The sequence below is a fragment of the Ambystoma mexicanum genome, chromosome 13 (genome assembly GCF_040938575.1).
Source record: "Ambystoma mexicanum isolate Mex_15411 chromosome 13, UKY_AmexF1_1, whole genome shotgun sequence".
Classification (NCBI taxonomy): Eukaryota; Metazoa; Chordata; class Amphibia; order Caudata; family Ambystomatidae; genus Ambystoma; species Ambystoma mexicanum.
Window position 1 is genome coordinate 602124600 of NC_090938.1, and position 288358 is coordinate 602412957.

Below are 288358 nucleotides of genomic sequence, written 5' to 3' on the forward strand. Positions count from 1 at the left end.
AGTGAAAAAACGAAAGCCGATGAACAAAAAAATCACGATATGCCAGGTGAGGACCATTCTAAGAAAGACGATAGCATCCCTGGAGAGCTGCTAAACGTTTCGACTTATGAGGATTACGAAGAAGATCAAAGCGAAACGATACCGGCCACAGCCACTGACACACATGCAGCTTCTCAACCGCCCTTGGCAAATATAAATATAGATCTACGTTCACCTACAAACGGCAACAGGGAGTTGGCTGAGTCGCCACACAAGTATCCAGCAATAAAATTAACTGCCCTGGAAACAAGGGCACTCACATCTAACAACCAAAGGACGGTAACTGTCCATGTAAAAGAGCAGGAATAAATCATCTCAAAACCTTTAACCATTAGCTGTGAGAAATTCCTCACCTTAGAAGCTAAAAGAATTCGAACCACTAATGATAAAAGATCTATGACCAATGAACTGGACGGAGTATCACCCAATTACGATGCAAAGAACGATAAACAAGAATTCCATACACTAGAGTCAAAAAGAACTCTGATTCATGCAGTGAAATTTCAAGAAAGCCCAAACGCACGAGCAATAAAGCATAACAGCGAATCACCTAAGCAGGAGACAAACACAAGAAGGACAGGCAAATGTCACTCCACAACAAGAAAGATAAAATTTGATTGCTATAAACGAGGGGCAGAGTCATCAGATGTACCAGCCAACAAACAAACGAATCGTCGGCCCAAAATAGATAATGATCGAAAGAAATTGGGGAAATACCTTATACGGCTTGAACAAATTGAAAAAGAAAAAGATGCTCTGATACTGAATCGGAAAAATGTGATGCTGCTACTTCACCAAATACCGCAATTGAGGATGGTGGCCTCTGAGGACATTCAAATTGTGGAATTTGAAGACGAAAGTGAGCATGATCGTGTTATTTTACACATAGCATCAAAAGTTATCTGTGACTCACTATTAAACAGTAGCATCACTTTGAACTCCCTGGGGTTTGATATCACCGAAATTAATAAGAGCAATGGGCCGGAGGAGCCCAAGAAATGTATATGTCCCTCAGATGGCCACCTATTTGCAATCAAAAGCCCCCTCAAGTTAGGGGGAGTATGTAAGGCCACGTGCAAGATAAATGAGTCGCTCCATCGAGTGAGTGAGGACAAGCAGATCTTTGAAGATGAGCAGATCAAAATAACGATCAATAAGATCGACAAAGTCGTTCAGCTAAGCTGTCCCAAACCCAGAGAGGAACAAGACTGGACCTGGGTTGCCCAAACCATCAACTGTTGTAACAAGAGCTAATGCCAGAGACCATGTCAACAGGAGGAGATCTGTATTGCCTCGTGGAACACTAGAGGCCACAGACATTTGTTCGGTGAAATTCCAATGAACTTAGAAGACGTGGATATTCTGTGCCTACAGGAGGCCTGGCTTTTGCATCTGCCTGTAGCTGACGGCTTCGAGATTGCTTTTAATACTGCAATCAAAGGAGCCAAAGGACGTCCAATGTCGGGGCTGCTCACACTTGTTAAACTTGGAAGCGGCATACGTATTTTATCTGCAAAAAATGCATCAGCATATATACAAGTAGTTGAGATTAAATTGCCGACACAGCAACCTAAATATACAGACCAATTAGCACTGATAAATGTCTATTGGCAACACACTGCTATGCAGACAGAAACATTCATGGACCTAGTCACGGAAACAATCTCGAATATCAAAGACAATGGGACAGAATCCAAGATTTTGATCTGTGGCGACCTTAACATAAACTGCTTAAAAGATTACACTAAAAGTGACCGTGCAAATGGGAAAGAGTTTAGTGATCCAACTGTCTCCGCATGGTTACAAGAAATGAAAGCATGGAATCTGAAGATTCTTAATGATGAAACGCCAGGTGATATTCCGGCACATTTTACATGGAAAAGGGACCAACAACAGTATACCATCGATTACATGTTTGTGTCAGAGAGAATGAAAAAGGATGTTGCTCGCTTGGACATTATTGAAATGGAGGCGAGCGATCACTGTATGCTAAAAACAACTCTGAAGATTCACTGTGTAAAAGGGAAAATCTCCTATCAATGTACAAACCTGACTGTGGCGCCAGGGCGCAATCGATTAAAGCTTACCCAAAATAAGTTAGAAAAGCTGAAAAAATCACTGGAGAATAGGTCTGCCACAGGGAAAATTGAATATGCCTCTCTATTGGAAACATATCGAGAGAAGCAAACTGTGAAGCCACGACCTGACTTTATAAAATTACATACTTGGGATCGTGAGATTGTCATCAAAAAGAAAGAGCTGAGCAAAGCACTGAGAAAGCTGAAAAGAACCAATACTCGTGCTATCTGCGAAAGAAAGATGAAACAAATGAGACAAACCTACAAGAATTGGTTGATTAGTCATAAACATGTTATGCTACAAAGAGATGCAGAAGTAATGATGGAAACAATAACCAAAAGGAACACCAGTGCATTTTGGACCTATTTGAACAACATAGCGACACCACAAGAAGCTATAATAAAAAACATGGTGTCGGAGAAAGATTGGGTCAAACACTACTCTGATACATTTTGCAACAATAACATAACATGCAGCAAACCATCCAATCTGAGCAATGACTGGTCCATCAAAATGGACAAAGATCCTATTAAAGAGCTACACACCCACACGGAAATTAAAATCAGATTAGATTCTGGGGGGACGCTCAGCGAATCCATAAAAACAAACCAAGGAGTAAAACAGGGTTGCCCGTTGGCAGCGACTCTATTTGGCTTCTACCTGTCCGACATCGGAGAATCCATCGAAGCAGTAAACTCCAATCCACCGAGAATTAATGGAACGAGCGTAAACTGGTTGCTATATGCAGATGATATCGTACTGCTCGATTTAACACCTATTGGACTGGCAAGAAAACTAAAGAGTCTGGAAGAATATGTGGAGAAAAATAAATTGAAAATCAATCCTGCAAAATCGGAAGTCATAATTCTACAAGATCTCACACGAAATAACAAGCAAGTCAAAAGAAATAATTTGACCTGGAAACTGAACAACGAAAAATTGAATTGCGTCAAAAAGGTAAAATACCTGGGAATGTGGATTAACAGCAACATAAATGATGCTCCGTGGGCTGAAAACGCAAAGCAAAAATGCAAACAACTAGCATGTCAAGGACTGATAATAAACAAAAGATATGGGAAGTTTTCCTTGCTACCTGTTTTAGCCCACTACAACCAAAAAGCAGTCCCAACATTGATTTATGGAGCAGAATGCGCTCTAGGAGCTGCCTCGAATCTATGGGGACAACTAGAAAATCAATACTGGAGGCGTGCCCTTCAACTACAAAAAGGCATTCCAAGCGCATGTCTACGGTATGAACTAAATCTAATATTCATAAATGCGCGAGTCTTGTGGAACATGCTGTCGACCTACAGGAAAATAATTATTGACGAATGTACACCACAATTTGTAATATTACGAGACGCAATGGAAGGAAAACAGGAATCTGTACTGAAAAAATGGATTGATGCATGCCAAAGCCATCTTGCTGAAATAGGCACTAACTCGGAAATGCTGAAAACTAACCCAAACTATGTGAAAAAAAAGCTATGGGTACGAGATTGGTGTGCAACAGTGGACGATAGAAATCGCCATACACTGATGAAAGATGCGGCTACTGAAGCAAAGGACCAAAAAAACAACTGCAATACGTGGTAAAAACAGCTAATGCCAGACACAGAAGGATGCTCCTAAAATTCAGGTTACATCTGTTTGACACAAGATCAAGTTTAGCCCTGAGATATCGGAAGCCTGATGTGATAGAGAGTTGTCGATTCTGTAATGACCACTCTGAGACATTAAAACATCTCACGTTATATTGCTCTGGTCTAACAGATTTGAGAACTGTGCATCTGAGCAAGGTAATTAACCAATATGCAACCCTATCAGGAGAGGAGCTTTGGTTGAAATTTGCAAATCCACTACAGAAAGACGTTTTTGGCCTGACAAATTTCCTACAAAAATTGGAAATCTTATTATCAACGGAAAATTAAGAGATATTATCTCAAGAATCGGAAACTACAAAAAGGCAGAGATGCCGAAACAGCAACCGGAGAGACTAACTGAAACAACATCCACTGTTGAGCGTATAGTAGCTGTGATCAACGTGGATTGAACTTTACTCCATCTTGAATAGCGATATGTGATGAATGGAACAAACTGTGCTAACTTGGGCCAATAAGGCTGCTTGCGAAATCTCTGCCTTTTGTGAATGTGTAAAGAAGGGAAAATATTTCAAAAAGTTTGTATAAACTAAATTAAATAATAATTAAAAATAAAAGATGGCAGGCTTGCTGGGAATGTCATAGTACCAGCCTTTTTTATTTTTATTGTGCGTTAGTATTTATTAAAGACATGGGGTAAGCGTTTTTTCTAATTTAAGGACAAATTCATGGGGCGAAATATGTCCCATTAGCACTATTTCCGTAGGGAGCACTACAATAGTGGTCTTTGTCAGTGGCAAGATGCCCCAGGCCCAGCAAGTGGTGCACTTTGCATGCACCAAATAAATAAAGACATCAATAAAGAAACATCAAGCATGTTAAATGTCTCTGGCAAGTTTCTGTGGCCTTAAGGGTACATTGGACACACCTCTGTCACTTAGGATTTAGTCCATTCATGGATTCTAACACCTGAACTTCCATGACACAGGATTCAGCCCACTCATGGATTCCAAATCCACTCTAGCCGACATCAGAGAGGAAAACCTGACCTTCCATGACACAGGATTCAGCCCACTCATGGATTCCAAATACACGTTAGCCGTCATCAGACCTTCCATGACACAGGATTCAGCCCACTCCTGGATTCCAAATCCACTTTAGCCGACATCAGAGTGGAACACCTGACCTTCCATGACACAGGATTCAGCCCACTCCTGGATTCCAAATCCACTTTAGCAGACATCAGAGTGGAACACCTGACCTTCCATGACACAGGATTCAGCCCACTCATGGATTCCAAATACACTTTAGCCATCATCAGACCTTCCATGACACAGGATTCAGCCCACTCATGGATTCCAAATCCACTTTAGCCGACATCAGAGAGGGACACCTGACCTTCCAGGACACCTGACTCTCCATGACACATGATTCAGCCCACCCAAGGATTCCAAATCCACTTTAGCCGACATCAGAGAGAAACACCTGACCTTCCATGACACAGGATTCAGCCCTCTCATGGATTCCAAATCCACTTTAGCCGACATCAGAGAGGAACAGCTGACCTTCCATGACACAGGATTCAGCCCACTCATGGATTCCAATTCCATTATAGCTGACATCAGAAGGGGAACGCCTGCCCTTCCATGACACAGGATTCAACCCACTCATGGAATCCAAATCCACTTTAGCCGACATCAGAGAGGAACAGCTGACCTTCCATGGCACAGGATTCAGCCCACTCATGGATTCCAAAACCACTTTAGCCGACATCAGAAGGGGAACGCCTGACCTTCCATGACACAGGATTCAGCCCACTCATGGATTCCAAATCCACTTTAGCTGACATCAGAGAGGAACAGCTGACCTTCCAAGACACAGGATTCAGTTAGCTCATGGATTCCAAATCCACTGTAGCCGACATCAGACCTTCCATGACACAGGATTCAGCCCACACCAGGATTCCAAATCCACTTTAGCTGACAGAGAGAAACACCTGACCTTCCATGACACAGGATTCAGCCCACTCCTGGATTCCAAATCCACTTTAGCCGACATCAGAAGGGGAACGCCTGACCTTCCATGACACAGGATTCAGCCCTCTCATGGATTCCAAATCCACTTTAGCTGACCTCAGAGAGGAACACCTGATCGTCCATGACACAGAACACCCCAAAGTTTGAATGCAACTTTCTGTATTGGCGGTGCCTGCCATGGCAGACAATGTGATACTTCTAGAACAGTCCGAACAATGGGATAGAGTTTCATGATCAGCCTTCCAATGGACCAACCGGAGACAACAGGTTAGCATCGACATCGTGTTCTCAAACGGCAATTAATCTTGCAGTTCTCCAAATTCTCGTCGCACCGATTATTCAACATTCGTATGATGCCCTTATTTCAAGGTATCACGCAACATTCCCTGCAAGTCCGAAAGTGCTCGATATGCACGCAGGTGCAGCGCCGGCTGCAGAATTACTTGGGACCCCTTGAGAAGATGTTAGGCTACAGTGAACCTCTTGAGCCCAGATGGCACAAGAAAGCAATGTGGTGATACGTAATCCAAACGAGAACATGCCACATTGCTATGGCCTTGCGAGCTAAGGGCCCCAACATCTCCTATGCAAAAAGTCTGTGGGCTCAACCAAGATGTCTTCTTCTCTCTCCAGGTGGGAGCCGCCATGAAGAGCAGCAACTTTCAATGGATGATTCCTTTCACTCTTGTCTCAAATGTAACTTTCTCCCTCTTGTCTTTAAATCTCTCTATGGCCTTGTGCCCTCTTATCTTGCCTCTGATCTCTTTTTATTCTCCTGCACGTGTTCTTAATGCGCAGCCTCAATTTCAGCTATCGGTTCCCCCCTGTGCCCAATCACGATTTTGTTCTTTTACTTTGCTAGCTCCATTTCATTGGAATGTTCTTCCTCTATCGCTTCGTTATATTACCTCTTACTCTCCATTTCGTACTACTCTTAAGACATATCTTCTTCCCTTAGAATGACAACCATGAATACTTTTTTGTCGTTTTTAACCCTGCATTTTATTGTACTCTTAAGTGTGTTCTATGTTTAACGATTTGGCGAAATGCGCTATATAAGTCACAAATAAATACAAAATGTATATTTATTTATATTTATAAATGTATAGGGCACCGCAGCCCGCAGGCATCAGGGCGCCAACATAAAGACAAGGAAAACAAAAATTCAAAGGGACACACGTGAAGGAGAGTGTGAAAACGAGGCAGTAACAAATGCCAACCTAAACAGGGTGGTCTTCAATGCTCGACAGAACTTTAAGTTGTTTCTTTCCAGTCTTAAAGCAATCAGGAGAGTGTTCCAGATCTTAGCGGCTCTAGTGGGGAAGGATCTGCCCAATCCATTGGTCTATTTGTAGTTGATCTGACCCTGATTTCCTGAATGCAGGGACCTACTGGGTACGTATGGATGAACCGGTGACTTCTGATCAAGCGGAGCAGCTCCAAAAAGACATCGATTTATTAGTATGCCGGCTTCAAAAGCAATCCCTTCTTTCACCGCCAGCCAATGTAGATCTCTTCTCTCAGCCCAAATGTGCTCACCTCTTGGTACATTTTTAATAATGGGCACAGAGTTGTTATGAATTGTTTGACATTTTGTCAGGCACGTGATATTAGCCCCTATCAGAAGCGCATTGCCATAGTGCAGCCTCGAGAGTATGGTAGTTCGGGCAATGGTAGTGCAGTTCTTTTCATTTACCAGCGGCCTGATGTGTCTAAGCAGGCATAGATGGTACCAGCAATTCTTGCTAATCTGGTTTACATAGGATTCTGCGCTCAGCAAGGATTCCAGAGTAATGCTCAGAATGGTCCCCTTGCGTAGAAGTGGAATTGTGCTGCTCTTGATTTTAAAGCCTGTGAAAATCGCACTAAGCTTGGCGCGAGCTTGCCATGAACCGAAAACGAGAAAATCGGTTTTACTGCCGTTTAGGCACATCCAGGTCATAGTCATCCATGCCTTAATGGTATTGTAGACGCCCAAGATATAGAAAGAATCCTTAGTGTAGTTACCACTCAGCTGTAGGACCAGCTCAGTGTCATCAGCGTAATTGGAAAAAGAATACGCCTGTGTCTTCTAACAGGGAGCATAGAGGTCAAACGTACAGGTTAAAGAGCACAGGTGACAGACTGGCACCCTGCAGAACTCCACAGTGGATAGGGGCCAGTGGTGAAAAAGCTTCACCCCAATGAATTTTGGACAGGCGATTTGAGAGCAGGGACTGGATCCAATCAACGCCCCGAACCTTTACCTGCCTGTTCTAGAGATCGCAGTAACTTGTTATGGTCTAGTAAATCGACCTCTCCCAATAGGCCAAGCAACACCAGCACACCAACTTTACCATCATCCACTGTCTTCGGCATATGGGTCTGTAGATCAATGAGTGCTGTCTCTGTGCTCTCTGCTTTCCTAACACCTGATTGTTGTTTATGTAGGATATTCCTGTAATTGTAATTGGTTATTTATAACGCACTTAATACCCATAGGGTATTATAATGAATCCACCTTTAGAATCTTTACCTTATCCTCAACGAAGTGTTGGAGTTGCGCAGTTGCGCATTTATCAAGGATTTTCAACAGGAAATGGCTGTTAGTGATCGGTCTAAGGTTACTCCAGTGTTTGGGGTCTAAGCCAGATTTTTTGAGCAATGGGATGACCGTTACAACTTTAATAGCTTCAGGGATGTGGTTGTCTCTGAAATAGGCATTTACCATACGAGTGAAGAACAGGATGGACCGCTCTTGATGTTCCAGTATAATCCTAGAAGGGAGAATATTTTCGGCACAAATACAAAAACAAATGATGCTCAGAGGAGTCCTCTCACTCCAGCCAATGGGCAATCGGTCGCAGTTGCCACAGCACTGACTATCTCACCAGGGCTGTTAGAAAGACTATGCTGGAGCTAGGAAGAAAGATAGCCTAAAACGCGAGAGGATTCAGAACGGAGAGGCTAGATAGACTCTATCTGAACCCAAGGCCTTCATACCACAACTCACTGCTTTGAAAGAACTCAATTGGCTGCAGTGCTTTAAGTGAGATCAGAAATCACGGAGGCACAACACTAAACCCCAAAACTATATTTGGGGTGAGCCCTAAAACGTGTATGGCAAGGCCTACACATCCCAAGTGGAGCAGGAACTTTTAAAAGACGTGCGGCCGCTTTACTACAGCCGTGTTAACCCATGAAAGGGAGCAAAATCTATTTTTAAAGGTGGGTTAGTTATAAAATGTCATAGAAAGATTACGCCTCAACCGAGGTGCATGATTTTGGTCGAACATAGAATGACATGGAAGAAATATATTTTTACACAATTGAAGGAAGACTTGTTTCTCATTAAGGAGAGAGATGTTACAGCGTCCGAGACTGGTAACTCACATCTCTTACTTAGGTTGACTTGCAGGCATGTAGCTACTAAAGTTCAAGGACATGCGCCTGGGTTGAGGTGTAATATTTCTTTCAGATTTTTGACTATAGGTGTTGGGGAAGCCTATAAACACCTGCCCCGGCTGCAGTACGCAGACAAACCTTTTTCCTAAACGCAGCCATACTTATTAAATGTTTCAAGCTGTTATGATTCTGAGAAAGATGTGATGGTGGCATTACTTGGCAAGAGCACTATTGTCACTCTGCATTTTTTCTTTGAGGGTTAGCATGCATCTCAATTGGAAAACAGGTCGGGGTAATCAGGCTGGGGAGCCCCGGTCAGGACCACAACTTCATAGGACTTTTTGCGCCCTTCTGGAGCTGAGTCTGAGAGAGCCGTGGCCCACCTAAAGCTCTGAATTACTCCTACTGTGACAGCGAATGAAATTCAAAAAGCTGTGCGCAGCTTGGTCGATATACCCCAAAATACCTGCAGAAGCTGATCCTCAGTTATTGAGTCCCAACACAAACCTTCCGTTCAGGCCATGACAATCCGCCGTTCCATCCCAGATCCAATTCTCAGTAACCCATGACCATGAGAACTAAAAACATGGCCACCGGGCTTTCTGCGCGCGGAGTATCATCATAGAATACGGGCCTTTGTCCTGGGACATAAAGCGGAAGCCCATGCTTTCTGCTCCAGTTGCTCCGAACTGAACCTCTCCGGGGGGCTTTCATTATGCGTCCACCGAGGGATTGCTTTGGACATTTCCAAGCACAATGCTCCGCCCGTCCATTTTAGGCAAGTCAGATCTTTTTGCAAACGCTTAATGACAGGCCTTTGCCAACAATGTTGGAGCCCCTCAATTGAGAACAAACAGGACCAAATGAGTTGTTGTAGCTCCTGCGGGACTACATACATGGTTTTCCGCTCACTGCGCCGTATCTGCTTGCATATCAGTCTCTTCCTGCCCAAAAAACAGGGTTGGACTGGGAACCAAAAGAGGCCCTGGAAATAATGTGCAAAGGGGCCCCATATGAGACACAAGCCCAACCCATTTCCCATGATAACATTTGGGAAAAAATGGGTTACCACACAAAAGAGGCCCAGGGTGCAGAGGCCTCCTGGGACATTTCCCTATAGGCCAGTCCGCCCCTGCCCAAAAAGATAGTGCAGCACTGCCCATAACAGGCAATTCACCTACGAGCAATCTGTAATGGAAACTAGGGGTCGTTATGGTAGATAGTGCGCTAGTTGCCGCCAAAGGTTCGAACCAATACAAATAATATGTTATGGGAGGGCTAGGCTGCGACAAAACAATTCCACTTGTGCCCCCTAGTAGGTACCAGGACACAATGACTGAAAAGAGAATTGGAGGTAAGTTCGATGCGCGAATCCCACGTGTTGAAATCAATATGGAATCGAAAGGTTCTTGAAAGAAGTAAGTTCTTTCAAATTGGATCTTGTACTGTGATAAGTAAAGCCTTTATATTCATTTTGATTTTTGATAATACAACAGCTGACACGTGTTTCGACCCCCGGGTCGTTATCAAGGCTGCACACGTATAAGTAATTAAATAAACAGAAGACATAGTGTACGAAAAATGATTCTGGCCAAATGAGATGTTCCCATAATGCTGATACAAATTCACAAAAATCTCTGATATTGATAATGGCTGCAGCAATGTTACAAATAATCAATTTAGAAAAAAATGTAAATATACATGTATAGAGACAGGAGGGAGAGGCTGTCATAAGTATGAATTAGCTAGGTTTATTGCAATAATCTAGAGCAATATTAAGAGAATACCAAAGAGGGAACTGACAGTACAAATATCAAGAAATATATACGGGTTAACTGGACTTGTGATTGGAGGTCTAATACAAAATTAATTATAAAAATACATGCATTTCATGGACTGTATTACGACCTATGTCAGTACAGCGAAAGTAGCAAATGAGATTCGATTCCAATTGTCTGAGTTTGAGGCAAGTATTGCCACCACGTTTTCCACATTTTGCTCTGATCAAACCTATAAAGCGAATGCCTGCTTTGTTATCTATTTGATGTTGGGTTTGCCAGTGCATCGCCAGGGGCAAGTTGGTGTCCATTTTATTGAGACTGGAGAGATGTTCTCTGATGCGAACTCTCAATTGTCTTATAGTACTACCTATATATAGTTTGTGACAAACACATAAAATGACATATACAGCTCATTTGGATTTGCAATTGATGAAGCCTTTGATTTGAATTAGTGTCCCATTAGTGTCAGAAAATTCTTGGCAGCTGTGATGTGCATACTGGCATTGATTGCAGTTACCACATTTAAAGAAACCAACAGGTAGTTTCAACCATGTGGAGGAAATTCTGGTGTCAACTTGAGTCAAAAAAGGAGGGGATGAGTTTGTTCCGAAGAATATTGGCTTTGGTAAAAGTGAACTTGGGCTTTTCCGTGCTATAGTGAGCAAGATCTTTATCTAAATATAGTAAATTCCAATGTCTGGATGCAAGTTTGTATAAAGTAGACGAGTCTCTTGAAAACTGTGTAATGATTGAGATTGGTCTCCTTTGATTGGATGCTGAAATTGTTCTTAGCCGTATCCACTGCCATTACCAATGTCCTAATTGTGTCTTTACATTTTTCCTACATACTTTATGCATGGTCCCTTCCTTACTTTTTTTCCACGCACCTACTCCATAAATTGCAGTGACATTATTTACTGGTGACCTTACTTTCATTATTTTTCTGGCTCACAGGCTCTTTCAGGTGCTTGATAGACTTCCCACGCACATACCCTATACCCATGAGATGTTCCCATATGCATGCTACTTAGAATGCTCTGTAACCAGCCATCAATTGTTCAACGTACTCATTTTTACTTTGTATCTTTCATTCTATTTAATGTTTGATATCATCCATCGCCCAACTGAACCATGGTATGGTTTGCAATTTAATTTTATGATACTTTTGTCTTTTCAATGCCTAACAATTTCTTATCAATGGCATGATGAATTTATTTCATAATTTACTTGTTTAATTTTTCATGATGTGATGATCTTATTTCACAATATTCGGCAACCCTATGATGTGTTTAATTCACTTTACCATGCTTTACTTTTTCAATACTCTAATGTTTTTGTTTTTGTACACTATGTCTTCTGTTTATTTAATTACTTATACATGTGCAGCCTTGATAACGAATGGTGTATTATCAAAAATCAAAATAAATATAAAGACTTTACTTGTAACAGTACAAGATCCAATTTGAACGAACTTACTTCTTTCAAGAACCTTTTGAATCCATATTGATTTCACCTACGAGCAAGACTGTCGGCAACAAGCCCGGGCATGTGTTTATCTAGGCCGGGGGGATAGCACAGGGGTAACGCGTTTGTCTTGGAAGCAAGACAACGAATCCCGGTGCCACGGTTGGAGACTGGTCTCCGGCAATACACGATTTATGAATGAATTGCCATGCTAAGCGTCATCACTGCGGTGCAAAGTCTTTAGGTCCCTCTGCTGCGGATGAACATGGCCAAGTAACCTGTTCTTATGGATGACATCCACTCAGCCACTAAGAGCTATCAGCTAATATTATTCCCACCAATAATATGGTCGTCAGGAACTGCCATAGGCGACATACTAGTGAGGATAATTTTGGGGGTAAATGGGAGCAGAGGTTGCGGGGTGTCCCCTGCCCCCTTTAAAATAATATGGAGGTTGCTGGGAGTGTCCACGCAGGTTTAATGGGTTAATATTGCCGGAAAACTATTCTTGTATGGCGTTATTTTTGCGGCGATAGTAACACATGGAACACACTCAGGAGGATGTACAAGAACATGTTAACTCCCTGCGCCACACAGCGGTCAGCAGAGGGCCTCTCACACTTAACCTAGATGTGGATCCCTTGCTCTCTGGGCCTCAACAGGTGCAGCACCTCGGCCTGCCGGATACCCCTGTGTGTGGTTACTGTTGGTGGTCTTTTTCAGAGGAGAATTGCCTAGCATTTCAAACCTGGAAGGCCCTGGGGGATTAGGGAAGGGGGTGACGGGGGTGCAGATTGATTTGAACCTAGATAAATCTTCTCTGCTATGGCCTTGGGAGCTAAAACACGATTGCACACCTCTGAGAGGCCATCATCCCGTATAATCGTGCATTTGGCCTCTTTTGTTGTCAGCAGAGGGGCTCTCACACTTTTGGAAGGCCTTCACGGCAAACACGACTGCCTCTTCCTCAGTCCAACTGGCCTTTCAGGTGCACTGACTTGTGGCTGAGTCTTCCCCAGACCTCCCAGGCCCACCAGCTATTGGAAGTCGCTCATGACCCTCAACCTTCCCCTCTTGGCATTTAGTTTATGTTTAGGATTATATGAAATTGACGGTCAAGGGACACTAAGGGCCTGATTCATGGATTTTTTTTTGCACTGTGCAAAGTGTCTTTTCACTGGTGCAAATTGACTTTGCACTGCCAACCAACGCAGTGATTCATGGAACCGTGCAAAGTGTATTTTTGCAGTGCAAAGTGACTTTGCTTGGCAAAAAGACACTTTGCACGGTTCCATGAATCAAGGTGTTTGCTGACAGTGCAAAGTCAATTTGCACTATTGAAAAGTCACTTTGCCCCTTGCAAAAAATTCCATGAACCAGGCCCTTAGTTACGGCATGCATTCAAAACAGTGATGCGACTTTGCGAACATATCATGGGCAACGAGCATTCATTTTTATTTGGCGCAAGCGTTGCAAGGTTATAGCTGAATAATTGTTATGCATTACTGAAAACATTAGAATACATGTAGGTTAAATGTTGCTCTTATTAAGCGCTTCATGCCAGATTCCTCCCGCCTCTGAGCGCTGTATAATACCATGCGATGCTAGTGCCCAATGTAATGGTACCCCATTTCTCGCCCTTGCCAGGGTGAGCGCTTAACTCGCAGAGCTATCCACTGAGACATGTTTGAAGACTGGACGCTGACATGCGGATCTGCTGACACCTTGGATAGAGGCAGCCTCTCTTGAGTGCAGAGCCTGCCTTCGCCACAGCATGCACCTAGTGTACAGTGTAAGTGCATTCCTCCCAGGCAAAGAATGTGCCCCGGTGACCTTTCTCAAACACTGCACCTCCTGACATTCTTACGGGGGAATGTTGGCAGCGTGGACTTTACACATGCCAGAGGGGTCGCCTCGCGGACATGAGAGCAAAAATCGAATGTTGCCCTTAAATTGCAAGCCTGCCTCCACCTCTGCGGAAGCGGACAGGCTGATGCCATTGAAAGGCTGGCAAGGCTGGGGCAGGGCAGTCGCATCACAGGGCACAGCCAGCTGAGTCAGCCGCATCAGGCTGGAGACCGTAATGCAGTGTATATGAGAAAGCCACGTGCCCTGAATTTCAGTGGCGATGGCCTGCTCGGCGATTGGTCAGTCCGGACACCTGGTTGGTTTGTACTATTCACGGTGTGCACGAGATCCCCCTTATCGCCCCCACCCCCATCCCCCGTGCCTGTAGGAAAAACGAATCATTTATCGTTAGCTAAGTAGGCCTCTGTTTCTCGGCACGCCTGGGCAGTGAGGCGTGCATGCCAGGTCAGCCGAAAGACCAGTAGGGCTGGGGCAAAGTCAGTCCCCGTCCCTAAGCATGGTCCAGAAGCAACGGCCGCTCTCAAATGCCCCACGTTCTCTATAGCTCTATAGGTCGGATATTCTTGTATTCCTTATTGTGCTGACATTGGTGTTAACCCCTCTTATGATTGGGGGGGGGGGGGTACTAATAAGGAGTCTCTGGAGCCATTGAGTCTGGTGGACTCCTGCTGGAGGTTGCAGCTTGTGCCTCTTGCCTGCTAGAGGTTGAAGCTTGTGCCCCTTGCCTGCTAGAGGTTGAGGTTTGTGCCTCTTGCCTGCTAGAGGTTGCAGCTTGTGCCTCTTGGGTGCTGGAGGTTGCAGCGTGTGCCTCTTGAGTGCTGGAGGTTGCAGCTTGTGTCTCTTGCCTGCTAGAGGTCGCAGCTTGTGCCTCTTGCCTGCTGGAGGTTGCAGCGTGTGCCTCTTGCCTGCTAGAGGTTGCAGCTTGTGCCTCTTGCCTGCTAGAGGTTGCAGCTTGTGCCTCTTGCCTGCTGGAGGTTGCAGCTTGTGCATCTTGCCTGCTAGAGGTTGAAGCTTGTGCCTCTTGCCTGCTAGAGGTTGCAGCTTGTGCCTCTTGATTGCTGGGGTTGCAGTGTGTGCCTCTTGAGTGCTGGAGGTTGCAGCTTGTGTCTCTTGCCTGCTGGAGGTTGCAGCTTGTGCCTCTTGCCTGCCGGAGGTTGCAGCGTGTGCCTCTTGGCTGCTGGAGGTTGCAGTGTGTACCTCTTGCCTGCTAGGGGTTTCAGCTTTTGCCTCTTGCCTGCTAGAGGTTGCAGCGTGTGCCTCTTACCTGCTGGAGATTGCAGCTTGTGGCTCTTGAGTGCTGGAGATTGCAGCGTGTGCCTCTTGAGTGCTGGAGGTTGCAGCGTGTGCCGCTTGAGTGCTGGAGGTTGCAGCGTGTGCCTCTTGAGTGCTAGAGGTTGAAGCGTGTGCCTCTTTCCTGCTAGAGGTTGCAGCGTGTGCTTCTTGAGTGCTGGAGATTGCAGGGTGTGCCTCTTGAGTGCTGGAGGTTGCACTGTGTGCCTCTTGAGTGCTAGAGGTTGAATCTTGTGCCTCTTGCCTGCTAGAGGTTGCAGCTTGTGCCACTTGAGTGCTGGAGGTTGCAGCGTGTGCCTCTTGATTGCTGGAGGTTGCAGCTTGTGCCTCTTGCCTGCTGGAGGTTGCAGCTTGTGCATCTTGCCTGCTAGAGGTTGAAGCTTGTGCCTCTTGCCTGCTAGAGGTTGCAGCTTGTGCCTCTTGATTGCTGGGGTTGCAGCGTGTGCCTCTTGAGCGCTGGAGGTTGCAGCTTGTGCCTCTTGCCTGCTGGAGGTTGCAGCTTGTGCCTCTTGCCTGCTGGAGGTTGCAGCGTGTACCTCTTGCCTGCTAGAGGTTGCAGCTTGTGCCTCTTGCCTGCTAGAGGTTGCAGCGTGTGCCTCTTACCTGCTGGAGATTGCAGCGTGTGCCTCTTGAGTGCTGGAGGTGGCAGCGTGTGCCTCTTGAGTGCTAGAGGTTGAAGCTTGTGCTTCTTGCCTGCTAGAGGTTGCAGCTTGTGACACACGAGTGCTGGAGGTTGCAGCGTGTGCCTCTTGAGTGCTGGAGGTTGCAGCGTGTGCCTCTTGCCTGCTGGAGGTTGCAGCTTGTGCCTCTTGCCTGCTAGAGGTTGAAGCTTGTGCTTCTTGCCTGCTAGAGGTTGCAGCTTGTGCCACCTGAGCGCTGGAGGTTGCAGCGTGTGCCACTTGAGTGCTGGAGGTTGCAGCTTGTGCCACTTGCTTGCTGGGGGTTGCAGCATGCATCTTACCTGCAAGAGGCTGAAGCTTGTGCCTCTTGCCTGCTGGGGGTTGCAGCATGCATCTTGCCTGCTAGAGGCTGAAGCTTGTGCCTCTTGCCTGCTAGACGTTGCAGCTTGTGCCTCTTGAGTGCTGCAGGTTGCAGCGTGTGCCTGAGTGCTGGAGGTTGCAGCTTGTGTCTCTTGCCTGCTGGAGGTTGCATCTTGTGCCTCTTGCCTGCTAGAGGTTGCAGCGTGTGCCTCTTACCTGCTGGAGATTGCAGATTGTGCCTCTTGAGTGTTGGAGGTTGCAGCGTGTGCCTCTTGAGTGCTGGAGGTTGCAGCTTGTGTCTCTTGCCTGCTAGAGGTTGCAGCTTGTGCCTCTTGCCTGCTGGAGGTTGCAGCGTGTACCTCTTGCCTGCTGGAGGTTGCAGCTTGTGCCTCTTGCCTGCTAGAAGTTGCAGCTTGTGCCTCTTGCCTGCTGGAGGTTGCAGCTTGTGCCTCTTGTCTGCCGATGTCGGCAGTGGTTGTCCTCTATGTGGACAGTACTTGGGAGAACACAAAAGAAGCAGGGGTCTGCAATCTTTGGTTCGCTTGACGTTTTGGACTACAACTCCCATCAACCCTAGCCAGCGTAGTCAATGGTGTGGGCTCATGGGAGTATTAGTGCAACACATTTGGAGAGAAGCAAGTGGCAGACCATCAGGGGTCTGAAACCTTTGGCTATCAGTGTCTTTTGGACAACACCTGCCATCAACCCTGGACAACATGGCTAATAATGAGGATCATGGGAGTCTAGTTCAAAACAGTTGGAGGACAGATATTGGTGAATCAGATAACGAACGATCTGTGTATTTTGGATTCAGCAAGGTAGGAACTTGGAGTTACCCCACCAGACACAGGGGCCTGGGACTAGCCCTGGGCACCAAAAAGTTTAGCGGCCTACATTTGTATATCAAAAAGCTGTTTGGGTAGTAGCATACTCGTACCTGCTGTCGAGTTGTTCAGTGGGTTTTTGGAAAATGGTGCATTCTCAAGCACTTTTCACCAGAACCGTTGGTCAAAACTACCAGTTCCACAGTGCACGGTTTTCAAGCTGGCTCACATTGACGCAGCACAAGTTAGGCCCATGCCATGCGTGCGCGCATCCTGGAAAGCAAATCAACGAGCTGCGGCAAGTGTTCCCTCAATGCAACAGCAATTGCTGGACACTCCGGCTGAAAAGTAAAGAATGTACCGAATGCTGAATTCCTAATACTGCAAAAGGAAATAAGAATCGGAAATTCATGTTGTCAGCTGTGTGCATTCCTTTTTATATGAAATGGTGAACTTTGCAACAAGGTGAAGTAACTGACAGTGCAGGGCAGGCCCTTAGAGTTTTTTAGCAAATTGTTTTGACTTTAAGATATCAGGAAGGGATTTGGTGGGATCGGTCAGTGCGTCCTGCTTGACACAATTGTTGAGAAATATGTTAAGGCGAGGGGCGGGCACGTGTTTGTCGCAGTCTTGGATCTTGCCAAAGCACTTTGATTCACTCGATCCGGCGTATGGTATACATTGGACAGGTTTGGGCTCCCTGAAGGATTATTGCAGTGAACTGTGACTCAGGGGACTACTGCATCCACTACAGGGGCCTGTGTTTGACCTCATGGTCACAGGTTCGAATCCCGGCAGGTCCACTCAGCCGTTCATCCTTCTGAGATTGGCACAATAAGTACCGTTAAATTGGGTAACAATAAACATACGTTATCTGTCAATAGCGCCGAAATGCCCCTCTGGGAGTGAATATGTGCTCTACAAATACACCTGTTATGTATGCTGAACATTCAGTGATGGTCCTGTGCCAATGGTTACACTTTAGATTTCACAAGCAAGGGAGTTAGACAGGGTTGCCCTCTCTCTCCACTGTTATTCATTCTTAATCTCGTAGGGTTCAACCCGCGTAACTCCTCAGCGAGAACTAACCCACAAGCTTTAAAAGGACGCAGATATGGTGCACTGTTGTATGCCGATGATACGGCACTGATCGGCCTCACTCTGAGCGGTTTCCAGCAACGCGCGCTGTATGCGGACAGATTTCTCACAGAGCATGACCTGGTATGGAATCCATCAAAGGGTAACATTTTGGTCTTTGGAAAGGATAAACCGAATTATGTTTGGTCGGTCAATAATGTTAACATTGATATAATTATCTAGGCCTATTGTTCTCCAAGAACGCCAGTTGGTCTCCCCATATCAGGACGGTGACGAGGGGGGCTCGGGCAAGTTTCAGGGGGTTGTTAAGATTTTATTACAGGTGTGGCGGTAAAAGATTGGGTAAATGCCTAAAGGTGTTGGAGGCTAAAGGGCATGACTCTGTACTATATGGCAGGGGAATGAAAGTCTTCTCTGGCTGTTTCCGTTTTTTAAAGATGGTGTCCGGCCTTTCTCCTAGGACCCCGTGCAATGCCTTGAGGCTAGAATATGTGGTGCAAGGCATCGCCGTTCTAGCCGAGCATACGTTTTTAGAGTTCTTTATAAGCGCACAGATAGATAACATTAAGAACACTAAGATGATACCAGCAGTCGCTGAAATAGTTTCCTCGCCTATGCAGGACACATTTTCTTGGTTTAAAAATGGGGCGGCAAAGAAATGGGGTGTGGATTCAGGTCAGACTTTTAATACTTTATCAGATCAGTGTGCTCTCAAATTGAGCACAGCTCGGTTAGAAGATGGCGCCGCTTTGAAGGGGGTCTGCTGACTACCCTAAATGACTTTTTTTGTAGCATCGGGGCAGAGTTGATCTGACAAAAGCCTTCTAGGAGCTCTTAGATCCCCTTGAATGAGATATGTTTCTTGTCCCGAATGGACTTAGCTGGGGGGCAATAAAGAGTGCACATGTGGATCTGGTTTCGATGAACACTTACTACATTTTCTACGGATTTCCCCAGTATTACCCAAAAAGACAAAATATAATTAACCAAATGGGAGATTTTCGTACTTTCGAACGGCTGAAAATTTCGACCAAATGCCCCATTCGTTGACATTATAGTGAACAAGGGGAGCCGGGACTCTGAGGGCGTGTCCCCTGCACCTTTGTTCACTAGAATGTCAGCTGGGGTTGCAGGGGTCCCCGCACCCGTTTGCATAAAGTTAAAACAAAAAAAAGGAAAAGACACTGTGGCACCGGTTCTCGATCACAGAAGTGAATGGGAACAGGCATCGCAGGGACACCACGGGAAACGGTGGCACACAGCGGATTGTCCCGCCGACGGGTAAGTAAGGGGGTGGGTGGGATCGGGTTATCCGAAATGGCTCCAGGAAGAAAAAACGAAAAAATAACATTTGGTTCTTTCTTCCTCTGTCATTTCAGATAGGAACAAATAACAATAGTCTGAATTTCCCCTCATCTTTTTTTTTTTTTATCTCAAAAGGAAATGGCTTAAGAGGCATTTCATTAAAAATTAGGTTAGGGCCACTATCGATGTCATTGGCCTATTTATTAATTTTAACAAGATTAACGTTATAGCCGAAGTATGCGAACATGTAAAAGCTATTTTTAAAAAGATACAGAAAACCTTTTTAGAATTGTATTCAGCTGATTTAAATTGGGTTTATTTCTAAAATCAGAATTGGTTAGTAGCTGTCTGAAGACGCGGGTAGCTTTGGGCTAGTGGTTGTATTGGAATGTGCTGGTTCATAAATGTGTTGATATCTGCGGCTGAATGAAAGGATCTAGTCTGAATCTTAGAATATTCTTAGCTTGGGTATGTGAAAAGGATCCCTGGAGAGAGTTTCTAGAGGGTGTAAGGGAAGGCAACAGTAGGACCACCTCCTGTGTTTGGAATGTCGATGTGTGTGCTTGTGTTTGTGTGTTTAATTTCATTAAGATTGTAACTTTTCCTTTTTTGTACTATTTATAATGTAATATGTATTTTAGATGTGTTTACGCATGATTGTTGCTGTTGTGCATAATTAATTTGAGCTTTCGAAAAATAGTTTTTGCATTCTTGCCTTTCGAATGCAAGCCATCAGAGTGAATTAAACTGACAGCAGATAGAGATGGGATGCAAGGGCAAACAGGAAGTGACCTTGGCGGTGCAGGATATGGGTACGTGATGTGGGGAGGGGAGGGGATATCCCTTCACATCTGATGGGGAGCATCCTTTCAGGAATCTTAAGTACATTTTGACAATAGTAAGAGCTGATGGTAGTGGCCTTCAACTGGTGGCTCCCCAGATGTTTTGTACTATGATTCCCATGATCCCTCACCATTGGCCATGTTGGCTAGGTCTGATGGAATCGGTAGTGCACATCTGGTGAGCCAATGGTATCAGACCCCTGTTTTAAGGCAAGTGCAACTGCCAGGACAAAGGCCTGCTGCCTGCTGGGTGCAATGGTTTAAGGGTGTAGGGAAAGCTGGGTGGGGTGGGGGGGGGTGGATGAGTTGTAATAGCAGGTCGAATTGAGAAGTAAGCTGGACCATTCAGAATAAGTGACCAAAGAAATCCGGGTGTGAGTCAGCTTTAATGAATCTACGCAGGGGTCTCCAACCTATGAGTTCCGTGATCCCTCACCATTGACTATGCTGCCTAGGGCTGATGGGAGTTGTAGTCTACAGAAACTCCTGTACGTCCTTTCATTTCTCAGGATAGGGCTGAGTTTGCAACCTTGTTCTGCAAAGGTTGTGCCACCCTGATGCATGGGAATATTGAGAATACTTAAGGGCCCCCTTATGATATAATGTCCCCTCTGAACATGTGTCAACTACGTGGCACTGATGAGCTCAGCTATGCACCCCCTTGGACAGTGGTTTTAGAGCAAACAAAGTCACGTGGATAGGGACACCCCCAGCGGAGGGCGCTTCATTACGATGCCCGCACCACCACATCTTGCGCCTGTGTCTTCGCATGCATGCCCATTTCCACGTGAGAGATGCTGGTACACCCCCGTTTATTTACTGGGCATTCTTGGACGTGGAATGATAATAAGCAAATCCAAAACTCCAAGTCCCAGAATGCAAAGTAAAAAGCAGGACTGGACTAACATCTCCCACATGGAAGGGAGCGTGTTGATGTGTGCCGAAAGCGCTCAGGTAGCGGGGTACTCACTGCCTGTTACTGTGCAGCGTATAATTTCTATTTAAAGTGGAGTGGAGGGGGCAATTGCTTCATTTTAAAAGTACCCTTTAGCGTGTGAAGTCGGGAAGGATAGCTCAGGGGCAAAGTGCTCGCCATGGAAGCAAGACGACACGGAACACCACAGGTTCGATCCCCGGATCCGCGCTTACAAACCTCTGGGTATTAAGCGCGTTATATAAATAACCTTTCATATCATAACACGGATCTGTTTAAGTCACATTGATCATATTCACTGGGGTCCAGACTCCTAAGAGAAGCCGCAGTGATGGAAACCCAGGGAGCCCCAAGGCGTGTATTTGTTTTTCCACCCGCACCCGGGTGCGCAGACAACGCTCTGTGAGTCCCCCCCCCCCCCCTGCCACCCCCTGCCACCCCCTGCACATTCCAGGCCCGGCCGTGCCTGCACGGACTCGCATGCCCGATCCCTTCTCCGCCTGCCTCCCAACTATTTTAATCATCCCGGAGAGAGGGTGGGCCCCGGGGAGAGGCATTTGGCAGGCGCGCATTAATAGAGCCGAGGTGGAGTCAGCCAATGGCCGCAGAGTTTGGAAAGTTTTTGCGGAGGGCTGTCCCACAGCCCAGATCTGCAGAGCCGTGCCATTTCCATCGCAGGCGCACACGGACACACACACACACACGGACACACACGCGCGCCGAGCTCTCCGCTTCTGGCTCCGGGCCCAGGCAACGACCAGGGGAAGCGGCCTTGCCTTGGCTCTGCAGTCGGGTGTCGCCTCGTCATCTAGTCCCTGGTCTCTTCTACTCGCGGGTCTTGCCCTGACACCATGGCGGACATCGACTTGCACATCGTGGAGCAGCCTGCGCCGTCCGAGACCTCGGAGGAGCAGGTGGCGGCCGATGTCCACGAGGGCAACGAGCCCGAGCTCATCAAGCCGGACCAGATCAACGGCGTGATGGTACTGACCCTACTGGACAAGATCATTGGCGCCGTGGACCAGATCCAGCTCACTCAGGGCCAGCTGGAGGAGCGGCAGCAGGAGATGGAGAGCGCCGTGACCAGCATCCAGGGCGAGCTGACCAAGCTGGCCAAGGCCCACACCACCACCAGCAACACGGTCAACAAGATGCTGGAGAAGGTGCGCAAGGTGAGCGTCAACGTCAAGACGGTGCGGCAGAACCTGGAGAAGCAGGCCGGCCAGATCAAGAAGCTGGAGCTCAACGAGTCAGAGCTGCTCAAGAGGAGGAACTTCAAAGTCATGATCTACCAGGTACTTGCCTTCCTTAACCCCCATCCTGTACAGATCTCAAGCCGTCCTGTGGTAGGCTTGGGCGTGGGCGCAACCCGGGCAAGGGTTCATGCCGCTTCAGGCACTAGGCCATATTGGCGCACCCTCCACCACAGTGAGGCCAGATGTGATATGTGTAGGGCCAAGAAGATTTCACTATGGCACCTCCAACTGGGGGGCTCCAAGCAGCTGCCCAGCATTACCCCTCTGTTCAATTGCTCCTGAGTAGGGTGGCCCGATGGCTTCTTCCACCTTGGGCTCTCCTTCTACATATCATTGGTATCAGGTGCTTAAATCCAATTTGTTACATTCAAGTTAAGGGGCGACTACTCCCAGAATGCATTATTTATAAATAATTAAAGCATTAGACTGGAATGATGATGATCGACTCCAATGGAAGCATCTCGCCGTCCTAGCTCAGAGTAGCTCCACGTACAGGTGTGTTGTCAGAGTTCTGGCCCTTTCTGGACCTGCCCTTATAGCAGGAGAATTCCATAGTGCAAGTACCAGGACACGGCGTGCGACTCAGGCAACACTGGGGCACCCAGAGAGCTCTGCATAGAAGGGCGTGGCAGGCAAGGGCCAGCTGCCTGTCCATTAACCCTGCACATTCCCGGTGTAGGCTCTTGCTCCTTGCTTGGACCCCACATAGTCTCCAGCTTTAACCTTGATTGAGGTGCCATTCGCTGCTTTTTACAACTCCGTTATTTTCTTTCCAATGCAAATGTTCGTATTTTGAATGGAGCACTTAATATTGGGGTTCAGCGCAAGTGTGTCGGATATTTGGGGGTGCCGGGGGGAGGGGGTAAAGGGGTCTTCCCAGGATGATAAAATGTGGTCAAGTTGCAAAGCGTGGAGTTGCACGCAGGGATCTTGGTTCCACAGTTGACAGCGTAACGAGCAGGTCACACCTCCCTGCTCCCCCAGCCCCCCTCCTCCCCCAGCCCCCCTCCTCCTCTGGGGATGGGGAGGGTGCTGCTCATAAGGGATGGGGAGATTTGCTGCAGGAGATTTAATCGAGGTAGAAATCAGCGATTTTTTTGCAACGGATATTGCCGCAAATATATGGGAGGGTGGATTTAGGTGAATTATTAATGTAGGGGTTAAGGGGGGGGGGCTGTGTGGGGAATCCCCCCGCATATATATGTACTCAAAATCTTCCAGTAAAAAAAAAAAGATGATTACTACTTCGATGAAAATAATTCGAAGACATCACTGTACCGCTGATAGCGGACGGGGAAGCGGGCAGCGTTGGCAAAACGCACTCGTGGAACTCCCCAAGCATGTCGGAGATACACTCCTTCTCTTGCGTCCCTGGCAAGCGCTTGCGCGCCACTCCTGGTCCCCCTGCTCCGGTTATGGACCTCGTGTGTTCGTTTGTGAAGGAGGATTGTACTTGCGAACAGAAACACATCTGTCCCACTTCTGGGCGCTTTACAATACTGGGCCAGTGAGTCATGAGATGATACATGAGCCCAGTGTAGCGGGGTGGGGGCGTGTGGTGTGGCGGGCGGGGGCGGGGGGGGCACAGTTACACTCGTGCCTCTACCTTGCAGTCCGTTCCACCTACCCCAGTATGACTTTATAGCCTGCACTGTGTCTGCTTAAAACATGCACCAATAAAAACAGCCCACCCCAGAAACTGAATTCCCTCCTGAGGTTTAAGTAATGGGGCCGGAGGGTGGCGAAGCATTTTCTCGAATTCGGAGGGATGAAAGGCGGAGCCCTGGCCCTTTAATGGGAATCGGCTATATGTGCTGTTCATGTCAGTTTTCTTTTTTTTCTTTTTATTTATTTTGCCTTTTTTTAAGTGAGGGGTTTCACACCGCACCCATCTCTGACCTCTTCAGCCCCCCCCCCCCCGCCCTTTTTACACCACTGCCCCCCTTGTTTGCTCTTTGAACGCCCTCCCGCTCGCGCACACAGCGCCTTTGCCAGCATTCTTTTGCTTGGCGCTGGGCTCGGAGTGGTGGCATTCCCAGGGGAACTTATGAACTGGTGACTGGACCTGGAGTTCAGCCAGTAGCCTCCTGAACCCCCGGATTGTTGTCGTCCTTTTGGATACTGGGGAGTCCCGCACACCTCGCCACTCGCATGCTTTTTGTCAGGTGTCACCAATTCTGGCGCCTGTTCACACATGCGGTAAGCTCAATACCCGTCCATAGACTTGAACGGGCTCACACCCACCAAAAACCAAACTCATCTGCTTTCACCCACCCTGGTGGCTCGAAACGTTGGGAGCTGTGCCTTAGGGCAGAGTTCTTGCTGCCAACCTTGCCTTGGCACGACTCCCATAAACGGGCCTCCACGCCCAGGTTTATTCAAAAATCTCTGGTGTGAAATCCCCCCCTTCTCGCCCCAGCAATGAACTGCCATGGTTTCTGCCAACTCCCCCAAGGTACATTCAGGTAGTCAGCCAATGGAAACACACCGACATTTGGGACGTGCCCAGTTAACATGAATGAAAAACATTTACATATAATTGACATTTTTTTTAAATGAACATTTTCTCACACCTCCGACTTTGGTCCTCCAAGGGCGTTCACCTACAGCACTTTGAGGCCATACCAATGGCACTAGGCGCTATACAAATGACATATTACATGACATCAGCTACAAAACTCCAACTAATAAATCAAAAAGGGTCATGTGCACATTGTAAGGTCATTCTGAGACGTGGCCTGGATTTCAGCATTGGGTGGGTGGAGTGGCCCCGCCCTACCGCTGAGAGCCAGAAATGCCCGTGTTCCTGCCCCTTGCTGCCCGCCTGCGTGGCAGGCCCTTGATGGGGTAACGGTTTTATGACGCACATATGCATCCCAGATCTCACGTGTAAGAGCGGAACATGGCTTCGCTCAGCCCTAATTTGGAACACTTGGACTTTGGCAAAGACTCACGTTGGATTAACGCCCAAAATGTATTCCTCCCAGAATGCCTTTCTCCTTCTTCATGCCTGCACGCATGCCCAGTGTGAGTTCGAAGATGCACATTCTGTACCGTCTTGTTTTTCCTTTGCATTCGGGGACTTGTTTTGTTTTTCCAAATTTTAAGAAGGTTCGAGCTCTTGTTGTCCAGGAGCTTTTTGGTCCAGTGCAATTGTGATGAGGGCGATAGGGTGGTTTTGGACCCCATCGAGGGGGTCGTGGGTTGAAAGTAAGAACATGGGAGAATGTTACTTCAGCAGGGAGACTCCCTTGTGTTCAGGAAGACTGGAGTATGTCTCAATCTTTGCAAGACGTGTACATGCACCCCTCTATTGCCAGGTCCCTAAGACTGACCTGCACATGAATCTTCTTCAGATTTCGGGGGATGTCGGTGCCTGGAGGGGTGGGGGGGGGCGGATTAATCTTCGGCTACTCTCCACATTCCTGTTCACTGTTCTTCCTGACATTCTACAGTACACATCGACTGACCCCCCCCCCACCCCACCCACCTCCACACAGACAGTGCAGCAGAATGCCAGCTAACATCCACCTGGCACCTGCATCATCCACACTCTACCCTTCCCCCACCAGCCTTCCCCATACAGACGGCCAGCACCCTCGGTACCAATCCTCGTTCTCAGGGCAGCAGGCTGGCACTGCCCTATGAGGCACACAGTGCAGCAGAATGCCAGCTAACATCCACCTGGCACCTGCATCATCCACACTCTACCCTTCCCCCACCAGCCTTCCCCATACAGGCGGCCAGCACCCTCGGTACCCATCCTCGTTCTCAGGGCAGCAGGCTGGCACTGCCCTATGAGGCAAACAGTGCAGCGGAATGCCAGCTAACATCCACCTGGCACCTGCATCATCCACACTCTACCCTTCCCCCACCAGCCTTCCCCATACAGGCGGCCAGCACCCTCGGTACCCATCCTCGTTCTCAGGGCAGCAGGCTGGCACTGGCCTATGATGCCCGAAGTGCCGGGCCATGATTCTAGGATGAACTGTTTTGTTGTTGCTCAGGGTGGACCACTTTTTTTGGCCAGAGCGGGAAAGTGTGAAACACATTTAGCAAATAACACTCACAGTCTGTTCTGGATAGCAACGAATGTGTGATTGTGAGCCACTTTTTCATTGGTCTCCTGGGGGCAACCAGACGTGGTCTCCCTCTCACTGTGCTTAGAGAGGTATCAGCTTCACCTCACTGATGATCCCCAACAAGGGTGAAACACGTGTATGGGGTTGCTGGTGGTACTCTCGTTCAGGTTGGAATTGCCATTGCATTTCGGTGCTGGACTGCCCCTGGGCAGGACAAAGACTGATATGCAAATGGATATTTCCCATCTGTGAAAGGCACAGTGAGTAAAAGCAGTGGCTGCGAACTCTCAAGTGGTTAATAACCACTGAACAGGTTATCAGGCCTTGTTCTGTCGAGAGAGGGGCGCCTGCTACCTTTTCAAACACTTTTTCATTGGTGCCTGGACAGATTGTATGCCCCAGGCCGACCCTGCAGGGCTGTATTAGTAGCGCACAGAGACAGGTCCCTACAGCTGGGGCTCCCTTTTGGATGCACCTACTTCTCCTCTCGACCTCAGTAGGCCCCTGGGCGGGTGTCAGTGAAAACAGACTATTTCATTTTAGGGCGTGGGGAGGGAGAGCCCATAGAAGTGGATGGTGGTGTAGGGAGCTTGGCGGGTGAGAGAACTGCTTCCGTGGCGGTTGGCGCCTGCCAAACGCATGTGAGGTCACAGGCATGGATACAGCACAGCGCGCCAGATAAGATTTTGAAGTGAGAGTATTTTACTCCCTTTTTAAAAGTTGGGAGTCAAATGATTTTTTCGGGAGTACAAATCTAAGCCCAATTACCAATGGGAGTATTTTTATAAGCGAGTACAAATATGTTTTCACTGTAACATAGGAATCTTTTTGTAATAATGATTCCTTTGCACCTAGTTATTCATACACATTAAAAGATACAGGTTCACTTCTACCGATCAGGGGGTAATAATAGTAACCGATCAGGGGGTAATAATAGTAACCGATCAGGGGGTAATAATAGTAACCGATCAGGGGGTAATAATGGTAACCGATCAGGGGGTAATAATAGTAACCGATCAGGGGGTAATAATGGTAACCGATCAGGGGGTAATAATAGTAACCGATCAGGGGGTAATAATAGTAACCGATCAGGGGGTAATAATGGTAACCGATCAGGGGGTAATAATAGTAACCAATCAGGGGGTAATAATAGTAACCGATCAGTCAGTAATAATCATTACTGATCAGTCAGTAATAATGGTCTCTTCCTGTGGCACCACGTGCACTACTAGTGCAAACATATCCATGGCGCTGTGTGGGTGAAAAAGGGGCACACGGTCCTATGTGTTTGTTTCCTATCTTGTCTTGGGACTATTTTTACTCCCTTTTGTATTTGCCTATTTTCAGGGAGTAAACGTGGGTGATACACCCCTTATCTGTAGGGCTGGTTACAGATACCCCATCCCACACAACTCCCCCAGGAATATTCCAAGCAAAGAAAAGGGGTTCTCTCGATCTGCACGCAGGAACACTTCAGGTTTTGCATCTTGCATCTCCCTCTCTTCCCACCAACGTCCCCGAACAGGACCTCGCACCAAGGCGTTGCCAACATGGAGGCAGCTGAGCTATGCAAGGCCACATTCCATATGAAGCACTGCGTCACGTGACCTAGGCATACCCAACCCCACTAGGCTTTCAGATAGACCGGCACATCGCCTCCCAGAGCAGCATAGCGCCAGGAAGTGGCTTGAACCACAGAGAGCACTATACGCACATCCGGGCACTAGGTGAAGTGCGGAGCCCAGGGCGCGCTCGTTGTTCGGGAAGGTTCTGCTCGGCCCGGGCAGACTCTCGCCCGAGTGTCTGGTAAGCAGCGGCGGTTATCGCCCACGGGTCTCATTCCTGGGCAGGCTTTCAAGGCCCCGTGTTTGGCGCCAGTTTATCTAAAGCAGAGTTAGCACTGGGAAGGCACAGTGGCCTCCATGTGAGGGGGCTGCGCCCTGCTATGAAGCCCGGGCACGGATAGGGGGCGGGGGGCAGATGCATTTTTCTTCACAGAGGCGGGAGATGCCCTCATAAGCAGAGCTGGGAACTCACAGTGTGGGCTCTGAGCCTGAGGGAATTTGCAGCAAACATTTGAATTGTGTGCAATTTACCCAGGGCCATCTGCGTTCCTTCACGACATATATGCTTCCTGCAAAACGGTTCACAAATCATGCAGGCAGCCTTTTCATTTTATAATAACTGTCTATGAACCCAAAGGGCCATCGCTGTTGCTGTAACTGTAAAACACACATACACACACATACACCTTCATCGATTTTACATAAGCACCTGTTGCGTGGGGTAAAGTCATACAATCTACAAACAGAAGATGTGAGTAAAGTGCCTCTACTGATTAGGGACCAGAAAGAGTAGGCAAGCTTGCACCTTACTTTCATAGATTTATAAGAATGCACATATTATTATTCAAAAAACACAATCATGAAAGGATCACATCACATAAAACATCATACCAGTAAATCAACGTACATGAGTCTTGTTAGTACAGCACAACATATCCTCCGTGGGACACTTCACACTGGGGCCCTTGTGCTTTGCCTCTCATCCTTTATGAGTAACAGTTTTGCTTTTGCTTAGTCGCGCTGGCCCGGCACCCATCAAGTGCTCAGGTTATGGCTGCTCTGATCAGACATTTTGTCTCCAGGGCCATACGCTTCAGACCATGTTTTCAGCAATTTTTTTTGTTATTGAATTTTGCCCCAAATATATTTGGGGGGGGGATCTATTTAGCATAATAACTAATGCGTGAGGAGTTATATGGGGATGGGGAGGTTGCGGGGGTCTCCCCTGCATATATTTGCTGCAAAATCTGCCAAAAGAAAAAAAAATTGGATGAAAACGGATTCGATGGATTGTTTTCGAGCACATCACATGGAACCCTGGAAAGAACTGTGTGGGGTTGCAGGACCCGTGAGAGGGTGGAGCGGTGCTTAGGGAGCCTGTAGCAACACAGACGCTTCACATACCTGCATACAGAATTCCAAAAAGCTCATTGCCTCTGGGTTCCCATTCCATTCATCGCCATTGCCTCTCTTCGCACCCTGCGGCCAGTCCCACACCCAGCACTAGCCGCAGACTCTGCGGGCGTTCATAGACTTCTCTTTAACCCCTTAAATGCTGAGCCCTGTGGAAGTCCATGCAAATACGACGAGCATACTCGTCCTTAGCACTTAAGAAAGGCTGCACTTTGTTCGTGCAGTTTTGGTCGTCATGAATGCAACTCTTTTTTTTAAAGTGCGGGTCCCACATGCCCACGGCTGGAAACCTAGAACTTTGCAGCGCCACACACCTGAGTCACCCTACAGTGCTACAGCCCATACCTCTCTCAGATGAGAGCATGGCTCATGTTATGTTATGTTTATATGCTTCCATACTGCGCCATATGGCCACCATAGAAGGCATAGCAAAAACAAAGAGGTGATGGCTGGAAGGTTTAGAATGAATCTTAACCACTGGCAATGCTCTGGGCAACCCTCCAAACCACCGTTCTTCGCCTGCCAAGCCATTACAGTAGAGGAAAGACCATATGCAAATCAGGCTTAGCCCCACCCCAAAAACGGGCAGTACAGCCCGAACTGCTAGGCCACATCCCTTCTGCACGAGACCACAAGCATCCCCAAACATGTTTCGCCCTTGTTGGGGCTCATCAGTGAGGAGTAGCTTGGGTCTCTAGGCCCAGCAGGCACGGGACCCACGTCTGGGCATACCCGTCCCACTCGGGGTGACAAAGCAAAAACAAAGAGGTGATGGCTGGAAGGTTTAGAATGAATCTTAACCACTGGCAATGCTCTGGGCAACCCTCCAAACCACCGTTCACCATAGAAGGCATGCCTCTGTCAGATGAGAGCTTGGCTCATGTTATGTTAATATGCTTCCATACTGCGCCATAGGACCACCATAGTAGGTGTGCCTCTGTCAGATGAGAGCTTTCCTCATGTTATGTTAATATGCTTCCATACTGCGCCATAGGACCACCATAGAAGGCATGCCTCTGTCAGATGAGAGCTTGGCTCATGTTATGCTAATATGCTTCTATACAGCGCCATAGGACCTCCATAGTAGGTGTGCCTCTGTCAGATGAGAGCTTGGCTCATGTTATGTTATGTTAATATGCTTTTATACTGTGCCATATGACCACCGTAGTACAATCAGAGTGCCTAGACTTAATGTCATTTAACAGTAATTACAGTGACCTGTTTGGTCTCAGCAATTTGATCACCATAACACAATCGGTAGCTATATATAGATGGGGGGATGGGGATGCAGATGGAAAACAATGGGGGGTGAGGAGGGGGGTACACCCCATTAAAACAAAAAAGAACAAAACATTTATTTGGTAAAGGGGAAATTGCCACAACCAAAAAGTTATAGTAATAGTGACTCTGAAATAACATAGAAGCACATAGCCTAACCTAACATGAACGTGCCTCGTTATATTACACAGGGCTCGGCTTCAGGGGTAACCCAAAGGGTTAAGGGCCTGGTTCACAGGATCAAGGATATTATCGGAGATAAGGAACTCGTGTTTACGCTGCAGGCCCTGCTTAGTCTTAGTTTCTGTCTTTATCTCTTGTTGCTATTCCCGCTTGGATCGGTTTAGTTTGACCCTTTCTCTCCTGTTGGAGTCAGTTCCAGCCAGTGAGTGCTGCTTCTGTATGACAAGCTCCTTGCCTGAGCCTCATCTCCTTTCTTGCATTCCTTGTTCCATCTTTGCTGAAATAAGGTCCCATCCCAACTGCCGTTTCTAAATACAGCTTCCATAGCAGCTTTCATTGGCTTAAGCTCCTCTGAGAAACCCCAAGGCAACTTGCCCTGGACTCTGGTGTGCCTTTTTCAGTGTCGCCTTGCGTCTGTTCCAAGATGGCTACTGCATGTTTTTCAACTTTGTGTGCCTGCCTAAGTGCGCATCCATTGGCTACCAAACTACTGATATCATCCTATCGGGGACCAGCAGGCTTTAGCCGGCCCCCTCATCCAAAGGCTCACTTCCTAAGGCCCTGTCTGCTCCCTGTCCGCTGCCAGGACACTCTCAGGTTAAACCCTGTGCCCTGCTGCCCCACGTTGTATGCATGTGCCTGTGTGCCTGAAGCCCGTACCTTGCTGTCCCCCCGTTGTATGCATATGTCTGTGTGCCTGAACCTGCTACCCAGCTGCCTCCTTGTGCTCACTCGTCCCTACTGCATCTTTTTGTTGCAGCTGCCCTGCAACATGGGGTAGGCTTCTAAATGTGCCCATCTGATGGACTTTACTGCATCTCTGTGTCGCAGCCTTCCTGCAACTTGGGGTTAGGCTCCAGTAATGTGCCCACCTGAACTCTTCTGGACTTTTGCCTGTAATGTAATTACCTTCTGTACTGCTCTTTATGGTGTGATTACTTCCATGTGCATTCTGTTCTGTAACCATAAGCACTGTAACCAATTTCTTAAGCATAAGCGCCTAGATACCTCCGTGTTTGGTGCGCAATATAAATAAATAAATGAATAGCTCCACTCTGCATACAAATTATTTCAGACTAGGCATTTGCACGGCCATTGCATTTCTTGCCATAAGATTACTGGTTCAGACGTTCCACCATCTTAGTAGTTCTCCTCTGGAACCTCTTTAGTCGGTTTCCACCTATGCTACACAGCAGGGGCCAAACTATCAACACTTTGACCATGGCAATGTGCAAGAATAAAAATAATTTGTTTATTACATAGCACTTTAATCTAAAGCGCTTTCCATAGGACACATTTACATACATTGCTATGATTATCCAATCGAAACTGGTACTCATTTAGCTAAAGGCTGAGTAGGTTCTGCCAGGAATTGAACCGGCAACCTGCAGATCAAACACAAATCACAGCAACAAGGGTTTAACCCGCTGAGCCATCTTACCAGCTGAAAACAAATGGAGCAAATTAATTTAGCACCAATTCCTTACGATACAAGCATCACTTTTGCTGCTTGTATTATAGGAAAAGGAGCAAACATGTTTTGCCCCATTCGAATTATCTAAATATGCCTTCACTAGGACAAAATACAACTCCTTTTTTTACTATGATTGCTGTATAGGGTAAAAAGAAATGTAGCAAACTCTTTGTGTTGTGCAACACACATGGGGCAAATGTTTGATAGTCTGGTCTCCGATTCCTAAAAAGGCAATGGCCAGTTCTGTTAGCGGCCGTGTCCCTCATCTCTAAGAGAACATTCTTCAGAAGAAATCCCACCGTTGATTGCCAGTTCATTTAATGTTCCTCGAGGGCGGCTCAACCCCAGAGATTGTGGGAACAACTTGGGCCAGTTCTACTTTGCAGTGATTATCGGTCTCCATCCAAGACACCGTAAGGGAGACGAAACCTCTCAGCAATTTCAGAAGTTCATTGATAGACATAAGCTCCTGGGGGAATGACCACAGTTTTAGGTCATCGTTGAGATGAAAAAAATATCTCCAGCACAAATCTCGACATGGTTCTAGGTCATCAATGCAATGACAATACCTCCAGCACAAATCTCGAAACGAGAATGTCAACCTAGTTATTGGTAGCATGTACTTAATTTTCACGGTTTGGAAATCCCTGTATAAAGCCCCCCCCCCCTTCTAGCCCCATATTTGGGGAGGGAAGGACAAGTGTTTGATAGTGGGATTGGCCAGTTCTGTTCATGACGATATTATGGAATGGGTCCTTCGGTGCATGCCGAGTTTATTGCTTGAGTTATTTATGAGGTTGAGTTTTGAGTTGGGTATATTTTAGGACATGATTATGACTTGATTCTCAAGAGCACATCTCTCCTTCCAAGGAGGACTTCCTTTGGCTGTCCGTGAAGGCAAAGATCTACTGTACACTGGCACACAAGGCAGTTTGCAGCAATTATCGCCCCACCTCAAAACTGGTCTGCAACCAAACACAAGCACTTAGGGCCAGTAGAAAAGATATACTCATAGTACCCAGGTACCAAATGACCCGGGCTGGAGCAAAGTCTTGCAAAATCTATGAAACGTTGCAGAATGTCCGAAACATAGACCATCCGCGGACTTTTCGGGAAAACATTCTTAAACCTTGTTGTTCTCAACCTCGCCGGCTCCAGTTCACAACAAACGCACTTGAAGTCCCATGTTCTGCTCTAGCACCACGCAGTGACGTTAATAATGATATGCTCTGAGCTCGTCCACCAATACATAATAACAATAATATCTGGCTTCTGTGTATAGCGCTTTATCCTAGATTCCTCTTGCTTCTAAGCACTATTATAATAGTAAAAGCACTCCATTTATTTACCACAGAGAAATGAATGGCAAAGACGGCCCTGACGAGATGCAAACCTGTGACTGCAGATTACTCGCAGATCTTGCAGGTTACCAAATAATAAATCACAGTTCGGGGTTTTAGAACTGGCGAGTACAAGCTGGGCGTGATGGCGCCGGTGCCCAGTCAATTTAGCAAAAATAATTCAGAATGGTACATTGCACCAAAGACCATAATACTGAAAAACACCGAAAATATTAAATAAATACATAAAGGGTAGTGAGGTAAGGGGTTAAAATGATTCGGGATGGGGTTGAGGTTGCGTTATAAGGGCAGAAAATCGGCGGGATTGGGGGGTCACGATGAAATGTACCACTCTGAATTTTCCGTCAGTAAAATCACATATAACCGATAGCGCCCGCTGCATGGGACGTTGGAGATCATACTATGCTGTGAGGATGGGATTGTGCTGCCATGTATAATGGTATCTGTGCCAGCTTTTGGTTGGGTTGTATTTGTATTGTATTTTTATTTTGGAAAACAATAAAAATAATGTTAAAAAAAAAGAAGACTAGCCAAATATATGCAAATAGTCACCATTGAAATGTATTAGATGTGAATTTTTCTCATACATATATTTCTTGGGACTATCCTAAAAACCTGACTGGATTTTATTGCTTGGCGGGTCCACCGGTCCAACACAAGTGGCTAGCGCGGCCTTCAAGAGGTCTCACTGATTAACTGTGCACTTGCACCCAAACCTTAATTTGCTTCTGTTGTCCAGTCGCCCCCGACATAACCCCTGCCTTTCCACACTGCTTGCCGCCCGAGACCATGGGATGAGATGCTTGCCCTCCCGTGTGCGCCCCCAATCTGCTGCCCTTCCTAGACCCTAAAAGCTAGGGTCCATTTTGTGAAATCCCCAAGTGCCCACTCATTCTGGAGCTTTGGGGTTTACAGGGGGTGCCTTGACTTCCATCCTCTCGGTAATGGCGCTGATGTAAGGGATGGACACATTGTCCCCCTGGGCGCCCAGCCGGGGCCGCTTGTCTAATGTCACTTAGCCACCTCCGAACCCTTGCACTCCTGTGGAACTCACATTGCAGCGGCTCAACGTGCCCATCGGTCCTCCGAGTGGGGCCATGCCCAGGACTTTCCTGAAACCGGACCTGTGTGATCACTGACACCTTTAAAGGCCGAGTCCGAAAATGTGGACTTGTTTTCCATTTCATCCGATTATATGTGGGGGGAGACCCCCCCCCATACTCCTCCTACATTATATATCACCCTAACACACATTTATTTGTAGCAAAATCTGCAAAGAATCTCTGACATTTTCAGATTCAGCTTTTTCAGAGTCACAGTGCTTGTATGATCCCCTAAAATTCAAGTAGACCACATCAATTATCCCCTCTTCAAGTTCCAAGATACAATACAATTAAAAAAAAAGAAAAAAAATCTCTGGCGTGACTTTCCTACGTTTGATTGTATTGTATTGTACGTTTACTTAATAAAGCGCCGGCAAAGACCGGTAAAGGCATCAAGGAGCTACTTGATAGAATACACAAGCCCCGGTGTTAAACTGTGTTAAATTTCCAGATATGGCAAGGCAGATACCAAGATTTGAGGATCTCGTCCCCCATGTTGGGGGCCAGTTTGCATTCTGAGCAGCAGGGTGGCTCTGTGTCCTTTGGGAATAACTTCAAATACTTCCAACAGTGAAAGTGTCTCTAAGCCAGGAGGCGTCGAATCACAAGCACAAATGTTGGGGCCTCAATTTCAAAATTCTGAATTTTTGTGATTTTCATTTTAAATCCCATGTGTATGTATGTGGAATTGTAATCCATGAAGTAGGGCTCATACATATTGAATTTTTGCTTGCACCCGGGTGCCGTCCGCTTAAACGGATTTCGCTTATAAAGGGGAATGTTGACTTTAAACATGCAAATTTGATGGTATTTTATGTTAATCTGCTTTTAATAAATTATTTATTTTTCCAATTTATATAGCGCACCCAACCCAGAGGCATCTGGGAGATTTATACTGGACCAAATCACAACTCTGGCAATATCAGAGTGCCTAGGCTTGTTCATGGAGGGGCGTAGTGGGCCACTGCCACGGGTATCCAGAACCTGGTCTCCTAGAAGAAAGGAAATGAGCCAGGGGAAGAGAAGAGGATGGGGAAGTGGGAAATAGATGCTGCAGAGCAAGGGAGGAGGGTGGATGCAGCGGGTGGAAGAATGCATTGCGACAGCGTGGCTGTGTGCCCGTCCTGCTAGCTGGACCAGAGTTCTGCAACATATGTCCTAAAGTGTTGTGGTAACCGAGTTGTGTTTCCAAGGCAGATTCTGAGACTTTTATTTGAGTACACAATGTAATGGTGGGTGCTTATGGGGCTCGGGGGTGCGCTTGAGTGTTCCTAGAAGTCTGTGATCTTATTTGCCCGCAGAGGCGTCACTAGTGAGGGGGGGCGCTGAGGGGTCCAAAGCCCCGGGTCTGATGGTTCGAGCCCAGGATAAAAGGTCAGGGGCTACAACCAAAAGGCGAGCTATCCCAGAGTCCCGATCGTCCCGACATAAGCGTAGCCCCAGATCTTTTCCAGACCTAGCAACACCCCTGTTTGCCTGAGCATCTATACTTTGCACGCCAGGTCAAGCTCCAGAATTGTCATTCCGCGACGCAAGCCTGAGCCAAACGTGGTGTAGTCAGGAATAGACTGAGTGTAAAGGTGAATGTCCTGGGAGTATAGCTCAGCGGCAACGTGCTCGCCTTGGAAGCAAGACGACAGAGGTTCAATCCCCAGGTCCACGCTTAGAAACCTCTGGGTATTAAGCGCGTTATAAATAACCCATCATATCATATAATGCTGTTGGTAACAGAAGGTCGCTGGATGGCGTGGTCAGACTTGTACGGAAGAACTGATTAGAACACGTGTTCATGCGCTTGGAAGCTGACCTTTTCCTGCACTACCCTTGGACACTGGCATGCATAGAATAAAGGCGCTCTTGCAGGCCCTCTGCATTAGATTTTGCAGATAGTGCCTCAAAACGGATGTTTTCGTTCGCGACGCATCACCAGTGCCGTGCACATGTGAATACACATGCGCCATGTTCATTCTGCATTTTTCGTCCACTACCCATATATAAGGACGTGTGCAGACCAGAATGGAAAGTTTTTGTTGCATGTCTGTTGACACACACACACCCATCCAGCATAGTCCATGGTGAGGGATCACGGGAGTCATGCTCTAAGATATCAGGAGAGTCTCAGTTTGGAATCCTGACCTAGAACATCGGGCACACCACTTCGAGGCTCTTACTCCCGACTGACCCAAGAGGCCGCACCTCACCACCTTTCTAGGTTCTACTCCATCACACATTCTTTTTTTCATCGCCCATCAATGCTTGCGCGGTGTAGGCCCAAAGTTCCTATAGAACAAACTGATCCGATAGCTGCCCAAGTGCATCCTCCAGTCTGTACCAGTGCTCTGCATTCTGCATGTTTGCACCCTGATTCATGAGAGGGTGCATGGCTGAAAACCACTACTCTGTGTAGTCCACAAAGTCTGGGAAACAAATCCCTAAAAAAATTTGAAACATCGCGGGTGGGGGGTATGTCGGCAGCAACTCCCTGGGTGAATTGGCGCCTCCCCTCCCCACGTGCCCCTGGTCAACAGGGGGGGTGGGGAGGGTGGGCAGGATAAGCCACTTTTTAATTTTTACCTCCTCGCTCCGGCGCCTCGCCGGGAGCTAATAACTGGAATAGGGCCCTCATGCTGCTAATCCATGAGCGCCCTATTCCAATGCAAACCGCCTCGCTCCCGCGTCGGAGCCAGGAGGTAATCATGTGAATAGGGTGCTAGCATCAGCACCTTATAGTTATTAAATGCGCCCCGCCGCCGTAGGTACATTTAATAACAAAAGGGCGTCTGCCGCGCCTTCTCCCACTACGCCAGCTCGGGGGAGCCCTTGAAAGACTCCCCTGAGCTGGCATGGTGGGGGGCTAATGGCGCCCTGGAGGGACATGGCGCCCCGGGCGGACGCCCGGCCGACCCTGCCCTAATGCTGGCCCTGGGGGTATGCGTCCCCTTCCTCCCGTCTTAGAGTAATTATTAATCATAGCTAGCAGGTTTGTTAGCAGCCCCCCTCCCCAGACAGAAATTAGGATTATAGATTAGCTCAGATTCCTCCAAATTTAAAATGTGCTCCTAGCTCCAGAGTCAAGGATGGCACCAGTCGAACAGATAAATCATGCCAGATTGGCATACCCAACACGTCTCTTCCTGTATGTGGGAACCCCGTCACTGGGACCAACATTCCCACCCCCTTAACATGCAGCTTGTTTCCTGCTGTGCACTCTGTCTCTGGAACAAGTTACCAAAGCAGATGAGACTGTCCCCTTCCATCCTAGCCTTCAGGAAGGACCAGAAGACCCTGCTATTCAAAGAACATGTCACCAATCTCTCCACTCAAGCCTACTCTTCTCCTTCTCCAAAGTTCCACGACTCGCCTGCACCCCTACCTATCCACACAACCTCTCCCCCCCTTGCTTTCTACCTCTAAATCGCTGTAGTGCGTCCCTTATGCACTACGTGCCATTTCTTGCCAGCTAAGTTTGCTCTTTATAAATTGCATACATGCATAAATCGCAGTGCATACAATAAGTAGCAACACATTCTTAGGCACAGCACCGTGTTACCTTCCCTTGCAGGACAAATTCCCCTTACAACCACGCACTTCACCCCTTAAGTGCCAAGGATGAGTATGCTCGTCCTTTTTGCATAGACTTGCATAATAGCCTGGCACTTACCGTCTACCCGAGTCCTGGATTGTGCACTACCAGAACAAGGGCATGTGCTAGCAAACAAAACATAAAGCAAAGGGAAACTGTTGTACAGTTGCAATTCCAGTTCCTGTGCTTCCCATTATGCAAGGAATAGCTGTAGTTTCCAGTGCACACTGATCATGGGCACGACTAGAGCTCACATTTCATGCATAGTAACCCTTGCATAAGAATATTACCAGCAGTTATGGTTTTCACATGTACCCAAGTGCATAGCTCATGAGTTAAGGACATGGGGCCACTCAACCCTTCATCCTTCCAAGGTCAATACAATGAGCACCATCAAATAGGGTAATAATGACATGATTATAATGTCTTGAAATTCTGACACTACTTTGATAATGTCACCAGTATGATCAGAAATATCAATAACATTTCAATAGTGAGAGGGCACTAAAATACGACCAGCCGCAAAAAATATATAGTGATCTCAAAGTAAGTGAAATTCTGATGCTGAAGTGCCGTGGTAGCCTCGACTCCAAAACGGCGAATGCCCATTGACTATAGGTCATGTGGTGTAGGGATGGGAAAGCTGAGGGAAAATAGGCCATAAATAAAATATTTTGAAACAAGAAACTAGAATACATTAAAAAAGAATACGAAGAAAAGCAAAATAGGAAATATTTTTTACAAAAAGGGAAGGATGTTGCCATCAAAGGTATAATTTATCACCACTATCCGAAGCAATACTTACACATTAAAACTAAAATTAACGATATACCATTGAGATATCAGCTGTGACGAAGTGGTCCCAGGTCAGCTGGGCGGAGCTCTACCAGTCCTCTCTTTATTTCTAGTGTTGCTTTTCCTACTATATAAATTACAGCAGCCAGGATCACGGTGAAGACCCTGTAAAATCAGCCTCAATATGACAAGTCCACACAGACCATGAAGAAATCCAACCCACGGCTGCACATTCAACCTGAGAAGATGGAGTAACGAGGCTCAAGCCACGGTATCCAAAAATCACCGCCGATGGATAAAAGCTATCAGTAAGAAGAAGAAAGAAGAGCTCGGGACAGCAGCCAGTGAGCCAGGCAAAGAAGCACACGCAACAATTGGGTTCCAGAGTGCTCTATAAGTGCACTTACAATCACTAGAATGTGCCACTGTACATCGGCATCACCTGCTCTCCCTGTCCCTTTGATCCCCAACCCATTGTTAATTGGTGCACCTGTACATTGAATGTATGCCTTCTTTTTCCAGCCATGCTGTCCCCTTTTGATGCCCCTCCTATTGACCACAGGTCCACAGCAGGGAGGAATTGGGCCCAAACAAAACTGTGCTCCGCCGGCGCACGTTTTCACAGACTGCATCTGAAAGGCATAATTTGCTCAACAGCCCAAACTTAAATAATAAAACTGTCCTGCTGTCTTTCTTCTTCTTGCTGATAGATTGTATCTATCAGCTGCGATTACTGCATCTTCTCTGGTTGAGTGTTTAGTCAGTCGTGGGTTAGGATTCTTCTTGGTCTGTGTGTACTGCAGACTATGGGCCTCATTACACGGATGGCGGTAAGGATTTACCGGTACCGGTATTTTACCGGTACCGGTAAATCCTTACCGCCTTACTACGAGGTCCCTTTGCGGGTTGGGGAATTTAACACCTGCTTTTTGCAGGCGTTAAAAACCAACCCGCAAAGGGACCCAGGGAGCTAATTACGGTACTGCAATTTGCGGTACCGTAATTAGCGCCTTCCCCATTCCCATTATGCCCTATGGGGCAAAAATGGGAACGGGGAAGGGCAAATTACCGCCCTGCCAACCTTGGAATGAGACAGTAATTCCCCTTTCCGCCATGGTTCGCATGGCCTTGATCTGAAGACTCTTCTGGGTGTTGCTCATGGCAGGTCATCCATACTGTGGAGACAATTAAATGAAAGAAAATGCCCAAAGCTGTATATATGTCTTATGCTTTGCACACATTTCACTGTCAGGGTGACTATTCTGACAGAGTAAATTAGCATCATACCAATTGTGCCTTGTGTGCTCAGAAGGAATTAACGTATGAATTACTAGCACAGGCATGTTTGATAAATTGGTTGTCATTCTTATGTTCCCAAAATGCACTTTGTTTTTATGCAAAACAGCCACCATCCTATACTCAGGGCACACACATCATCCAACACTTAGCTCTGCCCCTGTGCTGCCCACACCACTGACAAGCTGGCCCCAGTCCTGCCCACGCACACCCCGCATACGAAGGAGGGGTGCAGGGTAAGTTCAGTACATTTTGTCAATTTTCAGCACTGTCGTTAAATGCACAAATAAGCATAGAACAATGGTAAAGCTCTGCCCATCATATGACCTTCGGTTTGAAGCACTACGCTCCTTTGCAGATCAATGCAAATAGTAGAAAAATGCAAGGGAAAGACCTAGACAGAAGGAGCTACATTGATCCGACATAGTGGGCGGGGTCTAACTTCACACGTGCTATATCCAGCGCTCCAAAGCCCCCCTCCCATGCGAGAGAAGCCATCCAGTCCTTCTTGTATTTTATTTTTTTATTGTGTTATGCTTTAATATGAAACCTTACACTACAAACGTCTTACAAAAATTCCAGAAAAATACAATTGGAGACGCCTCAATAATAACGTAATTTGTCACAATGTGTCCATATTACACTGTCTTCAAGATATAATCGTGCTACTTCCAATTCATTCCTCGTTCAATTTCTTAAAAATAGTTACTTACCAAAATGAGTGAATTTGCTGAATCTGCGAGCCACGTCCCTCATGGTCCAGGGAGCAGCAACCCTTATAGTCCCGGCTGCCACACCCCTCATGCTTCAGGCTGTCACACCCATCATGGTCCAAGTTGCCGCACCCCTTATTGTCCTGGGTGCCACACCCATTATGTTCCAGGGTGCCACACCCCTCATGGTCCAGGTTGCCACACCCCTCATGGTCCAAGTTGCCACATCCCTCATGTTCCAGGCTGACACACCCCTCATGATCCAGGCAGCCACACCCCTCATGATCCAGGCTGCCACACCCCTCATGATCCAGGGTGCCACAACCCTCATGGTCCAGGGTGCCACACCCCTCCTGGTCCAAGTTGCCACACCCCTCCTGGTCCAAGTTGCCACACCCCTTATTGTCCTGGGTGCCAAACCCTTCATGATCCAGGGTGCCACACCCCTTATGTTCCAGGCCGCCACACCCCTTATGTTCCATACCGCCACACCTCTTATGTTCCAGGCCGCCACACCCCTCATGATCCAGGCTGCCACACCCCTCATGATCCAGGGTGCCACACTCCTCATGGTTCAGGGTGCCACACCCCTCATGGTCCAAGATACCACACCCCTTATTGTCCTGGGTGCCACATCCCTTATTGTCCTGGGTGCCATACCCCTCATGTTCCAGTCGGCCACACCCCTCATGTACCAGGCCACCACATCCCTTATGTTCCAGGCCACCACACCCCTCATGCTCCTGGGTGCCACATAGTTTATGTTCCAGGCCTCCACACCCCTCATTTTCCTGGATGCCACACCCCTCATGGTCCCGGATGCCACACCCCTCATGTTCCAGGCCGCCACACCCCTCATGGTCCCGGGTGCCGCACCTCTCATGTTCCTGTGTGCCACACCCCTCATGGTCCCAGGTGCCACAACCCTCATGGTCCTGGGTGCCGGCACCACACCACTTATGTTCCAGGCCGCCACACCCCTCATGTTCCAGGAGGCACACCCCTCATATTCCAGGCTGCCACACTCCTCATAGTCCCGGGTGCCAGACCCCTCGTGTTCCAGGCCACCACACCCCTCTTGGTCCCGGGTGCCGCACCTCTCATGTTCCTGTGTGCCACGCCCCTCATGGTCCTGGGTGCCACACCCCTCATGGTCCTGGGTGCCGCACCCCTCATGGTCCCGGGTGCCACACCCCTCATGTACCAGGCCACCATACTCCTTATGTTCCAGGCCGCCACACCCCTCATGTTCCAGGCTGCCACACCCTTCATGGTCCCGGGTGCCACACCCCTCATGGTCCCGGGTGCCACACCCCTCATGTTCCTGTGTGCCACACCCCTCATGGTCCCAGGTGCCACAACCCTCATGGTCCTGGGTGCCGGCACCACACCACTTATGTTCCAGGCCGCCACACCCCTCATGTTCCAGGAGGCACACCCCTCATATTCCAGGCTGCCACACTCCTCATAGTCCCGGGTGCCAGACCCCTCGTGTTCCAGGCCACCACACCCCTCTTGGTCCCGGGTGCCGCACCTCTCATGTTCCTGTGTGCCACGCCCCTCATGGTCCTGGGTGCCACACCCCTCATGGTCCTGGGTGCCGCACCCCTCATGGTCCCGGGTGCCACACCCCTCATGTACCAGGCCACCATACTCCTTATGTTCCAGGCCGCCACACCCCTCATGTTCCAGGCTGCCACACCCTTCATGGTCCCGGGTGCCACACCCCTCATGGTCCCGGGTGCCACACCCCTCATGTACCAGGCCACCATACTCTTTATGTTCCAGGCCGCCACACCCTCATGTTCCAGGCCGCCACACCCCTCATGGTCCTGGGTGTCACACTCCTCATGTTCCAGGCCGCCACACCCCTCATGTTCCAGGCTGCCACACCCTTCATGGTCCCGGGTGCCACACCCCTCATGGTCCCGGGTGCCACACCCCTCATGTACCAGGCCACCATACTCTTTATGTTCCAGGCCGCCACACCCTCATGTTCCAGGCCGCCACACCCCTCATGGTCCTGGGTGTCACACTCCTCATGTTCCAGGCCGCCACACCCCTCATGTTCCAGGCCACCATACTCTTTATGTTCCAGGCCGCCACACCCTCATGTTCCAGGCCGCCACACCCCTCATGGTCCTGGGTGTCACACTCCTCATGTTCCAGGCCGCCACACCCCTCATGTTCCAGGCCGCCACACCCCTCATGTTCCAGGCTGCCACACCCCTCATGTTCCAGGCCACCTCACCCCTCATGTTCCAGGCCGCCACACCCCTCATGTTCCAGGCAGCCACACCCCTCATGGTCCTGGGTGTCACACTCCTCATGTTCCAGGCCGCCACACCCCTCATGTTCCAGGCCGCCACACCCCTCATGTTCCAGGCCGCCACACCCCTCATGGTCCTGGGTGTCACACTCCTTATGTTCCAGGCCACCTCACCCCTCATGTTCCAGGCCGCCACACCCCTCATGTTCCAGGCTGCCACGCAACCTCATGGTCCCGGGTGACACACCCCTCATGTCCTCGGGTGCCCTCGCCCCTTCTTCTGATGTGCTAAGCCTTCGTGGGTCTGCTCAGAGGCCTGCTTGGCTGCACTCGACACACTTGCCGTCTGGGTGTGCCATTGTATATGCAACAGAGGAGGAAGAGGCCGGCTCAGAGCATCCAGTCCTTTTTAGGCCTTGTTCTGAGCCCAGCCGCACACTGCAAAAAAACACGAGGCATGTGCCTTCCTTTGCCAGAATCCTACGCAGCTATTTCATCTCCTATGAACTGTTGAGATCAGAAGGGTGCGGCTGAGCGATTACGACTAGTGTGGCCCGATGGATCCATGGCACCAGGGCACCACGCTTCCAGTCCCAGGCTTTCATTTAACAAATGGTGGTAATTGGAGTGAACCAAAACCACAGGTCCCAGAAGGCCCTAGTTTCTTCTGATGGAGCCCAGGACTGGAATGGCACCCTTTTGAAAGCATTTTCCCAGGATTATGCACCTATTCACCACTGTGTGGTGGAATACTGCAAATAAAAAACAAGCACTGGCAATGCCAACAGTGTTGGCTTTTGTGTAGGCATGGGATAGGCATGTGCCAGGCACTGCCATAATGTTACTGTCTGTCCGTTCCTAGAAGCTGCAAAAAGGTACCAGTGCCTACACATATGATAGCAGTTCTTCGTCAATGCAACGCCTATACCCAAGCCCAAACTCTTCCCTTTGCCAATGCTCGTTTTTCAACAGGACTTCAGGGAAGGACACGCATACGGCTTATAAATCAAGTGGCTGAAGGCACACTTGGTTAATACATTTTTATCACACTTTTATAACACCCGTAGTGCATTTGCAGCTCCAGTTAAGCCAACAACTCACAGAAGACTGCTTTAAAATAACACTACCAAGCACTTGCAAAGTTTGATGTTGCTGCTTGATAAAGCTAGCTCAAAGAGATCCACTTGGGGCCTGGGGGGGCAGGAGGTGTAGAAAGTGGTGGGGGGTGGCCATCTGGTTATGCATGGCTACGGATACTCAATGGGTGTGTAAATATCCAACAACCCACGTGATGTGTGTCTTTGCTTGTGTGACATCTCCCTCCTAGCCGTGCTTCAATGCAATCGTTTTGGTTTACAGGTAGCGCTACAGTACCACCTAATAGCTACAACTAAAAACATAGTTGGACAGAGGTGAGACAGGAGTGGCGCAGTGTCACGTGTGACACCCATAACCCCACCTACTCTTCCAGGGAACCTCCGTTTCCCTTCGACTTTTGGTTTACTTTTTTCCTATTGAAAACAGGACCCATGAGTCTCTGCATGCAAACAGAACTGGCTGGAGGTGTCACAAAAGCCCTAGAGCAACTTGGCATCTACGGGGTGGCAAAGGTACCTGCCCACGGGGAAACCAGCTGACTTTCCAACAAGAGAAGTGCTTTTGACAGGCAGGAAGCATTGCCAGTGAAACGTATGATGTTATTTGGTATTGGGTGTGAGAAGTTCTCCTTTGCACTGTGGGGCCATTATAACGAGAACATGCAAACTACAAGTACCAGAATGCATATTCAAAAGCAGGTCCGCATAGGCTACGTGCACATGACATGGGGCAGGCTAAGGTCTCTGTGCCGGAGTCCGCAGCTGTAGACGGTTGCATAGGCACCCGCCTGTCAGGAAACCTAAGCCACGCCCCTCGTCCACACGCAAGGCCTTCATTCACCGTGGACTGGAAGCGGATCACACAGGGGAGGCTTGGGAATGACACGAGAGAGCCACCGAGCACGGAAATAGGCCGCTGATTCATGGGAGAGGAATGCGTCACCACGCCAGGCCTCCAGGGCTGGAGCAGCGTCGTACACGCCGCCACCGGTGGCCGCTCGAAAAGTGCACCTGGGCTCCGCCTCCCACGCGTGGGACCGCTGCACAGTGACCAATGGGAACATGTACTGACCCGGTTGGGGACCCAGCGTTTTAATATAGCGTCAGGCATGCATAGCTGCGTGCTGGCTCCATTCCATCGGAGCCATTCCTGGATTTTTCAGCCAAGAGCACTTTGCATTCTGGGAACTGTTCTTTTCCCAATTCAAAAGCACGCTCAAATGGCTACAAGCTAACATGTCTAGCATTACAGAACACTTCAAAAAAATATAAATTGCGTTCACTCCTCTGGGGCTAATATCTGATTTTGGGAAGAGAGGAAAAATGGCCCACCGTGTTGGGCAGACTTCCCCACCCATAGAAACGTCCTAGAACCAAAGGCTGTAGTCTAGTCGTGTGTATGTTGTGCATGTTACAGTTTGGTTGAAAGGTAGGGCCTCAGTAAGGGCAGTGGGGGTATCCCCCTATTGATACTGGGGAAATAAGTCAAACGGGGGGAAAGGAGGGGCCCAAAGTGCACGAGCATCACCCGATAGAACCGTGTATTTGACCCTGGGCGCTCTCAGTTGAGGGGTTCCCGTATTTTTGCAAAGCATTACATGTTTGTCATAAATGGAAAATCTTTTAAAATGTGTCCAAAGGATGACCAACATTTACCGTGAAAAAACCCCAGTATCAAATATGCTCAGGCGGCTTGATTGTCCTAACGAAACCTCAGAACAAAATGTGCTCATTTAGTCAGCTGTAGCCGATCAATTAATTAGGTTGATGGCCATTGCATCGAATTCCTTGCATCTAATTGCATTTGCATCACATTTTTTCCGTCTAAAAAATTAGCATCAAATGCATTTTTTTACCCTTTAGAATCCTCCTGAACAAAAATGAACCCTTTACCCCCAAAAAACATGCCTTCGATGTTCATTTGTTAGATGGAAAAAATGTGATGCAAATTCATTAGATGGAATGGCATTAGATCCAATAACCAGATACCATTAATTACTGTGCACTAAAACATATGGCTACTTGGGGGTCGATTCATGAAAAAATTAAGTGAAATGTCGACGCACTACTTTTTACATGGCGTAAGTTGGGAGTAAGTCAGGGTGCCTCACAGTCGCCAGGAGTAAGGCAGTAGCTTTGGGTAACATGGTTGTGAGTCAGCACGTTGCTGTCTCCGCCCCTCCCCCCCGTGTCCCCCACTCTGCTTAGTCTGCGTTGCTGAGCCTCCTCTACTTTTAGAAACTTTGCTGTGTTTCTCCCTCCGAAGAGGTCTCTCGTGGCCACATGTGAAGTGGGAGTTCTCCAAACAGGCCTGATTTATCATATTATGTTGCAGCCTGGGGCAGCTGTGGGGTGTATAGATTATAATGGAGAGATAAAGGAATGGAGGGAGGGGGTGAGTAGTTGGAGACTCTCATGGCACAGGTTCACTGGTCGCTGAGCAGAACAAGTGGGAAGAGAAACATTAAATGTCCACTGAAAAGCTATGAAGTTGTTCTTTCAGCCAGGTGCTAACGTGGTGGAAACCGGAGTAAAAAGGAAATGAGGTGATAAGAACGGCCCAGGGAGGTGATGGCCATAGGGTGCCAGCAAAGACAGCCTGTAACGTGTGCCGCAAAGCGCACATTTAATATTCTTAATTCAAGAAGTATTTTGCTTTGTGATAAGTGAATTGTGAAGATCAGCATCGCGTCATATATAGACAGAACTGTAATGCTAGCCTGCGTCTTACGCAGACAGAATTGTGAAGATTAGCCTCTGTCACACTAGAGAGAATTGTAATACTAGCTCGCATCACATGTATACAGAATTGTGAAGGTTAGCATTGCATCACATCTAGATAGAACTGTAAATATTAGCACGCGTCACATCCAGACAGAATTGTGAAGATTAGCCTCTGTCACATCGAGAGAGAATTGTAATAGTAGCTTGCGTCACATCTCGACAGAATTGTGAAGGTTAGCTCACATCACATCTAGACAGAATTGTGAAGGTTAGCATTGCGTCACATCTAGATAGAACTGTAAAGATTAGCACGCGTCACATCCAGACATAATTTTGAAGATTAGCCTCTGTCACATCTAGAGAGAATTGAAATACAAACTCGTGTCACATCTAAACAGAATTGTGAATACCAGCATCATGTCGCACCTAGACAGAATTGTGAAGATTAGCACTGCATCACATCTAACAGAATTGTGAAGATTAGCACTGCATCACATTTAGACTTAACTGCGAAGAATATCATTGGGTCAAATCCAGACAGAATTGCAAAGATTAGCTTGCGTCACATCTAGACAGAATTGTGAAGATTATCATTGTGTCACATCTAGACAGAATTGTAATACTAGCTTGCGTCACATCTAGATAGAACTGTAAAAATTAGCACGTGTCACATTTAGACAGAATTGTGAAGGTTAGCCTCTGTCGCATCGAGAGAGAATTGTAATACTAGCTTGCGTCACATCTAGACAGAATTGTGAAGGTTAGCTCATGTCACATCTAGACAGAATTGTGAAGGTTAGCATTGCGTCACATCTAGATATAACTGTAAAGATTAGCATGCGTCACATCCAGACAGAATTGTGAAGATTAGCATCTGTCACATCTAGAGAGAATTGAAACTAACTCACCTCACATCTAAACAGAATTGTGAAGACTAGCATTATGTCACACCTAGACAGAATTGAGAAAATTAGTACTGCATCACATCTAACAGAATTGTGAAGATTAGCACTGCATCACATTTAGACCTAACTGCGAAAAATATCATTGGGTCAAGTCCAGACAGAATTGCAAAGATTAGCTTGCATCACATCTAGACAGAATTGTGAAGATTATCATTGTGTCACATCTAGACAGAATTGTAATACTAGCTTGCATCACATCTAGATAGAACTGAAAAGATTAGCACGTGTCACATCTAGACAGAATTGCGAAGATTAGCATTGCGTCACATCTAGACAGAATTGTAAAACTAGTTTGCGTCACATCCAGATACAACGGTAAAGATTAGCTCACATCAGATTGAGACATAATTGTGAATATCAACTTGCATCACATCTAGATAGAATTGTAAAGATTAGCATGCGTATTCTCTAAATAGTGATGCCATTAACCAACCACACTAAACAATCTCACCCCTCTGCATACACCTATCACAACCATACCTCCTAAGCACTACAAACCATATGCACTTCACTACATCGCAAAAAAATAAAACATACCACACATAGCCTCACACAACAACACATGACGGCTACCACCCGAAAAGCACAGTTCAGCGAACGGTGTTAACTGAACTGAGGCTGCCAACAGCACATCACAGCTCTCTTGCCCGTTTCCCGCTCAACCTTACTAACTCATCCCACCCTCTTTCCTTTTCAAACCCGCCAGAGCGCCAGGGGACCGCTACAGTGGTGATAGTGTGTGGTATAAATATCCTTTAGCATAACGTAACATAAGAATAGAAACATAGGGTCCGTGGTAGTTTGGGGGATAATCGAGGCTCGGTGATCATTTCAACTGAAAAGTTTGAAAGGCCATGGCACCGTTTCCGTCCCTGGGCACAACTACAAGTTCCCGATTGCTAGGAAAAAATAGGACTGGATCTGCTGCTCGGGCCTGGCATGGAACATCCTAAACTGCGTCACTGTGTCTACCATTTGTGAGGGGCTCTGACCTAGACATACCATCCTTTCTAGAATTCTCAGAGGTGTCGCTAGGGGGATTTGGGGGTGCTATAACCCCGGGTCTTTAGGTTGTAGCCCCGGATAGAAGCTCAGGGTCAACAACCAAAAGGCTAGCTAGCCCCGAGTCCCCATACCAGCGTAGCCCCGGATCTTTTCCAGACCTAGCAACACCCCTGCCAATAGGCTAGTCCACTTTAGTCACAGCTGACACTAGTCTACCCTTATTGTAGAAGTCTTGCCATGACCAGGAAATGGGTGCGGAACGTGAAGCTCCAAGCGCCAATGAGAAGTGATCCTTTAGGGCGGGGCGGACTGGGCAGTGGCATACTCTGCCACCCGTACGAGGGGAAGCGGGCACTGTCTATGCCCACGCAGTACACCCCCTGGAACATGGAGTGCTTCCGGCACACAAGTAGTATGCTGACAAACATCACAAGATAAACTCAATCAGAGTTGTTTATCCGAAGGCCACGCCCGTTCACGCAAAGTAGAGCGGTGGCACGCCAACCGGAAGTGGCGCTTCAATCTGCAGCCCGGCGGTACGGAATTCCTGTGGACTTCCCCGCCCAATCCTCTGAGCCCCGGAGGCTCCTGATGACTCATTCCAGGGGTTCCTGCCTCTCATTGTGTTCGGTCTGCATTAAGCATTTCCTGATGTATGGAAGCAAACCCCGGGAAGGGCGACAAGAGGCGCTTAGAAGATACTGAGACATGTTCCCTTCAGGGTGTGTGGATATGGGGGCGAAGAAAAGCAGGAGCCAGCTGGAAAACACTGCTGCTAAAGTTGAACCCTTAGCAGAAGTCTTCTCTGATCAGGGCGGGGGTGGGGGAGGGGGCAGCGTAGGTTGATTGATTCAGAGCCCAACAATAAGGAGTTCTGAAAACTGTTGATCCAGAAACAACCCACCAAATTCAGCAAACAGCATTTCAAAACACCCGCTTGCCTCCTGGTTGCAGAGAATGGCTCTTCCCTGGTTGCCTGCTGGTTTTGCTGCTCTTTGGGATCTGCTGGGGGGCAGTCCCTAGGGGAAGAGCGACCAAGCTAGACACGTTATTTGTTTGGATGCCATTACGGCCACATTTTATTAACCAGGAAAAACGTACTCAAACACCAAAATGTGACAATCTTCCAAAAATACTCGCTAATAACGGCAAATGCAATAGAACGTCTTTTTACTGACAAGGGGTCCAGGCGGACCATGGCTCTCGCCCCCCCCACCCCTGGGACGATGCATGGGGGTTAGGCCCTGTCCCCTCCCCACCATACCCTCGGTGAGGCTATAGCAGGAGGCAGCCCCCTCGTTACCAGCTCAAGCTGCCCCTGATCCCTCCCCTCCCCCTCGCCTGGACCCTCCGATGTCTGAACACCCCTTAAGATGGGGCGGGGGCACCCTCTGCCCTCCCCTCAGTGCTATTCCAGCTACGGAGTCCCCGGGAAGGGTATCTCAGTGTCCCCATGGACCTCCCCCACATATAACGACCCACTCAAACGTCTAAATACAGGGTGGGTGGGATGGGAAAACAAAGCGAAAACAGCGACCACGGCTCAGGTCAGGTGGCAGGAGCACAGCGGCGACAATCCCCCTGGAAGAACGAGCTAGAGAAACGTGCCCTTCCCATCCCCAAGTCCCTCTCATGGGGAAATATTGGTGCTACCCCCCAAACCCCGGGACGGGCCCGCAAAGCCACCCAGCCCCCCATTGGGGGAACCAGTTAAAACTGGCATCCACCAATCACCCCCGCCCCCTCCTCAGGCCCCCAACCGCACACCCAACTCTGCCTCCCTGCAATGGCTGGTCCTTTGCCTTCGACCACCTTGATGCCCTCGGGCCTTTGTTTCCCCTTTACAAGTACCTCATACCTTTATAATATAGGCACAGAGTCAGACAGAGGGAAAGCAAAGGCCCTGGCACCAACCAAAAGAATGAGGTTGCCCACATTTTCGAATCGCAGTTCCGGACTTTTCATCCGAACTTGTTTGAGTTGTACCTATGCATGTATTTTTTGAAAAAATTGTGAAGAGATGTTCATTGAAAGCACATTGGCCCATGAGACTAGAAGTTGCTCAGCGCTCTTGCTCAAAATGGCCGACGTTTATCCACATGAGCAGAGCACACTGACCTGTTGAGCCGGCCCTTCATGCATGACCTTAGAGGCGGGGCCCAGCCTGCGAATGTACCATTGCAGCTGTAATGGGGGTCATTGGCTGGGAATTGCGGATACCGCCCAGCAATGTGAGCTTTCCTGATGCCCAATTCACTGTGATTATGAAAGGCAAGCTGGACGTCCAGTGCTTGTGGAAAGTGCTGGCTCCAGTTTAGCGACCATCAGTGAATAAGCCCTGCCAGCTACAGCGGCATTGCTCTAGCGAGCTTGTTCAAGGAGGCCTGATAAGCTTGCCCAGAGCACTGGAGCCCGACACCCTTGAAAGAAAATGGCGGCTGGGACAAGTTCTTGGTAAATTTGTTGGAAGTGGCCCAGACAAAGGCGAGTGTACCTCGAAGTGGGAGCGTGTATCGCAGAAAGGGGATCTTGACGGCGCAGACCCATGAAGCCAACGCCCTCCATCGACATTGAGGCATAGTTTGAAGATGGAGGAGGTCTATTTGAGGGGGAAGAATTAATCCAATGATCTTGCCGGGGACAGTGTAAGGATTTATGCCACTGCAGGTGAGGCGCAATGGTCGCGACTCCCCCCGTCCCATTACACGAAGGTCTGAGTTGATGTTTTTAGGGCCAACCTACTGCTGCCCAGTGCCACGCTTGTGGTGGCACCTTTGAGCAGCCACCAAGAATTGCCTCAGTGTAGGTCCTGGTTTATTTATTTATTTATTATTTAACTTGGAATAATTATTTCTTATTTATTTATTTATTTTATTATTTAAATTAATTTCTATCTATAAAGAGTATACGTCTAAGTGTTGCACATACGTCACAAATACAGGCCAACAATAAATTAAACTGACGGAATGCAATCAGCATGAAGTCCCACTTTTATACATTTGAGGAAGAGAGAAGATGGGTTTTAAAAGAAGGATGGAACGAGGGCAGAGCCGTGGCAGAGCAGAAAGAGAGAAGGGAAGAGTGTTCCAGAGTTTAGGAGCAAGAAGAGTAAAAGAACCGAAACGAGACTGGGCGCAAGGAACAGCGAAGAGAAAGAGCAGGAAAAAGAACGCAGAGAACAAGCAGACAATTACACAGAAAAAAGGGCAGAAAGATACGGGGAAGCCAAGCCATGAATACCTTTAAAAATCAAACAGAGAAAATTAAACTGAAGGAGGACCAATTAAGAGTGGCTGGAGAGGAAGAGATAGACGAGAGCAGTGGAAACGGGAAGAGAAGACAGATAGCAGAATTCATAATCAAGTTCAGGGGGAGAGAATGTACGCCAAGAGAGCAAGGAGACCAGACGAGCGATAATCCAACCATGATTAGAGTAGGAATACGAATCGGTGTAGCTGTGAAGATGCGAAAAGGGGATATCTTGCAGATGTTGTAACGTTTATAACCGTAGCAACGAGCAACAGAAGAAATAGGTAGTACTGAGTAGAATTGAAACTAACACCTACATTACGAGTAGAGATGAGAAGAAAGGAGAATCGGGGGAAAGTGAATAGATGGAGGAGCAGCGAAATCATAAGGCGTAGCAGCGGGAAAGAAAAGAAGCTCAGGCTACTTTGACTTCTGGTGGAAAGCATGAGTATGCATCCAGGGCTTAATAGCAGGATAGGAGCCGGAAAGAGACGAGTGAAATTGATCAGAAAGGGACAAAAAGATCAGCACAGGACAAACTTCAGACCAAAGGCGTGATTAATAGATGAAAGATGGGTGGTATAGAGACTAACTAGGAGAGACCCAAGGTCGGAGCCTTGGTTCTCGCTCCGGAGGCAGCAAGAGCCCACGCAAGACAATCTGTGAATCCTACCTAACTCTCCGGGAAGTCCATGCAGCTAGCCCAGCCTTAACATACATTCTCTCAGCGCGCGTGTGAGAGGCCGGATACGTGTGTGGGCACAGTTCAAGGATATCACATTGCATTGTGTTGATAGGCGCATTAACCATCAAGCGAGTAAAGCTCAGGATCGTTTTTTCTGTGTGCGTTTGATAGGTCTGGGCCAGGTAAACTGGTAACCTGGCCCAGACCCATCAAACACACACAGGGAATAAGCCATTGGCATGTTTAGGCGAGCGGCCTGCAGAACATGGTTGCCCACCTGCTGATGATCCAAGTTTTTTGTTGACCAGTGCCAGGAGCCCGGGCATTCTCCCTGGGTGCTACCCCGTCTCCAGATCCCATTCCTGCTATGAGATCTGCACTAAAATCATATCCTGTGAACATCCAGATGCCAACATCCATTATTCATGTTTTTAAATAATGTTACAATTGTTTTGGAATTTCTCATGACAAAACATTGTATAACGGTATTCCTCTTTCCAGGTGTGATTGTTCACTGTGGTGTGAAGTCAAGTTCTGGTGGAATGGCAGAGTGATGTACGTGTGTTATTATTATAAATCCTGCCCTTGGAACCCAGGCGCGCGTGCAGTGAACAGGCTAATGTTATGTGGCGGATAATCGCAGACTTTTCTGATGACTGTGAACTCAAATGTATTTTGTGTGGATAATCTGAAAACACGGAGTGGATTTGGCTCCTGAGGACACAGGCGCAATCTTTTTCAATGTACCTCTGTGTGCCCTATTTTTACACACCCTGAAAAACCACGCAGTCCTATATCTTGCTCTATTTTCGACTCACTATTTTGCAAGTGGCAAAATTAGCATAAAGGGCTCACGGAATCGGACAAATCTCTTTTTGCTGAGAGGTAGTGTTGCGGGCGGTTCCATATGAACCAGAAATGGGGTGCGCGCTATGAGTGAGGGGAACCGCCAGACCATAGTTAGTCAATACCTTGTTAAACATGAAGACCTCGGCAGCCTCAACCTGGCAGCTTGTTCAGAGTGTGGAACCGCTACCATGCCCATTCTGTGCCCTACCCGGTGTTTTGCTCCTTCAAGCACGTAAGGACACTTCAGCGTAGTTCAACAGCCCCCACTAAACTGGACCGAAAAACTGTTTCATACGTAGGGCCGTGTGTGCCCCCCAAAGGTTGTAATCAAGTGTATTGTTCCTCCATGTTCTCCCCTCCACACTCTATTCTTCAATATTTAAATCAAGCAACTATTGGATGTTTTTATAAGTTTGAAGTGGCGTTTCATTGCTGTGCCCGTTACGCTGTCCCGACAGAGGGTCCTAAACAGGATTTGCCTCACTTATGTAGTTGTCAATCCGAGGTGGAAGTTTGAATGCTGAAAAATGGCCTCCAGCAGAACCCTACTAGAACCACTTGCTGTACAAGCACCTAACAAGCAAATAAATAAATAAATACACAGAGGTTATTCCTTTAAGTCCCAAACACAAACTAGCGTCAGCGATATACCACTGCACTCTCTGCCCCACCACACCTGTTTGAAACTCCATCCTGTTTAGGTGCCTATAATATTAGGAATTTACAAGCTTCCATTGGCAAGCGGATCTTGACTTCAACCCTCAGATTAACAAAACTGTCAAAAGCATTTAAAAAAAAAGAATTAATCTGCTGAGGAGAATACGCTCATATATTGGCAAGAATGTTAACTTAATGCAAGAAGGAGCATTTATTCATTTAAAAATGGATGATGGGAACCCCCGCAACCTTGGTATTCATGAACTGCAAATATCACGTCTCCCAAAAGTTCAAAACTCGGCTATTCCCCTTACTGTAATTTCAGAAACATCCAATCACGTTACTCCTCTTGCATTGGCTGTTTAATTGTTGTAAAAGTTTTGTGTTTGCTTTTGATAAGTCCCTATGAGCTGCCCTGCCCCATCTTGGCCAGAAGATACATTGGTATCAACCTTTGCTAGCATCATGCTCGGCTGATTAGATGTTGCTGTAGTCGGCCTGATTCCAAACCGAACTCGTATGGAGTTATAATATAATTATTTATTTATAAGGCACTTATCATTTCTAAGGCCGCAACCGGGGATCAAACCTGTGCTGTTTTGCCTCGAAGGAGAGCGGGTTCTCAGTAGCAGGTCCTTCGTTATGGAATGCACTCCTTCTGCACAAAATGAATGGTTATTCCAGCTTCTGGAAATCACCGTTTCTCGTCTGTTGATTTCATCCACCCCTTCCTTCACTTGTGCATGGGTTTGGCACGTCACAAAACCCATTACATTGAAACTGAAACATTACAAACATCAGAGGCAGAACTGAATGGCCACGTCTGTGTTACATTTTCATTCAGTCCTTGGTCCTTATAGGAGTCTTTTTTTTTTGCCAGGGAAGTGAACCGAACTATAGAGAGATACAGGAAGTTACAGAGGATCACACAATGTGGGTGACATGCGGGAGCTAGAATACCAACCCAGATGTTCTGGCACCAAATATGGTATACCGAATCCCCTTCCTCAACAGTTTGACTCAAATAATAGTTTGCCAGGATGCAGCAGAATCAATACCCGCCCTTCCAGCCAAAAAGATTTGTGGTTGCTGGGATTTACACTGCCCAATGCTGCTATGTGCATGGTCTTCACCTGCTGTGGCAGATCTGAAAGGATGGGGGGTGGGGGGCGTACAGGATAGCTTTGCTGTTGTGTGCTTCGAGGAAGCCCCCTGGTTCTGGGTCAAGGACACAGAGGCGCTTGTATCCATGCAGTTGCTTTGTGTGCAGGGGGGACAGGTTGGGTTATGATATTATAGGTTATTTATATCACACTTAATACCCAGTGGTTTCTAAGCACGGATCCGGGGATCAAACCTGCACTGCTCCGTGGCGTCTTGCTTCCAAAGCGAGCACGTTGCCCCTGAGCTATCCTCCCAAGACAGTTTTGTTTTATGTAAGTTGGTTGTAGAGCTGTAAAGTCCTGTTGATTGATGTGTTTGGAAGGAGGAATTGCTCTGTGTGCGGGTGGCATATCTGCTCTGTGTATAGTGTGTCTTGGCGCGACACAGAGACTTGGTCAAACAATTCACCCCATGGGCAAATATGCATACATAAGCCTAGATTGCGCCTGACATGAAAATACTTGGCATTACTGTCATTGTGTAACCTGAGGACAAGATGCAATATATCACAGCTATTCTCGTTTGGCTTTGGTTGCATTCATCCTCTAGAGTCTAGACAATGAAAGCACAGGTGTGGCCCAAAAAAAGCAGGAATATCCGAAACATGCAGCACGAATGCCACCAGCCCACAGGAAGTGAGTGCAAGATGAGCGGCGCGCTCAGGTGTGTGTAAGCGGTAAACCAATACTAATGTTTAATGGGTGATGAGAAGGTTGGTGCACTTCCAATAGACACACAGGCCATTCTGCACACAGTGTTGTCTTGACTCTCCCGCCTAGCCTGATTATCAATACCGATCAGTCTAACAGGGGTACAGCGGGCAGGCCTGACTCTATTAAAGGGGCAGAAGCAAGCACTGACACAGCAGCAAGATAAGTGTATATTGTCCCCAGTGCCCACCGTCTCGGTGTTGCATATGGATGCCCTGCATGGCCCGGCCATGGCCCATTAAGACAATGTGACCACGTCTAGAGCAGGGGCCACTGGGGAGTTGGTAAAGGGAAGGGGCGAAAATGTTTTCCCAGAACTAAACCAGTAAGGCTGTGGGCAGTGGCGTAACACAAAACGTGGGGGGGGAGGGGCTACAAAACCTGCTCCCCCTCCAACTCAACTGCCCCCCCCCCCCTTGCTGGGCATGGGGATTTGCAGGGGTCCCGTTAAGCCAGTGGCTTTGGGTGGTTCTTCCCCTTAAAAAAAAATAATTAAAATAACGTGCTAAAAATATGCAAGTTGCAGGACATATTTCAGAAAAATGGGGTAACAATCCATAGAACGCACACTGTGTTCTGCAAGGCAACACATGAAACACTCCAACAGATGCCAGGTCACCAACATTACACAGGCGCATTGTGCAACTTGTGTGGATGCTGGCTGCCCCCATCTCAGCAATGTGAACCGGTACTCTTCTGCTTTCAAGCAGATTCTAACCAAACAATACACTGAGGTCTGGCCCGCTTTCATGCTAGTTGTGTTCAAAGAAAGTAATGAAGGCAGTCAGAACAATACATGCCAGCATTGCCACTGTAAAACACATTTGTGCTCCTAGTGCCGAAACAATACATGAGACCTGTCTCCGCAAGATATGCTTGTGCTGCTCCTCTCCTGTGCTGCTGGTGCCAACATGCAGTCTGCCTCAACATATGTCTGTGCTGCCCTCTTCTGCATCATATCGCTCTCAGGGCCCACAAACTGTGCCTGTGTGCCCCAACACAAACACATGCATATATGTGCAACCATGATTCCAAACATTTTCTTAAACCATACTTATTTGTCTTTTTCATGAGCCACTTGACTTTGGAAAACCTGTGATCTCATTAAACTGTCCTCTATATCTTTTAAAGCTTAACATTTAGACAATCCCCCCACCCCCCAGAAGAGCCTTTGTGATAAACCCTCCTGCTTGCAGTCATTCTTTAACAAAAGTGTGCATCTTCTTGTTTTGCATAATGTACCCAACATTTGCACATCAAAACAGCAGACACAACACTTCACAGAAGCTGACACGTTTGAGCAGAAAGGACCACCCCTTAATTGTTTGCCATGCCTGCTGCCGCCATTACATAAACTGATGTCCATTAGCGGTGCCTTGCTGGAAACAAAGACACATTTGAAAAAATCGTTGGCAAAGCCAAGAGTTTGGGCTTTTGTGTAGGCATGGGATAGCCAGTTGTCAGGCAATGCCATATTGGTACAACATGGCCACGCCATTAACTAGAAAATGGTGTGGGTACATGGGCATATGATACAAGTGTTTGGGAAATGTCCAATACCAATGCACAAGCCAAAATTGTTGGCTTTGCCAGTGTTTGTTTTGAACATATATTCAATACACGGGCACACATACAGCTTATAAAACAAGTGGCTGATGGCACATATGATTAAGGCATTCCATTTATGCCAGTAGCACACTTACAGCTGAAACCGACCCATTCATTCTAAGAAGAATTCTATGAAATAACACCACCAGGCCCTATACAGCACACCATTTGATGGTACGTCTTGATATTGCAAGCTCAAAGAGAACCCAGGAGGATGTCTTTTGCGTGGGGAGGGACACTTGGTGGGTGATACTGGCCATACATATTACGATGCCCGGGGGTGGTCAATGAGTGGGTAAATATCCAAGCAACATCCACGAGCTGCGTGAGCATTTCCACATCCCATCTCCCTCTTAATTTCACTCTATTGCAATCGTTTTGGCTTATAGTTGCTCCTTAAGCACCACCTAATAGCCAAACTTAAAAAGCACTTTCTGCCCAGGAACGGATAGGGGAGTAGACAGGCACTTTCTACCACCCTCATGGCCCTCCTGGCAACTCTTACAAGGGCAGCAGATGAGGGAGTGGGGAGGGGGGCGAGGCAGAGTCCCGGACGGGCTCTGAAATGTCCTGACACTCTCCACTGTGCAGCCTGTGTGCCCTGGACCCTAGGTTGGCATTATCTGAGCACAGACACGGCCCGTGCACTCCTACAAGGCCTTAAAGCACCCCTTGCTTCGCATGCTCCTACGAGCTACTCCCGCCGCACACTACATCCATGCCCCTGGGTGCATCCCCGAAACCCGTCGCTTCCCAGCTGGATTCACGCTTTATAAATCCCAGACACATGTTCTCGCTATTGAACATCTGGGGGGTGTAAGAACGCAAGCTGAGGAGGACAGATGTTTCCCAGAAACCTGGGCATATTTCAGTAGAGAGGCTCCCACAGAGGCACGTGAAGTGGTCACAGGCCTCCAGCGGCAGAACGGCCACAAAGGGGGCTTTTCTGCTGCGACGCCCACCGTGGAACATCTGTCACGTCATGCCAGAGTGTGTCGAATGGGCAAAGGGGGAGGGGACCCGAGCATGAGTCATGGAAAGAATGTCAAGAGGCTGTGGACCCGCCACAGAAATCCAGAAACTTCGCCGTGTGGGAGGATCCCGCCAGATTTGCCCGGCCAGAATTTACAGGGCCGCGTCTGTCTTGGCACAGCATAGCAGGGCAGCTCCTAGGGCGGGGTCCGGGGGAGGGGCGAAGCACGAGGCTCTTTACATGCACATTTATATAGTTATAGGGCGGCTGAAGGGTCGGGGCGAAGGCTGCACTAGAAACAGTGCCATTGTCCTTTTGTTGGCAACCTCATTGGTCAGTACAGATGTAGAGGGCGGGACACCTATTCTCATGGGGAACAGGCATTCCTTAATGTTGTTTAACAATCACAGACATGCTTTCTTCCTAATTGAGGCTGGCAAGAAGTAAAATGCAGAACTTTGCCAGTGCAGGGTGCCAAAGGACGGCCCTACCAAAAGCAAAGTTGGCCCTATCAGCATGTCAAGGCGGGCACAAAGTCACTTTCTATAAGGTGGCAAACATCCCAGCCACAGTGTCGTCTGCAAGTGTTGCTACCTGGCTGCGATTTATAATTAAGCAATAGAACCTGAGGAGGGGGGTATTACAAGTAGGGTAATGCCCCCGGGCCGAAGCGAGGGCTTTAACATAGCCCCGGGGCATTAGCCCTTCGAGGGCTCTATTGCTATTAGTAACCCGGCATATCATGCCTTGCGTAATAATAGCAATTTTTCTCGAGTTGGGAAATGGTGCTGCGACCGTTTCTGAACTCGAGGACAAAAGAGCAAAAAAAATGTCCGCTAGGGATCAGGAAGAAGGGACTATGTGTAGTCCCTTCTCCCTTTCCATGGCGGCCTGATGGGAGAAAGAAAAGGAACTGCGAGGGTCAAGGCATGTGTCCCTCATCAGGTACGTTTTTCCTGGCTGAGTAACGACCCAGCGTGGGCCAATCAGATTGATTGTTACAATCTGATACAATCTGATTGACCCTCGCCGGGTACTAATATAGCATTAGTAACCCATTCCCCGGGCTATACATGTGGTGTCCCCCAGGGCACTATCCTGTCACCCTGGCTCTTCAATGTCTATCTGGCCACCTTGGCCTTCCTGATCTCCACACCTCTAACTTTCAGTGTCATGTGGATGACACACGGCTCTCCTTCAGGCTACTCTTGGCCTCCTCCCCTTACTTGCTCATTCCTGACTGTCTATTGTCAGGTATGGTGCGCCTCCAACGATCTCTGCCGTAATGTCAGTAAGGCAGAGATTCTTCACATTGGGACCCCTGCTCCCGCTTTCCCTCTCTTACTGAGACCCCCTCCTTGTGCATCCTCCCTCACCCTCCGGTGAGACAAAAAACCTTGGTGTCATCTTTGACTCCACTCTCTCCTTCTCGCCTCACATCATGGACCTTGCCAAGAAGGCCCATTTCCAGCTGCGCCTCCTCAGAGATATTCTCTCTTTTCTCACCTCACCCCAGAAGCTCACTGTCTCCAGAGCCCTGGTTCTCTCTAGGCTGGACTACTGCAACAGCCTTTTTCTCAATCTTCCTAACTCTACTCTTTGCCCCTACAACTAATCCAGAATAGGACCGCAAGACTTATCCTTCAAGACCCTCTGCGTCGTCCACAAGGCTTTCTGGGGTCGTGGCCCTCACTGTATTCAAATTTCTCTTCCTAAATACCTACCCTATAGAGCTCTACGCTCATCTACTTCTAACTCCCTGTGGGTCAGATGCTTCTCCTAGCAGAGAGTGAGGGGTAGATCTATTTCCTCTGCAGGGGCCTCCCTCTGGAATGGCCTCCCCGCCGCTCTCAGACTTGAGCTGGATCTCCTTGAGTTCCAGAAGCTTCTCAAGAGCTTCCTCTTCTCCTATGATTTCTCTCTTACCAATCTACCCTCCTGCTTACTCTGCCTGACTGGCTGCTTGGTGCCCCCTGAGTCTTACAGGGCACCTGGCCTCCCCCTGGCCAGCCCCCTGCATTGCTGCCTGGCCTACCTTGCACTTTCAGACTGGGACTGCACCCTGGAGTCACTGCCTTCCTCCCACTTAACTCAGAGCCTTGCTCCCCTGGTTGCCCCCGCACCCTTTCCCCTGCACTTCTCATTGCACACTTGCAAGATCCGAATGTCTCAAGGCCTAGTAGGATTTGATTTCCACCACTGTCTTCAAGTCGCCCCTCCTGCTGGAAGCCTGCTGTAATTCATCCATCCAATATATGACTGGTCTTTGAATAAGATCCCTTGCAGCATGGCAGTATGTGGCCTAAGCACACTGAGATAAAGTGCTGCAATAGAGGAGAAAGGAAAGCTGATGCACTTTAGTAATCCGGGTTCACCAGCAGAACCTGATCCCATTGTGTGAAACCAGATGCATTAGAAACAAGCATTGACAATGCCAACAGTTTAGGTTTTTGTTTAGGCATGGGAAACACACTTGCCAGGCACAGCTGTAGTGATATTAACTGGACATTGACTGTAGCGTGTGCAAAATAGCGCGAGTACATGGGCATCCAATAGCAGTGCCTGGCAAATGCCTAATACTAAGACAACATCGAAAACTCTTGGCTTTGCCAGTGCTTGTTTTAACATGACCTAAGTGAAGGACATGCGCAGTGCTTATAAATCGAGTGACTTTAGGCAGACCTGGCTTAGACATTTTTTTTACACCAGTGGCATGGTGACAGCTTCAATTAAGTGACTCTCAAGCGACTGCTTTGAACAAATACTGGCAGTCACTTCCAGTGCAACTTCTGATGGTAAGGCTTAATTAAAGCGAGCTGAAAGAGTTCCCACAAGGAGGAGTTTTGGGCAGGGAGGGGCAGGAAGTGGTTGGGAATGGCCATAGGGATTAACATGACCATGGGCTGTGAATGGGTGGGCAAATAACCAAACAACACCTTCTAGCTTTGTGTCCCTCCTGAGATGCCATTTGTCTGTTTCTGTACTCTAGCGCCACCTGGCAGCCAGAAGAAGTAGACGCTGGGCTTTTGTTTCAGCTGGGTTGGCATTAGAGGAACATTTCCGAATAGCCCCTGACTGTGCGCGTCTACCAGGCTTTCTAGCGAAGAGTCCCGCTTTGACTCTCTAAAAACTGAGATACAACTTCAATTAAATTACCCAAATAATGATGAAAAGGGACACATTTATCTTTCCCGAAGAGTAGAAATAATAAAAGGAAGATGGAGGCAGCCGTGCAAAGTATTATATGGGCTGAAGTTTCCAAGGTCGATCTTCTAATGTGAGGGGCTGCAAACTCTGGCTCTCCGGATGTTTTCGACTACGAGTACCATGATCCCTCACCATTGAGTATGTTGGCTGGGGCAGATGGGAGTTGTAGTCCAAAACATCTGGAGTGCCAAAGACTGCAGATTCCTGTGCTAAGGGAACGATCTGCTGGTGGCTGTATTGCTTGTATCCAGTCTTGACTCTTTAGCGAGCAAGACTTTGCTCTCTGCGACTCCATGTTGGGAGCAATATATAATTGAAGGAACACTATTGCAAGTTAAAGTACATACAAAAAGTTCTGTTGCCCCCACAACGCCAGTAGTAGATTAAGTTGTCTCTCATGACCAGGGGCCAGTTGCCAAATATGGAAACCAAGCCAGAATGTGATTAAAATACTTAAAAGGCCCAATACCAAGCCCATTCACATAGGCCTTGCCTAACCATATCTCTCGAGTTGCCTGTACAGTGTGCGCAGTTTAATAAGCAATGTTTAGTCCTGCATTGATAATGGCCGTAGCAAAACTTCAAGTCCCAGAATGCAAAGAAGAAACAGAGCTGCATGAGCTTGTGATGCCCGGCATGGCAGCACTTTTGCTATCTGTTGTTTTTGGGGCCAATTGCATCATCAGATCTGAATCAGGCCTGGCACCGAGCGGGCAAAGAGTTGCTAAAGCGCTGCCAAGATCTTCAATGAAGCCGTCACTGGTGGTTGACAGTCTGCCCACCACCTCTACCCCATGGCCAAAATAAACTGCTATGCCCATGCCATTCTCAGAGGCCAGGGCGTGAGCGAGTGCACAGCGTGCTGTGCAGGCGGTGAGATCTTCTGACGTCTGTGTCTGGCGCGTTGGGTGCATGGTAGCACCGCTAGCCCTGCCCCACTTAAAGCCCTGACAGTAGTGGAAAAGTGGAGTCCCAGTGAAGTAATCGAACTGACCGTAAATTTGATCAATTGCAATTGATTGATCGATGGCAATCTGTAGGCAAACAAATAGGGAGGCCATGGATTAATGCAACTCGTAAAAAATCTCCAACAAGCTAAAGGAAGAGCAGAATGTCATTGGTTGAAAATTAAACACCTGATAATAAACTGGTTTACATTTAATCTCTAATACTCTAAAAAATGAAAAAAGCCATCTTGGAATCGAAAACATACTGCGGCTAACAAAAAGTGAAACACCTTTTGCTGTGGTTAATAACTTTGCCAACCTTAAAGAAGGCTTCCGACCACCTTTTTAAATGGAAAAAATAAAACAGACTAAACTCAGTCTACCCGTGAGAGATTCTAATTATTTATTTATAACTCGCTTAATACCCAGAGATTTCTAAGTACGGACCCGGGGATTGAACCTGTGTTGCTTCACATCGTCTTGCTGCCAAGGCAGCACCTTGCCCCTGAGCTATCCTCCCAAGATAAGCGACTAGACTGTGTTTCTGGCTCTCAGGTTTTATCTTCTGTCTTTCTCTACTGCAGGTAGGGTCACTCTGTCCACACTTACTCCCTCCGCCATTGGGGGTCTCCTGTACCAGTACAAAAAGGCCAGACAAAGAAAGAATAATAGAAACCATGTTGCTATGTCAGGCCCAGGAACCTCCGCAGACCTCCTTGTACAGACCACCCTTGTTTTTGCCTGCGCAGGATGACTCTCTCAAACAACATCTTCATAGGCCCTCAAAGAAATCCCGCCTTCAAGCCTGCGATGCACAGAGCTTCACACAAAGTGATTCCAGCATGCACTGATGTGATAGCATGCCTGCCACATAGGATTTTCGTATGCTCTGCTCAAGTTTCACCAATGACCAAATATGCAATTTTCCACCATTGTCACGCTTGATATTTCCTTTGTTCATTGTGGATATCCTGACAACCTGACCGGATTTCACGTTTCTGTAAGCCGACTAGCCCGCCTAGCCCGCCCCTATCCAAGATGGAGAGCTTAGACATATTTAAGATGGATTTATACCCAACATCTGCAGCTTGGGTTTATATAAGTTTCAAAGCGTTCCGGCTCTGAGCGCAGGGTCCGCACTGTGTCATTTTGCAAAGGCCCCAGGTCTGGACCGGAGGCAGGCAGGGTGTTTAGTCTGCGCCGTGAGCCGCAGGGATTAACAGTGCATTGCAGCCCTTCCAGCGCCGGGTAGCTGCAGAATGCGGCCTTGATCACTGAGATGGGATCACGGTACAGATCCCCCCCGCCAGATCGAGCTGCAGTGTTTCAACACGACGCCACCACCAGGAGCGGGAGGGACCAAGACCCGGCCTGTGTCGGGTGCGCAGCGCACACAGACTGCGTCTGCTGCACACTGAGGGCCCGATTCATGGAATTCTTTGCACAGTTCAAACTGACTTGGCACTGCTGAAAAGGGACTTTGCACTGCAGAAAAGGGACTTTGCACTGCAGATACAAACCCTGATTCATGGACCTGTGAAAAGTGTATTTTTGCAGTGCAAAGTCAGTACAAAGTCATTTTTGCAGTACAAAATGACATCCTGGCTCTTGATGTATACAATAAAATGATGAGAAGGCCAGAACGCCTGCTTGTCACCCTTCCCCTAGCTACGTACTGTGCAATTAGGTGGAAATACCAGAACGACTCTGCCGGTGGTGCACCGATGCGTGGGCTTCCCATGGCGCGCGCTGCATCTCCTGTGTCCAGGCATCTGGGCTATCCCCACCAGTGGTCGAAGTGTACGAAAAGAAGTTTTGGAACTATGTTTCCAGCTGACCTGCCCCCGCTCGCCACAAACCCCATCACCACGCCCCCTTTCAAACACAATGCAAACCCCCAAACACACCTGTTGTTTAAGGGAACGTTCAGTGTGGTGCACTGAAGTGCAAGTTTCCGTTTCTTCCTACACTTATTTCAAACTAAACAATTCCGGAAAGGTTTCTTTTTAAAATAAAAGTATAGGAACAGTAAAAAAAGGAGAGGAGCACCACTCCCGCCCACTTGGACCACTGATCCCCAAAGGTATTACCTTCAGTTTTACTCGGAGTCTACATAATGTAATCATGCACGGGCAATGAGGTCAACTGTAAATTGTCAAAATGTACATCTATCTAAGGAACTTCAGTGGGGATACTGGCATATATGATGAACTTACTGAAAACGCGACTGGGGTTCACTTCTGATCCCAGCCCTACCTGAGCTCCGCGAGAGGGGGGCTGCTACCGGAACTTAGACAGACATCAAGGTCTTTATACAGCCCTGGACTGGTCCTCCCCTTAACTGTCTCTTGAAGATTCAGTGCTGGGCACCTCTTAAAATCTCTTTTGGGGACGTTTTTAGAAAATAGTGAGGACGGTTGAAGGAAGGCCATTTGACCCAAAGTATTCGGAACATAGGAATTTCGTATTTGCGCTCAAGCTTCCCTTAATATGTCGTAGGCCTCAACGTTTTGTGCAGTGCATTTGGCCAGTAGAAATATACATTGTACAACATTTTCCCCAATGGAGTAGCTTTATCCTACCCCCCTCCACCCATGCCGAGTGCAGCAGACTCAAAGCCTCTTCCAGTAATTGGGGATTTCGGTTAGTGGCGGGAGCTCTGACAACCATCACACGTGTTGATCCCCATTTCCGCAATCAGCGTTCAGGAAGGCCTCAATTTCAAATGTTTCCAAATGGCGTTTCCTGCTGGCCCGAACCTGGTCATTCTTCCCACAGAGAGACCCTCGGGGTTCCCAGTCACACTCAGTGCTCAAGGCTTCAGGAATCCAGCGCTAGGTGGGAGACAATGAACAGGAAAGTGGTCTCCCTTCAGTCCAAGCCCCATTTTTGGCCCAGAAAGAGCTATTCTTTCAGTCGCATGCTTGAGGCAGCGTGACTCAGAGACGAGGCCAGTGTGCAGCAGGGCTCTACTCCAAAACCAACATTTACCCAGAATTCCCTTGCTCTGATGACTCACGAGAGTGTCTGCCTTGCGCGGGAATGTCTAGCACTCCGCATGACCCAGTGCTTGCTGAAGGGAAAAGGCTCTGCGCCGCGGCAGCATCCAAGCCGCCCACAGCGTCTTGTATTGTTGTTCTGGTTTCACTATAAAAGGCAAGGGTCGATCACACAAGGGCATGCACAAGTACTTTCAGGCCAAGATGCCTAATGGCCTATAGTGATATCAAGAGCTTGGTCAGCATGCTGAAGCTGCACAAAGATAAGATGGAGAAGAGGGCAACATCTGTTGGATACCAAGATGCTGATGAGCGTAGGATTCAAGGAGGATGCTGTCGGCAAGTACTTTCAGGCCAAGATGCCTAATGGCCTATAGTGATATCAAGAGCTTGGCCAGCATGCTGAAGCCACACAAAGATAAGATGGAGAAGAGGGCAACATCTGTTGGATACCAAGATGCTGATGAGCGTAGGATTCACGGAGGATGCTGTCGGCAAGTACTTTCAGGCCAAGATGCCTAATGGCCTTTAGTGATATCAAGAGCTTGGTCAGCATGCTGAAGCTGCACAAAGATAAGATGGAGAAGAGGGCAACATCTGTTGGATACCAAGATGCTGATGAGCGTAGGATTCACGGAGGATGCTGTTAACAAGTACTTTCAGGCCAAGATGCATAATGCCTATAGTGATATCAAGAACATCTAAACAGAAGAATGTACCCTTGCTAGTAATTATTTTCATATTATTTCTTTTTTTTCCTACTTGTTTCAAATAATAAATTAATATCTTTGAGAGGTTTCCGAATTATAGAAATCCTAAAGTGGGATCTGCCGCTGTTCTTATATAACCACCCAAATAATAAAGTAGCTATGTGTTTCAAAGGACAAACATTACGGTGATACTTCCAGTGTTTGAAAAATAAAATAAGAGGTGACTAATATAATTAAGGAAGAGTACAGGACAGTCACTTTCTACTTCCGAAGGTATCAAAAACATACATTTAAAGAAAACCTGAACACATAATCGGAAGTCAACAAAAATATAATCTCAGCCTAAAATAGAACAAAATACGAATACATCCACATGATACATTTAGGAGGCAACGTTTTTTGTAGAAAGAGATTACAATGTGCATAAGTGTTTTAACACAATTATATACAAAAACCAAAAAAAACTTTAGAACATTGGATTTATATTCATTTCTTTACATTATAATGACTAAATCATAAAGAAGAGTGCAAGTAGGACATATATGTGATACTGGTTCAGTAGATAAACAAGTATCATAGCCCAATTTCTTGGTATTGTTCAGTAATAGTCCCTTTTTGCAGTTGTTAGTTTCAAGCAATTAATGCTGCAGGGTCTTTGGTACAAGATATCTTTTTTATCCTTGCCTAATGGCCTATAGTGATATCAAGAACTTGGCCAGCATGCTAAACTCGCACAAAGATAAGATGGAGAAGAGGGCAACATCTGTTGGGTACCAAGATGCTGATAAGCGTAGGATTCACGGAGGATGCTGTTAGCAAGTACTTTCAGGCCAAGATGCCTAATGGCCTATAGTGATATCAAGAGCTTGGCCGGCATGCTAAACTCGCACAAAGATAAGATGGAGAAGAGGGCAACATCTGTTGGGTACCAAGATGCTGATAAGCGTAGGATTCACGGAGGATGCTGTTAGCAAGTACTTTCAGGCCAAGATGCATAATGCCTATAGTGATATCAAGAGCTTGGCCGGCATGCTAAATTCGCACAAAGATCAGATGGAGAAGAGGGCAACATCTGTTGGGTACCAAGATGCCGATGAGCGTAGTATCCACAGAGGACGCTGTCGGCGGAGTAACCAAGACTGAGCCTGTAGGATTAGTTACAAAAATGTGCAAAATGTATTACCTGCAATTAGTAACCCAATGTCCAAAACTCTGTTAAAAGATATTTTTAGATTAAACACATTTATTAATTTCAGCAGTCTGAAGATATGACACATATATAGTAAAATCTATATCAGCTCAGTCATTTCTGTTCAGTTTCTCTGCAACTGCTCCCACTTTGCCCTCCTCCTTCTCCCTTCTCCCATCTTCCTCAGACTGTGGCCTGGATAACCCAGGCTGGGACACAATTCTCCAAGTCCATCGTCTCGGGAGGATAGCTCAGGGGCAACGCACTACGACCCGGAGCAAGACCGGCTCGATCCCCGGGTTCGTGCTTAGAAACCGCTGGGTATTTAGTGTGTTATAAGTAACCACTTATAATTATAACATGGGGGCAAGTCCCCGCTCTGGGAGGCCCCCTAAGGTGGTCACGAGCACAGTATTTCTCCTTCTACTTCCATGCTGATGTCACAGTTCTTTACCTTCATGCACGCCTCAGTTCTACCCACTCAGAGCCATGTTTAAACAATTGATGGTTTCATGATACTGATAAGATAGCTTTCCGGTAATGACCGCAATTTAATTTTACAATCTTTCATCCACACTTTGCAGAAACCTGGGCAGAGGCCCGACCCCTAGAGAAAAGAAACAAAGTTGCAGTAATTCCAACAATGTACTCCATGTCAACAGGACACTGTGCAGCCCCGGGCTTCACTGTAACAGACACATTGGGCCTCATTCCGACCCTGCCGTTAACCAAGGCACTATTAGCACCTTGTTTGACGCCGTTATGGTTCCGACTCCGCCATGGTGAATGGCGGAATTACCGCCACATTCCAAGGTTGGCGGGGGCGGTAATTCCCCATTCACCATGGGCCCTTCCCCATTCCCATTTTTGGCCCATAGGGCTCAATGGGAATGGGGAAGGCGCTAATTACGGCACCGTAAACTACGGTGCCGTAATTAGCTCCTAGGTCCCTTTGCGGGTTGGTTTTTTAACGCCTGCAAAAAGCAGGCGTTAAGTACCAACCCGCAAAGGGAACTCGGAATAGGGCGGTAAGGGTTTAACGGCACCGGTCTCGTTACCGGTAACCGTTGACCCCCATTCATTTGGAAAGATAGGGTCGCTCCTAACTTGAGGAACCCCCACAACTCGATATTGATAGCCCAGTGACCCGGAGTCATCTGATCCGTGTAGCTGAGAGGCACCGGCCTCTTGTACACATTCCATGATGCCTAGTAAGTCAGCCGCCTCCCCGGATATTACCCTCTTTAGGAACATGGTGGCCTTTTTTCCACAGAGATGTTTTAAATGTCTTTTTAAACAATGTGTTTTTGGCTGGCGTTCCCCCAGTGGAGCACGAGTCTTGGGAGGAAGTGGAGTGGAAGGACACAGAGGTGGGCAGCAGTGTGCTAGGGTGGGATTTAGGGAGTGCCAAGATGCTAAACTAGTGGAGCACTCATATTTTAATTCAATAGCTCTCATTAATTGGTCATCTCCATATTGGATTCCTGCTCATTTGCCCTCCACAAAAGAAGCAAATAATGAAAACATGGTTTGAAATTGCAGGGGCCTGTTTAGATGGTTATAGCCCAGGGCAGCATGGCTGGCTTAACAACATCAGCTACCAGGAGCTTCTCCACAGGCCACCTGGTGCCATAGATATGTACCGTCTGACTTAGGAATGCACATAAGTGAACATTAGGACACATACGGAAAACATGTCAAGCATACTGAGTCGTATATAAGTGACGAAACGTTATAGTTTGCATCTCAGATGGCAGTGAAATGTGTGGCACGCCATCTAATGGCTCCTGGTTCGCAGAGATGGCCCTGCTTACTGGGTGATGCCGGATACCAAGGAGCTGCTTTTAGATCCTGCTAATCAAATCCTTATTTCGATCTCTGGAAAATGAAATGACGAAATACATTTCTACCTCCAAATAAATAGTCTTTCTCCCACAAAATGGAATCTCAGTGTCACTTAAGGGAAAAGGGGGGAGCCACTGTTCCTTCTAGTCCATCCGTCCATTGGTGCATAGAGGTCTTCAGTGCTCCATTGACACCTCGGGCTAGTCCTGGAAACATCTACTAGCCCAAGCGGAAAATGGGCTTGAGAAAGCACTTGTTGACTGCATCCCTTTAACGTCAAAGGAATGGACTGGTCTTGTTTCCACAGTCTGGTTGAAAGCATGACCACGCTAGAAAGGAATGCGGGCCAGTTTGCAGGTATAGGCTCACAACCTTAATCTTTTACAACACGCTTAATACGGAGGCCAGTCTCTAATCACGGGAGCAGGATTTAAACCTGTGTTACTCTGCCTTGTCTTGCTCCCAGGACAAACGTGTTGCCCCCGAGCTATCCTCCCTCCCAAAGACTTGAAAATCAATGCCTCGCTGTGGTCTGAGGTGGGCTAGCCAAGAGGGGAATTTTGAGAATCCTCTGAACAGGAACAGCCTCTGCAGCGCTGTCCAGAGGCGTAGTCAGGGTAGGGCTTAAACGGGCAGGGCCCACCCAGAATCTTTAGATGCCCACTCAGCAGCGCTGTGTGGGCATTTACAGATGTTAATGTCACTGAGGTGGGCCCAACTACATTAGCTTCAGGCCCCACTTGTAAGATAATCCTGGCTACGCCTCTGGTGCTGTGGCAGATTTTGATGGATGCAATTTCGAAAGGGAATATAGAATTGCCTGGTGCATCCATTGCCATGCTAATCAGAGCTCCGTGGTATTTTGAGGGGCTTTAAATAGACCCTATACACCTCATTAAGAAGAAGTAAGAGTGTTTTTTCCAACACTTACTGTTTTCTTGATAATGCAGAGATTCTTCCTTAGTCGCAGATTATGGGCCCCTGAGGGGCCAGGCTATAAATATTGTACAAGTACATTTTTCACCAACCTTAAGTGTGTCTGTTTGCTCCTGCACCTCACAACTGCCTATGGAAGACATCTTTGTGTTGCCTCGAGGCTCAGGAATTGAAATGCAACTGGGACATCTCTCTTGTTAAGACAACATTTAATATCTTAATATTAATATAATATATTAATATATAAATATATATTTGTATATATAGTATACACATATATCAATATTAATATCTTAATAACTTAATATTTTTAATACTTTATTTTCTGTTATATTCCTGTATTTTGTGATGTATTTTATTCACTTCTGATTTCATTCATGTATATTTTGTGTTTTTCTTCTTTTTGTATTTTTTATATACTCATTTATATGGTTGTATGCACTTTTAAGGCTCGTGCCGAATAAATTCTACAAACGGATGCCAATGGTAGTGGCTCAGAGACACATTTTCACCCAGAAGTAACGCTCAGTAAGAATCTGGTGCTTGAAAAAACCTGAAAATACCGGTTGGTGGTGTTAGGTGGGTGTTCTTACACTGACTGCACAAGAGGTTCTGTTTTATGCTATGTTGTTTTCAGGGATCAAGTCCTAAAACAAGAAGTGGGGGGCTCATTAAAATACCCAATGGGATGTGACATTACCAGAAATTAGCATATTAAGATGAAATATGCACATTTCAATTGTCTTTGCAGGACCATACAAATTGCACAGGACGAATGGCATTTGCCTTTCATAAAATCAACCCAACAAACATCCAAGGGAGGAGCTTTTCTTCTAATAGTGTTTGGAAAACATTAAAAAGTGTGCATGTTTTAAACTCCAAGAAACAATGCCAATGTTTTCCGTGCAACTTGCAGTCCCGAAATGTGACATTTCACCATTAGTTGTGTGTTATTTTTCATTAGGTTATATGGTGCAGTGGTGAAGTGCCCCTAGGTCGGTGTATATTCATGAATTGAAAAAATACAGTAAATGTTTCTCGTTTTACACACGGCTCTAATGTATAGTGGGGGGTGTCCACTCTCTGAAAAAAGTGTGTGGAAGCTGTCCACCCACGTGTACCCTCATCTTGAGACCTGGCGGGTTTCTACTTCAAGGATGAAGCAACTGTGTCCCTCAGTGCTGAATTTTTGGGCACCAGACTTGTGCAGAAACCTTTCCTTTCATCATTCTGGAAAAGGATGGCAATGCCATTTTCCACCAAGTATTGCAGCAATCTCTTCTGTTACACCAATAAGCGGTTCTGTGAAGTACCTATAAGGGAACCCCACTCTCGCCTTGTATGCACGCTCGATGATTGAAATGGAAAAGGTTCACTCTGGGAATTACCCTCCAGTGTGGGAGTGGGCAAGGGGAGTGCCTTGAAAAGTGCAAAAATCAAACATAATCAATAAGTCATTATAGTAAGAAGTTGGCCAAAAAGAGTGTCATTGTAGCTTTATTTTCACCATCCTGAATAGAAGCCTACAGTTACCAGGATGCAAAGTTATGTGAGCCTATTCACCTCCGGATTTCATGACTCTGTCAGCAAGACTGGAAAAAGTATAGTGAAAGAAAATGCATGATACAGTCAACTGCGTGTAGCCATTGTCTCATACGGCAAGCAGCTGTATGGACCTCTGCCATTTCTAATCATCTAACATTGGCAGCTCTTAAGGAACATGCCACAGACTGTAGCCATGCCCGATTACCCTCTCGCTACTCTGGCTGCAGTCCTGTGTGTGGCATTAATCACACTTTGATGTGTTCCAATGCAAGCCAAATAGTACAAAAGAGATAGCAAAGTAGAGCTATTCCATGTTCAGAGGTTTGTTTCAGCACGCTGGCATTCCAAACAGCAGGTCACTGTGGGGGCAGGCAAGGGCCTTTGGCTTCCCCGCGTCCGTCCGCGATGCAGCGTGAAACACTTTGCCTGATACTGGGAAATCCATCCCAGTTCCTGCACTGCGCACAATTAAGACACACATGGGGCCTGATTTTCACACATGCTTTAACATGGGAAAGTGCCATTGAAAACATTTTTATAAAACAGGCCCATGGTGTTCCGTATTTTATGCCCACTCCATTACCAAAAAGAAATGCACGTGCGTACTCTTGCAACTTGGATTTTACAGAAGCACCCAAAATAAGGGAACAAGCAAAGTCAGAAAGGGTTTTGTGTTTTACCATCTTCCACGATACGAAAAAGGGAGATGTGTGTGCATGTTATGTATGCAATGTTAATAGGCGTTTGCACTGTGCCATGTCAAAAATGTGGACTCCGGAACCATTTATGCATCAAATGCGGAAATATGGCAGCTCAGTGGTTGTGAGGTATAGCAATAATTTGCATTTATCTAGCGCTAAGAACCCTCAGGCATCTGAGCGCTGCTTATTATTTCCCACGGTGTGTGTGGTGCTCATTCATCGACCTCAGAAGGATGAAAGGCGGAGTTTTGCCCTGCCAGGATTTGAGCCTGCAACAGCAGGCTGCACACAGATGTCAAAGCGAGCGCTCCACTCGCTGTGCTATCTGACCAGCTATTCGGGAGTAACAGACAGGTGGTAATTCCCTACAAACTATGCCTATGCCCACCATGGCACCGAGCGCGTAAATGACGCCATTGAAACGTATGACGCTTGCGAATGCCATTTGTACGCTAATGCACTGGGACGCATCTTATTCAGTGCCACATGAAAGGGTTCTAGGTGATTTTACTGAAAACCTTTTACTGAAACAAATTAACTGAAAAAATACAGAATTTTTGTTTTATTTGGGGGGCTCACACCCCCAAAAGCCGGTTTACTCATGTTTTTAACCCCCAACCCACCTGTTTTAACCCCTTAACACCCCCCATACATATATTTAAAAAGAAATTCGGTATTTTTTCTGTAAATTTGTTTTGGTAAAAAATGCTTTGAACAAAAGTTTTCAGTAAAATCCCTCGATACCCCTGAAAGTCACGTGAACAGTCACCCAACACAGGCTTTATTGTGAGGAGGGTGGTTGCATTACAGAAAACAGCCATGCCTGTCTCCATTCCAAAATGCAAAACTGGGAGATCTGCGTCACCGCAAGGCCCTGCCCACACTTTCACAAGGGGGTAGTGATCCGGAAGTTTCTGTCGCAGCACAAGGCGCTAAAGTATAAATGAGAGGGCCCATAATACATTCTGCGCTCCCATCACAAATAAGAGTGCACAATTAAACGAGGCTGGGATAACGCTGTATGATCTTCCCTTCCCATGGAACATTCTGATTTATGGGGGTTTCACCCCCGGCTGCTTCTTGCATTTGCCTAGGAATGAAACACAGATCAAGTTCTCCAAACAGCCCCCCCCCTTGCCCCCCACAGGATCAAGAGAACTTCCTGCTCTCGGAACGGTCTCACCGTTATGAGCCGTGTTGTGCACGGGCAGCGGAGCGACGGGGGAAAGGAGGAACGATGGTGCGAGGAGAGAGGAGGAGCGATGGTGCGAGGAGAGAGGAGGAGCGATGGTGCGAGGAGACATGAGGGGACACCGGAAAACCCAGAGACTCCACGCTCTTCCCCCGAGACTCGAAGAAGAGCGTAAAAACCCAGAGTCACCGGGATAAACCCGGAAGTTAGGCAAGTATGAAAAGAGCCCACACGCCCAGATGTCCACACTCTTCCCTGCGCGTATGCAGGCATTTCTGGGTAGCCTACGCCGTGCTCATGCTCAAGGAGGAGTTGATTGATCGATTGATTGATATTTGTAACACACAAATCACAGAGAGCCAATCAGAATAGACTTTATTGGCGCACAGAGTCCTGCAGTGGAGGCCGACATTGCCAAAATGGCTCCTCTGGTTGCCCCACTGATTTTTACATGCATTGCCCCGGATTCTTGCTCGCTCAGGAAAACCAGTGGCAATCGCGTTCTAAAACTGGTACAGAGCTCCTTCACCACTGTCGGAACCCCAATGCTGCCCGGTATCAAAACGGTAGATGCACGAGGAGGCTTTTCCCATATTTTTAGTTTGGGCTATTAGCCGAACCTATTGCATTAGGGTACAGATAGGCAGGAATGGCATATGAGGAGGGACACACAGCTTGTAGGTGTTCTTTGGTTATATACCCACCCTTTGACTACCCATCGCTCTCTTACTCCCTATGGCCATTCCTACCCAGTTCCAGCCTTTCCAGCCCAAAACACATCCTCAAAGGAACCCTTTCAGCACGCTTTAATCAAGATTTACCATCAAACTTTGCACTCAAGCGCCTCCCAGTGTTCTTCAAAGCAGTCTCTCTGAGAGTTAATGTCTTAACCAGGTCTGCCTTCAGCCACTCGATTTCTAGGCGCTGTGTATCCTGTTAAAAACAAGCATTGGCAAAGCCGACAATCTTGAATTGTGTAAGTATTAGGCATTTGCCAGGCATTGCTATTAGATGCCCAGGTACCCGCGCCATTTTTCACCTGCTACCATCCATAGCCCGTTAATCCCAATAGACAGTACCTAGCAAATGCCTTTCCCGTGCCTACACAAAAGCCCAACTATTGGCCTTGCCATTGCTTGTTTTCTGTGCACCCACCATGATTGGAACGAGTCTGTACAGCAGCGGCACAGTCTGATGTCTGACACGACACGTCACTGGTCCTATCCCAGCCCTGCTGGCCTTTCTGTACTGACCTGAGCAGCTCATCCTGTCGGTAATGACTTCTGCCTGTCAAGTTCCCCTTTTCCTTTCATCCACGAGGACCCTACGAGATCCTAAGAGGGCCAATTGTGTGAGCTGCCCAGGAAGCGGCCTCCGCCTCAGTTGGGCCCCAGCTGTTTATATTGGGAAGGCAGTGTTTGGGTCGTGTTGTAGCAACGGAGCTGCGCTCTCTGGAACAAACATGGCAGCCGGTCAGTGACTCATTGAGGGTCTACTCTGAATTGAAAGTTTCAATTACTGGGTAAAAAGGGGATGCCTTTGAAAGGCAGGCCACCACATACAATTCTGGTCTTTCATCCGCCAGCTTTGAACAAAGCGATCACACAAGCTGGCACCACTTTCTCCCTGTCTCATATGAACGAACCCCGGCTCCGAAGAGCCTTTTACATTTCCGAACTTCTTGCTAGGCGTTCCACCCGAAAAAAGCGCATTGAGGCCACACAAGTGGGGAAAGAGCGATATATAAGTAACCAAATACAAATACTCATGTACATAGGCACTCCCAACTTTACCAGAAAGGCAAACTAAGGTAGAGGGAAATAAAGTGATGTTCCTCCAACACAAGTTAATTTGTGGTCAATTGCATCAGATCAGTTACAAAAGTTTTCTACTGGATCCAGTTGCAGAATATACAATCGGGACATTTGATTATGTGTGTCCTGCACAGACCCCTGTGTGTACAGATGCACCTTTTGCTCTTTAGCAACTGGAGCAGGGTCCTCTGTTTGCCCCGTCTACACTTTTTGGTTTCTGTGTGTCACGCATGAGGCTTTCTTTTTTTTCTTCCACAAAATGGATGACACTCTTCTGCTCGAGCTGAATGACACAAGACCTAGTAAGATCGTTTGTTTGTCCTCCCTATGTCTCCATATCTTGTCTTGTCGTGCATAGTAACACCTGTGTACAAGCGCGTTACAAGTGACTCATCATATTCCATCTGCTCGCCCCATGCAACTGTTTGACCGCTGTTATTTCCTATGAGCAGTTTCGTATAGAAGGACCCCGGGTGGTCGACATATACAACTCCTAAACTAATCCCTCCACCTCCCCTTATCCCCTTTTACCTCACCCCAAATACTCTCCCTGTTCTCTTCTATTAAGGGGGGTCTGCCCTTTATCCCCCTTCCCCCTTCCCTGACCCCTATTGCTCCACCTGGACTCTTCCACCCACTACCCCTGCGTCTCTTCACCCCCTCTCTTATATCGTAATAGATAGAAAAGTCAAAACCTCAAATAAAAAAAGTGAATCTCAAATGATAGCATCACTTTTTAATCCCAACAAAAGTACAAAGAAATGAAAAATTTAAATCAACTGATCAAAAGAACCTAAAATAAACTATAAAGTAATTTGAAAATAATGTTATACACATGTGGGTTCGCCTGGCCCCTTTGCTGCCAACCGCTTCTCATTCCAAACTAGACCATCCAGCGCTCCACAACTGTATCCTCCCCTCTCCACCAGCGCGTCATCCAACACTACTGTACCTGGCTGCCGCATCACTCTCCCCCTTCCCCTCTGTCTCTTTATTTGCAGGCCATCAACAGGACTTTAGAAAAATGTGTCATCGCTCTGAAGGGAGCAATTAAAGGCAATGGAAACAGTCCTGCCCCTTAATTCTCCTCCCTCACCCACCTACACATAATTGTATATAATTGTGTATCCATCACTGTGAAGCTGGTCTCTGCTGTCCTCAGTCCATGTTCCCGCCTTCCACTATAGCATGCCTTATTACCAATGTTTAAAGGGTGGTATTCTGAATTATTTCATGCGACACATTGACGTAATCATGGGTGGCACCTCGAAGAATAGCATTAGACCACATGTAACTATGAAAGTTGGTGCCCAAAATGAACCTCAAATGTCCTGCTTTGTGGAGCCATTTGAGATTATTTTGTTCACCTCTGCAAGAACTGTTACAAAGTAGCAAAAATAGACTGATAACTGGAAGTCTGACATTGTTCAGCTGAGCCTACCTCCTGTGTGAAAGGTATGCAAGGCCACAGATAGAAATGTCTGCATCAGTTATATTGTGTATCTTCTACGGCACTGATATAGTGTGGCCCTCTATTTACCTTCAGACAGGAAGTAGCCTCAGCTGAACAATGGTAGGCTTCCATCATTAATCTAATGCTTGTGCCTTTGTAAACCTTGCTGCAGGGTGGCAAAGATTGCTTCTGAAATGATCCCACAGTGGGAGTAAATGTGGGGTTCATTTTGGGAGCTAATTGATATATTTACATGTGGTTGAATGCTATTCTTCAAGGTGCCACTCATGATTATTTCAATGTTTTAAATAAAACTAGCTGTTGGTGCGTAACGTATGCCATTGTAGCATATCTTAAAGGTCAATATCGGTCGGTAATTCATAGGGTCACTTCTGTCCCCCTTCTTAAATATAGGAATTATCACTGATCGCTTCCAGGAAGGAGGCGTATGTCCCAGTGACTTATTAACAGTCATTGAAAAGGCTAAACGTATAGGAAACTGTTTTATTTTGAATTTGAAAGGCATATTTGTATCAGATGGAATGAGAGGAAAGCGCGGTATGAGAACAGTATGTATGTTTAATCCATTGTTTACACAGGCCTCTATGATGTGTCTTTGTAGATGCTTAATTGCCAACCTTGGTCCATTGCAAAGTCCCTGTGATGGCATAAAATTGCGTAGTAGCATAATGACAGCACCTACTTTCAGTTTCAGCTCATGAGGATGCATTCATCCTACAGCGTTTTCCTCTTTAGAGACTGAAACGTTGAGCCGGTAATTAACTGCTCATTGACACCGGCACCGCCGTGCCCTGTGTGAAGAGAAGTGGGGGTGGCAATAAGTAACTTGAAACTATTCTGAATGTTTGTGATAGTGAAAGGTGAAGGTGACCACTTAGGACCGTGCTTATTCTGTTTGTTAAAATGATAGCTATTGTTGAAGTGGAAGGGCACATAGAGGTGCACTTTGCTCTTTGGACAGCAGGGGGCAACCTAACACTGATAAATTGCATCAGCTGAGTATCAAAACATTCCTAAGCATTTTGTATATATAGATATGATGCGTGATATCACTCCTTTGCGCATCCAGTGATGGGAATGCTCTGGTTCCTGCTGCTGAACGAATGTATTCATTTCTGATAGACTCCTTCCGGTTTCTAAATACAAATGAAAACATAAACATTGTGATAACTATCTTTTTAATTCTATATTTATGGCAGATAGATTTTTGAAATTTTGTAAACATATTTCAATAATTGTTTTATTTTGTGTTTTAGTTCCCAGAACATTTACACCTCTTTAAATACATATTATGAATACATCAATTCATTACAATAAATCCAAGTTCATTTTGTTTCCATAAAACCATGCCTGTTGTAAAATTGAAATATTTCTATAATCTCATATGAACACTTCATTACCATTTCGCATATTCTCTTTCCTAATTCCCCTAAATTGTATTTGCATCGTCTTATGAAGCATATGCGGCTATGCAGATCTTGTTCACTTCCAACCCATTGCCTTTTGCTATTATGCATTTCATTATTGCTTAATCTTTGGTTACAAAGAGCACTTTGTTGCGTGATTGAAAGTAAACAATTCTCCCTAGCAATATTTACTTTTATCTGTTTTTACAATCAGTCCAATTAAAATATATATTACTGAAATAAATTCAAACTGCGGTCCATATCACTTCCTCATGAACATCCAAAATAATGAAATCTGGTGACAGAGGACTTATGTTACCCCCAGATTACTTGAAAACATATGAACAGAATAGAGTACCCCAACTGCAGTTTACCACAATATGAGCCGCCATTGAGGGCACCCGTGCCTCATGAAGCAGAAAGTCATACATTGGTTGCTTTATGAAGGCACGGAACTCCACAGTGACTTATAAAATCCTTAAAGTGTTCTTGTTGGGGGTGCATTATTATGTGTAATACCAGAATGGTAATGGATATTCTCTCTTTGAAGATGTTTCTAAGTACCTTGAAGTTAGGAAATTGTTGCAGTCTTTACAATGACTGTCTTTTCTTTTTGGATATATAGATAGTACACCTGCAAGCTCAGAGTGGGCAATGGGCCTCTAAGGGCTGCAGTCATCTGTCGTAGGCACTGATTCGTGCAAACAAGTCTTCACTGACAGCCCAACTAGAAGGCTGAAAATATTAACAGCCAGTTCTAGATTCTAATGGATTCAGCCAGTTGAGATGTCAATAATAGCGGATTACATAAAGGAATCAGCACCCTTATATGATATGTTATAAGGATATTGCAAGTCCTCTCAGAGGTCTGCCATTGTATAATGGAATGAGACCTCTGTTAATTTCTTCATAAGGTTATGGAAATGGGCATATGGGTATCCCTCACAATACGTGATCTCTTGCATGCGCTGATTAGAGATATTCCAGTTGCACTTAAAGCCAGATTTGTGGTTTAGAAAAGTGCTAAAATGCACACTGATCATCACTCCCTTGAACTGAACCGCACAGGTGTTTTAGCAGCAGGTGGAATTTTGCAAAGGGAACCGCCTTTCACACACTTTGCTGGTTCTGATAACAGGCATTGGTACTATTTGTGTTGGTATCACATGCATCTGAACAGTAATGAGATCCAGTGCAGCACTCAGTGCATCTACTGGAGTAGAATGACTCAAGGCTTGGTACTGCTTCCAGCATTACAAAATGTAATTATTGAATCTGTGCACTGTAGGTGACTAATCATAAGATCTTTGCTTTGAGCAAAGGAAATACTGATTCACCCCTTATAATCCGTACTAAAGTCTGTGCATAGTTGAAGAAACATTCTTGCAGACCACCTTCTTATGTGCGTTCATGTTAACTTTCAATAGTAAATCACCCCTGAATCGGCGTATTCCCTAACCTCTTTCATGTGGCTCCCAGGCATTATCTAACTCAGTTTACTATTGGATTTGACAAATTTAAGAATCTTCATCTTAGAGTAATGAATTGCTCAATAGTCTTAGGATATGTGTAAAAAATAACTCAGTGGTACTTGCTGAAGTCCAGTGGGCGTGTGGTGTAGCCGAGCCCAATTGCCCTCATACGACAATGTTGGTAGATGGAATTTCTAAAAAATGTGGGCAAGAAATTCTGAAGGAAGATAGTGCTAGTGGCATGTCGGCAGTAGATATGAGTTAAAATGAGGGCTGCCAGTATGTACCGTGTGAGACGCCACATAACCATAGGGAGACGTTTATGTCGTAACAGGTTACACGCCCCTACTTAGCATCACAAATCTGATCCGGTGCATGGTGGCGACAGGAAGAGGGAGCATCCACCATACTCGGAGGGGATGGACTAGATCAGGTACGTCCACAGGAGGACCAAGCGGCGGGCCGAAGTGTCTGATAGCAGAGCCTATCGGACACCAGAAATTGAGAAAGATAAACATGAAGAAGGAAGAACACAGCTTTCAGGGTTCTTCTTCATTCTCTCCAAAGCAGGGAACTGAAGAGCAGAAACTGGTAAATTACACCTGGGTGTGCGCAGCACAAACAAGACAAAGAACTCGAAGGAAGAGACACCTGCAGCGATACCATCCATAGCAGAAGAAGCTTTTCAGGGATCAACATATTTTTGAGAAATCGCTCAGATGGTTCAATAAATACATCCAATTCAGCAGCATATCGCTGTGCCGCCCCATCTGTTTAACAAAACTCACTTTTGTATAAGCACCGCCTCAACACATTCTGACTGCGTCTAAATATTCGAACAAAAAAGTTGCATCAAAGTTAATGTTGATTCCCTATTGTGTTGGCTGGAATCTAAAAGTTATTCTACCCACTGAGTCATGACCATCTTGAAATCTACAAAAGCAAAATGGGGAGGCCCTCAACTCAGGTAGCGGTTTCTGAAACCTAAGTCAGAGGAACTGAGTAAATTGACCATGGCTGAATTACCATCTCTAGAGATCAGTTTGGGAAATAAGGAAAATACCTCTGCATCAACCAACATCATTCCCGCAGATGTCATTAAAGCCTTTAAATTGTGATTTTTACTGTGGTGGTTCTATTTCATTTTGTCGACAATAATTACTTCAAAATAATTTACTCCAAAGTAATTAACTCGAAAAATCACTTTTATTTTTTATTTAGGGGTTTCTTTAGGCCCCCCCCCGACCCCAGGTCTCCCTTCCCCTACACCAGCGCCCCTTCCCATTCCTTTTAACCCCTTAACCCATAACCCCTTATATAAATCAAAGTGTTTTCGAAAGTAATTACTTCAAAGTAATTACAGTTGGAAAAACCACGGGATACCCATGGAGCCCAACAAGGCTGTCCGTCTGAAACTTTTTACATCCGTTTTACAGTTTTAGTTCTACGAATCACTTAAAGGATACTATGTTGTCTTGATTGAGGTGGTCTGTTTACTTTAGCACCAAATTGCTTTAAATATTTAGGGAACACTATCTCAGTTCACCGACCGCAGTTGTTCTTAGGAAAACATCAGAAAGCACTTTGGCTTGGGGCTCTGCATGGTTTTTCTCTTGAAAATCAATTCATCTAATGACATTTGAACCATACACACATTCCTTCTCTCTTGCCTCCATTGAGTGAGTAAATGTGTGAGGGCGGCCTACGCCAGTAATACATTCTCCTCCTAAGCAGCTTCAGTATGAGGTCATTCTAAATGAATGGGTATCAATATGTATCAAAGACCAGAATGATTTGGAGCCCTCGATATACTGTGAAAATCCTCATTTTCCAAATTCAATGCAGAAATATTTGTTTATGTATATTTTTGGGTTCTTTTGTATGTTCCACTTCAAAATGTGTTCAAATTTGTCTTTAGAATTCGTTAATATTTGTAAAAGTCAAACACTTATTAAAGGTGAACTCTGTGCAGCTCAGATGCCCTCATAGCTCTCCTCAGATTACCATGATATGATCAAATCCGAAATGACCGAGGGAGAAATAACCGAAAGTTATTTTATCGAAAATAACTCTCGTTTTTTCCTCCTGCGGTCATTTCAGAAAACCAGCTCCCCCACCGCACCTCCTTACTTACCTTCTGGTGGCACACAGCGAAGTGTGCCACTGCCTCGCCATGCCTCTGCGACGCTGGTTCCCTTCACGCACATGGAATGGAACAGGCACTGCAGGGTCCTTTTTTTTCTCACTTTGCTTGTCCCACACTTTCCTTTTTATGGAAGCGGAGGACACCCCGGCAACTACCAAATTCCCAGAATTTCGATCAAGGGGAGCAGGGGATACCCCCAAATCCCCCATTCCCCTTGATCGACATTTTCTGGATTCAGGTTTTGTTTCTGTGCCGTATTCGACCTTTTCTTCCTTTTGTTTTTTTTCCCCGTCATTTTATACGGATACCGTTCTCCTCAGATAGGTGCGTGGCATAGCGTTAAAAAAGCCTTAAAAAGCTCTGCTACCTCCAGACAACCTTTTAATCTCCCAAAAAAGCCAAAACAACTCTCGCATCAGAGCCTTTTTTGGGGGAAATCAAAGATGTGTAATGTATTTTCTGCAAATGTTCATGTCTCAGCTACTTCTGCCTTTTCACCCTTAATCTATCATGAAAAAAGCAAGAAGCAGTTGCCAGCGTGAAGAAAGCTTCCATTATATATTTAATGAGTGTTGACTGGGCAAGATCAGGCATTTGAACAAATTGCCAAGCCCTTCATAACCGCCCTACTAATACCACTTCATACAACCCCCCTCCAGCCATGCATTCAAGCAGCACATATCCTTTTAGCTGGTCAAATAGCGCAGTGAGTAGAGCACTCGCTTTGACATCGAGGACGCAGGTTCGCGCAAACTCAGCCTTTCATCCTTCTGAGGTCGATAAATGAGAACCACACAAACCGTGGGTATTAATAAGCAGCGCTCAGATGCCTGAGAGTTCGTAGCGCTATATAAATGCAAAATTATTATTATTATTATCCTGGTATACTCAGTGTTGCTTTAATGCTCACCAAGCAATGGAGGGCAATGTCTCCAAGAAGGCATTTGAGGATTAAGTGCCAGCATGCTGCACTGCTGTTCATCACTTTACAGCAAGCATTTGAGGATACGTGCCAGCATGCTGCACTTCTGTCCATCACTTGCAAGACGTGCCAGCATGCTGCACTGCTGTCCGTCACTTGCAAGACATATCTTTACAGCAAGCATTTGAGGATAAGTGCCAGCATGCTGCACTGCTGTCCGTCACTTGCAAGACGGATCTTTACAGCAAGCATTTGAGGATAAGTGCCAGCATGCTGCACTGCTGTCCGTCACTTGCAAGACGGATCTTTACAGCAAGCATTTGAGGATAAGTGCCAGCATGCTGCACTGCTGTCCGTCACTTGCAAGACGGATCTTTACAGCAAGCATTTGAGGATAAGTGCCAGCATGCTGCACTGCTGTCCATCACTTGCAAGACAGATCTTTACAGCAAGCATTTGAGGATAAGTGCCAGCATGCTGCACTGCTGTCCATCACTTGCAAGACGTATCTTTACAGCAAGCATTTGAAGATAAGTGCCAGCATGCTGCACTGCTGTCCATCACTTGCAAGACGGATCTTTACAGCAAGCATTTGAGGATAAGTACCAGCATGCTGCACTGCTGACCATCACTTGCAAAACGGATCTTTACAGCAAGCATTTGAGGATAAGTGCCAGCATGCTGCACTGCTGTTCATCACTTGCAAGACGTATCTTTACAGCAAGCATTTGAGGATAAGTGCCAGCATGCTGCACTGCTGTTCATCACTTTACAGCAAGCATTTGAGGATACGTGCCAGCATGCTGCACTGCTGTCCATCACTTGCAAGACGGATCTTTACAGCAAGCATTTGAGGATAAGTGCCAGCATGCTGCACTGCTGTCCATCACTTGCAAGACGGATTTTTACAGGATAAGTGCCAGCATGCTGCACTGCTGTCCATCACTTGCAAGATGGATCTTTACAGCAAGCATTTGAGGATAAGTGCCAGCATGCTGCACTGCTGTCCATCACTTGCAAGACGGATCTTTACAGCAAGCATTTGAGGATAAGTGCCAGAATGCTGCACTGCTGTCCCTCACTTGCAAGACGTATCTTTACAGCAAGCATTTGAGGATAAGTGCCAGCATGCTGCACTGCTGTCCATCACTTGCAAGACGGATTTTTACAGGATAAGTGCCAGCATGCTGCACTGCTGTCCGTCACTAGCAAGACAGATCTTTACAGCAAGCATTTGAGGATAAGTGTCAGCAAGCTGCACTGCTGTCCATCGCTTGCAAGACGTATCTTCACAGCAAGCATTTGAGGATAAGTGCCAGCATGCTGCACGGCTGTCCATCGCTTGCAAGACGCATCTTCACAGCAAGCATTAGAGGATAAGTGCCATCATGCTGCACGGCTGTCCATCGCTTGCAAGACGGATCTTCACAGCAAGCATTTGAGGATAAGTGCCAGCATGCTGCACTGCTGTCCATCACTTGCAAGACGGATCTTCACAGCAAGCATTTGAGGATAAGTGCCAGCATGCTGCACTGCTGTCCATCACTTGCAAGACGGATCTTCACAGCAAGCATTTGAGGATAAGTGCCAGCATGCTGCACTGCTGTTCATCACTTGCAAGACGGATCTTCACAGCAAGCATTTGAGGATAAGTGCCAGCATGCTGCACTGCTGTACATCACTTGCAAGACGGATCTTCACAGCAAGCATTTGAGGATAAGTGCCAGCATGCTGCACGGCTGTCCATCACTTGCAAGACGGATCTTCACAGCAAGCATTTGAGGATAAGTGCCATCATGCTGCACGGCTGTCCATCACTTGCAAGACGGATCTTCACAGCAAGGATTTGAGGATAAGTGCCAGCATGCTGCACTGCTGTCCATCACTTGCAAGACGTATCTTCACAGCAAGCATTTGAGGATAAGTGCCAGCATGCTGCACTGCTGTCCATCACTTGCAAGACGTATCTTCACAGCAAGCATTTGAGGATAAGTGCCAGCATGCTGCACTGCTGTCCATCACTTGCAAGACGTATCTTCACAGCAAGCATTTGAGGATAAGTGCCAGCATGCTGCACTGCTGTTGATCACTTGCAAGACGTATCTTCACAGCAAGCATTTGAGGATAAGTGCCAGCATGCTGCACGGCTGTCCATCACTTGCAAGACGTATCTTCACAGCAAGCATTTGAGGATAAGTGCCAGCATGCTGCACGGCTGTCCATCACTTGCAAGACGTATCTTCACAGCAAGCATTAGAGGATAAGTGCCATCATGCTGCACGGCTGTCCATCACTTGCAAGACGGATCTTCACAGCAAGCATTTGAGGATAAGTGCCAGCATGCTGCACGGCTGTCCATCACTTGCAAGACGTATCTTCACAGCAAGCATTTGAGGATAAGTGCCAGCATGCTGCACTGCTGTTCATCACTTGCAAGACAGATCTTCACAGCAAGCATTTGAGGATAAGTGTCAGCATGCTGCACTGCTGTCCATCACTTGCAAGACGTATCTTCACAGCAAGCATTTGAGGATAAGTGCCAGCATGCTGCACTGCTGTTCATCACTTGCAACACGGATCTTTACAGCAAGCATTTGAGGATAAGTGCCAGCATGCTGCACTGCTGTTCATCACTTGCAAGAGGTATCTTTACAGCGCCCTAAGGATTTCTACAACATTATCAGGCGTCTATCTTTCTGTATTAGAAAACCGGACCATAGAATGGGGCCCGCGTTACAGCTAATATTACTTCTCTGTATGGTGGAGAGGAGGCGTGGCTTGTAAGTTACAATCCTGCCTTGCCCTTCCTCTCCGTCATGCAAATACTCCTGCATTTCCGCCAGCATGTACGGTCATGCTGGCTCCAATGCTGTTGATTCCTATGGAATACGCCTGCATTTTACACCAGCAGAAAGCAGGCCCATTGCATAGGAATGGCGCAAAAGCAAGTACACCACCTTTTTAGATTCCACTTTTGTACCCCGCCATTCGAACGTTGAAAATTACACAGAGGGTATATGCAAAAATGCAAGCTTAACAGATCCCCTCTGTGTAGTTCGCACGAGACTAAAATGAGCTCCGCTGTGCGCCTTCAAGTGCAAAAATATCACACATATTTCCGCATTATAGCAAATTATAGAATTGTCTCTTGCAACTTTTAATCAGAGTTGTCACCACTGAATAAGCCAATCCCTCTTTACTCACTTAAAAGTTGAAGGGATGAGTCAGCCAGGCGTGGATATGCCCCACTGGCATTGAGCTCACATACAACTGTCTACAGCAGGCACTCCAACCACTGAGCTATCTCATTGGGAGTGCAACCCTGTGATTTGAAAGATGTCAGGAACGGATACGCTATAGCGGCCCCACCTGTGAGAAGATGTCATGGCAGACCCTAAGCTGGTGGATGTGTGTCTCCCATCTCCCTCTCAACATTGTCAGCCTTGACCATACCTAGATTTGCTAGAAAGAGAGCCGGGGGCTCCTGCTTCACCACCATCGCTCCCACCCTGTGGAATGCCCTCCCTCAACAGATCCAAGATGAACCTGCCTATGCTCTCTTCCGCAAGAAAGTAAAAACATCATTGTTCAACAAATATCTCTAATATTCTGACCAGACCTGCCTACTCTGAACCCAACTCACTATCTTGATGTAATGCAACCACCCTATTCTGTATGACTCACGCTCTTGTTTTAATGTAACCTTACTGTTCCCAGCGGATCCTAATTATGTACCTTTAGCGCCGTGATACGTCCTGGTTTGGGTGCTACCAACAAATACAATAAATAAATGCAATTTAAGTCATCCTTCTGAATTCCACACTATGGAACAGCAGACCTTCAAGTGGCTGCCTGCTTTGTGGCTGAAGGCCCTACAAAGGGGCAGGTGGCTGCGATATGAAACAGAGCTCTCTGCCAGCACAGGCCGGATGCCAGCCTCAGACAAAGGCTTTCTTCAGAGCCGCGCCAGAGAATCTCCTGGTGTTGACAGATGAGCGAGCATGCTGGAAATGGAGCCCCTGCCGCCATGTTTCACCAGGCTCCTGCGATAGTAACCTACTGGTCCGCCGAGGCTGCACACTCCCCGGCTTGCTGCTTGCTCCCAGACGGCCCAAGGTCTCCAGCTTTACCCTTTCCTTTTCTGTAGTAGCCAAAGCCGCGGGCCTTTCTGAGATAGTCTGCCAGTTATCCTGGGCTGGACCAAGTTACACCATTCTCTGGATTCTAGACCTTTTGACCCATGGGGTTCTGGGGAAGGGAGTTAAACTACTAGTAACAGAATGCCAAGTGATGAGAAAAAAACAGGGACTAGCAGACTGTGTCACTGCTGGAACTACGCACGTGTAGCACTTTGTATTTACTGATCCAGGTCAAAATATCTCTTACGCAAATATAGAAAATCAAAATATTAACATAAAAATAAGGGTCTGAACAGCTACTTCCTTTATTACACATTCTTTAAAAATGTCAAATGTTCAACTATTATTATTATTTCACCCTACTTTTTTGGGTTAAATAAAAAAGGCAAACCTAACCCATATTAGTATTTTAGAAGAATACAAGGTGTTTTGAGTAAAAAATAAGATTTTCAGGCATAAAATTGAGTTAATAACCAAACACCAAACTGTCCGTAAAAAAATAGAGAAAGTTGAGTTTTAGGGGTGGTGAAGTGGGGGACGTTACCGCCCCTTCTACCCTGCGGCATCCCTCACTCTCCCCTTCTCCCTCGCACAACCAACCTCTATCAATCTGTTGTGGACACTATTTAATACTCTTTATTTGGACGTTCTTTATTAACAATTTGGGGCTTTTGAGTGGACACGGATTACATACTTAGTGGCACCCCAGGAATCTTATCTAGGGGTTACAGAGGCAAAAGTAAGGGGGCACCTATACTGTGTTAGGTAAAAATCTTACATCATATTTACACACACAACTCTCTGCATAGGCTACACCCATTACTTCTTTGCACTATCTACTCATCATTCCTTCTATGTTTGGGCCGACAAGGCACCTTCCCACTGCACCCCCTTCCACTGCTCACTGTTCAACCCTTTTCTACCCACAGCCTAAGGTCACGCTCCCCATTTTATCCATGTGGCCTAGCATTTTCTCTTTCCCTTTCTCCATCCTGTGGCCCTGGCTGCACCATTTTCAGAAAGCGTCCTTCTCTATTCTGCTCTTTCTCTCCCACCATGTTTTGGGATGACTGAATTCCTGAGCTCCTCCAGTGCCTCCACCAGCAACAGGAGACAGGGGGCTCTGCACACATCTGGTATCCACCCACTCATGGCAGGGGACATCTGTACCATTCCCCGTGCAGTGTAGATGTTGCTCTCTCATTGCACTGCGGCCTCACCCAGAGGTAAGACATTTTCTGCACACTGCGCCCACATAAACTCTCTGTTTCTTCTTAGTTGGTGTATGTCAGTGGTCGAAGTGTACAAAAAGAAGCAGTGGAACTATGTTCCCTGCTGGCCCGCCCCTGCTCCCCACAACCCCATCGCCACGCACCGTCCCACGCGCAATACAAACCCCATACCTGGGTCCTGCCTTTCCACCATTCTACTCCCACCACTGTGTAAAGGCTGAAAGAAACACAGTGAAACAAAATGCTAAATGCATTTTATACGACCCCCATTACCTTCATTTCTTGCCCCCCACCGCATGCAGCTTTACTCACCCTGCCCTTTCTAAGTTCCCGCCATTCACACCTCTTAAGGGGCATGCTAAATATAAAAGCTGCCCCTCCCTCCTACCCATTGACCCACTTACAGTTGTGCCTGCAGTATTTTCATGTTCACTTGCTTAAATGCAAAAGAAAAGTCTGATTGCTGCGGGAGCAGGGCTATGATGAGGCTTGGGAAGGGGCTTTGTCCCATGCAGGCCACTGAAGAAATAACAGCAATCCAACAGTTCTATGATAGCTCACCCTGATGTGAGGTTGGAGCTGATCCAGCAGTTCCCAGGTTCGAATCCTCAGTAGGGTGAGAACAAAAAACAAATGCGCCCGCTGTTTAACGTCATACCTCTGGCAGTGTGACCACGAGTGCAAGTTACAACTTCATCCTACGCTTTTATTTTAAAGTGAATCCATTCAGGAGCGGTTTCTTTTTAAGATAAAAGTATAGGAACGGTGAAACTTAATTTAAAAAAGTGGAGGGGCACCGTTCCTGCCCACTTCAACCACTGGTGTTTGTAGTGCGTGAACATATGCGAGTGGCTAGATGGTAGAACTGTGGCAGATCTAACTTCATCCAGATAAAGCAGCAGCTCTGCCCTAGATATTTGTATGTATATTTAGAGATTGGTAATATGCTAATTTGTGCTCCCAAAAAGCTGTGTGAAAGCACGATCATTGCACTAAACGTCAATGAATACGTCTGAGAGTCATACATATCACATGAATGCAAAGAACGGCTTGGAATATGATGTTTAGAAGGACATGTCTGACGGTGAGTAGGAATAGCAGCAGTCACACTCGAAGGAATGCCCATTTGAGACTTTATTTATTTATTTATTTATTTAACATTTGTAAAGTGCACATGCAGCCCGGGCGGCATCGAGGCGCTGTTACAGACAGCCGCGACTTAGTTGCATGACTCTCACAGAGCGCGATTGTATATTGAGACAGCGCAGAGTTCATGGGTCGTGTGACATTCGTGTGAGCCTTTGCTTTGGAATGGTTGATGATCAATTGAATGTAGGCCTTTTTCCTTTAAACTGCTCATGCTTTGGTAATGACTTGATTCTCCAACTTAGATTTCCTATAAGTATAACTATTTTAACCCTTAAAATGCTTGTGCGGTCCTAACATTGGACAATATGACGATTATAGAAACCCAAGCTACCTGAGGGTTTGGTGCGCATTACCAAATAAACAAACAAATAAACAAACAAATAAAACATAGAGCTGTTACAGCGCACAGAGTCATTTAGCCAACACACAACTTTCCAAGCTAACTGCCGGGGATGCAGCGCTCATCTGCAGCCACTTCCCTGTGAGCGACCATGCGGCAGGATCTTCTATTCACAGTCCTGTGCATTCTCATGTTCATTGTAATGCCAAAAGGAGGGTTATAATAGCTTTTTAGACCGTATCTCATGCCATACTGGACTCTACGGGCCCATAAACTTAAATATCCTTGCTCCACTCAGGCCTTTAGCTCAGTATTCAGGGCCCAAAATGCCAGGTACAGCCAACGTTCTTGTTCTATAAAGCTTCATTATTACAGTGTTTAGAAGCAGGAGAATTAGACCATGGAATGTCTCTTATATTGCTACAATATTAATATTGTGATATTTTGTATTGAAAGTAGCTGGAGGAGATGAGAGAGGGTAGAGGGTAGACCTTATCAGAAATCTCTATTTTTAACTGCACAGCTGATCAGACATGTGGGATTCTGAGCAGATAGCTCAGCGAGTTGAAAGCTGAATTCTGACATGTGCTATCCCTAACTATGCAAGTTCAAATCCAGGCAAGGCGGATTCAGCCCTTTATCGGGTTCATAAATGAAGCAGCATTATATTTGATCAAATAACATCTGTGGTCACAGTCCTTAGAAGCAGGAGGAATCCGGCATGAAGCGCCACTCTAGCTGCAAGCAGGGAAAGCTAGACCACAGTGACCTCAAACTGTGTAATATTTTGGCATGCACCAAGGCTGCAGAAACCTAAAACAGTCGCTGAAATGTAGATAAGAGCTGTCAGGACTGACACATCCATATTTGCCTGTTCGATGTGTACAAACACTACACTCTAGCTTCACCCGTGTAAATATAGCACCTAAGCCACTGCAAGAAAGCCAGAACCCACATAAAATGCGGATGACCTATGACAGGACGAATTGTGATACAAATGCATGTGGTGGACCACTTTAAGTGCCATGCACACACGCTTTCAGCTTCCTAGAGTGTACAACAAAGGCACTCATCACAATGCTGTGCTTCTCACAGTTTCGTGCCCGAAGTCTGCTGCTGCTCAGGAAGGAGGCAATTTCAGGGATGGCAGACAGTATGAAAGGGTGGCGGGGACAGTTGCCCCCAGTCACCCCCTAGAAATTCCACTGATACGGTTTCGGACGCCACCACTTCTGCTGAAACACTATTCCATGCAATTACTTTTCTGTAAAAGAATGCATTTAAATGTTAATCCAGATCTCCCCGGCACCAGCCCTCTTCTACTACATCATGTCCTCTCTACACATGGGCACTGTTCAGCTGAAAATGCCGCCCTCATACCACGTTTATTTTATTTATGAATCTGACGTTTACCCACTAAGAATTGAGCTGTGACTTCATCTGAATTTGTACCAGAGAGATTGAACAGTTGTGCAGATTATGTTTCACTAGCAAAAAGTAACCATGCTCTGCACGGGTTCTGCAGACAGACATGATAACACTCTCATCAATTGTTGAAAATCAATAAATCTGTAGGTCGCTGTTCTGAGTCGCTTATCGCATGATGTGCTTTGCACTCTGTGAAAACTGCTCTGAGAATGGGCGCTTGTGGCTGACTCACATACCCCAGAGCAGATGTCGACGGGAGACGAGAGTTGGCGGGCAGCAGCCTACTGGGACCTTCTGCGCACTCTCCCCTGTCGCGTCACCCTGGCGCGTTGCAATGCATTGCGGTGTAAATATCTCATAAACGGTATGGCCTAGGGCCTTGAGACGTTATCGAGATCCCTTTAAGTTTTGTTCCTCGTGTCCAGATACTTAAAATTAGCTTTGGCCGGTCCTTCTCTGACCACATTGATGTTTCACCATTTTCAGGCAACGTCTCATATGTGAAGGAGCTGATATCCGGGGAAAAGGGTGGGGTGTCCAAATGTCATGTAGCCATTATGGTCTGGTGGGTCCTAACAGGTAACTATGCAAAATGTGGTGCAGATTGGTGGAACGGTGTGAAATTGTATAAGGGACAAACTAACAGATGTTCTGCTTTATATATATATAGAGAGAGAGCGATCAAGATGGTTTAATAAGCATTTATAACCCACATGTCCCATAGGAACCTGACAGGACAACCTGTATCTGGGCTCAGGTGTATTTCACTAGGGATTCCAAGTAAGCAAGGAGAACGGGCGACGTTCAGCAGAGCAGGGGAATTTTATGTTTTTTTCCGAAATGTCTCTAGGGAGGCTCCCATGCGTCTCTTGGTGGAAAGGTCATTCCACAGTCTATGTCCAATTACTGAGAAGTGCCTGCTGTCTCTGGAATGGCAGCATGAGAGAAGAATGACCAGTAAATTGGCGTGCGCCGATCTGAGTCTGCTGGATGGTTGAAGCCATTTCAGTAGAGGGGCTAAGTATGGAGGTGCTGGGCTGTGCTTACATTAAAAACAACCCAGGACAGAAGTTTGAAATTAATCCTTTGATGGACCTGCAGCCAATGCAGTCTTCATCGATACACAGGGATGTCTGGGATTTATGGAGCTGAAAGATGAGGAGCATAGCAGTTTTGGATCATTTGAAGCGTGTGCATCTGGTAACTTGGTAAGCCAACATACAAGGCATTACCATAACCAACGTCAGAATGTATGCGGGTACCGGCTACATAAGGCGGGTCATCATTGGGGATGAAAGGAAGAACTACTTTCAATAGTCAAGGTTAAGATGGCTGCTCTAGAAACTTTAATTGTCTGAGATGACAGTGGGAGATCCCACATAATCCACAGGTTTCTAAACCTGGAAGCATTTGAAGTGGTGCTATACAAGGGAAACTCATGATAATCCCAAATATACAGGCACCAGTGTTTGGAGAAAATATTTTAGCCAGTAGGTACACATGTTTCGTCTCCAGCTTTACCCCCATGCTTTCACAAAATGAAACATTGGGTGAACACCTGAAACGGGTGGATAGCAGAGTTGCTGAATTGTCCAATGGAGGGTTCATCATTCGTGACCTGTTTTCGTCTTTATGTTCTGGCACTTGGCCTGAAAATCCAATAGAAAAACGAAACTACAGAGTCCAGAATCCAAATAAAAAACGACTGTATCAGCGACTCACAGGAATAAATAACACACTTGAGTTCTTTCTTTAAATGGGGACGGGTCAGTGGGCAAAGGCTATTCCCCTGTTGCCCCCCTGGTGCCTGCCTCTGCAGTAACCATGTCAGGCTGCTTTCCACTTCCAGTGCTGCCTGTTGATGGAAAGGCGCAGCCTCGCCGCCTCTGGATGTTTCCTGGCTGTTTCAGCGCCCATTGTCTTCTGCCAGCGGGCGTGTTTTTGTTTTCGAGTGAGTTAATTGTAAAAGCAGACCTCTAACAATCAACGGGAATACTAGGCCCGCTTTTAACAGTAGCCATGCTCAGTGAACCAGGAAAGACCTAACTGGGCAGAGGAACCACCGAGATTTCAAAACGGGCCGCTGCCTCGGAAAGACCTGCAATGGAGCAGAGCGCCACCTGCCGGACAGCGCCTGTGCAAAGGGCGACGTAGCCAGGGCGAAGTGCCTTGGAGAGATGACCACTCTCCGTCTCCTCTTAGACCTATGCAGCGCCTCTAACAGGATGATACTATTGGCACAGCAACAGCACCCTTCACAGATAAGCCTGGTGCTTCTGACAGGCTGATGGGGCTGGGACAGAGTCAATAGCATGGCAGGCTAGTCCGTATTATACCGACCCCTTTCTCTCCAGGAACATAAACAGCTAAAAGGGGATTATTAAAACAACAACCATTTTTACCAAAATACATCTGCCTTTATAAGTACATTTACTCAAGAAATGACCGTCACTTAATTAAAATGTATCGTAAAATGCACATCGTATAATGACACACATTTTAATCAATGTATGGTAATCGGCAAGGGTGGACTGGCCTATAGGGAACTGTGGAGATTTCCTGGTAGGCCTCTGCACCCTGGGCAAGGGTGGACTGGCCTATAGGGAACTCTGGAGATTTCCCGGTAGGCCTCTGCACCCTGGGCAGGGGTGGACTGGCCTATAGGGAACTCTGGAGATTTCCTGCTAGGCCTCTGCCCCCAGGGCCTGTTTTGTGTGATGTTTCCAAATGTTACCATAGGAAAATGATTCGACTTAGTGAAAATGTATAATTTGGGGCCACTTTGAAAATTACTTCCAGGGCCTCTTTTGGTTCCCAGTCCACCCCTGGTAATCAGGCCTGTAATCGGGCCTGTGACATCCACTATTTTGACCAAATACACACAATTATGAAGTTGGTTCTGTAAATTCATACATAAACACAATGATGCTGCAGGCAAGGAAAACTCTACCTGCAGTAATGCAGGAGGATGACATTAACCATCATGACGTCTAAAGGACAGGAGCTAGTTGGGAGACTCCCATCTGCTGATAATGCGCCTGAGCTGGCACTAACTACCAGAGGTACCATACAATCAGTGGAGCAGCATTCCCAGCCCTCCAAGCAGATGCAGGCATCTAGTGTCTGCGTCAAGATGCAGTCGCGCAGGGGTTCTGCAGCTAACGCAGGACCAGCTCAGCAGAGCAATGCTCCCACATTGCAAGAACTTGGGGTCCTGGTCATAAGCCTTTTCTCTAAAATAGTGAGTACCCAATCAGTAACTGTCTCTGGTAATGGCACGTGAAGGGAGCACGGTCCAGTATTCCGCCCATGAGTCCAACGCTTCCACTATCCACAAATGCACAAATCCAATGGGGACTCTTGTGTAAGGCAACGTCTCCCTACATCGCTGCACATGGCGCCGCTGTTATCCCTCAAACTTCCAGTTCTGCCTGTGCATGAATGCGTGTGGCGATTCTGCTGTGCACAGCCATGCGCTGCACGCCTGCCAATGCTGCACAGTGCCACTCTGATTGTTTAGCAATAGGCATGGCACACACCGCCACAACACTCGTGCCATAAACAGAAAGCTGTAAATGTACAAATGGCCTTTACAGGCCGCCATCTTACTGTGGCTCATTTAGTTACAGACAGTGGCTGTTTCATACACTTGCTCCTTTCTACTGACCTCTCTAATGCTCATCATATTACAGGTCCATCATTTACCAACAAGTCGCCATCATATCTGAATGGTTTTGTACATTTTTACTGACTATAAAGGTGTGCATGGGCAAAAAGTCAGAAAAATGCTACCACCAAAGGTTCGAACACCAAATGTTCGCACCTTTGGTGGTAGCATTTTTTGCCTGTGCGAACCTTTATGGTAAATAACATTTTTTAAAAATGCGGAGGCTGCAGGGGTGTCCCCCGCAACACCCCGTTCACTATACCTTACAGTATAGTGAGCGGGGGAAACCCCTGCAGGCCCCCGTATAAAAAAAAAAAGAAAAGGACCCTGCGGCGCTGGTTCCCGATCACAGAAGTGAAAGGGAACTGGCGCCGCAGGGAACCAGCGTGAAGACAAGGTAAGTGGGGTTTGTTTATGTTGGGGTGTGAGTGGGGGTGTGTTGAGGGTGTGGGTGTGGGGGTGTGTAATGGGTGTGTTGTGGGTATAGGTGGGGGTGTGGGTATGTACGTGTTTTTCGCATTAGAAAGATGCAAACTTTTGGTAGTTCTCACCTTTCTCATGCAAATTTTCTGGCCGCTGCAAATTCAGCCGCGGTCAAATCACGTGGATTCATCTGAATTATATGTCTGCAACCTGTATCCAAAACATCTATATTTAAAGTCAAAATGTCTATAATTTGAACCGTCAAATGAGATCAAATTTGTTTAATTAATTTGCAGGTTACTGTGGCTCAGAGTTAGTCTTCTCGTTATCAGTGTCCAGGTAATCCACTGATGACAAATACGAAGACAGCACCATTCTTCACAAACTAGCAGCCAGAACGCCAGGCCGTCCCCTTGAATAAACCCCTCCAGTCAGCCGGAGCCATGGTTCAGCCTGGAATGCTCCCGGGCTCGGGAGATCCAGAAATAACCTTTGGCATCGCACTGGACATTGGATCCAGCCGAAGCACAGCATGTTGGAGGCACGCACTGTGTTTGTTTCCTTTTTCTGATGGACCCATTCACACTGTGATAGCTGGATCTTATCCACCATTAGGAAACACGTTCTAGTGCAAACATAGCTGGGAAGCAACAGAGCACTGCATATAGGGGGACATGCCCAGGGGATACCGGTACACTTACTTCAGTTGATTGTTTCTCCTTATCTGTTATTAGGGTGGTCAGTGCTATCTGTATTCAACCATATCCTCTTGCTGCATGGTCAGTGCTATCTGTATTCAACCATATCCTCTACCCGCTTGGCCATTGCCATCTGTATTGGTCCATATCCTCTAGCTGGGTGGCCAGTGCCATCTGTATTGATCATATCTTCTAGCCGGGTGGCCAGTGCTATCTATATTGATCCATATCTTCTAGCCGGGTGGCCAGTGCTATCTGTATTGATCCATATCTTCTAGCCGGGTGGCCAGTGCTATCTGTATTGACCATATCCTCTAGCCGGGTGGTCAGTGCTATCTGTAATCAACCATATTTTCTTGCCGGGTGGTCAGTGCGATTCGTGTTAATCCATTTCTCCATATCCTTTAGTAGGGTGGTCACTATTATTTATGCAGGTCCATATATCCATATCCTCTAGTGGGGTGGCCAGTGCCATCTGTATTGATCATATCTTCTAGCCGCGTGGCCAGTGCTATCTATATTGATCCATATCTTCTAGCCGGGTGGCCAGTGCTATCTGTATTGATCCATATCTTCCAGCCGGGTGGCCAGTGCTATCTGTATTGATCCATATCTTCTAGCCTGGTGGCCAGTGCTGTCTATATTGATCCATATCTTCTAGCCGGGTGGCCAGTGCTATCTGTATTGATCCATATCTTCTAGCCGGGTGGCCAGTGCTATCTGTATTGATCCATATCCTCTAGCCAGGTGGCCAGCGCTATCTGTATTGATCATATCCTCTAGCCGGGTGGTCAGTGCTATCTGTAATCAACCATATCTTCTTGCCGGGTGGTCAGTGCTATTCGTGTTGATCCATTTCTCCATATCCTTTAGTAGGGTGGTCACTATTATTTATGCAGGTCCATATATCCATATCCTCTAGTGGGGTGGTCAGTGTTACTTGAGTTTATCGCTTCTCCATCTCTGTTGGTATTGTGGTCAGTGCTATCTGTGTAGATCCATTGCTGCATATCTTCTTGCCGGGTGGTCAGCCCTATCTGTATTGATCATATCCTCTAGCCGGGTGGTCAGTGCTATCTGTAATCAACCATATCTTCTTGCCGGATGGTCAGTGCTATTCGTGTTGATCCATTTCTCCATATCCTTTAGTAGGGTGGTCACTATTATTTATGCAGGTCCATATATCCATATCCTCTTCTAGCCGGGTGGCCAGTGCTATCTGTATTGATCCATATCTTCTAGCCGGATGGCCAGTGCTATCTGTATTGATCCATATCCTCTAGCTGGGTGGCCAGCGCTATCTGTATTGATAATATCCTCTAGCCGGGTGGTCAGTGCTATCTGTAATCAACCATATCTTCTTGCCGGGTGGTCAGTGCTATTCGTGTTGATCCATTTCTCCATATCCTGTAGTAGGGTGGTCACTATTATTTATGCAGGTCCATATATCCATATCCTCTAGTGGGGTGGTCAGTGTTACCTGAGTTCATCGGTTCTCCATCTCTGTTGGTATTGTGGTCAGTGCTATCTGTGTAGATCCATTCCTGCATATCTTCTTGCCGGGTGGTCAGCCCTATTTGTGCTGTTCCATTTCTCCATATCCTTTAGTAGGGTGGTCAGAACGATTTATGCAAATCCTTTTATCCATATCTTTCAGTGGGGTGGCCGGCCCGTGTGACCTGAGTTGATCGTTTCTTCAGACCTATTAACATATAAACATTGTTATTTACCTCCTCTCAACCAATCAAAATGTTTAGAGTGCAATCAATAACTAGTGGTATTTGTCTGCATTCTGAACATTCGGTCTTCAAAAGAAGACAGGGTTATTACCAATTTCCATGTGCCAATTCTCTATATTGGTTTGAAGGGTGGCATTTTCTATTGGCGTTCATCAATTTCTTCATAGCTGTTTGTAAAGGGTGGGGGCTATTTTCATTCTTGCATTTTTTCTATTTCTGTTAATAGTTTGGTCAATGTTGTCTTTCATTGATCCCTTTCGCTAGCAAGGTAAGCTTGCCGGTGCTATTTACGCTCATGCAGTGGTGTAGCCAGAAAGTCTCTTCAGGGTGGGACTGCACTGTATTCACATTGGCCTACACCAGGGGTCCACATATCTAAGAGAGCAATGTTCTTTTAACTTGAATGTTTTCTTTCGTGTGCTCACCTGAACTGGTCAGAGGTTGTGCTTTTATTGGATGTCTCCATTGCATTGTAAACAACAAATGTTACAGCAAAGGACCTGGCTAGAATTCAAACACATGCATGCAGGTTCCACGAAGACATCTGGAGATCTACATACATATGAAGCCTCTTAATGTGCCTCCCCTCCCTGACTCTCTCGGCCCTTCTCTGTAGGTTCACCCCTTTTTGTGAAGAACGCTCAGTTGCTTGCTAGCTAGGTTTTCACTAAATAAACCCCTTGCATACATACTTCCGTACATACTTGGGTAAATGTTTTCTCTACTCGCATTAGTAAAGTGCCTGCAAAATCGCTGCCAAGTGTGAACATTCTACAGCTAGTAATGCAGACAAACCACTGCCCTCTTTCCTCACCCAACTACGTCATTCACATTCTTGTTTCATTAAACAAAGATGCTGAAACAGAGCTATCAAATGTGCTAAGTCCTGGCTTTGTTAGCTCGTTTATTTTGCATTTGTGTACTATTTATAAATGCAGGACAAGAAGTATCAGAATTCACTATGATGGTAGCCTAAATGCCAACACCGGAGGATTATTTCAGTCCTGGCATCGGCCAGCCCCTTACTCTGCCTAACGAGTTGTACTACTTTTTATGCTTAGACATGGGCGAAAAGAGCATGCGTGATAAAGGCACATGCTTGTAGCTAATTTTTAAAGCTTGCATGCAGCTTGTTGTCAGTCTATACTTATATAGCTTTTGCAGTTACACAAAAAGTTACTTTTTTGCGTCAAACCAAAAAATAGGCACCCTCATCAGCTGTCAGGAACAGTTCTGTACAGAGCTGAGCTGCGGCCAGAAAGACTGGTCGGGCATAGGGGCCATGAGAGTGGGCGTTGTCCCTTCTACCACACCCTGTCAATGCCACTGCATTAATGTATTTCTCTATATATGTTAGGGTGGTCACTAATATTTGTATTAATGTACTCCTCTACAGCGTTTTGTAGGGGGGTCAGTGCTCAATCATCCATTGGCCGGCTTTTGTCCAGACGCTCAGAGATCTTTTGGTTGTAGCCCCGGATAGAAGCTCAGGGGCTACAACCAAAAGACTAGCTAGCCCCAAACCCTGACAGTACCGACATTAGCATAGCTCTGGCTCTTTTCCAGACCTAGCAACACCCCTGCAGACGCTTGTGCTTCCGAGTCATGAACAGCCTTTAAGGTAGCATGCTACAGCTCTATTCCAGGGACTGGGTACCACGTCTGGAAAAGGTAGAGAGGGTATCATAGTTATCTTGGCTCTCATTTGGTAGCAGTGGCCGAGCATTCAAGCTATCATCTATGTATAAGGGGGGGGGGTGTGGATGCACCAGATATTGTACAACACAATGCTACAAGGTCAATAAAGAGGAATAGCCATTCAAACTTAATTTTAGAAAAGTAATAACTCTTTAGTCTTTACCTAAATATTGGAAAATATAAACAGTAAAATAACTATCCTAGAAGCTGCTCATCATAACATAAGAAGACAAAAACACGGCGGGGCTACCGTGTACAGGCTCGGACTGCCCTATCCGGCCATAGGCCCATGGCCGAACCAAAACACAAAATGCTGGTGTGGGCCAGTATTTTTGATCAAAGTGGGCCACTTTTTTGGCCAATGTGGGCAGTTTGATGAGTTACTTCACTATGCGGCTAGTCGTTTTGATCAGTCTTGCTGAATAAATATTCTTTAAAATGCACAATTTGCATTAGATTTTATCAAGAAAACTCCCCGTTGGGTACTATTCAAACAGTTTCCCAAAAGGAATGAATAGCCATTTGCAACTGCGGGCCACTTTCCCATTGGTGCCCCAGACAAATTTATGGCCCAGTCCGACCCTGACGCGTCCTTAGAAAAGAATATGGTTAATGTTGTTTAATGCTGTAAGGCTTTCACCTGACAGGTAGGGAACTTTTGTTCACCCACAGTCTGGTTTTCGCAAACGTCTGTATCTTTTGGAAGACCAGACCTCTGTTTTCCTTAGTCTCTCCATCTGATATCAGAGCCAGAAACCTGGTAATTGTTGGAAAGTGTATGGCCCAACCACGGAAATGGTGCAACCCTGGTTATGTTCCTAGACTTTGCAGTCAAAGATATGGTTCTTGGAGGACCAGGGGTTTCGTGGTTGCAGTGGTCTTGCGTTGTGCATCAGTTACTTGAGGTTTGCGCATTGCTGTTTCCCCATCCTTCGTCTGTGTGGTGTGGTAGTGGCCATTGAGATTGGCTGGCAAAATAATTACGAAACCACCGGCTGGTGGAAGACTTCTTCTTCTATATTGGTAGGTCTCATGTTCAATGACGCACTGTCCGATTCTGGGGCGAGGGCACCTGGACGGCTTCCATGGAGATGAGTAGGTGTGACAGCAATCATTTGAATTTGGATTTACTCATGAGTTTGGTTTGTAAGTGCAGAACCTCTGTTTTCTCTGCGTGATCTTGCTTCCAAGACAAGCATGTTGCCCCTCTGCTATCCTCCTGAACTAACAATCACTCCATTGGTGTGGTCAAACATCAGTGCCTTACAGTGCAACCAAATCCAAATTCAAATGATTGCTGTCATATAACACGCGGTATTAAAAAAGCAATAAAATAAATAAAAATCAGAAGGAGGTGAGCGCACATATGGGTTTGCTGCCACTTGATGGCCATTTGGCTAATACTTGGTGCTGTGGGCCTATGGATTGGTGGTGTCCAGAACTGGTGCAAACTGCTTTGCAACTCATCTTTGGGTTACAAGCATGGTTTTCTCACCAGGTAGAGTAACCATCCTGGGTTTGGTTGCACTTGCTTGTGACCTTGTGCTTTGCATGAGTAGGTGGCTCCACCAGGCTTAAGTTTATGCAACCATCATCAATGGCTTTGGGGCTGTCACTGCTGAACTAATGATACCGCTCCCTGACATGGATCTGCTTGGTTCTTTCTCTTGTGTGTCCAGCCCCCTTGAGCAGGTCAGGTGACCCAGCTGGTGCACCACCCCCATGCCAGAAGCAGGCTACCAGATAAGAAGTGGCCACTTTGACCAAGCTCTACTGTGCATGGTCTCTTTTTGGAGGTCCTCCAGAATCTCCATTAGTACCCAGTGAGGGGGGGTGTGGTGGCCTCCCAGCCAACAAGGATGCTTCGAACGGGGTCCTTACCACACAGGGAAAGACCACGCTCCAAGCCTCCTAGGAGCGGAAGGCTGCCATCTTCCCTCGCCGGGACAAAAGGTAAGTGTGCGTCCCGCTTCCCCTGCAACTTCCTCCCTCTCCCACCCACCTTATCCAAATTTCTGGACCTCTCCCTACCCAATCCCCACTTACCTGTGCTCTTCTTTCCCTCACTGGCACCGGGAACAGGACTGTTCTGGCAAATCCCTGTTGCACATTTAACCACCATGGAAAGGGAGACAGGACTACATGTAGTCCCTTCTCCCCTTTCCATGACGGCCATTTTGTTTGTTTATTTTTTTCCCATTCATTTTAATGGCTGCCAAGGAAAGGTAGAAGGAACTATGTGAAGTGGCCATCCCTTTTTTGTTCTCGAGTTGTTAAACGGTTTCAGCGCCGTTTCTTAGCTCGAGAAAAAAATGCTATTCGTACCCTGGTACGACATGCCGGGGTGCTAATAGCAATAGAACCCTCGGAAGGGGGCATTAGCGGTCTGGCAATGCTTAACAGTCTGGGGCATTACCAAACCAGTAATGCCCCCTCCTCTGGTTCTATTGCTTCAGTAAGTTCAATGTACTGCTGCAGAACTTAAAGTAATAATGGGGAGATTTGGGTCAGGTATTTGGTCGCTGCCACAATCGTGTGAGTTAATTCATGTGAATTTGAAGGTAATGGTAATGCATACCATCCAACGGTTGTAAATATAAACATAGGCAGGGGGCGCGAGCTGCGGAAACCGTCCCTGTTATAACTATCATTTAACATAACACAACACAGCAGCTTCCTACATTGAATTGATATGTGCATTGGTCTGGGAAGCCAGGCAAAGCAAATCACCTCCTTATATGGTCATGACTCACTTCCTGGAGGGAGACGGCCATTTTAGCATCTTCTCAGGCAGCCTGGTTATGGCAGATAAAATGAACCTTTAGAGGCCTGAATAACTGGTGTGGGGAATCCTTATGTTGCCACTGGGAAAAAACATAATTATTAACTTTGCAAAATTGTAGAGGTATGATTTTATTTTTATTTACACGTATGGAAAAATTGCTGGAAAAATACGGGACAAAACGAACCTTCTGGCTGTTTATAAGTAAAATAAGTGGAAACTACAGTAAAATGTTCCCACTTAGTTTGCTGAAAATAAATTAATCATAAAGTAATTTGCATTTTTATCCACGACAAATGACGAAAACGCAGTTGCAGGGTTGTCAGTTTACTAAAAAGAAATATAGGAAAAAAAGATTTACTTTTGTTTTCCACTCTGCTGGAAAAAAAAACTGTGGTTGAACTGTTGTTACAGATTTAGCAAACGAACTGAAAACTTTTCACCTAATTTGTTGAGAAAATCTCAAGTATCCGTCCTTTTTTTTGCATGATTTAAAAACCACAAAACACATTTATGTGTAATGTGTTAATCGCAAACGCACGTACGAATTTTCCTAGTCCGGTTGCAAAAAATTCAATTTCATGAAATGGGTTCAAGTGAAATGTTTAAATTTTTATTTTTTACCCTTAACAGTTCCGCAACTTTTTTCGCACTTCTCGACTTGAACACGCGATAGCAGTTACAGCTAAAATTAGATCTGCTTCAACTCAATTGGCTGTCAACCAGCATGGCTCCAAACCATGAAAAATAGGTTGCACGTTGCTCCCTTCCTGCCTGCTCTGTCCCCTGCCAGGGTCAAAGCTCCACTACTTTTTTTGGTACAATTCTACCATTGCTTGTAAGAATTAAATCTGGGGTGCACCGCGTAAGTGAAAGCGAATGAGACCGACATACATCGGCCATTGACAGGTTGTTACATTGAATCCATCAACTGGGACCCTGCCTAACGTCATTCCGCGCCTCCGTCAGTGGTGCGAGAGGGATACACTGGATGAGTTTTTGAGTTCTTGCATTTGGGTGCAACTGCAGCCAGCCTACATCTAAAAAAACCTAGAAAATACCACCAACCAGGTAGTCCTCGCAGAGCGAGTCAGGCAGGGGAAAGGGGATCCAGCTCATTCATTTTCCTGGTGGTGCTTTCTGTTACGCTGCACGCCCTAGATTTAATGGTTTGGGTCTATTTGACCTAGAGCATTTGACCTAATCACATTTGATCAAATTTATTTTACTTTTTTTTCAGTCTAAAATGCAGGGGGGTTCCCCCAGCAACCCCCCAGCCCACTTCCCCTCAACCTAATATATACCCTTACCCACCCCCATATATATATTTAATTACATTTGGCAAAAAAAAGGTCACAAAAATTCCATCAAATGTTTTAGGTCAACTGTTTTTAGGTCAATTATGCTAATTCCGATTTAATTAACTCTTACAAGATTTGAAGGCAGTGGCATTAAAAGGGTATTAGCATTGTTAGAGATTGTTAGAGATTGGTATTCCTGGGGAGTGCCTGGGCACTGGAGCCCCCCAAGCACCAGGTATCCCTGGGCGGGGGTACTTGACTATATATGAACAGGGTTGCTAACGGTATCCCCCGTCCCTTGGCTACCTAGGTGCAGCTCAGAATTCCTACTCTCACAGTAAGGTTCCTCCATCTCACAGTTTGCTGGTGAGTCAGATGACTGTCCTTCTCGTGGTGATGCAGTAGTCGTCCTTCTCACAGAAAGTTGAACCTCATAGAGAAATGGTCTGTCCCGGGAGGTAGCCACTATGCCCGTCTGAGTTGAGAGTGGGTGCGAGTGGAACCCCTCCCAGACACAGCCAATACAGGGGGAAAAGCCTGCTGCGGTGTATACAAAACCTGAGCCCAGACTGTGGATGATTAGCGGGTAATTCTTCGGGAGGATGTTATACTGGACCAAGAGAACGGCATAGGATCGAGAGTTCACTCAGACCTTGGAAATGGAACTGACGAATGAAGAGAAGCAAACACAAGTGAGAGAGGCAGCAGTGGGAGCACTTTGGCATGCGAGCCGAACAAGTAGAGAACAGAGAGAGAGCTGGGTAGGCATGCGAGAGAAAGAACAAAGAACAGGGAAATTACACAACGTCTTACCTTGGGAGCCAGCGGAAGGGTCGGTTTGAAGATATGAAAACAGTAAGGCGCCATGTTAGGAACAACTAGACCGTAACCTGACGTTGATGACAAACGTGGAAGGAAACTCAATGGCGGAGTCTCCAAGTATGCCATAGCTTCCAGGACGGGCGAGTCCTGACAGTTACCCTGTCAGGTCTCTGACGAGCAGAGGCTACATGGTAGGGGTGGAAACCTGGCAAGTCAGGAGAGATACATAACACCAGGAATGTTAGACAGATGTTGTGGGACCTTTGGTCCCACATCCATTTCCCTACAACTGTTGTTCATTGTCAGTTATATCTGCTTTCATGGCTTTATCTAGTGTTGTCAGTACTGCTTTCATTCATGCTTTTCCCTACGTCTGTTAGTATGTGGTCAGTGTTTCTTGTGCGCATCCATTACTACATATCTGCTAGAAAGCTGAGCCATGCTCTCTGTGTTCACCCAAATCCTCTATGTATCTGTTTGTAGGGTTGGAAATACTATTCATGTTTTTCATCCTTTTCAGAATATCTGTTAGATGTGTGTGCTGTGTTGTGTGTGCATTCCCCATCTCTGTTATTGTGGCGGTCAGCTCACTTTGCATTCATGTGCTATTCTTTATCAGTCAGCGCGGTGGCAGTGCACTTTGCATTCATCTAATATCCTGTATCTCACAGTAGGGTTGTCTGTGCTTTTTTGCATTCATCTGTTATCCTGTATCTGCCAGTAGACTTGTCAGTGCATTTTGTTTTCATCTCTTAACCTGTATCTGTCAGTAGGTTTGACAGTGCTTTGGCATTAATCCCTTATCCTGTATCTCTCAGTAGGGTGTTCTGTGCTTTTTGCATTAATCTCTTATCCTGCATCTGTCAGTAGGGTTGTCTGTGCTATTTTCATTCATCTCTTATCCAGTATGAGAATGCGTGTCTTTGTTTTTCCCATTCACCTACTATCCTGTACCGATCATTAGGGTTGTCTGGGCTTTTTGCATTAATCTCTTATCCTGCATCTGTCAGGGCGGTCTGTGCTTTTTGCATTAATCTCTTATCCTGCATCTGTCAGGGCGGTCTGTGCTTTTTCCATTAATCTCTTATCCTGCATCTGTCAGGGCGGTCTGTGCTTTTTCCATTAATCTCTTATCCTGCATCTGTCAGGGCGGTCTGTGCTTTTTGCATTAATCTCTTATCCTGCATCTGTCAGGGCGGTCTGTGCTTTTTCCATTAATCTCTTATCCTGCATCTGTCAGGGCGGTCTGTGCTTTTTCCATTAATCTCTTATCCTGCATCTGTCAGGGCGGTCTGTGCTTTTTGCATTAATCTCTTATCCTGCATCTGTCAGGGCGGTCTGTGCTTTTTCCATTAATCTTTTATCCTGCATCTGTCAGTAGGGATGTCTGTGCTTTTGCATTCATCTGTTAACCTGTCTCTGTCAGTAGGTGTGTCTGTGCTTTTGCATTCATCTAGTATTCTGCATCTATCAGTAGGGTTGTGCTTTTGCATTCATCTAGTATTCTGTATCTCTCAGTAGAGTTGTCTGTACTTTTACATTCATCTAGTATTCTGTATCTCTCAGTAGGGTTGTCTATGCTTTTGCATTCATCTAGTATTCTGCATCTATCAGTAGGGTTGTCTGTACTTTTACATTCATCTGGTATTCTGTATCTCTCAGTAGGGTTATCTATGCCTTTGCATTCATCTAGTATTCTGCATCTATCAGTGGGGTTGTCTGTACTTTTGCATTTATCTAGTATTCAGTATCTCTCAGTAGGGTTATCTATGTTTTTGCATTAATCTAGTATTCTGCATCTATCAGTGGGGTTGTCTGTACTTTTGCATTTATCTAGTATTCTGTATCTCTCAGTAGGGTTGTCTGTGCTTTTGCATTCATCTAGTATTCTGCATCTATCAGTAGGGTTGTCAGTGCTTTTGCATTCATCTAGTATTCTGCATCTATCAGTAGGGATGTCTGTGCTTTTGCATTCATCTCTTATTCTGTATCTCTCAGTAGGGTTGTCTGTGCCTTTGCATTCATCTGTTATCCTCTATCTGTCAGTAGGGTTGTCTGTGCTTTTGCATTCCTCTTTTTTTCTGTATCTGTTAATAAGGTGATTGGTGCTCTTGGCTCTCATTCATTTTTCTAAATCTCTGTTTGGAGGGTGGTAGGTACTGTCTACATTCATCCATTCCACCGCATCTGTGGTCAGAGGCTAGTGTTGCTTGGGTTTATCCACGTGGTCTTACTGTTCACGCTCATTATTTCTCTATGCCTGATCAGTGTTTTTGATTTTTTGCTAGAAGGGTCGTAAGTACGGCCTTCCCTCAACCCTTTCTATGTATCGGTCATTATTTTTTTCCTTATGGTCACCTGCAAAGGGCATGAGCAATTTGAACCCTAAAGGTATCATATTTGTAAGTATCACTAACAAGGCATTAATGACTGCAAAAATAATAAGCAACTGAGATGCAGAAACCGCTTACTTATGAATAAGTAATTAGACAAAGGTGTAAGAACACTTCAGTAATTCAAAACTAACGACTAACTATTGTGTAACACAGAAAAGACAACCCTTGGATAATTTTATGTGGAATGAGTGATTCGCTAGTGTTCAAGACGGAATCCTGCTTAGTTGTGTCAACTGCAAACTGTTGAGACCCCCAAGGATCCCCATTCACTGTCTGTTAAATCTTGTATTTTTCCGTAACTGTGGAACACGCCAGTGACACCAGTTGGGCGCTAGGACCATACACATTTTAAATGTGTTTTGATTGCTTATAGCGCAAACCTAGCTCAAGAGCAGCAGGACTGTGCCCAAATGTGGCTTGCCATGTTATACAGTAACGCAGTACTGTTGGTGGAGGGAGAGAGGAATTTATATTCTTCCAGTAGGTATTGTTGAAAGAGCCACGTTTCAGTCATTTGCAGAACTGGAGGATGGTAAGGGCATTTGGAGCCTCTTCCGGGATTGAGTTTGAGATGGCCGGCATTTTGCAGGAGAAGGACTTCTTCGCGGGCGAGCTTTGCCTCCAACATTTTCATAGTTTTACTACGTGAGGTGCGAGAGCCTCCAGAGGTGTGGAATTTGATCGGCAAGTATGTTGGTGTTCCATTTCAGACTGCTTCTTAGGTGATATATGTAGGTTTTAATATGATCCTGGCGTGGGGCGGAGAAAGGGAAGTATGTGCAGTGTTGGAGAGAGAGGGTCATACTTGTGGGCACATGTAATGAGGCGAGCTGCAGCGTGGTGTGCTGCTTTTAGGGGGTGCAGGTGTGCGGCTGGAAGCCCAGTAAGGAGGGCATTTCCCCCATCGGTTTTGTGAGATACCGAGGGCTTGGACCACCATATGGAATTTGTTTGGGGGAAGGGAGGGTTTGATATTGTAGAGTGTGTGGATCTGTAGACATGCAGTTTGTGACTTTGGCTGTTTGCTTTTGGAAGGAAAGGCTACTGTCAACAATGAAGCCCAGGGATTTGGCTGAGTTTGGCAGCTGAGGGGAGAATCCCTCCAGGCACATATCATCCAGCCATTGTTGCATGAATAGTTTGGTGGGGGGACCGTTGAGGACAAATTCAGTCTTGGTCGGGTTCAGTTTAAGGTAAGCTTTTGACATCCATGTTTGGATAGTAGCCAGGCATTTGTGGAGGTCAGCAATGTCCTGGGGCCAACTGAAGGTACAGCTGAGTGTACTATTGAAAGACAAACAATGACCACCCCTCTAATTGATACAGAGACAGGATGGCTATGTTGGAGTCATTTAGGAGCGTTCCCAAGGATTCCATGTATAAATAGGGAAGGGTATCATACAGGATCCCAGCAATTGGGCCCCGATACCCCTATGTGGGTTGGCCTCTTTAACAGTGATGACCAGCTCATTCTGTACACAGATACCACAATGCCAGAAGTTGGTTCTATGTATTATGATCACATGTTTAAGGCAACTCGGAAAAAAGAAGGTTTTATTTTTTCAGGCCACACCAGTGGGGCCTCAAACAAGCACCAAAGATGCCTTTTTTTGCTTTTTGTTCGGGGGTGACAAAAATCAGGGGTTTCCCCTCCCTAACTGCCCAATGTCCCCCGCACTCCTGCACCAATGCGACGAGGCATTCTTGCACCCTCCCCATGACCATCTTTCCATTCATGCTCCATGTCCCCAGTCCTGCCCACCCCCTTCTGCCTGCCAAGACGGCCTTAATGGCTTTCTGGCACCCCACCAAAATGTGCCCCACCCTGTACAACACACCAGGCACCACTCACCTACCTGTTTGCACCTACAATGCCACGGCCGTCCTCTTCCTTCTTTCGGGCCTGCGCATTGGCGGGATTCTTTGAGTGGCGCTTCCCGGGCGGCCTCTTTTGGGGTCAGTCTAGGAAACACAGTCCATACACCCACTTCCGAGAAGTTGTGTCCACAGTACACAATAATTATTAATTACTTACTCATTACTAAATGGTTGTTACACTTTTTGTGCATGTCAATTATACTTTCCAAAATGCATTGTTAGTGCACCTTGTTAAAAGTGAAGGTTGATATGCAGTAAGTTGATGTGCAGTGAGTTTGGCATTCAGTGAAGTTGAGCTTCAATAACATGTAAACGCACTGACGTTAACATGCAGCAACAATGGAATGCAGTGTGGTTTATCTGAGGCAAGGTTGGCATGCAGTGAGATGATTTGCAGTGAGGTCGATATCTAGTGATGTTTATAGCAGGAAGAATCACATGCAGTGACAAACGCTGAGGTTGGTACATCTAGGCCGGTCCCATGGTTAAGGTGCAGTGATCTTGGTGTAAAGTGAATTTGATGTGCAGCGGTGTGTATTTGTCTCAGCAGGATAGCTCAGGGGCAACGTGCTCGCCTTGGAAGCAAGACGACACGGAGCAACACAGGTTCGATTCCCGGGTCCGCGCTTAGACACCTCTGCATATGCAGTGAGGTTGGTGTGCAATGAGGTTTACTTGAGACAATGTGATGTGCGCCAATGTTGATTGGCACCGAGGCTCAGGTCGCCATGCAGAGTGACTGATATGCAGTGAGGTTGGCATGCGGCGAGTATGCAGGATGGTAGATTTACACTGTTAACATGCAATGAAGATGATATGTGCTGAAGATGCTAAAAAGTGAGGTTGATATGCAACTCCCAAGGTTGATGCGCAGTGATTTTAATGCACATTGAATGTGATATGCACTGAGGTTGGGCATGCAGTGAGGGGGTGGCATGCAATGGGGTTTACTTGAAATGAGGTTGACTTGCAATGAGGCTAATTAGCAGGAGGGTTGATATGCAGCGAGACTGAATCATGGGAAGATATGCATTGAGTTGTTTGAATTTACTGCAAGTATTCTGGTGAGCAGGGTGGTTGATTGGTGCTGGTGTGACATGCCCTCATGTACATCACAACGGGCTTTATCTTACCGGGACAGATGGTTTGGTGTCTTTCTCCATCCAATATGGCCCCTCGCCAGCCCGGGCTGAGGACGCAGCCTTTGTTTGTATTGATTGTCTTGGCCCTGAGGAAGGAAGGAGCTCATTTCCCTCATTCCCTTTGTACCTTCAGCTTTGGGATCTGAAGTGCTCTAGCAGCTGCAGACCTTGAATGCTCTCATGTGGGTTCTCGTGAGGAAAACAACATTTTGCTTGGGGAGGGGTCAGCGGCGTAGTCAGGCTTGGCTAACAAGTGGGGCCTGAAGCTAAAGTAGTTGGCCACACCGCAGTGACATTAACATCTGTAAATGCCCACACGGCAGTACATGTGTAACAAATCAGGGCACCAGTGGTCCAGGGATGAATATCGGTTTCTAAACCATCAATCAGCCTCACACCTCTAGTACACCAGAAGGGATCCGAACCAATTGGAAACACAAGCATTATAAAACTCCTTGTCCAATTTTGGTAACGTGGACGGACCGGCAGGCTCATCACTGCAAGGTCGTGGATCCTTGGTTAGTTGCAACACAGGGAAAATACAATTATTATCCAATGATAAAAGGCACTGTCCAGTTAAGGTTGTATATCTACTTTATTATTGTTCAACAGACAGTTCTTGCACACTACAAAATCCAACCCACTCTGTAAAGGAATGCAGAGGACAGACAGTTTCAAGAAGGAAAAGCAATTCACTCTGGATACTGACAGGAACGTAGTTGGTAAAGTAATCAATGAAAATAGTTTAAGGATACTTGGTTAAAGCAAGGGAGCAATGGGTGGTAAAATGTCAGTAGGGGCCTTCGGAGAACGACCAGGGGGACAGAAACACAATATACCTTGTGCTTGTAGAAGTTCAAGGCACTTTGCAGCTCCTGCAAGTTCAAGATGGAAGACAGCTGCGGGTATCAGGCAGCACGCAGTTCGGCAAGCGAGGCTGGATGGATGGCTGCAGGCTGGCCTACATGGTGACTCGGGGTCAGGAATCATTGTCTCAGTGGTGTTCGGCGGGTCTGAAGCACAGATCGAGGCATCTCAGATGGCGTTAGCGACTTCAGTTTAACAAAAGTTGCAGTACAGTCAGTTGCAGCTCAAAGCGCTCAACTGGCCCGAAAATGTCCTTTAAGGCGGACACTGGTTGATGCTTTTCGATGCACTCCTCCCAGCTTCTTCACTGGGCTTGTGTTTGCCTTTAAGGCAGACAGCACAAAGCTGAGGAGAGTGTTGCAGGCAACAGCCTTGTCCTTAATTTGGTTCAGAGACTCTCTGGCACTTCCCACCTAGGAAGCTTGCTTGCAGAGCTTAGCGGATAGGCTGTGTGCTGGCTGGGTACCAGTTCTGGAGCTGCTGGAGGGTCCTCTGGATTCAGTATCTTCCTCTGTACCCTGGGAGATGGAGATGTTTAGGTGAGGGAACTTGCTTCCCTCTTTGAAAATCTTGGCCTTCCTTCACTGGCGGAAGCCTTCCTTCACTGGTGGAAGACTGTACCTTCAGCCAGGGTCCAAATGAGTTCTTCTTGTTACTCCTTGCAAAGTCATCAGATGATCTGCTTAAAAGAAAAGCTCAGCCCTGTTTTAAAGCCAAATTGACCCCAATGATTGATGCAGGTTAAACCTACCTTAATGAACCAATCCTGGGTCCCCAACAACAATCTCCTGTATGCGTGAGGTCATAACCATAGTGCTTTGCAACAAAAAAGGTAAAGGGGTGAAAACATGTAATAGTAAGTCCCACTCATTTTTCTTTCTGTTGTGGATCAAAGGGTCTCTCTGGTTAATTGAGCTCTCTGTGGTTTGTGATTAAAGCATCAGGTCTCCCTTGAAGCTGTGGCGAGATCAGGCTTTCGGTCTCCGCCAAACTACACACTCGTACCTACTGAATGGGGTCCCCCCCGTGGTTATGACTACTGTAAATACATATTCCCAGACATGACAAGTCACTGCCCTTGATACTGAGAGGCAAAAGCTGGCTTCAGGTTGACAAAGTGCATATCAAAGGTTGTTGGGGTTTTCTTGTCTTTTGTTAGTTCCGCAGCCATGCCTGCCGTGGGCCTGCTTGAATTAACTCTAATTAGTATGCAAAGCTGCCACCAGCAGCTAACAAAGGACAGGGCAGATCCATGGAGCCTTTGTTAGTTAATTAGGCTGGCCATGGCAGGAGGAATGTTTTGCCTTCCCCCTTCTGAGATGCCTTGATGTACTCTTGGCTTTCATATTCCAACTAAATATGACATAGGTAAATGTGTGTGGATTAGCACCACACATTTTCCGGAGGTTGTTCTACCAGCATTCAATTTCCAAAAAGCCCAGGTGAGAGCACACCCACCGTGCGGATGGTCGAATTCCTTCACAACATGCCCCATCACTAGCATGTTTCTTGAGTTCAGCTCACACTGGTGGTCCAACACCTTAACACTGAATACCCAAAAATGCTGCAGTCACATTAAATCACCACGTCACTTGAGAATGATCTCCCTATTGCAGTGGCTTCTCTGTCTGCAACATGCATCAGCCCCTCACACCATCCAGGACAACCATCTTCATGCCACCTGAAAGGATGAAAACCCCAACAGGCAAGCACTCCTATTGTAAGAGTGTTGATGATAGTAATACATTCAATTGCCTCAACTGAATAAATCAATGAAAAAAAGAAACCATTTCAGTTGAATTCACAAAAGATTCTTTACAGTATCTACAAGCAAAGTCTGGTACAAAATAGCATTAAGAATATTAGTGCTTGTGTTAGTAGGGTGACATCCTTAGGTTACAAGTAGAAACTAACAAAATAAAAAATGCTTGCACATGTAGTACGCTACCAAAAATGTGCCAACAAATCAAAACTAACAAAATAATGTGTGCTTGCACATGTAGTGCGCTAACAGAAATGTTGCCAATTAAAACTAACAAAATAATGTGTGCTTGCACATGTAGTGTGCTAACAGAAATGTTGCCAATGGAAACAAACTAAATAATGTGTGCTTGCGCATGTAGTGTGCTAACAGAAATGTTGCCAATAAAAACTAACAAAATAATGTGTGCTTGCGCATGTAGTGTGCTAACAGAAATGTTGCCAATAAAAACTAACAAAATAATGTGTGCTTGCGCATGTAGTGTGCTAACAGAAATGTTGCCAATAGAAACTAACTAAATAATGTGTGCTTGCGCATGTAGTGCGCTAACAGAAAAGTTGCCAATAAAAACTAACAAAATAATGTGTGCTTGCGCATGTAGTGCGCTAACAGAAATGTTGCCAATAGAAACTAACAAAATAATGTGCGCTAACAGAAATGTTGCCAATGGAAACAAACTAAATAATGTGTGCTTGCGCATGTAGTGCGCTAACAGAAATGTTGCCAATGGAAACAAACTAAATAATGTGTGCTTGCGCATGTAGTGCGCTAACAGAAATGTTGCCAATAGAAACTAACTAAATAATGTGTGCTTGCGCATGTAGTGCGCTAACAGAAATGTTGCCAATAAAAACTAACAAAATAATGTGTGCTTGCGCATGTAGTGCACTAACAGAAATGTTGCCAATAAAAACTAACAAAATAATGTGTGCTTGCGCATGTAGTGCGCTAACAGAAATGTTGCCAATAAAAACAAACAAAATAATGTGTGCTTGCGCATGTAGTGCGCTAACAGAAATGTTGCCAATAAAAACTAACAAAATAATGTGTGCTTGCGCATGTAGTGCGCTAACAGAAATCTTGCCAATAGAAACTAACTAAATAATGTGTGCTTGCGCATGTAGTGCGCTAACAGAAATCTTGCCAATAGAAACTAACTAAATAATGTGTGCTTGCGCATGTAGTGCGCTAACAGAAATCTTACCAATAGAAACTAACAAAAAAATGTGTGCGCTAACAGAATTATTGCCAACTGCAAGGCCATTGGTTTCACCCCTCTAGGGGCTTTACCAAGGCAAATTGCCCCAATCTTTGAGCTTCCTAGGCTCCCTTGCCACAACCTCGAAAAAAATATGCACCAACAAGCCAAAAATCGATTCTCCTGTGTCAAATCACGGCCGCTTTAATGTTGATTGCATATCTCGCATATGTTGTCATCCCATAAATTGGTAAAGTGTGTGGATGTGCCTCACACACACAGAAAACCATGCATTGCTGAATGATAATCTCCTCACTTTTATGCCATCCTTTCTAACCGTGTCATTTTGGAGTCCCGATATCCTTATAATCGGGCCCTATTCGGTCCAAACTGGCACAGCCTGTTGCCCTCTGTCGATGCGGTGCCCTAGACAGCAGCCCAGAATTGCCAACTCTGCCCAGGGCCTTGCTAGTTTAATGATCTTGAGTAAATGCCGGGTCCATCAAGAGGCGAGCCAGGAAGGACGTGGGCTTCAGAGTTGTCTACTTGCCCCAGGTCTACAGAAGCCCCTTTATCCAGTGCTGGCTTTTTAGCCAACATCTCTCTGCATGCAGGAGGCCCTGTTGGCAAGTCCTGAACAGGGGGACCACTACAGCATTCTCCTAAAATTGGGATATGGCTTTAGGTTTCCTTACGTTGCCGCGCAGTGGCATCTTTTGTTGGAGACAACAAATGATCCTGTAGACACAATGGATGGGAACTAACTCATTGGAAACAACATAGAGATGCACAAGGACTGTGTTGGTTTCAGGCACCTTACGGTTGTTTATTAAATCAGTAAATCATTTTAGGTCATGAAAACACCATGATGATTTCACCTCCAACATTATGGTGATTCCACTTTACAACATCTCCAACTGTCTTTGAATCTTTTTGTTGATTGTTTGAGCACCAATTTTGGTTTTGTACAGGATTTATATGAATAGGTGAAAGCAGGATATGATGATATGATAGGTTATTTATAACACGCTTAATACCCTGAGGTTTCTAAGCGCGGACCCGGGGATCGAACCTGTGTTACTCCGTGTCGTCTTGCTTTCAAGGTGAGCCCGTTGTCGCTGAGCTATCCTCCCGTCTTTACAACGAAAATCTTATGTATACATGCAAGTATAACGAAACTTTTATAACGAAAATGCATGTGGGGTGGGGTAAAGGGTTAAATCTAGTGGGGAAACGGTTCGGTGGGTTTTTAGGGGTGGGAAACAGTGGTTTGGGGGGACCTCCCAAAAAGAAACATTTGTTATGTTTTTCGTTATACATGTTTCGATATATGTGCATTCTACATAAAATGTGTCGTTATAAAGACATGTAATCGGTAAAAGCGTATATATCGAATACAAATCGATGATGATGAATAGTAAATTGATGATGAATTGATAACTTTTGGTAATGAGCACATGATTCTCATGTATTTTTTTAAAAAAATTAAAATTCTTTTTCAATAAAATTGTTGTATGTTCTCTTCTTTTTCAGTTCATTGTCTACATGATTGCAGATTGAATCCAAATTTGACTCGATCCTATCATACCTTTTGTTGACCTATCCCATGAGGAGAATTTGTGTAGATAACTTTTAGTTTTCCTTGAGGCACTGCCTCGGCTAGTGACATGGCTTGCTGCTTTGACACACTCTATTTACGTGAGAGGGGCCTTAGCCCACATCTCATATGGTAACATTGCTTGACCCTTTCCCGCTGACACTGGGAGCAGCCCGCGTTTGAAAATGTTCTGTCAAACTGGGTGAACCGACTAAAGACTGCACGTGCACATACCCCGAAGCCTTAAAGCGGAAGGTGCCCCGGGGTAATGTTCACCATACAGTAAAGTGATTCCTGGGGAAACATAACAAAATGGGCACCGGTGCCCAAAAGCAGCAATTGTCATTGATTCTGGAAAAGGACACCAGATCAGTCTACTTCAAATGGGGCGTGTACCCCCTTTTTCTGGTAACTGGCTAGCTCTATGTATAATGTGGTGTTTGTTTGGTATCCAGTGATTTTAACAAATAGAAAACAGAGAATGAATTTAATAACAAAACTTAATGAAAAATAGTGATTTATTTATTTTAATATATATATGGGGGTGGGGTAAGGAGTTACAACGGCTGCGGAGGGTCTTGTGTGTGTTTAAAAGCATAGGGAAACAGACCCCCCCAGATAAAAATAAAAAACTAATTCGATATTTTTTTATGGTAAAAGTTTAGTTGTTAATTCATTCTGTTGTTTAATTTGGTATAATCACATAGAACCGTGTTTGTTTTGTCATCGCTTTCATGTCTACGGTCCGTTTCCAGCGCTTTATAAGTTAACAGACAAAAGTAAAGCAGTGGGTGATGAAGTAGCAGGATGTTTAATTTTCTGCAGGTGCATTAATCCGTAACCATGGGTACATGGTATTTCAAAGGAAAACAGGAAGTGACACCTCTGGTATTAGGATCTACGAAGGATGGGCATCAGAAGCTTGGTCGATAATAAAGGCAAGATTTAAAGCACTTATTTTCAACAGTTTATAGAATACCTCTACGTGCTTGATTAGTTTGATTTATAAGCTCCTCCGGAACCTCCGGTCTTGGACATCGCGTACAAAAGCCAACGTACAGGATCCATTATGACAAAGAGGAAACTAGTGAGGCTTTCAACATGGTTCATGGGTTTGCACGCTAAGTCTATTTGATTCCAAAGCATCAGCCAGTATCTATGTATGTCTGTGTTTGTAAATATGTATGGAATTTACAAAACACAAACCTAGCTGGGAAGCCAGGGGGCGCTGTGCATATGGGACGTACCGAGGGGGTTGGGGGGGTCACAGGTAGTGTGTGGGGGTAGCAGAGGAGCTGTAATGAGTGGAGGGAGGGTTAGAGAGGGTGAGAGCTCCAACGGTAGCGTAGGGCTGAGTGGAGTGATATGCGAATGGCAAGTACTGCTGCCGCCTGGACACCCGGTGCTCGCGACGGCTGCTCCCATGAAACCTGCTTGTCCTTCTAGTGATCAATTTCCTGCAAATGATCTCCAAAACTCCCATCCTGCTTTTACTTCTTTATCCGATTCTTCGCAGGTGCTCTTCTTTATCTCTGGGTATTTTTCGTAAGTCTTTGGAAATTGCCCTGGCAACTCCGCACCGATTATACAATTTTCCTTGGATCGCAAGAGATTGTCCAACTTGCAAATACCCCCCACCCTACGCAAGCTACCCACCCTACGCAAGCTTCCCTTTAACTGCCCACAATCCTGTAATGTTTCCGATCATTTTCTATTCACTTGCAGACCAAGGTTTGTATACTGCAGGCGGGAGCCCAATCACAATACACCGCTCTCTGGACTTGCCTCGGCTCTTTTAGACCACTAGGCTGGTAACTGGCATGGAATAAATGGTTGTATACGAATTGTTCATTTTACAACTGTCCGAATTACAATTGACCTTTTCACAATTGACCGAATTGTGAAGGTCAATTGTAACATATATGCGGGGGGAAACCCCCCGCAACCACCCACCCAATGCAAAACCCCCCAAAACCCCTTATTGTATATATATATATTGCCAAACCGAGATATATATATATATATATATCCCTTTAAAATCGGTCAATTGTTCATTCGAACAATTGTAAACGAACAATTTGGGTAATACCAAATAAATAACTATTAATATAAACTCATATTGTATATATAATCATCTATGTTTTGTCTCTAAGGCATGTTCCATTGTGGTCCTTTTCACAACCCGTTCTACCGCCACCAACGCACTACTAGGATGCAATGCACCCATTTACATTGCTCAGAACTCTGTGATGACACTGGCGTAAGTTGTTTCTAATCAAAGCAGCACACCTGTTATCAAATAACTATAAATAAAAGAACTTCCATTGTAATAGATGTCTCCTCTTGGAGAAGAAAAGATGGCGTGTAGTGTGTTGTGATTCATCTTTACATCAACAGTTCCCAAGATAATTCAAAGGGGACCTAGCAGAGGGGTTCTCTGGTAGGAGGCTCTTACGAAAGTGTTCGCCCTTTAAGTGCTTGATGATCAAAAGTTCCAATTGGCTGGGGTGACCCTTATGTTGTGGTCTTCTTTTATCCTGGAGATGCATGCTTTTCTAAATTGCGGGTATGGGTTACTTCTTTCTTTCCAATCGATGGCGGGGAGAGCATGTTGGTGATTCTGGTCCGCCACCAGCCTCTTGCATAAGTTGCTCCCCACAGATCCGTAATTATGTCTTTCCTTTTGTAGCACTTCAGGCTGGATTGTTCCCACTTGTAAATGCTGTAATATCAGGTGTTATTACCCAATGTAATGATACTCAATGTATTGATCTCAGAAGGATGAAGGAGGTGGGGTTGGTGAAATGGAGGCTCTCAAATCAAAAAGGTGCAGGATTTGCATTGGATTCTGCTTCTGCCTGTTCCATGAAATCAGCATCACGGTTTCACCGCTAGTGAAATTTCATCAGTTTTTTTGCAGTTTTGCGCGGCCCGTGGTGTTTTGTTTCCATGTTGCTTTCGTATAGCGAGATGAGAACCTTTGTGCAGGTATTTCCAAACCGTGCTAGTTTCGTGCAGTGACGCAAGAAACTTTGTGTGGGTCTTTTGCGACCCATTCTAGTTTTACGCAGCGAGACGATAAACTTATTGTGGTTCTTTTTTGACCCATGCAAGTTTTGTGCAGCGACAAGAGAAGCTTTGTGCAGCTTTCCCCGATCCATGCAAGTTTTGCACAGTGACACGAGAAACTTCACACAGGCCTTTTTATTGGTCTGCACAAGGTTCGCACAGCAGCACGAGAAACTTTGTGCTGCCCCTTTCGATTCATGTTAGGTTCGCACAGCGGCATTAGAAACTTCATTGCGCTCTTTTCAATTTCTACTAGGTTTCGTGCAGCCACACGTGAATTTTCGCACAGCTCTTTTCAGTTTGTGCAGCAGCACGAGAAACTGTGCTGCTCTTTCGATACGTGGGTGTGGTGGAACGGCAGATTGGGGCTGAAGCGGAACAAAATCAGACACATTTCTTTTCCGCGGCTGGTAAAATGGAATTTAACAATTTCACCCAGCCCTAGAGCTGAGCCAACCCTACGGCAGGATTCAAACTTACGTAGTGCAAGCTGGCTGGTGTCAAAGACCGGCACCTACATTCTGAGCTACCCACCTGTACAGAGAGTTATAGACGATTGGAGGGTACGCGTGGCCTGGTGAAATTTCAAGTCCTAAATCGTTTCCACTGTCCTGTTAAACATGTTTTATTTTTACATACCTCCAGAAGATGGAAGTGACATTTTGCTGGTTAAACAACAAACAAACATGCACCATTAGTCAGTAGGAACACACTACAAGCAACTAGAATTAATAGGATTTATTTTCTGTAGCCGTTCATTAGATTAGCAAAAAATCATAGGCAGCAACTGGGCCCAGTAGGCACAGCTTCTAAATGTCTGTGGAATTTCCAGCAGGGTGGGTGATTAATTACTTCAGGGCACCTGCAACTCGCTAGAATTCTTGGACTGCGACTCCCATGATCACTGGCCATTGATTATACTGGCTAAGGCTGATGAGAGTTGTAGTCTGAAACTGTCTGGGGAGGTGTTATGATCTCCCAGGGTGCGTGGCGCGTGGCGCAGTAAAAGAAAGGCGGACACAGAGCTGTGAACTGCTTGCTTCTTTATTCAACGTACAACTGCAAACCTTAACCCCCGCCCTCCCGCCTCACTTCCCTTTCTTCCCCGCTCCCTCTTCCCTCCTGCCCCTGTTGTCATGGGGACGTCAATATGACATCTCCCCCCTTTTTAAACAGTCACAGACTCTTCGCAACAGGCGGCGGTCTGGTGAGGCCCTAGTCCATTTCCTCAATCCATCGACGAGGTCTGTTCCGGGCTCGTTGCGGCCGTGCTGGGGTTGACCTTGGCGCCACCCCGCTATCAGCGTGTCCTGGTCCTTCGTCCGGTTCCAGCTCATCCCAGTCCCACTGATCCCCTAGGTAGGGGTCATCCGATTCATAGTCAAGGTGGGCCTGGACTCTCCCACTCAGCCGTCTAGTTCCTGGTTGTGGGAGTTCCTTGAAATGGGACGAGTTTCTCGTTACCGATCCTCCTGATCCTTGAGCGGTGACCATCGACCCTTTCCTTTGGGTGACAAGAAGAGGCTCTTCTCGAAAGGCATCAGTGTGCTTGTGGGTTGATGGTTGACGTACTGCCACTACGTCTCCAACCTCAATTAAGGATGCTTGCGCCCGCCTGCGGGAGTCGGCGTATTCTTTCATTCGGGCTTTGGCTGCTCCATCACTCTCTCTTCCATGTCCAGAGCGGGACGTGGGCTGCCTGCTTCAGCTTGAGGAATGTGTGTTTTCGTGTTTCGCCCGAACATTAACTCGGCAGGGGTCTTCCCCGTCGTGCTGTGAGGTGTTCCTCGGTAGTCCTTCAGGAGCTGGTTTAACACCTGTTCGTATGGCTGTCCCGTCAGACGTGCGACTTGCAGGGCTCACTTGAGATTAGCCGTGAATTGCTCGATCATTCCTTTGGGTTGGGGCCACAAAGGGGTGATCTTTCTGTGATGGAAGCTGAGGTAGTCTGCAAATTAGGTGAATTGATGCCCGCAGAATGGGGCTCCGTTATCGGTCTTGAGCACTCTTGGTACTCCATAGGCTGAGAACATGTGGTCGAGAGCCGGGATGATGTGATGTGCTGCCGTAGATGATATCAGTCGCACGTCCGGATATCCTGAGTACTCATCCATCACAGCCAGAACGTACTTTCCTCCATCAATGGGTCCAAAGAAGTCAGCTGCGACAGCCTCCCATATGTTCTGTGGAAGCTCTGACATGAGTAGGGGTTCTGGGTGCCCATTTGGAGTGATGAGGCAGCATGTGGGGCACGCTTTCAGTGCGGCCTCTACTACGGCGTCCATGTCAGGAAACCATACCTTTTGGTGGAGCATGCGCTTGGTGGAGACCATGCCCCTGTGGGTCTCGTGGGCTAGATTGATGACTTTCGCCCTCATGGCTTCAGGGATCACTACTTTGCAGTCTTTGAGTAGTAGATGGTCTTCCGATAACACCAGCTCTTCTTTCACTAGTATGAGCCGTTCCACATCCTCTTTTACTTGACCTCCTGCGGCCGTCCCCTTTTCTTTGGCTCTTTGCCACTGTCCGGACTCTAGTCCTTCGCAGATGATGTGACATGCTGGGTCATTCTCCGTCTCTCTGACAAGTTTTTCCATGTTGACATCCTCCGGTGTGGTCTGATGGTCGAGATATCTTAGGTATCTGTCTGCCACCGATGGTTCGGTGTACTCTCCCCCCATGGTCTTCTTGACAGGAAGTCGGCGGGGTTCTCGCCTTTCCCTGGCCTGTGGTTGATCTAGAAATCATAGTCCTGCAGTCTGAGCCCCCACCTGGTGATTCGCTGAGGCATTTTGGCCTGTGCATTTCCGTATAGAAATAGCAGAGCTTGATGATCCATGACGACTTGAAATGGTTTCCCGTACAGGAACAAATGGAAGTGCTTGCACGCCCATACGATGGCTGGTCCTTCCTTCTCTGCTTGAGAGTACGCTAGTTCAGTGGTGGTCAGGCTGCGGCTGGCGTATGCCACTATGTGCCTTTGTGAGGAGTCTTGCGGATCGAGTTGCACTAGGATGGCTCCCAAGCCCACCGGGCTTGCGTCGACCGTCAGCTCCGTCTTCCTGTTGGGGTCGTAGTAAGACATGTTCTCCGCTTTCGCAACCCTTTCCCTAATTGTCTCGAAGGCTTTTTGGCATTCGCTGGTCCACTCAAATTTGACATCCTGATATGTCAACCTCCTTAATGGCTCGCTGACCGATGCAAAGTCCCGAATATATCGGTTGCAGTAACTCGCTAGGCCCAGAAAAGATCGGAGTTCTGACACATTAGTTGTGGCAGAAGTGTCATTCAGGGCCGACACCTTGTCCGGGTCTGGGGTCATACCTGATTCCGAAAAGATGTGGCCAAAGAATTTTAGGGTGTTCTTCCGGAACTCACATTTGTCCCTGTTGAGTGTGAGATTGGTGTCAGGTAGAGCCTTGCAGACTTTCATGAGAGTCTCATCATGTTTGTTCACGTCGAATAATAGAATGTCATCCGAATAGTTGAGACAGTTCGGGAGGTGCTTTATGATGTTGTGGACCTCTGCCTGGAATGTTTCTGCCGCCGAGGACACCCCGAAGCTCAGTCTTTTGTACCTGAAGAGGCCGACGTGGGTGACAAAAGTTGTTATGTTGCGGCTCTCGGGGTGCAGCACCAGCTGGTGGTACCCTTTCTGGAGGTCCAGTTTGGAGAAGACTTTCGCCCCATTCAATAAGTGAATCATATCAGTGATCCGGGGTGCAGGATACCTCTCCCTTCTGATGGCTTGATTCGGACTTCGCATGTCCACACATAGTCTAATGGCCTCGGATCCTTTCTTGGGGACTGGGACGATTGGAGACACCCACGTGGTGGGCCCAGTTGCTTTCTCAATGATGTCTTGTTCCAGTAGTTTCTGGAGCTCGTCTTCAACTTTCTTTTGAATGTTAACTGGGATTCCGCAGTATGGTTGAGCTACCGGTCGGATGGAGCTGTCTACGTGGAGTTTAATTTTCCTGTTCCTGAGTTTATCATCTCTACTGGGTCTATGTACTTGTGGACCATTATGTTGTATAGTATGTGTATTAGGCCCATGTCGGCGGCCGCCTTGAAACTCAGAACGCATCCGCTATCTGTCTCTGTGGCCAGAACATGCATTGGGACTCTCATTTCTTGCCCTTTGTAGCGGGAAAACCCACTGAATTGTCCTAGGCATTTTAAGGATGTCTTGGCTCCTTACGCGTAGATATCCACAGTGGCTGGATGGAGCTTGGGTTTTTGTGTGCATTCGGAGTAGATTTTCTCCCTTACCACATTGACAGTGGCTCCAGTGTCAATGAGGAACTCAGTTGGTCTTTCTTGTAGTTTAATGATGAGCGTTGGGCTGTGGGCATTCACCGTGGGGTTACCCAAAGCATAGACGTATGCTTTCTTCTTCTGGTCGCTCCCCGATGAACTGGGGTCAGACTCGGTGGGGGATTGTTACACCAAGTATCGCACGTGCCTCCTTGATCTGCGTTCGGGTCGTGCGCGCATTACGATCTCCTTCGTTCCCTCCTTTTCTGTCGATCTTCCCCTGAGTCCCTGTCTCGCTGGTCGCCCGGAGGTTGGCTCTGAGTGTTGGAGGTGCTTGGGGCTGGATTGGTGTTAGATGACCCCCGTATCGACTCCTTGTGCAGGACGTATTGTCCTTGGGTCAGTCCCTTCCTCGATCTCGAAATAGTCTACATACAGCTTTGAAATTACCTTCCTCGCCACAGGAGGTGCAGCGTTGCCCGATGGCGGGACAAGTACCTTCATGCGGATATTCAAACCCGCACTTGTAGCAGAAAAGTTCCTCCGACTTCCTTTCTTGCTGCAATCGGTTTATGTTTTCTCCGTCATTAGTGTTCCCGAAGCTTTCTACTTGAGAGTCGATGGCTCTTTCAACCCTTGCAAGTGCGAGGATTTCTTCAAGTGTGCGAGATTTCTGGAGTAGTTTTCTGCGGAAGGCTTGTGATTCACACCCAGATATGATTTGTGACCTCAGGGCCGCCATATTCAAATAATTTGCAAAGTCGCAGTGTTTTAGCTTGGTGCGCAACCTCATCACGTATGCGTCCATGGTCTCTCCTTTGGCCTGTTTGGTGCTGTGAAATAAGTGTCTTTCATAGTCAACATTGGTGTGCAGTGCAAAATAGGCTGCCAGTGCATCTTTGAGGTCCTGGATTGAGTCAATGGAATCTTGGGGCATTTCGTTGATGATGTCGCGCGCAGCAGAGCCTACAGCTAGCTTGAGGAGACACACTTGCCTTGCGTCCACTACAGGTCCTGTGGCTCCCATGTAGAGATCGAAGTCCCTGATCCACTTGGTCCATCTGGGACCCATGTTGCTGGTATCCGTCACGTCAAACACTCCTGGCATCTGGGCCACCAGTGTGTCTGGTAGCTGGTATGGCACGTGATCTGGTGCTACCGCCGCTGGCGCTGGGGGCCCATTTCCTTGAGCTTGCGCTCCCCGTCCATCGTCTTGATCAGACATTTTGGTTGGACACTGTTCACCTGTTGGAACTTGGTTGTCAGTGGTTCCCTCTTGTCGATGGCCGCCAATGAGGCACGAGCACCATCTATCCGGGCTGTGGGCCTGGGTGAGGTGTCCTGCTCAGGACGTGTTTCCACCTCTCACCGTTGCTGGATGGCTACCTCTTGAGGCACGAGCACCACCAGATTGTTCTCCCCCCTTGGTGTCACGGCAGCACCACGTGCTGTGGTGCTTGGTCTTGGGGCACCTGGGTGTGCACTTCCCCTTCAGTGTCCCACGTGTAATGCTGCCTCTGTAAAGGCCTGGTGAGTCGCACGGGAATAGCCTCCTTTGGAGCCCACGTGTCTGATGGGCGCATCCACCCTTCTCTGCAGGCCTGGACGTGAGCGGGTGCTTTTCCCCAGGATGGCACGTGCGCCGGATGTGGTCCGTGCTCGACGCGCACCCTCCCCTCTCTGCGAGCCTAGGGTTGTGCGGATGCTTACCCCAGGATGGCACGTGGATCGAGTGCCGTTCGTTCACGTGGCTTGCCTGCGGTCATGAGTGGGCTCCCTGCTCCTCCGCCACTGCCTGCGTTCACCGCCGCGGCCCGGGCTGCCTTCAGGGTTGCGGGCGGTCCTACCGGCTCCTCTGCCAGTGTATGCAGCTGCGGCCTGAGCTGCGTGTCGTGGGCCAGTTTAGGTGGGCCCGCGCCTCCGGATGCTTCGGCGTCCTCCACGTGATCGTGTTGGGCGGACCGCGGTGCTCTCAGCAAGAGAGTTTCTCCTCCGACACAGTCGCCCTCGTCGCCATTGTTATGTTCTCGCAGGGTGCGTGGCGCAGTAAAAGAAAGGCGGACACGGAGCTGTGAACTGCTTGCTTTTTTATTCAAAGTACAACTGCAAACCTTAACCCCCGCCCTCCCGCGTCACTTCCCTTTCTTCTCCGCTCCCTCTTCCCTCCCGCCCCTGTTGTCATGGGGACGTCAACATGACAGGAGGCAATGGCCGCAGACCCCCTTTGCCTTATTTCCATGGAGCATGGCTAACCAGCCAGTGGTGACGCTGCGCAGTACAGCATGGAAATTGTACAGCCAGCAACAGTGCTTTGTTGGCGAGCACGGCCGCCTTTCTGCAGACTGTGACACGTTTACATCACGAAGCACATGTGTTTACCTCAGGGCCGGGGCATTGCCATGTGCGCCACGTATGTGCCTATGGAACGCGCGTGCCTGTGGTAATATATAGAATGCCTACTCGCATTAAGAAACCGTAGCTCTCAGGCGAGGGCCAACAGATGGATGGACTTGAAAGGTTACCGGGGCCATAAATCTCCCGTTTCTACAGCAATGGGCCGGTTGCTAGGGTAATACAAGCCAGGGAATCCCAAAGTATGAAAACCTGGAGGGAGGAGGTCGCGTGGGCCAGCAAGGTGTACTTTTAATGGCCGCTTCTGGAGTAACGCGCTGCCATCTTGTCACCGAGACCTGGTAAGCCCACACTGGCTGCTTTGCATTTAGACACCAAACCTAGTTCAAAAAGGGCATTTTTGGCTCAGCCCCAGATCAGACGCAGCGCTGCAGTTTGCACCCGCTTAACTCTGTATCCTATCCAGCTGAACGGAAAGCCAGCAGGACAATTCCCAGTGGATTCGTTTTGTGGCCCTTGGCAGCAAGGACATTGACACATGCCCAGGGCTTTAAGTGGCCTAGGGCCGAGCCCCGCCAGTCTCCTAAAAGAAGAGTTCAGCCGGGGCTTCCGAAAGTCCCAGCACACCATTAAGGACCATAATATGTCACACGGTGCGCTATGGCAAGAGTTTGCTTCCTCTCATGACAACAGGCTTCGATCTCACTGCAGGCACAACTTCCTCTCGTAGTCCCTTGCAAGAGGATGTTGCAGTACCATTGTAGCCACAGCCACGGGCCTGTGGCGTGATGCGTGCCATTTTTAAATGGATTCCCGCCTTCATCTTGTCGCTGCCACCGAGACATGGGGAAGGCAAGTCAGCTGAGTTCGGTCCAGTGCTTAAAGTGGGTCAGGGCCCTGCCGCGGCCTCCTTGTCCCACCACATTACGGCGGGACACATTATCCCGTCATGGCCGCAACCGCGACGAGAGACGCGCCGGCCATTGAGTCAGGCAAGCTGACAGAAGTGCCAGCCTGACGTCACTGTAACTTCCTCTGGTGACCTCTTGCATGAGGGGTCACCAGAGGAAGTTACTGTCCTTTGTTTCACCCTCCCCAGGTCACTGAGGCGTCTTTAACCCTCGGCGAAGGGGACTGTGTGACATATTTCGAGGTTTATAAAAGATGGCTTGAAAAATACACAATTCAAGTCATCTTTTATAAAGATTTGCCGACGGACAAAGACACCTCGGAATTTGTCCATCGTCAAAGCTTTATAAAAGATGGATTGAATTGTGTACTTTTCAAGCCATGTTTTTTAAACCTCGAAATATGTTACATATTTCAGTTTGAAAAAGATGGGATACCGCCGTCCCCCATGCCCCCGCAGAACTGTGTTTTAAATATTCCAATTGTACAGGGTGGGGTGGGGCGTGGGGGTATGAGCTGGGATGGTGCTTTCATTGGATTGATTAGCGGGGTGGCCTCAGGCATTGCCAAATGCAAGTCAGTAATTTTCGGATTCAACCCTAATTACTTAGCATGCGCGTAGTAATGCCGCGCGACAGCCGCTCACTAATACAGTCGTTGGATCGCATTACCGAAAGGCTGCGCTGGTGAGGCTTTTTTTAATGCCTGTCCCAGCGACATCCAGGTTTTCACACGTTATCTTTTGCTGTGAGTCTTGAAGGTACATTTACAAAACCCAATGACCATTTCTTTTACCCTTTCGATGAATTGCATTGTCGTATTTGTAGTCCCCTGTTCAAGATGGGGAAAATAGCGCTGCAATCGTTTTTTTTTTTTTTCTTAAACAATTTCAGTATTTAAAAATGGGCCTGAGCACGTTTGTGGTACTTTTGACGTTATCCTTACAAAACAGCTTATTCTTCAAAGCCAAACCTGGGGCTCACGAGGGGAAAGGAGAGGGGATGTGGGCAGTGTTGATTTACCAGGTCCAGAAACGTGGTAAGAGGGGTTGCTGACCTGGAGACAGGAGAGGTGGTTCTCCCTGCTTCCGTCCCTGTGCTGATTTTCAGGGCACGAGTCGAGGGTACATATGGGTGGGCGGCATCCAACCACATTCAGAGTACATTACATTACTATATATATAAAACACGGTTGGAGGGAGTTGCTGTAGGGTTTTCTGCTATGTGGATTTTGTGATTTGACCTTTTTTTGTCTCAGCTGTGATGGCCCCCGGGTTTGAGGGGGAAGGTGGGGGATCGCTTTGCTTTCCCATTCGGGGATGTGGCCCTTATCCCTCTGTCATGCTGCTGGAGGTCCACATCACTGTGGCCACATTGCTGTGTTTTCTTGGATGGCATGGGGTGGAGCAGGAGGGGCAAACAAACTGAGAATGGAATGGGCTCTAAAATAGTAAACTCTCCTTTGCGGGGATTATTAAAAATATTCTGTAATCCGAGGTCCACCGAAGTAACTCAGACATTGAGGGCAGACAATGCTTGTGCACTTCATATAGTTGCTGAAGCGCCCCTGATGTGCTGGTTTAGGCCACGCCCATCAGCTCTTAGACCACACCCATCACTCAATCACTCAAGCCACGCCCCAAAGGAGAGCTGCTCCCCCTCGATCCCTCTCACTTAAAGCACAGTGCATATGCCCGCTACCTTTTTAGGGACAGAAGCACCGGGCGTTACCTCAAAAGATAGCAGAAGACAACAATGTAATCCTCGAAATAAGCAGCAAACGCCAGCGCTCCTCTGTGAACCGTGGCTCCCTCTGGCGGCCAACTCAAAGTGTTAGCGGACAAGCGTTCAAACAAAACGTGCCCAATACCGCCTACTCTCAGCGCAGACCTGCCTATATTTGAAAATCAAAAACGCTGAGAGTTGCATCGCACGTTGCCACACCCAGAGCCGGTCTAGACTCTGCCCATATGTGCTTAAGACTTCAACCATGTGCCATGCCTACATGATAAAGAAAACCTCCAAACACTGGCTTAGTGACCTGTGCCATGTTCTTGTCGGTGAGGAGAAGGTGCACGATCACCCCTCCTCATCGCACTCCTATGGCTACCAACGCTTACACCAATACCTTAAGTGGCACAGCAAAACGAGCCGAGTTCATTAAGGGGGTGTGGCCGAATAGCAGGGGTCGCCTGCCAGCTCGGTAGGCCACGCCCCCTGAACAAGCAACAGCTTAATGGGCTACAGGCACCCGCCAGGCAGCCCTAGAGGGCGAGGGTGCTGATCTCTGCATCTATTAACTAACGGGATGCCTAGCAGAGGACAGCGCCTTAATGTTGGCGCTCCCCCTCACCAGGCATTCCTTTAACTAAAGTCTCATGCACAGCATTGAAGACCATTCATCCAATACCACACATCTTCGAACCACGCTCATCTGCCCAGACTTCCTCACACATAACAACTCACCCTACCCTAAAGCAAAGGCCACGAAGCCAACTAGACTCCACAGACGACCCAACATATGGATTTAGCTCAGAAAGGTTTATTTGAGACTATGTGCAAAGTTGGTCAACTCAAAAGGGACCAGAATGGCAAAACACATTTCTGTATTCAAAAGCTCTTCCAACACTCTCTCCAGTGAGTTTTTGGTGCAGAGTTTGTCTGAGTGGTGCCCTGGTGGTCTCTCCCTGTCGGTCACAGTTATGTACATTCTCGCTGCCATCTTGCTTAAGGCAGGACTTCCTTTATGATGGTGTCCAGTCAAAAAGTCGAATGAAATAAGTCGACTTGCAAAAATCTTGAAAAAAAAAATGTCGGAAAAAAAAACCAAATGTGTTTTTTTTTATTCATATGTTTTTTGGGCTTTAGCTGGTAAAAATAAACAGGGGGTTGGGGGGGAACCCCCCCCATTAAAAAAAAATAAATAAACAATTCGACATTTTTTTTTCGACATTTTTGTAATTCGATGTTTTTCATTCGACTTTTTGACTATAAACCCTTTATGATACATAAGATTAAATATCCTAAGAAGGAGTTGACCCTAGCAGGACCTTCCAGACAAGTGCCTGCCTCACCGGAATTTAGCCAGCCTTGATTCTACATGAAGTCTGCCTTGGCTTTCTAGAAGCCTGCCACAGCCTGCCACAGTCTGAAAAGCCCTACCGTAGCCTGCCCAGAGAGCATGCCGCCTGTGCATTCCAGGAGCCCATCATAGCCAATCTGACTGCTTTACCTTACCCAGAGTCCCTCTACTCACCCAAGAGGATTGATTGATTGATTGTTTATTTGTATAGCGCCTATACACAATGTGTTTCAAAGGGCTTCAAGGAGGGAGGGAAACAAGGGAAAATACAATACATTCTTACAGGTCCTTGAAGCAAATCAGAATGTGAGAAATAACTATCATATCATAACAGATAGGACAAGTGCATGGAACAAATAACAGAGAGTTGAGGGAGGAAAAAAGGAGACAATACAAGCAGTAGCATTGCTATGCCTGACGGCAATTGTTGCAGTGCAAGAGTGACAAAAGGAGGGGGAGGAGGTGGGGGGAAGGGATGGAGTGGGAGGGGATAGGAACAAACGGGTGAACTATCTTGAGGGTCAATGAACAATCAAAGTAGTGCTAGGGGGAGGGAAAGAGAAAACAAGAAGGAGGAGGGGGAAACAGACAAGCTCTTTATCAGAAGTCAAGGACAGTGATAAGAGTAAGTGCTTGTAAAATAGAAGGAAAAAGGGAAGAAGGAAGGATGGAAGCAGAAAGCAGGCGCTACACTTAATATGCCTGACGGCAATTGGGGGTAGTGCAGGAGAATAAACAGAGGGGGGAGGGAGGGGGAGGAAGGAAGGGAGGGGTGAGAGGGGAGAGGGAGACACGAGGAGGCAAAGGCAAGGATGAGGGAGCAGGAGGAAGAAAGGGGAAGGGGGAGGAAAAAAAAGGAAGATGAGCCAGAGGGGGAATCAGAGGGATACATGGGGGAACAAAGATGAACATGTGGCAGGGGGGCACAAGCAACAGTGGACGCAGGGGCAAAAGGGGGGAACATATGAAAAGACGCAAGAGGCAGTGCCCTACCGTAGCCTGCCCAGGGAGCATCCCACCTGTGCGTTCCAGGAACCCATCCCAGCTAATCAGGCTTCTTTACCCTACCCAGAGTACCTCTACTCACCCAGGAGGATGCCACAGCTTGCCACAACCTGCCCAAGTGTGGAAAGCCCTACCGTAGCCTGCCCAGAGAGCATCCCGCCTGTGCGTTCCAGGAGCCCATCTCAGCCAATGTGACTTCTTTACCCTACCCAGAGGCCCTCTACTCACCCAGGAGCATGCCGCAGCCTGTACTAACCTAACAAGCATCTGCCCAACTCAGCCAGTGCTCACAGATGCCTGGTCCACTGCTAACTCCAGCTCACCAGCACCCTGGCCAAGCCTGCCAGTCGCATGCCCAAGCCTTCTAGGACCCCACTCCCTAGCCTTGCAATGCAAGCAAGTCAAGGATGCACGGCAGTGGTTGCCGTCATCCCCTCCTTCGGAGGGCGGGCTCCATCCCCCTCCATTTGAAATAATGGCTTACTGCTTATGGCATGTTCTGCTGCTACCAGCCAAAGAAGGATTCGAAAGTCTGCACTTGCACGTTCTGAATACTCACAAGACATAGTAGGTTCGGCCGTCCCTTCCCCTTCTGTATTTGTTTGTATATAATGATACTGCTTCCCCCTGTACCCTCCCTGCTGCCCTGTGGGTGCTTTGAAACAGAATGTATTTCCTGTATAAGCGCCTGACAAGCAAACAATAAATAAATAAAATAAAACCCAGGTTGTCAGGCTCCAAGGCTAGAAACGTACACACTGGGCCACATGATGGTAAGTATCTCATATTGGGATTTTGCTCGGCAAGGAATATTTTAATATAAATGTTTGGATTTAAAAGGTGTGCACATTTTATACTTTGCCAGCAACATTATAGGAAACTCTCCTGTCTCTGTTCATTTTTCCAGTGTTGATGATCACTTTCTGAAAGGCAAATGCTTGTGTACTTCCTTTGATTAAGTACTGTCAATTGAATGGCCTCTGCATTCTTCACTTCCTGTGATGTCACTTCCTGTGATGTCACTTCCCATTGCATATGTTAATGAGACTCCCGACTAGGGACTAAAATTGAGCGCCTGCCCTTGGGTGATAGCGGTGCACGGTATAAATCAACATAATAATGAAAAGGTTGCCCACAGTTGCAAATGGCAATTCATTCCTTTTGTGGCAGACTGTTTCAATAGTACCCGGGAGAGTTGTGTCATAAATTGTGATGCAAATTGTGCAATTTAAAGAATATTTATTCAGTGACAATAGTCAAAACTACCAGCCGCAGAGTAACTCATTAAACTGGCCCACATTACCCAAAAAAGTGACCCACTGACCAAAAGAAATGGCCCACAACAGCATTTTTCATTCGGGTATTGACCTATTGCCCTGTAGGCCAGTCTGAGCCTGCTCTTTACTTTTTTTTTTGTAGATTGTGTGCCCTGCTACCAGCAGCCCAGGGTGACCAGACGTCTGGGTTTTCCCGGGACAGTCTGGGGAAATCACCCGATGTCTCGGGGGTCCGAGAGTTTTTTTTATTTGATAAACCCCATTCGGGGTTCCGCCTACGGTCCTTTTTTTTGCCGGGACCTGATTTTGAAATCCCGAAATCGGGTCCCGGCACAACTTTTTTGGTGCGAATGGGGGCGTGAAATTCTTTTCATCCCCCCCGTTTCCTCCCGTTCCCCTTCCCGGCACTCTCCTCCAATGAAAGGAGTGTGCCTGTTAGCACTCCCCCTCCCACCACCCACCCGCAACATGCCAGCAAACATAGAAGTAAGACTAAAGTTGTATGTGTATTTACTTTAGTCCTACTTCTATTTCCACTGCCCGTCCCGGGTTTGTTTTTTAAAAATCTAGTCACCCTACAGCAGCCTGCTTTCAAGTATTAGGCCACCCTACCATTAAATGGGTTGGGCAAGTATTCCGCCCCACCCCCCTTTCTCCATACGCCCCAGTGATGTCATTCGCACAAGTTCAGCAGGCGCTGTATGCGAGACTAGCCACCAAGACGAAGCCCACAATGTATCGTCTCCTGGCATTTGTATTTTGGCTACCAGGCCAGCACATACCCGTCTGCCACACCTAGAACGGGATCCCCAGCTGCGTGTGCAATGGCCAGGAATAGCCCTACCCAGAGTGCGGCAGCTGCCAGTCCGTCCCCTGGCCTCTGAAGTTACACCGGGCTCACGCTTCAGGGGTGTAATTTCAACGAGGGACATAAGTGCACTTTAAGTAGCAGCCCGCAAGGTGCAGACTGGGTCACTCCACCAACGAAAGAAAGCTGTTTATACCGAGGGCATCCTGCAAAATGGCGCCCTTAATCTGTAAAAATAGCGTTTCTATTTCCACTTGCCTGCTGCAGTGGCAATAGGGATGTGTTGCAAGGGAATGCTGCCACGACTTATGACCTTTGGCAAGATTTTGAGCCTGTCTCATTCAGTGACCAGCCACTGGTTACACTTGGATGTCCTGCCATGGAAGCTATTGACTCAAATGTTCTGCTCCTCGTGTAAAAGCCCATGTACAGGGGCCCAGTGATATGCTGAAAATAATTGCATTTACAGAAAACCCTCAGTATGGGGAAAAACAAATTAATTTTGTTATGTTGGAGAGATAGTGCAACAGCTCCCTCTAGCGGTGACAATAGGCGAAGCGTGCAGTCCCTACTGCACATGACTGCATCAGACAAACGTACATACGCTTTTTTATTATTATAGAGATTGTAGTGCCGTTTGCAGGGACTCTTGATGCTGTGAGCAGGGGTGGACTGGGAACCAAAAGAGGCCCTGGAAATCATTTTCGAAGTGGCCCCATATTACACATTTTGAGTAGGCCCACCCTTCTCCTATAAGAACATTTGCAAATAAAAGAGATAACCATACAAAAGAGGCCCAAGGTGCAGAGGCCCACCAGGAAAGTTCCCGATAGGTCAGTCCAGCCCTGGCTTGGGTCCTGCAACAGAAGCAGGTTTCGGTGTGTATGTGGGTTACTGGAAGCAGATTAATGGCTGCTATCAATTTACTGTGCAAGGCAAGCAGGAGTTGCCATACTCTGCCTGCAGAGAAGGGGTATTGTGTGTGTGTGTGTGTGTGTGCATGTGTGTGTGTGTGTGAGCTGCGTTCTTGTGACATGTAAATGTGGTGCATTTATGGTGGGTGTGTGTGTGCGTGTTGTGTGCTTGGTTCAGTCTTTGTTCCACAGTGCTGCTGTTCAGCAGGCCGGTGCACATTGGCTACCTGTGAGCGATGGTAGAGATGGTGGCTGGTGGTGTGTCATCGCATTACCATTGTATGTAGGTGTTCAGTAGGCCAGAACCTGCTTCCTGCATGCAGGTTAGGACAGGTGGCATGGTTAAGTGGTAGGAGTTGGTGGTAGGTGTCAGGCGGTGTAATTGATGAGTATGTTTGTTTGTTTGTTTGTTTATTTATTTGTAGTGCGCACCAAACCCTGAGGTATCTGGGCGCATAGCATGACATTTCAAATTACGGTTACACACATAGTAAAAAAGGGAGGACTGCCAAACAGTTTTCATAGAAGGATAATTACAGTGACAGTATATACAAGATGCAGCAGGCGTCACCTTGTGTGGTACAAGGTGGTACGTGACTGCCCAGCAGTTTACCTAGGAGGAAGATTGCGGAGACAGTATATACAAGATACAACAAGAGTTACATTGTGTAGTACAGGGAGGTGGTACAGGGAGGTGGTACCTACCCATAATGGTAGTTATATATCATTCATGACTATCCAACTTTTAGTAATTGTTTCTAAAGCTGTGGAAGGTCTGGTCAGCGCACAGGTGGGATGGGAGTGCATTCCAGTATTGGGCTGCTAGGACAGGAAAGCTACTGCCGCCAGCCCTTTTCAGATTAAATCTAGGAACTACGATGCAGGAGTCTTGAGCTGTCCTCGTAGGACGAGTTGATGATTTTTGACTATTTTTTCTTTTAAGTAATGTAGGGCAGCGTTATTTAGACATTTACAGGTGATGGACACCATTTTGAACTGGATCCTTTACTTGATAGGAAGCCAATTGAATTTTCTCCTAGCTTCAGAGATGTGTTGTCTCTTTGGAATGCTTAATGCTGTTCTTAGTGCATTATTTTGCAATATTTGGAGTTTGTTCAAGATGTACTTACTAGCTCCTGCGTACAGGGCATTGCAGTAATCGAGTTTGGAGAGTATTAATGCTCTTGCTAATGTGATACAACTTTCTGTGAACAGGAAGGGTTTGCAGGCATGTATCAACTTGCATGTGTATGCTGTTGCAGAAGCTGTGAGTGAGTGCTCAATTTGTGGGATGCCCGTTACATGAAGGAAAGACAGCTGAGTGGATGGGTGCTAGTGTAGAGTTTTGTGGGTGTTGTTTAGGGTGTACGGCTGATAGCAACATATTAATTACTGATTAAAGTTGTGTACCTTTCAGCACACAGCATGGGGTGCTTATGTCCTTGCATCACATGCGTCTCCTGCACTCACATACATTTCAGACGACCTCACAGCACCCATCCACATGCCAGCTCAATATGAGTAGCTTGTATGGACTTGGTATCCCCTACCCAACTTCGTATTGACCAAAATGCACGCACGCATTTAAACTCCTGTGCCAAAGCTCTGATACCTTGGACTTCAGTCCCCCGAGGGTGTTCACCTACAGCGCTTTCAGACCATACCAATGGGGGAAAGGCGATATACAAATGACAAATTACATTACATTACATTACAACAAATGGGACTGGTCATGTACAGGCAACAAAACACTGTCTATTGCACCCTAGCAGATGTGGGGGCTGCATGGCATTTCTAAGGATCAAAACACAATCTCTTGGCATTGATGGCTGCCGGGATAATGGCAAGTGGAATCCAGTTTACGCGTACGTACGTACGTACGTACGTACGTACGTACGTACGTACGTACGGACAGGATTTATAAAGAGCACACATATCTGGTCAGCAACAGGGCACTGCAGGGTACGCACTCGAGGGGTTACAGGAAGGGCCAGGGGGCGCAGAGGAGTTTCAACGGGTGGAGGCAATGGGGTTGGGAGTTTCGGGAGGCTAAGTGTATAGTTAAGTGGTGTGATCAGCAATTGGCAAGATGCTCCTTGAGGATTAGGGTCATCAGGTGCTTCCTGAAGTGTAGGATGGAGGCTGCTAGTCTTGTTCCAGAGACAGGTGCTTTGCAGGAAAGGGCCTTTTTCATCATTATTTTTCCTCTTGCAGTTCTTTGTTTCTATTCTGGGAATGCTGTGGCTTCTCGGGGTACCTCTGGTCCGCATAGTGGCCCACTAAGAAAAGATCGAAATTAGCCCAAATGCTTTGAAAATGGCAGCAATTACTCCCACGATCATTCAAATTCTGTAGATTATCTCGGCTGATAAGTGTATTCCGATTGGAAAAAATGATGCCAAGTACTGATTTAAAAAACTATATTTCAAAATATTGGATTTGATCAATTCCTAAAAATACGACCTGAACCTTTGCTCACATGCACACCAAGAAGCTTGAGTCTTGGGGGTCATTACGAGGTAAGAGGTAACCATGGCTACCCCCTTATCGGGTACCGGGTCCGGGTTCCTTGAATGAGGAATTACCGGACCATTCCGACCTTGGAAGGCCCAGTAATTTCCCATTCAAGGAACCCATCCCCATTCCCATCCGAGCCCCCATAGGGCTCAATGGGAATGGGGAGGGTGCTAACAACGGGCCCGTTAATAACGGTAAAAACCAGGTGCCCTTAGCGGGTTCCCGGGAGCAGACTCGTAATGAGGCGGTAAGGGGTTGACGGCTCCGGCACCTTTACCAGCGCCGTTAACCCCTTACCGCCTCACACCTAATGACTCCCTTTTAGTACGAGCTGTATATGTATGCAGTGACCAATACAATTCATAGTTCTGTGCACTGTAATGTTTAATAGACTGTTCTGCTCATGAGCCATACTATAGTTAAAAAAGGGGTTATGGCTTTTCATACAGGTAGGACATGCCGCATTTGTTACTTTTGTAAATAGATGCGATTCACCACGGCCAACCTATACCCGGCAAATGATTTGCAACACCACAACAATCCAATGCTGTTGTTATTTATCAACAATCTATTGACCCTTGTCTACTATTATCTCATAGTTTAAAATCTGTGCTAAAAACAGAACCACTCTGTGCCTTTATCCTCTGGATAGCACAGGAGTGGCACTGACAGTATAAAAGCATTTAGTGTCGCTACTCAATTATCTTATGCTACAAGCATTTAACGTACTTGAGAAGGCCTCAAGATTTTTTTTTAACATTTAGGCCGAAACACTGTCGACTCTAACTATCACTGGCTATAGGAACTAAGAGAACTGTTGCTCTCGGGCTTTCACTTAAAAGCATCTCACATATGTCAATAGGGCGTGGTTATTTTGCAAACAAACTCTCTTCAGGGCAATTTTTTTTTTTAAAGTTACAGTACACTGTCACGCCTCATACCAGAGGGCACGCGGCCAAAGTCTTTTACGCAGTGTTTTATTTTGTTGAATGTTTTTCTCACTCGACCTTCATAACGCTTGTGCCCCAATTAAGTCATTATTGCTTGACTCAGGCCAACTCATTGATATTGATATTTTATTTGTATCACGCTTATACACACGAGTTTCAATTCGTGTGATTTTGTGTCCCATAAATATCTAATGAGTTCAGATGCTATTAGTCTGCCCATTACAGTGAATTCACCCCTGAACGCAGAATCGAAGAAATAGGCGCAACGCTCCTCAAGAAATAATGGAGACGCATGAGTAGCTTTCAAGATAACTCGGCATTACCTAGGAATGGAGGATGCAGGAGGTATCCATGTTGATTCTAGCTTCTCTCGGGAAGCCTTCCTTGGCATTGCCCGGGACGAACAAGACCGAGCCTGCTCTTACACGCCCTTTGTTGCTTTCATGGAAGTGTTGTGCCTTCAGGCAAGCCTCACAGAGGGCATCAGGGCCTCAGGAATTCGGAGCTTGAAGCTATGTTACCAAACTGCTCCAATTCCAAGTGCCAGACATGACCTCATTCGCTGTCTCCTTTCTGAGCAAGAAGAGACCTGCTGGTTTTACGCTGTTAGTGCGATTAGCGTCCAAGCTTCTCAGCGCGTATTAATAATGAGCGACACAGTTAAGGAATCACTTCTACTCTGAACTCAACTCAATGGACACTGTCTAAATACTCAAGTGTCACTTTTCCTCCGACAGTTCCAACGTCATGCCAAGTAGCCATAGAAGCCCGCGGTGACGAGTTACCTTTGTTCTATTATTGCAATTTTTGAAAGGTTACAACCTGTTAGGGACCTTCCACTGTAGGGTAGGATTTTTAAAAAAAGCAAGCTTCAGCAAATCCAACAGTTTTTGCTTTTGTGTAGCCATTGGAGAGGCATTTTCCAGGTACTGCGATAATGGTATGACCTGGCCATTAGATGTCAAAATCTAGCTAACAGTGTTAGTACCTGGGCCTACCATGGCAGTGCCTGGCAAAGGCCTATCTAATGCCTATAAAAGAGCCAACACTGTTGGCTTTCCCACTACATGTTTTAAACAGGATTTCAGTGCAAGAAACAAATGCAAGGCACACATTTCTCACAAATAATTGTGTGAAAGAACACTTGGTTATGCAATTTTGACTACACCAGGAGCTGGTTTACAGCCCCCACTAAGCCGTTAGCTCAAAGAGCTCTCAGGACTAAGTGTTGTTGGCGGGGAGGGGCAGATATTTGGGGATAAATGGCCATGGACAGTCAATGGGTGAATAAAAAATCAAGCAACACCCACATGCTGTGCTTCCCTGTTCACGTCCCATCTACACTCCCCATGCCAATAGATTTGGCTTGTAGGAACCGCTTACAGTGCCAACCAACAACCAAAGCTAAAAATCAGTGCTGTGCAAGTTACTCACACCAGAGATAGTGTACCTTAAGAACTCTGCACTCTAAAATCCTGGCAAGGATGCAGCTTTCTTGTATAGATCAAGTGACAGAGCCGTGCAGGGCCTGCTCAAGGTGCTCTGGCATTCGGGTGTTTCTAGCGATGGAATGTGTGTAATGTGGTTCACAAGTGCCATGATGATGAAATGTTGAATTCTTTATAAAAATAGGCCCACCGCAGCCAACTTCCTGAGTCGGGGTATTCTGTTTCAAGGGTGTCTGGGTGTCTTTACTGTTCCTTGTTATGGTGTAACTGAGTTAATGTGCCTTATGTTTGTGAGACCCATTATCTGGGCTTACTGAAGAAATCTGTGAGAGAATAGATGATTGTGAAACAAAAAAGGAGTCTTGGAACTGAGTCATGATCTAATGTGAGTTTGTTGCCTGATGGGTGAATGTGAGCGGGCAAAACTATATGGCTGGGCTTACAGCGTGAAAAGGAAGTCTCACTAGAGAACCGAACATAACCCAACAATCCAGCGATAAAAGGAGGCCCACATCAAAGGCAGAAGATAAAATGATATGGAAGAGCCAGCACTGTAAAATATGAGGTTGCCTCTCAGGAGAGCCCGAGTTTGAAATAAGCCCAACTGACTGTAGAAAAAGGCCAAAGTCAAGACAAGTGGAAGAACATGGATCTACATTGAAAGAGGCAACGGTCAAAAACAAATTCAAACTTCTGTAGAAACATGCCCAAACAGAGGCCATGATGTTAATCTTTATAATTAACACTAAAATCATTGGCTATCCAATTGCTTGCAGACGGGAAGTTATCGGGGCCAGCGCTGGGCATGGGCAGTATTTGCCGTATCCCAGACCCCGGGTTGCCAACCGTCCCGTATTTTGTGGGACTCTCCCATTTTCATGGGCGTTGTCCTGCAACAAGCAAAGTGTCCTGGATGCTAAAATTCCTGCATTGTTCCTCTGAAGAATTACCTGTAGAATGCCGTCCTAGCTTAGTGTGGCAGGCATTGAAGAGGAAGCACAGAAGCTGCCGCTGAGGGGCTTTGTATCAGCTAAGCAATACAATAAGAGGGGTGCAGGGCTAACAGCCAGCGCAGGGGTGCCCGCTGAAGGACTGTCTTCTCTTCAGAGGTGCGAATGCTGGATGATAAATGGGAGGGGAGCGCAATGCGGCATGTATGTGGAATAATGACTGACGCAGGTTGCCTCAAACTACTTGCTTTCTTTTCACTGCAAGCAGTTTAAAACCCCAAATGAGAACGAACACGGTTTGAAAATCCAAATGAGATTTGTTAAGGTGCACACACGTTTGGAGGCTACTGTGAACAGAGGATAGCAGAGGGGCAACGTGCTGATCTTGGAAGCAAGACCACTCAGCGCAACATAGCTTAGAATCCCTGATCCCCTCTTACAAACTAAACTCAGGTATGGTATTAGGCATTATAAAAAACAAATACTGTAATCTTAATTTCAGGATGATGCAAATAAAGCTGTATATATATATATATTAGTTTCTTATGACATCTGTTTTACTTTCAAGGCACTGCCATCATCTCTTCAATCCCAAACCTGAACAAATGCTTATAAGAACTATAGCTGTGAAGTACTTAAATCGAATACTGGCCCCTGTCCCTGGCTTCACCACTTAAGCAATGGGCATGCAAATCATATCGGACACATTGCCTGATCTGCTAAAACTGGGGGAGCCTCTAAGGGATTTAGTGTGTAGCTTTTAATAACCAAACACCCCCTCTTGTGGCTTACTAAAACCTAGAGTTGTTACACATTGTCAATAGTGAACATTCACATGGTCACGGATTGCCTACTGCAAACGTCGCTTGTTTCTTGCCTTGTAAATGGAACCATCTATTAATGCCACTAAGAGTGATCCGCTAGAGTATTGAAGACTGGCACTCCTTGTAGTGTTATTTTCCATGATTTCACTTCTGATGCTGTCTGTACAGATCCAAATGAGTGGGTCTGCACCAGTGATGGCAGTGTACCGAAAAAATGAGTGGAACTGCAGTTTCGGCAGGGGAGAGGGTAGGCGGAAGTATAGTGCAACATGTGACTAGGTGTCACGGCCAGAGCATTGCAATAGGTAAGTGACTAGTAACTAAGGCTCCTATTACAACTTAACACTTACACAGAGACATGAATGGAGAAAATCCTCTAAACAGAACGGTGAATATGGTTGTAAAAAGTAGAGGAATCGGTAAACATAAAATGATTCAAGTAGCGGAACACCACCCCCGACCGTTGCCGCTCACTTCGATCACTTGTCTGCACGTCTTTTGCTGAATAGGGTCTCAGAAACACCAAGACACACTTGGAAGAGAAATCTAGCCCGTCAGTCCCATTATGCATAACAGTCCTATAGTCTTTTACTGTTTTTGTGCCGTGCTTGTGTTAAAAGGCCTTTTGCATTTAAAGTTTCCATTAAAGTGGTTGGGGTGGAGGAAGGGTGGTGGGGGGGGGGGCACGAATGGTGTTGCCTCGAACCAGATGCATCACAATCTGCTTTTGATGCACCACAGCATCGAAAGTGTCCTGCAAAACCATTTTGTAAAGTTGGCCACCCTAGGCCCCGCAGCAACCAGCCTGTACAGCCTGTGTTTGGGGTAACATGCATTATACTGTACAGGGGATGCTTTCAGGTGGGCCCTTTTTCTCTGCCTGACCCGACGAGGCCGTGAAGTCACCTCCAGACCCCACTACCACGATCTGGAGACAAATTCCCCTTTTTGGGGGGGCCTCTTATATACTTCACTGCTCCACTCTTTGCTTTGGTGGAGACCTGGGAGTGGAAGTTACTCATAAGTGATGGTTCATTTAATGAACCATTGTTTTAGACAAGGGAACTACCAACGTGTCGGTGATAGGAAATGCAAAAGGAGTATTTTTTATTCTGAAAGCACACACAAAGCACAAGGTAACCACCCAAATCTATGCCCTCTTCCAAGACTATTGACCTTTGTCACACAAAAATGTTTTAACCAATCAACTTTGTGTGTTCTTATTTGACACACCAAAACAATTCTTTTTTGCAGATGGTCACATTTCCCTCAAATCAAATATGAAGCACGCATTTGTCAGACAATGAACAACAACCAGGTTTCCTTTGTGACACATTTTGCTTTGTTGCGAGTCTTCGAAATTACGTTCACAAAAGCCACAGCCATTTTTTTAGCCTCACGCTGAATTGCATTCTGTTACTTGTAGTCTTCCACTCAGGATGGGGGGAAATAATGCTAAACTTGTCGTTTTTTAGTTAAACATATTTCTCTATAGATTTACATATATGTCAGAGTACTTTGTTAGGGTGTACACTTTGTAAGTCATCTTTAAAAAACAGTATTGTTCAAAGCAAATATGGGGTGAGAAGAGGAAAGGCAGAGTGGGTGAGTCATGATGCTTTGCTAAAGATGTCACTATACTCCTTCCCCAAACAATTGAAAACCTGGCCCTTCACACAGGACCCCTAGCCTCATCCTACCTGACTGCGTCGCCTTATAACTGTTATTTGTATTATATGTGTTACTATCTACTCAACTACACTTGGCGTTGTAATATGACGGGTTTGGCGCGCTCTACAAAATGTAATAAATAAATAAATGTGTCAAGAGAGGAAGTTGCTATCCTGGAAACTGGAGAGATGGTTTTCAATCATCATGTCCCTGTGCTAATTTGGTTACCTAACCGCGTCTAGACTCTACTACTACAATTGGACTATAAGGCAATCCTGCAGTAAAGGCCCATTGCCCTGTGTGCCCCAAGCCCTGCCCTGTAGACACAACAGGAGACCTGGGCATGTAGCTCACCCTATGTTTTGAAAAAATAAAAAGCATTGCTTGGGTATTATTTTTTGATGGGAAAAAGAATCATCATCTTTAGCTTGTACATTAAAAGCATATTGCATTCTGGGTAAAATGAAATTTTGACACCATAAAAATATAAGCAATCGTGAAACTGCTGCAAAAGCAACATTTAACTTACGTCAGCAAAACACAATCCCGTGTGTGCGCTGCGTTCATGGTGTTTATCAAACTAAAGTTGCAAAAAGAATGGCCACAAACAACATTTCCAGCAAGTGCAGCTGGGAAGATGTGCCAAGTTCCTGATTTGCAGACTGGTCCCTCATCCTTGCTTTTCCACTTAAACACCTTGGGGCTCACTCCAAGCATGCCGGACCAGAAACAACAGCGCTGGTAAGCTTACAGGCAACATTGTTTCCACACTGGCATGCTATGAGTCTGCCTGCTGGAGCCGCTGTGCCCGACAGGTCAGACCCTGCTGGACACAGCGGTCACGGTAAGCAGACCGTCACGGAAGCACTGCTTCCATGTTCCCCTGGGAATGGGGAATTACAATATACCCACGCTTGACTTTCCGGAACGCTGGTGTTACCGGCAAGTCAGGTGCCGGTAAATCATTACGGGTCCGGCAGCTGCCGGTAGTACCGGCACGGTTACCGCCGAACTCGTAATGAGCCCCATTGTGCGCTCCCAGCAAATCGTTATATCTTCCTGAGGCTTATCTGCCGATACATTTTTCACTTGTGACTATGTGACTCTGCAGACTCGATCATTCCAATATAATGTGTGAGATAGCTCAATGGGTTGATGCACCTAACACAAGATCTCAGTACAAGCTGCAGATCACATGTTTGTTTCATGAATGGGCCGATAAAGGATTTCATCATTCTGTGGGCGATAAAATAAGTACCATTACTCAGTGCAACCGGCCTGTGTGTGTGTGAAGCAAGGCTTAGGCCATAGGTGTGGTCCACTTCCCCCACCTCGCACACTTCAAGCAGGAACAAACTGGAGCAGCAGGTGTACTCCTGTACATACGAGTTTCGAAGGATATCTGGGCATTGGGGGCTGGCCATGTGCAAAGCTGCATATGCACATGGATCATTACCCTGAGGCACGGCTCCGCCCTCAGCCCCTCCCCCCCTCTCCTAAAATGATGGTAGTATCCCAGTTTTGGTGGGAGGAAACATTATCTGCAGAAATAAGAACCGCCATGGACCCCAATGGAGTCGGAGATGTGGCAGCCATTTTATCCACACATCTAAATCCTCTCACCGTTTGAATGAGTAAATAGGGTCCATGGTTACGAACACTTTAATGTTAGAGAGAGGAATGTGAAAAGTCTAATGAGCACCAATCTTCGTGTGCATCAAGCACTAGTGAATCAAGCATGCAACTCTTTTATCAGAGACATATTTATCAAATACATATATATATATCTGTGGTAAATCTTATATTCCAAGAATGACTTTGGTAATATGCAAAGCAGCCATAAACCCTCATTGGTGCTTTTTGCAAAAGAGTAAAATAGGAGTGTGCCAGACTGTTCAACTTGGAATGATGACTTTCTATCAAGCTATTTCATATAGTTATTCTGGGTTTTAATGTGCTTTTCACGGAAAGACAACTATAAGGGTCTTATTATAATTACCATATATACTGCATGTCATCATTAGAAATGTAAACATTTAAAAAGAGCGAGTCAACGTCAGTACCATTCAATATGTTCACTGTTTTAAACAGCTTCTGTCAAAAATACCTTTTTCTTCTCCCAAAATGTTCTTCATTCTTGCAAAAGCCACACTCGGATTAAACCAATGCGATGTTTCTTCTGCGAGCACCAAGACAATGTTTTCTTTTGCTTACTGACCACTTACTGGTTTGTGATGCTGCTAAACCTAAACATTTGTTATAGTATTCACAAACATTAATAATTAACTTAACATAGCAAACACAGTTTTAGACCATACAAGCTGGTCCTCTGGTCACTTACAGATTCTGTCAGAATCCCAGTACCCCATGCAAAGGCGAGCAGCATCTCCATCACCTCTCCCCGTAGGGACACTGAGTCCTGAGTGTGATGGCGACATTCCGACAGATCATTTGCAATGACAACGTATGACTCCAGGCCAGTCTCCACCTCGGGTTTGACTCTATTGCTGCTGTACTCATGCTACTTTTAACCATAAAACAATACAGCACCTCCCTTCAAGAAATTAGTTTTTTTTACTCTGGTTGCACCACGGTCAGCAACAGATGGGGTGGCTTTAGCAAATATACCCTTGACGAGACGACTCTCTCCCTCAGAGGGACAGACAGAGACTCAGACAGACATTGAGTGAGACGCAGAGAGAGAGAAAGGGCTAGATCATCGTATGACATGCCACGTACAGCTAGTATATAAGGAACTTTCTAGAAATATGGTAAGCAAAACAAGTATGAGTCACTCTTTTAGCTCCTTGACCAGGGTCGGACATAACATTGATTTGTGCACCAATGAAAAAAAAGCCCACGGTTGCAAATGACAATTCATTTCTTTAGTGACAGACTGTTTGAGTAGTACTCAATGGAGAAGTTTCGGTTAAAAAGTCTTGCAAATTATGCATTTCGAAGACTATTTGTTGAGTATCACTGGTCAAAACTTCCAGCTGCACAGGGAAGTAACTCATCAAACTGGCCCGATTTGGCCAGAAAACTGGCATGTCGAGGCTGCACTTTGTGCATTCCCCTATAGTCCAGTTCTAGCCTGCAAGTGACTGACTCTGCCCCAGCCTCAGACACAGGGAAGTTGGTAAACCTCTTCATTTCTCTTTGGGGATGCCAGCCTTTGACATTGGGGGAAACATAAGATGCATCATACAAGTCACAAATATGAAAAAGGAAATCTGAAAATGTGAAGCGCGTCAGCTCACGTCTGGCTCTACCAAATACTGGTCTTGTAGCAAGTATCTGGAGCGTTCTAAAGCTATGGTTCAATGTCAACAGGGACACACTCCTCCAGTCCTGACTTTGTTCTTACTTTCTTCCATTTTATTTGATTGAGATGACCCATGACTACAACTCCCAGAATGCAATTGCCTCAGCATTAAAGGGCCAGGAATGGAGCATGGCTTTCCCAATGGCATGGAATCATCTGATAAACGTACTTACTAGCCTTGTCCCGTGAGGTGAAATACAGTTTATGGCAAAAGAGAAGTAATCAAACCTAGGAGAATATCGACTAGATGTACTCCACAGTTACGAAGGCGAAGATTATTTTCTGTCTAGGTGGATCGATGTCTTTCCTCCACAGGTGGAAGTCTTCAATGTTTCTACTCCTCTGCCACTCTTCCTTTCCTATGCTAACTTGAGGTACTCAATGAGTCCACGCCACACAGGACAACTTATTTTAGTTCTACCATTTTCTTGTGTGTAGCACATTTAGTCAATTGAAGTGTCCCAAGACTACAACTCCCAGAATACAAGCAAAGAATGAAAGCCCTGGACTGTTGTAGGGTGTCCCTAGTGATATGGAGTCATCTGGTAGTTTTATTCTAAGCAGTGTAATTGTATATCAGCACTCGGTGCGGATTGAGCAACCAATCAGGTTTCTCGGATCACGGGATGAATCTACCGATCCAAGCCCACATTCTAGCCAACCTGATGGCTGCTTACCCCGCCCGCCATCTTCCCTCGACCCTCCCTTCCCTTCTTGTTTTTACCGCCCCCTTCCCCCTGCCCCACTTAGCGGATTTCTGCGGCGGCAGCGCCCGCCGATGCTGCTGTCTCCTCCTCCCGTTGTCTCTGCTGGCTGCCATGGAAATGGAAGAGGGGCCCGTATTCAGCCCTGTCTTCCTGATCCATGGCGGTCATCTTTAGTGAGCATTTTGTTAGAATGAACGGGACACCGCGAGGCACCCCATTCATTTAAACCAAATACTTTGCTGTCAGCACCCCGGGTCACTGTATTGGCAACCCGGGGTGCTAATAGCAATAATACCCGATCCGGCCCGCCGGGTGGGTATTATTGCTAAATTATAAACACAAGGCCTTGTCCTTAATATCCATTACACAATATGCTGTGCAGATGTCCTGCATACTCCCAATTGGTCTGGGCCTCCCCGCAACTGTTCCCCTAGATAAACAAATGATAAACAGTAAAGTGCCTCCAGCCTGCTATAAAATGCAGAGACAAATCACAGAATTCCCCCCTCCCCCCTTTGTAATGCAAATTGACTGTATCTCCAGGAGGGTGCAGTTGATATACTCGAGCATTTTAGATCAGATTCTGCTTCAATACAGTGTACTCACAGGGTGCAAATCCACCCCGTCCCGCAAGATGCTTCTATGGCCTACGCATAGCGCCGATACTGCATAGGGGGGTACATAAGCCTGGCCACTCTTTCACTAAAGAGGGCTTTAGCAGCACTAACATATCACATCTTGAACCAGTTGGGTGCCTTCTCAGCACTCCCTTCCACGATGCTGCAGCAGTTAGGAAGCTCAGAGCATGGTAGCCCTTTTATTCCTGGTTTCACTTATTTGTATTGCTGGTGTGTGGAGCTAGTCAATGGCAATGAAGCACTTCACAGATAATACATGTCATCGCAGTTGAAAAGGGTGAAAAAGACTAAGGGTGGGGCGAACAAGGGCAGGGAGGGAAGGGTGGATGCAAGGACTGGAGAGCTGATGCAATGACTCGGGGGAGCTGGGATTGTTGCGTTTGATGATGAGCCGTTGTTATGTGGGTTTCGCCCTGAGCTTCTTCAGGACACCTATCCAATGCATCCTTTGGAAATTGACAGGTTAAAGCCCAATAACTCACCCTATAGCAGTGCACCAAAAGAGGAGGGCTTTACTATCTGCTTGGGGCTGGACCCACCTCCAATACATACATGCATATCAATATGCAATGACAAGAGGGAGATAATCGGCTTTTCCCTTGTCTAGCATTGATTAGCATCAATATTTTCCCCTAGTTACTGGGTACTGAAAGGACAACACAGCACACACTCCCTCCTTCTCTCCGCGGTGTTGGCACTGTTGATGCACACGCTGGAATCGCAGTTCCTAAATACCAGCGTTGAGAATTCATCCAAAGTCGCAGGCCCATTGCTTTTTCAAGCCACCTCTAGCCTCCTCGTGCATCATTGTTTATGCCTGAAGTCCACAGCATTCTCAGGAACTCACTCCAAACGTGCAAGGTCCTACAATCCTAGGTGTGTTGGCAGTGCTACTACAGTGAAGCAAGACAAAAGGGGTGGGGGCTGGAAGGTCTTGAATCCATCTTAACCTGTGGCACAGCTCCGTGCAACTGTGCCAATCATCTCTCTTCAGTTTGCCAAGCCATTAAAGAATGGGGAAAGACCACAATCCAACTCGGTCCCAACCAAAAAAGGGCAGTCCAGCCCGACCTGTTAGGTCTCATCCCTGCTGCATGAGACCACAAGCAACCCCAGGCATGTTTGATGTTTCAGACTCCCTGGGCATCATCCATGCAGTGGCCGAGTAGAGCAGGTGGGTGGCCAATGCCCATGGCTCCCCCTTGGTGCCCTGCAGCCTCCCGCTGGCACCCTATTGTCCACCCCCCCAAACTCCCTGACCCCTGCCCGACACCAAAAGCTGCCTACCCTACTGCATCAGTGAGGTGTAGCTTGGATTTCTGGGCCCAGCAGGCACAGGACCCATGGTTGGGTATACCCGTCCCACTCGGGGTGACTAAAGCAAAACAAAAGAGGTGATGGCTGGAAGGTTTAGAATCAATCTTAACCTCTGGCATAGCTCTGGGCAACCCTCCAGACCGTCATTTTTCAGTTTGCCAAGCAATTATCGAAAGAGGAAAGAACATATGCAAATCAGGCTCAGTCCCATCACAAAAGGGGTAGTGCTGCCCGAACTACTTCATCACACCCCTTCTGCATGAGACCGCAAGCAGCCGCACACGTGTTTTGGCTTTGCTGTATGTGCCCTAGGGTCAGTGAGGTGTATGATATGATATGGCATTTATTACGCGCCTATACACAAGTGTTTCGAGGCGTGTCTAGTATGGGTCTCTAATCCCCACAGGCGCGGCACCTCCACCTGTGACACCCATCTCAAGCAAAACCAAAAGAGTGATGCCTCTTTGGTTGTGGTTAAGTGCTACAGTGAAGCCAGTTTTGGGTGGTTTTAAGTCCAGGGAAGCCTAAAAAAAAGAGCATGGAATTCCTACACTTCCGCAGATTGCTCGAGGATTTATATATGAATTCCAGGTGCGAAGCCTCAGAAGTATTCTTTATTAAGCCCAGAGTCGTTTTATTGTTCCTGAATGGTTTGCAGGATTGCTCTCTCCACAACCGTGGCCATATTAGGACTTTCACAATTCGCTTTCTCATGGCTTGTTCGACGGCTTAAAAAACAGTATAATTCAACTGGTTTCCTTACCCGGCTATTTACTTCCATGTGGTTTGTCAAGGAAGTACTCAGAAAACCTTAATCCTGGAAGTATTGTGACTTCCCAAAAAAGTGACTGACTTCAATATTTTTCGGCATGTAATTGTATAACTTCCCCTCTCAAAGTGCAAAGTGAACCGCCGTGTATAGGGTTAAAATCTAGCAGGGCCAAACTGGCACCCGTGTGCACCAGCCGGCTCGATCCCTTTGTGGTCCCCCATTCCTCACGAGCCCCCCCCCCTGCAGACCCCTATTCTTCGCAGTTTTTGTGAATGTACTCGTGTGTTGTTGCATCCAGGTGAGTTTCTCATCTCATTTATGGTGTGGAATAGTTCTTTTTGGGTGTTGGCGGCTATTGTGATTCGGTTGTCGTAGTATTTCTTTTTGGATTCAAGAACTTTCTTTTTGTGTGGTCTGATTTGTTTTTGATAGTTTATTCTTTTTTCCTGGTTGTAGTTTTTCCTCCATTCTAGTTCACGTTTTTGGTTTGTTTTTTTCATTGTACTGAGGTGGGGTATGAACCATCTTGCCACTGCTGTCTTTTGTGATGGGATGAAGAGTTTTTCTGGGGAGATGCTGTCCATTGTTTTGGCGATCCATCTATGAAGTAGGTCTGCTTTTTCTTTTAGGTCAGTTCCGTCCAGGCTTGCAGTTGATGGTTTTGAGGATTCCAGTTGTTCTTTTAAGTTACTACTTTTTATGGTATTCCAGTTTCTTTTACAGATTGCGTGGAGCTTTTGGGGCTGTTTGGGTGCTTTATCTGGTAGTTGGATCACGAATGGTATGATGAGGTGGTCGCTCCATAGTATCTGCATTAGTGGTGCAGTAGAGATTAGATTTATGTTGGCGAAGATTGCATCGAGAGTGTGTCCTGCTGAGTGTGTCGCTCCTTTAACCATCTGGCATAGTTTCATGGTCTCGAGTTGCTTGATTAGTGATTTTTGAGAGTTTGCGTTCTCTTCTTCAAACCATATGTTGAAGGCTCTGAGTATTGTGAGGTGGTCGTGTTTGATGGCTACGTTCATGATAGCTTCTATGAATGTGTCTACGAAGGTTGCGTTGTAGGTCAGTCGTCTATAGATGAGTATGAATGTGAGGTTGGTTTTTGAGTCAGCTTTCAGGTGAAGGATGAGGGATTCACAGTTTCTGATGTTCAGCAGGCCATCTGTTTTTATTTTCAGGTGTTCTTTATAGGCTATTGCAAATCCTCAACTTTTTCCTTTTCTATTTTCCTGTGTGCATTGGAAGTTGTCGGGTAGACAGCTGTGTAGTGTGACTTTGTAGATGTCATCTAACCAGCTTTCTGTAATGAATAAAATGTCTATTCCACAGTCATAGAGTAGATCTTTGTAGCATGTGCGGACATTGATCTTGCGTTAATTAGATTGCAGTGTATTTTATTTATCATTGCTTTGTTTTGTTCTTGGTTTTGCCTTATGGTGGTCTTGTTGGCAGGTTTCGTTGTAGCTCTCAGGAGCCGAGGTTTTGTATTGGGTTCCTGACGTCTTCCTGTTCCTCCTTTCTATCTCATTACAGTTGCTGTATGTGCCCTAGGGTTTTGGTGATATATGGAGTGAGGGAGTTGTTTTCCCTCTTGTTCCTTTTGGATGTTTCTGGTCTTTTCTTGTGCGGTCCTGGTATCTTGCTGGAGCATCGAGCATCGTTGGTGGTTGTGAATTGTTCTGGATGGTGGTCTGTCGTGAGGAATGGTGTTAGATATAAAGATTTTTCCCTTCTGTTGGCGTTTGTTCTACTTTCTGTCATGCTGGTGGGTGTGTGCTCTGTTGTCTTGTCTATGCATTTTGGTGAGATGCCATGGTGTAGTTCCATTTGATTTATTCTTTCTCCTAGTTTTCTCTTGCATCGTCCTACTGGGCAATGAAGCGTTCTACCTGGTGAAAATTCGAATTGATGGGTTACAAATAGTTCAAACTGGCTCCAGGTGTGATATATGTTTTTGACGTTGGGCTACGTGTATACAGAGATAAAAACAAAACATCTTCTCTTCGTAAATAGAAAAAAATATCAACTAAAATCAATGAACAGCATTGGAAACCTGTAACCAGTTCCAAGATGCATCTAGATTTAACTCGCATTTTCTCAATCAGTTCAATTGATGTCCAAAAACTGCACTGATGCAACTGGATCCAGCAGAAAGTATTTGTAACTGTTCAACTGGAACTTCCACCCAGTCTAAGAGGGAGTAGGAGTGGCATGGAAATGCTGCATTTGTGGAATCATGTCTGTTGTGTGGTGCAAAGGGGTGCATGGTTTCCTGGAACAGGGAGCCAGCGGGGAGCTGAAACCTTAAATATCCACTGAAAAGCTAGCAATCACCCTTTGTCAGCAAGGGGCTAATGTAGACGAAACCAGAGAAAAAGGCAGTGAAGTGATAACAAGTGCTAGATGCTGCAAGAGGCCAGAGGGAGGTGATGGCCTGAGGATGCCAGCAAATGTAGAGGAAACCTTCCGAAACAGACTTCGGAGGCCTGATTGCTCCAGCAAGCGAACAATGGGAGTGCCCCAGCAACATAAATAGATGCTTGGCAGCGCTCCCTGGCTCAGCCCAGGGATATGGGATCAATTACCCTTAAATGGTCACAGCTATTCATTTTTTTTAATCTGGTCATATTTTTGGCAAACCGTTCCAAGGCGGGAGGAGGGGGAAGCACAAATGAGCTCATTATCTCAGGCAATGGAAAAGAAATCATGCAGGGAAAACATTTTTTAGCTGCGTTTACTTCTTTCCAGGGCGGCGGTGTGCTTGTGTTATTTGCCATGGAGACAGGGCTCTCTTTGGCATCAGTTACGTTTTCCCATGTTTTAGCCACACTCCCTCATTTTTTTTTAATGTGTGCCAAATATAAGAAAAAAGGAGGCGGCGGTATCCATCTGCAGCATACTTTGGCCCAGATGCCTCCTTCTTTACAGTCTGCGTTCACTGTACAAACTGTATTGCTCTACATGCCATGATTATCCATTTAATTCGGGAGACACTAGTCCAGTTCTGGATTTAACCTTGCATTTTGGGACCTGTAGTCCTTGGTTTCACCATTATAAACCAAGAACAACAAGACCCAGAAGGCAAAGTTAAAACCAGGACTGAACTAGTGCCTCCCAAATGGAATGGACAATATTGGCATGTATGTTTATCGCTCATTTACGAAGCAGGGTAAAATGCATGCACTATCGCATTTTGTGCATTACAGCAGGCAAAACCACACCGAAATCTAGGCAAGCAACCTCTCTCCCCTTCTTACTTGTGGACACTTCCCATGGTCTGCAAGGCTAGTAGCAATGAGTGGTAAAGTAAAATGTCTTTATGTTTCTGCAATTTCCATGTTTTCCTTGTGGGCCGGCTTAGTTTTCTTTTTTTGCTGGTATTGGTCTGCCATTTGTCTTCTGTGGAGCTGCCAAATATTTTGAAGGAAATTCTTTTCCTGCATCGTTCTTTGCATTGCTGTCAAGATATATTTTCATGGAGGATGAAGGCAAAAGCTGTCTATTTCTTTTCAGGCTGTTGCTGAAGTCAGAATGTTAAGGATTAGGTGAATCCCATTAGTACATTACTTCATTCAAAGCTTTCTGATTGGTTGAGAGCAAGTCAATAACTGAAGCCATGTGTTCATTTTAATTAATGAGACCCGAAAGTCATGGTTGCTTGGGCCGTAGATTATTCACAGGTGCTTCTCCCCTGATAGGTGCCGTCCAGTATAGGTCTCAGCGCCAGCCTATCCTGCCATCTGTTGCTGGCCTCTCCCTTTGTATAGCACTGGCCTCCAAGGTGCTCAGGTGACAGCCTGAAGGGCATGCCAGTTTCCCCATATCAAATTAGCAAAGGCCCACAGGAGTGCAGCTGAAGGCTGGGCTCCACTGGAAAAAGTCAGGGTAGGCAAGCCAAACAAAAGCAAAAGGTTTGGGGGGATCCATAAATGGAGGTAAAGTTGCACCTAAGGGAAATCTTTCCTAAAACTGTGCTGCTGGTCTCCAGTGTGTGATGTCATTACCCCTACGACCACTTTTTCTGGTCCCAGACAATAATTCTGAATGCAGCCATCTTTCTCCAGTACGTTCCCTAATCCCCTCCCCTATTTTTCACCTTCATTGATCGCCCATCCCTTATGTATAAGAAGGACAGCCTACCCATGAGCCCTCAGTATTATTCACGAACCTCTGGGCTTGGGCTCAGCTGTGGACTGGCCTACATGGGGCTCTTTTGTGTGGGTCCCATGGTTTTCCGCTTCTCTAACCCTCTTCAATACACACCACCCACTTTCATCTATTTCTCCTCATCCCCCACATCCCTTGGAAGTCAGGAATGTTCAGAACAGTTCCAGTATGTTACTCCTCAGTCTTAACAAATACTACCTGTCCATTTGTTTATGCTTAACTAAAAATGTGCTTTAAAATTCACTATTTTAACCCATTTTCCACACATTTCTATGTGGAATAGACCCCCTCAACATCTAATTAGAGGCGGGTTTGCACGCATTGTATAATATGGGGGCCATTTCAAAAACATTTCCACGGCCTCTTTTGGCGCCCCGTGCCCCTCTGCTTGTGTAATAGTGGTGGCGTGGAAATGCTCTGGGCCCCAGGTGAGTAGGTAAGTCCCCTTCTCCTCAAGCCGGGTTGATGGTGGGGGGATCCGGGGCTATGGCCACTGTGAGTGTCTTGCAATGGCACAAGGTCTTGTCGCTGGAGGGGAGGGTTAGGAAAGAAGAAGCATATCCCATAACGTGTGCCGGGTCATGTTCCTCAGAGCAGAGAAGAAGCTAGAGAGCAGGTGCAGGTGAGAGCATCTGTGCAGCGCGGTAAACCCTAGTCTCTGCCAGAGAATCTGTAGCGGACAGTACGCAAGACACTGCTGCTCGCGCACATGCACTTTGGAGAGTCGCTCGTGGCTTGAGTTTTAGTTGTGCTGTGTCTTGAAGGAGCCTCTTTGCATCACTAGCTGGTCATCGGGGGGCAGGCAGATGGGCACAAGCACATTACACTCTCCTCAGGCTCTGAGGCATCCAGCCCTATCGCCAAGAGGAGAGCGGAACAGAGGAGGCGCAATCTCCCTCTACACAGCTCGGCAAATCCCCGATCAGGGAACCACTGCAGGAGGAGAAGATGGCCGACAAGGGCGGAGGCCGACCCAGGAGTCCTAAACCCAGATACTCCCCTTTCTCCCCTTCAGCCAGTGCTTTAAACGGATAAAAAGAAGTGCAGGTACACACCAAGCTACGAAGCCGGACGTTCTGGTGCAGCGCTTTTGGTGGCAGACGTTTTAGCACGGCCCCTTGTGCACAGGTCGCTTTTAGGCACACACTGTTTGCCGGCAATGCCCAGGGAGATTAAATGATACGCCAGGGAGCACACATATTGGTAAAGCAGTGCATCTGGGATCATTTCACACAAACATCCTGTATGTTGTTCTGCATTGTGTTAAAAAGTTTGAATACCTAAATTAAATGAGAATTTCTTTTTTGCATCTCAAACTAGCAGATATATCTGTAAGCCAAGCTTTAGAAGGGGGGCTGTATTATTGCTTGTTAATTGTCTAATAAGAAATTCGGAAACTGGAGCCACGTGCACGTTTTTTGTCAAAAACATTCCATCACAACTCCCATTATTTAAACATTTACATATTAGAATAGGCACTGCTAATAACAAAGAAACATCTTCAAAATGTAATTTCCCAGGCTTCCCAAATCACCCCCTGCTCCATCAAAGGACCCCAGTGTAGCAGGTGAAGCCCCCTTAGAGAGTCAGCGTCCCACGCATGGGGGGCTGAGAGCACAGCAGCGGCACGTTTGTCCCTTCTTTTGTTCTGCACGGGAGGGGAATTCTAATTCCACCAGTGGGCATGACTCGGCTGATGTAAAGCACGAGCGAAAGAGCACCACCGAGTACATCCCAGCTTGCGCACACCACCAGCGAGAGAACTCGGCCACTAAACATGGTCCAGGGTAATGTCAAGCACTCGAGAAGCCCCACCACAGAGCATACAGGGACGTCATTTAGGGGTCGCCAGAAGTCGCAATTGCTTTTTTTTTTTGTATTGCAAGCTCCTGGGCTCTGGCCAGCACCATGTGGCTCTTTACTTCTGGAGTGGCTTTCTTGTTCAGGCCCCTTAAAAAAAGAAGAAAAATAAGAACAGGAGTGCCACAAGTCTAACACTTTCAGCACTGACCCTAAATAAGAAAGAATAGGAATAGCAAATAATGTGTCTTTCTGGAATTCTATACAATAATTGCTAGACTCATTAAAGGTTAATTTCAGGCGCACTTCAGGGGCTGAGTAACTGATTTAGTCTGTTCTTAAGCGCCTCAACTCAGCCTTTCATTCTTCTGAGGTCGATAAATGAGTACCAACACAGGTTGGGTGATATTGGGTGTATATTTTTTCTATATAAAGCGCTTAAGCGTAAGTGCTATATAATGACACATCATTATCATTTGGTCATGGACGTTTGCTTGCATTCACAGTAATTTGGTAATATGGGCCTATACACAATGATCTTAACGATACATATGGCGATCCATTCTTGTATGAAATGTACATCACATTATAGTGATATCGTAACCATATTTTTCGTTGTGTACAATGCTATGTGAGGCCACATCCTGTTTTGTCAATGGGTGAAAGGTTGTGTTCCATCACTTCCCACGATATCACTTCGGGGGTGGGGTCAAATGACATCACTTCCTGTGATGTCACCAGGGGTCAAGGATCGTTTGATGTCACTTCCGCTACCCCTGGCATTTTGGTGAAATGACGTCCCTGAGAGCATGTCCCGACTGGAGTAACCCACTAGTGAGAGAACCATCGAATAGGTCCAGGCTGAGGTTAATGACTAGCAAAAGAACGCCGCCAATGGACTGGTTTACAGAGTAAAAAGTTTCTTTCCCGGAGCATGTTCAAAGAGAATCCAAAGTAGCGAATTCGTTCCCCTGAAATCCCATGAAAGGAAGACGCAACCTTCCCATGGCTAGCAGGCATGGTGGATTAGCTGGAAGGCGGCCAGTTGTTCTCCTCTCACACACACGCACACACGCACACATACCCCTCGCGTAACCCCACTTAGCGCAGACTTCAGGCCTCTCAAACTCGCTAAATTCAGACAGGGTGCGCTGTGTAAACTCTTAGCTGGTAAGCATGAAATCCAGCACCACCGCTCACATTTCACAGAGAAACGTGGGAATGTCACGTTTCTACGCTGCTCGGTCCTTCCTACTTTTCTCAGACCCAAAGAAACCAACACTGCTGTCTGTTTGGGAGAGTTTGGGCTTCTCGCCATGTTCCTGCGAGACTTCTCGACCCTTACCCTGGAAGGCCGATGCTTCTAGCCCGTACCCGGGTGTGTAAGGAGCTCTTCTGCAGCAGGGGTGCGCACACACTGATCCGGGGGGTCGCTGGCGGTAAGGCTGAAGCGTCAGCACGCAGTAGCGGATGGCGAGTCTTGTCAGCAGTGCTTTTAAGTAGGGCAAGAAATGACGGGTGGGGATGGGTCCTTATACACTGGGAAGCAATATTTGATGGTGGGGTCTAAGAAGTATCTTACGCTTTCCCAAAATCCCAAGTAGAAGAGGAACCTTTGCAAGACATGGCGCCCATGTATTAAAGGGGAGGCCTAACAGATTGGGGCCGAGTTTTCATACCTGTAATGGAAAGGGATTAAAATCTATTTTAAAGTGAGGCTTAAATATAATTAATGTGCAATCAAAAATAGCTGGTCAAAAAAAGGTATTCAAATCAAAACATGCACGTTGCAAATCGTTCTTTTGTAGGAAATCGATAACTCGTATGACATTTTATTAAATCTTTCTGATAGCAAGACTTATATGTTGCAAAAATCAAACAATCTATTCTGTACATTGTACGTTCCCTTCCGTTTAGTGTTAGAAAACAAATCCAATGTTGCTAATTGTAACTGGTGATGTGACTGTAAACATGGCTGATAGTGACATCTAGTGGTGAAGAGCAATATTGTCACTTATGTTCTTATTAGGAAATCGGGCCAGAGAAGTTAGTATGAGCCCCAGCAAGAGCCCTGGCTCAATGGCAATTTTTTAGGCTGCCGGGACGGAGTCCTGGCTATCCTCAGCTCACTTAATGCCCTGATTGTCAGGAAAGTGTTCTTAGTGGTGGGAAACACATCTTCTCTAGGAGAACAACCCAGTCTAGGAAGAGAATATTAACACTACCATGGGCCAAGAAGTAAAGAGCTACAGAAAGAGGCCAGGTCATCCAAAGGAAACCGTTCACCATCAATAGAGCAGGCAAGCCTGGTGATTTCACCAGTGCACGGCCAAAAGAAAACCAAAAAGCACAAGAAGGAGAAGGAAAGCAGGGGGGAGAGGGAATTCGGGTAGCCGACAGAACTAACCCGAGGTCCATCATTGCAAAGTCAATGTGCTTCGGCAGAGGTGGGCTGGGAGACAAATGTTGCCCTGGATGGACATATTTTTTTTAAGTGGCCTCATTTTACAACATGTGAGGAAGCCCAACCCCTCTGACTACAGTTTGGGAGGTTCCCCCAGAAGATTATTTGGAAACAAATCTGACAAAATAGTGCATTTAAAGCAAATGTGTAAGTATTTAGGTTTTAAAAGATAGTTCTTGTGGGGGTGAGGAGAGATGGAAAGAAGGTTGTTGGGTGCCTGGGAGAGAGGACAGAAGGAAGATAAATAAGAATAATGTTTATTTCTTACATAGAACTTCACGCCCACGGGTATCAGAGCACTGAAATAACAGAAGACATTATTATACCACAGAGTGGTACTCATTTATCTACCTCGGAAGGATGAAGGATGAAAGGCTGAGCTGACCTTGCCAGGATTCAAACCTGCCACAGCAGGCTGTGCACAGATATCAGGGGCGAGCGTTCAACTCGCTGTGCCATCTGACCGACACCCAGTCATATGGGAAAACCAGGATACCCACACAAAAGAGGCCCATGGTGGAGGGGTCCACTGGGAAATCTCCAGAGATCCCTGCTGGCCAATGCACCACTGTGCCCCGGTCTGCCATTCCTTAGATATAGAGCTGAACAGGAAGTAGGAGGAGTTCTGGCATGTGCTCCAAGTGGCCATTGCTCATGCATGTGTGTCCAGGACACGAAAGGGCATCTTTCGTTTCCATGGCAGTCACAGGGATATCCCAGACATCTCGGCTGCCACCACACACCTCACAGAATGATCCGCCCTCAGATTGCCCATATCCAAATCAGTGCCAGTGAGAGCTCGACTGTGGGCCTGTTCATATTCAAACCATGTACAAATCGCATTGTAGGAGTTAAAACGGATACTCTTTCTGTCAGATAGCACAACAAGCTCAGCGCACGGCCCTAATATCTGTGGGTGGCCTGGTGTGGCGGGTTCGAATCCCGGCAGTGTCAACTCAGCTTTTCATCCTTCCGAGGTCAATAAAATGAGTATCAATCTGTGGGATAATAAGGTCTTCTGTTATTTCAGTGCTCTGAGACCTATGGGTGTGCAGCGCTATATAAAAAAGTAAAATATTATTAGTGGTAATTAGCAGTTATGTCGACCTCTGTTTCCTCATGGTAAGTTAGGGTGACCTAGTTCATACGTTTGACATTAAAAACATAAATGTATTTGTGTGTAAGGGGGCAGGGGAAGTGGCGTTTTTTTTACCCTACAAATACATACACAAATTCGAAAGTATTCTGAAGTTATACCCACAAAGTTAATTACAACAAAGTAATTTACTTTGTGGAAACGGGATACCCTAGTGCTAAGACCACACTGTCCCAACAACACTGGGGCAAACTTTACCATAGTGCTAATGCCACACTGTCCCAACAACACTGGGGCAAACTTTACCCTAGTGCTAATGCCACACTGTCCCAACAACACTGGGGCAAACTTTACCCTAGTGCTAAGGCCACACTGTCCGAACAACACTGGGGCAAACTTTACCCTACTGCTAACGCCACACTGTCCCAACAACACTGGGGCAAACTTTACCCTAGTGCTAACGCCACACTGTCCCAACAACACTGGGGAAAACTTTACCCTAGTGCTAACGCCACACTGTCCCAACAACACTGGGGCAAACTTGACCCTAGTGCTAACGCCACACTGTCCCAAACACCGGGGCAAACTTTACCCTAGTGCTAACGCCACACTGTCCCAACAACACCGGGGCAAACTTTACCCTAGTGCTAACGCCACACTGTCCCAACAACACCGGGGCAAGCTTTACCCTAGTGCTAAGAGCACACTGTCCCAACAACACCGGAGCAAGCTTTCCCCTAGTGCTAAGACCACTCTGTCCCAACAACACTGGAGCAAGCTTTACCCTAGTGCTAACAACTGGGGCAAACTTTACCCTAGTGCTAACACCACACTGTCCCAACAACACTGGGGCAAACTTTACCCTAGTGCTAATACCACACTGTCCCAACAACACTGGGGCAAACTGTACCCTAGTGCTAACACCACACTGTCCCAAAAACACGGGGGCAAACTTTACCCTAGTGCTAAGACCCCACTGTCCCAACAACACTGGGGCAAACGTTACCCTAGTGCTAACACTACACTGTCCCAATAACACTGTGGTAAACTTTACGCTAACACCACACTGTCCCAACAACACTGGGGCAAACTTTACCCTAGTGCTAACACCACACTGTCCCAACAACACTGGGGCAAACTTTACCCCAGTGCTAAAACCACACTGTCCCAACAACACTGGGGCAAACTTTACCCTAGTGCTAGCACCACACTGTCCCAACAACACTGGGGCAAACTTTACGCTAACACCACACTGTCCCAACAACACTGGGGCAAACTTTCCTCTAGTGCTAACACCACACTGTCCCAACAACACTGGGGCAAACTTTACCCTAGTGCTAACGCCACACTGTCCCAACAACACTGGGGCAAACTTTACCCTAGTGCTAAGGCCACACTGTCCCAACAACACTGGGGCAAACTTTTCCCTAGTGCTAATGCCACACTGTCCCAACAACACTGGGGCAAACTTTACCCTAGTGCTAAGGCCACACTGTCCGAACAACACTGGGGCAAACTTTACCCTAGTGCTAACGCCACACTGTCCCAACAACACTGGGGCAAACTTTACCCTAGTGCTAACGCCACACTGTCCCAACAACACTGGGGAAAACTTTACCCTAGTGCTAACGCCACACTGTCCCAACAACACTGGGGAAAACTTTACCCTAGTGCTAACGCCACACTGTCCCAACAACACTGGGGCAAACTTTACCCTAGTGCTAACGACACACTGTCCCAACAACACTGGGGCAAACTTTACCCTAGTGCTAACGCCACACTGTCCCAACAAACACTGGGGCAAACTTTACCCTAGTGCTAACGCCACACTGTCCCAACAACACCGGGGCAAACTTTACCCTAGTGCTAACGCCACACTGTCCCAACAACACTGGGGCAAGCTTTACCCTAGTGCTAACGCCACACTGTCCCAACAACACCGGGGCAAACTTTACCCTAGTGCTAACGCCACACTGTCCCAACAACACTGGGGCAAGCTTTACCCTAGTGCTAAAACCACACTGTCCCAACAACACCGGGGCAAGCTTTCCCCTAGTGCTAACACCACACTGTCCCAACAACACGGGGGCAAACTTTACCCTAGTGCTAAGACCACACTGTCCCAACAACACTGGAGCAAGATTTACCCTAGTGCTAACAACTGGGGCAAACTTTACCCTAGTGCTAACACCACACTGTCCCAACAACACTGGGGCAAACGTTACCCTAGTGCTAACACCACACTGTCCCAACAACACTGGGGCAAACTTTACCCTAGTGCTAAGACCACACTGTCCCAACAACACTGGGGCAAACGTTACCCTAGTGCTAACACTACACTGTCTCAACAACACTGGGGTAAACTTTACGCTAGCACCACACTGTCCCAACAGCACTGGGGCAAACTTTACCCTAGTGCTAACACCACACTGTCCAAACAACACTGGGGCAAACTTTACCCCAGTGCTAAGACCACACTGTCCCAACAACACTGGGGCAAACTTTACCCTAGTGCTAGCACCACACTGTCCCAACAACACTGGAGCAAACTTTACGCTAACACCACACTGTCCCAACAACACTGGGGCAAACTTTCCTCTAGTGCTAACACCACACTGTCCCAACAACACTGGGGCAAACTTTACCCTAGTGCTAACGCCACACTGTCCCAACAACACTGGGGAAAACTTTACCCTAGTGCTAACGCCACACTGTCCCAACAACACTGGGGCAAACTTTACCCTAGTGCTAACGCCACACTGTCCCAACAACACTGGGGCAAACTGTACCCTAGTGCTAACACCACACTGTCCCAACAACACGGGGGCAAACTTTACCCTAGTGCTAAGACCCCACTGTCCCAACAACACTGGGGCAAACGTTACCCTAGTGCTAACACTACACTGTCCCAATAACACTGTGGTAAACTTTACGCTAACACCACACTGTCCCAACAACACTGGGGCAAACTTTACCCTAGTGCTAACACCACACTGTCCCAACAACACTGGGGCAAACTTTACCCCAGTGCTAAGACCACACTGTCCCAACAACACTGGGGCAAACTTTACCCTAGTGCTAGCACCACACTGTCCCAACAACACTGGGGCAAACTTTACGCTAACACCACACTGTCCCAACAACACTGGGGCAAACTTTCCTCTAGTGCTAACACCACACTGTCCCAACAACACTGGGGCAAACTTTACCCTAGTGCTAACGCCACACTGTCCCAACAACACTGGGGCAAACTTTACCCTAGTGCTAATGCCACACTGTCCCAACAACACTGGGGCAAACTTTACCCTAGTGCTAAGGCCACACTGTCCGAACAACACTGGGGCAAACTTTACCCTAGTGCTAACGCCACACTGTCCCAACAACACTGGGGAAAACTTTACCCTAGTGCTAACGCCACACTGTCCCAACAACACTGGGGCAAACTTTACCCTAGTGCTAACGCCACACTGTCCCAACAACACTGGGGCAAACTTTACGCTAACACCACACTGTCCCAACAACACTGGGGCAAACTTTCCTCTAGTGCTAACACCACACTGTCCCAACAACACTGGGGCAAACTTTACCCTAGTGCTAACGCCACACTGTCCCAACAACACTGGGGCAAACTTTACCCTAGTGCTAATGCCACACTGTCCCAACAACACTGGGGCAAACTTTACCCTAGTGCTAAGGCCACACTGTCCGAACAACACTGGGGCAAACTTTACCCTAGTGCTAACGCCACACTGTCCCAACAACACTGGGGAAAACTTTACCCTAGTGCTAACGCCACACTGTCCCAACAACACTGGGGCAAACTTTACCCTAGTGCTAACGCCACACTGTCCCAACAACACTGGGGCAAACTTTACCCTAGTGCTAACGCCACACTGTCCCAACAAACACTGGGGCAAACTTTACCCTAGTGCTAACGCCACACTGTCCCAACAACACCGGGGCAAACTTTACCCTAGTGCTAACGCCACACTGTCCCAACAACACCGGGGCAAACCTTACCCTAGTGCTAACGCCACACTGTCCCAACAACACTGGGGCAAGCTTTACCCTAGTGCTAAAACCACACTGTCCCAACAACACCGGGGCAAGCTTTCCCCTAGTGCTAACACCACACTGTCCCAACAACACCGGGGCAAACTTTACCCTAGTGCTAAGACCACACTGTCCCAACAACACTGGAGCAAGATTTACCCTAGTGCTAACAACTGGGGCAAACTTTACCCTAGTGCTAACACCACACTGTCCCAACAACACTGGGGCAAACTTTACCCTAGTGCTAACACCACACTGTCCCAACAACACTGGGGCAAACTTTACCCTAGTGCTAAGACCACACTGTCCCAACAACACTGGGGCAAACGTTACCCTAGTGCTAACACTACACTGTCCCAACAACACTGGGGTAAACTTTACGCTAGCACCACACTGTCCCAACAACACTGGGGCAAACTTTACCCTAGTGCTAACACCACACTGTCCAAACAACACTGGGGCAAACTTTACCCCAGTGCTAAGACCACACTGTCCCAACAACACTGGGGCAAACTTTACCCTAGTGCTAACACCACACTGTCCCAACAACACTGGGGCAAACTTTACCCTAGTGCTAGCACCACACTGTCCCAACAACACTGGAGCAAACTTTACGCTAACACCACACTGTCCCAACAACACTGGGGCAAACTTTCCTCTAGTGCTAACACCACACTGTCCCAACAACACTGGGGCAAACTTTACCCTAGTGCTAACACCACACTGTCCCAACAAAACTGGGGCAAACTTTATGCTAACACCACACTCTCCCAACAACACCGGGGCAAACCTTACCCTAGTGCTAACGCTACACTGTCCCAACAACACTGGGGCAAACCTTACCCTAGTGCTAACACCACACTGTCCCAACAACACTGGGGCAAACTTTACCCTAGTGCTAACACCACACTGTCCCAAGAACACTGGGGCAAACTTTACGCTAACACCACACTTTCCCAACAACACTGGGGCAAACGTTACTCTAGTGCTAACACCACACTGTCCCAAGAACACTGGGGCAAACTTTATGCTAACACCACACTGTCCCAACAACACTGGGGCAAACTTTACTCTAATGCTAACACCACACTGTCCCAACAACACTGGGGCAAACTTTACCCTAGTGCTAAGACCACACTGTCCCAACAACACTGGGGCAAACTTTACCCTAGTGCTAGCACCACACTGTCCCAACAACACTGGGGCAAACTTTACCCTAGTGCTAACACCACACTGCCCCAACAACACTGGGGCAAACTTTACTCTAGTGCTAACACCACACTCTCCCAACAACACTGGGGCAAACTTTACCCTAGTGCTAACACCACACTGTCCCAACAACACTGGGGCAAACATTACCCTAGTGCTAACACCACACTCTCCCAACAACACTGGGGCAAACTTTACCCTAGTGCTAACACCAAACTGTCCCAAAAACACTGGGCAAACTTTACCCTAGTGCTAACACCACACTGTCCCAACAACACTGGGGCAAACTTTACCCTAGTGCTAAGACCACGCTGTCCCAACAACACTGGGGCAAACTTTACCCTAGTGCTAACGCCACACTGTCCCAACAACACTGGGGCAAACTTTGCCCTAGTGCTAACACCACACTGTCCCAACAACACTGGGGCAAACTTTACCCTAGTGCTAGCACCACACTGTCCCAACAACACTGGGGCAAACTTTACGCTAACACCACACTGTCCCAACAACACTGGGGCAAAATTTACGCTAACCCCACACTGTCCCAACAACACTGGGGCAAACTTTACCCTAGTGCTAACACCACACTGTCCCAACAACACTGGGGCAAACTTTACCCTAGTGCTAGCACCACACTGTCCCAACAACACTGGGGCAAACTTTACCCTAGTGCTAGCACCACACTGTCCCAACAACACTGGGGCAAACTTTACGCTAACACCACACTGTCCCAACAACACTGGGGCAAACTTTACTCTAGTGCTAAAACCACACTGTCCCAACAACACTGGGGCAAACTTTACCCTAGTGCTAACACCACACTGTCCCAACAAGCCTGGGGCAAACTTTACTCTAGTGCTAACACCACACTGCCCCAACAACACTGGGGCAAACTTTACCCTAGTGCTAACACAACACTGTCCCAACAACACTGGGGCAAACTTTACCCTAGTGCTAACACCACACTGTCCCAACAACACTGGGGCAAACTTTACCCTAGTGCTAACACCACACTGTCCCAACAACACTGGGGCAAACTTTACCCTAGTGCTAACACCACACTGTCCCAACAACACTGGGGCAAACTTTACCCTAGTGCTAGCACCACACTGTCCCAACAACACTGAGGCAAACTTTACCCTAGTGCTAGCACCACACTGTCCCAACAACACTGGGGCAAACTTTACGCTAACACCACACTGTCCCAACAACACTGGGGCAAACTTTACCCTAGTGCTAACACCACACTGTCCCAACAACACTGGGGCAAACTTTACCCTAGTGCTAACACCACACTGTTCCAACAACACTGGGGCAAACTTTACCCTAATGCTAACACCACACTGTCCCAACAACACTGGGGCAAACTTTACCCTAGTGCTAACACCACACTGTCTCGACACTAGCCTGGTGGAAAATGCACTGAAGCAAGTTTTTGCCCAAGGACTAACATTGTCCTAACATTAACGCCAACGTAATATTGCATTTGTAATTGTGTAAAGGATTTATAATGTGGCACACGTGTTGCACCGCTGCAAGGTTTCTATAATCTGGCTCCTAGTGTGTTCCAGGCTCTCGAGGGCAGGACATAAATAGCTTATACTGTGGAGTCCCCGTGTAAATTATAGACCATAGGCGGACCACGAGAAGATACAACCTATCGAAGTACGATGCTATCAAAGGCGTTTGTTGGACGGGTGGGTACAGGCGCAAAGTAAATATGTATCTATTTACCAAGCTCAAAGGGACACTTTTTAAACGATTTTCCCATTCCTGTTTTCGGCTTTAATTCTTCTCCTGGGGATATTGGAGACTCAAATGGCACAGAGGCCCTTCTGATCTGTCATCAAATGCAAGTTTCTGGTTTCAAAGCCAGCAGTTGCTGTAAGCCAGCCTCTGTTTCTGTGGACTGTTAAAAGCGTATGCAGCCCTTTGCTGCCACCTGGTGATCCGATGCGGATCTTACTTAACAAATCGCTGAAATCCGACATATCTTAAAATCCTTTCACGTTCTACAACCCTATACATTGATTTCTGGACTCCGATTGGTTCATCAGATTATTATTATAATAATGATAATTTAACATTTATATATAGCGCTACTTATGGGTTTTGGAATGACCCATAGGGCAATATGGCCATGCCTGTCGAATAATAATAGCTAACTGGTGTACCATACTACATTTGAGATGTAATTACAAAATGTGTCATGAAATCAAAGGTTTGACAAGGAAGGCATTGAGCGTGATTCACGAAATCCTGTTGTTTAACTAGGAACGTGCGGCTTCAGTGTGTGGTCACTAGGGAGCAGCAGAGGACTGTCAAGATACACAGAAATAGCACGGGAAGGTGTGAGACGCTGCCATTCTGGAAGACCCGGAAGAACAGCCTCGCCTAAAAAGAGTTTATTGCCACCAGTGGTCTAAGTGTTTGAAAAGAAGTAGTGGAACTATGTTCCCTGCTGGCCTGTCCCGCTCCCCAAAAACCCCATTGCCACACCCCTCCCACGCACAATGCAAACCCCCAAACAAATGTGCCTGCTGTTTAAGGGAACGCTCATTGCAGTGCACTGAAGGGCAAGTTTCAACTGCTTCCTAGACTTTTATTTTAAAACGAAACCATTCCGGAATGGATTTAAAAAAAAATAAAAGTGTAGGAACAGTAAAACTTAATTTAAAAAAAGCAACTGAGCACCGCTCCCAAACGCTCCTGCCCACTTCGACCACTGCTTGATAAGCACTTTGGATTAAAGCGCTATATAAACACAATAAATACAATATAAGACCTGCTGGCATTTTGGCTTGTTTGTGACGCACCGGTAGACTTGATTGTCATCACTATATTTAGGAAGTTGTAAAGGGAGGTGCCAAATGAGATGTTAAGATGCACTGGCGACAGGGGATACTTGCGGGAGTCAATAGCATAACTGATGGGGGATGGGCAGAAATGGGACCAGTTTGATACCGCTCTTCTAACCACTAAGAGCACACCATTTCCACAGGAGTTGCAATCTTTGAAGAAAGAGGTTGTGAACTAGTTTCTTACTCCACGACACACACGTGAAGCTGGTGCGTGAAGTTCTTTCCTGATGATCTGATTAGCAACATCCCTCTGTGAATATTGTAAACTGCTTTTTAAACACATCAACTACGCGGATGATTTATTGAGAGTTGCCTGGTTCCACACACAATGTGGCAGGACGGAGGCACTGATTATATAGTTAACCACAATATGCAACTCACAGTACTGTTCTACTGTTCGAAAATGCCGGCCAAAACTTTGGCTGCCCTCACTGGCTGTGCAGCGCTCCACTGCTCTCGCGCTAGGTCTGCACTTTAAACAATAAAATAATAAAATAATCCTATCACAAAGACCAAGAAGTGAATATGTTACAGGATTTCACAGCCACCCAACGAGCTGCCAAGAACTCAAGTGATACGACTGTTCCTACCACTTCTCTTAGGGCTAAGGAACACTAGGTCAGCATTCCCCTGTTTCTCATGGGAACCACGTATCATTTCCGCATCCTGACAATTGGACGTTTTGCAGAAGTCCAAGGATCTCTTTCACTGCTGCAGTACAACACAACCCGCTGTTCCTCAGGATGATGTGCTCACAATTGTAGTAGACTTGTGGCTCAAATGAGAGCAGCAAATGCCTGTCCTCATGTTACGACCTCTGAGAGTCTAGGGGAGCCGTATGACCAACAGGCATGCCCGCCCTCCACCCATCCCCAAAGCTATACTATGTTTCTGGTCCTAAGTAAAGAAGTGGTTTTAAATAAACAACTAAAAAGAAATCGATTTAGAAAGACCGCTCCATTGATGCTGATTGTGCCCATCCAAACAAGGTAAAGGAGTCCAGTCTCAGCAATATATGCCTTTGCTGCTCCCTTTCATGCCGCTAGTGCCCAAACAAGAACAGGAGGCCTGACTCAGCAATATATGCCCTCGCCGCTCCCTTTCATGCCGCTAGTGCCCAAACAAGAACAGGAGCCCTGTCTCAGCAATATATGCCTTCGCTGCTCCCTTTCATGCCGCTAGTGCCCAAACAAGAACAGGAGGCCTGACTCAGCAATATATGCCTTTGCTGCTCCCTTTCATGCTGCTAGTGCCCAAACAAGAACAGGAGGCCGGTCTCAGCAATATATGCCCTTGCTGCTCCCTTTCATGCCGCTAGTGCCCAAACAAGAACAGGAGGCCTGACTCAGCAATATATGCCTTCGCTGCTCCCTTTCATGCTGCTAGTGCCCAAAGAAGAACAGGAGGCCGGTCTCAGCAATATATGCCTTTGCTGCTCCCTTTCATGCCGCTAGTGCCCAAAGAAGAACAGGAGGCCTGACTCAGCAATATATGCCCTCGCTGCTCCCTTTCATGCCGCTAGTGCCCAAACAAGAACAGGAGGCCTGACTCAGCAATATATGCCCTCCCTGCTCCCTTTCATGCCGCTAGTGCCCAAACAAGAACAGGAGCCCTGTCTCAGCAATATATGCCTTTGCTGCTCCCTTTCATGCTGCTAGTGCCCAAACAAGAACAGGAGGCCTGACTCAGCAATATATGCCTTTGCTGCTCCCTTTCATGCTGCTAGTGCCCAAACAAGAACAGGAGGCCTGACTCAGCAATATATGCCTTTGCTGCTCCCTTTCATGCTGCTAGTGCCCAAACAAGAACAGGAGGCCGGTCTCAGTAATATATGCCATTGCTGCTCCCTTTCATGCTGCTAGTGCCCAAATCAATTTGTCTCAATATGTACCCGCACTGACCCCAGTTCAGGATCATGTCGCAATCAGTGCCCACAAACTATGTCTTTGCCCCGACACACATTAGCATGCATACACATACACACACATTCCCACAAACATGCATACAAACATATATTTAATCTACCTTTTTTCTGCCCAGTCCCTTGACTGCACTCGAGTCCAGCGTAAAACCAAAGGCCCTGCTTCCGAAAGTTCCATGGAACGATTTCAGGGCTCAGCTTTGGAGCGCTATCGTGCTCTTCTGCACATGCTGGGGCTTTAATCCAGATGCGCTCCTGGCTTTTTATAGAGTGTGGCTCCTTTGTACCACCTAATGGCAGAAGGGAAAGGGGCCCTTTAGGCACCCAGGTGTGTTAGCTACACATCTCAGATATGTGTTTGCAGGCGGAGGCGTTGCTAGGGGGGGGCTGAGGGAGCTATAGCCCCGGGTCTTTTGGTTGTAGCCCCGGATAGAAGCTGAATGGTTACAACCAAAAAGGATAGCTAGCCCCCAGTCCCGACAGTCCCGACATTAGCGTAGCCCCAGATCCTTTCCAGACCTAGCAACACCCCTGCACCAGAATAGAACAAGGTAAACGCATGGCCTTCATCCGTTTGACGTGGGATCCACGGAGACCTCTGCAATCTTCAACACAAAAAAAGAGGGAGTCCCTGCTCACCTTTTTTATACACACATCATATAAGTCTATATCCAATGAAGTACTTCGATAAGGGGATGCCAGCAATAAGCAGATTCAACCGAGCCACAAGGATCGGAACGGGAGGATAGCTCAGGGGCAACGCACTGGCCTTGGAAGCAAGACGACGCAGAGCAACGCAGGTTCGATCCCCAGGTCGCGCTCAGAAACCCCTGGGTATTAAGCGCATTATAAATAACCAATTACAGCTACAATTGAAATCAAGCAGAATTATACGTTAGTGGCCACGCTTCTCACGCGATGACGCCTTTTCACAATACAATTGTAGCGGGACACGTTTGATGACGAGATGCTTCATTAAACAATTAGAATATCGTGAAAAGTCGTAATTCTAGATGTACCTCTACTTCCCGTCGACGCCTTAGGGCAGTGTGCAGCAATTGTCCAGACCACGTGAGCAGTGTGGCCACTGACGTATACCTCCGCAATCTTCCCATTGCAGCCTGTAGGGTCCGCTGCATCAACATTCGAGTCCAAAAGTAACGAGTACAGCCAAAGTCACCTTTGCTGTTTGGTTTTATGCTCCGTTTTGTAAAAGAAATGTAAATGCTGCCTCCAAATTATGCTTTGCCAACAGCATTTAAGATCTCATCTTGTAAAAAGTGGTGACTACATGCTTGTGACCACCAACGTAAGCACTTACGTTAGTCCTCTGCATGCAATTCTCAACACTGAAAAAAAGGAGTGGACAATGAAAGAGTTGATATAGGCAACACCACCTTTACTCTTTCATTTTACTCTCTGAGTTTTTAAAGCCTGCAAATTACGTCTGCAAATTACGCTTTGCAGACAAAATTTAGAATGAATCCCTATGGAATCCACCTGCTCTTAGCAGGAGAAAAATGCATGTAGATTTCATAGGGATCCATGAGTTAAACACCAGCATGAAAATACATGCCAGCATTAAACTATGCAGCATTAGAAGGCGGGGGCGAAATGCACAGTGGAATAGTTATATCCACGTTGTGCTTCTTCTGGGCCTTGAAATGAAATGAAAATATCCCAGAGTGTGAGAGTGAGGCTTGCACCTTGCGTTTACACCTCACTTTTACACTTTCGGGACTCTGAAAATGAGCCGCTTGCAATTGCCACCCATGGTATCGCCCTGAATTTTGGTGGTATTAAATGGAGTTGGGTTCCTTAGGACCCGTTTGTTGTACGCCTGCATGAAAATCTCCTGCAGGCGTAAAACAGATTGGTGCTCATATTGCTCCAATTACATAAATTGACAGCGGTGACCTGGTATGTTTGCACTGAGGCGTAGCCAGGGCCCCACCACCAAATTTTAATTTGCACAGCGGAGTACACATGTGCAGGGCAAAAGGCGGCGTACACGCCGTGCAAATGTGCTTGTATACGCTGCTTACAATGCGCACATGGTAGACAGCGTTCACCGTTAAAATTAAATGCGGCCAACATGCTCGCATGTGGGGCAGCGTTTAATTTTCATTGTTAACCCTGCTTACCAAGCACTGTTCACAATTACAAATAAACGCTGCCTGACATGCAAGTATGTTGGGCAGCGTTTAAATGTAATTGAGAACACTGCCTACAATGCAGGCAGTGAGTACAGTGAATCCCTTTGGGGTCTGCCTGCTTTATGCTAGCATAAAGCCTTTCAGAAACCCCAGGATTTTGGGAACATTCATCATTTTCCTTTTAGGTAATTCCACACCTGCTGGTGCTGGCAGGATCCCTTGTCGATTACTCATGAGGATTTTGTTGTTATTCATCTTATTCACACTTTTATCAGGCAGACACATCCAGAGCCTGGACACAATACACTCCGGAAGGGTCCTGAAGGACACTCTAGCAAACATCTGTATGTGGAAACATTACAGGGAATACAAAGGAGATGCTATAAAGCACAAAAGACCTACATTATGGAAAGGAGAACATTTGTTAAAATAAATATGTATTAATGTTATTTATTTTTTCATAATACCAGCTGTCACCAAGCTGCACGGGTACAAATACACCTATTTGGTTAAACTGCCTGACTTCAGGAAGGGGCTCCTTTCTGACATGTGATCCTGAGCACGATAGGAAAATATGAGCACATTACGGTGGAAGCGCTCCATTAACCGGAACCTGTCATTGCTGGTAGAGTACTGTTCCAGTTAACAAAATGCCAGGTAACAAAGTTTAGATACCAAATAGCATAGATTGCGTATGGCACAGTGCCGCTGTGCCGCTAAGAAGAGCAGAAGGCCCACAAGCTCTATTATCTGACCTTTTTACTCTGTTTTCTGACTCTCTAATGTCCAGAATACTGATATTCGGCTATCGGCAGTATTGGTTAAACGGCACCGCTGGGTAACCATTGGTGCCTGATAAAAGAACTTTTAATGTACTGATATATCCCATATTGCCTGATCATGTGACACCCAAAGTAACAGGTGCTGTTATCATTCCAACTTGATTGTACTTCTTTTATCGACCATGGAAGGATGAAAGGCTGAGTGGCAATGCCCTGATTCAAATATGTCACTCAAACCTTACACACAGATCTCAGAAGCAAACCCTTTAACACATTGAGATATCCTTTCAACTGGAAAATTAAATACAGTAACATTGGTAGCGGCAAAGGGGTCTCAAATTACAAAGAAAGCATGGCGTATGAAGAAAAAGTCTCTAAACTGGGTGCTGAGAACTAAATCTACCACACAATTTCATGTTTGGCACCACTGTATTCCGCAATGTAACTCTTACATTTCTTATGATATTTGTGGCAGCCATTTTGTGTGTTACCAGTAGAAATATTGTATACAAAATGTCCTGCTTGCAAGTGAAAGTGTGGCAGCGAATACTGTGCTAATAGTTGCCCTTTCTCTTTCAGGATGAGGCCAAGCTCCCCTCAAAGCTGACCATCAGCAAATCTTTGAAAGATGCGGAAAAGCAGGAAGAAGAGGGAGAAGAGAATGTGAACGAGGAGCACGCCGAGGATGAGCATATCCAGCTGTCCTCGGACGAAGAGGTGGAAATCGAGGAGATCATTGAAGAGTCCAGGGCAGAGCGCATCAAGAAGAGTGGCATGAAGCGGGTGGATAACATCAAGAAGGCCTTCTCGAAGGAGAAGATGGAGAAGACCAAGGTGAAGACCAAGGAGAACCTGGAGAAGACCAAACAGAACCTAGAGAAGACCCGACACACCCTTGAGAAGAAGATGAACACGTTGGGCACCAAGATCGTGACTGCAGAGCGGAGGGAGAAGATGAAGACCTCCAGAGAGAAGATGAAGAAGTCTTTCACACCTGACCACCCAGTCTATGCCAGGTCCAAGACGGCAGTCTACAAGGTGCCACCCTTCACCTTCTACGTGAAGAAGATCAGGGATGGAGAGGTGGAGGTGCAGGCCACCGAAATGGTGGAAGTTGGGGGAGATGAAGAAGAGAACGCAGAGCTTCTACGGGGAGATAGCCCGGACCTGAACAAGCTGCTGGAGATCACAGAGGATGCCGACGCGGTCTTAGCAGAAAAGAGCGACAGCGATTAGGCGTGAGGCCATCAAAGAATTGCCTTGGGACAGCTGAATTTTTATAATCTTTCACATTTCAAGCCTCTGGTGTTGCACCAGTGAGATAACATGAAAGCGTACACAATGCATTATATTAAACCCGTTAAAGCTAATTCTTCTTGTTTCCTTCCCCCAACCAGGTGCGTTTATTTCTGTTTTGGCACAAAGAGACTTCAGGAAGGTTCTGTAAAATATCCTATGTTCTTCGAATCCTGAAGCAAACGGGGAAGTCATTCCTACTGTGGGCAAAATGGCCGCTCAGCGGGTAGCGTGTCAGGATGTACATACTTCCGAGGCCTATATAGTCTGCAAAGTTGCTAAAACTTGAATAAAGAAGAGTGCACCTGTGCCATATATGTCCTAGGCAATACGAGCCTGATGTCAATGTTGCTTCCTGTTTCGTGAATTTGTAGGCACAGCTTCAGCATTCAACTAAGCAGGCCAAATATAGACACAGGGAAGTGAAAGAGAGAGATGTGTCAGGTATGTGTAGCCCAAAACCTCAAGCGGGCAGCTTCCTAGAATCTCCCCCACAAACTCAGCTTTGTAACGTCCATTTTTGGGTCAGGCAGGCCTCAATTTCAGGAGCTTGTCATTCAAAAAAGGGATGCACCCGCCTAAACAGCATTTGAACAGATTTGTATCATTGCCCAAGGTTTTCAGTCTACAGACTTAAAAGACCTTACCTTGGGAGGATAAAAAGAGTCTACAGGTCATCCCTTCCCAAATGCTCTTTTTGGGTCTGAATTTGGCGCTTTTGGGCTCCGCCCAGTGAGGACCTTCTGAGATTAAGGAAATACTGAAATGTTGCTAGCGTTACAGGCCGAGTGGCTGTTGGCCGTGTAACATCCAGATGTGTACACAGTGGTGTGTGCATCTGTCACCTGGTGTCACGAATGCTTAGGAAACTAGGTTGCTTGCCCCTGGCAGCTTCTTTGAGTCTGAGAGTATATCCCATGGTGGCTCATGACCTGTGAACCCTTACTCTGCATACACAGAGGGCATGGTATTACATCCGGGTCCTCCTGTCTCTGCTCCTCGTGGGTATTCAGCGACTCTTTAAGATTCTGCTGAGTGCAGGGGTTCCAGTGCCTTCCCTGCGGTGGCATTTTCTGATCAAGCTTTGGTTCCACTCTTCGCCGTGGATTTTCTGAGATCCTAATGTTGCGTGCTTGCAGAGGTCTCTGTTGCTATCCTCCCGTGCCAGTGTTTGTTTCTATAGATCCTGTCTGCAGCGGGGTGCGTTGTGCAAGCCAGCAATTACACACTGCCCCCAGGCTCGGGATTCGTAAACAAGCGGCCATCTTTTAGTCCTCACAGCGCAGCACAGAGGCATGAGAGGAAGCGCCCTATTTGGAAGGCGCTGATATGAGGTTTGGACTTGTTCCAGGTACCATGGCACTTAAACTATTTGCGCAATAGGCATGTCTTTCAAATAAACAGAGTCTCAGACACGGATCAGGCCAATTGTTTGCCCGTAAATGCTCTAACAACGGCTAGACAGCGGAATATGATTTCTAAATTCATTGGATGCGTGGCAAGGGGATGAGAAAACTTGGTGGCGTGGACTTGTTTTTCTACAGTTCAAAACAGTGACAGGGTTTACTCAAGACAAGTCTTACCTTAAGCATTCACCTATTGGTCTATGCAATTACAGCAAGGCAATAGAGGCCTCCCTCAAGAACCCAACATAATATATTGGTATTTTCCCCTGTACCGTAAACCCAGACAGTGACACCACAGAGGCATGTTGCAAAATTGACCATCATCTCTCACTAGACTAGAGGGTCCTCAATCCATGCTCATAGCCTTTCACCATCCCCTCTCAATATGCTCATAGCCTTTCACCATCTCCTCTCACTAGACTAGAGGGTCCTCAATCCATGCTCATAGCCTTTCACCCTCTCGCTCAATCCATGCTCAGGGCCTTTGACCATCTCCTCTCACTATACGAGAGAGTCCTCAATCCATGCTCATGGCCTTTGACCATCTCCTCTCACTAGACGAGAGGGTCCTCAATCCATGCTCTGGCCTTTGACCATCTCCTCTCACTAGACGAGAGGGTCCCAATCCATGCTCATGGCCTTTGACCATCTCCTCTCACTAGACGAGAGGGTCCTCAATCCATGCTCATAGCCTTTGACCATCTCTTCTCACTAGACTAGAGGGTCCTCAATCCATGTTCATAGCCTTTGACCTTCTCCTCTCACTAGACTAGAGGGTCCTCAATTCATGCTCATAGCCTTTGACCTTCTCCTCTCACTAGACGAGAGGGACCTCAATCCATGCTCATAGCCTTTTTTTCCCTGTTCCCCTATTTCTCAACCATAAGCGGGAACTTCCATGTGGGCATCAGTACCACTGAACACTAAGCAGACTGTGAGACAGAAGGCACAACCACTTTCAGAATAGATTTCTCTTGCACCGCTCACACTGACCACCTTCTAGCAAGCCACCACAGTGGCGAGAGCGCCACATGAGGCAACCGTGAATGCCATGGAGCTGCTTGCAATTGTGTTCAGACCAGCTGTCATCTGGACCAGCTGAGATAGATGAGCCTAAAACCTGATCAGGGAATCCAAAGTGTGGCTGCCAAAATAAAAACAAGTGCTCGTAAAATATTTATAAATCTCTGCATGTATTTTGAGAACACGTCCCATTCACAGGAATGCCTTTATAGGGCAAGTCTTGAGTGGAATTCAATGCTATTGTTGGCCATTGCATGGTAAGCCATGTGGCACCTGAGTGGGCATCAGTAGGAAACATCACAGCTAAGAATGTAGCATGGGCAAGAGAAAAGGATGGATTTAAAGTTATGTATCGATGAAGGAACTCTTAGTTGACGCGTAATGTATATGACACAGTGTCATCACCATTCATATCTAGGTTCAGTGCAAGCAGAGGTGTAGACAGGGTAGGTTCTGAGGGGCAACACCCACCCAAAATCTGTAGATGCCCACTCAGCAGAACTGTGTGGGCATTTACAGATGTTAATGTCACTGCAGTGGGCCCAACTAGACTAGCTACAGGCCCCACTTGTTAGACAATCCTGGCTACCCCTCGGGTCAAGCCTTAGTGACGGCGATGCACACATCTGAATGACTTGCTAACCCAATGCTCGCAAACACTAAGGTGACTCTTGCGAATCTGCCGGACCCGGTGCACACCATGGAGGATAAAAGGTGCCGCCCTGAGTAGTCGCCGCATTTTCCATCCAGAAACCAACTTTGACATCAGAAGGGGAACCGTCCCACTGTAAACGCCTAGTAGTCCCTGTGTATATCCCCAGCTGTTGTTGTCTACGTGGCAAGCTAAGTAGCAGCATATATGCTTACCCTCTGTCTGTCTATTGCCAGTGTCGCTGCACCTTTCAGCGCATGACAAGTACCCCTCCTCCGATGGGTTAACACAAGAGCTTGTTTATATGTTCACAGAATTGTTGTTTAATGTCTTGCACCACTGTCACGTGAAATAGAACAAAAAGCATAAAAAAATAAATAATTGAAAAAACTGAAACAAAAAATGTTTGATGACATTGGAGGGATTGCTTGTGCATCAATTGATCTTTGCAGACACCATTGGTGAAAAGATTGCAGATTGTGGCTGGGCTCGTGGGTCAACATAGCTGGCAAGATAGCTCATCGAGTTAAGAACTTGCTTCTGACATCTATACTCAGCCTGCTGGACATAGATTTGAAAGCCTGCCTGGCTGGCTCAGCCCTCTGCTCTTTTTGAGGTTGAGAACTTGATTGCCATGAAATTGCTAAAAATAACACCTGTTCATACAAGGACTTAGAAGTGGGAGGGAAGCGCCATGACGCACTATATAGAAATGTGATATTGTTGATGTTACAATCCAGTCTTTTAGAATATCTACAAAAAAACTGATGAGGAAAATTGGTAAGCAATGATTTCATGTAAGACTACCTGCTTATTTTCTTTGACTGCACATTACTGCTTGCTGGGTCAATGTTCATGGCTCTACAAGTAACTTTTGGATCTACATAACTTTTAGAAGGATGAAAGATTTTAGTCAAAGCTGTCAAGAGGTTCTGCCCGGGGTGGGCTCAGGGTGTGCAGGGATGCTTCTGGTACAAGCTGGCACCCATTACACATGATGGTTCACTGTCAAACGGCGGACTAGGCCTGGACGAAGATTCCAACAAAAACCTTGCAATTCCGGTGATTCAACCAGGTGTAACCTCCGGGTGAACCTTGTGACCAGCGTGACTGAAGGTCCACCACGTGGCACCATGGAGGGCACGTGGCTGGATCTTCTACTGAGTCTCAGGCAGCTTTCTGAGAGGCAGGCCGGTGTTGCTGGGGAAAGGATGAGGTCATTTAGGGAAGGGATCATTTAGAGCTTCATTTAGAGTCGATGAGTAGGGAGAAGGGTAAGGAGAGGTAGGTACTGAGTGACTGGGGACACTTTAAAGGGTTTGAATTGGACAAACAACACAAGCGCAATCATCAGTGTTGCAGAAAGGTGGGTCACACACCAGCCAGTGTCCATCGTTTGAAGTCAGTGGATGAGAGACTTGCCACCTGGTGACACCTGGTAGGAGAAGCTGGGGACGGTGTGAATCCCTCTGAACAGATTACAGGAGGCACACCTTCACCTGATTTTGGCGGGAGGGTGCTCAAGAGATTCACAAGTCAGTGTGCTTCCCGTGCAGCAAGTGGATGAGACTCATTCCATCCGGGGGCACATGGGAGGAGAGACACACTTGCCTGATTTTGCTGGGGGGGAGAGGGGGGGGCAGGTGACACAAAAGTCAAAGTCCTTCTCTTGAAGTGACTGGACGAGACCTGTGTAGTTGGGTGGCACTTGGGATGGTGAGCTGGATGAGCCGGGAAAATATGAGGGCAGCTTGTGAGGGGAGCACATCTGTCTGATTTTGCTTGGAGGGATAAACAGAGATTCGAGGAGGCAGGTGGCAGACCAGTCAGTGAATTCACAACATCTGTGGAACATGTGAGCTACCAAACAAGCCAGAGGCATTGGGAGACGTGCTGCTCTTGATCTTTTCATTCCTACAGCGGCACTGGCTACGCACACTCGGGAAGCCGGAACTGCACGTGGCCAATTTTAGGTATTATACAACTTGCGTTCAAAACCCCCTGTCACAAGTAGCTCTGTGTACATGTACCATTACAGGTAAAGGCACCGCGTTTGAGTCGCAGTGATGAACACTGACGGAGGCGGTTGCGCATTCAGTTCCGTCAACTACCTGAGGCGCAGAAGGCAGAGGTGTGCAGACCTTATCTACTGAAGATCAAGGAAGAGCAACACACAGAGGATTTGAACAGCTGAAGGAGTTTGAAAATCCTGCTCCATGCACTGATGGATATGACATGATGATCAATACAAAGATTATTATTTATTAAAGTACAGACAGGCATGTGCATTGCTGCTTGAAGGCAGCAATGCAATGGAGGAGGATGAGAATCACACCATAGATGCAGAGGCTGTAATATTATCGGATACCGTTCTTTCATTGACAGACCTTTTTCCAAGGTTTTTTTATTAAACCTTTTTTTTTTTAAAACTCATCAAAAAATATAGGGGTGTAGGGAAAGTGCGTATAAGTGGCAGGGGCGGTCGGTTATACATAAACAAAAATACGGGAAGGGGGTTAGGGGGAGAAACCCCCCCAAAAAATAAAAGATTCAATGAGTTTAAAAAAAGCATTTAAAAAACTGCAAAAAAAATCAGTCGATGAAAAAACATTGAACCAATATTATAAGAAGCTCACCTCTCAGCTGTGTACAGTCTCTTCCAGAAACAGCCTTCCTATTGCAGGTGAGAAAGCACATTATTGTGTAGCATGCAGAATACCACCAGCAGCACCAAGACCAGCACACACACAAGAGTCCTGCATGTGTGCTAGCCTACCACAAAAGTCTAAAGTGTAGCAATACTTCACACAGAAGAATCAACAACCATATCTGGCCACTTGCACAATCTGCCAGAAATCAGTGTGCCGAGGTAAGACAGGGACCCACTTGGGTGCCACATCTATGCGGTCCCATATGCGGCAACAACATGCACAGGCATGGGAAGAAATAAAAATATCTGAGGTGGATCCTTCTCCATATCATCAAGTATGTGCACAATTACCCTTGAACATAGCACTGCTGTGTTAATTCTTTGGAATGGGAAACCAAGCCTTGCCCCAACCTCCTCTGGTTCCCCAGTGGTGCAAAGCAGTGATCCTCTAATGCAGTTTTAAGTGCTTGAGCATGCCCAGAATATCACAACTCCAATGATAGACAGCGCCTGCTCAACACTAAGCTGGTTATCGTTTTGGTAATAGACCTCTTGCCCTAATTGTGGAAAACCCAAGATTACAATGATATGATATTATTGGTTATTTATAACACACTTAATACTCAGAGGTTTTTAAGCACAGACCCGGGTATCGAACCTGTGTTGCTCCTGTCGTCTTGCTTCCAAGGCGAGCACGTTGCACCTGAGCTATCCTCCCAAAACCCGAGAATGATTTATATGAAAAACTGCTCACCACTCGGAAGTTCCAGGCTGAAATGTTTCCTCTTGCAGAGCAGTGCCGGAATTGCACAGTGCAATTATGGCTATGCTGGGGTGGGCACCACAGCTGTCCCTGGGACAAAAAAAAAGGTCCACTTCATCACGGCCATGTGGATCAGTGATCAGATCATTGCCTGCATGGCCAACGCAGAACACTGGGTAGCCTTTCCTAACTCTAACAGCTGTGAAGGAAGTTGGGAAGGGACCCACAAATGACTAGATGCTGAAGATGTAGCTAACAGTCTTTTATTTCAAGTTCACACAAAACAAAGTGTTCAAACAAGAAGACAGTACTTCAAAATCAAGAGTTCTCTGGTAAAAGTCTCTCATTCGGACATTGTGGCATGACCGTGGCTTATGATTAACTGGCTAGATGCAGGCTTGCCCGGGACCCGAACCCAGGGATCTCTAGTGCAGGAGTCAACAACAACTCGACTCTGGGGTCAACATCTCTGCCTCTCCAATTGACTTATACCAAATATAGACACAAGGCTTGTTTCAGCCAGTGGTCGAAGTGTATGAAAAGAAGTAGTGGAACTCTGTTCCCTGCTGGCCTGCACCCACTACCCACAAACCCCATTTCCACGCCCTCTCTCACACACAATACAAACCCCCAAACACTTGCACCTGCTGTTTAAGGGAACGTTCAGTGTAGTGCACTGAAAATGCAGGCTGCAACGTCTTCCTACACTTTTATTTTAAAACGAAAACATTCCGGAACGGTTTCTTTTTAAAATAAAAGTATAGGAGCTGTAAAAGGTAATTTAAAAAAGTAGAGGAGCACCGCTCCCAACCACTACCGCCCACTTCGACCACTGGTTTCAGCAAGAGTGGGAGCAAGAGCAAGGAGTTCACACCATCAATCCTGTCTTTCCAATCCCTCACCAGGTGTTCAGGGGTTTGGTCCTGGACATCTTTTCCTTTTTCCTCCTCTCTACTACTACTCTGGTCTTCGTGGCAGGCGCCTGTACCTCTTAACACCTTCTGGGCCTGCCTTGGATGGACCGGGTCTGCCAGAACCTTCCTGTGCATGCTATCCCCACCACCTCTTTTTACAACAACCCCTTCCTCCGTGTTCTGTCTCCTCCTTCTGATTTTACCACCTCCTCCTGACCATTACCACCTCTTTCTACTACCACATCTCCTAACTATTGCAACCTCCTCCAAACTCTCACCTCCTACTAATGCTACAACCTCCTCCTGCTACAACCACCTCTTCCAAACTCTCACCCCGTCTGCTGCTGTTGCTGCCTCCCCAAGCATGTATCACCTACTCCTACTAAAAATACCTCCACCAAACTTACACCCCTCCTCTGGATGTTTCTGGCTTCTCCAAGCTTGTATAACTTTCTCCCTACTCCTTCTCCGTCTCTTGCTTGCAAACAGCCTTCACTCCTTCTAAGTCCTTATAGCACACACTAAACTCCCCATCTCTCTAGTTTCCTCTCCACACCTCATGTGTCTTCAACCCACACTGCCAGACTGAAATGAAATATCTAGGGGTGTAGCCCCTCCCCCTGAGCAAGTCATCCATTCAGTGACTGCATCTCTGTAATTTGGACTGGGCTAGGATTGGACCAGGTGCCTAGAATCATGTGGGTTTAGAAAGGTGTGCAGGTCTAAACCTATTTCAAGAATGACAGCCATTTTATATTTCAGGTCCGAGCACGGAGAGCCAGGGAGAGCAATTTGCGGCTGTCCATGGGCTGTTGGAAAGTTGAAAAGTATAGTTTGGGATTTTTAGAGGTATGTTTACGATTACTCACTTGTTCCCCAGGGAGGTTCCCTTGATTGGTTAGGGGACTGTTGGGGATTGTGGTGGTTTCCAGGTAACAGGTCCCTGCGAAGTGGCGGGGACCCAGTAAGAGTTTCTTGTGGATCCTCCCCATTCTGAATTTGGGCCCATCTTCCACTGGCTCTCCAGGAAGTACCCCATCCCCCTGAGTCACTCTCCTGGTGGGCTGAAAAGCCAGGCAGGGGACTTAATCACACAGGCAAGAGGCCCCAGAGTAATTCAAGGGGGCAGCAAGTGTATGCGTTTTGGCACCCAGCGACGTTGTGCATTTAAGTATCTCAAGGCAGAAGCCACAAGGGAGTTGCTATCTGGGAGAAGGTGGAGAAGGGCGAGGCACAGCGGCTAAAATAGACCAAATGTCTTTGCTGCCGTACAAATTGGCAAAGCAATGCACAGCCCCTTCTTTGAACATGACCTTCAGCTCGTGGGAACACAATTCATCAGTAATTGTCAGCCTGCAAAATAAATGCTTGCTTTGGCCCCTTGATCAGCCCCTATTCCATCCAGGCTTACCATGAAGCAAATGCACTGTATCACCTGCTGGTGCACCTCAAGTCGCCACTGCACAACCTAAGAACAAACAGCCTAGGTTGCTGCGCACTGTGCGACCAGCCACGATGCCAACACCCAAGCTCATGCACTAACGTCAGTGAATTCAAACGGGCACCTAGAACCTAGGCACCTAGAGTGGTAACACCACCTGGCCTTACGTCTAATCACTGGAAGCCATTGGGGCCTATTCACATACAACTCTTACTCACATGTTCAACAACTTACCCTTCCGCACTCTCTCTTTCAGACCGAATGACCATGAATGCTATGTTACCAGTACTAACTCACTATGAATGTGTAAAATAAATATTATACACGTATTGTACTTACCTAGAATGGATGAAAACAGAAAATAGCAGACACACTGGGCCACAGACAGCAACGTTGTAAAATTAGAAATTGTTGTAAAGATTATTATCTTGTAGTTTTAGCCTTGACAAAGCCAATTCATTGGCAAAACATGAACGCACATGTGCCAAATGTGACTGTTAGCTACGCACAGCAAATGCATGTAACCTATGTCACAGAAGTCACACCATTGAATGTCTGCTTCCTTGGGATATTATGCAATGTTCCAAGTTTAATACAAAATAAAACCAAAGGAAATATACAATTTAAGGTGCAAGTAATTGACTAAGACATAACAGGACAACGAGCACGCCATTGTGGGGTGATTAACTTTCTTGTACGATATTTCAAACCAACTGGTAAGGTGTTAACGTCACCTCCCCATCTGTTGCAGACATTTAAGTCCAGACACCAACACACTCAGAAACCACCACCATAGGGTTGGCATCAAACACACCTGGCAAAACCGATACATACAACCCTTGCACCTGCTGTTGCCTATTGTGTGATTCATGTTTTTTATTCTTGAATATATTCTTGTATATTATGATGATTGCACCACTTAGCAAACATTGCTGTGTTTCCAGAAAGAGTGAAGCCACCCACTAAGATCCACAGGTTCTCTGCCCCCAAATAGCCACCCCAAAAGGTTCTTGGGTTCTCACACAGGGCGCTGCCAAGATTCAGGGATCTCAGATTCTCACACAGGGGACAGCCACCCACTAGAGCTTTCAGGCTTTTTTCACATGGCACAGCCCGCTGTAAAGTTCTCCTATTTTTTGAAAGGACTCAGCCACCCACTAAGGTGCTTAGGTTATCTGAAAGGGTGCAGTCATGCCTTTATGCTCTAAGATTTGTTTAGAGGGCACAGCTGCCCACTAAGGTTCTCAGGTTGTTTCAGAGGGCATTGCCACCCACTAAAGTTCTCTGCTTTTCCTACCAAGATCAACTCCCCTCCAGTTTTCAGCTTCTCTCACAGGTGTAAGGAAGACATGGTATCAAGAGTAGACAGACACAAGTGATCACAGTTCAAGAGTGTTTATTAAACTGAATGCAGGTTGGAAAAATGTCTAATCTAAACCTACATCTAAGATGGGAGCAAGCTACGACCATCAATAATAATAAAGCAGTCCTAGTGGCTTCTTGCCAAATAAAAAGGGCCTATTCTAAGAGAAACCTATGTCAATCCTTACAACTAAATACAAAAGAGTGTGGGATAGGATTCACAAGAAAGAAAGAAGTGTTCACAAAAGATAAGTCAGGATGAGGTAGCCCGGGGTCACCCTTGCCCACGTTTTGAGCACGGGACAAGGTGGGACTTCTAAGCACAGTACAGTCTTGAACTTTCCCAGCACGAGACGACAATTCTGTTGTCAAGGATCAGGATCTTCGGTGGTTAAGTCTCTATTCTACAAAAAGTCTCTTGCCTCTGAGGACCTGATAAAATCAACAATAACAAACAAAAGTTCCTTTCAACCTGTATGTTGGGTGATACCTTTTCACCCCTGGACCCCCCTCTTCTGGGCTTTGATCCGAAAACAGTTCTCGGCAGTATCAGGCCCTTCAGTGGTTAACTCTCTTGCTTCTGATGGCCAGATGGATTCAAAAATAACAAATAAAAAGTTCCTTTCGGATCGCACTTGAGGTGATGATTCTTCACCCCTGGGTCCCCCTCTTCCAGTCTCAGAACTGTCTAGAATATCAGCCTCCATCCCGTCAGGTTGACTTGGTCTTATATTCTAAATGACTTCTTGATTGCATTTACGTGTCGTTGGGGCGATGGCTTCTCACCTTTGGATCTCCCTCTTCTAGGCTCAGATCCTTTTAGAGCGTTTGCCGCCTCTCATCGGGTTTCCAAAAATAACAAACAAAAAGGAGTTCTGTTCCAAATGAACATTGGGTGATGCCTTCACCCCTGGGTCCCCCTCTTCCAGACTCAGACTCCTCTCGACTGTTTGTCTCACTCCTTCGGGTTCACTCTGTCTTTTTTGCGCAGATACCTTCTCCTTGGCATTCCTAAATCTTAATGTATTTTTAAACAGTTTCTCGTGGACCTCTCTCTGCTGGGTTCACTTTTGTCAACACACTGTTTCTTGGGACTTTAGACTTCGCCCCTCTTTTTTGGCATCCCTCCTTTGGGTTCACCCTTGCCACTTTGTATTTCCTTTTGCTTTGTCTTTATGCAGAATTCACTTCCCTTGCTTTCTCAACAGTTTGTCGGTTAAATACTTTCGATTGTACAGGGATTTTGCTAGCCCCCTGTATGACCACTTTGACCTTTCTCGGCGGCTCTCCTATTGCCTTCTGGTAGTAGTAGTTTCACTCACATGGGATTAACCAGAGTCTCTCGAGTGAGCACCCACGTGGTGCAGATTCCCTCTGCAGCCAGTCTACCCTTAACAATTTACAGTTTTTTTTTTACTTTTCTCAATGTGCCACTTTGTGACTTTCATTCAACACAGTTCAGTTTCTTATCGGTTCTCCCCTCGACTCACCGACTGTGATGAACTGCTTGGCTTTCCTTGTATCTGGAGTCAAGGCTGGTACCACAGTAGCAGGTGTCTCCCCCGGTCTTGCTCATCAGGATAGGCATGCTCCGTGTACCGTTGACATCTGCTGCAACACACTTGAGCTATTGTCTGCGATGTTACGAATCCTCCAGCGGAGGTCTCGCGGGTCTGGGTCGCAAGGTTGCTTCTCTCCTCGTCAGCCTTTTGATATGTGCCTGGATACCTGTCTCGTTGTGCGTTCTGCCTTGCTTGTCTTGTGCTCCATCTTTTATCCCTGAGGGGAAGAGAAAGGGCCATCCGGTGTGGGTGATTCCTATCAATTGCCTGACTTTGCCTGGCACTTGGGTTGGGACATGTCAGGTAAGTGGCTTTGGTGTTAGTCCATTTTCTTTTGTGTCAGGAGAAAGTGTTCATGTCGGAAAAGGGGAGAGGTAGAGTCTCTAAGTATTTTGTGTGGTAGGATGGGGAAAAAGTGTTATGGGGAATTATAGCTTTCGCCCTAGACGGTTAGGTGATTTTGGAGGGGTAAGTTTGGTAGGATTTATGAACTGAATGAGGGGAATGGTGTTTTGTCAAAACAGATTGTGAGTTCAGAAAATAATAATTAGAGGGATGTAGAAAGGAATGATTGGGAGTATTCGGGTATGTAACAGAAAGACAGGGATTCTGATAGATGTAGTTTCCTACAGTACTGAAGTTTGGGTTCTTAAAGGGATTACCATAGACAGATGGTTTGTTGGGTTTGGCTGAGGGAAATTCATTGGGTGGAAGGGGGTAGATCTGGAGTAGCTTACACAAGCTTCATGGACTTCACCCTCCTCACCTTCTTCTCGGGTATAATACCACGTCTCCCCTTGGTTATTTCCCCTTGCACAACCCCGGGCTCCCCTACCCAGGTGATCTTTCCCCACCCGTTTGCCTTTAGGGTTTGGATAAGAGATCTTCCCTGGCCACCTGAATAAGGGATTCCCAGGATCTACCTTGGAGAATAGTCTCAGGTTTCTCACACAGGGCACATCCACCCTTATGGTCCTAAGATTTTTTTACAGGACACTGCCACCCCCTAAGATTGTAAAGTGTTTCACCAAGGTGCACCCACCGCTTTAAAGCTAACAGACTGCCCGCTTTATAGGCACTATGTTCCTCTATGCCTCATAATGCAGATGAGGAGTCCTCCCCAAAGATGGGTGCTTCCAGTTACGCAAAGCCCCCAACCGCTTGTTGGGGTGGCTCTGGCATTAGAGGGTCTACAGCTGGCCACTGTTGGCAGTGCCACTGCACAGATTGGGCAGGCTGGACTGGTGCCGGGGTAATGTCACGGTCTACCCGATGTCACATCTGCACTGCACCATGGCCTAGGGAAGTGCCAGGACCCTCCTCCTCCTACTGATCACTGCTGAAAAGGGCAATGTTGGCAGCCAGGTCGTAAGCCGCCTCTGTGGAAGCAAAGGACTCATTCCCCGTATAGACTTTCTTTGTGTCACCGGCAAGCAACAATCCTCTTACCTATCATCCCTAGGAAACGGTGTTTGCCCCTTCCCTTCTGCCCCATTTGGCCCTCTTCCCACATCATTCCACTGTGAAGAAGACCTCAGGCTCCTCTCCCCTGATGGTCGTCCCTGGTGGATTAGCAAAGTAGTCCCACACCAAGAACCATGTGGGCTGCATATGGGGCTGGCCCCCTTTGGCAATGCAGGTTCAGGAAGTGTCTCCCCCACTACTTCTTTGACCCCCTTCACTACCTGCTCCTCTTAATTTCCCTCTAGTCCACCACCTGCTGTGGAACTCCACCACATGCTGGTCCTATCCCTGAGCTCCTGTTAATGACTACCCCCCCTCATCATCGGTAACAACTTCACCCTGCTGAGTGGAGAATGCTTCCACCAAAAGGCACCTACACTAACAAGAGCCACCGCATACCCCATCTTCCAAGGTCCTTGCTGGAACTGCTCAGTCCTCACATATGAGGAAGAAGATGCCCTCCTGCTCGTCCACTGGCATTGCCTTCATGGGGGCATTCACAAGTGGCTCTGCCACCCCAGCCTCCGTGCTACTAGTTGGATCACCTCCAACGCCCCTGCCACCTCCCCACACCATCTCCTGCAGTCCCCAATGCTTCAGCCTCCCACTGCCAACGATCACCAATACTGCAATGTCCGAGCCAATGAACAGGCGCCCACCAACAGCACAATGTCTCCTCCTCCTCCTCCATCATGGAAGTATCCTCCTCCTGCAAGGAGGAACTGAGCTAATCCTCCTACCCCTCGCCTGCAACCTCCTCCCCCTGCCCTCTCAGCATCACATGCAGACCATGAGGCCCTCAAAAGGGAATTGACAAAGCCGAGTGAGAACAGTGTGCAAGCACACCCTGAGAAGCCAAACGTGTGAAACACCAAATCAGCCCCGGAGAACCAAAGCACAACCCCAATATAACAAGAAAACAAATATACTAATACTATAACATTACACGACAAACCAACAGACCAACAACTGGAGAGTAGAGATGAGAGGAACAAATTCAAAAGGGGAAACCATTTTTCTTTCCTGTTTTGTAGAGCAATGGGTTTGGAGGAAGGATATTGTGTGGCATTTTGAAATTTAAAAAAGGTACACAAAACGGGAAAAGCACAAGGGTAAAGCACAACATTTCTTTCAATGATGGAACCTAACCACTTACTGTCAAAGCACTGAAGAAACACTGAAGGAAAGTGGGACAAATGTTTAACACTAAACACAAAAAACTAGAAAGAAAGGCCAACACCAAACTGCTAGTTTCGCAAAACTCTTCAAAAACGCTGTGCCAACCTCCTAAAACACTACAAACACCCACCACGTGTGAACCTGGCCTGTGTACCTTTCTCACAGTCTAGAAAAACGTACAAAGGAACCGGAAGTGAGACTGGCCTTGTATTGGCAGTTGACCTTCCTTTAGGGGATTCTAGAACTCTGATTGGCCAAACATACTGGGTAGATAAGCCAGTGATGTGATCTGCGATCCGTGGCTCGTGATTGGATGACAAATCATCATGCAAATTCCAGAAGTCTGCTGCTTTGTCATCCCAGGATTCATTGGCTCCAAAAGCCCATTCCAATCCTGCTGGTCGGATGAATCTTCCCAGAAAGACTTGTGGGCAATCTGGCAATTTTCAACACAGTTTGTCCAGACCTACTGCTGACATCATGCAGCCCAGACCCAGGAAATCATTCTGCAAATATAAAGCAAGCAAGTGGAAGGGATTCGATAGCCTAGCCATTTCGCATGCCAATGTGTGACAACAAATGGGGGGTAAAGGGTGGGAGATTTCGAGCTAGAATGTAGAAGAAAACTATTCTCCCATTCACCTGTATTGGAGAACTGGTATTTTAGCAGTGAAATTGAAATAAATACAGAAAATGTTTAAGATTTTGGTTAAAAGAAAATCGTACATGTCCAGAATGGAGGAACACAAAGTGGGGTATTCTTCCAATGTTAACCACATCTTGTGGCGATTAATCAAAATATAAAGTTCAAACCTAGTCTTACAAGTCGTAGTCTCTCCGGTGACCCCTGCTTTATATCAAAATATTGAAAGGTTGTGGTCAGCAAAGGTTTCATTAAAATCCTCAGGGAGGAGTCCGTCTCCAGGCTGTCCCTAAGCTAAATGCAATAGATCCAAGTCCTTGAGAACAAAAGACTGTGTAATCCTATTCTATTACATCCTTCCCTAATCTTATAACACACAGGAAATCCGCTTTTCCTGGGAAGGTTCTTCTGGAGGTTACTCATAATGGGAGCATCCTTGGCCTTCTTGTTTTAACTCTCATCTTGCTGTCCTCTTCCAGGTGCCTGGCCTCTCCGACTTCTCCTCAGGATTCCCCCTTGCACCTGGGCCTTCGGCGTGCAATTGCCAGTGTCTCTCACTGCCTCATAGCATTCATTTGCAACCTCCTGCCCATTCCACACTTTCAGCTTCATGTAGGTCTTCTCTTGATCTCACAATTTCTTCAGCATCATGATCTGGTGTCTCAGCCAACCTACCTGGTCGATCCACAGACTGGTTTCTCATCAATCACTTACGAGTCTCACCACAATCCGGTTTCAGCTCCAGTATTCAGGTCCCCTTCTGGGACTCTTGCATGCGCCAAACCTTTGTATCATAGTCTGTGTTTTCTGCAGTACCTCCGGTACGGTTACCACCTTGTACTAAGTGGCATTGCTCCTGCGCTGGCAGGAAATGGGGACTATCATGTCCTTGTGTACTCAATTCGCTGAAGGTTCTGCCCCTGCTGCTGTCTCTACTGGGCAGCCATGTTTCTATGGTTTGAAGGCTTTCCCTTATTGGATTTGACCCGGTGACTGGTAAGATCTGTTAGGATGTTGTCTCTTGGCTCAGGATCAGGTTGTTTGTGTGAGATTTCCAAAAGAACTTTGCATTAGTAATATTGAACCTCTCTGAATTGGTTGTTTTTTCTTTCTCACCTGGTCGTCCCATAGCTTTATAGACGGTATGAAACTTGCCGTTACATTGGAATTTCCCTCGTAAATATCCTCCTGTTTGCAGCAATCTATGTTCTCTGGAGACTGTCCTGCTGCCTCTGCAGTGTCAATGGAGAACCACATGGGTTGCAGCCGCTCTGCATCCCACAAGTACAGTCGTATGTCTTTGGGAACTTTTGGGTGTGGCTTCCTCAAACTCAGTGCTTGAGTTCACATACGCTACACATTCCTGCTGATTCACAATTGGTATAGAGCATGGCAGGTTCTTGATATGGTGCTCCTGTTTTATAAGCATAGATTAAAATGCCCTGCCTATAAGAAACTCTGGATATTGGGGTCTCACACACTGTTAATGGTGTAATACTGCACCTTGGTGGGATGATGAGCATGCCTGTTTCCACTAATTCCACCCTCTGGGAGGCACATCATGTAGAAGCCAGACCAACCCAGTCCCTAACAGCTCCGCCCCCTCACATAATAGCCTAGGTATTTCAGTCAACTCGCCACATCCCCCTTGTGTCGTGCCCTTCCATGTACTGGATTTCTTTCTTGGAACCCTAGTGGTCATTCCAGCAGAGACTTCTAAGGGATCAAAAGTAAGACTCGGACACAGTGGCATGTTAAGTGTTGATTATAAACTTTTATTTATCACAAAATAAGAGGGTTGGAAGAAATCCTCTCTATCCCTAATCCTAAGAGAGGGTTCCCTGCCTCAACAAAAGTAAGGAACATCTGTGTCAGGATGTTAAACAAAAGAATGTGTCTTCTGTCCTGTGTCCTAAACCCTAAACTGACCCTTCGACATTAAACTCAACATAAAGTGTAAAAAGGGGATATCTGTAAGCTAGGCACTTGTAGCTTTATTTCAGAGTTCAAAACAAAGTTCTACAGTGTTGAAAACAAAGGAATAAAGTTCCACCAGAAAAGGGGCCTTCCCTTACCCCTAGATTTCTTCTGGTAGTTTGAATGTCACTTCATCACATTTCAAGGAGACTCTTTCCATGAGTGTTCTTTTAATACACAGTTCTTTAAAATATTTAGTTTATCCCACTCTGTATTTCAATTAACCTTAAAGGGGTATGGTACTTCCCTTTTCATTTGACTGTTTCTCTTTTTACCCCTGGTGAACTCTCCTGGCAGGGTATTGCAAGTTTATCACTGATCCTTAAAAGGGTTATGGGTCTTCCCTTTTGCATTTGTTTTTACTGTTCCATGGTTTTTGTAACATATCAATCCCACTCCCGCAATGCTTGTTCTGATTTCGGCAGGCGGAGCACACTTTAGTTTCTTCAGCGCTGGAGGTTGCTGTGGAGACGCGGGGGACGCTTTGCGTGGCTCCGTACCATGTCACGTGTCAAACCAGGTGATCGCGGCAGGTCAGGGTCCGCCCACTGGCAAAACAGTTATAACGCTCCTCGCGGGTGAAGACGCTGCTTCTAATTGGCGTTTTCTTACCTTCTTTATCGGATTACTGGTTTTTTGTGTATCGAACCTTGGAATTCCTTCTGACAATTCTACTCGTCTTTTCCTCGAATTTGGCGAACCGGAACCGGTCTCCTTACCGGCTTTTCTCTTACTACCTGCAGCTACCCTTGGATCCCATCTCCTCTGTTCTGGGAATCTATCCGCTGCAGTCTTCCGTGGTGTGTCCACGTAACAGCATACCATCTGCTGGCTGGAGTTCTAACAGCCCGCTCCCTGCTGCTGAACACTCTCTAAAACCCAGGTGAGCCTCGTTCAATCCTGTTTCTCTTGCTCTATTCTTCTTGTCTCATATCTAAAGGAAACTAGGACAGTGTTTATTGTGTTATTCACCTCCTGGATCTTCCACCTTTGCTCAAGAGGATTCGGATATTCATAGAGACCATTTCAATTGTGGAACTGCTTGTTTGTTCACCTTTTTGGAAACCTAGTGCACATTGGACGCTATCCTGCTTGGTGCACCACCCCGACTCTAGTTGCGTGTGTTACCGTCTGGGGTACTTCCCTGTACTAACCATCCTGTTTGTTATTTTCTCCTATCGTTGTTTCCTCTGGTACCATTCCTGCCTTCCCTTGGGTAAGAAACATTTAGGTGTCCAAATTTCCTCTGCATTTACCTTAGGGAGGCCTGGGTAACCATATTCTTTTGTGTCTACTTTCCCTTAGCTGGTGGTTATTCTGAGAAACATTCCTTAATCTTCCATCCCTGGGCATTCCAGGTAGATAACATCTAGAACAGGGTTTTTGTTACGTTTCTTTTTGGTTGATCATCTAACGTGTTCCTTTCTTTCCTTACAGCCTTGTCATAGCGGTGTGGGTATCTCCGCTCTTTTGAGCAATCCATCACTCTGTCTGTTACTTCAGCAGAGGGTTATATTGCCTAAAAGAGATCCTCAAGTTGAGGAGGCTCGGTTCTGAGTGTGTCCTTAATTGGAAACACACAGCTTGAGCTGAACTATTATCTGGAGCCGCTCCCTCTTATCTGCGGATTCGAGGTCGAGCAACGCCCCGGCCTGTTCAGCTATTGGTGAGTTACAGAATTAGAAGCCATGGATCCTACGGAAGCATTGACTCAGATGTTACAAGTAGTTGCTGATCTAAGGGCCGAAATGTCTTCCATGAAGGATCATTTCCAACAGCGCATTGATGCTATCCACTCCTTGGTTGCATCCGGGCAACAAGGGGCGGAGGCATCGGGACTACCGCATCTGGTTCCGGGTTTCCCCCGACCAGGCAAGAGGCTACTCCAATAGTGCTTTCAGCACAATTCCCTTTGGCCCCACCTGAACGGTTTTTGGGTGACCCAAAACAGTATAGGACATTCGTTAACCAATGCAAACTACATTTCTTGTGTCGACCCACTTCTTTCCCCACTTCTACCACCAAGGTTGCGTTCATCTTATCCCATTTGGGAGGCACCGCTGCTGCCTGGGCTAATCCACTTTTGGAGGCCAACAGCCATGTGCTATACAATTGTGATGCACTATTAACCGCCATGAGCAGAGTTTTTGACACTCTGTGTACCCCCCAAGCCTCAGACCTGGAGCTACTCAAACTAAGACAAGGCACTTCTTCCCTACTGGCTTATCTATCCCGTTACAATCAACTAGCAGCTGAAACTGACTGGCCTGAAGAAAAGAAATCTGCCGTTTTTTACCAGGGCCTTACAGAAGAGTTGAAAGACACCCTATCCACAGTACCTATCGTCCCAACTGCATTTGGGGAACTCTTGGATATGGTGCTCCAAATAGACGCTTGCAAGACAGAACGGAAGGGAGAGAAAAGACCCAACGTTGTTCCTCTGCTTTCAGAGGTCCCTACGGCAGTTGTCCCTACACCTGAACCTATGCAAATGGGAGCCATTTGGGGGCCTCTTACTCCTGCACAGAGGGAGTATCGCCGTAGTCATAATCTATGTATATATTGTGGCTCTTCTGAACATCTTCTTCCTGAATGTACCAAGAAACCCAAGAAGAAGGCGGGAAATGCCAAATCCCAACAGTAGTTGGAGTCCCTATGTCGGGAAGGCTAGCTTTGGACTCTCGCCTTCATCCACAGACAGGTCTAATTCGTTTGTCTGTTTCATTTACGGTGGCTGCAGGTTTACCGTTTCCCGTTACGGTGATCATAGATGCAGGGGCCACAGGAAATTATATTGATCGACAGTTTGCTATGACCTCCGGGGTAGAGCTGGTAAATAAGACATACCCTGAGTCTGTCAGTGCAGTTGATGGTTCTGCATTGATTTCTGGTCTGGTTACTCAACAAACTGTTCCCATCTCCATGTGCACATTGGAGGGTCATTCTGAAGAGATCACCTTTGATGTTATCACAGCCCCGGCATACAAAGTCATCCTTGGCATCCCTTGGCTACGATTACATAATCCTGTAATAGACTGGGTCTTGGGTTCAATTCAGTTTCCCTCTTCCTTTTGCAACAGTACCTGTTTTTCTGTTCTTGGTATCGTGTCTGAGGTCCCTAGTCAGATGCTTTCCGCCATACCTGGATGCATAGGGGCAGTTACGCTCACATCAGTTTCGACTATTCCTAGTGAATATGCCAAGTACCATGACGTTTTTGATAAGGGAAGAGCAGAGTCCTTGCCTCCCCACAGGATTTATGACTGTCCCATAGATCTTGTTCCTGGAGCTAAAATTCCTTCAGGTCGTGTGTATTCTCTGTCTTTGAAGGAAGACCGCGTATTGAAGGAGTATCTTGATAAGGCCCTTGCCATGGGATTTATACATCCTTCCAAATCACTTGCGGCCTCTCCGTTATTCTTTGTGCCCAAAAAAGAGGCCGATTTACGTCCATGCATCGACTACCAAGCGTTGAATGAAGTAACAGTAAAAAAACCAGTACCCATTACCTCTTATTTCCGTCCTGGTTGACCAATTGGGTAATTCTAAAATATTCACCAAACTCGATTTGCGAGGCGCCTACAATTTGGTCCGTATTCGACATGGGGATGAATGGAAAACGGCATTCAAAACACGTTTCGGACTTTTCGAATACCTGGTGATGCCGTTCGGTCTTTGCAACGCCCCGGCTACATTCCAGGCGTTCATGAACGGCATATTTCATGACATACAAGATCAATATGTGGTAGTCTATTTTGACGATATTCTCATCTATTCTGAGTCCATGCATGAACATGTACAACATGTCTCGAATGTTCTACAAAGATTTAGGGATAACCACCTGTATGTAAAAGCTGAAAAAGTGTGTGTTCCATACCACAGAAGTGGAATTCCTGGGATTTGATATCACTGACAAAGGCATCAGGATGAGTTCCTCCAAGGTAAAGGCGGTATTGGAATGGCCCATTCCTACATCGGTGAAAACACTACAATCCTTACTAGGGTTTGCTAACTTTTACCGCTGGTTTATACATTCCTTTTCGTCCATTTCTCCACCACTTACGGCTTTGACTAGTTCCAAAACTACGTTCCTTTGGACCCCTGCTGCTCAAACAGCTTTTGATCAGTTAAAGGAGGCCTTTACTTCGGCCCTGGTTTTGCAGCATCCTAATCCGGAATTGCCATTCATTGTGGAGGCTGACACCTTGGGTTATGCCCTCGGTGCTGTGTTGTCCCAGTCTTGTCCACAGTCTGGAGAGACACATCATGTTGCTTTCTACTCCCGCAAACTGTCAAGTTTTGAGAGAAATTATCCTATCACGGAAAGGGAGTTATTGGCCATCAAAGACGTCTTCATGGAATGGAGACACCATCTCCTGGGGGGCAGACATGTTGTCACTGTTTATTCTGATCACAGAAGTCTCCTTGCTTTCAAATCCATGAAATGTCTCACTGCGCGTCAGGCACGGTGGCACTTCTTTTTCTCTCAATTCAACTTTGTCATCACCTATCGACCAGCCCGTCTTCACGTCCACGCAGATGCCTTGTCAAGACAAACTGCAATGGTTCAATTTCCAAGAACAGACGCTGGTCCTCTCTTGCCAGACAACGTTGTTTGTGGGTGTTCCATCCAACCGTCATTGTGGTCCATCATCACGAATTGGGTAAATACTGATCCAGCGGAGGTTGCCTCCTTTGACCTCGTTATACATGATGGTTTGCCATTCATTCAGGGCCGTGTTTTTGTGCCGTCTGGTCCGGCTCGGCTGCATGCTTTGCACTGGGCTCACAATTCGGTTGTAGCCGCACACCCGGGCCATCAGAAGACGCTGGAATCGCTTCAGCGTTGGTCATGGTGGCCATCGATGTCTTGCGATGTTTTGGACTAAATCTCAACCTGTGCCGTTTGTGCCCAGTGCAAGCAGTCAAGACTAAACCCATGGGCCTTCTTCAACCACTTCCGGTTCCATATAAACCGTGGCAGATGCTGTCCATGGATTTTGTGGTGGAACTGCCTGCAATTAACGGATTCGACACCATCCTGGTGGTCATCGACTACTTTACCAAGTATGCCATCTTTGTTCCTTGTTCCGGACTGCCGTCCGCTCCCACTTTGGCCACGCTCTTTGCTGCTCATGTGTTCAGACGTTTTGGACTGCCGTCTGTGATTGTGTCGGACAGGGCACCTCAGTTCACCTCCAAATTTTGGAAGGCGCTTACCTCATCTCTTAAAATAGAAGACAGGTTTTCGTCTGCCTTCCACCCACAGACAGATGGACAGACGGAACGTCTTAATTCGACTATGGAACAGTACTTACTGTGTTTATGCCTACAATTCCAATGCACCTGGCTCACTGCCTTGCCCCAAGCCGAGTTCGCTTACAATAATTCCTTGCACTCGGCTGCTGGTTCGTCTCCTTTTTACGCCTTGCATGGCGTTCACCCTAGGTCTTTGCCACTTGACCCATCTTTACCTACTGACAATCCTGCTGCTGTTTCTTGTGTAGGGGATTTGGACCAGGTAAATATGGATGTGCGTTTTCATCTTCTTCTTGCCCAATCTAGGGCTAAAAAGTATGCGGATGCACACAGGTCCCCGGCCCCGACCTACCTGCCTGGCATGAAGGTATGGTTATCTACGCAAAATCTGAAGATTCCTGGGAAGAGGCTTTTGCTTCCCAAGTTTGTAGGTCCTTACCCTATTTTGTCTGTTGTCAATCCTGCTGCAGTTCGTCTATCCTTGCCCTCCTCATGGCGAATCCATCCAGTGTTTCATGTTTCACTTGTGAAACCATACCTTGCTGGCACCCGATTGTTGCGTCGGCCTGCCCCTATCCTTGTCGATGGGGAGGAGGAATTTGAGGTCTCGGCTATCCTAGACATTCGATGGTCCAGGGGCAGGCCGTTCTATTTGGTGGATTGGAAGGGGTATGGGCCTGAGGACCGAACCTGGGAGCCGTTGTGCAATATCCACTCGCCTGTGTTACTGCAGGCATTTCATGCTGCCAGGGGGTTGCCCTGGCCTTTGGGGGCAGATACTGTAACATATCGATCCCGCTCCCGCAATGCTTGTTCTGATTTCGGCAGGCAGAGCACACTTTCGTTTCTTCTGCGCTGGAGGTTGCCGTGGAGACGCGGGGGACGCTTCGCGTGGCTCCGTACCATGTCACGTGTCAAACCAGGTGATCGCAGCAGGTCAGCGTCCGCCCACCGGCAAAACAGTTATAACGCTCCTCGCGGGTGAAGACGCTGCTTCTAATTGGCGTTTTCTTACCTACTTTATCGGATTACTGGTTTTTTGTGTATCGAACCTTGGAATTCCTTCAGACAATTCTACTCGTCTTTTCCTCGAATTTGGCGAACCAGAACCGGTCTCCTTACAGGCTTTTCTCTTACTACCTGCAGCTACCCTTGGATCCCATCTCCTCTGTTCTGGGAATCTATCCGCTGCAGTCTCCCATGGTGTGTCCACGTAACAGCATACCATCTGCTGGCTGGAGTACTAACAGCCTGCTCCCTGCTGCTGAACACTCTCTAAAACCCAGGTGAGCCTCGTCCACTCCTGTTTCTCTTGCTCTATTATTCTTGTCTCATATCTAAAGGAAACTAGGACAGTGTTTATTGTGTTATTCACCTCCTGGATCTTCCACCTTTGCTCAAGAGGATTCGGATATTCATAGAGACCATTTCAATTGTGGAACTGCTTGTTTGTTCACCTTTTTGGAAACCTAGTGCACATTGGACGCTATCCTGCTTGGTGCACCACCCCGACTCTAGTTGCTTGCCGTTGCTGTTGGGGGTACTTCCCTGTACTAACCATCCTGTTTGATATTTTCTCCTATCTTTGTTTCCTCTGGTACCATTCCTGCCTTCCCTTGGTTAAGAAACATTTAGGTGTCCAAATTTCCTCTGCATTTACCTTAGGGAGGCCTGGGTAACCATATTCTTTTGTGTCTACTTTCCCTTAGCTAGTGGTTATTCTGAGAAACATTCCTTAATCTTCCATCCCTGGGCATTACAGGTAGATAACATCTAGAACAGGGATATTGTTACGTTTCTTTTTGGTTGATCATCTAACGTGTTCCTTTCTTTCCTTACAGCCTTGTCATAGCGGTGTGGGTATCTCTGCTCTTTTGAGCAATCCATCACTCTGTCTGTTACTTCAGCAGAGGGTTATATTGCCTAAAGGAGATCCTCAAGTTGAGGAGGTTTCGGTTCTGAGTGTATCCTTAATTGGAAACACACAGCTTGAGCTGAACTATTATCTGCGGATTCGAGGTCGAGCAACGCCCCGGCCTGTTCAGCTATTGGTGAGTTACAGTTTTAGATTTACTTCTTTTCTCATTCCTGGTTTACTCTCCTGCCACGGCTTTATATCCTTATATCCTTTTATGGGTGTGAGTCCCAGACTCACCGTTTTCCCGGTTGACTATCCTGCCAGGGCTTTTCCATTCTCCACTCTCTCTCATCCAAGAAATAATGCTTTTATAGTTTTGCGTCACTGACCTTTTCTCAGCAAAGTTCTTATTGGGAACAACTCCTCTTTTCAAATATTGGTCCACCAACCCTTTCTTAACACTGGTCGTATTTGTGTCAATGTCCTTTTCCAAGCATTGGGCCACTGACCCTTTCTTCACACTGTTTGCTTTCGTATCAACTTCTCTCTCCAAGTATTGGGTCACTGACTCTTTCTTAACATGGTTTGTATTTGTATCAATCTCTCTTTCCAAGTATTGGGTCACAGACCCTTTCTTAACACGGTTTGTATTTGTATCAATCTTTCTCTGCAAGATTTGGGTCATTGACCCTTTCTTAAAACTGTTCATATTTGTATCAGTTCCTCCAATCATACACTCTCAAGCGCTCCGGTAACCCACTCACTCTCTAGGTGCTTACTGGGCAGCTCTGGCATTCTTTGCATCCTTCCATCATCATCTCCTTCGGCTAAACACTGGGGGTGCGTTCCATTAGCCATTTGGCTCCTGCTTTATCTTCCTTTGCTTCTGGCGACTCCAGCTGCCTATAGCAATAAATCAGTGAGCTTCTCTTGGCCCAGTCTCTGCCTCTCACTCGTATTCTCTTCAGCCGTGCGGGTTTTAAACTTCCCAGCATTAGTTAACACTTTCCAAAGACTAGAACGCAATGTATGCTTACTGCTTCTGGTAATCCTCATTGTTCCATCCCTCTTCCTCGTCTCAGGGTTAAAAAGGGGAGAGGGGGGTAAATAAGGTTGTTGGTCAAGAAACATTGGGAATTCTTTATCTGCGTCACAATAAGCCATACAGGCATGTTGCAAAGGCACATGGGTTTCATTAAGAATAACATCTGAAGGTTTGTTTTGATTCAGTGGTTTCCTGCCTCTTTGGAGTTTGTGCTCCCCTAAGTGGTCCTCCCGCAGATAGCCGACCCCAGGGTCAGAGTCAGGTAGCTTCTGCCTTTCCTGCCACCTAAGAGAAGCTTCCCTCCAGAAAATCAGTGACAATGTTGCTAGATTCGTCACAGGCTACACTATTTCCTCTTATGTATTTATTTGCAGTGTTTATATAGCACGAACCAGATAAACACATGTATCAGAACGCTGTACCAATAGTCTCAGATTCAGTAGGTTTGGTGTCTACAGCAGTACCCTTATCACTAGCCCACTCCTCACCTGATGATTCAGGGTTGAAATCTGAGGGCTCGTCTGAGGAAGTCTCCACCTTCTTTTCTCTCCAGGCTGTCTTTGTTTTCTTCTTGATGGTTTGGCCCTTCTGCTTGAAGAGATAGGGACGGGCTCCCCCGGAGGCCACTTTGCTAGTAAGGCTTTTGGCCTGGTAGCAGGGATTTCGGGGAGCCCACGGCAAACCAGGAAAAAGCCTTTGCCAAAAAAACCTGGTAAGTCTTGTAGGGTAGGTTGCAGTAGGTGATGGTTACTGTAGACTTGATTGTAATCCTTTCTGATATCCAGTACCTTGCCATGGACTACCAGTACCAGCATACACTGGGTATGACAGCAGAGTCCGTAGGTTGCAGGTAGACAGTCAGAGGCGTTAGTCACAGAGCTGATTGCTGGTTGCTCATGGAGGTAAGCGGCGCAGAAAGGCCGACAGACAGCAGTGGGAGACGCCGTGAAGGCAATCGGCGGAAAGTCAGCTGCAAGAGAGTGCTGCTCAGAGCGCCGCCAACCACGGCTTCAGCTGGAGAAATTAAGTAAACCGCTCGAGAGCAGAAAGGAAACAAAGGACCGCACGACAGTGAAAGAGTAAGGGAAGGACACAGACAGAACACAGGAACACCGGAATGCGGGAGGGACGAGATGGGGGAGTAAACTCACGAAACAGGAGCGTTGTCCAAAAACGAACAGTGATAGCTAGGAAAGTTGCAACGCATTGGTGTAGCCACTTGCCTGGTAATTATAGCTCGCTGGAGTCAAGAAAGACTAGAGCGCACTGGGTGTTCCACACGAGAAGGATTAACTAGTCCTTCTTCCATCTCGCCCATCTGTCCAATAGCTTCCAAGGGCGATATATGACAAATATTCTCAGAAAATGATACAAACAGAATGAAAATAGAATCATACAGAAAAATACCTTAATCAACCTTCATTGCAAAACTCTTCGAAAAAAAACAGTATCATATCTAATCTGGCTAAAAAGAATGTCCTCGGAGTTACACTAAGAATATTCAAGTTAAAAATGTTCAATAAAATCTACTTAAGCGCTCTGAGTTTTCTGGGCTCCCCCAGTGGTCAAAGCAATCTACGTCTGGATTTCTGGAGTTCCGGCGCCCTGGCTGAGCCATTCACATCCATCTGGAAAACGGTGGAAGATCTGTTCCTCGGGCCATATCTTCAGGAAGACCTGGCTTTACAGCGGCTGCGAGGTGGGACACCTTGCATGGTCCTGTAGATTGTGTGAAGCCAATAGTATGGCAGATACAAGGTAGGATTACACAAAGTTCACTTCATACATTTCACGGCTTTTATTAAAGTCAGATTGTAAAATACGACTTTTGTGGTATTTTGTCAAGATTGGCATAAAAAACTGAAAAAGACTCTCTCTCAGTTTCCTAGCTCTGAAGACCTGCCATCCATGTTTCCGCTTTTTAGCTTTCATGGTCTTTTTGTGTGGAGCATTTGGTTACAGGCTTTTGAGTAACGTATCCAAAGGCATTTGACTTCTTAGGCTTCAACGTCCATTTTACCAGGGCCTTTGGCTTCTCAGGTTTCCTGACCCCTTTCTCTAGGATGTTTGCCTATATAGATTTCTTGGTCCTTAGAGTGGTTGGATTCACATGTTTCTTAGTCTCTTTTCCCAGGGTCTTAGACTCCTTATACCATCTCTCTGTGGCTCTTGGCTTCACGGTTATCTTTGCCCCTCTCTCTGGGGCCTTTGGCTTTGCAGGATTTCGAGTCCCTCTGTATTCGCTTCCCGGAAGAAAGTTCCTCCGCTATCACCAAATTGGTGCATTTAGCCGTTTGATGACTACCTGAATCAAGCAGAGTCTGGGTGGTCTATTGGTGGTTGATGGGATTTGATACAAAGGAGAATCCCTCTGTGCCAACATACATTTCTTTTCCATTCGCACTTGCTCCTCCACTGTGTCCTCAGAGTGTTCGGCACCTCTCTGTGATTGCTTCGGCATTGTCTAGATAGATGCCCTGTCTGCCCACAAGAATAGCAGGTGAAGGGGGTTGGGTGTATGCCAGTAGGTTCTTGTTTTGCCTGATAGGTGGGGAGTCTTGTAAATCTTGTGTTTCCTGATGCTCTTATTGGCCAAGGTGGCAAGTGGCCTAGGCTTGGGAATGGGATTGGCCAGTCCAGTCCTTTGGACTCCAGCTTTTCATTGCAGGGTGTACGAGGTATAAGATTCCCTGACCTGGCAGCTACATCTAGAGTAAATGCCTTGAGCTGTAGGCTATTTGGTGGCCAGTGGTAGTCTTATCGGCCTCTTCCAGAGCAGGCATGTAGGGTTGACACAAGGCCTTTTACAGGGCTGTGAGTATAGAATGAATTGTTCTTAGGTTACCAATTTGATGGTCCTTTTCAAGTCTCTATAAACAACCCACTTTTGGATTAGGTCCATGATGCAGCATGCTATGCGTTGTGGGACTCATAAGGTTTTAGATGTACTTCTCGAGTCTTCTTCCCGAAGTACTCACCTGCATGTTCCATCCTCTCCAACAATAATTTCTTCATAAAGTAGCATAAGAAGTTTATTCATTCGGGGTAAGCACCTGATAAGCATTCTGTAGATCTCTCAATGATAACAGCCCTAGACAGCATCTTCAGTTCTGCAGACGTGTCTCTGGTGGTGGCAGCTCTCTCAAAGTAAATGCATAGATGTCATCCCCCATTTGATAAGGCAGCAAGAGGCCTGGTTGTAAATAATGTGCTCTCGCTTTATAGAAACCATAGAGATTCCCTGTGCCATTCATGGGCCTCTGCCTGGCTCATCACCAGATGGCTTAAAACGCTTTCTAAAGTGGGAGGGTTCATGTTCTCTAGGAATGCCCAGAGGTGCTACTCTACCTACTAGGGTCAATAGGCTTGAATGGGACCTGGTCCTGGTGTCAATATGGTTTTGATGATACCCCCAAACCTCTGAGGTTCCTTCTATTAGCCAATGGTAAGGTTTTAATGGACAGAAGCTCAAGAAAGACTTCAGGATCCTGGTTGCCATAGTATAATATCACTAAAATAGACATGTTACCACTCTGGAAGGGCTCTAATGGTCCCACAATGTCCATCCCATCCTTCTCAGTGGAACATCAATGAACAGAAGATGTTTGAGTGGTGCCTTCTGAATATTAGCTGCATATATTTTTGGGCAGATTGAGATGACAACACAGTAATTGTCAAGCTCTCGGTACAAGCCACGCCAACGGAATCATGACCAAGACACGTTCTTGAAATGTTGCCAGACCCAAGTGACATGGGAATGAGCTAGGTCAATCCATGTGTGTTGGAATGGTTGGGATTATTCTCTACCCAACCCACTAATCCATGCATCTCCATGAAGAAAGGCCTTGGGTGTTGCAAGCCCTCATCTTCAGAGGTAAGGTTTCCCTCTCACCCTTAAGGGATATAGACCCTGTCTCGCTGGAGGGCAGACAGGCTTTGTCCCTTCAGGATTTCCAGGCGCTCTCGCCCTTCTCAGTGTGAGCCCTATGGATAGCATCAAAAAGCCAAGTAGAATACACACTGCAAGAAAGGTAATTTAACAACACTTTATTCAGGTTATTTACTAAGGGGTAAAAAGAAAATCTCAAAACACAAACAGAAACAGAGGATATCCTTCAGATTTGGAAGTGTCTTTCAACGGTCCTTACTAATTATCCAAGACTTTCCCCAGTGTTGCTGACAGTAATGGGGTTAAAGTACCCCAACCCTTTTAAATAAAAATCTTCCTGCTTCCTTGTATTATTGTGGTATTATCATTGTGGCATTTATTTGGCGCAGTGTTGCGGGTCGAATGATGGACACGAGGTCACCAGATGCATAAGGTAAATCGGCTTTATTAGTCACAGGTTACAATTCTTGGATGCAGTTGGTACATCCGATATCCGGGCAGCACCACCCAGGCTAACTTCACTCAGTCACTTTCTGCTTGTAACTGACTCCTTAAATACAGGCACACAAGCAAGCCATAACATTCCACCTTAGACTCTCATGACATCACACACTCACCTGGCTGATGCCCTCTACACGCGGACCTAGCTTCCAAAAGCAACTGAGCGCTTTGCAGAGGTGTAAAATGTTACAGACGCATAACGGACCACTTTTCAGAGGTAACAACAGAACAGATATAAAGCGGGGAGCGGGAAACAAAGGGGCACAGAGGAGTCGTAGAGCTGTACCGGGTGGTGGGGAGAAGAGGGGCGGGTGGCGTCTAGCGAGTCAGGTGGCGCGAGGGACGATGTGATGGCCTAGGTTTTCTTGAATGTACTCATTGTTAAGCATGGGTGTATTATGATTTCCAAAACTGGGCTGGCTTCGAAATGATTAGTCCTGGACTTATATGGCTTTCACTCCCAAAAATGGAACCAAAGCTATGACTTTGTTTGACAGTTTGCATTCACATAATTTCTCACATGCAGGGCCCACAGATAGGCTTCAGGCTGGCATGCCACTGACTCGGCCCCAGTTTTACCAGTTTTACCAGATTTTACCAGATTTTCAGAGACACTGGGCCTCATTACGAGTCTGGTGGTAGCCGTGCCGGTCCGGTGGCATTTCCCATTCCCATTTGAGTCCCATATGACTCAATGGGAATGGGGAACACAGAGGCACCGGCACCGTATATAATTCCTCTGTGAAAGTCTGCAAACGGGTGCCGTTCCGCCCGCTGCACGTAGACTCGGAGTGTGCCGGTCCGGTAACAACAGTGCCGGTAGGCTTACAGGCACAATTGTTACCGGACCGGCATACTCGTAATGAGGCCCACTGGCTTGTCAACAAACATATTAATTTTTGTATTGGCCAGTTCATATCCGAGTGAGAAAATTATAAGATGGGGAACAGCCCCAATTTCACAACCCACTGCTCAGGCACGATGCCTTAAAGCAGGGTAGAGGCAAATTGCTGGAACAGCATACAAAAACGTGCAGTGTCGCTGACACTGCTGAGTCCGAGTACAGAAGGGAGGCAGCCTCTAGCAGTATCGGAAGGGTGGAGCACGCCACCTTCAAAGACACAAAACTCTTACAACAATAATTTACATTCTCATACAGTACTAGATTCCTTTGGCCGCTAGGTTCTGAAATAACAGGTATTTTTGTCATCCAATTTTATGTTACTCAATTTATCGACCTTTGAAGGACGAAGGACTGAGTCAGCACTACCGCAGCATTTAAACTTGCGAAGTGCATGCTGGCTCCATGTCTGAGGGGAGCACTTAACTCGGGAGCTAACCACAGGAATATGCACATATGCAGACATAACCATTGCCATCTTGTGAAAGGTTTTATCGCAGTGAAATCTTTCCACATTATGTTTCTCCAAGAGTCTGCAATGTGTGTGTACACACTACACAAAATCCAGCTAAGAAATCCCTTCTCCCCTGTAATATGCAAGGGGCAGCCACTACTTGGGAAATGGAGGGGCTGCCTGAAAAAAAAAAACATATGGTTTAATTTTAAATAAATTGCATGCACGGGACAGCCAACATTAGGAGTTATGTGCTTTTGGGTCCCCTGCATGCAATGTCCAACTTTTGTCACCTTTTTTCTTTCTTTTATGCTACATCTTGTAAAACAGTCAATGCAGCCTGCACATGACACTTCGCAAAAGGCGTTTATTAATGCATGCCTATGGAATCCGCCTGCCCTTGAGCAGGTGCTAATTGGAGAACGATTCCATAGAAATGTGTTTAATGCCTTCATGAAGATGCCATGCAAGCATAACATGCAGTGCTCTTCCGAGATGGAGCCGTAAAGCACGCAGAGATGCAAACTCTACTTCATGTTCCTCCTACGCCTTGGAATGGGACGCAAAAGGGCTGGAGCTCGAAATGAAAGCCTAAAGGTATTACACAATGCCTTTATGCTTTCTATTTGCCCTCCAGCCCATTTCAAAATGGCTGAAAAAGAGGCTATGTTTTAGTCACTAATAACCTGCCATTATAGGTGCTCTATCAAAAAAGAATTACAAACCCAGAACAGAGGTTAGCCTTCTTATTGGCGCTCTGCTACACCTTCCAAGAAACACTGCCATTTCTTACTTACTTGAAAAGGCTTCCATGATGTTCCATCCCATTAAGGCCTTCTAAGCCTGTTACAGAACATCTGGAACCGAGAATCCAACCAAGACGAATTATTCAAGCTAAGCAGTTCCTTCAGGGAAAATGTGCATAGGGTGTGCCAACCTAAAAGAAAAAATGGGTTGCCCAAATAATAATAATAGGAAAGGATTCTCAGCTCCCATCAGTCTGGATCAGGCCTCTCTAACTTTGGGAGGTCCACCCGCATCCTCCCCGGACGTCATGGCTCACCTGGCGTTCCCAAAGCGCTTCCGGCATTTCTCAAAGCCCAAAGGGGTTCCTTCACACCTTTAAGGTCTCCCAGCTTTATGGCCTTCGGGGAACCCAATACCCTTCTTCAGATGGTTCACTAGTTGTGTGATTTTCAGGGTACTGTATCCCAAGGCTCCTGGCTACTAACCCTTGCACACAGTCCTTCAAGTGTCCGGGCTAGCAGTGACAGCCGTTGTGGAGGGATGCAGAGAGGGTCAGAGAGGGGTATCCCTTTAGGCCTCTGCTATTATGGACACGTTGTGTCTCTTCTCTCACCTCCCTATTTCTATTGTTTGCTCCTTGGCCCACTCTCATTCCATCTCCAGCCTTCTGGTCCTGCCTACAGCTGAACTGGCCCACTTGAACACTTCTTATGCTGGGGAATTGTCCTCCTACTGCTGGTCAGTAGCTCTTTTGTTTCATTCTCTGGTACCCGTCCACCCTTATTCAGATATACCACTTTGCCTAGCCCTTTTCCTTCCTCGTGACAAACCTTTCCAACCTTCATCCTCACCCGTTTTTCTTCCATGACCTCTCCACTCAGACTTCATTCCAGATCTTCCTTCTTTGATGCCTTGGTCCATACCGCCTTGTCCTCTCTTCCACCATCAGCTAATAATGTTACCAGAAATTCTTCAAAATCAATTCCTCCTGCAGATGTTATTTCTTCTTTCATGCCAGTACCATTTCTGGCTGTGGATACCTCCTCCTCAGTATTGTCCCCACCTTGTGATGTTGCCACCTATTCATTCCTACTACCACCTCACCCTCAGTACCGTCGCTGAATTCTAAAGTTACTGTTTCATCAGTACTACTATCATCTCTGGTAATCACCAGTTCCCCCTTTAGTACCGTCTTCTGGTTCTGAAATTACCACATCCTCCTTAATACTAACACCATCTCTGGTTGTCACCTCTTCCTTCCCTCTTGGGGTTACTACCTTCTCTGGTCTACCACATTCACCATCTCTGTACACCACCTAATCCTGTCTTTATGTCACTCCCCCTCCTGTCTATCACCTTCACATCCATTGATGTTACCACTTCTTCTCATCTACCACGTTCACCTGCTCTGGTCACTACCTCCTCCTCCTTCACCCTTGATGATAGGACCTCCTCCTTCTCTTTTACCAGCTTCTCCTCCCCTACAGTCATCTGCCTTTCCTGACAACTCTGTCTCTCCAAATTCTACTCTCTCTAACCCCCTCCGTTCACCAAGTAGCTCCAAACTCTCGCCAGCAACCCACTCTGATTGACTAGGGTCTTGTGGTTTTATAGTGCAGTTTTTTACTCCCAGTCTGGGCTCCTTTTGAAGATCTGCACCTATAACAACATTTAAGAAGAGGTTAGGATTGTCTGCATTTTCCAGGTTGTTCACCCGTGCTTACCTTGGGCATAGAGGGCTATCCCAAACCTTTTTCTGGCCTGTCCGCCATCTTGGAATTCTCTCTTCCCTTCCTGTTACTACCTGGCACTGCCTGGGAAGGATCCAGGCCTCCTGCTTCTCCAGTATGTGGTCCACCTGTTGTTAACAGGGTTGGTAGTCTGTTTATCTCTTCTGAACATGCATCAAAGGTTGCTTCACAGAAATATTTCCCGTTTTTAACCTGGCTATCGCATGTACTGCTGGGAGAGAATAGGTTGGTAAGTTTGCACAATTTGCGGCTAAATCCTGAATCAGAAAACTGTGAACCAGAAACATTGCATCAAGCTCTGCCGTCCCTGCAAGACTTTGGAATGTCTTCCCTGCTCCATCAGAATGTGTTGCAACAGTATTAGGCAAAACCTTGAAACAATCATGTGCGTAAAACTGACTATAACTGAATCAAAGTGTTTGTTTTCGTTCTCTTTTGTGTCTGCTGAGCAGCTGCCCTAGCAGATCCCTTCTGTGACTGTCTCCTGCCAGGTGACTGGGAACAAGGGACAGTGACCAGGGGATCCTCCCCATGCCACCCCTTTATCCATCATCCACTGTCTCGAGGAGGCACCCAGCCCCATAAGTGACATTGGTTGTCCTCAGAACAAAGGACTTTGTCACAAGCGATGCAAGTGGGACTGCAACTTACATTTTTCATACACTTGGAAAAAATAATAAATGAGCCACATTTTTGGCCATTTCATCTAGAAATACAAATTCTGGTGAAAGTACAGACTGCAGTCCTCTCCCAGGCTATTCCCACTCCCTACCTCTTCACTGATAAAAGCAAGCAGCCATCTACATATTTTCCTCCAGCACATAAGTATTGATGTGGTAAAATTGTTATGCTATGCTATGTTATGTTCTGCTATGGTATTCTAAATTAGGCACTATCTCATTCATTAAGGCTTCATATCCTCCTTTTTGCCTTTCCCTCTATTTTCCTCTGCCTTCCTCTTCAATCCACTCCTCTGACATGCCCAAACCCCTCCTGGTGCTGATTGGACCAAGACCTGTTACAAGGCAGAGGGACACGTCAGACCTTCTCTTCAGCGTGCTCTCTACAAGTATAGCATTAGCACCATATATGCTAGATAAAAGTAGTGTTTCTGCGAATGCCACTTATCGATAATACAACACAATGTACCCAGCCGATGTCCCCCCAAGGCTTCAACACACTGTCACAAGTGAGATGTTGACAGCTATTGCCAAATGTCTGCAATTTCATGCCAAGTACCTCAATCCATTGTGCAAATGCCATAATATGTTAGTGATTGCATAGGATATGCTATATAACCTACTCTCGAAGGGTTGTCCTTGGAGAGCTGCAGGTGCAGATTGCCCGCCACTCCTCCTTCTGTATTTTCCTGCTCATCAGCTGATCACTCTGTATGCTGTGTATTTTCTATCTAATACGAGAGGCTTGGTTTACCCATCAGTCTGTATCTAATCTCCTCATTTGCTGCACGCCGTAGCTGAGGCCAAAGTGACCCTTGGGGAAGGGCCGCTTTAGCTACCACAGATGGTGCTGTGTCCTCTCCCACCACAACCTCTCTCTTCACTCCTCAAGGGACTTAACATCTCCTCCCCATATCCCGCCTACACTTCCGCTGCCAGCGGCCTCTACCTACACACCACACTAGACTTGCTCCGAACCGAGTCGGATCCCACCTCAATCTACATCCACTCCCCTGCATACCCACCCAGTCCTACAGGCGCATGTCTGACTCAATATGCCAAAAATACATTGATGACTTACAAGAACTGTCCAACTTTTACGCTTTTAACTCGAGGCCAGGAAAACGTACCAGGCAAGATATTCAATTATCACATTCACCCATATCTGAGCCACCCTTACTACACACTATAGATGCCTCAACATCCTCTCCTGCTGCCACCACCTTTATGCCTATGCGCACCTACCCAAGGCCAATACTGATGCTGTACCTATGAGAATGCACATTCTCTGGAGCTCCACTGACTTATAACATATGCCACAACAATTCCCCATGTTGCCTGAGAACCATTCGTTTCTCATGTTGTGTATGGTGAGCTTCCTGAAATTTCGAACAATATTCAAAATGTTCACATTGGGTGGCAAGCTGAATCTATTGAGAAAGCACTGCAAGAAACTCAACATTTCAATGACAAACTCAAACGCCAGGAGCAAGATGGGGCTACCCGCCTCATGGCTTTGTAGATACAGCATGCTCAGCAAAAGGCTGCCGTTGGGAGCCGGGGACGGCCAACTACCCCACGCCAAGCATACACCCCACAAGCCCCTCCCACTTTTCACCAGGGCCACCAGCCACAAAAGACATTCACACAACCATGTGTGCCTGCCCAGCAACCCCAGCCGGCCAAACTTTCTGCAGATATTGTAAGCAGACAGGCCATCTCATCCAACAATGCTCTACCAAACCTGCCAGTCCATGGCAGTATGGTCCCACTACTCCTCCCAATGATTCAATTTCTCCTGACAATTCTAATTTCTACCCTCCAACCCTGCTACCAACCCTTCCGCCTCCTCCTTCTCCTAACAGGGGCTATCAGGACATGCATATCTCCTATGGTCTAAAATGACATTGCCAGAGGGACCATGCCATGCTGTCTGCTGCTTTGCTCCTGCTGGACTAGTTTGATTGCTATCTCAAATGTGACAACCAAGGAAGATGGTGAACTGTTTGGTTGACACGGGTGCCAGGCACTCCACGCTGCAAGCAGCTGAATTTCCAAATGTTGATGTTTCAAAGGAAATTGTCAATACAGTTGGGATATCTGGCACCACTATTCCACACCCGGTATCAAATTAATTGTCTGTTTCTATTGGTCCCATCACTGAACAACATGCCTTTCTGTTGAGCCCTTGCTCACCTGAAAATCTGTTGGGTATTGATCTTCTATGCAAAATGCACTGTACCATGTATTGTTCTCCTGAGGGTATTTATCTAGAGGTTCCACAATTTAGGCAAGCTGAATGTTTGTTTCTCCTTCAACAATGCACTGAGTCGGAGCCTCCTTCACTCCTCACACCCGCACGATCTACACAGGTACACCTTATTGACTCAGTGCCAGTGGCCCTCTGGGCAGCACATGCCAATGAGGTAGGACACATTATTTCTGCTAAACCTGTTCGCATCAATCTCAATCCAGAGGTCCCTCTTCCACGTGTGCCCCAGTACAGAATATCCCCTTAAGCAGAGGAAGTTATCAAGCCTGTCATCGCTTCCCTCATTGATCAGAGCATCCTTTATTAGACCAATAGCCCTTGCAATACTGCGGTGCTCCCAATTGAGAAAAAGGGCACAGGCGTTTGCCTCATATTTGCGATTTCTTTTTTTTTTTGTATAGCGCTAAAAGCCCGCGGCCATCAGAGCGCTGATAAAGAGACAAGACAACAGATAGTTGAAAAACAGGACAGAGTGTGAATGACCGATTTCCTCATGATCGAACGGGCCTGTTACCCGGAGTTAGTTGAAAAGTACTGTTTTCAATTTCTTCCGAAAAAGAATGTAGTTGGATTCGAGCTTCAGTGAGGTGGGAAGTTCGTTCCATTTTTTTATGCTTAGTGTCGGGAAAGCCTTGCCAAGGCCGTGCTGCTTTTTTGTTATGGTGGTTTACAATTGGCCTGTGTTGGAGGAACTGAGCCGCCTTGGTGACTCATACCACTTGAATTGTTTCTTGAGGTAGGCCGGTGCTTTGCCGTATAAGCAACGATGAACCATAGTGAGAGACTTAAAAGTAATTCTTTCTTTCATAGCCAACCAATGGAGGGCCTTCCTTTCTCCAGTTATATGTTCCCTCCAGGTTCTTCCTGTGATGGCCCTGATGGCGTTATTTTGGATTGTTTGACATTTCTTCACACATTTGCTGTTTGCTCCTAATAGTAGGGAATTTCCATAATCTAGTCTAGATAGTATAGTGGCTCTAGCGATGGTCGTGCTGTTTTTTTGGTCTAGCAATGGTCTGATTTTTTTGCGTGCTCTTAATAAGGTGGTAATACCATCTCATCCAGCGGTTCCGGACCCCCTGACCATTCCCTCCTGTATTCTACCCAACGCCCAATTTTTAACTTGCATTGATCTTGCCTCTGCCTTCTTCTCTGTCCCCATCCACCCTGACTCTCAATACCTCTTTGCATTCACATCCAAGGGACGTCAGCTCACCTACAGGTCCCTTCCAATGGGATTTCTTGACTCCCCATCTCTCTTCTCCCATATTTTGCAGGAAGACCTCCAGGATGTCACCTTCCGGGGGGCTCCAGCATGATCCAATTCATGGATGACCTACTGTTAGCATCACCTTCCTTTCAGTTCTCCCTCGCCAAGTCCCAAGTGCTCCTCCCTACCCTAGCAGCAAAAGGTTACAAAGGGAACAAGGCAGAATGGCAGCTCTGCCTACCCACTATCCATTGCCTAGGACATGACATTTCCCATGGCACTAGGCACCTTGCCCCCTCTGGTGTGTCCTGCCTTACAATGTCCCATGCCTGCCACTACAAGACAGTTCCACTCATTTGTAGGAATGACAATTTTTGCCACCCCTGGATCCTTCATTATGCCTCTACGGTAGCACCTATGCAAAAGATGCTACATGATTCCCAGCCTGACAACCTCACATGGTCTCCTGACGCCTCCAGACCCTTCTCCAAGATCAAGACTGCACTTTCCATTGCCCCTGCACTCGCCCTTCCTGACTACTACAAATCATTCACCCTGTTCTGTGATGAGAAAGAGGGGTATGCCTTAGGCATACTCACACAGAAGCACACAGATCTACAACGCCCTGTAGCCTATTTTAGCTAGTAGTTAGACCCTGTAGCCTCTGCCTTTCCCAAATGTCTCAGAGTGGTAACTGCCGCTGCCTTTCTCCTTACAAAAGCTGACATCGCCCTAGCACCACACATAAATGTAGCAGTACCACACTCAGTATTGGCACTCCTCAGGGGTAGACCACACCACCTATCTGCTGCACGTCTCATGAAATATAAAAAACTGCTCCTCTCTACCACCAACATCACTCTCACCGACACCTGAGGGCGGTCACCCGCCTGACTGCCTTGTAGCGGTTGATGCTGTAGTATCACCAAGACCCAAGCTCAAGGATATCCCCCTCCCCAATGCATACCTCATTCTCTTTGTTGATGGGTCTTGTCTTAGAGATTCAACAGGAAGTCTCCAGGCAGGTTTTGCAGTTTGCAACTTCCTCTGAAGTTTTGGAAGCTTTTCAGCTCCCATCAATACGTTCAGTACAAGTTGCTGAACTCATTGCCCTCACCCAGGTTTACACGATCGCCACACAATGCACAGCCACTATATACACTGATTCACGTTACGCTTTTGGTATCTTATACGACTATGGGAACCTCTGGAAACAGAGATGTTACCTAACTACACAAAGTACTCCCATTCTCAATGCACCCTATGTTGAAGCCCTGCTTAATGCAACCTTGCTACCTACCGAGTTGGCCATTGTGAAGTGTAAGGCCCACACTCTACTTTCTGACAGCACCTCGCAGGGTAACGTGCTGACTGACGGCCATGCGAAAAATGCGTCCCTCCGTGGCCCTCTGGCTCCTGATTATGTGCTGCTGTTTCTCCTCTTATTTGACGACCCCCATAGCATGTCTTTCCATCCTGGCGGACCTCCAAGATGCAGCCCTACAGGCTGCGAACCAGGGATGGGAAAGTAACAAATGTGTTTGTTGCTCTGATCGCCTATGTCGTGAGAACACGGTCCTGTTAGTAGCCCCACTCTCGTTATTACCGTATTTAGCATGTGTTGCTCACTCCATGTCCCATTCAAGCAAGTAAAAAATGACATCAGAGGTCTAGAGATATTGGTTTGCTCCTAAATTCCCCTACATTGTTCAGAAATACTGTGCTTACAGTCCCACATGTCTCTGTCTCAAGTTCAACGTTGGAAAGCCTGTGAAAGCCACTCCAGTGGCACATGAAGTACCTTATGTCCCCTTTTGTGAATCTCCAAAAAGATTTCATTAGCATGTCCAGGTGTGCCTTCTTCGACTACGTCCTTGTGGTCATACACACATTTTCTGGATGGACTGTTGCCTACTCCTATAAATTTGTTGATTCCATCACTGTGGCCAAGAAACTGTTGAAATAATTAATCTCACGTTTTGGCCTTCCACTTTCCATAAACTGACAGAGGCACCCATTTCACTGGACAAATTGTACAGAACATTTGCAATGCCTTTGGGATCCTCTAGAACTTTCATTGTAGTGTTCACCTACAGTAGGCAGGGGCAGTGGATGCCGAAACTTCGACGTGAAACTCCGCCTTGCCAAGGTCTGCCAGGAAACATGCCTAAAGTGGCCTGATGCCCTCCCTCTTTTACTCATGGACATAAGAAACACTGTAAATACGTGATACTCATGAGGCGGCCCATGAGAATGCCAGTTACTCTGCCACCTTCTCCTGAACTCTGTGATTTAGAAGTGAATGATGATCTTGTTGTTTCATATTGAAAAAGACTAATGCTCATTGTCAGTTCTCACTTCCAGCAAATGCAAGAAGCTCTGCTTCGACCGCTTGAAACGCTGTGCCACAGCCTCCTCCTGGGAGATTGGGTGGTCCTGAAAGTTCATCAACGAAAATCATCCCTGCATCCTCACTGGAAGGGTCCTTTCCAGATCCTGCTAACAACCAAAACTGCAGTATGCTGTTGTAAGGAACTCATGGTGGCAACAGTAAAGACAGACACAAGTTTATTTAAACAATAAGCAGGTTGGAAAAACACATAATCTAAACCTAAATCTAAGATGGGAGCAAGCATTGACCATCAAATTAAAAAATAAGGCAGTCCTTGTGGCGTCTTGTCAAAGTAAAAAGGGCCTATACTAAAAAAAAAAACGATTGCCAAATCCTTACAACTAATTACAGAAAGAGTGTGGGATAGGGTTTTCAATAATGAAAGAAGTGTTCACAAATAATAAGTCAGGATGTGATTGCCAGGGGTCTCCCTTCCCACAGGACAAGATGGATCTCCTGAGCACAGCACACACTCGAGCTTTCCCAGCAAGTGCCGACAGTTCAGTTCCAGCTATCAGGTTCTTCAATGGTTAAGTCTCTTTGTGATAAAAAGTCTCTTGCCTTCGAGGGCCTGATCATTTCCACTAACAAACACAAAGTTCTGTTTCATGTATGGCTTTGGGTGATGACTTCACTCCTGGGCCCCCCTCTTCCAGGCGCAAACCCCAACCACAAAGCTCTGTTTCACGTGTGGCTTTGGGTGACATCTCTTCACCACTGGGTCCCCCTCTTCCTGGTGCAAACCCCTCTCAAATCATGCTCGACAAATAAAAATAAACAGTGCCTCTCTCAATGAACTTTGGGTGGGGACTTCCCAACCCATCCCCACGCCCAGATCTCCCTCCTTCGTGCTCGGACCCCTTCTCAATCGTTAGCCTCCCTGCTTCAGGTTCACGATGGCTTTCTTTCAGATTCACAAATCACCATGTCCTTTTACACATATCACTGTGGACATCCCTCCGCCGGGTTCACTCCAGTCAACACAATGTTCATGGGACTTCAGATTTCGTCCTCTCTTATTAGCATCCCTCCACCGGGTTCACTCTTGCCAACCTTCACAACATACTGTTCATGAACTTTTCATACCATGCAGGATTAACTTCCCTTAGTTTCCCAATCATCTGTCGGTCAAAGACTTTTGACTGAACGGAGGATTTGACACGACCCCCGTAGGACCACTTTGTCCCCTTTTTGCCTTTTCTTAAGGCCTTCTGATTACGTTAGTCTCTACCATAGGGTAATCGCCCAGAGTTTCCAACTAAAGCACCCACGTGGTGCCGGACTTCTCTGTTGCTGGTTTTCCCCCTTTTCATCAATACTTTGGGCCTCATTCCGAGTCCGGCGGTAAGTAACAGTAATTACCGCCATGGCGTAAATACCATGTACGATGTGGTTGGAAGGCGCTATTTCCACCATATTCCGACTTCGCGTGCACGAGTATTCCGCCATGGCGGTAAACTCCCTTGCGGCATAGCGCAAAAGGTCCCGTCAAACCCCTTACCGCCATAAACCTAGACGTATTTAACACCATCGCCTTCGATGGAAACCGTAAATTACGGCCACCGTTAAATACCGGAAACGGAAATAACGTCATCGCACAGGAACGGGAAGCATCACGGCGGCCATATTTAAAATCACAATCCATTGCAATCCTCTCCATACAGGACATACAGGACTCCATACAGGACTCAGATCGACCAAATATACAACAGAGAACATCATCATGCCTAAAGTTCTGAAAAAGGGCGCTGCGCGCATCCGAAAAGAAAAATTCACCCAGGATGAGTTACAGGTCCTGGTCGACACTCTGCATGAACATGCAGATATCGTATTCTGCAGCGACATGCGTAGGCCCACCATCCACAGAAAGAAGGAGATATGGGAGTTGGTCGCACAGAGGGTGAGCGCCGTTGGGAACACCCCCCGCAGCACAACGCATTGCCGCAAACGCTGGGATGACCTCTGTCTCAGGGTGCGGGCCATCATGTCAGCAAACCGTCAGCAGGCCCTGGAGACAGGAGGAGGCCCAGGCTCACCCATTAAAATGATGCCCGGGGAGGAAACATGTGCGGAGATGATGGGCACAGAAGCCATTGAAGGAGTGGGCGAAATGGATTGCGGTGATCCCTCATCCGCTGATGCAGGTGAGTGTCATGAGTCCAAACAGTACATGCATCCCTAATGTAATTCACCGCAAAGGGCCGGCCAAAGAGTCACATCATGTTTGCTTCGTAGCCCCCCCCCCTGCAACCATGTCGTAAAAAGTGGGACCCAGGATGATGTCAGGTGCAAGGCTGACACCCATATTGGCCATGCCACACAGAAAGCTGGTCAATGTCACTCACCACAGTACTCCGCCAACATGATTGACCCCGCCAACAGTATGCTTTTACCATCCAAGCCAAGTTCACTCACCGACCAAAATGTCACCAAGACGCTGCTCTCCCAATGTGTTACCATAGACTTGAAGTCATGATGACCCCCAGATCATTGATCATGCTGTCTCTCTCTTGCCCCCCACAGGTAGCGGTCATGAAAGTGAGGAGCAGGAAGGCTCCCGGCCAAGTACCTCCCGGGACAGGGGCAGGGTACAGCGCATACCTGCTGGCAGACATAAGGCCCATACTACACCACCTGCTCCAGCAACCCCCATGGAGGGTACACAACCCCCACCCGCGCACCTGGACATGGCTGCAGTTCCGCCGGAAACATGCCCCACGCTGCACCCTGAGGAATCCAGCATGTCAGGGGAGAATGCTGCCATGTGCCTCCTTAGTGTGCCAGACAGCCCCACATCCTATTCCGTGGTCAACGTGGAGGAGACCAATGTCTACAGCCCTGAGTCACCATCGTACAGCCAGGTTGCACACAGCGACTCCGGGTCGAGTGATGGCCCAGGTCTCACAGGCGAAGGGGTAACACCTGTCTCACATCAGCCCACTTCCCCTGCCGAAACACCTGAGAGGCCTGCAGGCCCAATACCGAGCCTGCCAACCACATCCCCCACATCGGCCGCAGAAGCTGTGCACTCCCAGAACCTCACGGCCATGATTGAGGAGTTCCTCCGGGACAACCGGGAATCAGGGTTGGTGCATCACAATGACCTGCAGGCTCTGGGCGAGGTCATCACTACATCCACAAACCGGCTCTGTGAGGTGCTCGGCAGGATTGCTGATGCCCTGGAGGCAGCAACCCCCAGACCTCAGCCCCAGCAGGAGGAACCACCCTCCCAGTGCTCCTCCACGCAGACCAGCCCGGTCCGCAGGTCACAACGCACAATGCGAAGATGATTCCCCAGGCTCGGGGAGTGCCCATTGACTATGAAGCCACACACATGTGGCCTATGTAGTATTGATGGGACCATTGTGGGGCTGTTGTGGGGGGAGGGTGAGGGGGGTGAGGGTGTGCGTGGGAGTTGGGGGGAGGGGGGTGAGGGTGTGCGTGGGAGTTGGGGGGGAGGGGGGTGAGGGTGTGCGTGGGAGTTGGGGGGGAGGGGGGTGTGGGTGTGCGTGGGAGTTGGGGGGGAGGGGGGTGAGGGTGTGCGTGGGAGTTGGGGGGGAGGGGGGTGTGGGTGTGCGTGGGTGTTGGGGGGGGAGGGTGGAGGATTATTTGTACACGTTTTCACATGACTATACAATACACAGTTTGGTGTATCCTGGAAAACAGAGTGGACATTGATCATTGTGCATGTGTCTTTTAATGTCTCACAGTGCATGTAGTACATGTATCCCCACACCCAGTGCCCAATGTCCTGTCATCCTCACCCCCTCAGCTGACTTGTGACTCAGAAATATTGGTCAATCAATGCTTGTCGCACGTGACGTCCCTCCTGTGCATCGGCCCCGTGATGCTGTCCTGCCATTCCTCCTCCTCCTCCTCCTCCTCCCCCTCCTCCTCATCTGGTGGTAGCAGACCCAGTCAGGGGGCAGTGGCACGTTCCGATGGATGCACATGTTGTGCAGCATTGCACATGCCATGGTGATCTTGGCCACCTTCTCGTGGCTGTAGATGAGGGCCCCACCTGACCGGCTGAGGCAACGAAATCGTGCCTTCAAAAGGCCGAAGGTCTGCTCTATCACCACCCGTGTACGGGTATGAGATCTATTGTAGTCCTCCTGGTGCCTGTTTTGTGGGTTGCCGACCGGGGTCATGAGCCACGGCTTCAATGGGTAGCCAGCATCACCTGCATGAGAGTGGAATGAAGGTAAGTGTTCGTGCAATCATGGTGGAGAACTGTGCTAATCTGACATTGCAGCAGGTGTTCACTGGCCATGCACACATGTCCCAGGATACAGTCACCCCATTACATCGTACAATGGCGTTGACTGTCCCACCCTTATGCATCTCTCTACCCCACCCTTTACCACCCGGGTGGAGTATGCTGACAGCCTACTCACAGCCCCAATGGACTGCCATGGCCCATTCCGGTTACTCACCAAGCAGCCAGGTACGTCGTTCAGCATGTCGCTCCATGTAGCGTGGTAGTGTAGAGTTGCGCAGGACCAAGGAGTCATGAGTTGATCCGGGGTATCGGGCATTGCATTGTGTGATGGCTTTACTGGCATTACACACCATCTGGACGTTGATGGAGTGATATTGCTTGCGGTTGCGATACGGCACCTCCCCATGGCATGGGGAACCACCAATTCTACGTGGGTGCAGTCGATGGCACCTATGCAATTTGGCATGCCTGCAAGTGCATGGAAGGCAGCTTTGGTATCATATGTCTCCTGGGGAGTCCGGGGGAGGCATATGTAGTCCCTTCTGTGCTTGAGGAGGGCATCGAGCACTTGGTTGAGTATCCGGGAAAATATGGGCTGTGAAATGCCATGCATGTGCCCCACTGTATGCTGGTAGGTCCCTGTGGCAAGGAAGTGGAGCACAGACACTACCTTTAGTAGAGGGGGGATGGCAGTGCTGATTTCTATTAGGCTCACTATGTCGTTATGTATCAGGGCCACTATGGTGGTTATGGTGTCCCGGTCAAGCCGGTACAGGGTGTGTATCTGCTCTGGTGTGAGGTTGAAGGGGGTGGGTCTGATGCGTGGAATTGGGGGCTGACGGCGTGGTAATGGTGGCTGCACCGGTAGGGCATGCTGGGCCTGTCTCTGCCTCCTTCTCCTCCTGTGTATCCTCTGTGGTGGGGGCTGTGGTTGCTGTGGTTGCTGTTGTTGATGTTGTCGTAGTTGCTGCCTTGCAAGCAGGGCCTCCAGCTCCATGAATGCTGCGAGAATTGGTATCATCTTGGTGTGGGAGGAGGTGTGGTGTGTGGGTGTGCTCCTTTTGTGCTGTGCCTGACTCTATGGACTCCACCTGTGCTGATTGGGTGCACCTGTTCCTCTTTCTGGCACTGTTCAGGGTTGTTAACACCTTCTCTATGATGCCGGTAATTACGCCATGGGGTTAAGGTACTTTGCGCCCTTGTGGAGCCCGTTTTTACCATGTCCGCTTTACTTGGGATCAGCACTGGTTAACGCCTTAGCGTTATTCCCGACGTGGTGTCTCGGGCGCGCGACACTGGTCCGCTATTTACGCCGTCGTACTTTACGGCGGCGGTAATTACGGTGTGATGGGTCGGAATAGTCCACAGCGGAAAAGGATGGCGGTATTACTTTACCGCCATCGTTTTTCCATTAGCGCCGGACTCGGAATGAGGCCCTTTGTCTACAATTCAAGTCCGCCGTTTGCTGCTTTTTGTTTAACACAGTTCGGTTTCTCTATAGGTTCTCCCCTCAACTCACTGGCTGTGATGAATTGCTTTACTTTCTTGTCTGTAGAGTCAAGGCCGGTACCATTGGGCCATGCGTCTCTCCTCGGCTTGGCTGTTAGCAGAGGAGGTGCCTGGGTAGCATGGACATGTGCTGCAACACACGCTGGCTATTGTCCACTGCCTTATGATTCCTTCTTTTGAGGCTTCACAGGTGTCTGTCGATAAGGGCAAGGTCACTTCTCCCCTTGGTATCCTCTTTCTCCTTCTCTTGAACTGCTGTGCTGAGTTAGCTCTCATGTTGTGCGTTCTGCCTTGCTTGTAGTGTGCTTTCTTGCTCCACCTTTTATCCCTTTGGGGAAAGGAAAGGGCTGTCAGGTGTGTGAGATTTTGGTCAATTGCCTGACCTTGCCTGGCCCTCATGTTGGGACATGCCAGGTAAACAACTCTATGATTATTCTGCTGTCTTTCGTGTTGTGCGAAAGTGTTTGTGCCGGAAAGAAGTGTGGGGTGTTTTGGAATATCCTACATGGTAGGATGGGGAAAAGCTGTTTAAAGAAGAGGGACACCGCGTCTCACCCACCGGTGTCCCACTCTCACCCCCCAAATACCCCCATCCAGGTGTTCCTCCCACACTCGTCCACCCCCAGGAACTGGATCCAAAATCGATGACCGTGTCCTAGTCACCTGGATGACAGATCGTCAGGGACTAGATAGGGAGACACCTTCAGGCTTCGCACATTTTAGAGGCCATGATTCCTGGGTCCATGCCAGCCAGTGTGTGAAAACAGCACCTCCAATCGACGAACAGCAGGACGTCCATGACAAAGACCAACCGCCATCTGCCAGCACCACAGACACAGTAAAGCTGCAATCTGCAGGGGTACAGGAGAACAATGCCCTACAATGTCTACTGGGGTCCCAGCAGCTAACACCCCTGTGACTCCGCATCCAGCCATCCTCGATGACGAAGTTCTGCTACCTGTTCCGAGGTACAACTTGCAGAGTACGGCCACAATCTCACCTGACATCAGCAGGTGATCCACACCTACCGGAAGCACAACGCCACTGCTACGCCAGTCTCCTATGGGTGGCCCATCACTCTCAAACATTTTTGTCATCAAGCAGCTACAATAACGCTGTGCACCTGGAGTGTAGGTGCATAAATCCTCCAGCCCAAGGGAATTTGGGGGCCAGCTTAATGTGCCTAGCGAGCTGATTTCTTCCAGCTCTACACATCTGTCATTGTTATGCTTGCGGGGATCCTGAGCTTTTGCATAAACATCTCTCCTGTCTACCGGGTCCTGTAACGACTGACACTCTTTATAACATTTGGGCATAAGGCCCAAATCTCCATAGGGATTGACTGCTAATGCTAGGAAAAACACTGCTACTGAATTATTGAATCTGAATTGTTTACAACATGTTGCTGGTCCCATTCAATATTGCTGAATGGTGTTATGACCTCCTGATCAATGAATATTGTTATCCCAATTAGACCCATCCCTTCCCCCAGCGATACTTCTACCCCAGCTAAGCCAATATTTTACCTCCTAGAATATTGAGGGCATTTATTCCACACTCTCTGACCTCTATCACCGCAATAGGCACTATGCCTTCAATGGGTATCACACCAGCCACCTATGTCCTTAACAGAAGTGCTATCACCGCCACTACCTATGACCACACAGCTGTCAGTAGGATAGGACAATTTCATAGTAATTGCACACCTAGCACCACAATAACACTCTTCGCCCACAGAGGGTTAGATTTCTTTTATGGGGCTAGCGCCCACCAATGGCTACCAGCTAACTGGATGGGTCAGTGCACCATTGGGTTAATTTGCCCAGCGATCCGCCATGGGTCCCTTATTCCAGAAGCTCACTACACACCCTGATGGTCCAAAAGTGATGCATGGACATGGTCAAAGGCTGCATAGGGTTCCTGATCTTGAGCATTGGCACTACAACCAACAAGGCCCATCTTCATTCCCTATCACTCCTCCTAGAACAGGTAGCCAACAACACTGCCAAAGGACTACAGATACTTAAAAGCAAACAAGTTGCACTCAGAACTATGGCCCTCCAGAATAGAATGGCACTGGGTTATTTACTAGCTGCCCAAGGGGTTACCTATAAAATTATAGGACAGGAATACTGCACCTGGGTACCTGATAACTACTCCCAGGTTGAGGATGTCATAAAACACCCCCAAGCGGTTGTTACCACCTTACCCGGTATAAACAAAGGTTATGATGGCTCACTGTTAACTTGTATTGAAAACACTTTTGGTTCACTGGGCTCTTCCATTCTACATGGTATTCTAATAATTGTGTTATAATTGCCACCAAAGCCAGGCTACTGCCACTCGAAATGGAGACACCCCTACTTAAGGAGGACGCCGCCAATGAACAGGAAATAATAGATGTGTTAGGACAAATGTCTGACTCCAAATTGTATGAATTGTTGAATTGGGACCTTAGAGGCCGACGATCTAAGTCTCTGAAGCAGCATCCTTTCTGTGACAATCCCTATGCCTATCCAGCCTGTCCGTGTACTTGGGTATCTTTGATTGATGCTATGCCCCAATCCCGCTCCCTGTGTTCTATGCCCTGTCTCTGGGATGACCAAACAGGGGGTTGATTTGGCAGGATTGGTATGCTATGCTGTGCCATGCTATATTAGGCTCTCTCTCATACATTTAGGCCTCAGATTCTCAATTTTGCCTTTCCCTCTATTTCCCTCTGTTTCCCTCTGCCTCCCTCTACACTCTGCTCCTCTGACATGGCCAAACCCTCTGGGTGCTGATTGGACCAAGACCCTGTAACAAGGCAGAGGGACACGTCAGACCTTCTCTTGCACTTGCTCTCTACAAGTATAGCATTAGCACCATATATGGTAGATAACAGTAGGGTTTCTACGAATACCACTAATCAATAATACAACATGGTATACCCAGTCGATGCCCACACAAGGCTTCGTCACAAGGTCACAAATGAGGTGTTGACAGCTATTGCCAAATGTCTGCAATGTCATGCCAAGTACCTCCCACCATTGTGCAAATGCGATAATATATCAGTGATTGCGTAGGATATGTTATATCCCTGTCCCTGGAGAGCTCTGGGTGCCGACTGCCTGCCACTTTTCCTGCTGTATTTTCCTGCTTATCATCTAATCACTCTGTATGCTGTGTATTTTCTATCTAATACAAGAAGCTTGGTTTACCTATCAGTCTGTGTCTAATCTCCTTGTTTACTGCACGCTGAAGCAAAGGCCAAATTGACCCTTGGGAAGGGCCGCTTAATCTACCACAGTATACTAGGATGGGGCTGGTATGCCTTGTACAATTTCAAAGGTATATACATGGCAACTGTTATGTTACTAGGGTTTTATGTAATTTCAATGAAAACAATTACTTCATTGTTGCTTTACTTCGATTTTCTTTTTGTTTTGGGGGTCCCCCATGCTCCCTTTCTCCTTAACAACCTCCCTTACCCCAAATCTCTACCCGCGCCCCTTTTGCCCCTTAACCCACAAATATATACAAACATTTGAAGTAATTCAAAGTAATATACACAAGGTAAATTACAACAAAGTCCTTTACTTTGTGAAAACAATGGGAGACTGTTACTAGGATTCATACCACATACCTACATAAAGGGTTTCTTAACCTGGTCTTTACATTACAATGGGGAATCCAACCAAATCCAGTTTTACGTACTTTTTCTGGTCCATATATGCTATTGGGAATAAGACTACTAATCGCAGAAGTCAAATGTGACATGAGTGTGTATCAATATGCATCCTTACATCAAGAATCAATCGATAAGTCACATCATATAAATATTAGAAATTAATGGCAGCAATAAAGAAAGGGGTGTGGGAGTAGGGAGACATTAAGTAACCATGAATAATACACACATTGGATTGTGCAATATATATTATTTCAATTACCAAACACTATAATATTGCGGGTTAAGGGGGAGGCATAGACAAGGATAGGAACAAGCAACAACTGTAAGTTTTAATGAAACATTTTAGACTACAGTCACTGAAAGCATATTAACCAGTATAGCACAACACCACTCCCACTGACCAGAATCTCCATCTAACAGTGGCATAGCCTGTTAGATCTAAATATATAATGTATGCATGTATTTAGAGTTTTTTGTAAAGTGTTACATGTCTTCTTGCTGCCACTTATAAGCATTTATGACGCATCATAACCTACCTGTCCTTCACACACAGGACTATGGCAGTATCTCACTAGTACTATCAAGACTTGACTATGCCAATAGTCATTGGACTTTCAGAATATTTACTCAACAGGCTATAAGGAGTTCAAAACGTGACAGCCAGATTGCTGCCTTGACACAAAAGGTACGAACAATTCACCCCAGCACTCCTCACACTTCACTAGCTCCCAATCAAAAAAAGGACCCACTTCAGAGTTCTAAGCATTGCTCACTTCTCCTACTATCACAGTGGCACGGAGTCCATCAGAAGGAAATACATTCTTGCACTACATACTGTTGAGAACCCTACAATCTACAACGTTGCACTAGAAACAGTACCAAACCTGAACTGGAAATAACACTTCAGGCTCATTTTCATTCTGCTAGCAACCAAACTTTGGAATTCTGTATCTAAACACTTGCGTACAGAAGTCGACTTAACTTTCAGTAAGCAGCTAACACTTTGGCTCTTCAGCCAAATCCCTAACCATGCCTAGTGATGCCTAACTATACACCTACCTGCCTTAACCCCTCCCTCTGAAGCACTTTCAAACTACAGAAAGCACTAGGAACCCTTGTGCACTGCATCAACTAACATATCATAATGAGCCATGCATGGGTCAGACCCCACACAACCAAAAGGGACACCACTGGGAAAGTCCAACAAACTGCCTTATCTGCTTTGACAGCAGGCACATACTACATCAGCTCGAGCGATCCTTACAATGACCGCCCCTTTCAACTTCGCCTACCCCATTTGTCTCCAAACATCATCCAAACAACCACTCTCTGAAACCTCATCCTTGCACCTTACACCTTACACCACACTTCAACATTCCCTACAGATGGATGGCCATCACAGGTGTAGCCAATACAACAGAAATACTACAGCGCCATGACTAATGCTCCTCTCAATCAAAATCCCCCACATTAACAGTTAACCCTGCCATAAGCCCTTTTTACTCTGTTCACTCACTTGGACTCCCACATCTGGAAAACATATTCCCAAAAAACATTACCATACACACAGAAGCATACAGACGCAATGGAGATGAGAACTTTCTTGAGTACTTTCTCCTTCCACCCATCAACACCCATCTGCCTCTGCTTTCCCTCTCTCACTCTGGCCACCAGCCTTGGGCCCTCTTGCTTTGCCTTTCTGCGAGGCAAAAAACCTTGGTGTCATCTTTGACTCCACTCTCTCCTTCTCTCCTCAAATCTCGGATGTCACCAAGAAGTCCCACTACCAGCTGCACCTCCTCAAAGGGACTCTTCTCTTTCTCACTTTCCCCCAGAAGCTCACTGCCTACAGAGCTCTGGTTCTATCTAGGCTGGACTACTGCAACAGCCCCTTTCTCAATCTATCTTCCTCTACTCTCCGACCTCTGCAACTAATCCAGAACAGGACTGCAAGACGTATCCTTGGCCTCAAGCCCAGGGACCGTATCTCTCCAGCCCTCAAATCTCTCCACTGGCTCCCGGTGGCTGCAAGGATCAAGTCCAAGACCCTTAGCATTGTATACAAGGCTTTCTGGGGGCCCACACTACATCTAATGCTCTCTTCCAAAATACCTTCCTTCTGGAGCTCTTTGCTCAGCTACCTCCAACTCTCTAAGGGTTAGACTCTTCTCCAGGCAGAGAGTGGGGAGTAGATCTCTCTCCTCTGTTGGTGCCTCCCTCTGGAATGGCCTCCCTGCCCATCTCAAACTTGAGCCAGACCACCTGAAGCTCCGGAAGCAGCTCAACAAATTCCTGTTCTCCTCTGCTTTCTCTCTCTCCATCCCCTGCTGACCTACCTGTCTGCTCTACCGACTGGTTGCTTGGCTACCCTCAGAATCTCAATGGGTACTAGGCTTTTTCTTGATCAGTCACCCTTGCACTGCCTCCGGGCCTATCACGCACTTAGGGGCTGTAACTAACCCTACAGTCCCTAGCTCTCCTTGCACTACCCAGAGCCGCACTGCCCTGGCTTGCACTTACTCAGAGCATTGCTGCCTTGTGTTCCCCTCCCTTTCACTTCCCCTTTTCCCTTTCCCCTTGCACTTCTCGTTCTCGCACTGCACGATCTGAATGACACAAGGCCTTGTAAGATCGTTTGTCTTGTCCTTCCTCTGTCTTCCCTCCCTTGTCTTGTCGCGCCTAGAAACACTTGTGTACAGGCGCGTTATAAATGACTTATCATATCATATCTCCCGCTACACCACTAACAGAGAAACCAGCACAAATGTCAGAAGAAGCTATACAAAACCATATTATGTTAATATTAATATTATTATTATTATTGTTATTAATAATGTTAATAAACCAATTGTTGCCCCACTGTATTTTTCACCTTAGCATCATAGATTTTTGGCTCATTGCATTAACTGTTTGCCCTATATTACTTGTTGCCCTACTGTATTTTGCTCATTGGCATCCCTTATTACTTGTAGACCCATTATATTGACTGTTTACACTAAATTAGTGGTTGCACCACTATATTCACTGTTCCCCTAGATTAATTGTTGCTCCATTGTATTAACTGGTTAGCCTATATTAATTGCTGCCCCCTGTATGTTGCTCCTTGGCGGCGCCACACAGACGGACTTAATCAATCCGTAGGTTGTGTCTATTACCCCTCTCCTGTATGGCTCCCTACATTTTCCTGCTCTGTTCATGTATGCTCGTCTACCACCTCTTCTCCTTCACTATCCGACTCACATTGGAAATGTACTACCATTTTACACTACAGACATTATAACCCCACACAGCCACAGTGCATGTACCACACCAACACTAACTGAGCCATCAAAAGCTCACCTCTTTAGCTGTATCTCCCCTTCTTCTCCCCCATAAAAATATGTTATGGTCCAAACATATAGCTTCAGAGTGGTACACAAGAACTAGGCATTTCTGAGCTGCACCCATCAACACCACCCATTTAGCATCTGCCTCCCCCACCATGCCACCTCCCCTACAACCTCAATCCCTCTTTTCTTACAGGACCGCACACGGCAAGGCCACCAAAAATGGCAGAAGGACGCTATATAAGGCCAACCTTTTGGGCGGGTCATGGTGACAGTTCAGGCCACAAGTTGGTCAGCTGCTATGTCTCATTGGCTTCAGTTCCCTCTAAAGATGGCCGCCACCTGCAACATGACGAATGACTACCTTCCTGCTGGCTCTGAGCATGATTCCTGATTGGGCACTTGTGCCTGAAAAGACTGCACCGGCATCCAGCCGGATGGCGCAGCCAGCCACTAAGCAAGGCCAGAATATAAGGCCACTTGTGGTCTCTGTCACCCCAGCACTCCCTGCCCTTCCAACTGATCAGTGCCCTTTCCTCGAGCCCCACCTGTCAACACTCTGGCCTGCCTGTAGTATAAAGCCGCCCAAAGGAAGACAGGAGCCAGGCAGGCTTTTCAACAGGGCTTTATTACCAACAGGTCTGCAATCATGAGGCACTGATAATGTCCTGGATTGGCTGGGCCAACGTGGCCAACAAGGGTTTGGGTGCCGTGTCTTTGGAGCACCGTTAAACTAACAAAAGACTCCCGTGCTCGGAGGAGCCGGGAAGACGCTGCTTTCCGCGTCCTCAGCTCGTCCCGTAATGCGCGCGTAGCGCGCGGGGGCGGAGCTGGTCGCGCGGGCAAGATCTCGCGAGAGCGGTGCTCTCGCGATGCCTCTACACACCTCCCTTTTCCCAAAAGCAGAACGAGTTCATTGTAGTGCATAGTCATTGTATCTCACCGGTCTTCTGCATACCCTTCGGGGCCTCTCGCTGATTTCAGGGCATGGTCTCTGCTGTTCTGGTTCAGGGCTTTCACATGGTTCTTCCCGTTCCTCTACGCTAGCATCTTTTTCTCCTTCGCTTCCTTCTGCTTCCTGCTCCTCATTTCTCCTAACGTCATTTCCGGTTTCTACGTGGGGTGTCTCTTGGGTCCTCGCTTCTTCTTGCCTTCTCTGGTATACTGCTACCCTTTCCAAGTTCCACGAACGCCCGTCTTCCGTGCGGACGTGATTGGTCCCTTGGTGAGTTACTTTTATGGGCCTACTGTATCGGGATCCCGTGTCTGGGTCCTTTCTTGGCAATTTGATTTTGACCCAGTCCCCTTCTCTTATGTTGGGCGCTTGCTTCGTCCTTCTTCTTTCATCACTCCACACTTTCATGCGTTTCTTGTTTCTCTCCATGCGCCATACTACTTCAGTCATGTCGACTGCTTCATCTTCCCTTACTTTCGCCAGCCATGGAGGAATGAGGGTGGATGCCGCACTCCTCCCTCTCAACATTTTGAATGGGGATATTTGGGTAATCCCATTTGGCGTAAGTCTGTGAGCCGCTATGGCTTCTTTGGCAGTTTTGAGGGGGTTCATTCCTGACGCTGTTGCCAGTTGGATGGCCCCTTTTATGAACCTATTGGCCCTCTCCACCAGTCCATTTGCTTGGGGGTGATACAAGGCCGCCTTCTTTTGTTTGATGTGGTTCTTTCTTAAAAATGCTTCCATATCTTTGGATACTAGTTGCACCCCATTGTCCGTGACGACTTCTTTGGGGAGGCCTTCCCTCTGGAAAATTTCAGTGAGTACCTCTATGACCGTCTCTGTGGTTATATTCGGGACAAACTCGGCTTCGACCCACTTGGATAAGTAGTCGACCAGCACTATGCCGTATTTATGTTCCGTTTCCATCGCCTCCAGGGGCCCTATGAAGTCAATGCCCACTTTGGACCATACCGCTTCTGGTATCTCCGTGGGAATGAGAGGCGCTTGTCGGACCTTAAGTCTTTTGTCACTGTTCAGGCATTCATGGCAGCGCTCTATCATGGCGCGTATTTCCTGGTCCATAGACGGCCACCAGTAAGCTTCTCTCACCCTGCGGCGAGTCATCGTGTTCCCTAGGTGCCCCGCGTGGGCCCTGCAGAGTATGGTGCGCCTCATTCCTGTGGGGGGAATGATCTGATCCATTTTCATGATTATTCCCTCCGTTTCCGACAACTCATCTTGCACCTTCCAGTATGCTCTCATGCCTTCCGGCAGCATTTTCTCATTGGGCCAGCCCTCTTTGATCCAATTGCGTATCTTGGCCATGATTGGGTCCTTCCCATCTTCTTCTTCCCAGTGTCTTTCGCTGAGTTCCAGGTAGTCTGGGGTCCTTATGTCTGATATGGATGCGACTATGCATTCCCCTTGTAGGAATGTGGTAGCCCTTTCCTTGTTCTCGGGCAGTCTCGACATGCAGTCGGCTTGCGAGTTTTTCCAACCCGATATGTGATGGATATCGAATGTGTATTCTTGTAGCTTTGCTGCGATGCGAGCTAGCCTGGGCGTGGATGTTTTGGTGCCTCCCGGGCTGAGCATGTGGATGAGTGGCTTGTGATCTGTCACCAGTTTGAACTTTGTGCCCCACACATATGTTCTGAAATGTTCGACTGCCCATGCGCATGCTAGCATCTCCTTTTCAATCGTTGAGTAATTTTGTTCTGCTTCTGATAGTGCCTTAGACGCGAAGGCCACCACATGTTCGGTGTCACCTCTCCTCTGCGTTAGCACTGCTCCTAATCCGTACGCACTGGCGTCCGTGGTAATGACCGTGTCCCACTCTGGGTTGAAGGGTTGCAGACACGGAGCTTTCATGATGTGGTGCTTTATGGTGTCCATTGCCCTCTTCTGAGGTTCTCTCCACGAAAATTCTGTTCCCTTTTTGAGTAGATCGCGTAGGGGTGACGTGGTTTCCGAAAACTTGGGTATAAATTTCGCGTAATACTCAGCCAATCCCAGAAACGACCTCACCTCTTCTTTGGTGGCTGGTTCGGGAGCTTTGGTGATGGCTTGCATCAGATTTTCTTTCGGGCTGATCCCCTTTTCCGAAATTTTGTATCCCAGATATTCCACTTCTTTTACTCCAAACGAGCATTTCTCGTGACGTAAACGCACTCCTGCGTCTTGTAGTTTGTTAAGAACCACTTTGAGGGTGGTATCATGCGTCTGCTTGTCCTTTGCATAAACCAATATGTCATCCTGAAAATATACTACATTTTCGACTTTCCTGAGTAGGACGTCCATCATGCGCTGAAAGGCCGACGCAGCTGACGACAACCCAAAAGGCATTTTCGTGAATTGGAACGTGCCAAAGGGCGTGATAAAAGCTGTAAGGGGTTTCGACTCTTCATGGAGCTGTATCTGATGATATGCATTTCTCATATCAAGCTTCGAGAATATTTTGGCCTCCTTCATTAATAATATGAGTTCGTTTATGCTTGGGAGTGGGTAGTTGTCCGCGATGACTTCTAAATTTAGACTGCGCAGGTCTATGCATACCCTTAATTCCTGTGAGTGGGGTTTCTTTATCAGGACGACTGGGCTCAGCCATTCGGACGCTTCAATTTCTTCTATCACTCCTTCCCTCTTCATTTTGTCCAGCTGTTGTCTCAGGGTGTCCCTTGCTGTGGCGGGTACTGGTCTCACCCGATGTTTGACAGGGACGGCATTTCTTTTGAGCACGATCTTGTGAATGAAGCTTTTAATGTGTCCCGGCTCCTCCGAGAAAAGTGTTGGGTAGTCGCCCTTTACCACCGATTCACTCTTCATATTGACTGATAGAACTTGATCTTCTGTGCTGGGATCCAGTCTGATTTTTAACTTGTCTTGATCATCCCAGCCCAATACTGCTGGCCCTTCATGGCTGAAGTAGACCCTGGTGATGGTTTCCCTTCCTTTGAATTCGACTTTTCCGTTGATATACCCTAAGAGTTCGACTGAGGCCCCCCCAAACACTGTGGGCTTGTGTCGTGTGGTGAGCACTTCCACTTTCTCTTTACCCACCATGTCTTTATATGTCTGAAGGGGTAGGATGGTGAGGTCCGACCCGGAATCTGCCATGACCCGAGTCTCTCTTCCGTCGATTCTGATGACGCAGTGAGGCTTCTCTCTCCTGGCTCGGGTGCTGTTCACCATTATGACCGTGGGTCTCCCCTCCTCATCTGACGAGGATTCTCTTTCTTTTGTGTGGTCCGTGGTGAGGCTCGCGACTTTCTTGTTCCTCCATCGACACACTGTCGAGAAGTGTCCTATGCGTCTGCAGATTGAACACTCCTTGTCTCTGGCTGGGCACTCTCTGTCATAGGCCAGGTGTTTGGTGCTGGAGCACCTATGACACTTGAGGGGTTCTCTCTTGCTGTTTCTTGACTCTCTCGTGTCTGGTGCGGATTTCTCCTTTCTTGGACGGAATCCAACTGCTTGTATTTCAGTGGGGACTTGGGCTCCTGTAAACTCTTTCCTTCTCCCCGCGGTTTCTTCTACCGCTCTGGCAATTTCCACAGCTTTTTCTAACTGTAATTCTTTTTCGAGGATGAACTTATCCTGGACTTTGCGACTGTTGGTATGGACGATTAGCATGTCGCATATGCGGTTTTCCGCGTCGGTACCAAAGTTACACAAAGCTGCCAGTTCCCTTAACTTCGTGACGTAGTCATCGACAGGTTCGGACTGTTCCTGTTTCCGAGTGTAAAACCTTATTCTATGGAGTACAGTGTTCTCTTTGCTGGCGAACCTCTTAATGATTCTCCTCACGGCCTCCATGAACACATCGTCATTGACGTCATCTACTGGTATCGGGGTAAGGCCTTCAAATATTCTTTGCCCTTCCACCCCTAAGGCGTTAAGTAACATGGCCCTGCGTCTCACCGCTGAAAATCCAGATCCGCCCATCGCCTCGACGTAGGTCGTGAACAGGGGCTGCCATTGTGGCCAAGGAATGGCAGGCCTACCTGGTGTCTGTAGAAAGGGTGGTGGCGGTGTGGCTCCCTGCATGTTTCTGCGCGGTTTCTTGTGGTGATCCTCGTCGCCAATTTATGTAGTATAAAGCCGCCCAAAGGAAGACAGGAGCCAGGCAGGCTTTTCAACAGGGCTTTATTACCAACAGGTCTGCAATCATGAGGCACTGATAATGTCCTGGATTGGCTGGGCCAACGTGGCCAACAAGGGTTTGGGTGCCGTGTCTTTGGAGCACCGTTAAACTAACAAAAGACTCCCGTGCTCGGAGGAGCCGGGAAGACGCTGCTTTCCGCGTCCTCAGCTCGTCCCGTAATGCGCGCGTAGCGCGCGGGGGCGGAGCTGGTCGCGCGGGCGAGATCTCGCGAGAGCGGTGCTCTCGCGATGCCTCTACACTGCCACTCGCCTAATTCGCTCAAGGTCCCGAGCCCCTGTTCTAAATCCCGTGCCTGCAGCATTTCGCCACCTGCCCCCTCACCACACCCCCACACCCTTCTTACTGTCATTCCACACACCATTTCGGAAATCTAACACGCATGCAATCACCATGCTCGCCACTTGGCTGACACCTACGCCCAGCATACCATTAACGTCTTGCCTGCTGCTGCACTCCTACAGCCCATTTCCCCTCTGCATCTCTCCTGACCCCCGCAGCTAATAGCAGCGCCCCTAGCCCTGCTCAAGGCCTCCTTGTTACGACTGTATCATCAGGGCATCCTTCAACCAACCTCCCACCTCCGTCTCCCTTCCTTGCCAGTGCTCATCCATTGCCCCTGCAAGTACAGACACGGCTGGTACCAAGAAACATTGGAAAACATTTCCTGCTCAGTGACGCAGTAACCAGCTCACTGCCTGCAACCACTAGGCCCCACAAGCAAACCACGCACTCAGAGACCTACCTGCACACTACAACAGCCTGCAGAAACACCCAAAGACTCTCTGCCACCACACGCTGGCTGCTAGCTGCATCCCACAGCCTGCCCGTGCACGCACAGCCTCACCACCACACACTCTAACAAAACTGTGAGCTCAAAATCTCAGCTCAAAACCACTGCCAATACTGGCATAGCGTCTCCACACCTACTCTCACCTGGCCCATGGCCTTGCATTGGCATAGGCAGAATGTTTAGGTTTGCCTCCCGCACCACCACTCCTGCCTTACCTGGTGCCCTTCCTCCACCTGCCAACCTCCACCTCATGTGCCTCAGCACATGGCACTCTCTCTATGCCAAATCCACACCTCTCTCCTCTACTCTTGCAGTGCTCTCTCCCACTGCCACCCCTCCACCACTCTCATGCACACTCATCAACGCCCAATCCATCATTACCCACACCACAGATGTCAGGAACCTCCACATAAACCTCAATCCGGACCTCCTAGCAGGGACAGAAATCTGGCTTCATCTGACAACAGGCCCAGGTTTTGCCATTGCTGTGCCATCAGCTCACACTATCCTCTGTTGCGACCACACAACACCCAAAGGTGATGGAGTCGCCCTAATTTACAAAAACACGATGGAAATTAAAATCATCTCTATGCCTGCCTCCCTCTCCTGTGAACTCCTTATCACCACGCTGTCACTAATAGCTTCCTCAACAATCACCATACATGTTATGGTCAACCAGGCCCAGCCAAAGCATTTGAAAATGACCTTGCTCAGCTCCTCACCACCAGTGTCAAAACTACTTCCAAAGACCCCGTTCTAGGAGACCTCAACCTCGGTCTGAATGAATCATCAGACAAAGACGCCCTCTGACTTGACAACACTTTAGCCTCTCTTGGGTTCACCCAACACATTGGTAGCCAACACATCGACTAGGAAGATCACTAGACCGGCTTGTTGACCTTAATTGCAACACAGCCAATGTTGCAATCAACCCCAATCTTTGGTCCGACCACTACACCATCACCTTCACGTTTCCTGTCTCTGTAGCTCAGACAACTAATTTCAGCCCCCTCCCCCAAGCTATCACAAGATGATTGTGTAGCCTCACTAAATAGAGACTCCTCCCTGTCCTCGCAGCTGATATCTCCCTCACCCGAGCCGCCCAGCCTTCCACCCCAGCAGACCTGGTCAGCACCTACAATACAGCCATCCTTTTAGCCATCAATGCCATTGCCCCAATTAAACCACAGAAAGCCAAACCCACTACTCATCTAAATTCATGGTTTACACCTTGTCTCCAGGCCTTGAGAGCCAAAAGGTGCACCCTTGAAACCATTTGGCTCAGACCCCTTACAGAGTTGCCAACAAAACCAATTTTGTCAACTGTTCCAAGGACTATAAGCAAGCCATCCGCACATCTAAAGCAACATCCTTGTCAAATCGTATCTCGCCAAATCCCAATCACAGGAGCTATTCTCCATCCTACGGCAACTGGAAACTCCTGTTAGACCAACCACCAACGACACTAAAGATAACACCTGGTGCCCAAATAGCCAAGATCTATACCCTCCAAGTGAAAAATCGAAGGAAGTTAACCACTATACTCACTAAAACCCACACTCCTGAACCTATTTTCTCCCCATCAGCCTCTTCACCCCATTTACTGACACTGCCTTCAGTTTCCCATCTGTCACTGAACCTGAAATTGCTAATCTCATCACTGGGCTGAAACCCTCACGCTGCCAAGGCAATGCTTGCTCAGTGCCTCTCATCAAAGACTGCGCAGAAGCCCTAATTCCTGTCATCACTGCATTTGTCAATCCCTCCTTCTCAAGCTGCTCCATCCCACTGAACCTTAAGGAAGCATGGATCTCCAATGTTATCAAGAAAGCATCCCTCAATCCCACTATTCCCACGAATTACCAGCCCATTACCACTTTCCTTTTTCTTTTAAAGATTCTTGACTGTGCTGTCTACATTCAGATGCAAGCCTACCTGGAACAACACAGCATCCTCAGCCATTGTCAGTCAAGTTTCAGACCTGGCCACGGTACAGAATCTGCACTCCTTCACCTTAACAACCAACTAGATGTTATCTGTGGCAATGGCAACCTAGCCCTTCTCTTTCTTCTCGACCTATGGTGGTGTATGGTCAACCACCAAACACTCTACCACCACCTTACTGCAGCTGCTAACTTCTCCCCCACAGCCACCAAATGGATTGCCTCATTCCTCGCAGACAGAACTGCCTGTATCTATGCTGGTAGCACAGCTGCACAAGGTTCTCTGTGGGGTCCCACAAGGCTCATGTGTCTCCCCAACGTTATACAACATTTATACAAAACCACTCTTGGACATACCTTGACACTCTGGGCACCAACTACGTCGACGATACACAAATACTTATTCCCCTCTCAGGGAAGACTCCAACTACATCAACAGAACCTATGGAACTATCCAAGCTTGGATGGCCACACATCACCTCTGCTTGAATGTTGACAGGACAGAAATCCTGATAGTGCGCCCCCAAATCTCATCTTGCCGAACTCGATCCAGCCTTCCACTCATTCACCATTGACACCTGCTCCATTCCGGTTCCCACCTCTGTCAAAGCACTAGGCGTCTACTTAGACTCCAGCCTCAACATGGCCTGTCAAGTCAATGCCATCGCTTCCTCAACACCCCACACCACCAATCTCCTGAACGGAATCAATCTTCTCCTCTCCTCCCAAGATCACCTGAACATCGCCAGAGCAATACTTGGCTCCCACTAGACTATTGGAATTCCCTTTTTGCCAGCACCTCAGAACACACCTAAATAAGCTCCAGACCATCCAGAATAATGCCATCAGAGCCGCATTGAGCTTATCTAAACACGACCATGTCTCAACCCATAGAAAAGCTGCACACTGGTTACCTGTCAGAGAGAGGATCAACTTCAAAATGCTGTCTATAACTCTGCTATAAGTTACTGATGCACCACCCTATCTCTCACCGAGGATTTCCAAGATGTATTCCTCAAGACAAATTTACTGCCACAGACTAACCACCCCATGCTTCAAACGCAGCAGAGCTGGGGATTCCAGCTTCCCAGTCACGGCCGCCCATTTGTTGAACAAACTACCCCTTCACCTGCATGCCGAGTCTCAATACTGGCCTTTCAGAAAACAATTGAAAACCAGCTTGTTCCATTAACTTTGATCCTCAGGGCACGGCATCATTGCCCTCCTGACCTCGGAAACTCTAGTGCAACGTATTCTTCTCTAACTCCTGTAACAACCTATCCGTAGCTGAATTACCTCCCCCTGGCCTATCCCTTCCCCCTGCCCCCCTCCCACTATGCAAACAGCGCCTTGATGCCTGTGGGTTTTGCGCGATCTACAAATGTAAAAATAAATAGAGTGTTATTTCATTTGGAGAGTTATGGTAGTGACCAGTATCGTACAAAGGTGTGAGAGAGGCAGATTATGCTTGTACACAGCCTTAAAAGATGAATATACAATAGAAAACCAGGCTCCTGGACAACCACTCTTAGATTTGTCTGTCCCAGGCCAACACCACAAGTGTAAGGAGGAGCTAGCCAAGGCACTAACCTGGTGATGATGGACCTCAGCAGTTGATTGTGAAAATCACCCTAGGGACCCTGTCCTCCTGATCAAAGGAAATCCACAGAAAGGCAGGAGACCCCAGGTAAACCCTCTGGGGAAGAAAAGCCTTAGCTGGTCAGGTAGCAATCCACTGAAGTGAGGCGGCAGCGGCAGTCTCTGTTTTTAAGCACCGGTGAGGTGGCTCTGGCAGCGGTTATGCAGCGAGGCAGGAAACAGAAGGGAGAAGCAGCGTGCAAGAGGAAGACTGAAGAAAGTGAAAAGGAACAAGGAGGAATTAGATCAATGGGCAAACATCTGAAGAGTGCAAAGAGAAGAGCGCAGAAACCTACAGCAGCATTGGGGCTACGATAGAAGTTGTGACATGTTTGGAAATGGGATCCATTAATCTTTGACAGCTGTGCGGCACGTCGTGTGATGACATCAGATGTCGAACGCGGGTTCCAAGACACTATCCGCTGCAGATGGAAATTGGACCCTTAGAGGAGGGCCCCGATACAGGCAAAGGGAAGCTGCATGGCATCTGCTGCCACTGGTGCCAGACAGACCAACTTCTGTGGCGATTCATGACAACAAGCACACAGCTAGAAAAAAAAACGACAACAGGTGTACAGTAAAAAAAAAAAATCTGGAACCCAACACAAACCCTCTCCCCATGGTGTGGCATAAAAGCGAATGCTCAACCATGTGGTAAGTAAATATTGGACATTCTGATATAAATCCTTTTGTAACCCGCTTTCTTGTGCCTTTCGCAGGGCTTTGAAATTGTGGCCTTTCCCAGATCAGTTGACATTGTGTCCTGCCTATAAACTTTCGGACTGCAAATCCCATGATCACTAACCATTAACTATGCTTCCTAGGGCTGATGGGAGTTATCGTCCGAAAGAGCTGATGTATCAATGGTTGCGAACCCATAGAACTAGCTCCAAGAGACCATCCTGGTGCTGAACGTTAATCTGCAGAAGGCCACTTGCCATGTGCTGGAAATGATGGTCAATACCACAGCAAAAGAGAGAATTGGGCAATGAAGTGCTAATTAATTATCTAGATGAAGGATGTTGGTAACTTTTAACCCTACGTCTAACCGGAGGGTCTCAATTCCGTGCATGTTTGCCAAGTGGTCGTCAGGGTTCACACTGATGGCATCTTTTATCATAAAGCTTTTGCCACCACCCAGAGTTGGGGTTTAGAGTGGTAAAAGCAAATGATTCCTAAAAGAGACAACCAACGGCTTAAGAGGAACCCTGCCCTCACAGCACCATTAGAACTAGAAAGATAGACTGGGAGAATAAAGGGGGGTCTCTGGTAGAGCAGGTACGCAAGAGACTCGTGGGACTTTTACCGAACGAAGCCCACCGCCTCTTGAGTGGGCCCCCTGAAACATGATACTCACCTTTCTGGTCCAAAATCAAAACGGTTGATTAGGTTTTTATATCCCGATAAGAGGACCACACAGTAGGCAGCTAAACTGCATACAATGCCTAAATCGACAAACACAACAGGTCATAAGTATAACGGTATGTTCAGTTGAAATTTATTTTTTATTTTTTACTACTACTATATCCCTCCAAGCAATGCTACACAGCCCTAGGATACTCGTGAAAAGATAGGAAAGAGACACTGAGCTCTAAATACTTAATCCAGCAACACCGAAAAGCAGCTGACTTGGTGAGCACGGAACAGAGTAATTCTATCTTTTTTAATGCTCTATTTTCATCTGCTCTTAACCTCAGTATTTTTTAAAAACATGAACAAAGGAAGTGGTTGTTATTCAGGCATCCCTAAAAAGAGAGTCAACCGGTTTCAGTTGAATTTCTATTTCTTTTGCCACTTTCTTCAGGTCCATGCTGCACTTACCTGTATTTTCTGTCAAGCCAATGGTCGAAGCTGTTGCAATTCAGGCCTCAAAATTCTCATTCTTGCCCTTATTTTTGAATGGATACCTTAAGGTGTTAATGGAGTTGCTGTTGGTACTCTTGTTCAGAAGGGAATTGCCAAAGCATTTCGGTGCTGGACTGCCAATGTGGGCGGGACAAAGACTGCTATGCAAATAGATATTTCCCATCTGTGAAAGGTACAGTTTGCAAAAAGTGATGGCTGCAAACTCTCAAAGTGGGAGAAAAAAAACACAGATCAGGTTATCATGCCATTTTCATTCTGGAGAGGGGCACCTGCTACCTTTTTTGAAACATTTTTGCAAGGAACTTGGGGTTGGTCACCCTGAGTTACCTGGGGAACCCAGACGTTGTCTCCCTGCTCACTGTGCTCAGAGAGGCACAGCTCCACATCACTGATGAGGCCCAACAAGGCTGAAACACGTTTATGGGGTTGTTGTTGGTACTCTTATTCAGAGGAGATTTGCCATAGCATTTTGGTGCTGGAATTCCCATGTGGGCGGGACAAAGACTGATATGCAAATGGATATTTCCCATCTGTGAAAGGTACAGTGAGCAAAAAGCGATGGCTGCGAACTCTCAAAGTGGTGAAAAAACACAGAACAGGTTATCATGCCTTGTTCTTTCTGGGGAGGGGTGCCTGCTACCTTTTTTCAAACCTTAAGGTGTTTATGTTAAGACGAATAGCCTTTTTTTTAGTGGACCGGTCAATGCCAGCTTGGTGGGCTAATATCTTCTTAGTTAGTTTCTTGCTCATACGTCAGAGAAGCGCGGGGATATTTTGTTAACCAAATTCTTTACTACAAAAAGGTAAATGGTGGGTTGGGGTTAAGTATAGAGTGAGAGGAGCTTTGGGGTAGGCGAGGATGGTGCAGCGACCCCCCTCACATTTTGCAGTAAAAAATGTGGTACAAATAATTTGACCTTTTTACTTAGGCGCAAAAGAATGTTTTAGTTGCAAACCAGATTTGGAACACTCTCTTCTGAGCAGTCAGGCTTTCTGAAGGCCCTTGCCAGGGCCCAAGCACAGAGCTTGCATTGTGCTGATGCGTGTTCTGTTTTCTGAGACTTTGGTAACCATGCTTTTTCTATCTTTGCTGCATACTCTGTTGCCCCAAAGCGCCCAGCTGCTGCTGTAAAACAGCATGTAAGCGCTATACAAAGCACCAAAACCAACAACACAGAGTCGCCACTGTCCCTGAATTATTAAGATGCATAACACAGCGGAGAGAAGACAGTCCACCACAGCCAGGTTCTACCTATTTGAATCTATGGAAAGCACTGATTGATGGGGCAAATGACCAAGGCGAGTGGAGTGGCCCATGTAACATAGCACAACATGAAAATCTGTCCCGCATATTACCTTTTTCTGTCTTGCCATTAGGAACCCAGACGACATTTTATATGGTGCACAATGATGTAATCTGGACACAGGAATTATAAAGAGTGGATACACTGCCTGTGGTGTGACCAATCCCCTCAGTTTCAGCAAAGGCAGCAGTGCTTCTGAAAAGGCAGCCAGCATGAAGCAAGTCATTCAGCCTCATTTCCCTACCACAGACTTGGCAGCAATAGCCCTTAGCTTGCAATCAAGATGATGTAAGAGTGAACCCTCCCACGGCTTCATCCACCTCGGCACACTTCTGCATCATAAGTGGAGCCAACTTCCCAGCTGGAAAAAAAGAGGACATTAAAAATGCTGTTATGCCGAGTATGTGGTTGGAGTAATCTTAAATTCTTGAGCACTGATCTCCCCAGCTGCAGCCCGTTCTCATGGTTTCTTTCGGTGTAAGGAAGGCATAGTATCAACAGTAAGGCAGACACAAGTGACCACAGTTCAAGGGTGTTTATTGAACTTCAACAAGGGTGTGATAAACGCCTATCTAACCCTAAGTCTACAGATGGGAGCAAGCAGCGACCATCAAATAATAATAATGCAGTCATAGTGAAGTCTTGTCAAAGTAAAAAGGCCTATACTAAAAAAAATCTATTGCCAATCCTTACCACTAAATACAAAATAGTGTGGGGTAGTGTTCATGAAAAAGAAAGAAGGGTTCTCAAAATGATATGTCAGGATGGTCAGGTTGTTGTCCTCCCTTTTCAGTTCAAAATCTAATGGTGAACTAATTGTGACTATAAATTAAAACCTCTTTGGTTTTTCTTACTAAACAAATGAATGATTATTCTCATTATATGTATAATCTATATATTATTGAATAACAATAACCAACATAGCTGACCTTGATGAACCATCAGTTGATGGATTTAGAATAGAGTGCAGGGGACTGGAGGGCTCCTACCTTTGGATCCTCGTTTCTTTTCCTACATATATGTTATAGTGATTCTGTGCCAGGATCACTTTTCCTCCCCCGCACCTGAAAAGAATATCTAAATTACCATACTTTAAGAGAGTTGACACTACATTTCAATTACTTGGGAGTGCGCCTACAAATCCCTTTCTTTTTACCGTTGGCCTCCCTTCCCCACATCTTCAGCACAGGATATGGCAGTTCACTTGAGTAAAGCAAACACTCTGGCTTCTTCGGCACGGGGATACAGTTCCGTTACCAGCATCAGGGCCTTCTGTACCCAAGTCTCTTTACTTCAAAGTCTCTTGATTCAGAGTGCCTGATATACCAAAACACAAAGTTCCTTTCCTCATATACGTATTCACTTCTTTTGATTCACCTTGGATCCCCCTCAGCCAGGCTCAGATCCCTTTTATATCATGATTGTTACTGTGGATCCCCCTCGTCCGGGCTCATATCCCCCTTTTCACAGTGTTCAGAGAATATTCTATCTCGGGTGACTCACGGTTCACCCCGGATCCCCCTCAGCCCGGCTCAGATCCTTACTCTTACACAATTAGTCTCCCTCAGCCAGGCTCGGACCAATTTCAGTTCGCATTAAACTATCGAAGACTTTTGAATGCGCAGAGGGCCGTTGCAGGACCACTTTGATCTTTAATTTTCCTTTTCAATGTTGCCAACCCGTTGGGTACCTTACAGAGTCCTTCGAATGAGCACCCACGTGGCACCGGACCACTCGGTCTATGGGAACCTTTCTTGGCTTCCAAAAATTCAGTAACTCCTCTAGTTTTCAATTATATTTGTGTCACTCGTTAAATACTTTTCGCACACAGTTCTCTTTAGATTTCTTCATACAATGTTGCTGCTTGTAACCTTGGTTCAAACACAGGCTGGTCTGGTATCATTCTCTCTGACGCTTTGACGCTTTGCTGTCTTTACTGGCGCTGCTTTGTTGTACGAGCCAAGGACAGTACCACAGCAGCAACCGTTCCTCCCCACCTTGGTTATCGATGCAGGAGACCCCCGGGCACCACCGACACACAATGCATGTTTCTTCAGATTTAGTCCCCAGCCTTAGGTTTCTGATTCTCCAAGGCTCACGAAATGAACAGTCTAAAAAGGTCAAGGGCTCTTCCCTCCTTGCAACCCTCTCTGGTCTTGCGGTCTTACTCCTTGTATTAAACTGCTATCTTGGAACTGCTGCTTCCACATTTGCTTTGCCTCGCTCAGAGTTTGCTTTCGTGCTCCGCCTTTTATCCGTGTGGGGAAGTGTGATGGAAGTCAGGTGTGCGTAATGATCAGTAATTGCCTGACCTTGCCTGACCATTGTATTGGGACATGTCAGGTGTACGGCTCTGCTGTTAGTTCATTTTCACTCACGGTGAGGTGTCCATGAGAAAGTGTTTGTGTCGGGAAAGGAGGGGGGGTTGAGTCCCAAAGTATCCTACCTGATAGGATGGGGAAAAGGTGTCACAGGGAAGGGGATACCGTGTCTTGCCCTCCTGTGTCCCAATTCCACTCCCTGAAGACTCCTCATCCAGGTGATCCTCCCGCACTGGTCCCCCCCAGGAACTGGATCCAAAAGTGATGGCCGTGTCCTGCCCACCTGGATGACAGATCCCCGGGGTCTAGTGTGTGAGACACCTTAAGGTGTCTCTCACTTGATAGTGATCATTTCTGTTCTTGTATAGATTGTCATACCAGATTCCTACTGCATCTATGAGCTGGAAACAAAGTTTAATTATTACAATTTAATTGTTCTGCATCTGTCAACCTTGGAAAGATAAAGGGTTGAGTTGGCCCTAGTGAGGTTCAAACCTATGAAAGCAGATAACGCAAGCACGTAACCTGCTGAGGTATCTTTACCAGATCAAAGCCTGCACAGATAGCAAATATACAAAGGGGAACTTGGGAACTTATCATCCATGCAGTCTAGTCAATGGCATGGAATGGCATAACCAACCTCAACCACTAGTTAACCACTGCTATTACAATTAGCTTGGTGCTAGAATAATAATTGAGCAATAATGTCACATTCATACGGCACTGCAAGGTGGCAACGTCTGTAGGCCCATGTTAAAGGCCTGAGTAAAGAGAGGGCATTTAAAAAGGACAAGGGGCATTACCACCTGGTAATGATGTGAGGAGGGGCATTATTGCTATTAGAACAGTTCACTCAACGAGGGTCACACAAAATGCAGGGTTTGACACATTTTATTGGAACTAGAAACATTACGTAGAGATGGAACAATGCATTAGCTTTCACAGTCCAACCGACTTCCTCATTATATGCTGCAGAGTGAAATCATTGGCAAAGAAGCAGCCACTCTGCAGTTCAGAATCAACGCGGGAAGAAAAGGCCTTTCCTGTTAAAACTTTATTGGGTGAAGGGATAGTATGCATGCAATGCAGGTCTGAGATGGCTGCGCCTTATCTAAAGAACCTTAAAACTGCTGGAAGCTGGGATCGTGCAACAGTTTTCACTGAAAACAATGCCTATTTCTACACGTAACTGTTGAATTTAATATGCTCTCATATTTAGGCTCAGGCAGTCTTAGATTGGGCCCCACTAATTGCCTAAAATGACTAATGATCTTTTGGAAACATATTGAAGTGAAAGATTTAAAAACACGCTATTGGAAAGCAGGGTGTGTACTGCATTTCCCTGGAACAGTTTAAAATGTGCTTTGCTGACTACGAGGCTCATTACGAGTGTGTAGGTCCTGTAAAAATGTTGGTTATACCGCCTTTGTCATTTGGACTGGACTGGCACACTCCAGGTTTGGCGGTAGCTGCTCCCTCCTGGCAAATAAGTGCTGCAATCACTGGCACCTGTACTACTGGTGCCGGTGATTGCTGCAAACCCATTCAATAGAGTTCTATGGGACTCCATGGAATGGGAATTTACTGCCATTGCCAGCACCTGTAGTATCCTGGTAATGCCGGGATATCCTGCGTTGGCATTAGTGAGGCGGGTTTGTCAGTAACCCGCCAGAATTACCGGTGGGTTACCAGCAAACCCGTAATTAGCCCCTATGTGTATTGTCAGGACAAGGTAGGGATTTTAACATAGCATAAACCTGACCCAGCCAAGTGGGAGTGGAATTTACTTTCAGCCTGGGGTTAGAGGCCTATCACAGGAATTCCCAGAGCCAGTTCTGCCACAGAGGCAGGTTGTGGTAGTTGCAGGTTTCAAAATCAAGATTCAATGAGAGGAGTTAAGACCAGCTCCTGGGTGTCAGGCACCATCGAGTAGGCAGGAGCTACATGCAGGGAACCAGAAGCAAGTACACACCGCACCGCACATCTAACTTCTACAGGAGAGGCAAACCTCAACTTTTGCACATGATGTCTGGTCCATTATGTTTAAATGTGTCCCAATCTTCTTTATTAACATTCTCAAATACTCAAAGTGACTATCACATATGTAAGTTTGTAAGGCACCAATTGGCCTGGGGACCCTGAAATACACCCAGTTAGCTTCCCGCTTCAAGCTAACCAGGCTCTCATAGGCTAGAAGCAGGATCTAAATAGATCCCAGCAATTTCAAATCCTGTAGTTGGGAGGACTCCACTCCCTGCTGCTGCTTTGTGTGCATGCATGACTGAAATGGGCCACTATCGATCACCCCACAACTACATTGCTCCATTTGGGGCAATTTCTTTCTGTTTGTTCAATATATATGACTTCAAATACTAGCAAGCCCAGTGGTGGAACAGTCAGCTAACAGCCGACCCAAAGAGAATGAGGAAGAGCAAAAAGGACGCCAACAAACCGCACGGCAGCCTGAACAAACCATGCCGCTACACGACGCACACCCTCACAACTCCAGCACTACCCAGTGCGTGGAGCACTCCAGCATTGTTCACACTCTGAAAGATATTGTACACAACTGTGCGGCGGTACCATTACCAAGCTGGCATATCTAACCAGACAGAAAGCCTTCACACGAACTAGGACACGGAATGCTGCAGGTCGCCATTGCCCAAGACCAGCAGAACTGAGTATGAGTAAGGGGCAGAATTTAAGACCCCTTTTATATGTTTTCTTGTCTCTAACACCTCTCCAGGGAAAAGGACAGTCAGCAGTTAGCCCGGGGAAACAGCTGATGGAGATAGCCGAAGGGTGGGGGTGCGGGGGGCACAGGAAGATAAAAGGAAGGAGAGGAAGCAGGTGTGGGTTATTCAGGTAAAGTGAACGGAGGAGAAGAGGACTGAGGGACCAGGCAGAGCAAGGAAAAGCAGAGGAGCATGGAGGAGAATTGCTGAATTAGTATACAAGGAGAGGTATTGGTTGGTGGGAGAAAGTGGTACTTGGGTTTAGGTGTGTGTGCAGGGTGAGTGAGATTAATAGAGAGAGGGGAATGAATGAAAAGAGAAATGGGAAAGTGAGAGGAGGGCGACTGGAAGGTGTGAGTGGAGTTAGAGCAGCAGTGGTGGGGTAAGAGGAGCGTAATAGTAGGGTGGCGAGGTGAAAATACCAATAGTATGGGAAGGGGTAGAGTAGTAGTAGTGTGGAGAGGATTGGTAGTGGTGTGGAAGAGGGATATAGAAAGCAAGATCAGAATGTGGGAGTGGGTAGTAGAGAGAGAGAAACATCACAGGGATAGAAAAGGAAGGGTGAGGGGAGAGCAAGAGGAGAATTGGTGGGAGGAGTAGTACAATGGAGGAGAAAAAGGAGACCAAGAGAGAGACGTAGGGAGAGTACAGTGGGGGACAGTGCACAAGGGAAAAGACCAAGTGAGGCTTGTGCCTGGAAGGCACAAACCCTTACCTTCAAATATATTGGGGAATATAAAATCAGGAACCACCTAGATTGTTCCCAGAGAGAGTTTAGACAGAGAAGGTGTTTGCCTTAAGGCCATCAACACCAAACAGAGAGCTTTGTAGATAGTAGGTTACTAAGCTCTGGTAGCAAGCCTGGGGTGGAAGGACACCTGGCCCCGGTTGGGAACAGCCCACACAAGATGGGGGACAGAGAGGGACAGCCTTTAACAAGCCCCTTTACCATTCTGAAAATAAAACCCTTGAGCTGTCTTCGAGAGTTGGTGTGTTTTTGAGGCCATCTGTGACAATACCAGGCACCTTAATAAAGCTTTCATTCTTTCATCCACCATGTGATCACCTACACCTAGCTGATTCAGGGGCAACGCGTTTGTCTTGCAAGCAAGAGAACGCATAGCATCACAGGTGCGAATCCGTTATAAAAGAACATTTATAAAAATGATGAATTATTATTATAACGAAGTCCCCTGCCTAACCCTTCAGGTGATGGTTGGGATGGCCAAAGGGGCTGGCAGGTGCCGTTTGCGCAGTGATGCTGGGTTTGTGATTGAGTGGGAAGGACCCCCTGACCAATCCCACCATGCAGGGAGGCAGGTGCTTGCCACAACTTGCCATTATGTGTCAATGCCCCTTTAAGGGATCGCAAAATGCCTGAGACTTTAAAATGCCCAATAGCCCTCCTGGAGAATCCGAACTACTAACCCAAACATAAAAGACTGTCTCAGCGCAACTGTCTGGTGTCTGTCGGGACTGATGGTACATGGTAGATAGGTGCAGTCATTAGCGGAATTGGATACAGACCACACCCCGGACATAGTAAGGAGCGTGAACACTTCTATTGATAAATCTCTCCACCTCCAGCGCAACCAAGGGCGAGCAAGCAGGCCCGTGGAGCAGGCAGCTCAGATGCACTCAGCGTCCTTGGCGCATGCGCGAGACACTCCCTCTGTGGAAGCCTGCTAAGAGGGGTAGAGGTTTAAAGTGCGACACAAAGGACAAACTCCTCAACCAGCTACTTCTCAACTTTCATGGAGAAACACACCTGAAGTCCGTTATCTTAGGGAAGGTCTGGGATGGTGGTCTGGGGCTTGGTTAAGCCAGGCTCATCATAAAACGGGTGTCAGTGTTTGAAGGACTTTATTTGGAAGAAGCAGGAAGAGGGAGCAGACGTAGGGCCGGTCGTATGCCAGGAATTGAGAGAGAGGAGGACGGTGAGAAGAGAGGAAAGTTGAAAGATCAAAAGTTGGAGAGGAAGACAGGGATTGCAGAGAGAAGAGGGGCAATTAAGGAGAGATGGAGAGTAACAACAGAGGAGAGTAGGTGGGTGAAAGCCGAGCAGAGATGGAATACTGTCAGACAGAAAGAAGAAGAGCTTGCAGGAAAGAACACGAGCGGCTCAGAGAAGACGAAGGTGTTAGAGAAGAAGAGGGCGACTGCTGAGTCTAAAATGGGGGAGCATCTGCCAGGTGGTGGAATGAAGATGTGGGAAAGCATTGAGGAGGTGTAGGTGAACCACAAGGAGGAGGAGAGGAAGGAAATCAGAGATGGTCTCTTGGGTACAAGCACATGGTGAGATGCTCAGGAGTAAGTGGGCAGAAGGGTCAGGACCCCGAGGAGGGAGGTAGTCAGTGTCCAATTACACAGGAAACCTTGAAGTCGCCTCCTATTTGTTTAGGGCTCTGTCTTGCTGAATGGCCACCTCAGATTCAAAGTATGGCACAGACATAGGCATGGGGTACACAGGGGCAAAGGGGGAACTTGCCCCCATTCACATTGAACAACTGGACAGGAGTGTCATTTTGCCCCTGTGGAGAGTATGTAGGCATTTGCATGGGGATCTTTGCAAGAGCGACCAAAAATGGAAACTACCAGCAAATCGGAACTTTTATGCACCAAACGTGCATGCAAGTCAGTTTTCCGATTCATGGAATCATCTGCCGAGACTTTTTCATACTTTGCGGGGACTTCGTGCAGGCTCGGCACAACTCTAGGAGAGGCCGCGTGCCTTGCGGGAGAGAGAGCTCCCAGAGCGTGGCGTGTCCTGTGCAGAGACCAGAGTATGGAGCGGAACACGCGAAATGAGGAAGAATAAGGCAAAATGTGGGCGTTACGAGGGACGGCCAGCAGGCAGTCTATTGCACGCCCACCTATTCGCACAGCCAAGTGTATTCATGGATCCGTCCGCACATCCTCTCGTTGAGGAAGTGGCAACACAATGCACTCGAACAATCCACCACCCGAAGGCAGGCGCATAGACACCTCTGCATGGACATCTCTGCACAGAGGTAAGATCGGGTGTCGGATTTAGGGGTGCATGCACGCAGTCGGGGATCCGATCGTACTTGGGGTTGCTCGCAAGCAGTGTAGCGGGGTGCAGGAACGGGTTAGGGTGGTTTGCTCACATGAGTATCAAGACTTTTACGATATTTGGTACGCATGGTGAGGGGTTGCTGGGAATAGTTATGGGAACCCCATGCACCCCCCCATATGCTAGCCTGGTTGGGGGGTTCGCAGGCAGTTTGCTGGGGTGCATTGCTTCACGTGCGAGCAGTGTGCAAAGGTCTGTTTCTATGGCTGTGCGTGTGGGCGTGTCGTGAGCATTCCGGCCACGACATGCGCATATGGTCACTTGCGTGAACAATTCCATGAATACACATGGCGCGCAGATTTTGTTATGCGCGATGGGCCGCGCAGAATTGTTCTCGCGTGCTGGCTATGCAGGATATATGCACACTTTTCCACGACTTGGGCACCAAAAATCTAGACTAAGTGAAGGCCGTCTTAAGAGGCAAGCAAGATGCGACTGTCTACACCCTCACTGGGCACGGAAGGGCTTCTGGCTCCCCCCCTGCTGTGCTCAGGTTTGGTGAAGTGTTCACATGCATCTTGCAAAATAAGCAAGTGCTGCCCACTTCAAAGTGGGAAGTCCGCCTCACCATCACCTCAGCCTTGAATGTAGGAACAGTGGACAAGCGAGGCACATTGTTCTCTTTTTGCAATTTCTTACCTTTTTTCTCTTTCATTTGTTTTAATTTTCTAGCTCTGGAATTGTGCATCACACTTTATTCTTATTCTCGTTCCGAATCTTTTTTTTCCAGCCATCTTTCCTGTTAATCTTACTTTCTTTGCCTCTTTCATCTTTCATCTGCCTCCCAACACCTCACCCAATGATTTGGCTTCCATCTCACTCTCTCCCTAAGTGGTGGATCAGCCCCCACTCTTTTCCAAGTCACATGTCCCTCGCTTTTATTTTTTAAATGGAGGCCACTGATTCAAACACCAATAAAAAAGCTGGGCATGTTAATGCACCTACTGTGAAACCAAAAGGTCCAACTGCCTAAGAGACTGGCAGAGAGGAACCGAAGAGAGGGAACTATGGGCAGAAGGAGGGGAAGAAAGGAAAGCAGAAGTATGGTAGGTATAGACATTAAGAGGAAGAGGAAGGGCGAGAAAGGCATGGAGTGTGCTAAAGTAGAAATGTGGAGAGTAGAGGAGAGAGGAAGAGCAGGGTGGAAAAGAGAGCGTGGGTAACTAAGTTTGGGAAGGGGCAAGCAAGGAAGAAAGAATGGAGGCATCAGGCAGTACTGTGTGGAGAGAGAGAAGGAGGGATGGGAGGGAGATCGAGTGAGTGCGAGTTGGAGAGATGGAAGGGAAACACATTTAAGCATTTGAGGAATGGAAAGAGGGAGTGACAAATGGGAAAAGATTCAGGAAGAGTTGGTAGAGGGTAGTCAGTGGGAGGTTAGAGGGATACTGGAAGGAGGAGTGAGATGCTTAAGGGAATGCAAGTGCGGGGCTGGCAGATGTAGCGATCTTGTAGATACTTGTAGTGGACCTTCATGGTGTAGAACCTCCACTGTTAGACATTTACACACATGCACAAACCCCGAGAAACAAAAGTGGTCATAAAACAGAAAAATAATCAATACCCAAGCAGAGGCTGCAAGGATACAGGAAGGAATTTGCCACCCTCCAACTGGTGCAGAAGACCCCAGGCTTTCTGAAGCACAAGGCCTTTCTGAGCACCCCCTTCAAACAGGGTTGAGAAAAAGTCAAGCACTCATTGTGCTGTTCTCCCCACTTACCGAATGTTGCTGTGACAGCCAGAGATTCCTATAGGTTTCCACACACGTTATAGCCTGCCTGTGATGGTGCCTTCAGGCATCACCTCCCTCAGACCTCTTGCAGTATCCAGCAACCTTTGTATCACCTTGTTGCGTTTTTAGTCCAGTTTCCTCTACATTAGCACCCTGCAGTCAAAGGGCAATTATAATTTTTCAGTGGACATTTAGTGTTTCAGCTCCCTGCTGGCTGCCTGTCCATGATAATCTGCAGCTCTTAACCCCATTGTGCGTTCTTTTGACTCCATTATAATTTAAGCACCCCACGGGTGCTTTGGACTGTTCTTCCCAGCTGTAGTCAAAGGGGTTCCAAAACATCATTTTGAAATGGGTCCCCACTAGCCCTGACACATTTTCAGACAGCCCTACAGCTTATTACTGCTTTGTATTCCCTTCGCCCAACCCTAAGGCCCTTACCCCCTATGGTCCCTGGTTTTACTCCGATTTATGCAAGTATGGATCAAAACTCAGGAATGGTTCCATGTGTGACACACATTTCCATTTTCAGTGGGCATGCCTGTGCTTTATATCAAATCACAGTACATTGGTGCCGACCAGAAGCTCATTGTTTGCCCTCTCAGCTGTGTGGCCGTGACTTGAATGGGCATGTACTATGGCATATCTCACTGCCCTCTTTTGGACAGATTTTGGGTCATCAGCATTTCTTGATTTAAAATTGTCATTCTGATATGCACCTTTTGGACATTATGGATGTGTTTATCAAAGAGCAATTGTACATGCTGTGAAAAACCAGAGGGTGTTTCACAATCCAATCCAGGGGGATCCCCTACTCAGGTGGCCATGGAAGGGCCATCACTTTTGGATCTGGACCCTGGGAGCAGACAAGCGAGGGTGGGTCACCTGGGTAGGGGTCCTTGGGGAATGGGGGAGAGACACCCGATGGCGAGACATGGTATCCCCCCTTTCCCAACCCTTATCGAACCTCTCTACCCATTTACTTTCTGGTCTGGGACACTACAACTCCCATGAGCCTTATCCCTTCTATGCTAGCAGAAACACTGAGATGAGGAAGATAAGGACTAAGGCTAGAAAGACCAAATCTAGCACTTTACAATGGCCTCAAATCCCACCACAGCTACCCCAGGTTCTATCAGCTTTGATTTATGCTGTAGCAGAGAAGCCTCTATTACTCGAGGGAAAAGGGGATTGATCCCCACTAACTTAGTTCTGATATCTCCCCCTTGTTGTTACATTAGGTTAGCCCCCAAATCTGATTTGGCCTGGAACTTTGGGTTGGATCTATTAGCAGGAGTTATTGATCCAGATTTCAGGGGAGATGTAAAAGTCCTATTACAAATTCATGGGTACACGCCATTTAATATTCAGCCTGGGGATCAAATAGCACAGGGAATTCTTGAAAGGGCCTCATTTCCCCAATTCAAAGAAGAAACGGAATAAGATGATACAGAAAGAGGTGATTTAGGTTTTGGGGAGGCTGACTTGAGACTCAAGGAAACAATGATGATGACCCAATCATCCTCCCAGACTTTGCTTTTGCTCAGAGGAATGATCCCTTGTTAGCTGAAGCCTTTTTACAAATCATCCCTGAGACTGAAGGTAAAGAGAGGGAATGCCCCTTTTTATTTCTGAAACAAGGGTTGTATATCGACAAGAAAAATCAACGGAAGGTCTATGTAAGACCCAATTGGTAATCCATAAAACCCACTGGAAGATCGTTACAGAGATTGTTCACTCACACATGACAAGGAGTCACCTAGAGCAAGTTAAAACCCAGGTCCATATCAGTGCAAAATGTTATTGGCCAGGAATATACACTGAAATAAATAGGTTTGTTGAAACATGGGAAATAGGTCAAAAGACCAGCATGAACATTCCTTCACCCGCCCCTTTGAATTCACTGCCAATAATAGAAATCCCCTTTTCACGAATTGGGATGGTTATTACTCTACCACTTGAAACCTCTAAGATAGGTAACAAATGTATCCTAGGCATTGTTGACTATGCCACCTGATATCGGAGGCTTTTCCCATTAGAAATAGCATGACCCAGCATATATTGAACATCTGTCACCATTCTTTTCTAGGGTCGGATTCCCGAAGAAAATATTAACCGACCAGGGAACGAATTTCATGAGCAAACTAATGGCAAGTCATTGTTACGCTTCACTATGTTAAGAACCTCTGTTTAGCATCCCCTAACAAATGGATTGGTGGAAAGATTTAATAAGACCCTTAAAATAATTCACAGGAAATTAGTAGATGAAGATGGATGGGATTCGGATCGCATGATTCCGTGGGCCCTGCTTGCAGTAAGGAAAACCCCTCAAACATCTATGGGGTTCTCTCACTTTGAGTTATTATAAGGTCGGGAACTGAAAGATGTTTTGGACATGCTCAGGGAAACCTGGGGGTAGAGGGAAGAAGCCCCAAGGCCTCTTTCTCAGACCGCAACATGGTTGTGTAAGCACATGTACCTAGTCAGGAATTTGTACACACTCATATGGAAAGGCCTCAACATCAGCAGAGACTTTCCCATGACAGGAAAGCCAGTTTACAGACTTTATCCATGGGTCAAAAGGTTCTAGTTCTTCTCCCAACGTCTGAAAACAAACTGATTTCGAAATGGCACGGACCCTATGAAATATTAGAACAAACAGGACTGTGTAATTATAAAATAGCCTAAACTGATAGACATCAAAACACTCACATCTTTCACATCAATCTATTAAAAGAATGGAAAGAGTCCAACATCCCCTCACTCTCCCATTCTGCTTTGTTTAATATCACAAGAGATTTGACAACTTAGAATTGATTCCCCAGGAGCTACCTAAAGACAAGAAATAAAATCTAAAGGACTTTGTAAATACCTTCCCTGATGTGTTCTGTGAGAAACCAGGGATAGTACAAGGAAACTATCACTATAACACCAAAGGGGAAAGAAAGTAGTTCACCTAAAACCCTATAGACTCCCATAGGCACAAAAAAGAGATCGAGAAAGTAGAGAATATGTTAAAGGCAAATGTCATTTAGCCCTCTTCAAGTCCCTGGTCCTCTCCCATTGTCCCGGTGACGAAGACGGACCAGACCTAGAGATTTTGCATAGATTTTAGGCAAGTTAATGCCATCTCAGCTTTCGATGCATACCCTATGTCTCGCATTGATGATCTAATAGACAAACTAAGAAATGCAGACTTCCTGTCTACTTTGGACTTAAGTAAGGGATATTGGTAGGTCCCTTTACACTGACCTGACAAAGAAAAAACAGCCTTCTCTACCCTAACAGGATTATTTCATGTTGAAGTCCTACCCTTCGGTCTCCACGGTGACCCAGCCACCTTTCAAAGATTAATGGACAGAATTCTACAACCCTATTCTTATTTCTATGGGGCGCATATTGATGATATTGTCATCTATAGTAAAACATGGGAAGACCATCTCCATCACCTTTACACCGTTATGAGAACCCTACAAAAGGCTGAACTGATAGCCAATCCTAGAAAATGTAAACTAGCTCAGTCAGCCATTAAATAGCTTTTTTTTGTTTTTTAGGAAACGGATGTGTACAACCACAGCAGGAAAAGGTAAAAGCCATCCTGAATGAACCAACCCCTAAAACTAAACAAGACCTTTGGGCATTTTTAGGCTTAAAAGGATATTATCGAAGATGTATCCCTTAATTCTCAGATAAAACCTCACAACTAACCAGAGTTAAAAAACGCAGGGCCCCAAAAGATCCACTGGACAGATGAAGACCAGGCTTGTTATGACATTTAAAAAAAAAAAACCTATGTAAAAACCCAATATTAAAAGTGGCAGATTTTTCCAAGAATTTCATCCTCCAGACTGGCACCTCCCTGACTGTATTAGGAGCTGTATTATAACAAGTTCATGATGGCCTAGAACATCCTATATTATTCGCCAGTCGCGAGTTGTTCCCAAGGGAGAAAAACGACTCATTACTGGAATTGGAAGCTCTGGCCATAAAGTGGGCCATTCTTAATACTACCTTTTGTGAAGAAGATTTACGTTAGTTACAGACCACTCTCCCCTTGTATGGACAAGTCAACGGAAGGAATCCAATCCGAGAGGTATACAATGGTTCCTGGACTTGCAACCACACTGTTTCTCAGTGCAACATTGGAAAGGTAAAGATCAGGGCAACAAAGACTTCCTTTCACGATTTCCCTGCGAAACAGACCAGTCCAGATCGCATAGGGGAAGGGTGTGTGAAAAACCAGAGGGTGTTTCACAACCCAATCCCCAGGGATCCCATAATGAGGTGGCCAGGGAAGGGCCATGACTTTTGGAACCCAACCCTGGGAGCGGACAAGCGAGGGAGGATCACCTGGGTAGTGGGTCCGCAGGGAGGCGTAGGGAAGTCTGAGTTGAACTGTATACCTGATTTGTGTAAAAACTTGGGCAAGGGAACCCCAAGAAAGAGGAGGCTCGGGCCCGACAGAGTGAAGCCTTCATTGGAAACTGTGATACATGAGAAAGACCTACAGACTGTGATATTTGAAAAAGGGACAGGCTCAAGCCCAACTGAGGGAAGTCTGATTGTGACCCAGACTTGGGTGAGAGAACCCCGAGGGATCTAATTAAACTGTAAGCTGTTCAAAGACCTGACACACGCTCCTAAGACATACCTGCAAGCCAAAAAACGGCACTCTGAAAGAACTGTGCCGCTCACCTATCCTTAACACAAATTCCGAGACCCCCTGCTTTGAACGTGAGGAAGGGAGATGAAGCCAGTTCATACAAGCCATTCTGACATTTATTTTTGAAACACTAATTTCCTTTGCAAATATCCCTTTTCACATTTGTATATTGAGAGTGAGAGCATGACAAGACTGACTATGACTGTTTGCTTTTAGTTGATGGTCGAAATTACTCCCATCTTAGCTATAGGGCCAGTTAGGAAGTCTCCAACCCTTTCAGAAGATATTAATACAGGTTTTTGAAACTTACATCACTTGTGTCTAACTGTTGATACCATGCTTTCCTCAATATGCAAAAATATTTGCATGGAAGGATTGCCTGTAATAGTTGTAATTTCAATCAACTGTGATTTACATATAGAAGCTGTTTGCACTAGTCATCTAAATGAAACGCAAAACATTATGCAATGCTTGTTTAGACACCTTGCAACAGAGTCTTAGGTTTTAACCAACCATTTTGAGGTGTTTACAACTTGGTGCAAATCATGCTAACTTTTTCAGCATTAGTTTTAAGGATTCAGTAAGTGCAAAATAAAAAAAAACATCTTGCCCCGGTACTGAAAATCAAAAGTCATCACCCATGGGCACAGACCCTACCAACTAGTGCCACTCAGGACTTGTCAGGCAGGAGGAGGTCTCCCCACCGTACACAAGCAATCCAAAGGCCCAGGTAGAAAATCAGGAAATTAAAGAAAGAGAATTCACCCAGATGCAGTGAGAAGGGGAAAGGTGCTGAGAATCCACAAGGAGAATTGTGAGAGACTCTTATTTGCGTTCCTTGCGTTCTTTTCTTCTGGCTAGCTCTTTAAACAAACTCAGAACGTTCTGTTGTGCCAAGTAACCCGGGAGGACCCAGGGCCTGGGCTTGACGAGAGCTGGGGGAATTTTACCTTGGTGCATTTGTTCCTCTGCCAGAAACATTAAGGGCTGTGGCCACTCAGGATTTACCCTGAGGAGTCGGTCCTATCTAGGTGAAATGAGGGTTTGACTCCGATCAAGTTTATCTTTGTTAGTTTGCCTCCAAGTGATTAATTATGATGTATCCCCTGTGATAAAGACCCCAATAAAAATGTTTAGGAAAGATCTTGTCTGGCCTATGCTTGATTCACGTTTGCTTTGTGACAGTGCTTTAGCTTCCCTTCCATCAGCTTATTCTCTTGGAGACATGTTGCCTCTTTATCAGAACTTCCAGCTACATTGCTTGCCTGTCAGGGAAAGAGTCAGAGGTACTCACAAAGTGGCATTTATTACACCTGAAGAACAGCTAAAGAAAGTGAACATACCATTTTAGAAAGCAAGAGCCTTGCTGTAAAATAAAATGCCTGGACATGGTTGTCATGTTGTGCATGTTAGCACAGCCCAGCAACGTTGTTGGGCTAGGGGAGGGACCATGTTTGGGCCCAGGGGAAGTGACGTGGGGCTAATGTGAGAAACCTGAAGCTGTTTCCCGGTCTAAACCTCGAGGATCTGTCAAGAAGGTGGCAAGGACACGGCCATCGCTATTCGATCCAGTTCCTGGGGGTGGACCAGTGAGGGAGGATCACTTGGATGGGAGGTCCTTGTGGAGTGGGAGTGGGACACAGACGGTTGACATGCGGTATTCCCCTTCCTGTAACAACTTTTCCTAATCCTCTCACCTAGGACACTCAAAACCACTGTCCCCTCTTTTCTAACTCTAACACTTTCGTACAACACAAAGGACAACAGACTAGCATCAAAACCATTTACCTCACATGTCCCAATACCAGCGTCAGGCAAAGTCAGCCAATTGATCAGAATCACACACACCTGATGGCCCTTTCCTTTTCCCACAGGGATTAAAGGTGGAGCCAGAAAGCACAGTACAAGTAAGGCGAGCAAGGCAGACAGCACAACGAGACGGCTAAACGCAGCAGTTCAAGAGGAGGGGAAAGGAGACAGGAATCGAGAGGGTGGCGAGGAGAGAAGTGACCTTTCTCTTTTCATCCCAGACCTGCAGAGCCTTCGTGGAAGAGAGCCTAAAACCGCGAACGGTAGCACAAGTGTCTTGCAGCAGATGTCAGCGGTAAACAGGGCAAACCTATGCCAATAAGCAGGAGCGAGGGAAGCACCTGCACCCGTGGTTCCGACCTTGACTACAGAAAGGCAACAGCCAAGTGGTTCGACACAGCCTGTGAGTCGAGGACCAAACCGATAAGAACCGGGTTGTAGTGAGTGAGAAGCGCAAAGTGGCAAGTTTGAACCAAGTTTAACGAACTTTGAATAAACTGTAAAAAGGTAGAAGGGGAGACCAGCTGCAAAGGGAAATCGGCACCACAAGGGTGCTAATTCGAGAGACTCTGTTCGAGCCCCATATGAGAGAAACTACAAGTACCAGAAGGCCGTAGGAGGGCCAGCGAAATAGGTCAAAGTGGTCATACAGTGGGTCGAGCAAATTCCCCATACAATCAAAAGACTTTGATCTACAAGCACTTTGAATGCAAGGGAAGTGAATCCCACATTGAGAGAAAGCAAGGGAAGTGAAACCCAGAACACTTGAGGAAAAAGTGAAAAGGAAGTCAAGAAGGGTCCGTTCCCGACCGAGAGAGATCCAGGGGTGAAGCCATCACCCAAGACAACGACATTGAGAAATTGAGGGATGGGAAATCCTGCAAAAGGCAAGAAGGGGCTGAGCCCGACCGAGGGAGATCCAGGGGTGAAGCCATCACACAAGAATATAAAGGGAGAGGTTTCCGAGCCCAACTGGGGGAGATCCAGAGGTGAAGCTATCAACCAAAGTTGATTGAAAAGGGAACTTTGCTATATTTTTGAAATACAGTACGAAAAGGGTCTGCGCCCAGAAGAGGGGGACCCAGTGGTGAAATCAGCACCCTATGTGAAACTGATAGACAATTCAGATGGGTCAGCGTCCAGAAGAAGGGGACCCAGGAGTGATCCCGTCACCCAACGAACGTTGGAAATGAACTTTCATTTGTTAAAGGAACATTTCTTTTTGTTATTTGACCACATCATGCCTCGAAGGCAAGAGACTTTAACGGGTAAGGAGACTTGGCCATCAACTGCCCTGAGAACTGCCATTGGAACTGTTGTCTCGTGCTGCAGAAGCCCGAGATTGTGCTGTGCTCCAATCTCCCATGTTGCCCCGTGTCCAAAACATGGGGAAAGAAGACTCAGACTACCGCATCCTGACATATTATTTTGAGAACACTTCTTTCTTTTCTTGAGAACCATCCCACACTCCTTTTTGTATTAGTTGTAAGGCTTGGCAATAGGTTTCTTAGTATAGGCCCTTTTTATTTTGATACAACGCCCCTAGGACTACCTTATTTTTCATTTGATGGTCGACGCTTGCTCCCATCTTGGATATAGATTTAGATTAGGTTTTTTTGAGCCTGCACATAGCATTCATTGTTCAATAAAAACCCTTGAACTGCGATCACTTGTGTCTGTCTTACTTGTTGTCACCATGAGTTCCTCATACTAGAGAGGGGGTTCCGGGATGAGGGATTCCAGTGTTATGTTGAATAAAGTTGTGTTAACACATACTGCCGGTGTCCTGCTGTCTTTATTGGCAACAGAGTGGACCTCCGCTGCCGAGCTGAGGTTACAACCTCACACTAGCAACGTCGGGACTAGCACACTGAGCGGTGCCCGGCCCACGCAGCACATCAGCATCCAGGTGGTGGCATGGGTCGCAGAAGACTGATGTTTTATCCAACGCTAATACAGTGGGCGGAGCTGAAGGAGGGACAGGGTCAAACACTGAGGTGCGTTGGCACACCTCCTCCGTTTAGTTGTTTCTTACCGGCAGCAGACGCTGGGCCCAGTTATTCATGACACCACCCAGCAAACTTGCATGGAACATGCCCCTCTCACAGAATGTTGCTGGAAATAACAGCATGCGCACAAGGCACTTCAAAGAGACACTGTTTTCAGCACTCATGCCACCGGAGCATGTCACAGCCAGCAGAAAGGTGTTAGTGCAGCAGGAGCACACTGCAGCAAGGCAGTGAGGCCAAACTGATCCAAGCAGAGGAGCAGTGGAGAAGGATAAATGTTACCCAAGTACCCCATGCCATTTAGAACAACACAGCACCATGTCCGAGCTACGGGCAACCGTCTGGGCAAGGCCCCCAGACTCCTTTCAGCCACCCTCAGGTGAGACACAAGCTTTGCATCTGCCCCCTGAATTTGATCTGTACGACACCAGCAATTTGGGGCCAAGATGGGTGCGATGGTTAAGGTACTTTAAATTCCACGTCAGAGAGACATGGGGCTCACCGATGACACGAGGGTGAAGAACAGAACTAGCAGTGGGACCTGCAGTTAGGTACATCATGGGCGAGCTACTTGACACAGACACAGCATCATTCTGTGACCTACATGAAATACTGTCAAACTATTTCGACCCCAAACAAATGCTGACTATGAGAGGCACATCTTCCACACGACACACCAAGAAAAGGGAGAAACTCTCGACAAACATCATGAGACTGCGCATCAAGATCAAACACTGCGAATTACATAGATATTCTAACAATGAAGCATTGTGCTCCCAAGTCATTGCGGAATGCGATCCCATGCATTCCGAAAGGAATTGTTGCAGAAGCAAAGATCCCTTGAGGAAATACTTGCACTAGCCTGCATGAAATTCGCCACTGACCAACAAATGGACAACATGAACAAGGTGACCATCCAACCACAACACGCAGAAGGGGAGAGTGTGAACAGACTTACTGCAGCCACCACCAGTGCCCCCAGTCGCAGTGGCTCCACATGCTTCAAGTGTGGTTACGTGTTTCCTCACGCGGGTGTATGCTCCCTGCTGGGACAAAAATGCGCAGCCTGCAGAGGCGAAGATCACTTCTGGGCCGTTTACAAGAACGCACCAATACCGCCACAAGGAAAAGACAGCTGAAAGGGATTGAGAGCCGCGCAGGCAAGCCTGCGTGAGGCTGGAATCGGTGGTGAGTCAAGACGATACAGGCTGGAGGACCGTGAGATTACCAGGTCCTACCCCTGCGCTGAACGATGATCATCTGACGGCCACAGTCATTGGCGCCACAGGAGACATGTCCGCTACATAGAAGTATGATTGCCATCAAGCAGTGACTCTGTATCGTCCACAGATGATCAGAGGAAAAAGGGTTATCTATGCACACTAAACAATACTGTGGCTAGGCGCACAGCCCGATGCTGATCATGCATGTCAACAACACCCCAGCTGAGTTTCTCATCAACAAAGGGGCGACGGTAATCTTGAGCGAAGAGGCATACAACAGTCTCCCACAGCCCCCAAAGCTGAGACTGTCGACCATAGACATCTATCCCTATGGGGCCGCCACGTACACCCCTGCCATGCAGAGAAGTGATGTCAGCAGTCTGCGCCCACAGCACAACTCCAGTTACACATGCTCAAGATGGAGACCAATGGCGGATGCATTCTCAGTTTCAAGACTGCAGTGGACATGGGTCTGGAACACGTCCTCTACCAGTTGATGGCACACAAATACCTGGCAAAGGTTGAAAACATTGAAAGTATATTCCCAAAACTGTTCAAGGGGCTCTGCAAGCTGAGAAACTACGATTCAACTTCACATAGACCCTGACATCAAACCAATAGCCCAACACTAACGGGGCATACTGGTCAACAAACAGAAGCAGGTGGAGGACGAACTAAAACATCTGCTGGAAAAAACACGCCATTGAACCCACCGTAGGGCCCACGCCCTGGGTATCTCCCCAAGAAAGCAGCCGAAGGGTCCATCCAGCTCTGTGTACTCATGAGAAGGGCAAATGAAGTGATACAAAGAGAGAGACATCAGGCACCTCGAAACACTAACATGATTCACTTACTTCACGGGGCAAAAGTATTTTCAAAACTAGACCTCATAAAGGGATATCATCGCCCGAGTCAAGATACATCACCACATTCGTGACACACATGGCCTATTCCAAGCCACCTGACTAATTGCTTCAGCTCTCTCTCTGCTATCCCCCGGCCTTCAGAGTGACAATTTTTCTGTAATGCTCAGTTTGTCTGCTGTATGTGCGCGCCCCGAGGCGCACGGGCATGTGGTGCAGTATACAAGAATTCTAAATAAATAAATAAATATAAACGACTCGGTATTGGAATATCATCTGCAACAGACATTTTTCAGGACAAAATCCACAAAGTAATACGGCACATCCCCAACTATCTAAATTACTTGTATGATGTCCTGGTCCTCGGAAAGTCGACAAAGGAATATGACGCCGCACTTCACTGGGTATGCTCTGTGCTGGAAGCGGCGGGCCTGACCGTGAAGAAACAAAAGTGTGAGTTCTGTAAGGGCCAGCTGAGATTCTTCCCAAAAAATTTGTCAGAACGAGGCATGCGACCTGACCCTGAAAAGGTAGCGGCACTCAACAATGCCATGAGACCGCAGAATGTGTCTGAGCTACGTTTGCTCCGGGGACTTGCTAGTTATTGCTTGAGATATTTGCAGGGCTAGGCCACGATCAGCACGTCCCCTCAGGCAACTCACAAAACATGATTAAGCATTTCAATGGAGACAGGAATGCCAGGACGCCCTCGAGAACATCCAGGACAGTATTTCCAAGGCAGTCGACATGGCATATTTCCACACTGACAGAACCGCAGAAGTGACAGTTGACGCTAGCCCAGTTGGCCTGGGCACAATTCTGACGCAACAGGAAGCCAGGAGTTATTTTCCCGGCTGCCCTCATCGGATCTATCGCTAGTACTAAAATCTTTTGCAGGGTACCCCGTACAAACCCGTATAAAAGGCAGGCTTGAAGTTTCATACTCTCAAGGTTGTGTTCTTATTGGCTATAGTGTCGGCTAGGAGAACTATGCACATTACTATGTGTCGGGCCGCTCTTTGGGGTAGCCCCAGATCCAATAGTTATTAAGTGGGACCCATCCTTTTGACCAAAGGTTTCATCTCCATTGCATTTGTCACAGGAAATAGTCGTTGTAGGACAGGCTGGGCCCCTGGGGATCTCGCAGAGGGACACTCCGAGGAGATGAAGGGATTGGATGTCCGACAAGCTTTACAGTCATACGTGGACACATGAGTCTCCTTTCAGAGGAAGGACAGTCTTTCTGTGACATCTGGGGCAGCCGTTTGAGGTCATATCAGTAGATGGTGAAAAGAGACAATTTCCTTGGCATATTCAGCAGCTGCGCTGCCAATGCCTGTCAGTTTACAAGAACCTTTGACAAAGTCTACAGCCACGAGGAGGTTTAGGAGTAATGAAGATTACCGGTAAGTAATATAAGCATTACTCCCCCTCTCAGTCATGTAAACTTGCCCTAATATTTACTCTGTAATCACTGTGCCCTCGTTCTGAGTTGACTACGGAGTCCAGATTTGTTTAAGACCTTTTCATAAGCAGGTGCCTCTTTTTCGATTAGAGAATTCAAATTCATTAACTAGTATACACAGTGGAGAAACTTGGCTGAAAATGTTGGGGGACATGACCTCTGAAGAAAAGATGCCCCATTCAAATGAATGTGGACAAAATAGTGTGCCATGAAAGTTGGGGGGGACAAACACCCCCGTCCCCCCCTAAAATTACGCCCATGAGTATACACTTTTTATAAAGCAGCACGCTCTGGTTGCCCGTTGTCACACTTGAGTGGTTCATTTAGTACTTTTTTGCTTTCACAGATCTCTGATCATCCCGCGTCATTAGCTCATTTAACCCTGTTTTTTTCTTTGCTTTCTGCTAACTTCAGTTGTTCCTTTCTCGTTATAAATGCAGAAGTACAATAATACAAAGAATGCCAACTCACTTATTTTTATCATCTGTTCAGTGTCGCCCAGGAAACAGACTAAAAACACTGCACCATTTGCATCACGTGCTTCTTGTAGGCATGCATGCATACCGAAAAATGCGCTAATCAGAGAACTTCCTGTTGGCAGAAAAGTTTCCTTTCGGGTCTTCCTGTCATATGACATACCCTTTCAATATGTCCCTTTTTTGTTGCCTCATCAGACTTCATGAAAGAGATCAGGCAAAGCTCTTTCTAGCTAGAACTAAAAGGAGTCACGTGAAAAGGGCAAAGGGAAACACAAAGCCAATAAAAGGTTTATGGAGTCCATTTATTTCAGACATTAATCTTCCACAGTAGGTATGATAATGCAAAGAGTCACTGCGGTTACGTTTCCATTCCAAGTTTTTAAAGAAACACCCAAATCAAATAAACGAAGGGGTCAGGGGTTATTATGATAATGTGACTAAAAGGGTGAAGATTCCCTCAGCATCTTGTGCATTTGGCAGAATACTTGTTGAAATGACAGCTAAGAAGGTGACATTGATAGACAAATGTTCACTTTTAAGTGCACTCTTGACCTGCAACAAGAATTGACGAATCCAACAGTATTGACTTGACGTGAATTGGGAGAATATGTGTCAGGGCAACTTGTGTACAGGCGTGAGAAAAAATGCCATATATCATAGTGGTGTGTGGGAGTGGCAGGGCCATTCGGGCCACCCCTCACCCATTCAGTTCAAGATGCATCACTTGCTCGACCAACAGTGGAGGACGCTTCCTATTTTTGCTCCTGTGTACATAACCAGCCCCCGTGCTGATGATGACGCAGGCGGGGCTGTTGGAGAGACACTTGGCATCCATCTTGGACACCTCTGACTCCATCTTTGGATTAGGCCTCACCGCAATACTACAAGAAGGCTTCTCTCCCCTCTGCATCGCCGCGCACGGCGCTCTCAAAGGCCCCCACCTTTTCCCCGTCTCTGAAAGCCCTGCAGCTCCATTCTCACGCCTGAGCCGGAGGTAATTGCAACAATATAAATGTAACGCCTCACTCTTCCTCTGAGATCACTGTCCTGTGCGTGAACCGGCTCGAACCATGCCTTGCAAACACATTCATCTCTACAAAACCTGCCTATGCCCCCTTTACCCCCGGTACTGGAAAATTACTGCCAATACAACCCCATGGTCCTGATAGGTATTCTTTTGATGTGCCAGATATGTAACCCCGGTGCAATGCCCACCCAGTGTGCCACGACTGATAAAAGTCAACCTCTGTCACAGTATATTGCACCTCAGAACTAACAAATGTCAGCATGCCCCATTGTCTCTTTGATGGGCCTAGACCCACCCCATGATCAATGATACCACCTGGATCGAGCCCTCCCGAGTTGTGATAAACCCCCTAAGACCCCCGTGAATAATAATGTTGTAAACGTAGAATTTATAGAGGATAATGAATTGCTCAAAGGAGTCTCAGTAACTGTTATTTAGTGCATGCTTGAAGCAATATGTTATGTCAGATTACCTAGGGCCTGCCCTGCTTCATCGTGACCTGACCCTCACCCCACCGAGACACAGGCAGCTGGACCTCGTGGTATGAACCCTCCCTCCAACTGAACAACCAATCCAGCGGTAGCAACATCATATATTACATATGTATCCAACTGTTTCATCCAATCCTGTGTCTATGTAGTCCCCTATGCAATGATGTCATGTATGATGCAATATTCTTACTTAAGCTGCCACCTTTGTAATGTTTGCCAGAGCTCTCTCAGGCAGCAGAGTTCTCTGGATGCCAAATTTCCAAATAAACGACTAACTCTTACAGCCTGTCCTCCTGGTCTCATTCCCCATTGGAGTTTGTCTTATTTCTTTTGTATCTTGGGCGTGTAAGTCGGGGAGTGGGCCTACATTTTGGTGACCCCCGTGACGTGATTGGAAGGGTGCCCCGAGGCCCCCGTGCTCTGCGGCGAGATCCGGGACGCCCCCCATCAAAACCATTGCCTCAACGGTCGACCAGTTTGTGCGCACAAAAGAGCGGGTCCAAGGGTTCTCACTTGCCAAATACCCAACTAAAAACTGCTTGCCAGGGCGGGCCACGGCTTGGTTGGGGTACAGACCAGATTGTGGATAGACCGTGAACGGTGGCTCTCGGACCACCCAACTGAACACATGAGTACTGGCTGTGAGACTTTGCAAGGGGAAGAAAGGGATTGGGGTAGAAAAGAACACGGGAACGGCTTGGGTAAAAGTACAGAACACGGGGGGACAAGGTATAGGGTCTGTGTGAATGTTAGTGAGGCTTTTTCTCATCTATCCTTTATATGGCCATTAGGTTTTGTGGTAAAGAGAAGTAAACAGGGAGTACGGAAGCCTAGCCTGAACGGGGTAGAAGGCGGCGCCGCATAGCATCGTCTCGTCCAGTGCAGGGAACAAGTGAAGATAAAGAGAAAAATTAGGAGTCTCGTATATTGAGTAGGCTTGGAGTAGTAATTTAGATTATTCTTTTTCCGTGTGAGCAGAATTAGTGGAAAGGTAGCTTGAGGGGGCTTAAAGGTGGGGAGTGTGTGAGACAGCAAGAGTGAGGAGCGATAGCGTTAAAAAAGCCAAAATAGGGTATAACGAGAAGGCAGTTTATGTTACATGTACTTTGTCTTTTCTGTTATATGTTTGTCTGTCAGTAAGTGCCGTTGCATTTGTGGTCTGACAAATATAATGTTTAACAAGAAGTAAAACTGACAAAATTGTGATTGATGATCAAAAATGTTCTGAATATTAGAGAGTTGTTGGAATTTTCTTTTGGTAAAAGGGAGGCGAAAAGTAAATTGAGAATATTTATTTGACCCGGGGAGGGGAACGGAAAAAGAGGTGCTAAATTCGAGCCAAGGCGACACAAACGCCACTATGGGAAGGAGCACGACACTAGCACATATCTGTCAGCATCTCCCTCTGTATAGCGAGAAAATACAGAAGTATCATGATCAGTGGGTGACAGAAATAAAAGGAGATAGCGTACAGCCCATATGGCCAGAAGGAGGGTCCTTCGATAATAGGGTATTGGATCTGGTATCGACACATTTACTAGCGAAATATAAAGGTAAGCAGTTGCAAAACAGAAGGGAAGTACTAGATTTGTGGTGCATGTTCGAGGAGGTAATACCTAGCAGTGAGGTGAGTAAAGACACAATAGTAAAAAAGGAAGAACTATAAGAGGGAGGAGACGGGTGCGTAGGGGGAGAGGGTTCAACACCACCAAAAGAGAGCGAGTCGACAAAAATGTACCCATTGCTGGCAAGGCCTGCAATGGGGTACAGTGAGCCCCTGTATGTTTCCGCATGCACCACCGCAACACCAAGAGCAGCAGCATCTCCCACCGCCCCGCCCCCCCTATGAGACAGGAGGGCTGTATGGACCAACTATCGCGCCAACGGTAAGCATAACACGACCAACGGGAGACTTAGATAGACAGCCAGTACATGCACAGATGGAGATAACGAGGTTAAGAGCATTGTGTGACAGGAGCCAAATGTTGCAAGGGGGAGGGGAAATACCACCATTGATGACTGGTGAACTCACACCACCGTCGAGTGTTGCAGGATCGAGTATTGCTGGAGAAAGTGTTGTAGGGGGGACACCAACACCACCAACACCTGTGCAGATACCAAAGGGACAAGAGCAAGAGTGGCAGTCTGGAGAGTTCCTGTTTCATTTAAATGGCAAACCGGTGAGGATAATACAACCGGCAACACCAGACAGCCAACACGGAGGAGGGCAGGGGGAAAGGGAGTCAGAAGAAGAGGCAGAGGAAGTGTGGAGTGATTTAGATGAATACGAGGAAGGAGCAACAGCAGCGGGAACAACACTGCCATTCCACTTTAATCAAGGAGATGTTAGATCGCCACCAAGGTGGCAAGGGAGGTTGAGACAGAGAATAGGAAGCATGCTGGTAAGTAAAACAAAGAAAGGAACAGTAAGTAAAAGAGGGGAAAAGACAAAACTACAAATGCCTCTAATACACAAGGGGGCAGGGAGGCCCAACTACATACCATCGGCGCAAATGGACAAGAACAACTTGTTGAAGCACCTCCCCCCACTCACGGGTGGGGTGGGGCGGGGAAGTGGATACATGCGTTCGAAAAACATACGGCAGGGGTCTTGCTAGCGATAGGGGATGTAAAAGGTTTGTTGGTATTGGCGGTAGGTGATCAAACAGATGCAGTGTGGGTAAAGGCGGGGTCCCAGGAGTGACTATGAGTTGTGACAGTCATGACGGGTCAGCATTTAACAATGTCAGGGCAATGGTGTGGGATGCATTACGAAGGACGTTTCCTGATACTCCAGACTTACACTTAGTGATGCAATGCACTATGGGAGAGGAGGAGGAGCCTACACAATTCATCCTCCAGGTGCAAGACCTGTGGAGAAGTGAAACTGGTACGCCCTGGGACCAGTCAACGGCATTATTTTATTTCATAATAAAGAAAGGGCTCTCGAAGGTGGTTCAGAAGGCCTTGGATAAAATAGCTGGGATAGAAGGCAAAGGTTGGCCAGAGATTCAAAGCATAATTGTACACCACTGTAGGAGGATCAAAGAAAGGGAAAAAAAGATAGTGCAGCGAAGGTTGGCAGACAAAGCAAAATTGGTAAAGAATAAATCCGTGAAGGTCGCGGCTGTGAATGCTACAACATCAACAGTCAGACAGGAGGAAGGCGAAGAAGAGGGAGGAAGCGGCCCCATAAAAATGGCAGCAACATGGACAGGAAACGGACAGGAACAATGGGATGGAGAGGAGAAATACGGAGGGCAACAGTGGCAAGGAAGGACACCAAGAGGACGAGGTGGGTACAGAGGGCCGAGAGGGGGGTTCGGAGGAATGGGAAATAGAGGATTTGGAGGGTCTGGGCACAGGGGAGGGCCACAAGGATCGTGTTGGAACTGTGGAAGGTGGGGGCATTACTCAAGAGAATGCAGGATGAGACCTATGGGATCCTTCCAAGGGCAGACCCCCATGGGAAATGAGCAGCAATATGGCCACCCCCACCCAGGCAGTCCGTACGGGTTACCTATGGGTGGAAATGGACAACAAGGACAAGGGTATGACGAACAACAAATACAACAGACACAGCCACTACAACAGCATGTGCAGCAGAGAGGTATGCCACAGCAGATGGCAAGACAAAACACTATGGCGAACGCAAACAACAATATTTTCGCAACATCTGCAAACGGTGCACCAGCACCTTTTCGAGGTGTAACAGTGGTAGGGGATAATGTATTCTCCGTTCCAGGAACTGAGACATATGCAAATTAGGACAGCCCACAGAAAGCACTTGCGTGTCCAGTCCTATCTACCACCCTACGTGCAGAAGAGGAACCACTAGTGGGGGCGGAGATAGGCAACAAACAGCTCATCTTTATGGTGGATTCGGGAGCTGAAGAATCGTGCCTCATGGAAGGCCGGTTCCCGCTCTCTGGCAGAAATTTGGAAGCGCACGGGTTCTCTGGGGCTATTTTAAAAGTTCCTTACACAAAAGACCTTGGGCCTCATTACAACCTGCCAGTCCGGGACCGTGCAAAATCCGTGATGGCGGTAAAAACGTTTCCGTGTCCGCAAGGGTGCGGAAAAACCGCACGATTACACGCTGTCGGTCGCGCGCACCACACGGACTCGGAAACGTTGTTACCGCCGTCACGGAATACCCCACGGAAATGGAAATAACGAAGCCACAAGTGGCGCAAAACCCGTTTCCGCCTCCGCCGCCACGGACACGGAACCGGAAATACCATGATCGCCAAAACAGGAAACAGAGAGGCGGCCATCATATAAAAGCACAATCCATTGCCATCCAGAGCCAGCACAAGCACAATCCTGACTCTGAGAAGCCAAAAGGGACCACCAGCATGTCTGCCAGGATTCCTGCTCAGAGGCAGCGCAAACAGCGCTTCAGCGAGGCGGAGCTAACCGTCTTGGTGGAGCACATTGTGGACAATGCTGAGATGCTGTTCAGCGCCGACCAACGGCGTGCCACACAGCAGCGGAGGAAGGAGGTGTGGGCCGAAGCTGCACGCAAGTGCACCGCTGTGGGCGTGGCAGTGAGGAGCGTGAAGGACTGCCACAAGTGTTGGGACGACCTGAGGCTGAGGGTACGCAACCTCATTTCCACGCACCGCCAACGCAGCAGTGGGACAGGCGGAGGACCCCCTTCCCCACTGAGGCTGCAAGCATGGGAGGAGCGTTGCAGCAGCGTCCTCCACCTAGAGGGAATCCATGGGATTGGGCAGGCTGAGGCAGGAGTGAGCCCACCTGCAGATGCCGGTAAGTGCCCAAACATGAATGCCACATGTAAATATGCAGTTGTGAGTACTGGGCCAAAGGACCCATTAACAACCCCCCCCCAGGCAGTGCATGTGTGGGCCAAAGGACCCATTAACAACCCCCCCCCCCCCAGGCAGTGCATGTGTGGGCCAAAGGACCCATTATGATCCGTATGGCAACCAATATCACTGAATGCAGACACCAGCAATCAGATGCATGTGACTAACACTATTCAATGTACAATCTTAATGACGCATGTGATGCACCCATCTGCCACCACAACAACACTAATTGCATGCCCTTTGTGTCCCCACAGCCGTTTCAAGTGACAGTGATACTGCACAACAGGCCAGCCAATCAGCATCGGCAAGTACACTAGCCACCGCCACCACACAGGAGGATGCTGCCGGCAGTTCTGCACCTCTGGCCACATTACCAGCCACCACAGATGTGCATCACACCACCACCACCACCAACATCCCCACCATCTCCACACTGGCTGAGTCCAGACAGGTGCCACGTGAACCTATCATGGCCCCCTAACACAACACCGAAGGCAGCAGCACTGCAGAGGGGGCGGCCTGCAGTGATAACAGTGCCCCGCAAGAGCACTCGGAAACAGGGCCACAGGGGGAGATGCCCACATTGGAAGACCTGGGCTCCTTCCATGAGCTGGGGTTCAGCCCCACTTCACTGGGGAGTCCCATGAGGTCGCCCACCCCATCCATGGCCGAACTGAATGCCCGCATGCAGCGGATGGAGGACCAGCAGGCTACCCTCACCCAGCTGGTGGAGAGGCAGCTAGAGGAATCCAGGCTGCAGAGGGAGAGCTACAGCGCCTCAGTGCGTCGCCTGTCGAGGTCCATTGGACGCTTTGCGAGCACCATAGTGACCCTTGCACGCCATGTGCGGGAGGGCAATGACCACACCTCCAGGCTTGTGGAGGCCATGTTGGTTGGCCAACAGGCAAATCTGGCACGGATGCCCTCAATCCCTGATTCTGGCCAATCAAACACTACCACCCCATCCAGCTCCACTACTGCCAGTCCAAGGAGGCGCTCGAGTAGGCTAACGGGTCCCTTGGGCAAGGTTGCACAGAAGCGCACACGGAAGTGATGGCATGTGTGTAGGGCAGTGCAGGACACATGTGGACTACAAGGGTGTGAGAGGGGTGGTCACGTTTGGGTGGTGGGGTAGGTAGTTTTGGGGGTTTGGACAATGGGCTCTGGGTGGGGGTGGGCACGTTTGGGTGGTGGGTGGCCCCGGGTGTACAGCTTCCCTAACCAATGCACCTTCTTCCCTGTTGTTATTACATCAATACATCACCATTTCAAATCAAGACATACATGTGTGGACATTGATCATTTATTTTGCAGTGCAACTATTAATTCATTGTCGTCACCATGTTTGTGCATTACTGTGAATGTGCTGTGACTCAAAAGTAAATGCGAATCAGGGCATCCCGTGCTCTCTGGCCATCATGTGCACCCCCAGGGGGAGGCGGTGCCATCCCATCCCCATCTCCATCTCCATCCCCATCTCCATCCCCATCTCCATCCCCATCTCCATCCCCATCCCCATCCCCATCCCCATCCCCATCTTCCTCATCTGCGTCTGGTGGCATTGGGATGTTCCTGCGCAGGCATATATTGTGCAGCATGGCACATACCAGCGTGATTTTGCCCGTCTTCACTGGGCTGTACAGCAGTGATCCGCCAGATCTGCTCAGACAGCGGAAACGGGCCTTCAGCAGTCCAAATGTCCTCTCAATCATTCCACGTGTGCGGATATGTGCCCTATTGTATGCCTCTTCATGCCTGTTCCTTGGTCTCCGTACAGGTGTCATCAACCATGGCGTGAGTGCATATCCCGCATCACCTACATGGGATGTAGATGGGGGAACATGTCAGTGTTTGTGGCATCATGTCCTCATCTGCTGCTGTGCATTCTTGTATCATCATTCATTCATGCATATGAACCATGCAGTGTCTGGAGGTATGTTTTGGCCATCACGAGGAATGTCGCTGACTGCATATGGGCCTACACATTAACTTGCATGTTTGCTGTGCCCTGCGGGTGACATTTGATTGTGTGCATGTCATGGTGCAGTGCTGTCCACACATGGCAGAGTGACTTCACTGTACGGAAGTAGTAAATACTCGTCGTATCATTTACACGCCTCTCGTGCTTTTTGGGGCAGTGTTTCAATTGAGGGTGGGTGTCTGCAGTGGCACAGGGTTCATGGGACAGTGACGGGATTGGCTGTGGCAGTGTGTGCACGGGCACATTGTGGTGCCCTGTCATGTCTTCCTTCATGATGTTTGGCATCCGCTGTGTATTTGGTAGATGGAAGGGGGGTGATGCATGTGCGGTCACAGCGGCACACTCACAATGCTCATTGCCTGGACACACACACACCACTCCGACAGGGTTGTAGCATCGTCAGCTGTACTCACCCAATAGCCACGTGCTTTGTCCGGCATAGCGTTCCATGTACCGTGGCAACGTGGAATTCCGCAGTACCATTGAGTCATGTGATGAGCCTGGGAAACGTGCGCAGCAGTGTGTAATCAGTTGCATGGCATCACAAACCATCTGGACATTCAAGGAGTGATACTGTTTCCTATTGCGGAACACCGCCTCAATTGCATGTGGTACTGTCAGCTCGACGTGGGTGCAGTCAACTGCGCCTATGCAATTTGGCATGCCTGCTATGGCATGGAAGGCCAACTTGGTGGCAATGACCCCGGGGAGGGTGCGGGGTAGGGCTATGTGTTCCGACACATGGCGCAACATGGCATCCAGTACCTGTACCAGGACTTTTGAGAAACACGGTTGTGATATGCCGTGCAGCTCACCAACCGTGTGTTGATAGGTGCCAGTGCCAAGGAAATGCAGAACTGAGACAACCTTCAAGAGGGGGGGGATGGCAGTGGGGGTGTCAATTAGGCTGCTGATGTTGTCCTCAGTCATGGCGGTGATGTGCAGGATTGTTGCACGGTCCAGCCGGTATAGGGTGTGGATCTGTCCTGGGGTGAGGTTCCAGGGTGAGGCCCTGATGCGTGGTATTGGTGGCTGGCGGCGGGGTCGGGCTGGCTGGGCAATGGGGTTTGCCATAGCTGCAGGGTTGGCTGGTTGCCGCCTGCGCCTCCTCCGCCTACGCCTCCTCCTCTGCGCCATTGCTGCCACCATGTGCAGTACTGCCTGTTGGTTGAGTAGGCCCAGTCCCAGTGCTACTAGCCCTGCTGCCTGCATGGTTCTGTGTTGTGTTGGGCTGGGTGTGGCCCTTTTGTAGGCTCCCAGTGGCCTGCTAGGTCCAGCTGGGCTGATTTGGTGCACCTGTGCCCTGATTCAGTTCAGCCGGCAGTGTATAACGCCATGTTCGCGGTGGCGGCGGTTCCGCCACCGTGATCACGGTATTTCCGCCATTTTTTTCCCGGTATTTCCGTGTCCGCGCTAGTTGTGATGCTCACGGTGTTTCGTGTTGCCGGTAACGGAGGGGTTTCCGTGCAGGCGGAATTAAGGGGAACCCTATTTCCGCGGTGGCGGTTTAGGGTGGTGCTATTACCGGGGCCGCGGGTCATGATTGCGCGGACATGCAAACGGTGCCGGTATGGTTTTACCGGCAGTGTTAATTCCGGACCGGAGTACTTGTAATGAGGCCCCTTGACATAACAGTGGGGGGAAAAACAGTGCGAGCACCCCTATTGTATCATGAAGACTAGCCAATAAATTTGTTGGGAAGGGACCTTCTTAGCAAGTTGAATATGACCATTTCCTTCACTGAGCGGGGAATTGTTTGTTCTACCCCAGGAGTATGCCCAATGCGGGCAATGTTAATGATCAGCACAATGACAAACGAGGTGGTGGTCAGAGGGGTACCTATAGATATGGACATGTTAATTTATGGTATAAGAGTGCTGGCACGGGTGGTCCCTGGATAACAAGAAAAGAATGGAAGGTGTCTTCAGATTTTGTTTTCCGCCCAATTGTAAATACAGACACTGTCCCTGGAACAGTTTTGTCTATTGATTTGGAAGCAGTACAAGTATCAAGTAAACGTATTGCGGTGATAGGACTGGACACACATGGGTGCGAATGGCGAACAGTGTTATGCATAGACCTGAGTCTGATGTTGCGCAATCTAACTGATGAGGAGTTATTTACTGACAATGAATGTGATAGAGAGATAATAATGGAAATTAGTGTGCCCTGTGACATTATGATCCAACACAGAGAGGTACACAACCCCCTCATGGCCAATGTCAACATACCACCCACTATATTTGAGACAGACATGGAGAAGGTATCGCCAGAAATATGGACAACAGGCCCACACGACGTAGGATTGCTACAAGAAGTGACACCAATCAGGATAAAATTAAAACCCGGTGCCCTCCCACCTAGAGTAAAACAGTACCCTTTATCGAGAGAGGCAGAGGAAGGGATAAAAGAAACTATAAATGCATTGCTTGAGCAATGAATAATAGTGCCATCGAACTCACCATGTAACACAGCGATTTTCCCGATCAAGAAAGCGAAAGGCGGGGCTTGGAGGATGATCATTATACAGAAAGAGTTCCCATTAGTCCCCAATCCGGCATCAATACTATGCAGCATACCAAAAGACGCTTCATGTTTCACAGTGGTAGACTTGAAAAATGCTTTTTTCTCGATACCACTCAACGCTAACTCCAGGTACCTCACAGCTTTTACACTAGGGGGTAACAGATACGAGCACTGCAGATTACCACAAGGGTATTGTGAGAGTCCCAGTATTTTCAATAGGATATTACATGAAGATCTTGCCAACATTGACGTAGAGAGCACGATAATACCATACGTAGGCGATTTACTCGTCTGCAGTGACAGTGAAGAAAAGTGCGGGGCTTTACTCGATAGCACTGTTAAATTTGTTGGCCAAAAAAGGGTACAAAGTAGACAAAAGAAAATTGCAATATTGCCTAGCAGAGGTGCTTTACCTAGGGCAATTTATTTCAAAAGATGGCAAACGAATTTTACCAGATAGAGTGGCAGCGATACATCACATGATCATACCCAAAACGGTAAAAGACATTCAAAAATTTCTCGCCATATGTAATTACTGCCATGCATGGATTTTGGATTACGCAGTTTACACATGCCCCCTGTTGCAGGCCCTGAAAGATGCACAAAAGAATAATGTCCCAATAAAGTGGTTGCATGAAATGATGACACAATTTTTTTAATTACAAGAGCTCATCACACAAGCTCCAGTACTAGCGTACCCTGATTATGATCGGGAATTTTATCTCTTTTCGCACAGCAATAGTATACTCATGACCGCAGTGCTCACGGAAAAAACATCATTGGGCCACAAGCCATTGGCCTACCACAGCAGCACACTAGATTCTATGATGCCGGGCCACTTCACATGCGAACAAGGTCTCGCTGCAGCGGCCTTCGCAATAGAAAACATTGCCACAATTGTCATGGGATGCTCAGTAACACTATACACTGAGCACTCGCTGTTTGCAATACTAGAGAGATCAAAGTCAACATTGACAACTCAAAGAGCAACCGCGTATGAAATAATCATCTCCAGTCCCAATGTCCATGTGGTCAGGTGCAAGTCAGTAAACCCCGCCAAGTTCATCACAGAGCCATGCACAGTGGAAGACATTTAAACACACGATTGTGCCACATATGAAGGAGAAGGGGATGACATACCGAAGGCCAGTGAAAATGCATTACAAGAAGGAGAAATATACTTTGTTGATGGGTCTGCATCAATAGACAGTGAAACAGGGGAAAAACATGTAGGGGCAGCAGTGGTACAATTGGAAGAGGAAGAATATGAGATAATTGTACAGAAACGCCTACCATCCCAATACTCAGCACAAGCAGCAGAATTAACGGCACTAATTGAAGCACTGCGCACTGCTAAGGGGTGTGCAGTGACAATATATTCTGATTCAGCATATGCCACAACAACAGTACATTCAGGGCTATCACGATGGAGACGCAGATGATTTCAGAGGGCAGATGGCTCACCTGTACAACATGCCTCCCTATTGAACAAATTGATAGATGCATTGGCAGAACTGTCGGTAATAGCATTGGTGAAATGTCAGGCACATACAGCCAATACAGATTTCATCTCATTGGGAAACCCGGCAGCAGACGCAGCAGCAAAAGATGCAGCATATTTCAATATGCCACAAGCAATAGAGTGCATCATTAAAACACCAACTACAGAGCCACTAGGAGACGGGTATAACAATACGCCAACCTCCCAAGTAATAGAGCTTCAAAGGTGGGCCCCAACGGAAGAGAAAGAGCTGTGGGCCAAAAGAGGGTGCAAGCAATCAGCAACTGATTTGATATGGAGACAAGAGTTAACCGGAAAAGTAGTAATTGCATTCCAGCAGCTGCATTTCCCAACACATGTAACAAAACAACACATTGCAGCGGACATAAAGGAACATTGGTTCATTCCCAATTTGCAAGAGGAATTGTCAAAGTTCACAATACAATGTACAACATGCCAAACATACAGCTCAGGTATGACACTAAGAACATTAAGAGGAACACCGCCAAGACCAATAGGTCCATTCAAGGAACTGCATATTGAGATATGGGAGAAAGGTGCAATGGAGCGAGGTACTTAATTGTAATTGTGTGCCCATTTTCAAGGTGGGTTCAGGCTGGACCATGCGCTCACCCGATGCCAAATGCGCTGTGAAATTTTTAGTGCGGGAGGTCTTTTCAAGGTGGGGCATTTGTGATGTGATACGGTCAGATAACGGCACACACTTTGTGAATGACCTCTTCAAGGAAGTGACTACACTGCTGGGGGTCAAGCACAAACTGTGTTCGATTTATCATCCGATGGCCAATGGAATGGTGGAAAAGATAATTATCAAAACTGTGCAACACATTGAAGAAAAACTGGGTTTACTGCTTGCCCCAAGCACTGTTTCAGCTCAGAACGCAACCAAGCAAGGACCACCACTTAAGCCCGCACGAAATAGTGACGGGCAGACGCATTCATACACCACTATCCCCCATAAGAGCAGCATCGGATGCTCACAGAGCTGCCACAGTACTAGGGGACGAGTTTAAGGAATATCTCACCAACTTGACTTGTGCAGAACGTAGCATAGCCAGACAAATAGCACCACCATTTACAGAGAATGCTGCGACTGATACTGCCATGCCAGCGAATGATAGCCCAAAGGGTCAGCTAAGGCCTGTGGAAAATATTTACGTTCAAAGCTTCGTGCAGAGATGGAATTCATCAAGGTTTCATGGCCCATTTGAAGTTATTTATTGCACACCCACAGCTGTTAAAGTTAAGGGATTGAAATATTGGGTGAATTTGTCAGATGTGAGAAAGGCACACGATAGTGCAATCCCCGAAAATGAACATGGAACAAGCAACGAAGTTGCGAGTGGATGATGGAAAATACATGGTATAACACTATGAGTATGAAAAAATGATAAACTAACCAACAGATCAATTGAATAGATGCATATATCGACTGACATATAATTGTGTTTCCCTCTTTTATCTGTCTCACAAGTCTCACAATATATGACTTCCTACTGGATCTGCCTTTACCTCTCTCTCTCTCTCTCTCTCTCTCTCTCCCTCTCCCTCTCCCTCTCCCTCTCCCTCTCCCTCTCCCTCTCCCTCTCCCTCTCTCTCTCTCTGGTTCTCGCTAACTGCCTACAAATACTTTGACATATAGTTCTATCTAGAGTTCTTTAGCTATCTCTTATCTATAGTTACAAACATAGGAGATGTCTATCTTGCCCTCCCTCGTCTCAACATTACCACCATTAAAGTAACTTTACGCCTATTGTGTGACAAAACATTTGCGAAATATGAACAAACGTCTTGATGATGATATGGTACAAGAGTAAAATATAAAATAAACGCAGTGTGTGAAATGATATAAAAAAGATTGCAAAAGTTGAAAAGTTAATAGAAAATATTAAGATGTGCACATCATATAATAAAACAAGGAGTGGTAGAAGAATAGAGTAGGAAAAAATAATATGTGTAAAAAGTATAATGTATATATGCAGTATAATGTATATATGCATATCGCCCCTTCAGGTAACACAATGGCAGAAAAGACTGCGCTCACGGACGACGACACCACCTTAGTTAGAGATAGGGTAGTACAGTATAATATTGTTTTCCGTAATGTTATTTTTTATGGCGTGGTATTACATGATTTCTTTTATTGTAGAGGACATAAAAGAAGGGGGGAGTGGGGTAAACCTAATACGAGAAGGCTCAGCACTGATTTGGGCCGGGGTCAAAACAATGTGGAAACACAGTCCCTCTAATAATGTAAATCTCACCATGTTGCACAAGAATCGAACTGAACCAATGCCTCTTTTTCCACTTCCAAGTACTGTAAATGAGACCAACCAATATGATTGGGACTATCTTTGGGAAGGTGAACATGATTTAATGTATACTAATGCGCAGACAACCATAGAACCTACCTTGCAAAGCACGGTAATGCACTTTAATATTGCTGCTACTAGTAAACCAGGAACGCCAGACACATAGGCCTGGGAATCTGCTAACAAACATACTAACACGGCATGGGCAGGGGTATTTCCCATATACTATCGAAAAGTGAAAATGTCCCAGAATCACAAAGGGAAGAGGAGGAGACGGAAAAGGGGGGCGGGAGGGAAGAGATATGACATTTACCATGGGTTGGGATTAGATGAAATAGAAGACCCCCGCCACCCAGACCAGTCCAACAAATGGTATTCAGAAATGAGCGCAACCACAAAACAAGCTACTAATGAGAGCTGCTACGTCTGTTCCCTCATACCGCACGCATCAGGAACTCCTAAAATACTAGTACCCCAGGAAGTACCCTTGCAAGACGCCCAATGTTTGATTCATCTAGTATTATGTAGAATTCGGAATACCTTCCAGGCACACACAGTTACAATAGAAATGCTGGAGAATGAAAAAACATGTACAAGTAAGCGCCAGGGAGTGATTTGCATCAAAGAACCATTTTTTGTCATAAAGGGGACCAGATTCACAGACAATAAGTGGCATGCCGAGAAAATAGAGTGCAAAGCTGAAGCACTAAGAGGGCTAACTGAAGAAACCTTCCAGTGGGTCAAAGACACGTGTGCTTCCATCTGGTCCCAGCACATTGGAAAACTGACATGGGTTACCGCTCTCGAAAAACCAATCAAAAGGCAAAAGGAAATTTCACATGAACTATGCTTCCATGGAGAGGGGAAGGTGCAAATGGGCACCAACAAACAATGCAACAAAACCATCATCATCCCCGACATGAAGAAAGGTACGGCTGCACTTATGGACATGTATTGGGTGTGTGGCAAACAAGCGTACCTGCATTTACCAGCATCATGGAGAGGTACTTGCGGCCTGGCCACTTTGCACTCCGCACTAATGGTGATTCCAGAAAGCAACATCCAAAGAAAAGGGGAATCGGCTGGCACATCGGCAGCAGGGCAATCAGCTAGCACACCGGCAGCGCCCCAACCAACACCGACAGAATTGTACGCATACAATATCATATCCGTTAATGACCTAAAAGAGAGACTGTCCCACAGAAAAAGGTCAAATTATATTTCCACGGAATCTTCCAAACTCCTAGCTGAAATTCCCACAGAATACAAGCTTTTCAACACAGCAGAAACCTTCTTTGCGTCCCTCCTAACGTCAGGGCTCCAGGCACGTACCAACGCCAAGTGGTTACAGATCGTCCGCTGGGAGCTGATCCAACTGGCCAATGACACTGACGAGGGGTTCAATGTCATTAAGGTGGAACTGCGTGCCTTGCGGCTAATGACAATGCAGAACTGGTACGTCCTAGACCTCCTCACAGCAATGGACGGCGGTGTTTGCCGGAAAATCGGGAGCGCGTGCTGTACATTCGTACCTTCTGAGGATGCGGACAATGGGACCCTCACCCACGTTATCTCAGCAGTGCACAGTCTGGGGGAACGCATGCGGGAAGAAGGAGGAGTAGAGCCAAGCAACTGGTTTGACAACATGTTCAATTGGATACCCTCTTGGTTCAGTATCATGATGAAAATTTTTGTTACAGTCATCGTTTTCATTTTACTATTTTTCTGTGTGTGCCAACTAGGGATCCGATGTTGCGCAAAGTCTATGCCTAGTTCAGGAATGATGATGGTAACAATGGGCCGACAGGCAACGGTAGCAACAATGATAGATGCACAAATGCAAACTGGAGAACCAAACCCCCCAAAATACCGCATGACTGCTGTCTACCGTCAAAATGGGGACAGGGTAGAAAACTTATATCATACCACAATCAAAGAGCCAACAGAGCTGCAGTGGTATAGGTAAGTGTGGGTGGACCTGGATGGGGATGGAGGAATCTACATGACCTGTACACCCGATGAGTATGCCAGGAATGGGCATAGTTTGGGAAGTGTATGTAGAGCAAGGATGCCCAAAAGAGGCACACCTGCATAGGACGAAGCGCTAGCTGAAGCAGAGTATTATCGCAATGAGAGTAAAAACAAAAGGTAATTTGTTACTTTAGATGTAACGAAAGGGGGGAATGTGTGGGAGTGGCAGGGCCATTCGGGTGCCCCTCACCCATTCAGTTTAAGATGCATCACTTGCTCGACCAACAGTGGAGGACGCTTCCTATTTTTGTCCTGCGTACATAACCAGCCCCCGTGCTGATGACGACGCAGGCGGGGCTGTTGGAGAGACACTTGGCATCCATCTTGGACACCTCTGACTCCATCTTTGGATTAGGCCTCACTGCGATACTACGAGAAGGCTTCTCTCCCCTCTGCAGCGCAGCGCACGGTGCTCTCAAAGGCCCCCACCTTTTTCCCCATCTCTGAAAGCCCTGCAGCTCCATTCTCATGCCTGAGCCGGAGGTAATTGCAACAATATAAATGTAACGCCTCACTCTTCCTCTGAGATCACTGTCCTGTGCGTGAACTGGCTCGAACCATGCCTTGCAAACACATCCATCTCCACAAAACCTGCCTATGCCCCCCTCACCCCTGGTACTGGAGAATCACTGCCAATACAACCCCATGGCCCCAATAGGTATTATTTTGATGTGCCAGATATGTTACCCCAGTGCGATGCCCATCCCAGTGTGCCACGACTGATAAAAGTCAACCTCTGTCACAGTATATTGCACCTCAGAACTAACAAATGTCAGCATGCCTCCTTGTCTCTTTGATGCGCCTAGACCCACCCCATGATCAATGATCCCACCTGGATCGAGCCCTCCCGAGTTGTGTAAACCCCCTAATACCCTAGTGAATAATGATGTTGTTGTAAACTTAGAATTCATAGAGGATAATGATTTGCTCAAAGGAGCCTCAGTAACTGTTACTTAGTGCATGCTTGAAGCAATATGTTATGTCAGATTAGCTAGGGCCTGCCCTGCTTCATCGTGACCTGACCCTCACCCCACCGGAACACAGGCAGCTGGACCTCGTGGTATGAGCCCTCCCGCCAACTGAACAACCAATCCAGCGGGAGCAACATCATATATTACATATGTATCCAACTGTTTTATCCAATCCTGTGTCTATGTAGTCCCCTAGGCAATGATGTCATGTATGACGCAATATTCTTACTTAAGCTGTCACCTTTGTAATGTTTGCCAGAGTGCTCTCCGGCAGCAGAGTTCTCTGGATGCCAAATTTCCATATAAACGACTAACTCTTACAGCCTGTCCTCCTGGTCTCATTCCCCATTGGGGTTTGTCTTATTTCTTTTGTATCTTGGGCGTGTAAGTCGGGGAGTGGGCCTACAGTGGAAAGGGAAACACGAAGGGCTAACTGTGTGCACTGAACATTCCTTATTTAGTATTGAAAAGCATAATCATTTCAAAAATGTTTTTTAAAAAAATGTTTTGCTGTACCTCTTTTTTTCTGATTTTTGGGATTGTAGCGCCTAGAGGCAATTGAGTTTGTTGTCTGTGTGTGGTATACAAAACGACAAAAATAAACACCTTTTATTTGAGTGTTTTACTGTAATGTAAGGTAATGGGTAAAGTTGTATTTGTATTTATGTGAAGAATAGGGATGGCAATTTCGAACCGAAATTACTTAAAATAATACATTTACAGATGGCCATGGGTGTCTGTACAATAGCACAGAGATGCAAACAAGCGGTGAGCCTCTATATGAGGGTGTATAAAATGGAATATATACCAGGGACAAAACAAACAAAAAAGAATATAGGAAAAAACAGGTGACTTACAAAAGTAACAACCTAATGGGGCAAGGCTTCAAACTAAGAGGAGTACTATTTAAATGCACAGCATTACGTTATTTTTATTTTATTTGTTTTTTTTATTTGAATTAATTGACTTAACAATTTTTTCAAAAGAAGAAGAAGAGAATAAAAAAAAGACTTTCATTTCTTGCCAAGTCCTGGTAAGTCCTAAAATCAAAAAGAGACGTTTCCCTTCACAGATAAGTAAGTAGAGACTAGAATTTCCCTCCCGGGACAACGTTCTTATTCAAGTTTTGATATTGTTAGTTTCATCATTGATACTGTGGCTATGACCATCTCGGTCTTTTCGCCACACATCAAGGTTCTCCAACGATCTTCCATGTCCATTGTGCAGAGGTTTCTCATTACTGGCTCAAAATTGTCTCTCTAGGCTCACTCCAGCCGGGACAGCTGACATGACATTATTAAGCATCACTGGAAGCAGTGGTGGGGCCAGGTAGGGGGAAGGGGGGCGAGGGCAGAGGGAGCTCCCCCTTTAGCAAGTAAATTAGGTTTAAGCCGAGCTTTGAGATCCACAGGTGGGTTGGCTTGTTATGGGCAGTGGGTTCCAATGGAGCTGGGCGAGTAAAGAGAAAGAGCGAAAGCGAGAGGAGGCACAGGGACGGTATGGGACAGTGGGGTTGACTGCAAAGGGAGGTCGGAGTGAACAAGATGGTGAGTAAATTGAGAAACAGACTGAGGAACAATACCATTGATAGCTTTGTAGACTAGGAGAAGGAACTTGAAAAGAGAGCGGTTGTGCATGGATAGCCAAGCAGCAGCATGTTGTTGGTAGGTAGAAGTGGGGGAAGATCTGGGTAGGCTGCAGAGAGTGTGAGTAGCAAAGTTGAAGACGGTCTAGAGGGAGGAAAGAGTGGATAGGAAGGCTAAGGATAGGGCTTGAGCAGTAGTCAAGTTTGCTGAGCATGAGAGTGGAGATATAGTTTTTGTAGAGTGGTTACTAAGAAAAGGAAGAATTTTCCAAATGTTGAGGAGGTAATATGAGCAGCAGAGGCAGTGGTGGTGATAAATTGCTGAAGTCATAGGTCGCTACCAAAGAGGACCCTGAAATTGCGAGCCTTGGGTGAACGAACAAGAAGGTCAGGTGGGAAGGATGGCATTGGATCCAGGGAAAGAAGACTTCCCTTTTTGAGGACTTGAGTATGAGGCAGTTGAGAGCCATCCAGTTACAAATTGCAGTGAGACGGTGTGTAATCGATTCCGAGATGACTTGGGTGTAGGAGAGAAATTAGAAGAATATTTCAGTGTCATTAGCAAAAGGATGAGATAAGTCTTCCTAGGGCAGAAGTATAAAGGGTGAAGAGCAGACGTCCAAGGACTGATCCTTGTGGGGATGCCAATGGGGTGAGTAGCTGGGTCAGAGCTTTGCAAATTCTGAGAGATTTTAAAGGATCGAACTTCCATGTAGGAGGTGATCCAGGCAAGAGCAGATATGAGAAACCCAAGTTCCCAGAAAGTGAGAAGGAGAGAGGAGTTGTCGAAAGTATCAAAAGAGACAGCCATGTCGAAAAGGATAAGTACATAAGAGTTGAGAGTGGTGAGCGTTAGAGAGAAAGTTGGAGACATGCATGAGTGCAGTCTCAATGGTGCGTTCACTACCGAAACCAGGTTGAAGCAGATCTCCAAGATCATTATCCTCACGGTACCTAGTGATCCAGTTGAAGACCACCCGATCAAGGAATTTATTTTTTATTGGGGAAAGAGAGAAACTGGATGATAGTTTGCTGGGGCATTTGAGTCAGCAGACAGTTTCTTCAATATGGGTAAGACAGTTTCAGATAAAAATGAGGCAGGGAAGAGTCCAGCGGACAGAGTTCGAGATTAAAGAGCTCAGAGAGGCATCTGACATTTTGGGAAGCAAAGGGGTCAATAGGCATGCAAGATGGGTTTAAACTGAGAAGGATGTGTACTAATTCAATAGGACAGGTAGGGGAGAAGTAGTCAAGAGCAGAAGAGGTAAGGCGAAGAGGTGGTTGACAATGTGGGTTGGGAGAGAGAGAGAGGAGGGCTGTGAGAGTGTCACACATTTTAGACAAAAAGTAGTAAAGATTCATATTGGCTTGTGAGGTGGGAACAAAGATTGGAGGGTAGATGAAAGTTTGCTGGAGTGATTGCGGCGGAATGAGAATAGGTTTGTGAAATAGAAAGATTTGGCTGAGTCCAGTGCAGAGGTTAGGGGGAGAAAGTCATTTTTCTGTAGGCTAGGAATAGAGTAGCTCTGAAATTTTCATCAGCATTGTAGGTCAGAACGCATTTTTGTTTTGAGGGTATGATTTTCAGAAGTGATCCAAGGCACAGGATGTGGACAAGAAGCTGTGAATGGGCGAGCAGGATAGCGTTGGTTAAATGTAGTCATGTGTACTGTGACAAATCCAGGGAATTCGTCCCATCTCCCCATTGGGGAGCCACCCCTGTTGGGACTAGGGAGGTGAGCCTGCTATGCAATACCCTCCCTAGAGGACAGGGCAATCAGGTTTGTGCTGGGGCAACCACGCGCTGGGGACACAGAATGCCTGTCTAAGTCCTCAATGTTTATTGGTTACATGGGGATTGAACAAGGTAACCATATACAGGTCACCTTTAATGTGGATGGCTTGCTTTCTTACCTGTACTTGTTACCACCTGTTGATGAAGACCGTGACCAATGGCATCTTTACTTGCCATCAAAGGAGGAACTCAAATACCACTTAATGCCAGCAACATGAATGAGAAGCAGCTAGAATGCGATAAACGTAAGCCTCCATGACCACGCAGAGGAGAGAACCCTTCCCTCACGGGAAGAAGGAAGAACCACGCCATTAACGTGGTGGGTGGAAAGTCGAGGAAATCTGTGGAGCCCTGCCTCTTGGGGAGCGACAGAGAGCCCAGTACTGCTGCAGGAGAGAAGGAACGTAAGTCCATCAAGGAGCAGCGGGGTTGTAGTCCCGCCGAAGAGATGTCCAGAGCCAGTCCATCCAGAAACAGATACTGTGTCCAGATATCCTTGTGCCAGCTGAGAGAAGCAAGAGCCCCAAACTGTCACCCTGTGAAGGGCACAATTCACTCTGGGAATCGAGCCAAAAGAACCTGAGCATGACTTTTAAAGGCTGCACTTATCAAAATAAAAACTCATATAAACGGGCTCTGGCAGGTGCAGTCCAGAAGGCATTAAGATTCACTGATATCGCTTTTAAAATATCTACCCATGTGCAGATCCTGTCTGAATGTATGTACTGCAGGGGTTGTAATGTTCATTTTGGTTTTAACAACGCACATTCTCAAGCTTGCGTAATTCAATGTAGAGAGGCTCTGGCTGGGGAAGGGTTCAAGCTCTTTCTTGATGTCAAAGCTAAGCACTGCCACATCCACAATTCCTGGTTCGATCACATAATTCCAGCTCTATCACTCTCCTCTGAAGTTGCCCAAAAACAAAATAATGGGCTCTCAGGGGTAAATACTTCCCCAGCCAACCTCAGGTCTTGTATTATTGATCTAACCAATCCTGCTTTAGATAAAGGTGAGACTAGAACAACCCCAAAATAGGTATTGTCCAGACAGGCAGCTGATAGGGTTTACGGCTGCATTATAACGAAAGACCAAATCATCTCTAACTGGTCTAAACACCTTACCCGAAATCATCAAGCCAGGCCTCGAAAAAAACAAAACAGGCCCTCAGGAAATCAGTGTAGGCCCCAGATCATTAAGACAGGCACTCAGCCCATCAAGCAGGCCCTCGGCTTATTGGAACAGGCCCTCAGTTCATCAGGGGACAGCCCAGATAATCAGGACAGGCCCCCAGATCACCAAAGCCGGCCCCAGACCACCAGCACGATGCTTCAAATCCTGAGGGGTGACAGTAGATCATCAAAACAGGCCCTCAGACCATCAGTGCAGACCCCCAGATGAAAGCCTTCAGATTTCTAGGAAAAGTGTTCAAATTATCATGGCAGCTCAACATGACTAGATCTGCCTACATGTGAAAATCAAAAACCCTGAGATGTATGCCCCACCCATAGCCACACAGGACTCTGTCCAACTGCAGAAGGCGCTGCCCACATGCCCCACCCACATGCTAAAAAGGCACACTCAGTCGTTGTAGCTACCATTTTAAAATACGTCTGCAGCAGTTTTTACTTTACACAGGAATACAGTAAATGTGATTGCCCAAGAACATGCAATATTACATTTTATTTGATTGTATCACTAGGGCTTAAATGTTTGTGATTTTTGGGAGCAATTCCATCAATGAACAATAAAATAAAGAATGGCGGCAGCAACAATGGTGCCAATTCCCATGCTTTTTCAGCTGTCAGGACAAGCACATTACGACTTCCTGCCATGAATTTCCACAGTATCTGCAGATTGCACCTTCCTGAGCAAAGACTTTGCAAAGTCCAGATCATAGCAGTGCTTGCCACTCAACACGTTCAGTTTGCATTTAATAACGGATGCAAGAAAGAGAGGCACGTCATTCTGTCTTTTTTTTTTTTTACCATGCTGCAAACCCTTTCCGAGTCTGCATTACTCTAAGGTAGATTAAGAACAGCCTTAGCAACTTCGCTTAGCAGTGGAAACTGAATGCTGCCAGTCACGGGACTTTTCAATTTGGACACCCAGTCCGCAAACAGGTCTGTTCTATCATTTTGCATTGCTCCTCTGGGAGGTGCATGAGCTGGTATTCTCTAAATTCTGCACCTAGCCGGTCTACCTCACTTGCCTTCAAAGGTTTTGGGAAGTGCCTCACCATGGGCCTCATTACGACCCAGGCGGACTTCGCGGTGCTAAATGCACCGCGAAGCATGGCGGAAAGCCGCCGATAGCGCCATGGGGGTTGGCGGATTTACCGCCCCATTCCGACCTCGGCGGAGCGGTAAATCCCCAATCCCCATTCTGCCCTTCCCCATTCCCATTTTCGCCCCATAGGGTATAATGGGAGTGGGGAAGGAGTTAATTACGCCACCGTAAAATACGGTGGCGTAATTAACAACGAGGTCCCGTAGCGCCATGGTTTTCTCCGGCTGGTAAAACCAGGCGGAGAAAACCTCCATGGCGCTACGGGAACTCGTAGTATGGCGGAGAGGTACGCCATGCACTACGCTGGCGTAATACCCTCTCCGCCAGGGTCCTAATGAGGCCCCATGTCTTCCAGGCAGTCCCCATCCCAGCTTTGCCTTTGAATGACATTGAGGAAGACAGCGCTCTTTGTTATTTGGTTTTCCCCATGGATTTTTTTCTAATGTAGGTGACACACTGCACATAGCACATTTGCACATCAGCATAGAACCTTTGCATTGTACGTGGTAGCATCGCATTTTCATACTGCCTGATGGATGGCAAACCCAATGACAATCTTGTTGTTGTCCAGCTGATTGCCCTCGCATTCATAGTCCACAAACAACAAACATCTACTTTCAGCTATTATATGCACTTAAACAAACCTAGAATGTAGCTCCCTCAGCAAACTCTCCATCGCATGGTATCATCTGGGTAACACTGGATGTTCAGATTGCAGGAGTGTTCATTTATCAAAAAGGGGACAGTATGAGGCTACAACATTTAAATAAAGTTCTGTTTTTGGATCAGAAGTGGTATCCCGCAAACTGTGTGTCTTCTTATTTTCCTCACTGTCGTCAGAGGTAAAAGATTATTTCAACAGTGGCATCTCTTTAGGACTTTCCCCAAGAACAACCATTGTTTAGGGACATGTTTTAAAGCTTTCCTATACGCTACATTGGCTAGCTCAAAAGGACGTTTTGCAGCAATTAGAGCGCTCAAGGAGTGCTATGTCCCCGTGTTCAAAAAGGTGTTTTCCACAGACAATCCATATAGACAATCCCAGCTCATTTTGTATTTATCAAACAAGGCCTCTATGGCTTTGAAAACCTCATCTGCTGTGGAAATCTTGCACACCGGCATATCCAATATAGAGACCACAAGCCGGCCACGCAGAGAGTCAAAGTACCTCAGCAGCAGGGGAAACAGTTTCACATTTGTGTCATTGCCACCTTCGATGGCTAGCATAAATGGAGGACATACCAGGGACTGCAGCAAAGATGTCATGGTGTCTGGGGCCAACGCATCATTGAGAACGGCAGTGGTTTTGCTCCTGCCACATGAATATTTTTTAGCAACTTCACATTATGGGAACATACGTCAGAAAACCCAGCAGGATCAGCAGTGGCAATTGGGAGGTTAAGCTCCAAAATAAAAGCAGTAATAGAAACAAGCTCCCTGCCTCCAATCCCCCCAAAAATGGTGTTACTGTAATTTTCCCAACATCACTTGTGCTCCTTGTGGGCCGGATTAAAATGGAAAATCCACCCCCATTAACCCCTAACATTCCATACGCAAGGGTTTGCAACCTTTCGCGCTCCACATGGTTTGGGGCCACAGCCTCTAGCCACTAGTCAGTGGTCAAGGTTTATTGGAGTTGTAGTCCAAAACAACTGGAAAGTCAAAGGTTGCAAAGCCCCTTCCCTCGGTTGTAAACCTTTGCCACCCATTGCTAAATAAAAACCAGCTCACCAATGAACACCACAAGTAAGTGGGGGAGAGTGAACAATCGCAAATACATATATTGCTCTACTGTGCTGCTGCAAGCCCCCACCTGCGCTAGGGAAGGGGCTTGCAGCAGTATTGCAAAACAACACATTTGTGGTTTTCTTTAATGTCAGTCACCCATTTCCAAATTTTAAAAAAAAGCAGCTTTTTAAATGCAGTGAAGCCACTGCGGGACTGGAGAAAGAATGAATACAGACACATATTTTGGATTAATCGTCCCATTTCGTTACCTGGAAACTGGTGGCAGCGTTGCAGCAGACTTCAGAGTTTTTTGGTTGAGGCCGCCCGCCGGGAATCGGAATCCTCCAATTCCAAAGGAACAGCAAATGCAGGCGGCGGCAGCTGCCTCACAGACTGCCTTGGCTTTGGCAGCGAGGCTTAGGGAAGGCTACTGCCTGACAGCGATACTACAGAAGGGTTAGCATATGGAGGTGTAGATTCTTTCATGCGATTCTGGGATCATGGCACGCCCTGCAGATGGAGGCAATCAAGACTACACTCTCTCGACGAAGGGCGCCACTTGGGATTTCTGCTTTCTCTATATGTTGCCTTGCCCCGAAACTGGTCTTCGGTAATACCTAGTAGTAATGAAACGCAAAGCATTATCTCCCTGGCACCTACCTTGCGATGTTCAGTGCCTCTGTAGGGGGGGAGGGGGGGGGGGGGCTCTGGTCTGGGGCTGAGTTGATGCACCGATACATTCTCTCTTGAGGAAAGACATGGGATTAAACACTAGGGGCCAGATTACAGAAATTTTGCACCGTTGCAAGTGCAAAATTTGCACTGTATTAGCACCAGGGCAAAGTTTGCCCTATTTTTCAAAATACTGCGACACATTAAAAACCATTGCACCTCGACAAGTGCACTAATTAAAGCACCAGGGCAAAAATTGCTCTAGTGCTAAAAAGATACATTTGTATGCATTTTTGCATCAGGACAAAGTTTGCCCTAGTGCTAGTACCATTCTGTATTAGCACTAGGGCAAATTTTGGCCTTCTGCAAACATGTAGTGAAAAGGCATCTTTTTTGCACTAGGGCAATGTTTGTCCTAGTGCTTTTAATATGCCAAACTACACTTGTCGAGGTGCAATGGTTTTTTATCCTGTCCCAGTGTTTTTAACAATAGGGCAAACTTGGCCCTGGTGCTAATACCGTGAAAACTTTGCACTTGCAACGGTGCAAATTGTCTGTAATCTGGCCCCTGAAAGCATGCAATTATAGATGTGCCATCCAGTGAAGCATAAAGTAAGGTATGAAGGAGAAACGGGGGGGGGGCGGATTAATTCTCTCCTCTCTATTAACAAGGGAGATAAATCGTGATTCTTCAAAACCACCCTTCACCTCAACATAGCTGAATAACGTATCCTACCGGTGAAGCCTGATCATTTTTTTAAATCTGTATTGTTTATGGTATTGGGAAAAGGGAGATGAGAGGGGGAGGAAATAGCGGTGATATTGATAGTGACTTCTTACTTGCTTCAGGTTTTGCTTCAGGTTTTGTACTCACTGTGGTGATCTGTCTCTACACACCAGGGTATAGTCATAAATGAAGTGAGCGCCCTGCTGCCCAGTGTGCATTATGTACTTCGCGATTCAAGCATGATACAACCCCTTTATCACTGACACACTTGTCAAATATAAAGGCATGTGGTCATTTGTATGTTCCCTAATTGCACTTTGACTTTATGCACCATAAACAGGAACACTTCGATTAGTGCAATTTTTCCCTTTCTGGTAAGAGACTTTTGAAAGAGTACAATAGGAGTGAACCAGACTGTCCATCTTGGATTCATAACCTTTTTTTAAAAAACCTTTATTTATAGAGTGTTTGGCATTACAACAGGAGAAAAAGACAGCAGCGTCAAGAGGAGTAAGGACATTACAGGTCAGGTCAAGTACATTACTTTTTTGAGCATTAATAATATCTTTACAGTGATTAGAACACAGTTTGTTATGAGCAGTGATTTAGCAAATCGGGCGACAATAGATGTATAGGGAGAGGGGGGAATAATCAATTGGTTGTCAGGTTCTCTGTATCGTTCGCATACGCTTGAGTTGATAACAGATAGCTGCGGAAGGGAGGCCATACATCCACTGGTTTGCAGTTGCCGGCTGTGGTGAGATCCATCGTTCCTCCATATCTGATGCCCACGTAACTGCCCGCAACCACTTCAGCACAGTTGGGCAAGCAGAGTGCAGCCACTGCATCAGCACACATCAGACTGCCAACAATAAGCATAGGCTTGCTAGTCTGTGAAGGTTAACTCGTAATTGTTCAACATGGTGAAACAAACAGTTGGATGGGGTAGGTTCTAATGTGCAATTTAATATATCAGACATGGTGTCACAGACCCCGCCCATTATTCCCCCAGTTGAGACAGCTCCAGAGCGAGCATGTGGAGGTATCCCGCCCCATCACTGTGGCATCTGGGGCATAAGGTAGGATGAGTGCGTGAAAAGAGGTGCAGTCTGGCAGGGGTGCAGTGGATTCTTTTTAGTACTTTAAATTGT

At 47.0% G+C, this 288358-nt stretch overlaps 3 protein-coding genes across 4 annotated transcripts; 2 read left to right on the forward strand and 1 right to left on the reverse strand.

The window, feature by feature from the left end:
* Positions 1 to 15281: 15281 nt before the first annotated feature.
* Positions 15282 to 15902, reverse strand: LOC138520464 (glutamine-rich protein 2-like). The gene has a single exon (XM_069632839.1). The coding sequence runs from the start codon at positions 15900 to 15902 to the stop codon at positions 15282 to 15284; it is 621 nt and encodes a 206-aa protein (XP_069488940.1).
* A 6290-nt stretch (positions 15903 to 22192) lies between these two features.
* CAVIN1 (caveolae associated protein 1) lies at positions 22193 to 176429 on the forward strand. Its single transcript, XM_069634446.1, has 2 exons — positions 22193 to 22821; positions 172229 to 176429. Exons 1-2 carry the CDS (start codon positions 22378 to 22380, stop codon positions 172883 to 172885), a joined length of 1101 nt encoding a protein of 366 aa, XP_069490547.1. The 5' UTR covers positions 22193 to 22377; the 3' UTR covers positions 172886 to 176429.
* A 69877-nt stretch (positions 176430 to 246306) lies between these two features.
* LOC138521538 (uncharacterized) lies at positions 246307 to 278734 on the forward strand. Of its 2 annotated transcripts, none has more exons than XR_011283069.1 (2): positions 246307 to 246395; positions 254745 to 256290. XR_011283069.1 is itself a non-coding variant. In XM_069634447.1 (2 exons), the coding sequence occupies exon 2, from the start codon at positions 275654 to 275656 to the stop codon at positions 277376 to 277378; it is 1725 nt and encodes a 574-aa protein (XP_069490548.1). In that variant the 5' UTR covers positions 246307 to 246395; positions 275114 to 275653; the 3' UTR covers positions 277379 to 278734. The 2 variants fall into 2 exon arrangements, 1 of the variants encoding a protein (XP_069490548.1); XM_069634447.1 differs by lacking the exon at positions 254745 to 256290 and adding an exon at positions 275114 to 278734.
* The last annotated feature ends 9624 nt before the right edge of the window (positions 278735 to 288358 follow it).

What these genes read in the sequence shown, in the direction of transcription:
- LOC138521538 (XM_069634447.1), top strand. Translation starts at nt 275,654, where the DNA reads ATGTCCCAGAATCACAAAGGGAAGAGGAGGAGACGGAAAAGGGGGGCG.
- LOC138520464 (XM_069632839.1), bottom strand. Translation starts at nt 15,902, where the DNA reads ATGCACAAGCTGCAACCTCCAGCAGGCAAGAGGCACAAGCTGCAACCT.
- CAVIN1 (XM_069634446.1), top strand. Translation starts at nt 22,378, where the DNA reads ATGGCGGACATCGACTTGCACATCGTGGAGCAGCCTGCGCCGTCCGAG. An exon ending in TCAAAGTCATGATCTACCAG is followed by an intron (nt 22,822 to 172,228) that starts GTACTTGCCTTC and finishes TTTCTCTTTCAG; the next exon opens with GATGAGGCCAAGCTCCCCTC.